Source organism: Pleuronectes platessa, chromosome 8 (genome assembly GCF_947347685.1).
Source record: "Pleuronectes platessa chromosome 8, fPlePla1.1, whole genome shotgun sequence".
In the NCBI taxonomy this organism is placed as follows: domain Eukaryota; kingdom Metazoa; phylum Chordata; class Actinopteri; order Pleuronectiformes; family Pleuronectidae; genus Pleuronectes; species Pleuronectes platessa.
Window position 1 is genome coordinate 15,702,968 of NC_070633.1, and position 288,358 is coordinate 15,991,325.

At 41.7% G+C, this 288,358-nt stretch overlaps 14 protein-coding genes, 2 long non-coding RNA genes, 1 other non-coding gene and 1 pseudogene across 21 annotated transcripts; 4 read left to right on the forward strand and 14 right to left on the reverse strand.

Moving 5' to 3' along the window:
* Positions 1–2,997: 2,997 nt before the first annotated feature.
* On the forward strand, positions 2,998–15,454 carry si:ch211-168f7.5 (mucin-5AC). Its single transcript, XM_053428330.1, has 4 exons — positions 2,998–3,270; positions 10,382–10,601; positions 11,555–11,800; positions 12,280–15,454. Exons 1-4 carry the CDS (start codon positions 2,998–3,000, stop codon positions 14,700–14,702), a joined length of 3,162 nt encoding a protein of 1,053 aa, XP_053284305.1. The 3' UTR covers positions 14,703–15,454.
* Positions 15,455–15,580: 126 nt separating this feature from the next.
* On the reverse strand, positions 15,581–19,092 carry ttc9c (tetratricopeptide repeat domain 9C). The gene is made up of 4 exons (XM_053429003.1): positions 18,982–19,092; positions 17,811–18,177; positions 17,395–17,577; positions 15,581–16,141 (listed from the first exon to the last, which is right to left on the reverse strand). Exons 1-4 carry the CDS (start codon positions 19,015–19,017, stop codon positions 15,984–15,986), a joined length of 744 nt encoding a protein of 247 aa, XP_053284978.1. The 5' UTR covers positions 19,018–19,092; the 3' UTR covers positions 15,581–15,983.
* A 2,935-nt stretch (positions 19,093–22,027) lies between these two features.
* Positions 22,028–30,156, forward strand: LOC128445426 (zinc finger protein ubi-d4). Of its 2 annotated transcripts, none has more exons than XM_053428082.1 (11): positions 22,028–22,086; positions 23,740–23,900; positions 24,248–24,355; positions 24,457–24,653; positions 24,975–25,067; positions 25,585–25,669; positions 26,116–26,250; positions 26,713–26,844; positions 27,507–27,619; positions 27,991–28,072; positions 28,486–30,156. In XM_053428082.1, the coding sequence occupies exons 1-11, from the start codon at positions 22,055–22,057 to the stop codon at positions 28,569–28,571; spliced, it is 1,224 nt and encodes a 407-aa protein (XP_053284057.1). In that variant the 5' UTR covers positions 22,028–22,054; the 3' UTR covers positions 28,572–30,156. The 2 variants fall into 2 exon arrangements, with proteins under 2 accessions (XP_053284057.1, XP_053284058.1); XM_053428083.1 differs by having other exon boundaries at positions 24,460–24,653.
* Positions 30,157–30,510: 354 nt separating this feature from the next.
* LOC128445578 (sodium/potassium/calcium exchanger 3-like) lies at positions 30,511–42,332 on the reverse strand (annotated as a pseudogene).
* Positions 42,333–44,665: 2,333 nt separating this feature from the next.
* Positions 44,666–45,164, reverse strand: LOC128445432 (uncharacterized). Its single transcript, XR_008339460.1, has 3 exons — positions 45,052–45,164; positions 44,873–44,929; positions 44,666–44,726 (listed from the first exon to the last, which is right to left on the reverse strand). It is a non-coding gene; the product is annotated as an uncharacterized LOC128445432 (long non-coding RNA).
* Positions 45,165–48,793: 3,629 nt separating this feature from the next.
* Positions 48,794–52,157, reverse strand: zdhhc24 (zinc finger DHHC-type containing 24). The gene is made up of 3 exons (XM_053428084.1): positions 51,598–52,157; positions 50,890–51,167; positions 48,794–50,534 (listed from the first exon to the last, which is right to left on the reverse strand). Exons 1-3 carry the CDS (start codon positions 51,900–51,902, stop codon positions 50,242–50,244), a joined length of 876 nt encoding a protein of 291 aa, XP_053284059.1. The 5' UTR covers positions 51,903–52,157; the 3' UTR covers positions 48,794–50,241.
* A 1,562-nt stretch (positions 52,158–53,719) lies between these two features.
* LOC128445579 (protein starmaker) lies at positions 53,720–58,024 on the forward strand. Its single transcript, XM_053428332.1, has 11 exons — positions 53,720–53,817; positions 54,182–54,241; positions 54,331–54,484; positions 54,716–54,793; positions 55,275–55,518; positions 55,578–55,742; positions 55,834–55,975; positions 56,402–57,229; positions 57,301–57,450; positions 57,532–57,566; positions 57,646–58,024. Exons 1-11 carry the CDS (start codon positions 53,720–53,722, stop codon positions 57,741–57,743), a joined length of 2,052 nt encoding a protein of 683 aa, XP_053284307.1. The 3' UTR covers positions 57,744–58,024.
* Positions 58,025–58,281: 257 nt separating this feature from the next.
* Positions 58,282–64,605, reverse strand: pola2 (polymerase (DNA directed), alpha 2). Its single transcript, XM_053428079.1, has 18 exons — positions 64,384–64,605; positions 63,665–63,792; positions 63,457–63,542; positions 63,253–63,310; positions 62,980–63,089; positions 62,640–62,839; positions 62,105–62,193; positions 61,621–61,773; positions 61,243–61,305; positions 61,059–61,110; positions 60,765–60,883; positions 60,150–60,188; positions 59,855–59,928; positions 59,624–59,732; positions 59,357–59,463; positions 59,158–59,214; positions 58,950–59,076; positions 58,282–58,696 (listed from the first exon to the last, which is right to left on the reverse strand). Exons 1-18 carry the CDS (start codon positions 64,466–64,468, stop codon positions 58,544–58,546), a joined length of 1,809 nt encoding a protein of 602 aa, XP_053284054.1. The 5' UTR covers positions 64,469–64,605; the 3' UTR covers positions 58,282–58,543.
* Positions 64,606–65,545: 940 nt separating this feature from the next.
* Positions 65,546–70,335, reverse strand: zgc:195212 (DUF4554 domain-containing protein). Its single transcript, XM_053428333.1, has 9 exons — positions 70,237–70,335; positions 69,719–69,774; positions 68,969–69,164; positions 68,309–68,432; positions 66,818–66,967; positions 66,558–66,679; positions 66,133–66,243; positions 65,839–65,937; positions 65,546–65,727 (listed from the first exon to the last, which is right to left on the reverse strand). The coding sequence occupies exons 1-9, from the start codon at positions 70,333–70,335 to the stop codon at positions 65,680–65,682; spliced, it is 1,005 nt and encodes a 334-aa protein (XP_053284308.1). The 3' UTR covers positions 65,546–65,679.
* A 2,235-nt stretch (positions 70,336–72,570) lies between these two features.
* tstd1 (thiosulfate sulfurtransferase like domain containing 1) lies at positions 72,571–75,342 on the reverse strand. Its single transcript, XM_053428086.1, has 4 exons — positions 75,205–75,342; positions 73,382–73,510; positions 72,922–73,084; positions 72,571–72,793 (listed from the first exon to the last, which is right to left on the reverse strand). The coding sequence occupies exons 1-4, from the start codon at positions 75,215–75,217 to the stop codon at positions 72,739–72,741; spliced, it is 360 nt and encodes a 119-aa protein (XP_053284061.1). The 5' UTR covers positions 75,218–75,342; the 3' UTR covers positions 72,571–72,738.
* A 745-nt stretch (positions 75,343–76,087) lies between these two features.
* Positions 76,088–78,298, reverse strand: si:ch1073-303k11.2 (leucine-rich repeat neuronal protein 4). The gene is made up of 2 exons (XM_053428085.1): positions 78,135–78,298; positions 76,088–77,272 (listed from the first exon to the last, which is right to left on the reverse strand). Exon 2 carries the CDS (start codon positions 77,268–77,270, stop codon positions 76,485–76,487), a length of 786 nt encoding a protein of 261 aa, XP_053284060.1. The 5' UTR covers positions 77,271–77,272; positions 78,135–78,298; the 3' UTR covers positions 76,088–76,484.
* A 5,836-nt stretch (positions 78,299–84,134) lies between these two features.
* slc16a2 (solute carrier family 16 member 2) lies at positions 84,135–109,197 on the forward strand. The gene is made up of 7 exons (XM_053428080.1): positions 84,135–85,572; positions 95,803–95,947; positions 96,548–97,046; positions 99,057–99,200; positions 100,330–100,558; positions 103,109–103,381; positions 103,491–109,197. Exons 1-6 carry the CDS (start codon positions 85,149–85,151, stop codon positions 103,363–103,365), a joined length of 1,698 nt encoding a protein of 565 aa, XP_053284055.1. The 5' UTR covers positions 84,135–85,148; the 3' UTR covers positions 103,366–103,381; positions 103,491–109,197.
* Positions 100,117–111,307, reverse strand: LOC128445431 (uncharacterized). The gene is made up of 3 exons (XR_008339459.1): positions 111,211–111,307; positions 100,318–100,579; positions 100,117–100,232 (listed from the first exon to the last, which is right to left on the reverse strand). It is a non-coding gene; the product is annotated as an uncharacterized LOC128445431 (long non-coding RNA).
* A 3,089-nt stretch (positions 111,308–114,396) lies between these two features.
* Positions 114,397–129,623, reverse strand: f8 (coagulation factor VIII, procoagulant component). The gene is made up of 27 exons (XM_053428072.1): positions 129,434–129,623; positions 129,036–129,136; positions 128,479–128,601; positions 126,792–127,004; positions 125,910–126,092; positions 125,636–125,739; positions 124,683–124,803; positions 124,321–124,594; positions 124,058–124,223; positions 123,886–123,973; positions 122,977–123,194; positions 122,734–122,875; positions 122,412–122,626; positions 120,856–121,713; positions 120,629–120,771; positions 120,069–120,234; positions 119,561–119,800; positions 119,219–119,447; positions 118,933–119,115; positions 118,477–118,593; positions 117,942–118,013; positions 117,636–117,721; positions 117,358–117,513; positions 116,729–116,873; positions 116,491–116,639; positions 115,380–115,562; positions 114,397–114,975 (listed from the first exon to the last, which is right to left on the reverse strand). Exons 1-27 carry the CDS (start codon positions 129,619–129,621, stop codon positions 114,820–114,822), a joined length of 5,019 nt encoding a protein of 1,672 aa, XP_053284047.1. The 5' UTR covers positions 129,622–129,623; the 3' UTR covers positions 114,397–114,819.
* A 766-nt stretch (positions 129,624–130,389) lies between these two features.
* On the reverse strand, positions 130,390–143,704 carry zgc:152774 (uncharacterized protein LOC553526 homolog). Of its 2 annotated transcripts, XM_053428073.1 has the most exons (18): positions 143,549–143,704; positions 143,388–143,460; positions 141,018–141,150; positions 139,962–140,183; positions 138,628–138,774; positions 137,256–137,409; positions 136,985–137,113; positions 136,650–136,769; positions 136,443–136,546; positions 136,026–136,157; positions 135,409–135,525; positions 134,589–134,666; positions 134,074–134,125; positions 133,623–133,972; positions 133,223–133,321; positions 132,171–132,561; positions 131,595–131,758; positions 130,390–131,314 (listed from the first exon to the last, which is right to left on the reverse strand). In XM_053428073.1, the coding sequence occupies exons 1-18, from the start codon at positions 143,585–143,587 to the stop codon at positions 131,158–131,160; spliced, it is 2,661 nt and encodes an 886-aa protein (XP_053284048.1). In that variant the 5' UTR covers positions 143,588–143,704; the 3' UTR covers positions 130,390–131,157. The 2 variants fall into 2 exon arrangements, with proteins under 2 accessions (XP_053284048.1, XP_053284049.1); XM_053428074.1 differs by lacking the exon at positions 133,223–133,321.
* On the reverse strand, positions 138,191–138,263 carry trnak-uuu (transfer RNA lysine (anticodon UUU)). Its single transcript has one exon. It is a non-coding gene; the product is annotated as a tRNA-Lys (tRNA).
* Positions 143,705–146,271: 2,567 nt separating the features above from the next.
* pmt (phosphoethanolamine methyltransferase) lies at positions 146,272–155,114 on the reverse strand. The gene is made up of 12 exons (XM_053428081.1): positions 154,929–155,114; positions 150,918–151,089; positions 149,923–150,078; positions 148,912–149,048; positions 148,591–148,742; positions 148,312–148,500; positions 147,824–147,913; positions 147,615–147,704; positions 147,408–147,530; positions 147,130–147,261; positions 146,692–146,808; positions 146,272–146,512 (listed from the first exon to the last, which is right to left on the reverse strand). The coding sequence occupies exons 1-12, from the start codon at positions 154,963–154,965 to the stop codon at positions 146,402–146,404; spliced, it is 1,506 nt and encodes a 501-aa protein (XP_053284056.1). The 5' UTR covers positions 154,966–155,114; the 3' UTR covers positions 146,272–146,401.
* A 20,874-nt stretch (positions 155,115–175,988) lies between these two features.
* Positions 175,989–270,190, reverse strand: mid2 (midline 2). 3 transcript variants are annotated; one of them, XM_053428076.1, is made up of 11 exons: positions 269,869–270,190; positions 246,851–247,740; positions 223,122–223,187; positions 221,119–221,214; positions 209,746–209,853; positions 203,101–203,249; positions 201,550–201,677; positions 201,247–201,390; positions 196,192–196,353; positions 179,927–180,134; positions 175,989–179,548 (listed from the first exon to the last, which is right to left on the reverse strand). In XM_053428076.1, the coding sequence occupies exons 2-11, from the start codon at positions 247,682–247,684 to the stop codon at positions 179,125–179,127; spliced, it is 2,319 nt and encodes a 772-aa protein (XP_053284051.1). In that variant the 5' UTR covers positions 247,685–247,740; positions 269,869–270,190; the 3' UTR covers positions 175,989–179,124. The 3 variants fall into 3 exon arrangements, with proteins under 3 accessions (XP_053284051.1, XP_053284052.1, XP_053284053.1); XM_053428077.1 differs by lacking the exon at positions 269,869–270,190 and adding an exon at positions 269,634–269,785; XM_053428078.1 differs by lacking the exons at positions 223,122–223,187; positions 269,869–270,190 and having other exon boundaries at positions 246,851–247,169; positions 247,344–247,699.
* Positions 270,191–288,358: the final 18,168 nt, after the last annotated feature.

A 288,358-nucleotide genomic window follows, 5' to 3' on the forward strand; every position in this document is an offset into this window, starting at 1 on the left:
TTAAAAACCTACTGACCTGTTAGAGAATAACCCAGTAGTTGCCAACCTTGGCTACTAACGTCTTACAAGATTCACAGTGCTGGACACATTTAATTTTAAATTAGATTTTAACCTTTCAATGCCATTTTTCATTTCAAAATTCGGTTTGATATTCATCACATACTTGTAAGACCAAAGAATGAATTTCATGCAGCTGCCTCAGCCTCTGGGTGATCCTGCTGCTGTTTTTGCTTCTTCGCTTTCACACTGCCATGGCTTCCTGGCACACTAACAACAGAGCCATATCTAATGTTATCAGTAACACATGCCTTTCCTGTCGAAGCTCACACTGTTGTTAAAATGACCAATTGGATGATTAGCAAGTCAAATAATCTTAATATGCGGAAAGAGTTTGCTCAGTAGTTTGTAGTTTAAAGTATGTCATATATAATTTGTAGTTTATAATTTATACTTTATACTTTATACTTTATACTTTATACTTTATACACTATGGTTTACGGTTTACGGTTTATGGTTTACAGTTTGTAATCTATAGTTTATATTTTATAGTTAAAGCTTATAGTCAATAGTTTAGAGTTTAGAGTTTAGAGTTTGTTATTTGTTGTTTATAGTTTATAGTTTATAGTTTATAGTTTGTAATATATAGTTTATAGTTTATAGTTTATAGTTTATAGTTTATAGTATATAGTTTATAGTTTGTAGTTGAAGATCGCCCTCTGCTGGATTAAATGTAGCACCACTTCACCTGTTGTACAGTATTTCAAAGTCCTATTTTACTTTCTTCTGGCTGCCTCTGTGAACTAGTAATGCTGATATTTTCTCCTCAAAAAGAAGGCTGTATACTCCTTTTGTCTTTAAAACTGGACTTTATTCATTCATTAGAGGAAACAGGTGAGTATATAGAGCTATAGTATATAGCGATATAGCTGATGTTTACAAAATTAAAGTAGTGACTGGTTTGAAATACTTAATGTTTAAAGATATGTTAAAATAATTTGAATCTCATGAAAGATAAATGATGGTGTCTGAGCTGTTGGGCTGTAACGAAATAGTTCATATTTACTTAGTTACTGTACTTAAATAAATATTTCATGTATCTCCACTTTACTTGTAGTAGATTTATTTTTTGGGTATTCTTTACTTTTACTCCATGACATATATCAAGAAATATCTTTACGTTCAACTCCTCTAAATCTTTGCTCAGGATTGTGATTTCAGTAGCATCATCTGTAGTATAAATTATTAATATGACAACTGTGTTGTTCTTGTATTAAACAAAATATGCACAGTTATTGATAGAGTAGTTGCATTCAGGAATAGACTCCACTTGGCAAATACTTATGGGGTGGTAATGGGGTAACATTACTTGCTTTTCTTGAGGTGAAAATTGAATGTGATACTTTTACTCTAGGACATTTTTGTGTATTTGTTTGTACTTTGGTAATTTTTTATTACTTCCTCCAACACTGTGTGTTTCCTTTCACCTCAAAGTCTGGTGCACACAAATTAATATAGCGCACACCTACTGTATAAATAATAATACACACTCAATATCTACTGTGTCAGGTATAGTTTTGTGGTGATTTGATCAACCCAATATAAACCAAAGTAACATAGGTTAAAGATGTTTGACATAGATTTCTTGCAGAAGACAGTGTCATCTCAGGTTACTAATGATCAAAATATTTGTGTGACTAATAGGTCTACGTCACAGCAGAGATTGAGTGTTACTAACAACATTAACAATGGCTCCCTGCAGTAAATCATGATAGACTGACAAGAGGTTCCGGCTTGAATTATCTGATTAGAAGTGCAGCCTCCCCATGAAGGAAACTATGGCAGAGCTTGGTGGGATGGGATAACTCCCAGGACACCTCCACCTCCATCTAGTCACATGGGGTCTAACCTGCAGATAAACGCCTGTGTTGGTGGGCCGAGGCACTCTTATTATTACTTTATTGTCATATTATAATACTATACAATATATTTAATTTGTGTAGCACTTCGTAAGCGTATGCATAAAGTCTTTCCAAAAGGAAACTGTGTAAAAATAAGAAGACGAAAAATATGATAATAATAATGATACATTTTATTTCAGTGCTTTTAACAATGATCATAGAGGATGGGATCACCTAAAACAAAAAGCTTAAAAAGTGAACTTAAAACTTAATTAATACTCTATATTAACTGCACATCATAATCAACATTTGAAATATAAGATAGACGTCATAATAGAAAAAAAAATCAAAACACTACACATGGTCCATAGCAATACATGTATGTACACGTGTAATATCTTAATAATTAGAATGAAATAAGAGATAATTATAAGAGATATTCTCAACATTGGATCTCTACAGAATTGTGTGAAAGCTCATATAATGACAGACTGATAGTAGATCAATACACAGTGAGATTAGATATAGAGTGAATAGAGTTTCTCTCTGAACTGATCTTCAAGGATTTTTCTTCCCGAGCCTCCATTCGAAAAACTTCGGCGACCAATCAGCGTGCAGCACCGCAGCAGAGGCTCCTCCCCCCGCCGCCTGCTCCCGCATGTAACGTGATCGCCTCCATCAGTCGCTCCGTGGTATCGTCTCACTCGCACCGGGAGACGCAGCACACTGAGTCCGGCAACGTGGAGCCTCCACCGGAGCTTGGAAGTGACACTAGCGGGACTATGTCATCAGAAGCCCGAGGGACCAGGGTTGATGTGAGCCGCGGTTCGTTCATGGTCCTTCCCGCTGGATTCATCGGTTCCAGGCTTGTTCCAGTCAGCGGGGCTGCGTGAAGCTGTGGCTGCATGGCATGTTACAGACGGTCGTGGCTGTGTTTTCACTAATGTCGTTAATTTGTGTGACCACCATGTTGCTGCTCCGCACCTGTGCTGCTCCACCTGAGGTCGGACCCTAGCCCGTTCACCCCTCTCCTCCATTCCATTCCACGGACGGTGGTCAGCGGTGCGCCCCCGCTCCGCCTGCCGGCACCTCGACGAGGATGGCCGGCCGCCGCAGCTGCGTGAACTCGCTCTGGTCGGGCACCGAGCGCGTCCGCATTGGCGAGCGCCTGAAAGCGACACTTGCCGGGGTGCTGGAGCTGGAGCTGCTCAGGTGCAAACACCTGGAGATGGTGGAAGTCGCTCTGGAGGACCGAGCCCCCGCCGAAGCTGCCGCCAACGTCGAGGAGCGGCGGCCAGAGGTGGAGGATGGAACCCCGGAGTGCGCCGCCTCGGACGCCGAACACGGCTCTGCCACATCCCGCCGGCAACAGGTCAGTCAGTCCGTGCATCTGTCAGCTCGTAGCCCGGTTCTCCAGGCTACATGACGAGATGGTTAAATATTGAAGCCAGGGTGCCGGTGATCTGCCAACAAGCCGGTCCCTCTGCGGCTCGGTAGACAGATTTTATCGCTGCCTGTTGGCGCATGGCTGTGCCCAGAGCTGAATACCCAATGGGTTGAGATGGTGCCAGGGACCATCCGAGCATGCAGCCCGGTCATTACACACAGCGGCAGCGTGTGACCGTCACATGGAGCAAATGTCATTGAGGTCAGGGAACCAGGACCAGCTCCAGGCTGCCTGGCACGGCGCCCTGCCTCAAGGTTACACAGGAGGATGGGATGGGACACAGTCTGCGTTGTAATCAAGTGTCGATACTAATTCAACCACCCAGCAACCAGACACTGCTGCATTGTTTGGCTCTGGCCAGTAAGCTGCTCATCAGCTCGAAAGGTCACTTTGGCACCCGGTTTGAATTCAAAATGTGAAGCCGGGCTCTCGTTGCCCGAGCTAAAAGTGCAGTTTTGATCTCTTTGCTGTAAAAATCCTGGATGCTCGAGTGTGAGAGTGACCTTTAGCTAGCTGTTTGATCCCAGGCTCACCAGTAAAAAGAAACCCATTTCCCAGCCTTGTCCTGAAATGGATATGCAGGTCTCTTTGTGACGAGAATGTGGGGAATGTGAGTGGTAATACAGGACAGGATGTGAGCAGGTCCCATCCCGAGGCCTGGAGACAGAGACTGCAGTCGCTCCTCTCCATTATTACTGAACGTGAACTAAAGATGAACCTGGAAAGTCACCAAGATGCAAACTTAGAAAAGACAGTATAGGACTGAATAGAGAAACTAGAATGGCGCTCAGTAGGGCACATGCCTCTGCCAAGAACCAACAGTCCCCCAATGAAACATTTAAATTCACTAGATCCAGATCGGTCACATTTGGATCTGCAGCAAATTTCAGACACTCATAAATATCAGCCCCCTAAGTAAGATTCTGTCCATCAATTATTCTCTGGGAAATTGGTGAAAATGTCCAAACGTCCTGTCTCCAGAAGATTCTTAAGCCCTGGTCCAGATCCAAAACATGGTGGATTCTTCCCTGACCCCCACCACATCCTTCCATCAAGTTTTGTGGAAGTACGTTCAGTAGTTAAAAGCATAATCCTGTTTACAGACAAACAAATGTCAACTGAAGTAAAAATGGTGAAATCACCGGAAATAGTGTGGCGTCATATCTGTGCAGGACATAACTTGTTTTTTTCCTGTAAAGTTAAAATTCGAGGTGATGCACCAAGACTCTGTCTGTGGGTCGCTCCCAGATGATACACACCATTGGCATGACAGCTTTGGTTTGTTCTGAGTTTCTCACGGCATGGATGAATCATCGAGTTTTTTCCTTTCCAGATTCAACAGCAATGTTTGTTTCTTGTTGTGGGAACTGTCGGGTTCCTCTATAAAATTGAAGGGTTTCGACCTTACCATGAAAAAGTGCCTTGAGATGATGTTTGTTTTGCTTTGAGATGATACAAATAGAATTTAATAGAAACATTGGAGAGACTTCTTGGCACCGCTATAATGTGATGTTTTATTGCTTTTCTTTACAATGAACAGATTTAAGTTTTGGTCTGTTGGACAAGGCAAAGATAAACGATCGAGTGCAGCAGTTTGCAGAGAATGATCCTCTTCCAGTATTAAAGTCTCTCATGAGCAGAAAGTGAAGACGCAGTGATGTGCAGCGGGTTCAGAAACACGTTTTTCCTGTGGACTGAGCAGTTTGTTTCCCTGCACTGCACACAGTGCAGAGCGCTGTAGTGACTTGCGTGTTGTTTCTAATGCATCAGCCTCTCTTGGATTATCTCTGGATCATTTCCAGATTGGCACGTTGTGTTCGTGATCTGCTAGAGCTGGGAGTTTTCTGTGTTTTGCAATAAACGCTTGGCTCCATCAACGGGCATCTAATTGTCATCCACATGAAGCACGGTTACTTTATCATGGTCACTTTGCGCAGAGTGTTATTACACTGTGACTGTGTTTGCTCGATACCAATGAGTGGTATGAGTCAGCAGCCTGCAGCACATTAATGCATGTCCTGTTTTAGCCAATGCTGCAGCTGAGGACGTTCTTGGAGGACAGTATATTTTATCTAGAGAGAACAACTTGACTTAGTCAAATCTGTGTTCACCGGTGCAGGGCCAGAAGTTGCGTTCCCATCAGAGCGGGGGCATCTGCATGGAAGTGTGGCTCATAACGTGCTGCCTTCCTCACCGCCCACCCACTGTAGTTTTCCTCCGTGGTGCTGAGAGATCCTGCTGAGAGGCCGAGCAGCATTGCTCATTCTCACCTCTGAAGGGAGCTGCCGGTGTGGCCGGGTGAGGCTGGCAGTCTGCCCTTTGCCCGCGCCGGCCTCCGCCAACACAAACACACGACACAAATACACACAAATACACAAAAGATAAATAAATACACAAATTGTTGTTGCAAGAGTGACATGTTCGAGAGAGAACATGTGAGTTGAACATTTTATGTTTTTATTTATGACCATAAAGGTGGAAAACTAAAGGTTTCATCCACACACATTCATTTCATTTCTGCTTTCGGAAATATAAAATATTTTGGAAGCTGAGAATTAGGTGACTCACAACATTATGCATTTGACTTTAACACCAGATTGTTTTGGTATTAAACTCTTGAAATGTGATTCAACTTTTAGCAGAGGGAAGGAGGGAGGGAGAGAGAGCAGGAGTCATCACTGTGCTGATCCATATTTGGCAGGTTGGGATTATGGCTGGGTGGCGTCATCTTTGATGGAAAAATCCAATTTATAACGACTCGTTCATGGTTTCAACCCTGTGATGATTTCCAGCGTTTGTGAGGCATGCAGGTTTCAGGTTGTCGGCATTGTTTGTTTGAAGAGAACACATTTCGTTTGCATATAATATATCATGACTACTTCAAGCTGGGGTTGGTAACGAGGGAAAAGCTGGTGAGACTACACTTTGAAATTATGCAAACGAAACATCCTACCCCCATCTGCTCTCTCGTCAAAGCTCCAAAAACACATGGACGTGCCCTGCCTGACAACTGGGAGAAGCCGACTCACTCGCTTACTTCTGGCTATCATCTTTGCTTCAGTGGTGTATGGCTCTACAGCTTTTTTAGACTGATGGGCCGGGGGCGCACAGGTAGGCAGGTTGGCTATTGACAGACGGGTACACCGACCAATCATTCCACTTGTACCGAATGATTGGTTGGTGCTTGTCACGGTCCTGCAAGTCCTATTGCATGGCACGTGAAGAAGATAATGGGTATAACTTGTTCCAGAAACCACCTGCACATCCTATTTTTTAAGTTTTCTCGATGGAGCCCGAGCGATGTCGGATTTACCAAATGATATATTTCGAATATATTGTGTAAAGTCAAATAGGAGTTGAATTCTCGGTGTGCAACATGTTTATCAGCCACTATTCTTGCCTCAGAGTGTGTGTCAAGGCAAAGTCGGTGAATTGCCACTCGGTGTTTAAAAATTCCCTTCACTGAATAAAGCTCACAGAGGACAGGAAGGGCAGAAGTAGAAGAGCTTCTTATCTGTCCATTTTCTATACTGCTTATCCTTTGAGAGAGGGGGGGGGGGCCTGGAGCGAATCCCATTTGACATTGGGTGAAAGGCAGAGTACACTATGGACAGTTCACCAGCCGATCACAAAATGCAGAGAGAGACAAGCATTCACACTCAAATTGACGCAAATGGTCAATTTGGAGTTAGAAGAGCTTCTTATGATTCACGTATAATAGAGCTGCAACATTAGTCAGGTGTTTGATGGATAGAAAATTAATTGGCAAGTATTTTGATAATCTTATTAGTTCCTCAATGTGATGAGAATTCATTGCCTTTGTGTTCTTAAAAGTGTAGTAGTGTGTGTTTGTGCCTACTGAGGCAGCCAGTCTTCGAATTAGGTCTGGTCTTGGAAAGCATCATCTTACACGGGGAGTCATTACCTTGACTTGTGGAGTGACAAAGCTTTTGTCTGTGTTTTTTTTTTTTGTTAGCCTCAGGATCCTTCTGATCTCACCGAAGAAAGAAAGAAAAGAAAAGAAAAAAACAGTCTGCAGCATTGACACTTTGGAAGATCCACCTGAATGTTTGGGCGAAGGTGGAGAGCATCACTCCACTTGGTGACGGAGCTTGAGATGCACCAAAGTGGGCTGATGTCTTCAAATTTCAATGGCACATTAATAATGCATGAAACAATACAAAACCATGCTGTGTAGAACGAGCTTCTCACCAAACACTCGCTCCATCCTACGCTGTCTGACCAAATTATTCTGCGTCAACATGGCAACCGCTGCTACTCGTCTCACTGTAGTGACATAACGCCCTTAATCGGAGGTGCTGTGTTGTAGAGCGGCCATCACTCTTTCATTATTATCCAATCGACCCATACATATTGTTAAGGAGAGGCTGTGCTTCCCCCTCACTCGAAGGGATATCATATTACAGACCCCCACCTTCCGGTCTGTCACCCACCTATGATTTGGTTATGCACGGGTCTGTGTGTGTAACAGTATACCCCCTAATGTGCTGTGTGCATTACTGCTGTTTACAGATAAAATGGAGACGTAGAAAAAGGGATGAAGGGTATTTTAGTTTAGTTAGCGTTTTCTTTTGCTTTATGCTTCTTCTCCACATTACAGATGGACATATTGTGACTTTTTCTCCATGACTTATAGTTCCTAGTTTATTTTCACTGGTCTCTGTGTAACATTATCCCCTCTAATGTGCACTATACTGTTACAGATATCATAGATGAGTAGAGTGTCAGAAAAAAGGGACAGGAGGTATTTCTTCCAGATGTTTGCACGCAAGGGACTTTTGAAATGGTTAGTTCATATCTTTAAATCAACTTAATTGAAGAAATGATGGGGGACACTAAAGGTGAGGCCTACACAAGTGCAGAATGACAAATATGCTGACTTCTGTGGCAGTAGGAAGAGGAAGTTAAAAGTGGGATTCATAGCAAAGCGGAACAGACGACAGAAATAAATGTGAGCGAGAGTCAAAACAAGACTGGATTGGTACGACTTCAGGCTGAGGATGAGTTCAATATTTCTGCCGGGCCTGTTGTGCTGCGGTGGTTGTGTGTGGGAGGAGAAGCGAGCGAGAGTTGGAGAGCGAGCAGCTGTAGCTATGGTGAGCAGGGGGCGGCTGGCTCGAAGGATATTACAGAAGTGGTGGGAGGGGGATTATTTGTCAAGGGGAGTGTGGGGGAGGTGGGGGTCCTTCAAGATGCCCTTCTCTCTCACCCGGCAACCGCTCACCCAAATGTCCCTCCCTCCCTCCCGGCCCTTACCGCCCTCACTCAGTCAGTGACTCACTCTTACTTCTCAGTCTCTGTTTTCGTCCCTCGCGTTTTATTTGTTGGTCACCCACTGAGGCTTCATCACAGAAAAACACAAATTAAAAAGGAAAAGAGGGTACAGGATTGAGGGGAAGGCTTCTAATCTTCCAAAGTTGAGATAAGCCTGAGACAAGCCAAAGTCTACAACTCTTCCTCCCACCTCTCTTCCTCCCACTTCTCTTCCTTCCCCCTTCCCTTCTGCCGCCCCGGCTGCTCTTTGTTACGTCATCTGTCTCTCTCCCATTATCCCCTGAATCCCCCCCTCCTCTCCCCCAGCCCTGACTCACTACCTGTTTTGTTTCCGCAGTAACAAGAGGATTGATCAGTGCCACTCACAGTGTCTCTGTTGTCTGGACCCATCAGTCTAATGCAGGGGCTCTTGCTGTCCTGCCGGGGTGGGTCAGGGGATTTAGAGGATGACTGGAGGAGGAGGTGGGGAGAGGGGTTACTCTAACAAGCCTTTGTTAATCTTGGAAATTTAGGCACAGTGGTAACCTGGGGAAGTGATTGTTGTTATTGTGTGTGGGGCCTCATTCCTGACGGTTCCGGTAAGCGTGGTGGGACGTCACCGGTGTGGGTCTGGTAAATGATGCCATGTGACACACCACGCTCCATGTCCTTTCACCCGGGTCTAATTGTGTCCCTCCAAGAAGCTGTGGTCTTATTGTCTGTGGTTAAAAAGAACTATACGTACATTAAATGTGTGGCATTTTCTCAACATCTTCTATTTAATACCCATTACTTTTAACTTAGAAAATATTATATTGATATTTTGGAAGATTTTCCTCTACTTTCACTTCTGGAGATGGTTTGATTTGTTATCATGTGACTTAAGCTATGGGATTTCAGCAGTTAGATAACATGTGGTTATACAAGCATGGTGGTCTCCCTATTCAACATTTAGATGTTTTTTATGTGATTTTTGCACCAATTTATCACATAATTCTGATTTTAAACATATTGTCAAAATTGAGCTGTTCAAGACATAACCTACAATAATCACTGCCCTGGTGCTGATACCAGTATTGTACAGTAATAAATGACAGATACAGATACATCAGCTGGTAAATAACTAAATTAAAGGAAACAGAAATACAACCAAATATATAGAATTGGAAAGTAGTAAAAAAGGTTAAATAACGTACAAATGTAAAATGCAAACAAATCCACCTATTGTCTGCTTAGTTTTTTCCCCAAATAATTTGTCGTATCAGCGCATATTGTCAAACAAATGCTGTTTAACACTTAAATCAACTGATTTCATCGGCCAACTGATAAATCAGTAGAGTTCTAACATGTGTATATCGACCGGATTTCTATGAGATAAATTAAGAGATGGAAAGTACTGTGCAGCCACTTTCATTATGAGATCATTTATATGCTCGTAAAGGGAAATCTTCCACAGTGATGAAATCTCATTTTTGCCAAGAAGCCCTGTAATGTGTGTCAGAGTGTGTTATACCTGTCGATAAACCTACGGCACTAAATGTGACCAAATGTCAAACTATATTACAGTTGTTACTGTAATATTTTTAATGCCGCTAATATCTTAAATGGTATTGGACCTTATTTGATTGTTTTTCCTCATTTTCAAATAAATGTTGTATTTACATGAAGTCATGTCACACAATTTGAATATTTTGGAAAAGATACTGGAATATAAAAAATCGTCAGTGCTGCCCAGTCATGATGTATCACATTATTTTTCCAGGCTCCTTCTCCTTCTGACATAACGGCATTGCCCGGTCAGAGCAGCGCAGACGACTGTGGCAGTAATTCAGCAGATGGGATAGTCCACTCCTCATCTGCAAGGGGAAGTTATTCACGCTGGTCCACTCTGTCCTGGGACGCTCCCTCTGACCTGCTCTCTCCCCCGACACCAGACCCCAGTGGTGTGGTCCACCTGGACAGTGACTCCAGACCTAGTTCAGGTAAAACATGTTTGTTCAGGGGCCAAAAAAGGTTGGACAGGGTGTGATAACAACCCTGAGCTGTATGATAACCAACAGTTTGAAACCTTCTGTTGAGACACACACGCAGCCTGTGTGAGAGAAGTCCGATTAAACATTAACAACTCTCTTTTTACTTTTGTTTACTTGCACTCTTTGTGACTTCGCACTGACTCATTCAGCTTATTTTTCGCTGTCAACTTTTCAGCCTGTGTTGACAAACTCTTATCCAGTCTCATTGTAACTTGGGTCCATATGTCCCAACACCCAACACAGACATTTCTCTCTCTGCTGTGCACTCCTGCGATCCGTCTTTTTAATTGCATTATCTTGGCTTTCTTTTAGGGTCTACCTAAAATGTTATCAAGAACCTAAAAGCCCGAAATCCAATACTTCTGAATTTTAATTTTTTAATTTGTTTTCATAGGTTAAAATGTGTTATTCTACAAAATTTTTAAGTCAGATATTTTTGCAACAACCAACATGTTATACTTGTTAGTCAAACGGTGGATCCTGCACTTTGGTGTCTTTCTCTTGGAATTGATGTTAGTACAGTTTTAGTGTCTGTGGGTGATGTCATTATTTGGCAAGGTTATACTGGCCTCACTAAGTCCCCCATTTCTTTTTATACACGTCCAAACTAAACACTGTCTGTGCTGACAACATTCCTCCCAGTAAAGAACCACCAGACCGACAGATAGTGTAAAACTAAGTTACCTTGACAACAGAGGCCTATGTGAACAGCCCACATGAAAAAATAGCAATCCGCCAAGGACTGAGTACAATTCCTAATTTAGAGCTTCTTTAATAATACAAGAGAATATAAGAGAATTAACGATAAGGCAAATAAAGAACCAAAGTGGTCAGCGCACCATTAGTCTCTACATGTGAAATTATTGGATGTTCTCAATACATTTTCCTCTCTTTTTGTCAAGGTTTCTATTCAGTGAGCGGGAGCTCTCTGTCAGACTCTTGCTACTCTGTGTCCAGTGATGCAGCCGTGGGAGGACCAGCACCGCCAGTGCCACCGACCAGACCTCTGACACTGTGGGAGCAGGTTCCTCCATCCACAGACAACACTGACATCCTGTGGTCAGAACGTGCCGTTCAGAAGCAGGAGCAGCCTGCACTGCCAAAAAGCCAGGGTGATCGAGAACCCTCAGGGACGACCCCAGTCTCAGGTGAGCTTTGTCTTTTAAATCCTTTTAAATAAATACAATTTTCAGTACACGGCTGAAGCTGCTTCATAAAGAATAAGTGAAGACACTTCAAAGCAGTGGAAGTCTTATGGATGGGAGTAGCTGGATATGTATTTAGGGAATCCCATCCATCCATTATCTGCACCTCTTATTCAGTAACGTTGTGGGGGGTTGAGTCTCCAATCAACCCAATCCCAATCTGCTTTAGACTGTGGGAGAAAACCAGAAACCATGCAGAAAACCCATGCAGATAGAAGGAGAACAACTAGGTTTATTATTTATTAAGGGAGGGATAATCTAAAATAAAAATAATATGTGAAATGTCCTTCTCTTGTCTCTTACAGGACCAAGTGACCTTGAATCAACTGGTCTGAGCTTTCTGTCTGACCTCTGCTCAGGACTCAGCTATTCCTTGATTGTTTCCCTCCTCCCACTTCTTGACCCTGTTTCCTCTTCTTCAGCCTCCTCCCTTCATCTGAAGCCCCAAGTGGACCCTCGTTACTGCATTGACCTGGTGTCCCGTCGGAACAAAGAGGTTTACCCCTACCCCAGCCCCCTGCATGCCGTCGCCCTCCAGAGCCCCCTCTTCACCTCCCAGAGCCAGGAGCAATCCGTCTCTCTGAATCCGGAGATGACCCAACTTGATGAACCACTGGAGTCCAACACTGACCCAGCGCTGCCTCAGCAGACCACCGCCCTGGCCTCCGTCACCCAGCTGGAGCAGTACATCTCTCGCCTGGCTCATCAGTACCACGGTCGGGTCACCTCCTCCACCTCTGACCTCTCCTCAGCTGCCACCGCTGGTCCGGTCATACACAGAGGCCTTTGCACTCCTGGTAAAATCCATGGTTCCACCGTGTCTCTCTCTGCTTTTGAGAGCCGCAGTACAACATCCACAATCCCAGGAGGCAGTATCACTCCGTGTAAGTCACTGTTGGGCAACTCAGCCAGAGTGAGCCTCAGCTCTTCTGGGAAAAAGGCCACCAGGAACTCAATTAATCTGGGTAACCTTCCTTCAGCAACCGGAGAGGACTTGAACATAAATCTGCATCTCAACGTTAACTTGAACCTGGCCACCGGTTTAAATTCTGGTCGGGTACCCGTGGACAAATCCAAAAACGGCAGCTGTGGAGCTTTGAGAGCTGACGTTACTACAGCTCCCACTGCTTCCACTTCATCGCTCTCCTCTGTTACACCCACCCCAGCACTAAGAGCTCGCCCTCGCATTTCAACTTGTCCCAGCAGCCTGAGTCACCGCAGTTCCCTGGAAGTCACTTCAGCGTCTGGACCCAGTCCGGGATATGGATCGTCATCCTTCTGTCGCTCATTAGACTGGAGCAGTGCGGCTCCACCCGAGGCTGGACCATCAATGTTTGGTACAAATGCTGCATCAGCTCCTGGGTCTCAGCGTAGCAGCTTGATCCAAGAGTCCAGCTCCAGTCCCAAGTTAAGCGAAGACTCCGCCATGGTGGAAGAGATCTCTCGCCTCTCTGGCCTTTCCCGGGCTGTGGTGGTTGGACTGATGGAACAAGGTGTGGAGCTTGATATTGAATGCTTCCAAACAGATACTGCAGGAGACGCGAGGGGTCACAGTAAATCTCACCTGACGTCCCAGGCAGATCAGTCGCATGACTATGCTAGACTGAACAACCTGAATCCCCAGAGACCGATACAGCTGTCCCTCAGTGTCACCCATTCACCTCAATCTCAGTCAAGTCTCACCCCTCCTCTCTCACACTCCAGCAGCCCCATACACCCTTACCAGTCCATCCACATTCCCTCTCCCCACTACTCCTCACACTGCCACTATCAGCAGATCCCTTCCCCATCCGACCTTCCCTCTTCCACAGCCTCCTCCCCTGCCTCCCGCTCCACTACCAGGGGTCGCTCCCCTCCCCGGCCTCTCCAGCCCTCCCCCTTGGGTGCCACCCCACTCTCTGTTTTCCGTCGGGACGCACCCTTCCAGTGCTCCCTGCCCCACACCAATACGAGGACTTCTCCTTCAGAGCACAGCAGCAATCAAACACGAAGTGGATCCCTTCGGCATAGTGGTGGAGGAAGTGGAGGCAGTGGTGGGTGGAAGAGAGCAGAGGGAGATGGGCTTTACAGAGGAAAGCATTCCTCTCATAAATTGATCAGGGCAGCCACAGTAAGCAGCTATGCCAAGAGAGAGGAATACAGCTCTGTTTGGGGTGAGGAGGAGGAAAAGGAGCAAACAGCTGCTCAGACACCAAGGAAGACATCCAACAAACTCTGGAGGGGTTTTGAAGGACGCCTCTGGGGCAAGGAGTCAGACAAAGAAAGGGAGGAGATGGACAGAGCTGAGTACGGCTACGGATGGAGGAGGAACAGCATTGGAAGCTGGAGAAGGGAGAATCGAAAGGCAAAGGCCTCATCCAGCAGGAACGACAAGAGGCCCAAAGTAGACAACTCACCCATGTTCTCAAAGAAGAGGGGGAAAGAAGACGGGGAGAGATGCAGCTCAAGCATCAGGCTTTCCAGAAGGGCTTTGTTCAGGAGTGAGTCCCAAGGTTTGCTGGTGCCTCGTCATTATAGTGAGGAGCCTGTGAAGCGTCCACACTGGGTGTCCTCGTTAGACGTGGGACAAGGGGGCATGGGCAACAGAGACGAAGGGATCCGACTGCTGAGAGAAAAGGAGGCCGACAAACGCCTGTCCTCCACTGCAAGCCTCTTTAACCTCTCTCGCTCTCAGAGCCTAGAGGGCAGCTGCCACTCGCTCTCCCCTCTCTCCTCCCCTTCCTTTTCTCCATCCCCTCCTCCAAGCATGCCCCTCCAGCGCTCTCGGTCACTGAGGGACTTGGGGAGGAGAGTGTTTGGCTCCATGAGGTCTCTGAGTCTCAAACGGAAGCCATCCAAAAAATGACATTTGTACGATAAATAATTATGACAGTAGAGGATTCTTCCATGTGTTGTGCTCAAACCACCAGTGATGGCTGCCATTGCATTCCATGTAAAAGGAAGCGCCATCATGTTTAGTCTTCAAACTTCAATGTTTGTAATTAAATATACAGATGAAGTGGTTCTGTTATTCAAATATATGCCAGTCCTTCCATTCACCACCATGATGGAAGTCACTCTCAGGCACATAAGAGTCTGTATTACGTGCTGATATTGTTCTTGGTTCACAGCATTGATTCCAGTGAAGTTTTTGTACATTTTTATTGACAAAGCCATTTTAATAGCCACCAAAACGGCTACTAAATGGATTTGGTCCCATGGCCAACAAAGAAATGTCAGTGATGAAAACTTTCTGTATATGTGAGGATTTGACATTTTCACAGTAACAATATTCTTGGATTTGTTTGTGCTTTAATAGTAGCCTCATGAAAAGAATATTTAATATGAACTCATACTATCAGCTCCAGTACATATGCTTAAATCCCCCTATAACCATGAGTATGAATGTGTATGTGTACACTCCCCCTCTGCATGCTGCTCTGTGACTTGTTCATTGTTCACAGCTATTGTGAGAACGTGATATTCCTCTTTGTCTATGGTTACAATTCCCTCTGAAGTACAATCATATTGGCCAGACAAAGACCAAAACCAAGCAAATACTCTTTAACTTGATATTGTGCTCAGGATTTTCAAATAAATATTGAATGATTCAAACTACTCGAGTTATTTGAGACAAAATGTGCTTCTTAAGGCTTATGATTAATAAAAAGATTCAAAACTGTGCTGTCCCTGAAATCCACCTACATAATATGTTGGGGAAAAGAAGACAACAAAGCTTGGACATAATTTATAAAAAAATATTTTACTTGAAAACTTGGAAAATTAACATTTACACAACTGACCAGACAACTGCGATCATGACTCACTATCAGAACACTGCGTGGGACATGAAGAGTCTCACATTTCTATGAAATAGCCAAACTCTCGCTTGTTTGGGGAAAAAAGGTCTGTTTCCATGTTGCTAGGAAACTAACATTCCTGTCCTTTCTATTTTCAGCAGTGACATCTTTACTTTCACACAGACCAGGATTCTGTAGAACATCGCTGTGTTACTGAGCTCACCTCAAATATCTAGGACATTCAGTAGAACTAGTGTTTTAGGACATGTGATCATTCTCCAGTTGATTTGTGATCAGCCGTCTTTCTATGGTTGAGGAGTTGTTTGTCACGATCACGGTCTGGCAGACTACACTCCGTCCCCAGCTCCGTTGGTTTGGTTAACCCCTTCTTCGGAGCTGCTCTTCAGACCAGAGGGAAACATGCCTCGATACATGGCCTTCTCTTTTTGTAGCTCCCGATTTAGTTTCTCCTCAACCCTGTGCAGCTGCTTCTTCACATTAGCATCTGAGACAGAAAGAATATTTGGGAGAAGGTTTAGAGAGAAGATCAGCAGGATGGTGCGAGAGGTGTTAAATGATCAATTAAATGAATGGATTTGATTTACAAAGCAATGACTTTGTAGAGCAAAATGTCCTTGAATGAAAATCAAGGACATGAAAAACTTAATGAACTGACAGCGATTAATTAGTGCAGTGAATTTATTACAGTTTGCATTGAATTTGTTCATTTTCAGCTCTGACTTTGCAGAGCCTCAAATATTCCATCCACAAGACCGTTAACACAGACAATTCAAGTTTTAACTCAATTGTTTAATGGCTGAAATACTGATAGGCCGACTTTAGCCCCTTTTCCACTGATAGAACCCCCCCCCAACATCTGGCTTTTGTCTGCAATGGTAACGGATTAACTCCTGGGTCAAATGACTGTGCAGTAGACACGTTTTAATCGGCTCTGGCTCCTATCAGCAGTGATGGAAACGTGACATCTGGCAGAATACATTTATTTGGCAAGACAGCAAGGCAAGGGAGCTCCTCAGTTTATGGGGCCTCTATGACATCGAACATTTAATTTGATTTGGTGTAAAAGAGGCATTTGTTACTTTTGACAGGGTCGACCTAGTTGTTTCCCCCATTTCCAGTCTTCATACTGAGCCACACACACTTAAGAGAATGGTATTTATGTTCTCAGCTCACCCTTGGCAAGAAAGAAAAGCATATTCTCCCAACTACTTCTTTAATGCAGGGCTCCAGAGTGCAACTACTTATATCTGTACTCCTCCTCTACAACCTTAAAACATACAGTTAATTAAGAAGATATCTATTTTTTTTCTCTTGTTGAGATAAATGCTTCGGTGCCGATTACAAATGTCCCAGCCCTTAAAGGCCAAGCCCAGACCCAACATCAGTGCGGAAGTTGACTTCTCCACCACCTGTCTCCTCTCTCCGCTCAAATGGTCCCAGGTGCAAGTATCAGATTATTTAATTTGTTTAATTTACAATCTCTGAGTAAAATTTGTAAATTTCTCATCTTAAAAGTAACTGGTTACTAAAGTATTCAACATACAAAAAAAGGCTCAAATACTGTACATCTTTTGTAAAGAATTGCTTGTCCAAAGGCAAAGATATGGCATAACACTTAAATCATATCACTGTGTTGCCAAAAGGCAAAATTGATTAAAAAAATGTATATTTCATAATTTTTCATTTTAAGACACCCGCCTGCTGTGGATGATTCTGATGTGCTGGCTCTTTTCTTACCATTAGGTTGTTCTCTGCCGGCCTGGATGAGATACTGTTTGGCCAGCACTGCATCTCCCATCTCCAGAGTGGCTACTCCTGCCCTGTATAGTGCTTTGACATTGCCTGGTCGCCACTGCAGCACGCGCAGGCTGTACTCCTGCACACGGGCAAAGTCAACACTCTCTCTCTGCAGCAAACAGGCTGAAAGAGATAGATGAGTACATACAATTATATCAAATATAAGACTATATACTACTGTATATAGACATGATACGAAAGACTCCTTACAAAACTAGTAACTACAGGAAACTTCTTCCTGATGAGAAGCTACTACAAACAGAATATGAGATTGATTATGTCAAATAGCAGTATTTCTACTTGAGTTGGATATTCAAGTGCTCTTTCCACTTTGCAAGTTCTGAAGTTTTATCTACCAGCTAAGTTGTTGTAGCAGTCCACTTGTGTGTTTCTCAGTAAGGTATCCTGTTCTGGTGTGAGCGCAGGTGTCTTGGGGCCAAAATCTTTCACTCGTGCCATCACGTCAGAGTCGAGGCCTCGGAGGATCAGGAGTGCGCGGTGATAACGGCCAATGGCCGAACGAATGTTCTTCTCCCTGTAGAAGGCATTTCCTTCTGTTTTCTTTTGGGAAGCTTCCTCTAGCAAAGACCAAGCCGGCTTTGTCGAAGTCTGCTGGTGTCCAGAAACGCCTGGTTCCTCTGCTGCAGCTGCTGCAGCTGCTGCCCCCTGCGTGTCTGAACACTCCTTCTCTGCTGCATTCATTTCCGCAGTGGAGCTCATTGGCTGGTAAAAATGATAAACTTAATGTAAATGCATGCGTTATGATGCCAATGAAGAACTTTATGTACAGATATAATTTTACGCTCCTGTTACATGTTTCTAGCTTAACATCATAGCTGCAATCCCGATACAAAATATTGATAATGAAGTCAAGTGGATTGACACAAAAGATGGTTCCATCTCATGTTTGATTTCCTTCTGGACACATGAATAAATGCAATATTTACATCTCTGCAGCTACCACTGATCACATGCAATGTAATGAGACAGTTAGAGAGAAATGTATGCATTTTACCTGATAATTAAAGAAATATCCATTATGTATTCACCACATAATTCATGATATCTTCTCTCCATCTCATAGTGGTACATAAACTGCTTTTAACAATACAAACTCCACGTGTATGTGTGTGTGATTCCTGTTTAAAAACAGATCTAATTACTAAAGAGACACCACACAATTCACTGACGTCTATAATACTGACTTGTGTGAAATCGCAGTAGCCACTCCACTGTTCTCATTGTGTGTCTGTGACCTGTGTGAATGTGAGACATGTTTAAGACAGCACCCTGTTAGTTTCTATGGTTACGCTGCTAGCTATTGTACCACATGTTGTAATTAGCATTAGCAACATTTTAACGAACTTAGCCGCACGTTGTGTACATGAGACCGTTACTGGTTTGAAGCTAGCCGAGCTAACTGTTACCGAGCCTTACACGAGCGAACCTTCCCCTTTAGTCCGGTCCAGGTCGTGGACACATTCTAACAGTTCAGTACATTCAAATGTTTGTTTTGCATCCACTCACCTTACACGTGGAAGATAATCGACCATCAGGGAACATTTACTTTCCCCAGTTGACAACCATCCTGCTGCTGCTGCCGCTCACTTCCTTGTTTTTCTGACAACGTCATCGACGTGCAGCGTTACTGCCGCCGCAAGGCCGGATATGGAACTACACCTGTGAGGTGAGTAAAAATGCTTCACAATATTGAGGAGATTATGTTTCAATCACTGTCTGATTTGCGATAGTTCTCCTGTTATGTATTTAATGTTCGATGGGAAATTAAATGGTTTTGTTAGTTACAGTTGGTGGACATGTTTGAGGTTCACTTTTACAAATGTTTTTTTAAATATATTTAAGCCCTTAGATTATTAAGGAAAATGGATGAATAAAGACGTTTTGAAGTTAAAAGTTTTGGCAGGTAATGTTTTTAACATGTCTTAAATTAACCAAAATCAATCTGAGGCTTCTTTTAATGTTATGGGTGAATCACTGTAGATTCAGACTAATTCAATATTTGACTACATTATTGAAACTAAATTAAGTGGGTTAGGGTTTGGCTTATGGTAATTCAATAAAAACAAGCCTATTTTTGATTATTATAATCGTTATTACTAATAATTGATGCTGATAGCAGTGCAGCTGTTATAATTATTTGACATTATTATATCTACTAGTATCACTATAATTGTACTGTTACCTGTCAGTGCTTGAATGCATCACTTACATGGCTGTACCAGTTATTCTGCTTTTATTTCTATACTTTCAGCTTACTTGTGTTGAGGTGAATGGCTGCTCAGCCTCTCTGGGCCCTCGCTACAGTTTTCTCTCTGAAACCTGAGGGTTGGTTTTTCTCTCCAATTGGGCTGAATATTAGCTCACCATGTGAACTGCTGAGCTTCTCTGTGATATGGTCCGGTCTGATTCGGTCAGGTCTCATCTTTACTTTGACAAGTTCATAGAGACGAAGTATGTTGTGCTGAGGTGTTTATAGAAATAAAATATAATTAAAGAGTGTAACAAGTGCTTTGAATGTGCTGATAGTGGTGATGGATCATGATGGTGGTGGTAGCTGATCATGGACTATGATTACAACAAGACTCCTGTATGCCTACTTACATATTCTACTATTACTGACAATAACTCCATTTCAATGGCATTACTGCTCCCCTCATCCCTATCAGACAATTTATGTTCAAATATTTTAAACATTGACACATCTTTCCATTATGCTAATGCTGTTTCTTCTAATCAATGTTGTAAATATTGTAAATATGTTGATGTGTTCAGCCACACGCAACATCCATTGCACTTCTGTCCGTCCTGGGCTTTTGATATGTTCCAAATATAACATAACATAATGTCGACTCAACACAACATTAAAAAACATAAAAACATAACACAACATGGCTCCCCTCTCTTCAAAAAGTTAAAGTTAACAAGTTATACATACTTCATGACTTCATTTTGAATAAACTTCGATCCGCGTGCACACAGTTGATTTGTGTCAGTGTGTGTCTGGGTCAGTGTTGTGCAAGTTCACACCTCTCATGAACTAGTTCAAAGTTCAGTTCATACAAGTAAACATGAATATTTCAAGTTCATATTTCAAAATTTTAATTCTGAACTAGTTCATAGTTTAGTTAATTTCATAGTTTTAAGGTGGAAAGTAAGAATGAAAGACTTAACCTTATCCATCACTACAACTTGCCTTTACTGTCGGATTCTTTATCAAACAGCGTGTAAAAATCCCTCTCTGCTTTCTCATGCCATCTGAATATGAGACCGAGAGCTGTTGTGTTGCAGGTTTGGCCTGCCCCTTTAAGGAAAGTTTGTAGTGTGTGACGTAGTGCACCTGGGTATTGTGGGAAAAGACGCTAAAAGTGTGTGTATAACGAGAAGTGACAGACCACCTAGAGGTGACGCGAGTGTTGATTCTGCTGGCCTACAGGCTTGCGTAGGTCAGTCACCTGTGAAGACCAGCATCATTTACCCCTGAACCAGCGCGGAGAAATGATGATGATGATGAAAAAGTTTATAAAAAATTAAATTAAATTAAATTAAATTAAATATATATATTTTTTAATTAAATTAAAAAAATTTTTTTTGCAATTAATAGGAGAAATCCTGCCATTTTAAAGAGTTCAGTAAATTGGCAGCTCGAAGATGGGAAAGAGTGGGATTCAAACCCGGGTCCTTTTGCTGAAGAATGAACTCTCTACCTACTAGGCCACACCGCCTGATGATTGCCAGAAGGAACTAAGCACCACGAGAAGATGGACATATTATCGTGTGTGTGTTTCCGTGTCATTTTATGCTGCTTTTGATACACACTTAAGAGAAAATATTTTTTACTTTACTACATACATTTGACAGCCTTACTTAAAAGTTACTTTTATATTTTTGGCTTTTAGATACCAGATGATTCAACATACTTTAATAACCTATGTGAGAGAATAACCCAGTACTTTCTAACCTTGTCTTCGGACGCCTTACAAGAATCACAGTCTGCTGGGTTCCTCTGCTGCTCTAGCTCGGTTTGTTCAGATTGTGATTAACTAAAGTTGTCCATAAAAGAAAATCTTTGATGTCCTTCAAGGGCAATTTGATGTACAACCAGGAATCAGTGCACGACAAAAATAAACCAATATATACAAGGTAAATAAAACACAATATAAAAACCCTATAGACTAAGTAGAAGGGGGAAATTACTTAATTTCCTGTTGTGTTTCTAATAATTATTAATGTTGGTGACATTTCCTTGATAAATGGGTGGAGGTTTTATTACCTCTATTATTACCTTTCCTGTCGTTTATACGTGAGGACGCTACAATATGAACGTGTTCACCGTTCAAATTCATTATTTGTCATTGGGTTGCGTTAAGGTCATCGCTCTCATAAAAGTGAACATGTTCAATGAACGCGTTCTTTTGCGTTCGTTCATGCACAACACTGGTCTGGGTGCAGTGTGTGATCCTTCAGCAGCAGTAGTATGTTGCAGCAGAAACTGTCCACGTTTTCACCGCAGGGGGCAGTCACGGTCAATAACAACTGTGCGCATGCGCAGTGGGACTTCACACAACCGCAATAAGCAATCATGGCGGCCGCCGTCGACAGTGTTGTGAAAGTGTAAGTTTACCTTCATTTATTGTAAGAGTAGAGCGACCAGCCACGCTGGGGCGAATGTGCTGATCTGTATCGTTGTGTTACTGCGGAATGCTTTAGTCCGCCAACATGGCGTCATCTGTGTTGATTCTAAAAAGTGTCCCAAGAGAATAACGTTGCCCACTGAGCTATGGTTAGCCTGTTAGCTGTGGGACAGTGTGATAGTGGGGCAGTGCTTTAGCCGCTGCTCGGCACTAACTTTAACAGTCGGAGGTGTGTGGAAGGTTACGTTACACACATTCTGACCTAACTGTTGCTGCACACACGGAGCAGAGGGTTCATGTAGCGGGCGACAGGCAGCTTGGCGGGCGCTTTGTTGTGGCGAGAGCTCGCTAACAATCACCCTTTTGTTCTGACGTCCCTGCGTCGAGTGTTGGATGTTCTAACGAAGAGTCCCGATGATGAACCGGGAGAGAGAGCCGTCCGCGAGCGGAACGCAGGGCGTAGCGAGCCTCTCCACTGAGAGCGAGGGTGGAAAGAAGAAGTGTATTTATGAGGAAAGACGCGTAATCGTCACCACTGTCATTCCTTTTATTTAACGTTTCTGAAAATGGCTGCCACATTATGATACTGCTAAGAAATCCCAGAGAACAGGAAGTGAGATTATGATGTACTGTGTATCAGAATTATGCAGTAAATGGCAGTCCAGGGATTACACGGCTCCTTTGTGTGACACTAGTTTGTGATCATAACATCAATGTGTTGTCGAGTGCTGCAGCAAAGTGTAACTTTACCAGCCTCACTGCGACCCAAGAACGTGTTTATCAAGTGTGAATCTTTTATCTCTAAGCACAAAAATGTTGATGCACTACAAATGAATGAATGATCAGCGTGTTATTGATCTGTATGTTGTCAGGTAAGAGGAGATTAGTGCAACAATATTACTCGGGTAAAAACTTTGAAAAATAATAAAGGGAATTATCACCATGATGTACTTTCTTGATCAGGGAGGACGTTTATTTTTTTAAGTGAATGTTTTTAACTTCGAACATACCGTGGTCATAATTATAAAAGGTAATTTAATCCCTTATTAGTTCCAGTATGGGGAAATGTGCCGTGTTTCAGTGGATAGTGGAAAAACTCCCTCAGTAAAAGAAAAGCAAATATACTGGACAAATACATGGAATAAAACAGTTTATACAATCTAAATGGAGCATATATGGGGTTACAGTATTGCACATATAAAGATTGAAATTGCTGAAATTTATACAATTCTTTTAACGAAAAAAATTTCTTAAGGAAAAAATTGCGAGACATATTTTTGTCTATGTAAAATTTCGAGCTGTTATAAATCCACCATTGTCAAACAATTTTACCATTTGGTTTGTTAATTGGACAATATATGACAACATTTTTAGAAGTCGTTACATTAGGATTTGGAACACATTATAATCAATTGAACAAATATAACAACATGTTAAATGTAAAAAGTGCAGAACTAGAGTAGATTTCATTCATATAGAGATATTTGTGCATTGGTAGAATTAAAAACTGTACTGCGTTTGACTCACTGTTTGTAGTTTCTCTTTGATTTGAATATTCCTACATCAGTGATTATTGCTGGTCTTTCCAGATCTGTATTATTTGACCTGTCAGTGTCCCACTACTACATTTCAGGCTGGGAGAGCAGTATTACAGAGATGCCATGGAGCAGTGTCACAGTTACAACGCTCGCCTGTGTGCTGAGCGCAGCATCCTCATGCCTTTCCTGGACTCTCAGACTGGGGTCGCCCAGTCCAACTGTTACATCTGGATGGAGAAGAGACACCGGAGCGCAGGTAAATGATTTGTGCAGAATGATAGTTCATTATTATCGTATTAAATCGAATTTCAGTTCAGTTATAGTATATATGATATTGTTAAATCGTGTTATCATGTTGCAAAACAGGTGATAAAAGTTCTTGTTTTATGTATATTTGTTGATTATTCTTTCCAAGTTGTGACATATATAAAGTACTCTCAATAATAACTATGTCTTTTTAATTTTTGCATGCCACCTCTCCAGTAAGCACACAATAAGGCACATAAAGGTCCATTATTTACAGAGTTATACATGCCGCAGATCATACCACATCTAACTTTATCTCTTTGTTTTATCCATTTGTCCTGTGATATGTCACAACAGGTGTAGCTCCGGGGCAGTTGTACACCTACCCAGCCCGTCGCTGGAGGAAGAAACGGCGTTCTCATCCCCCTGAGGACCCTCGCTTGGCTTTCCCTCCTCTCAAAACGGGTATCACAACTTTTTCCTTCATGCTGGTGGAAGTTTACTGGTGAAATTTCTGTCTTTGTGTTGTGTTATTGCATGAATTACTGATGTTTTGTTGTGTGCAGCAGAATTGGAACTGGGTTTGAAGCGTGACACGTTGGGCGCTGTGGATGGCAGCAGCTTGGAGGCCCTGCTGAAAGGAGAGCCCCTCGACAGGAGGAGTGGAGTGGCAGACGCCCGCGCCCCGGAGGATGACCAAGCCACCGTGGAGCCTCCTGCCACGTCCACGGCCACTCACACGTCCTCCGGGCGCATCCGCAAGGTCAGGCTTAAAGGCTTTATATTGAAGTCAGAGGAGCTGTTTGGCTATTAACCTTTAATCATACTCATTTATTTGCATAGCTCACTAGAGAGAGCAGAGAATAATGTTCTTGAATAAGGATCAACAATCTCCAGTTAGACCCACCACATGTCACGGTACATTGTTTCATAAATACTCAAAGACTTGACTTGAAAACCAGAATTAGAAGTTAAGACATATCTGAACACAGAAAAACATCCGGGATTCAATTTCTTTCCAATCATTCAACAACACACAGTCTATATATTAAAATGAGACCTAATCCACACCCTCTCACTGCAGAGAGTCCTGGATCACGATGACTACCTAGATGACCTGGACGATGATGACTTTGAGGATGAGACTCCCAAGAGAAGAGGGAAGAGCAAGTCCAAGGTGTGTGCCATGTCGTGTTCAGCCGTCGGTCCCTTATGTGATTTCAAAAGATTGGTGTGTGGGGTGAAAACATCACAGTGATCAGTTTAAATGTAGAAGTGAAGAGTCGAATTTCTGATCAGTTTAAACACAGATCAAAGCACAGAGATCTTTTATTTCACCTTAGTTACAATAAAAGACATTTGTAGGTATCAACTTTTTCAAAATTTTCTGACGTTTTATTGACAAGTAATTGAAAGAATTAAATGCCGGCAATGAAAATAATCATTAGTTGTAGCCTTACACTCAGGAAAAAGAAAGTGTTTAATTCTTTCTTCTTGTCTTAATGGATTCATTTATCTTTTTGGTTTTATACTTGGTTGTAAACACTCTTAAGCTGTTAGTCATTGTAGCCTTCCTGTTCTTTTCTAATATGTCATGTTTGCTGTTTTTTAAGTTAAATGGAAACTTAAAAAGTTCAACGAAGTGTTAGTTGCTGTTTCAGTAGTAATGTCAGTGTCTACTGCTGAATGTGTAGAGTCGCAGTGACAAGAATGGTAAGAAGAAAATGGAGGCTGCAGCCGCGGCGCTGGAGGAAAGAGACAAACCTTATGCCTGCGACAGTGAGTACCAGCTTCCTTTTTTAATGTCCGTTGTGTAATGCATGTCAACAAGAATAGCTTTTGCTTTTCCCTCTGAAAGACAAAAGCCTTATGCCATGCATGGTGTGATCCGAAAGACCCCATCTGGCACGAAAATTGAACAACATAAAGATTGGAATAGTCGCCGGACTTGGAAGCGTCTTTTGTTTTTTTAAAGTTTTATTCCTGAGATGCCGCTTTGTGTGTGCTCTGTAATCTTCTGCTGGCTGTAGCTCCCGGTGCAAATGCTCACTTACGCTGTTTGAGTTTGAAATAAGTGTGTAAATATGTTTTGAAAAAAATTATCAAAAAGGCTTTTTTGGGGGAAATGAACAGCAAAATTCTATGGTTCCACCGTGGGCCTGTACATAGAATTAGCCGCCACCACTTTAACACTTTTGTGTGACCCATTTGTGTGTCTGTGTCAGTCTGTGGGAAGCGCTACAAGAACCGTCCTGGCCTGAGCTACCACTATACACACTCTCACCTGGCAGAGGAGGAGGGCGAGGACCGCGAGGAGATCGAGGAACCACCCACTCCTCGCCAGCATGTGGAGCAGAAGAGTGAGTCACTCTCTTGTGCTGAAAGAAAGAGAGAGAGAGAGAGAGAGAGAGGGGAGGGAGGTGTGGTTGCATGCTTAGTAGCATGCGTATGTTTGTTCAAGGGAAGTCTCTCTCATTCTTTTTTTTCTCCCCCCACTCTTTTCATACTGGTTTTGGGGGACTAGACTTCATGGTCCAGACTGAAATATGCCTGCACATTTAGGATTCTTGCCATTTACATTTTTTCCCCAGCATATCATCCATCTTGTATTTAAAACAGAAATATATCCATCGCATTGCAACATGTGCAATCGTCGGTTGTCATTCATCAGTTTGGATCATGATTCAATGCATCATTAGCCAGTTATTGAGACTGTTGTTTACAGACATGGCATAAACAGGGTTATACTTTAAAGTCTAAAATACATTTGATGTTTAGTTCTCGTGTGCACTGAATAATCTCTCTACTCACCCACTGCTCAGCTACCAAGAAGGGTCCCAATGGACTGGCGCTGCCCAACGATTACTGTGATTTCTGTCTGGGCGACTCCACCATGAACCAGAAGACTGGCCAATCAGAAGGGCTGGTATCCTGCTCAGACTGTGGACGCTCAGGTATGAACTTTTCCTGTCTCCACGTTACTAGTTGACTGTTCACTAAGGCCCTAGATTTACCCCTAGGTTCTGGATTTGGGGCAAAAGTAGACAAAAACAGGTGGATGATTTCTAACAGCTGTCTTTAGCAGATATAATCTGCTCTATCTTACTACATTAATCAATATAAGCCTCATGTTGGCTGAGTATTTTCGTTTTTACTGCTCATTTTGAAAAGAGAATCCTGGTAAAGCTATCAATAGTAAACATCGACGGTCACTTGATATTTTGTTACCTGTAAAATGAAGACGATATATTTTGTTCTGACCGTGTTCAGCTGCTTAGCTCAGATACTAAGAGTTTTCTGAATTGCTGGAAGAGAACACTCTCACGATGACCAGTGTGTTTTACAAACATTGACTAACATGGATGTGTGGGTCAATGTTTGCTGGAGTTCTGGACTCCAATCTTCTACTGAAGAGTCAGACAACTTCAGAGTAGCTACACACGTGTTCATCCAGCCCTCACACTTTTTCTGTTGTGATTCCAGCTCTCGAAACTCAAAAACAACTCTAGACTTGAATTCTAAACATCACTGTTATTCCAAATCCAAAGCCTGACAAATTTGCTGTGCCTCGGTCAAGTTGAAACTGATGTTAATCCCCCGTCGTCTCCCCCTGCAGGCCACCCGACATGCCTGCAGTTCACACCCGTGATGATGGCGGCGGTGAAGACGTACCGCTGGCAGTGCATCGAGTGCAAGTGCTGCAATGTTTGCGGCACCTCAGAGAACGACGTGAGTCTTTTGAAACTATTCTCATCAAATGTGTCAAAAAGATCATTGTTGAAACGGTTACAAGCTGCTGTGGTAGAAATTGTTGCATTCAAATAAAAGTTTACCTTAACGCCATTATACAATTCTCCCTTTGGTACAGGATGTTTGCGGTGTACTTTGAAGACAAACCGAAAGACTATTCAAATATTAACGTTCACTGAGAAGCCTGACCTTATAAATTGAGTCAGATTGAAATTATTACATTTATAGATAAAACAAAATGATGCAGAGTTGTGATATTTGTCCCTTGAGACGTTCCGTGTCTAGGTGATAAATGTGTGATCTCCTTATCAGGTCATTAGAGTGAACTTGTTGCTGTTGTGTGTTCACAGGACCAGCTGCTGTTCTGTGATGACTGTGACCGAGGCTACCACATGTACTGTTTAAGTCCCCCCATGAATGAACCTCCTGAGGGTGAGCTGACCAAGTGTTTTTCTTTCAGTTCGGAACCTACAAATATACAAATAATATGTTTTTTTGTTTATTAAAGTCATTTGTTTAAATCAGAATTGTCAAAGATTATTGTTTACAGTTTCACAGTTTCCCTTAGTGTAAATATATTGTTGGAATAACCTACATGTTCAGTCACAGCATTAACAAATGTTTCTTACTTTTAAGGTATAAAAGTGTTTACGAGATGAACAGATGTTCATAATTAAGCAGACGGTTACTTTCCCTAAATCTGACACAGTTGTTTGCTTTGATGTTTACAGACAACTAACTGTACTTAACACATTCTTCTCTAAATGAAATCCAAGTGATGCGTGATGATGTGTTTCTACGCCCACGGTTCTTGACTCCTCTCGCTGTGCTCATGTGTTTTCCAGGGAGCTGGAGCTGCCACCTGTGTCTGGCTCTGCTGAAGGACAAGGCCTCCATATACCAGCAGAACCAGGGCTCCGCCCCCGAGTGACGTCACATCAGTAAGTCGGACCCCCTCAGCAACGGGACCCCACACCCCCCGGTTGAAAAACATCCGACCTCCCAGTCCGGAGCTGCAGGCTCTGTCCAGATGTAGCTGAGTCAGATCGCAGATCAGAAGCCTTCATATCTACAGCATAACGGGGAGAAATGCAAAACCAAAACAGACCTCAGATCAGTTAAGATGGGGATCAAACCGCCACTAACCTGCCTACAAAGTCCCTGCGGCTTGCCGTCAAACACACACACACACAAACAGACACACACAAACGCAGACACACACACACACACACAAGACACAGAGAGCATGAAGTAACCATAGTAACTGCTGTCTCCATGGGAGCTCCCAGGAGCAGCGGATCGGCATCACAATGATCTGCACCCCCCCACTCAGAGACGCAGTGTGGACTGTCAACACAACGGTTTTTTTTCTGCCAAAATTATCTATTTTTATTCCCAGAATGTGGGAAAAAGACCAATTCACCATGTGTATTGTCCAAGAATATTATTATTACTATTGTCATTATTATTATTGTTCTTGTTGTAGTGGACTTTTGTCTGATCCATCACATCGGTTATCTTTTGAAGAGGTTTCCCTGAGGGGATCCGCTCAGTGCCAAGGTCCTTCATCATATGAAAATACACACGTCACACAGAAACTCGTCACTATCACCTAAACCCTTGTGTTTCATTTTAATTCAGCAGGACAAAGACAATGACTTTGACTTGTTAAAGCTCTTAGCACAAAAGCTCGGGCCTCGCTACTTTAGGGTTTGCTGCGAAACCAACTGTTCACTGCTGATTCTGTTACTGGGTCTATGAGTTAGTTTAACCGAACGCTATAGAGCTGAGCATGTAATGTAGGTGAGCCTCATTAGATACAACACATCTTACTATAATGTCATTTCTCAAACTTTTCTCTCCATCAGACAAAAGCTAAACTTCTCTTGTTTGGAATAACCCGAGTCAGATACTGATAGCAGCTCCATGTTTAAAGCCAACACACAAGACTCGTGACCATGAAGGTGCATCCGTTTCTCAAAGATGTTTTTGTGGTAGCCATCTAGAAAAAACGTTCGACAGTGACATCGTCCTTCACCAGTGATTGTAGTGACATCTGCTGTCAGAGCGAGGACACTCAAAACCATTAATCAACTGTAGCTGCTTTTATCATTTGTCACACTGAGGCAGATTTGCATGCAGACTGCACCTGTACGAATGCGCACACACTCACATCACAAGTGGTTTTTTGTCATATTGTTTGTAACTTTTTTTTTAAACATTTTATATTACCTGATAATCCATTGGTATTGGGAGTTTTTCTAGTAGAATTTTGTAAAGTCTATCGTATAGCAAACACTTCAAGTATATAGCTCCTAATGCATTCTATGTACTGTATTGACTTTTTATATTTTTGTTATGACTGTGACATGTTTGAATTTATTTGATTATTCTGAAATGTCAGACCTCCATTATGAGTATTTGTAAAATTATGTACTTTGTTGTACTATTTTTATTTTTACATTTTTTTGGTATGAAAGCCAATTTAGCCTGACTGAAATAAAGATCACTTTGAATTTTGTGTCCCGTGCTGCATTTAATACACAAGACTGGCCCCTTTCGAAGTCCCCATATGACACCACATTAAATTCATTATATGTTAACTTGGATCTGCAACACTCTCCAAACACTAAATATCAGTCCCCTAAACATGTCTGCCTCGGCACCGGCAAGATCCATTGGCTGGTTATTTATAAATTTATTTATTTATTTATACTTAAGACATCGTCCTCGATATGAATGAGCATTCATCTGTTGTTTTTTTAAAAGGAGGAAGCGAAAAGTCACAGAACAAAGTTTTTATTAAGCATTTTTATTGCACTCAACAAACACACACTGAAGGATTTTCTCCTACACAGAACTGTGGCTTAGTGCAATTATCCAGAGCGTGTTCAGCCATGCGATGCCATTTACAGCTACACACACAAGGCATGTTGAAAAACGTGACATTTAACTTAAAGTAACTTCACAGACTGAGTAAACACTATATACATGTACATGTTTAATCATTGAGGTTACTTGTGGCAGTCAATAATGAATCATACTGTAAGTCAACCAACACACTTTGGGTTCCTTATACAATATTCTTGCTTTCAGAATACAAATTCAATACTTTATAAATTTATTGAGAGACTTTCGATTTCATAAAATCTGAGCTGGAGGAGCTTGGTACAAAACTATGTAAAACACTTGATTATCAAAGGTAAACCATGTTATCTGTTGTGTAAATGCTGCTCAAACACGTATGGCCATTACGACATGAAATGAAAATGTATCTGTCCGTACGTATGGTTAATAATGGCTGCAGCGACAGTGCGAAATCAGTTGGACCACAGACCAAGTCTCAGTTTTGGACCATAAAGTGTGTCGAGTGTGTGTGTCCTCTACAGCCTCTCGAAGCTGACGGCGCAGAGGAGGAAGATGGCGTAGAGAAGCAGGAGACTGAATCCCAGCCTGCGGTCCAACCTCCAGTGATTCAGATGAACACACAGGACCTGAGGAGAGATACATCGAAAGAGAGAGGGTCTGTTGTCATTGCAGCCAAAATTTTGTACAAGACTAACTTAATTCCCTTTTAACTGCTTTCTAAGTCTGAAAATACAATCAAAGGCTCTCAAGGGAAAAATATCAGATAAGAAATCCAAGGTGAGGAAGAACAGAAGGTGAATTTGTGTACTGATGCTACAATATGAAGAAAAACTCAGATCAGATTTACTATCAATGGACAGATATGATTGATCACAGAGATCCACTCACGGTCAGTGTGACTGAGGCCAACAGCAGAACCACTGAGTACACCAGACCTTTGCTGTTGATTGTTACCTAAACAGACACGAAACAAAACAAAAACACTGTTTTACAAAGCTTTCATAAACCTGCAAAAAGAAGTTATAACACAACATAAATGTGTCAACATATATTACGTTGATATGGTGAACTCTGCTACCCATTTGGAGTAGCAGTATTTTACCCTACCAGTCCAATAGCCACTCCCTTTTAGCTCCATGTTTGGTCTCTACCACCTTCCAAAGGAAATAGCTTTTCAAAATTGCTCTTCAGCAAATGCTAAACCCTGTTCACCAGATAGCTGCTAACTGTTTGAGTCTCTGGTACTGGGAAGGTGGTATGTTTTTTGTTGAATTCAAAGCCTGTACAAAAATGACTCAACAGAAAGTCAATTTTCTACCATGGAAACAGCAGAATATGTTTTGGGTCTTAACCACTCCCGTTAATTGGTCTCCAAGCGGAAGGCTCCTGACCCTGATCATATGTTGGACCTGGCTAGGTTTTAAGGATCATGAATCAGGTCAGATATATTAGTTAGAGAGTTGGAAAGCTGGTGTTACCACTGATCCATAGCTGACTATGAGAGTCCTCAGTGCCCAAGGGAAGCCCAGGCCAAGCAGCACATCAAAGATGTTACTGCCAATGGAGTTGGACACGGCCATGTCACCCATCCCTGCAACATTTCACATACGCACAAACACAAAGAGGAAAACAAAAGATGGAATCATCACTGGTCATCTGTGATATGTCTGAGGTCATTGTGATTTAGATTAGAAGCAAACCAAAACAGGCTGCAACACAAGTAGTGAGTAAATGGTTTACAAGTAGTAGAAAAGTACTAGTAAGTAGTATAAATAATATTAATAATATTTGTATGTAAATATGACTGGTATAGTGCTTTAAACAATGATCAAAGACAATTTACATAGGATAAGAAGAAGTTATAATCAGCAGTGTCAATGCGTGATGAGAGACGATCACACACACACACACACACACACACACACACACACACACACACACACACACACACCTTGTCGGGCGACGATCAGGCTGGCCATACAGTCAGGGACACTGGTGCCGGCTGCCAGAAAAGTGATGCCCATGATGACTTCAGGGATTCCAAATGTGTGGCTGATTATCGTCACCTAGAGGGACGAAAAGAAAAGGGGTTGTTGACGTGTTGATGTGTGTGTGTGTGTGTGTGTGTGTGTGAGAGAGAGAGAGCATGTGTGTCCTCCTGCATGTGTGCGTTTCCTACCATCCAGACCATGAAGTAGGAGAAGAGGGCTATCCAGAGCGTGGAGGAGAGGAAGGTGAGCAGGTACCAGCGCTCCCACCGTGGCAGGTTACAGTCAGGGATGGTGAAGAAAAGCAGAACGCTCACAGGCCAAGAGAGCAGCCACTTCACACGCATGCACCAGCCGTCTGTGGACGTGATGTTGAAACACACAAATTTCCCACCATGGATCATTACGGATTCATTAAAGATTCAGCTTATAAATAATTCACACAGCTTGGTGTGGATGTGTCTAAGACTCAGTGCCACTCTTCTCTAATGAGCTCCATTAACTATGATCCATCTACTATGCTGAAAAACATTAGGTGAAGCAGGGGGACCGTTCCTTTCCTTTCCTTCTTTCTAATTTCCTGAGTTTGACATGTCGGTTGAAATAATACAAAGAAAGGGGATGTTTTTTGGAGACACACATATTAGTCTGAGTTATAACTGACTGAAAATAACTACTTGACTTCGACCTGTCAAACGATGTGTAGGTGATCAGTGATCTTTGAGTTAGATATTTGACACAAATTAAAAGACCAATAAGAAAACCACTAGCCTGGATGCCAGACGAATTTAGCCCCGCCCACAACATTTTTGGTCGGGCAGTTCTTGGCTGAACATTTTCTCTTAAAAATAAAGATCCTCTTCTTATCTTTGTGTCTTTGCATTGATGTTCCTCATGATAACAATCGGAAAGAACATTGTCCAAGATATCTACCTATTGTGCAACTTGGTCAGATAATTGTTCTTGTCTCATTAATCTTGAAAGCGTATCTCTCAGCTGGAAGTTCTGTGGCTGTTTATGGGAAGTCAGAAAGCAACGTCTGTGGCCTCAGATTTAAATTAAATAGTAAAGCTAATTCTCTCTTAAGGACATTACAATGTGAAATAAATCCAAGATGAGTCTCTGTTTTTATTAAACTTACAAAATGTAATTTCCGGACCCACAATCGAAACAATATCACAAGACGTCTGATGGAGTAGTGAAGCAGCTTGGGATCATATTGTCTTCACCACCATACCTGACACAACTCAGGTGCAAATCATGTTGCGGATGAGGTCATGTGTTAGAATGTGTTTTTCCTTTGGCATATGTGTTTTCCCCCCCGGGGGATAAGACACAAGCAAAGCCACACCAAAAGCGATTATGACGAAATTAAGAGGCGACCTAAATTAAACGTTCAGTTTACCTTGAATAATTGTGGATTTCTCTCAGTTTGAACATTGTTGTTGGACACATTGTTGATAATGTAAGTACACAAGTCAATAAAATATATATATAATTTAGATCTAGTCGATTCTAGACATTTCAATTAAGAGTTGTTGCATATTATATCTTTAACCACTCACATGGCACGATGAAGGGTTTGAATGGAGTGTTCTCCTCCTCTTGTTCCTCCTGCTCGTCCTCCTCTTCCTCTTCCTCTTTAGACGGTGCTCCCCCACTCGTTCCACCCGCCACTTCTTTACCCATCTCCCTCTCTCCCTCCAGCGTCTGCCTGTCTTCCTCAGCCACCGACCCGTTCTCCCTGCCCCTTGGCCCGCTAGCTCCCAAAACCTCCTCCCCTGAAGCGGCCCCCTCCTCTGGGCCAACCCGAGCCCGAATCAGCCTCTGCCTCTGTGGGTGGGGAGCGGAGTCAGAGAAAAGACAGAGGGAATATGAAAGAAAATAAGATTACAAGAAAGAGTGCTGCGAGCTTATGGATATTACTTCATCAGACTGTAGAAAACAAGGTGCGGTGATTATGCAGCCAGGCATGTGCTCATATTCACTGGAGGGGATTTAGGAAGCGTTGATCAGGGTCATGCCTGAGAGCAGGGGCAGCACTGGCAGTCACACATTAATGTGGCAGTGGGAATGAGAAGCACACATGCAATGAGGAAGCAGATTTGGAGAATGACTTGTCTGATTTTGTGTCTGGGAGGTTATTATGCATCAGGCAGCCCTCACACAGTAAGTGTCTGTTTGTTTCTTTGTGGATTTATTACATGGTGTCGATTTAACAGCAAACAGGAAGAGGTTTGATGTTCCAGTTAGAGAGGGACTGAGGTCGCAATATTCTGTATGCACTCGTCCAAGCCAGAGAGAGAACTAACCAAGTCCGACAGGTTTTCTGTTTGTTGTGATTGAATCTGACCCGACATTGATGTTTTCACCAGTTACAGGCTTGTCCAGTGTAAAAAATAAAATACATAGTTTTAGTTTGAACCTGGCCCTGTGTATCCACATTCTAATTGCATTAGATACTGTATCTCTCTGGGTCTGGAAACTGCTGGATTGTACACAACTCAACAATATAATTATATATATATATAACCAGACGTTTTATTAACAGACCGTGTGAGGTGTACCTCACTGATGACCATGTGCCCTGCCATACGCAGGCGGGTGAAGGGGGGGAAATGCAGGGTCATGAGAAGGCGGAGGCTTGCCTCTGAGAAGGAGAGCTGGTGAGGGTGAGGGTTCATCTGCTCGTCCACCATCGCCACCCCTGTGTCCTGACCGGCCACCACGCACGAGTCTGGAGGAGATGAAGGGAAGTGGACAAATATTAGCAGGAGATTAAATCCGAGAGGACACGAGAGGACAGTTCATTAAGTCCAAAGAAGTAAAGACAGATTTTGTGAAGGAGAAAAGACAGAGAGGAAAAGCTCTTTTCCTCAATGTGGTGCAGTTCTATTTCAGCTTGTTATCCACAGAGGAACATAATTGGGTTTGACTGGCAGCATAAACTGTGTCACTGGGTCTGTTGAATGCACGTACAAACACGAGCTCCAGCACCTGGCTTCAGCGGCACCATGTCGTTGTCACAGTCTCCGGCGTTTCCGACAGCAGTTGTTCGTCGCAGGATGCTCAGACACGGCTGACCTTCCCTGATGCAGTGCTTCTCTACCAGGCTGCACAGGGACCTGTTGAACCTGCACAAGAGATATTAGTAAGTGTGGAGTGATGGGTTCATACCAACAGGAAGGTGAAGGAGGAAGAGACTCACTTTATGATGACGATGTAGAGGCCGTACATAGACATCAGGATAATGGTTTCCCACCTGAGACGTGAAGACAAACACCAGCACAGATCCATTAATACCAAATTCAGCTCAATGACAGTTTGTCTGTTTGTCTGTCAAACTGATCTGATGTTCAAACAGCAGGAGAATGAACAGTAATACGTTCATAACATTCTTACCACACAACTTTTTCATCATAGATCACCTGCAAAAAAGAAAGTAAATAAGCCTAATTACACTTAAAACAAACATTACAAGTCTGTGAACCGACAGACCATCCATCAATCCCCCCCTCCCCCCATCCATCCATCTGTCATTTAATCAGAGGGTTTCTCACCAGGATAAGCACCAGTATGGACAGGATGTAGAAAACAGAGTCACGAAACAGAGGCCACCAGCTCAGAGAGATGGGCTGCAGAGAACAGAAACGCATGAGACATCAATAATAGTTTGACCAAAAATGTTTTGCGACAACAAATCTTGTACTGACAAAGTTGGCTGAAAGGATGACTGTTGTTACTTTGCTCAAAATTATGTATCTCTTCTATTGAGGCATTTGGAAATGTGAGGTTATGTCCTTCTTTTAGCTCCTGGTCTGAACACAGTGTGTGTGTGTGTGTGTGTGTGTGTGTGTGTGTGTGTGTGTGTGTGTGTGTGTGTGTGTGTGTGTGTGTGTGTGTGTGTGTGTGTGTGAGAACCACCTGTTTGGAAAAGATGCCACAGAGACCGATGATGACCAGGATGTTAAAGACAGCTGAGCCCACGATAGTTCCCACACCCACATCTCCCTTCGTAATAAACACCCCTAAAAACATAGAACATCAAGAGTCATATCTAGTCATTAAAGAAATGATGGATCGTTTCTCCCTCACACACATATTAAACCAGCAAATCAAATGTAGTACAGAGGTATTAGGTTTTCATAACCACAGGGGCTGGACAGATATTTCTTTGCATACTGATTGGGTAATATTCACTGAATATCGCCTGAAGTCACCCAGAACACTTCTTTCTGTTGAGAGTAAAATTAATTATTGGTGATATTTGAGGAAAATGTCCTTGAGGCACATTTACAGGCAAAAGTTTTGTTCTTATACACAGTCAGACATTTGTCTCCAGCAGCATGTCCGTTTTTAAGAAATTGCACCTTATATTCTCTATAAACATTACATGAGAGATGAGTCTTCTAGGCAGGGTAGAACACCTCGATTGTATCTAGAATAAAGTGCTTATATTATTTTGTTTCTCTCATTTCCATAAATGTATACGACATCTCTGTTTTACAACTGGACCACCCCTGGATAAAGGGGTCAGAATATGGACACCAGACTCTTATAATTAATGGTGGAAGGAGAATATGTGAATTCCAAAAACTGAATAATTCACAAGTTCAGACAAAAATGTCTTTTGACCCCCAGAGACAGTCCGGCCTCTTTAGAATAAAATGAAGGATGTTTGTTTATGTGCACTTCTGCTCTTCACTTTAACGCTTGCTGCCTGTGAGCTTTACACCATTCATCTCATTTACCTTCTTTTTGTTCTTATCATTGCATTCATCCCATGTTAGATAATAGTAAATAAATTGTCTTTAATTTGGACCCAGTTGTTATCTGTGTGTTCTTTTGAATCAGAGAACAGAGATCCATTGAATTGGAGTAACAGCTCCTTATATGAGACTGATCGATTTAATCAGAATGTTAAAATAAAAAAGAGCAAATTAGTTCTGCTATTACACTGCAAGCCTGTGGACACTTGACTGCTCTCCGTCCTGATCCTGTGAAGATGCATATGATTGCTGGTGAGGGCTGATGTAGGAATGATCAGAGCTAACCCATTCGTAATTGATTAGACAAGCGTCGTATTTACCGATCAATGAGGTGAAGAGCTCGGGGGCGGAGCTCCCGGCTGCCATGAAGGTTGCCCCGGCAACATCCTGACTGAGCTGGAGGTTCTGGAGGAGAGACGAGTTTGAACAGATCAAGAATAAAACTGGGGGGGGGGGGGGAACGGACAACTGGAGCAGATTTAATTGAGGGGGCAGATCTAGGAATATTTTCTTACATTCTTCAACACAGCATGGTGTATTTGACATTTTTTGTGAATTTCTTAAGGCATAATTAAAATACAGCCGTGTGTAGGGTTATGAACCGGATGTATCTGCTCTCAATACATGTGGCAATTCAGCCATGGTGGTGTTGTGCACGCCCCAAGTTCCCTTCGTGTTCTATAGGTTAGAGCTGGGGAGAGGGAGGTCTGCTTTTGCTTCACCTGTTGCCACAGCGACCTGACTGTGAATGAGCAGCGAGCGATGGTTGGGTGGCAGGATATATTTTTTTAACATCACAGTAAATAGGACTGTATTTTTCATACCTCTGATATTTTCTCCAGCGATGGTACAAAGTAAACATCACACACGATGGCCAGCGCATAAAACATATAGATGGCCTGTAAAATATAGGAGATATTATATTGGTAAAGCTCTAATGCAACAAATGCAGTTTCTTTCATTTTAAAGTTCTGGATGTAATGCCGGCAGAGCTGATACTCACACAGAGAACATGGAGGACGACTGCTCCTTGTCTCCGCTGCTCCAGAGTGAAGACATCTTCAGGGAATTCACTGATAGCTATAAAGAAATGGAGAGAGGAAAATGGGAAGATGAATGAAATTAAGTAAGTCTAAATAATTTAAATGACAGGAATTGGACCATGAGATAAAACTGAAACTGTTGTTTCAATGATTGATGGATCCCAAATGAGAAAATCTTCTGCAAATCATCCCCTTTTCTGGAAGCTGAGACGCGTTTGCATCAAGCAAGTGACCAATGTTCACCTGCATGAATAGAAAGGAGCTGTACAACTCAGACCAGTCACCGTGACACACGAAGGAAACTTCTCATTCCAATCAGCTAATACGATCACGACGTCCCTGCTCTGGGTCCCTCAAAGGCTGAGTCCCCTCAAACTGTGTCTAAAGATGTAGATGTGCAATTTAAAGAAATGAAGGATGAGGTGGACTGGAGCAGAAGAGGAGATGTGGGATTAAAGAGATTAGGGGAGAGATGGTTCTTCACACTGCTTTGGCACAGTTGAGTGACAGAAAATTAAACAACAAGGTTTTTGATAATGATTGAAGAGTAATATTTAATAAAATATGAATTTGTTACAGGCTCACAAATTGAAATTTAGTTGTTTTCATTAGTCTTTTGTGATCGTGAAGTAAATATTCTTGATTGACGATGGCTGGCCCAAGAAAATAAACTATATGAAAATATTAGCTTCGGATCTGATCAATTACAATTGGCATTTTTCACTATGCGTTGTCAAATTTTGATCAAAAGTTTTTTTAAGCATCTTAAAACTCATTTTTTTACCTTGTGGTCTTCACGTACTTATCCCTCTTCGTTAATCTCACTCTTTGTCTAAACTTCTGTTTTCAGGTTTACTTGCCGACTGTTCTTTAGCTCATGCGACTGGAAACTGAATATTACAACAAACATAACAATTGACGAATGAAAGCAATTTGATGATATTACCTTTGGCAATTGTTATTTATTCTAGATTAATGGAGAATAATAATTAACAGGTCGTCATTTGCAGCTCTGAGCTGAAAAGGAATTCACTTGTGTGTGTGTGTGTGTGTGTGTGTGAGACATGGATGCATGTCAGGTTTTATCCCCTAGCAACACAGGCAGTGACAGTGGATGAGGTTGAAGTGGTACCACAGTCTTGCACCTTGTCGCACTCCTCTTGTGACTTCACACATGACATCTAAACTCAGGTAATTCAATCTTACATACATCACATCATGTAGCTGACGCTTTTATCCAAAGCGACTTACAATAAGTGATTTCCACCATGAGAGTACAAACCCAGAACAGCAGGAAGCTTCTCCTTCCTCTTCTCCATCCCTATCCCCCTTCCCCGGAATCCCTTTGCTTTATCACCCGCAGATCCAGGGCCTCTGTGGCCGCACCATGGATTGCGGTTTGTGAATCGCGCACCGGGGGTCGCGGTGGTGGACCCAGTGTGGCGGATTCTGTGTCGTGTGGGCTGATCGTGGTGGTGGTGGCGGACCCTGTGTCGCGTTGGCATCGGGTGCGGGCATTGGACCAGGACCACGGCGGCTCGTGGTGGGCGGCGGTGGACGGTGACTGAGGACTGGAGTGGCGTTCTGGTCTGGATGGTGGATCGTGGTCCTGCTGGTTGCTGACCATGGACTGTGATTGCAGCTGAACTGCTTGGCATGTCATGTTGGGGTTGTCCTTCGGGATGCTTACCCTCATCAAATGCTGCTAGAGACTTTAATCTTTAATCTTGAAGACTTTAATCTTGATGATCTTTTCCTGCACGTGGCATCTATTGCATTTCTGTCCGTCCTGGGAGAGGGATCCCTCACATGTGGCTCTCTCTGAGGTTTCTACGGATTTTACCCTGTTAAAAGGGTTTTTAGTAGTTTTTCCTTACTCTTGCTGAGGGTTAAGGACAGAGGATGTCACACCCTGTTAAAGCCCTATGAGACGAATTGTAATTTGTGAATATGGGCTATACAAATAAAATTTGATTGATTGATTGATTGATGTTAGTACATTACATTACTTTCCACCTCTTTTCATTAAGCTGCACTGCCTGTAAACCCCACCTTCAAGGCCATCTTGACTCTGAGTGGGACAATGTCAGCCTCTTCTCTTCTCTAAGTAAGCTCAGACAAATTCCGTAACAAGTAAATAAAACCGCTGCCTCCAGAGAAACTTGTGACTTTCCTCACAAGGTTTTCTGATTTAGTTGTTAGGATTATAAAACCTCAAGTGAGGATTAATGTCACAAACAGCAGAGTGAAGCAACTTGTGACAAATGTGGATGGAAGATCCTGCACAGTGGAAACATTGTGCAGTCTGAGGTGTCACATGTAGGGATTGAGACACGGATGTGAAAATAACCTGTCACATGATTGGGTTTGGACACCCAGATCAAACGGAATATTTTAGCGGTGTTTTGGAAAGAAGAAATATGATAATTGGAAGAAAACAGTTTTCAGACCTTACAATTCCCTGTGGCGGTATGCTTTTTTCCCTTTCTCTTTAATTGGCTGTAAAATGTGTTCATCTCAGTATCAGACTATGAGATCATCTTTCTCTCTCGGTCCTTCATCACCTGCTCTGAGTGATGAGCCAGGGCTGCTGATGAGAGGCGACCAATCAGCAGGTCAATGACGACAGGGCAGGCACTTTGAACCGCAGCAGACACACGCAGCATCCAGCCGCGGACCCAGCGTTCAGTTTCCTAGCAACTGGGTCCCTCAAAGGCCTAACTGTGTTTAAACATCTAGATGTGCAGCTCCGAGAAATGAGGGATGATGTGGACTGGAGAGGTGGGTCGATGCCACGGAGGAGATGGACTTGGATAGAACAGATTAATAGAGATGGGACCACACGCTCTCATGCAAAATACACTCACAAAACCCTCCGGTCAGATCACCATAGTGACTGCACATTCATCACTGCATGAATATTCAAACCCAAACTTCAGTCTGGGTGTGTTAGTGGTTAGAGACATCATTATCCCAAGTTGAAATTCTCACGAGGAACTGTTTTTCAAAGGACCAGACAAATAAGAATAAATTAGTACGAGAATAAACTCTCTTCTCCTTCATCTCACCGGATCTAGGGATGCTGTCATTTTGGTTGTCGGCTTCTTTTGGCTGATCGAGCTCTCTCTTGAACAAGATGTCAGGATCCACAGAGGCTCCATGCAAACCTAAAGAGAAAAGTACATTAGGAAAAATGTAATAATAATAATAATAATTTATGTCAGTGTTTGTAAAATCCTGGAACTTTAGCTTAATGTTTACATAATGTCTGTCAAATAAATTGTTTGTTTGAGGTTGCAGTGATTTTGTATTAAGTGTATTATTATTATTAACATCTAACATTTGAATATGTTGTAACTTGCGTGGTTACAAAAAATACAAGTACTGGATGAGTTAAAACCATTGCAGTTAGTGTATATTCGTGTGAAGCAGCACCTGTCACATCATTCAGTTGAAAGATCCAAGCGGCTGTGATCAGACCGACTCCACAGACGCAGAACCGCGGGAGGAGGCGCGTCTGCCTCGGCGTCTTCATACCCGCCAGCCGCCGCCGCTCGTCGGGCTCTCCGCTCAGAACATGTCTCTTCCCCCGCCGCCGCTGATGCTGTCGCTCCTCCTCGGCTCCGGACTGAAACGATCCGGCCTGTTGCTCCCGATCTACCGTCGCTCAGCTGTTCAGGCTCCGCTCTCCATCCGCGACACGGGAGGACGTTAAGAAGCGTCGGCCTCTCATCAGCATCTCAGCGCCCGGGACCGGTGAGTCAGAGTCGGTCAGTCAGCGAGCCCCGACCAGCCTAACGCAGCATCCGCGTCCGCTAGCTCCAGCTCCAGCAGATAGAAACACGAGCTGCAGCATCTGTACAGAAACACCCCTCTAACCCACACCGTCCTCACGTCCCCTTCAGTCTGATCCCCGATTAATGATGTGTTTCTTCCCCTGACTGGGAGGGAGGGAGTCACAGACGAGCCCACCAGGGAGCGCCGTCAGCTGGGTGGGGCGAGTGGACTGAGACTGGCAGCGCATGGAGGAAACTGTTGGATGGACACACTTAACTAATGCACACAGCGAAACACAGTGAGTCCTAACTGTACAGTGAGATGGGGAATGAACCGCCCTATCATAACTATTAAACATGTCATTTTAAGCCTGTCCCAGAATTTGTCATGGTTTCAATGTCAAACTACATCCATTCACTTTCATAATTAGTTTCAACATCAAATTACACAGAGCACCCAGTTTATTTTGAATAATTAGACTTTATATTTTACTTTAAGAATTGAGTAAGTGACTTTGATGTAATTTCAGTCACATTATAATAGGTAGGCCTCTTTGTTTTTGAGAAAATATGTAAAGTAACAGTTTTTAAAGGTTCAGTGTGTAGATTTTAATGACATCTAATGGTGAAGTTGCATGTTGCAGCTGAACACACCTCCCCTCACCATCCCCTTCCAAGCATGAAGGAGAACCTATGGTAGCCTTCAGTTGTCATAGCAACTTTGTTTGTCCAGTTTGGACTCCTGTAAGAAACATGGCAGCCACTGGAAGATTTATGAATTAAAATATTTAATGTCATTTTTGTTGATTATGCAAAAACTGTAGGACATGTTTCCATAAAACCTGATGGAAGGATGCGATACGGATTGAGGAACAACGCATTCGATTTTGGTGCACATCTGGATATGGGGGCAGATCCAAGATCATTATTTTTTCACTTTTTTTAACATAGAGCTTTTTTATATACATTAAAAAAAAAGTTTTTCGAGATAATTACCTGGATCTTAATGAAAACATTAGGCGTATTTACAGGGACTGTTGGCTCTGCTGAGTGCCATTCTAGTTAATGTTGTATTTTTGAAGCAATTAAAATATTAGCTATAAAGCCTTATGATTTGTGTCGAAAACAAAAGTTACAAAAACAACCCACATTGATGCAGATGAGTGGATGTCACTTTATGAGAGGTTACGATTTTTCAATCAAACAGGAGGTGCGCCAGCATAGCGCACACTGCAGTAGGGCGCTAATATCATACGTGCACCAGTCCAGAAAGTGTTGATGGGAAACAAATCACTGTTTCCTGAGATGCTTGCTGACGTCACACAGACCAAAACCAGGAGAAAGAAGATGCACATCAGGAAGAGGCCGGCTCTCTGGACGGCTGTTTGTAAGGATCCTGTCCGTCTTAGATAATGGGGAAGTGCAGAAAGAAAGAAAAGAAAAAAGAGCAGCATCAGCATGGTACAAAACTACAATATATTGTCCAAAAATGTTCCTCAGTTTCCTTTATCATACGATCATTAATATATCAGAGCTACTACCTGAAGTCCTTTTTGGTCTGAAGATCTTCTGTGAGACTCTGATGGTTCATCAAGTCCTCGGTGTCAGTTTCCTTCTGCAGCAACAACACCAGAGATCATCAACAACAGAGCTACTTCAGAGAGTGGACTCTGTAGAGGAACTCTAGTGGTCACTTGTGGAAGTAAATTAAAAAGGTGGGGAATGTCTTAGTTTCACATTTTATAAGAGTCAAGAGTCAACACATAGACGCAAGACCACATACGTGTCTTTGATGTGCAGAGTCTGATGTGCTTGTTTTCACTTCGTCTAAAGAGGACAGCAGCTTAATCTCTTCTAAGAGGGACAGAGGGGGACTGAGCGATCCATCGGTTTCTTCTGTCAGGTCACCCAGAGCAGAGCTGGAAACCAACAGCAGACACATAATCCAGTGTTGAGTGCAAACAGATGTAATTGTGACATTTAGTGAAAGTAGAGAGGATTTTGAGTGTCAGAGTTACAGTAAGGCCTCATCCTGTCGGTCCTCCCACTGCTCTCTCAGTTCCTGATTTGTCTTCCTGAGATCCTGGAGCAAAGAAATCAAAACAATATTGCAGATTTATTCCTGCACTGAACTTTTATTATTCTGTAAACAATACAAGGCTGTTTGTTGTGAAATGTGTCAGAAATAACGCGAGAGGAAATAATTAAAAGCTGCAGCTTCAAGATAGTATATTTAATAAAATAAACAATTCATTTAAAATTCACATAATAAAAGGTTGTTAATTTCTTAATATAAGTTTATTATATATTTTATTATGTGTGTTTTCTTTTTATCTATAGTTATACATAACAATGTTTGTTGTTAAACTATAAACTATTAAGCTCCAATTTCTTTGTCATAAGCGTTTGATAACGAAATCTTACGAATCAAAGCCAATTTTTTTTCAATGTATGTCTGCCGATATATCATTCTAAAATGTTGTACTCCTTAATATTGCCCCCCCCCCCCCCAGAAATCCTTATTGATCGGGCTACGATGATGATAATGAAATTATGGTCTGTGCTCAAATTTACATCTTTACCTTTATAATGATGGAAAACTCTTCTACTGTTTCCTCCAAGTGCTTCAGTTCTAAGTTTTTCTATTACAAAACACACACATTAAGAAAAACGATGATCAAATAATGACAAATACAAAACTGTCAAAATATTCAGATTGAATTTCCAAAGACAAAGATCATAAAAAATAAAAAATGTTGGTCAGTCGCTGCCCAGTACTGATTCATACCTGATGAAGACTTTCATCCCTCTGCTGCAATCTGACATTAGCCTCCTCCATTTCAAACTGAGAAAACACACAACATAACAAATAAAGAGCTGTACATTCACAATGTCAAATGAGCAGTGATGGGATGAATGGAAGGTGAACAATAATTTAACGTCTCTGAGTTGAATCCTCTGTCTTACCTCAATGGTTTTAAGCGCAGCCTTGAACTTGCTCAGGCTGATCATTTCCTGCTCTCTCTCCTGCTGAAGGTTCTTCAGCTTAAATGATTTAAATTTGGAAAATGTTCACATGAATGTATACAAATCCAGTGGTATTACTGCATGATGACAGAATGGAGTTGTTGTGTGAAAAGGAACAGACATTACACCTCTGTGGTTAGTTTCTTATGTTCTTCCTTCATCTTGGTGGATTCCTCCTCCTGCAATAAAAAAAACATGAAGAGTCAGCTGGAGACTTTTAAAATGACGAGCACAAGATTAGACAGGTTGAAGTTTTTTGGGTTTGTCTACCTGATATGTATGATAGCCTGATGGCTGATTTATATCTCTCGCACACTGCCAGTATTCTGGTGTCAGAGATTAATCTAGTTCGATAATATGTGAATACACTACTGTTTGTATAAAACTCAGAATGGAAATTCCATTTCTTACCAACAGGAGCATGTCATCAAGTCTTGAAACTCATCTTAAATTCTATATGAAAATTTTGACTTTGGAAGAAAAAAAACCCCCATACATGTATCACCTAAGCCACACATTCTCTTTACTAGGGATACAATAAATAATTTAACAAAAATCAGAAAAATAAAATGTTTACAGAGAAACTTATAAAATTGCCTAAAATTTGTTATCCTTGACATTAACCATTAAGATGAGATACCAGTGCAGTGAGGGTTTTCTGGATACGTCCTCTCAAAGGATGGGAATATGGTGGGTTCAGAACATTTAGGTTAGTATAAGTGATATAACCAACTGCACTAAACTCCCTGTTGTTGAGTAGAATTACCAACGAAAGCCACATCATATCACTGTGACCGCACTTTCACTAAATCTAAATACTTTCCCGAAACACCACAAATACATATTGCAATACAATAAAAATTATGGTTTCCCACCATTTTCTGAATCTGTTTGTCACTGCATGTTTTAACAACAAGGTCGTCGGTAAGGAAGAACCTGCAAGGTTCTGCTTCAACTTCCTGTGCTTGACTGATGAGCTGCTCCAGGCTACAGACACACAAACAACCTGCTGACAGTTAGTCAGTGTTACAGCACTGCTAGGAAAGCACTAATACAAAAACGGTTAATAATAAAGGCATAACAGTATTTAAATGACACAATCTGATACAAATTTAAATACAATGCTTAAATCTACTGGGCTAAAGATGAGTCTTTCATGGCAGGTACAGATATGTATCAAAATAGTCATAAGAGGTGTCTTCTGAAACAGAGCTCAGAGGAAGAACATATAAATAAAATAGGACAAGAAAGGAGCCTTGAGGTATATATGAGTGCATTGCAGTGGAAACATTTGTTCTAATATATTTTGTTACGGTGGTTGTTGGCTCGAATACCAAAAGGATGCATATTGTAAAAGACAGATATAATTATATTGCAGATGATGAACACGCTAAAGGATAATTGCAGTGACAAGTTGAGGTCAAACGGTCCAGGGACCTTTCTGCTAACGTGTAGATGATGATGTGTGACAAGTTACACTTTCACTTGTTTTCTCAGGGCGACGTTCTCTGAGCGCAGTGTCGCCATATCTTCATCTGCAACATCCAGCCAGAGCCTCATCGTAGTGTTCAGCTCCTTCAGCTGGCTCTGACCATAATCCAGCTCAGCTATTTTCTCAAGCATCTCCATCGGTGTCCTACACACAAACATTCACACACAGACACACACACACACACCAGAAACAAAGGTTCATATATTGCTCTTAGGTGAATAAATCATACAGTTTGTGTGTGAAGGTTCGTTCAGTGAACATCACTCACATATTTTCCTTTGTGGTTTCCATCCTGGTGGTTTACTGCTCTCTCCTGCTTGTGATCAACATATGAACAATTCCCATTATAAGTGACACACAGAGACATATTCTCCATTCTTCTTCTATCCTTCATTTATACTGCATCTAATAATATAACAACATGACATATAAGCTAAAAAAAAACACTACATCTGTGATCCACTGAACAATGTTTATGGAGTAAAGCTCTGTATTGAACTAGACTCACTGATCCAATTAGCGTATCTACTGGTATACCATACATTCATTATTTATACAATTAATAATTGAGATTTAAAAAGACTGCAGGGTTTCTGCAGGGTTTAAGGTATAAAATATACGGATGAAAACTAAAATGGCCCAGAATTGTAACTGATGTTCAAATTATGGAGAGAATGACTTTTTTACGCTGAATCTACGGTTTGATACATTTTTGCAGTATTGGGAAAAATGGATTGTCTTTGTGACCTCACAGGATCATCACTGATCTGTTACTGTGTGAATTGACATTTATTTCCATCATTATACCATCTGTATAAATGTATAGGTGACCAACTTTCTGTTCCTTGTATGTATGTATCTTTCATTGTATCTTTGTTTCTTTAAAAGTAAAGTATAAAAAAAGAAAAATCGCCCTGAATTACTCAAAACGTGCAAGAATTAGTGACAATTATATCACACTTGTCATTTCCTTCGAGCTATTTCTAACAATAATTCATTATCTATACATAGATAACATTACTTCATGAAGCACACCCTTGACCCACATTTGCAGCATAACATGGAAACGGACGGAAAACCACTTTCAAAAATAACATATTTCAAATTCAGTTGCACAAATAAATTGGATATGACCTAAAAAAGCTTTTCAAGATGTTTTTTTTTTGTTAAATCACATGCGGTGACTTTATATGTGACATTACATCACATCACAGTGACAACTTTTAATACTTTTTAAGATCTGCAGATATCCTGGAGTTACATTGTTAGCAACGACATAAGGTTACGTCAAAGTAACTTAAACAGCTGCTCTGTCTAGAAATTAAAAATCTATTAAATACAGGAAATACATCTGATTAGCCTGGTTAGCTTTAAGCTAACACACTGTAATGAGAGCTACATCATCTGAAAATGTTTTAATAACTACAGAATTTCTAATGGAGTTCAGGTTCAATTTCATGCTACTTTCCATTGCTAATGTTAGCTCACGTGTTTTGATTTAGCTAGCTCACAGCCAGATTGTTTTCGAAAGAACCGATTTAATTCACATTTTAGATGATACTTGTAAACATTAACTAGATTTGATAAGAGATGTCAGTGTTTTTCAAGACCTGTTGACAAATAGTCACTCATGTTAGCTAGCTAAATGCTAACCACACAACCACAGCTAACAGCGTTCAGTTAACTAACTGTAGCTTGCTCATCAAATCCTAATACACTCATTCATAAGTTGACCAAAGTAAAAAACTACACTAGTACTTTCTACTTGTTCTCTAGTTCTATACTAGAACAAGAGGACTTACCTGCAGTGAGGTGCAAACTGATGAAGGTATAGAAGCTACATTGTGGGTGTGGCTGCTCCATAAAGCTCAGCTGTGTTGACTGCACCTGATGATCACAGTCATGGTTGAGAAAGGAGCTGTTGGTTGTTTTTATGAAGTCAGACATGGAACAATATAATAGTACAAAACATCTCCTGGCATTCTCGTGTATTAGGATCATGGATGTGGGTCCAAAATGGCTGTGCCTGTATTAGTTATGATTATATATGAGATAAGGCAACAGGCGGTTTGAGAACATCCTCCCTGCAAATGAATTACAAAGGAATGTGAATGAGTAGATTATGTGAATAGCTTTTTTTCAGTCAAGCACTCAATTAATGTTTTAAATGATTTCAACTGAAGAAAAAACTCATTTCAATCCCAAGTTTTATTACCACAACACAACTGACACCAATTTTCAGTGTAAAAAATAATTAAATTATACATTTTTCCATAGTTCCCCTTCATAAACCTTAACTTAATCAACCTTTAATGGCAAAAACAAACATCGAATGGCACGACAGAGTGGAAAAAAGAAATAAAGCACAAATATATTCAGCAAAACAACTACCAATGCTGACAAACAATAGTTTGGATTGTACTGTCAATTTTGTGTTGGACAAGTAAGAGCAGCCGCGAAACAAAGGCATAAGATTTTTCCACAACATTTAAAGGCCGGGACAATTAAAATGACAAAAAGCAAAGATGCAAAAGAGCAGTGGATGGGGATGTTGTAATGAGGCAACAAAAGTGAAGATGGCATCAACGCTGTGTCCCTAACTCATACTAATCACTGAATCAAGGCAGGTTTTGAGCACCGGAAAAGTGATTAAATAAAATAATCTCATAAAAAACCTAGTAAAACATTTCCAGGAAACATATCAGGAGAAAAAAATATAACTATACAACTGTTAGAGTGTAACATTTCTGGAAAAATGTCACCCTGAAGCCTGGCGTCTGACGGTGTGTTGTATCACTGGTTGTAAAAACAAATAAAGAGTAGGAAAATGGAGCACAGCAGTCAGAACGTGTCATGTCATTACACTGTAGGTTTGGTTTAACAGTCGCTTTCTGACTGACACATGCACAGTTTGATATGGAACATGGAGAAGGACCATTCACAAGTGATGTCAATAGGAAGATTTTAAATACTGCATTTACTAAATTACTTCACATGTGTCTGTAAACTGCAACATTAGCTTTCAGAGAAGTTGCCCTTCGGATGGTAAGACATCACTGTCAGTATCCAGTAAAAAGTTCAGTGTATTTGCAATAAACTCAGCTTTATAATCACAGCAGCTAACGCACAACAGCATATAAGAGGCAAATGACGGTGTAGTTAATAATCCGATCGTCTATTCAGGAACAGCGCAAGCCAAATGCGTTCGCCCCTCACATTTAGGCAGCTAAACTGCATCCAGCCGGACTACGACACAGCAGCTGCAGTCTGTGAGAGCCTGGTAGTGAGCATTTAAAACTGTTAAATTTTCATCTTCAATAAAATACATTCACGTTTACATACATTTCAGTGCTCAGTACTCCAAAGAAACTTGAAGCCCGCCTCAATGAGCGTACAAATTACCTTTGGTTCAAATCAAAGTACCTTCTCAAGTAGACCCCTAGATCCTCTGCTAAAGATACAGAGAAGATATTGATGGGCAAAATCCAACAAAACCACATGATATTCTAGCTTCTTCCCATCCCAAAATGTCTCCTCTTGAACTGAGGCGATCTCCCCTGCTGCTGATCCCTACCACCATTAACCATCACCACAAAAGTAAGGACAAACAGCCTGGTAATCTTCGGACCTCCTAGCTGTTACCGGCTGGGTTCCAGTGACCCCGTGACCGGGAAGTTGATCCCATCTCCAGGTAGAGGTGATGGGATGAGAGGGCAGATCCAGCAGAGGTACCAGCGAATGCCCAGGGTGCTGCGCATGTTGCCCAGGACTCCCAGGTTGTAGGGTCGGCGGGATGAGTACCACTCCCTGGTGGTCTGTCCCCGAAACAGCAGGAAGAGGTGGAAGAAGAAGAATGAGGACACCAGCAGGAAGCCCACCACACATGTGTCAGCGATGAAGGCGAAGGCAAAGGCGCGGGCTGAGACCTGGCCTAGGACACGGAGAAGGGACACAGTCGGTCATAAAACACCAGGTAGAGGCATAAAGGCAGCGTTGGTTTGTACTAATATTAGATAATAATATTAATACTACAACTCTGGGAAGGTAACTAAGGGTTAATTTAGTTAAAAACATGAGGCATCCATATGAATATGTAAATTTTACTACTGATCCCTGTGGAACAATGTGGGAGATTAATGCTATTGTGATTGGACCAAATTTAAAAATGGCAAATTAAAATAGAGCAGATGAAACACATATAAAGTGGCAAAAAATGTTAAAATAAATAGTTTCAGAACAATTGAATTAGCAAAAATGGGATCAACATGCGCGACAGCAGATCTTACCTGAAACAAGCATGATCCAGGGTATGAGCAGCAGCAGGATGCTGTGCAGGCTCACTCCCTCCTTCAGTATGACAATGAAGACCTCGGCGTTCATCATTGTGGCGTAGAGGAGCCCAGACCACATGAACAACAGGCAGCTCAGGAAGAAGCGGTAGTTGCGAAAGCCCACACACTGGCCGAAAAAGACACAGTGGTGATCCCGCCGCAGCACACACACTTTGCAGTCATAGCAGTGGGAGCATCGAGGAGGAGTGTGTGTCTCACATGTGTAACAGTACCTGTGGGAAGAAAATAAATACTAGTCTATAATTTCAGAGATGCACCTAAACACCATTTCACAGATGAAACTGGAACAAATGGATAATATTGTTTAATTTATAGGCTCTGGCATAATTATATTGCATATTGATTGTTTTTGTTGTCTAAGCTACACTTCGTATTTTAGTGAGCCCTGTGTTTGGCTAGGATGGAAACTGTAAGTTTGAATGGAAATAGCCTCCATATATTATAGTACTGGTATTATATTCCAAAACTAAGATGGGAAGTCAATAAGAAATCCTTGATCTGAACTGGGAAGTCTTTCCTCAACCATGAGTCCAGACTAAATGAGCACAAAAGTGTGTAGATAAGTGTCCACATACCTTCAGCCATACCACATAATGTGCTGTGTATTCATCAAACAGTAACAACCCCCTGCTCCTTCCTCACCTCCAGCCCTGACCTACGCCTTCTCCTCCCAGGAACACCCCCCTGATGCTGGGACTGGTCCTGAAGAAGAGCAGGGCGTTCCAGCAGATGTTTCCCAGCATGAAGTACTGGGCCAGCAGGTGGACCAGCTTCCACCAGGCGGACCACTCCGTCTTCTTCTGGTCCGGCTCCAGCGGAGCCTCGACCACCACCAGATAGCTCACCTCCGCGGTGATGGAGAAGACCAGGAAGGTGTTGAGGACCACGGGCAGGTGGCGACACACCCGCTCCACCCGGCAGAAAACTTTCGCGGCCACACTCGTCATGTTTCCCTCTCGGTTGTGGCCGCGGTGTGGTCGTGGAGGGACCGGTTTGACAGACACACCCTCGAATAAGCGTCTGTTAGCTTCAGTGGCGTAACAACCGACTCTTTAGCGTCCTGACCGACTTTACTCCAGACTCGTGATATTATTTAAACCTTCAACTTCTTCTGAGACAAACTAAGGTCACAACAAAGTAAATACAAGACGCTGCCACTCTCACCACGGCTCCTGTCAATGGACGGAATCTGCTCGCGAGTGTTACATAAAAATATATCCGTGATGACTCAAGCTACTTTTGGTTCCGCTGGTAGCCAAATAAATCGTGTGCCCTTCTCGAAACGTAAAATGAACAGAGGTAACTTAGCACATAAACTTCAGTTCTGTACTTGTTCATGTTTAGGTTCTTGTACTTGAGTATTCTCATTAGTTACCATATACTTTCAACCCACCGGATTCATTTGAAAGATTAAGATACTTTAGATGCATATAAAATAGATGATAAGTTTATAAAACATGATTTGATATAGATGAAACTTCCTGACAGTATATACAAATAGAGCTGAAATGATTAATGAAATTACATCCACTCTTCTTCTTCTTCTTCTTCTTCTTTCCTTCTTCTTCTTCTTCTTCTTCTTCTTCTTCTTCTTCTTCTTCTTCTTCTTCTTCCGTTGTTTTACCCATAGATGGTTTTACCTGCCAAGATGCAAATTTCTTGCTAGATAATGGCAATGGCTTTCGATTGTACACTGTACCTGTAATTTTTTTTTAATCTGTTACTAATGCTAATATATTAATAAAACATATGTTCAGTCTCTCAAATGTGAGGATTTGCTGCTTAGTAATAATTTCTGATTCTACAAGTTTGTTTGATTGGGGTTATGCTAGATCAGTGTTACTTATCAACGACATCACATCCTCTTCATCCGCTAATTCAGCCAGAGCAAGTAATATATGTATAATGAACTCCTCAGGCCGACTGCACACAAGCTTCTTCTCTCAAGCTGTGAGGATACTCAACAGGAAACAATATCTAATTTACACGTGACAACAATAAAAGCTTGAACCTTGATTGGACCAAACAGACACTAGGAAGGTGTCGCTTTAGGCTCTGGTTATTGTGATGGACATTTCTCACTATTCTGTGTTTGCTGTCGGCAGATGTTCCCACTTCTGGTCCTTGAAAGCTCTTGAATTATCCCTTTTCCTCAACACTGCCCATACACAAGTAGCTCATTATTGTCTGGAAACACTTGATCCAGGTAATGAGGTTTAGGTAAAGAAGGGAAATAGGAAGATTTACAGCAGTGCGACTCTCCAGGACTAGAAGTGGACCCCCCCCCCCCCCCATTGGAAAATGTTGCTGTGCTTCTCCAATATATTTTGCAGTAAAGTAGGCTGATTAAAAAGATAAATGTTATTACAATTTCATTATTAATATAAATTTAATATAAATCAAGGTTTCAGACTCTAACTGGCTTTTATAAGAGGGTCATTTAAATATTCAAGGTCCATACCATGTCCAATTGTGTTTAATGGTATAAAGTGATGATCCTCCGTTATGTTCACTGCACTCGTTCACATTTCAGAAATAAAGTTCCATATTAATGGTTTTCAATCTTTTCAGGTACAGACCTATGGTAAAAGTGAAAGTTTCAAAACTGGATTTTAAATCACATTGACAAAAAGAAAACTCACTCTTGTTTAACTCCTTTACTTTGCCCCATGATGTGCGGATTGGCAGCACGTCCCTGGACCCTCCCCCCAGAGCACAGACCTTAATCCCTGATAATCTCTGCATTCACTGAGAGCTGACAGTCATGGCTGCACCGAAGGAGAATTTAATGTCTCTTGGAAATCTGACCGGCGCTGACAGAAACACTTTCACACAACAAAGACAGCACAGTCTAAAACACAGGTAAGATTCATTGATGCTGCCTTGGAGTCAAAGAGTGGTAATCGGCTTTCTTTCACAAATTCAGCGAACACAGTAAATATCCTCTGACAAATATGAGCATAATACAGTTGGACTGCTGCAGAGATCTGTACAGTGTTGTCTCAGTAAAGATTGTTAAATATTTTTATGGAAAATTTAAAGTTCAGTGTAAAGTGTGTGTGTGTGTGTGTGTACTTGCACATATATCTATGTGCAAATCAGTTGGGGCTAGGAAATGCATTACGCAGATGAGTTTCCTCACTAAACTAGAAGTAGAAGTGTGTGTAGGTGGGGGTGTGTCATGGGTGTGACACTCTAACTCTATGCACTGCCTCTTGTCTTACAGTCTTCACGGGCCAATGCTGGTGCGAGCTGACTTTTCAACTCCTCAGAGTCGCCAGCATCTGTAAGTGCACAGAGAAAACAAGCAAGGTGTTGCAATGTGCATCATTGTGTATACGTTTGTGTCTCTGACTTGTTTTGTGTTTGATGCAGCAGAGAGATGCATCTGAGGAGGCGCTGGCAGGAGCTGACGGAGAGAGAGCGTTCAGCCCAGCAACACAACAGGCAGCTTCTGCAGCAGTTTGACACAGCACAGGACGCACTGAGAGAGTTGATGGCCCGCAACGCTGCCATGAAGACTGTCCGGGTCAGACAGACAGACAGACAGACAGACAGACAGACAGACAGACAGACAGACAGACAGACACACAGACACACAGACACACAGACAGACAGACAGACAGACAGACAGACAGAAACACAGACAGACAGACAGTATAGCTCAGGAAAAGAAGCCTCGTGCTTACTGACTGTAGTTGTACTTTATTGCTGCCTTTATAAATTACTTATGCTTAACACTGACTTTTGACCCTTGTAGATAGAGTATGAGAAGTACCTGGAGGAGAGCGCCCCCCAATGGCAGCAGCACCTCAAGGAGAAAACTGCTCAGAGGAAGGTCTGAACAATTATCCTCATGCAGTTTTTAATTTTCAGTAATGCAGTAATTTGATTCAAAAAGTCCTTTGTGTGTTTATGAAACTGGATCATTGTGAAACCGTTTTTTTGACAGAGGATGGAGGAATATTTTACATCATGTCTGAAGAATTCAAAGGAAGAACAAATGAGAAAATCCTCTGCAGAGCAACTTTTACTTTTACAAGGTTTGTTCTCTTCCTCACTCACTTTAAGTATATTCTCACATGTATTCTTCTTCTTTTAGGGAAATATAGATATTTCCTGATTTACTTGACTCCAATGAATGAATTTCACAGGAAATTTACACAATCTTTTTTCCAAAGCTATGCTGTCCTTAGTGTCCTATTTTGCTGAGCTATTTTACTCATAGCATCACAGCAGCTCCCCTTAATTTCCATGTCACATTTAGCATTTATTTCTGTTTGCAGGATTAAAGCCACAGAACTGTTCTGCACTTCAAGAGAACAACAAACAAAACAGCTGCTCAGACAACAACCAGGAAGTCTCCTCTCAGCTGCCCTGTCATTCTTCCTGGCTCACCCAAACTCAACCCCAGTCAGCAAGGTTTCCCACCAACATTCCCCATCAACCGCAAGGTTCCTATCTTGACCTTTCATCTCATCTCCCGCCTCCTTCCATCCTCCCTCACTCCCACCAATTCCACCACCTCGCCCACTTGCTCGCTCAACATCCCCTCTGGCCCAGGCAGGATCAACCAGGCTGGACTTCCCTTCAGTCCGACAACCCCTTGTCCTGGATGGCAGGTGCTACTGGGATCCCCTCAGCCTTTGAGGATCTGTGGGGTCAGCTGCACATGGATGAACCTCCACACGAGAGGTTGGTGGAGGCTGAGACGAGAAGAGCACCAAGAGAGACGGGTAGTGAGAGCAGGAGCAGTCACTGCTCCCAGGAGCTGGACATTAATCCAGGTGGGAAAAGGAAACAAGCATTGATTGCATAAAATGTAGTGTTGGTGTTCTTCTGAATGTAACTGTAACTTGTGTGCATGTGTGTATCCAGTTCGTCTGTCCAGTGGCCAGGCAGAGAGCAGTGAGAGTGGCAGAGACTCCAGTCAGTCGAGCAAAGAGAAGTGGAAGAAGAGGGAGAAGAGAGGAAAAACAAAGCGTACGTCTTCAGACAGAGAAAGCTGCAGCTCTCAGGAGTAAGTAGATCTACACTGATCAGCCATAACTGTCTTTTACTTTATGTGTATCTTCTTTTTATTCCTCTGTTTTATGATCTTTCTATATTTGGATTGATCTCATTGCTCTCTGAGAATTGAGCACTTTGTAACTTTCGTTCAGTAAGTAATTGTTATTATTTCTGACTTTATATTTTACCAATCATTGCTCTCCTTATTCCTGTTGTTTGTTCTCACCTATGGTGCACGACAAAGTTAACACATTTTTGTCCCTCTAAAATAATATAATAATAATACAGTAATATAACACTGAGACGGGTTATTCTGCAATAAGAGTAGGCTACTTTTACTTATGCTATATGTTCACTATGTTTTTTCTTCCAGTTTCATTAAATGCAGGGATGAAGTCTTTATAACAAAATACTTCTTCTTTATTCCTTTTTCAAGCTCATCTCAGACTTCCAGTGCAATTGTCATTGCTCGAGTCCCAGTGGTCCAAAGCGATGCCTCGTGTGGGAACAGCAGGACAAGCGGGGGTCAGACGACCAAGAGGAGGAGTGGGAGACTCGCTGTGGGATCACCACAGATCGAGAAGGTGGCGAATGACAAGACCAAGAGTGAAGGAGAAGACTCTGAGAGTCAGAAAGAGGACAGTCACTCCACTGGAGAGGAGTCAGGAAGTCAGAGTGAGGACTCCAGGAGCAAAGATGCAGAGAATCAAAGTCCTGTTGACAAATCAGACAGAGAGGAGGAATCGGAGAGTGAGAGTGTGAAGATTGAAAATGGAGATGCAGAAAAAGAAATTCAGGAGAGCAACAGTGGGGCTGAACAAAACAGTGAGGAAGAGATGGATGAGGAAGAAGAGGAGCATAAGGACGATCTTGGAGATGGGGCGGAAAATAAGAAGAGTCAGGGAGATGAAGTGAAAGACGTGAGACATGTGGATGACGATGATGATGATGATGATGATGAGGTTTCTGGCAGGAAGAACACAAAAGAGGAAGAGCAGACAGAAGCAGAGGATGAGTCAGAGGATCAGGGAGATGATGAAGACAGCATTAAGGATGAAGATGGGGAGAAGAGAAAACAGGGTTCTGCCTCCTCTCAGGATGAAGAGGAGAATGAAAGAGTCGAAAACAAGGTATTTGAAGTTGAGGAGGGGTCTGATGAAGAGCAGGATGGAGAGGGAGAGGAGGAAGAGGAGCAGAGAAGTGACGAAGCAGGAGAGAAGGAAAGTGATTCTGATGACAGTATCATCTCACCACAAGAAAACAGGTAAATAACGGAAGTCAATGATTTTCTCTGACAATGACTGAACGTGACTAAATGAAATATTCTATTTTCAGACTGAAGAAGATTAACATAATTCAAGAGGAAGCAGCTGAAGATGAGGATGATGATAAGTCAGGGAGTAAAACAGGATCCTCAGACAGGGAGGAGTTCAGCGAGGACGATATCGAGAATCTCCTCGCACCTCAACAACAAACTAAGAAAACGTGAGTCCACTTTTTAGGTCTGTGATGGTGAAAACACATTGGAAAATGTTTCTCATATCTTTTTTATGATCAAATTTTCAGAGACAAGGACCTGAAAGTTGATGACAAGGCTAAAGGTAAAGTATCAGTTGTAACTAATCATAATGACAGGATGAGATGAAGATTAAATAGGTTTATGTTCACTTTCTTTTCCAGCTACTTGTGACAATGTGGAGATTTTTCAAGTGGAGGACAATTCAAAAAAGACGGACCAACAAAGTGATTCGGATGAGATTGATGACTTTTACGACTAAATGTTTTTTAAATGACTAAAACTGAGAATCCGTCAATCCATTATCTACACTGCCCATCATGGAAGGGTCACAAGGAGGGAGGCTGGAGCCTATCCCAGCTGATACTGGGTGAGAGGCGGGCTTCACCCAGAGCCAACAGATAGCTCCAGGGACATTCATGCCTACTGCACGTCTTGGGACTGTGGGAGGAAGCCAGAATACCTGAAGAAAACCACCTCTGTACCACCGTGCCACCCATAAACCTGAGAATGAAGCACAGAAACCTACAGGGGTCATAAAGACTGCAGGATACTAAGATTATTTATGAGAGATAAGGTTAAAATACTGTATCTAATGTTGCATATAAAAATTGTTTTTCTGACTAAAGTTTATAGCTGTATTTCTCCTTTGTACAGAACCACAGATAAAGGTTTAGTACAGGAAAAGAGCAGACTGTGAAACAAAAAAGTCATTTTCAACTGTTGGTGTGGAGGTAACACAAACCACAGGCGGACAATAACATTCTCAGGTAGAAGAAAAGAACATAATCAAGTACAAATGTTGTCAATAATTTATTGAAGAGATTATTTCTGCTGAGGCAGAGAGACAGAACCCACGTTCCATCTAAAGAACAGTGCACACCCTCAACATGTTGGTCACACCAGACTGACTGAACTGGGTGAGGTGGTTTCAACAGTTCAAGAGTTGAGTTTACATATCTTACATCAGAGAGCCTGCAGAGGGCAGCGTACTGAGCTGCTGACAAACTGGTCCCGCTCAAGTCAGGTCGCTTCTGGTGACGGTGAGAAATACAAGTCTTGCTAGATTTTCACCACCTGAGCCGTCAAACAGGGGCTCGCTCTTTTCCCATCCTCTGACGTGGCGTTACGCTGAATCATCAGCCTGCCGTAGGTCCCGCCCACTTGGCCTTTTGTTAGCCGCCCAGGATTGACACAGACGCAGCCAACCACATCCTGAGGACATGAGAAGACAAGGGTTTACAATGGCTCATTTAAATGATCATTTAGAGCCTGACCTAATGAAATCAGTATTATAATTGTTATATTAATATCACCCAACAAAAAAAACATATCACTCCAGCTCTATACTCAATAAATAGTCTTTTCTTGTTCTTTAGTGTCACCTACAGTCTAACAATGTTTAGTCCTTTATTACGCTTCCTGTAAATGTGGACAACATATCAATGTCATGCAGGGAGGTTTGCACCTTAACAAAGTAGCGCAGCTCAGAGGGAATGATGAGAAGGTCGGGGGTGAGCGGCATCTGACCGAAGCTCTGGAACTTCTCATAGTCCATGTTGACCTCCTCCACAGGCGGATACAGCGGGTAGTAACTTCACAGACACACAGAGCGGAGGCGTTAATGTTCAGAGTCCTCAGAAACAGATAAGAACAAGTACCCTCAGGATTCCTACCTCCTCTGCGTCAGAATGTGTTTCAGTATGCGGGAAAATCTGTCCGATCCGGTGCCACTGCAACACAAACCAAAGTATCTTTTAACATAAAAATATAGAGTGATGACAATGCTTAACATATTTATCTTCATTTGAATTATGTGACACTTTCTTAAGCTGTAAAATGTAAAATTTCGTTTCAGCATGAAGTGTCCCTCACCAGCTGATCTCCTCTGCGCCCATGTGGAACAGTATGTCAGTGGATGTCACGCCAAAGGTCACCCCATCGATCAGGAGGGTGCAGGGGTCAGGGACCAGGGTGACTCGCTGCAGAGAATAGAAAAGAAAACATACTGATCAAGATGTGTGACTTCGCACTTACACATGACTAAGCTCAAAAGCCTGTTGCATGAGCTCATCAAGTCATAAAGACAAGCAGTTTGTTTAGATTTCACGTAGAACACCACGTTTTGTGTGTGTGAGAGACCTGGGCCTGGTCCTTGCTGAGGTTTGGTAGAGTGAAGGGAGGCTGTGGGTAGATGAAATGATGGTGGATGTCTCTCTGTGAGGGCACGAACACCAGATGACAGCCAACACTGGATAAAAGAATCGTACAAAAACCAAGGTTTCTGATTTAGGGCACCATACAAAACACCATGAGGAAAAATGTGGCTTCTCGGAAGGTTCAGAAGTTGAATCAGTCCGATATGAGATTTACCTTTTGGTCCCATCCACAATGCTTTCAATGCATCTTGAGAAAATGGCCTCAAACGTCTCAGTCACCTGAGCTTTCTGTTGGAGAAACAGAAAGATGCTCACATCATGACATGACAAATGAATCCTTGAGCCAGAAGCTCAAAATAGTAATGAGATTGATTTAATATGCTGGATTTATATTACTATTATAATGTTTCGTTTATAAAATTATTTTCAAATCACAAAATAAAATTAAAAAAACAAAAAAAGTGCAGATCTTCTGGAAAAAAAACGGATTGTATTCAATGTTAACTTACCTCGATTTGTTCATGTTTGGAATCCACAAATGGGCCCAGCTGGAGAAACAAAGGGACAATTAGGAAACACACAGGTAACAGAGACATTGGAGGTTTGTACGACCGTGACAGGGTCATCAAGACCCCAGAGAATTTGTAGCAAGGAAAATAAATAAATTCTTGATAATCTGCTGCAAACAGGCGCACACACACAATTTACTTCCAGGTTTTATAAATCTTGTCCCTGATGATCTGCGTTAAACACTAAACATCTCCATACACCAGTCTCTGTGTGTTTCCCCCAACGAGACAGTGTCGACATGTTGGCGCAGATACATTTGCAGCCGCCATTCCAACTGTTGACTTATAATTTACGACGCCTGTCCTGCTCTTCAAGTTTGATGTCAGACGAGAATGCTTAATGTGTTATTAACAGGTTATTAACCATGAAGAGCCACATTGCTATCTACAAACATCATCTAGGGTACATTCAATACTGTAAAAAAGAAAGTATGCGTTCTCATAACAGCCAGTAAACTGAGGTTGTTCTATGAGCAATTGTACACAACTAGCTACACAAGGAGACTTTTGTCGAAGCAATAAAGATTATTCTCCATTAAAAAAAGGTTTTGATACCAGTAGGCAGACATCAGGACGATCTCTGACGATGATACTGATCAGATCCAGCAGAGGGTCAAAGGTCAGAGTGTCCGACGTTGTGAACGGTCCACAAGCCACAAGGACATTCATCGGTTCTGCAAATGCACGGAAACACACGTGACTTGGTTGATGTGATAAGAGACAAAACTATGGCCCATGTCGTGCTGTCAGATCTGCTCTGCGTGAACATGTTTGTTTGATCTCTAGAGGACATAGAGTTCTCCAAACAAATCAGTAACAGTAAAGTGTGAGGAAAGCATTGTTCCTCACCTTCATCCATCTCCATTTTCATCTCAGGAGTGTAGAAAGGAAGAGGGACGCTCTAAAAGAAGAAAATACAATAAACGGATTTAGAGAACTACGTCATTTTAGATTTTTAAGTAAATGTGGATTTAGAAATTGTCATCTTTGTCGCTGTTAACGTGTCTGCACTTGTTGTTGACTTGGAGCTGACCTGATACAGTTTGGAAGCCACCAGTTTTCTTCCTGTTGTGTTCATCCCCTCCATCACCACCACCTGCGGAACGAGGGCAGACACGGATGAATCTGTTGAATTCCTCCACAGTAGTTTCAGTTTTACTAGAAGGCGACAGTTGCTGATTCTGAAATATGTCGTTAATGTCAGAGTTCTCGGTCAGACGTTGGGCGAGACTCCCCCCCAGGTCTTTGGCATCCTCTGTTTCTCTTGGTGGTCCCATAACCTGCTGCACAAACTGCAGTGCACAGGCAAAGCAGAGCCCACCGTGGACATTCGATTCATTCATGTCTAAACAAAACAAAATCTATACAGCAAACAAGATTTTCACAGGAGACCCAGTGTCCTTCTGCGCACCTGACCAGGAAACAGGGAGTACTCTTTGAGCTCCGATAGGTCGACGGGTACTTGCTGACCACCTTGCTCTGGTCCCGCCTCCAACAGGACCGACTGTGCGTTCAGTTTGCCGTTACTGTCACAGCACACCTGTCCCAGCACTGTCATACTGTCCTACAGGTGGAGAGAGAAACACGCCACACTGAGCAGGCAGGTCATGATGATACAAAGACTTGACTGCTATTTACTATTCTAGTAATCTAATATAACTAATGTGGATTACACAATGAAACCATGGTCACAGCTTTTCCCCCCTTACAAAACGTTTCTTTAAGAGTTTTTGGAAACACCTGGAAAATGTAACCTTCATAACTAAAGTAGTATAAATGAATAAAAAGCTCATTTAAAAAAAGGTTGGACATTAACTTAATCACATTTGTAAAGCTGTAGGTTAATTTGAAGTCAAAACATTATTGAATGTTTTTCACGACGTTGACATCTTTACCTGCGCTGGCAAAGAGACGGGAGAGAACTCTTCGATGTTGAAGTGAGATTTGAGGCTTTCTCCCAGCTCCTCGATCTTGTCCGTCAACACTGAGGAAGAGAGATGCAAAACTCTCTAGTGCAAACTGTGACAGTTGGAGTCGGTTTATCTTTATCATCCCAGGGGGTCAATTAGGCTCTCAGCAGTTTTCAACACCAGTGCACAACTTAAGGACATTAAATAAGAAAAAAGATGAGAATACATAAACATCCAATTCACAGTTCTGTGAAATTGCAATGAAATATTAAATATCTTTGCAAAAGTCAGTTGGTCTACAGTTGATTTGACATCCCAACAGCTGACGGAAAAAAGGATCTTAAGCACGGTGTCAGGTGTTCCTCCAGCCTGATGGCAGGAGTCAAACTCTGCTCACTCCTACCATCTTCACTCCACATCAAATTTTATGTAAATGTATAAAATCAAGGGACTGTTATGTTTTGACAGAAACCAGGGTCTAGAATTGATATGACCATGAATAAGGATGTACGGTTTATACCATTTCGAACATCTCGCAGCCTTTGGAACATGAACTTGTAGCTGCAGCGGAGGGAGTCTTCAGAACTTTCCAACAGCTGCAGCTGGACGCCTGCACCTGGATCCTTCCTGCCGACCCAGCGGGTGCCCTGCACAGCCCCGAACGTGACCACCACCTCCCCTTTCCCCCCCCGCTGGCTGTACTTCTGTGAGGGAGTTGCACTGCAAAGAGAGAGAGTGAGAGTGATGAGCAGAGTCAACAGAAATCCACTTGATCCAGGGAATCACTCGGGTGATTCTTTTAGTATCACGGCTCCAAAGTCAAATTGTGTATCGAACTGTTGATGTGCTCGGCTGGGTACCTGGGAGAGAAGCTGGCGGGAGACAGCAGCAGCCCTGGGCTGGTCAGCAGAGCTGCAGTCCTCTTTGAATGAGGATGTTCAGGAGTGGTCAGCGCTCGTTTCTGAGAGCCCTGCACAGACAAACGCGGTGCAAACATGGTCAGAGCAGATCACAGGGAGTGAGACCCTTTCTCTCAGACTCACTCTCTGGACAGCTAGTGAGTCTTAAATGTGCAGAAACAGAAAACTGTCAAATTTTTGGATGAGAATAAATCTTTTGTTGTCAAAATTTACCTTTGCAGGAGTAGAGTAGGCATCTAGAAGATTGTCTTCCTCTTCCTCAGCTTTGATTCTGAACAAATGGTTGTTAAAGACTAATACAATGACATGATAGAGACACTCGTCAGAGACAACAGGTGGATTCAGAGGGAGAATCGGTTGTAAAGTTAAGTCAGAGTCCAGCTTCTATTGTCCTAGGAGTTTAATTTTAAAAGATACAGCTCTTGCAGTGAGTTAATGTCTCTGGTTCTGTTATGACTTTCTTCTTTCCTGGAGCTTGGTTTGACTTTCCTCTTGTTCAACACCTGCAAAAAAGACGGACAAACACAGAAGATATAAATAGTTTTCCTAACTTGTAGCTAGAGAATCTACCTTTTTGTGACCTTACGAAAAGTAGATTATTTTAGAGCCACTATGAACTTGTCACCTCATGCTTGAATTGCTCCAGAGTGTCCATGGCGAGTTTTACTCCATTTTTCGTGCTGCTGCTGTAGGCTACCCACTCCAGCACCATCTCATCTGCCTGGATCCTGCTGCAAATACACAGCTCCACCACTGATGGAGCGAAGAGATGGATGTGAGGAATACGCTTCATGGTTGAATTGAACATAATAAGAAGGTTATAAGCACTTTCATTTCTTCTACATTGTACATCTGATCAGTCTCAAGTTATGTCTGCAGCATGACAATGAGCCCACACACAGAGCCAACTACACAACAGCGGTATTCAGAGTCAAGAACGAGAAGTCCTGACACATTTGATCTGATCTCAACTAAATGGATTCAGTCTGTAATTACACAAAAATAAACTAAGACCAAGCACAAACAAATCAAAATCAATGTGCTGTGAAGCGATCAAGATTTGGCACAAAGGCAAATCTAAGTGTTGGTTTGCAGGACTGGGAGGAGTTGAAACACAACAACAACAACATAAACAAAGTAATCACTGCATTTAAAGGTTGAATAGCATGTGAGACTAGTCCCATCACATTGCACCCAGGGCTGGACGATATGAGAGTATATCGCATTAATGTCGGTTTGATGCTCAGCCCTATGAGCAGTAGTCCATAGGTGTTTACATGCTAGCAGCCTCTTTTCAGTCACTTTGCAACGGACGTACAGAAATCAGCCTCGTTAGCCACTTACTCTTGTCGAGGGTCGACTCATCACTACAGGGGATATCGAACATGTCCAGCTCGGACTTTAAGCTCTCTGCGCTCACTGGTGCCATTGTTTCAATGTGTCAGAGCTCCGGAGAAATCCGATCAACACAAGAAGCTCATTTCATTTTACCGCGAAAAAACCGATGTCGCTGTTGGCGGCGACCGGAAGATACGTCACATCCATAAGCAATGAAAAGTGGAAGTTGTTCTTCTTCTTGGTTTAATGTCGGTAGACTGCATTGCCGCCACCTATTGGGCTGGAGCGTAGATGAGAGGATTGAAAGGTGAACCAAAGAAAAGAAAGTAAAGAAACAATAAATAATTTATTTTCCTGGTCTCCTTTAAAATGCAGATAGCTGCCACGTGTTCTTCCCAGTGTTTCTCCTAGGAGATTCTTTACTTTTTTTTAAATTCAGAAGCATACTACAATCATGATGTTCTTTTTATATTTCTTTATTATCTTGTCTAATTCATTCTGACCTGCCTGCTGCTGTAACAAGAGAATTTCCCCGATGTGTGGCAAAATAAAAAGCTAATATTTAATATATAATATAAAATCTATCTATCTATCTATGACAAATACCAAAATATCAAAAAGACTGAGCGATGGCAACAACAACAATATACAAACACAAAACCACACATATACAAAAAAGAGAAATAGGTAATGGTCAATCTGGAATTAAGGTACATCGATTTCGTAGAGACACTGTAAAAAGATGGATTGGAAGATTCTGTAGTGTGAAGGCAAGCCACAACTTTAGATCAGAAGTATATTTCAAACTGGATAAGAAGCTGCAGCAGTTAAGTCAGCTGATATAGTAGTTAATCAGAAAAAGATAAAAAATTGGAGTTTCATCTTCTCATACGAAAAATAATTTCCTGTTTTTTAAAAACATATAAATTTGATTATTTTTTTCAAAATATGAATTGATGCCGTTTGGTGCTGCAGGATATTGTTACGGGCATTTTCTATTGTTTTCTTGACGTTTAACTAACCAAATAATTAATAATAATGCAATAATTAGTTGCAGCCTTAATATAGATCTCCTTTAAAACATTTCTATCTTTTGAACTAAAGTAAATTTTGGGTGTGTGCAACACATAAAGTAGAATAACAAAATCCAAGTATTTTTCTTGTAATCAAAGGTTAAATAATTTTTCTTTATTGTATCACCAGCACATTTGCAACGTCATGAATATTCACTCCAGTGTTAACTGCTTTCAGAGGTTTCAAACTCAACACATCTCTTTTTTATAATGACAAACTCAGACAGTCTCAGATTTCTGTCCTGGTGAGTCCATCACTCTCTTCCTCTTCCTCCATCTGTGGGAGCAATGATGTGTTGTTAGATAAAGATAACAAACCAGTCATCTGACATTAATGAAGTGCTGCTATAGGAACTGGTTGCTGTATGTGAACAAACATCCCACTCACCTGAGCAGAGTAGCACCGGCCTCTGGGTGTGAATTTCCATGATGTCACCTTCCACAGAGATTCACAGAGGGAGGCCGACAATTCATGGGTGTCACGCACCTGACAAACATGCGTACACATTTGTGACTTCTCTCAGATCATCAACATGAATATGAACATGTGTTTGTATGTAACATGATTATTTACAGTCTAGCTGTTAGCATCTTTGTGTCGTGTCTTTTCAAATGATTTTCTATTTAATATTTGAGTATAAGTATCTGCATGATCATTTCAATAATAATTTCTTTCTCACACCTTCATGCTGTTCAGACAGGCGTTTCTGAAGTCCATGTTACTGCTACTGCTCACGATACTGATGGACGAAGAGAGAATCACCTTGACAGCTGAACGCAGCTTCTCTTGGTGCTGTCATGTTGAACACATCAGATACATTATTTCATTATTTACTTGATCTATAAGGTATAAGGTCAAGTTGTAGAGAAAAAATGACCCCCACAATCTCCCAAGCTGAAACTTTCTTATTGCTTGTTTTGCCCGACCATTAGTCCACACACAAAGATTTTTAATTCATAAGGAATAAAAACAAAGAAAAGCATATAATTCTGAGATTTGAGAAGGTGGCACAAGCCAATGGTTGGAAGTGTTTCTTAATGAATTGATGAAAGGATTATTCAAATATTCATTCCAAATCCCACTTGTATGAGGTGTGTCATGCTTGCCCTTTTCCTGCGCTGTTGGGCTTTCAGTGTTTTCTTTAGCTCAGTCTGCAGGGCTGCTGTGACTGCCTGCCTGTTGCTGCTGAGAATATCCTCCAGGTGGTGCTCTATCAGGGCCTCTGTGGCTGTAAGAGCATTATAGATACACCAGTTATCACTGTGGCTGGAATAATACATAACTCTTGTATCGTAGCTGTTTAAGAATAAATGAGGGAAGGCTGTCTGTAGTGTTTTGTGAGTCTGCATGACTCAGTTTCTCTCACCCATAACATCAGAGAGCTGCGAGGTGAAGGGGTCGCTGTGCTGCAGGAAGAGGAAGAGCAGGAGACCCTGCTGCATTGTGGGAACAATTGATTCCTCCCCCTGGTTTTCTTGCTCTACTTCATACACAATGCCACCACTGAGCACAAGATCTGCAGAGGATGATAAACATTTATTTTCTCTTAAAAAAGACAACAAGGAGTAAATAAAGGGGAAAGTCTCTCTAAATTGTAAAAACATTTCAAGTCCAAACTGGTTGAAGACACTGTTGCATCAAACAAATGGGAGACACACCCCTGGGTAGGGCAGATAATCGTTTCTACCATTTGGTTTTATAGATCTAGTTTGAATAGCTTAATGCCGAAGTAAACCTACCTCCATTAATGTAAGTGTTTGCTCTCTGACTACGATCGGGGCTGAGTGCATTATGAGACATTTCATTGTGAATGTATGAGCCACGTACATCTCATGTCGACCTGTGGTTTCTGATTCACTGTGTCAACTACGGAGGAGTCAAATACATAATGCAACAGCAGGTTCTGAGATGTCGGTCAGTTTTTAGTTTTATCACGATTTTACTTTGTTACAAACATTAATGCTCCCCTGAGCAGATGTAAGCATCTTAATAGGATGATGAAGTGATAAACATTATAACTGCTGAAACACAAGCATCGAAGCAATGTCACTTTAACAATGTGTTCGTGCGGATGTTCACATTAAGCAGAATTCATGCAGCTCTTTAGCCAGCAAATTAGGCAAAATCCTCATTTTGATTGCTGTGTAATCATTGCTATTCTAACCAGTGCATAATTATGATATAGTTTTAGTTTTTAGTTGCAAATCCACTGAATGATCCTGATCAAAGGTAAAAATGTCAAACTCTGATACGGATTTCTGGTATAAAGCAGGATGAGAACCAGGGTCTCCAGAGTCTCCACTGTCTTCATCACCGTCCAAATCATGGTTAACACTTTCTTCACCCCAGATTCCACACGACACTTCTCTTATGTGCAATATGATAGTGTGCAACAAGACACAACACTCTGTTTGCAACCAACTTAAACCACTGGTGCAGATTATATTTTGACCGGAACATTACTCATAGGAGACGGTCATTTCAGTGATGAGCCCCAGATTTACACTGTTGACAGGAAATGGAAAAAGTCTGTTGTCGTTGAGCGCTGTCTCTTTAAAGTACTTTGTTATTTTGTTCTGTGTGTGTTCTTTGTTTTTTGTTCTGAAATAGGATCTTCTTTTATTTCTCTGACTCAAATTATGGGCTCTTTGGTATTCATTAACATTTATACAAGCAGCTACGGGCCAGGGCTGAACGCACACTCTCTAAACAGTCACAGGTGGCTGAGCTTACTCTTCCACTCAGACTGAGAGAGGTATGTCACTTGCTTACTCTGTGAAGAAACAATCCTTCTTATAAGATAAACTAAAATGTTTCCTGTTCTGGTGTGTTGTTCCCATCAGTGGTTGTTATCTACCTTTGTAAGAGGAGCAGTGGAGGCCGTGCACTCTCAGTTCTTCACAGCCCAGATGAGCAGGGAGGTTCTGGAAGAAACCCGAGGGGCCTGTAACAGGAACATTACTGGGGCTGTAAACCAAAACGTACACACATGTGAAGTCAAGGAAGACTAATTATAACCATATGCCCATACAACCTCCACAGAGTCACCATGGAGGATCAGTGATTTTACTCTGAGCCCCTCTCCCTCCTCAATGACTGGTGAGAGCAGAAACCCTGAAAAGGAAACTAGTTATCGGTATTGTGATTTCAGTCTTTTGGTTAATTCCCAAATCATATATTACCCTGTGCGAGGGTTGAGGGTTCTCCCTGGTGAAAAAGATCAACTATTTAAAGAACTAGGCCTGGGACTTGGAAGTGCTGGCCATTATCCCTGCAGCTGGTTCCAGTGCACCCTGGAGGTCACAGTGTTATGAAGCTAGTTGAATCCCACCATCTGCAAAAACAACAGACATAATCCAGAGACCACAATGACACTTAACGCCCCCCAATGATTGTTTCTGGCCGAGGAGGTAAAGAGGGTTTTCCACTAAGGCGGGTTGGTGGTTCAATCCCTGGCTCCTCTAGTCGGCTTACCAGGGTGTCCTTTAGCAAGAAACTGAAAATCAGCAAAGGATATTTGTATGTGTGTGAGCTGGGTTGCCAGATTGGGGTACTGCAGCACACAGGGGCTAAGGAGTGTGACAGGCTGGACGCTGAGCTCCCCATACAGGCCTTGATCCATGGCTCGAGCTGGGACACTGAGCAGCAACCTGTCTCCGAGGTCAGGGTGTCCTCCCAGACACCAGCATCCTTTCTTAACACACTCTGGAGGCCTTTGAACCCAGGAAGAGATAAAGTGCTTCATGCAGACTAAAGTAAATAATTTGTCTATATTGAGATAAATATGATATAAAATGATAAAACAAGTTTTCACGACACATTTCTTCCTGAAAGTAGGATAGCATAAATAAATAATTTAAAAAACAACATTACTCTGTGTTACAGCTGACATCCAAACTCAATGAGGTCTCTCCTGCCTGTGCAACTCTACTTTTCATTTTCACTCTGGAGGAAAATGAACACAGGGTCAGTGTTTCATAAAACAGAGGCTGATATTGCCATCCACCATTTAAAATAATGAGCTGCTGCATTACACCCATGAGAGATTAACTGGAGTAGTGAGACTTTATCTTTGTGATTATAATGATGACTCTTTGTCAATATTATTTGTGTGTGAGGCTTTTTTAATTTAAATTTCTTGAAATTAATTTATACAATAACTAAGCACAAGGTTGTTAATTAACATGTAATGCAGACTTTCAAATAAATGCAATAAGTGATTTTGTTTACAAGCGTATTTGTGGCTTAGTATTATATCAGAGTGTACCTGAATTCTGGTTGGAGGGTCTGCTGGTTGAGTTTGAATTTGAGGTGGATTTTAATCTGTAAAATTATAAAGAGTCAAGTTTTTGCTAACTAGATTTGCTTATAACTATGAATAGGGAAACAGATGATCTCATACCCCTGCATTAGCCAAGCTGAATATGCGTAGGAATGTCTCTATGTGGGTTTTCCACTCTGGACTTAAAAGTCTTGCATCTTTCATCTGTAAAGTGAAGAGGGGGAAACAGAGAGAGACTAGTTACTGTCACTACTGAGATTTGAAAGGAAATACACAAGAATTTCCAAGTTAAAAATGTTTGCCTCCGTTTGAGTCTTGGGGCTCCACCTATTGACATATGTGCAATTCTGGTCCAATTATAAAGACCAGTAATTTGTCCCTGCACAGAGGCTGCATCACAGGACAATCCAATACAAATAAGCTGCTCTGGTGCTTAAATGTTCAACGATCAGTAATTATCATTCAGGACAGCAGGATGCTAGGAGGATGATTGTTGTTTGTACCTGAAAGGAGAGGAGTAATCTGAGGGAACCATAGAGATCAGTGAAGGCAGTCAGCTCCTCAGGGTCAGGCTCAGGACACGGCCACGAGCAGGGAAACATGCTCGCCTTCAAATCTGTGAGATCTCATGAAGAAAACAGAGGTTCGATAGAACACAGATGCATTCACACTATGTGTTAGGTTTGTGTACATACCAGGTTGGAGTGCTTTCATTTTAATCCCAGTGCACCAGGGACCAGTAGCTGCAACTGTACAAAAAAAGGGAAAACGGTTACAACACCTGGCCGTTTGTTATTGTGATCATTGTTTTAGACTATTTATTTTACCTGGTTTTAACAGAGGTTTGGAGCAGTCACTGCCCTTTAAATTCTCTATACAATGTGGGGGTGGAGTTAATCCCGGGTGTTATATCATCTGATCTAAAAAAAATTCTACAGTGCAGGCTTCACTCAGTGAATCCTCAAAGATTGTGGATTATTAGAACTGAACCTAATATCTAACTTGTGTTCACCATTATTAGACAATTATACTGTAGAACCAGTTTGTAATTGTAAATGGTTTGTTCAAATGTCTGCTGTGATCCACTGCCAACTCTGGATTAGCATGATGAAGGCTAACAACATGCTAACAACACATTTTATTCCTTTAAACTTCAATCCTCTCGTCAGTAAGTGATTTTTACAGATTGGTAATAATGTAAATGTGTTTGCTTGAGGTAACACACTGAAACAAAACTTTTTTCTACTATTTAAACCAGTGATCAGTAATGCGCGGCTTGTTTCCTGTCAGATGAACTGCAGGACGACCAGTGTTAGCCCCTGTTTGTTTACACCGATGAGACGGCTCATGTTGTGGGTTGAAGAGTTCCCGCTCACCTGTGCAGTTTAAACTATGAGCAGAAGTTTCAGTGTCAGTCCACAGAAGAACAACTAGTCCCCCGGTCGTCTTTACATCACGCTGTCGTCTCTGCTTCCCCAGGAGCTTCACCAGCCTCAACACCTGCAGCCATCACAACACCTAGCTCAGCAGGCTAACGCTACACATGCTAGTTAGCTTAAAGTGAACGGTCTCTAATTTATAAACTACAAACTGTCAATTCATTATAAAGTACAGACAACAACTATACCAACTAAAAAGTAAAAACATTGAAAGATAAACTGAAAGCATTACCTGCTGGATTTCTCTCAACATTTTAGTAAACTACTGACCTGACATCACTGAGAAAGTGCTACTGACGGTTAATCAGGAAAATGTACTTTTTTTTATCATCCGAGGTACATGTACTGTAACCTATTCTGTAGGAAATTAATAATGTGATTTATATCCTTATATGACTCAATGGGGCCTTCACATAAAAATAGTATTTTATTGTTGAAGTTAGGTTGTAGCATTATTGTTATACGATAAATATTATAAGCATAAATACATTAATTTTACTTTAAAAAAATGTTAATTTATGCTAAAGATAATTGCAGTTTTCTGTTTGATGTGTTGATTATTTTCTTGATTAATGGAGTGATGACTTTATCATTACTCATAATAAATAAACGCCTGGAAATGAAAGGTCACACATTTAATAATCTTGGTCAATACCGTGAAATGTGTGAGTGAGGGCTTTTACATGAAAAATGACCTAAGCAATTATCTAAATAGTTTTTCTGTTGGTAAACTATTCTCAAACTGAAGTACAAGTTATTCAAAATTGCACTTATGTTCAATATGTGAGTAAAATTACTTTGTAACATACCAGCACTGAAGTGTGAGAACTTTAAATAGCTGCTATAAATCAAGAGGTAGAGACCTCAACTTGATTTTTGTAATTAAAAAGGATTTTGTTATGCTGGTGTCATTAATCCACAATAAAACTCTGGAAATGTTTATTACCAGTAAAATATATAAAGAATTCATTAACTTATTCAATGGTTTAGTGATATTTTCTGTAACTTGGTGGATAATACTTATGTATATATATAGTAACACTATTAGGCATATATAAACAGCACATAAACATTAGCAGGTATACAGATTTTTTTAATGTTTTCATTAATATGCAGTATTTGTTAACATCAGTCACTTCCATTAAGATACACACCAGTGTCCAATAGATTTTAGTTGTTATTGTTCATCAACAAACTTAAATATGATAACAATTACATTATACTTTGTAATAACTATTTAGGTAACCTAACTGAAACTCACAAACTTTTTTCTGAAGCCTTCATGTTTGTTTTCAATTTGATGCGACCACTGTGTACCTCTTTATACTGTGCAGGAAGCGTTTTTCAAGTTTAGCAGAGCTCTCAATAGTGAGCCACACAAATAAATGCAATCCTGACCAAATAGCATAATCATTTTATTTGAATTCATTCATACATTTCCAAATGAAAACAAAACGGTATCAAAAGGTAGCAAATAAACTGCCAAAATATTTCTCAATTTTTTCTGTCAAGCTTTCACAATTAATATTTCTTATAAATATATATGAAGCATTCCTTCGACATGAGTCACTTCCCCTCTCTCTCAGACCACTCCTTGTATCCTCCAGCATAATTACGAGCACTGAAACAGAGGGCAAGCACAGAATAGAACAGTAGTCATCATTACATAACAACTTCAAATACTCATGGATATCAAAAGCATGACGTATGTATGTGTGTATTATTTAAAGGTAACAGTTATTTATTTACTTCACATATCCTAGCTCTTGGGCCTTGCTCGTGGCCATTCCACCTCGCTTGCCCATTTGGCAGTGAAACACCAGCTCGGGGGCATCCATCGGTGGCTTGGTCACCCCGTACTTGGCCTTGAATTCTTCTGGCTGCATTGCAAACGCAGCTTCAACTGTATCCACTGAATGAATGAACAAGCATAACTTTAAGATAACATAAAACATTTAAATGAATTGGAAAATATTTGTAACCTGACGAACCAGACTCAAGTGCAAAGATGCCTATCCAACACGACACACTGGTATTTCAGGTATACACAACACCAGCAACACACCCAGAAGCTAAAGTCTAGTTGTGGATGATTAGTGGGAACCGTGGGGACCGTGGGGGGAAACAAATGAAATTCAGCAATCAGGATGAGTTATATGGTTGATATCAACGATTTCTCTTCCTGTAAATGAAAATAAAAGAAGTTCACCTGGGATGTGAACAGATCCTGGAATTTGCCCTTTGTCCACTTCTCCTTGGGAGCGGACATCAACCAGGAAGAGATTCTGTCTCTTTTCTAGAAGAGCTTTCAGATCCTCATAGGACACTTCCTTGTTGACTGGAAATAACAGAGAGAACACATTAAAGACATGTAAAGTGTGAACAGCCATTGTTGAAAACTTCCATAAAATTGCATCATTCACTCTTTAGACACAGATTAGGCATAAAGTGATAAAACAGCCTGACATAACATTTTATTACTGACCATCATTTTCCTGCGATAGGTCATAATATGTAGCTGTAACATGATACCTGCTATGTGGCTTCCTTACACAGTAACAAGCCAGAAGCCTGATAATTACAGATTTGTCAAATGGTAGGGGCAACAGGTGTCAGCCAAGATGTGACTGATACATGTTAAATACTCTTTATTTGCTGATATATATTTATATATATTTAGTGTTTCCATGATTAGTTATTCAGTCACAGAAGGCTACCCATATCATTTTAATAAACATAAAAATGACCATAATGTCTTTATAAACAGTGAAGATTTGTATGCACAGTTGTGTGGATCCGTTAGGCAACTCTGGGGAGCCAGATAATTACATATTTTGTTGTTTAGTAATAAATACAATCTTTGCAGAACACATACATTACATTTTTTTTCAAATGCCAAATGGTAATGCACTGTTACTTAACATTTCATGAAAGAAATGAAACAGTAATGTGCAAATATTTTGTAATTCGTCTATGACCACATACTAACTTCCTTTGGAATGTATCAACAGCCTGTAAACTTTTTACAGCCAGTTGAGAGTCTTTCTATTATTCATGTATTCTTGGATTTTCACCTTCTCATCCTGTTGATCAGTTCAAAGTTCTGAGGTATTTTTTACACTATTCTTACACTAAGCATTTTAGGATTCACTCAGAGATTTCATTTTCGCAAATATGCCTATCAGGGGACTATAGTTCATGTTGGATTTTGACCTGTGCTTTTGCTCATCGGCTGAGTCCCGTTGTAGAAACCACCTATGTTTCTGTCTCTGTTTTCATCCCGGATTTGCTGATAATTAGTGGAATCCATTCTTCCCTGAATTTGAGCTCAGATAGTTGCCACACAACCCAGAGGAGTTATACTTCCTCCCACACGCTTAGCGGTTGGAAAAGAGGAGGGTGGAGGTTCCTAAGCGCTGATGAGTGATGTGACCAAAAATGCCACCATTTTTTATTTCATATTAAAGTTCAAAGCTGACATTGACCTTTTTGCTGGTCCTCACAAATCCAACGAGCTGTTTGAGGGTTAAGACTTGGCGTTAGGGTTGTAGCGTCCTCCCAACTATAGAGAGACGTGCATTTGTGTGTGTGAATTGGTAGTACAGGTAGTTCTCTCATCATGTGGTTTGTGGTATGTTGCTTTGGTGACGGTGAACTAGACAAGGGTTCCCTGAGGATACACCCAACATCCGGTCTGCTGAGTCATCCTGAATCTGACATCTGTACAATTAACACAGAAAACCTCAATATCATCATAAACAGAGACGATATCCTCATTTGTTATTTATCTCATCAGCTGATGAGATACCTGCAAAGATACCCACACAGTTTAAACGACCTGACAACATAAATATACGGTTAATGCAACTTTCGGTGTGATTGTTTTCTAAATAGACGTTAGAGAAACAGGCTGTTTAACGTAAACTCGATTTAAGTTTTAAAAAGCTCATGTTTTGAACATTTAAGCTCATTCATTAAGTTAAAAGAGTGAGTTAAATTATGTCTGTCTCAGAGAGAGAAGTGGAAACTCACCTGCGCCGGCCATCCTGCTGCAGGACAAATGTGAGTGCACCTACTTCCTCACATTGTTCTGTGGCCCATCATTGGTTGAGACACCGGAAAAGGCGGGACTTACGTTGCATGACTCCAGCTCTTGACCAATTATCCAAACTTCCTGCGGTTTATAGCTTTAAGACTTTCAAAACAAGAGTGGGACAGATACCGGGCTACAAGTCGTTGAGGAGGAAGAGGCTTCACCGAAGTAGAGGCAGCAAAGCACTGCATTCAATACCGTACAAAAGTATCAGAAGTAAAAGTACTCAGGGTAGTGAATTGAAGATTTCAATGTGATATTGTTATGTATGCAGTACTGTACTGTACACAAGTTTCCGAATCCATTCAAAGTTATGGTATGAATACTGTTTATCAATCAGTTCATGACACACAAAGTGAAATCTGAAATAATGATAATAATAAATATCTGATCTGAGATCAGGGCTCTGTGGAGGTCAATCACTCCTCACAGACATTATTTCATGTACACAATATATTATTGCTTCATTTTTGTTATTTATTTATTCTTATTTGTGACAAAATTATGTTTATGTTGCATGCTGATTATATAAAAAATAAATATATTAAAGGCATAATTAGAATTGAGTTCCATCTTAGGCATCAAAACACAAATGTTGTCACTTATTTTTGTAAAAATCATTTTCCATCTCTCTGTTTGAAGACCTATTCAATCTTCAGTTTGTAGTCGACCATCTGATGCCAAAGCACATTGAAGTTACCCTTGTTTTTTTTCTCTGTCCTAAAAACTAAATATATGCTATCAATATCATTACTATTACCAATCTGTAAGTCATGAACTGTAGGCCAGTGCAAAACCTTTTGAAGCAAAAATTCAATCAAAACATTTCAAACAGTTTTTTATTAAAATAAGATTTAGTTCATTACAAACGTTTTAATCAATAGCTATTGCCTAAAAATATATTTACAATTCAATTTAAATCTAAAGTACATCTACAGAGGTTAATTTGCCAGCAAACGACCCTGCAGTTATAATCCCCAAATAGCTTGATAAACTGTTATTATTTATTATTGTGCGTGTTATCCCAAAAATGCCACTGCTCTTTCTCCCAGTGTGTTCAGATATCCACCCCTGAAACAGGAGCGAGAAAAACTATTTTGTGACTCTATGATGAATCATGATACTATCCCGAGGTGATTGGCTTTTGCACATAATCACACCAGCGTTTCAACTATATCTCTTGTAACTGGGATGGTTGTCCCTGCTGCACTTTTCCGGATTACAGAGTTCCCTCTTTACTGTAAGAAGGGTTTCCCAGTCCATCAGCAGAGTCTCTCTTCCCCTTTTGACATATTTTCTGTTTCCATAGGATCACAGCAGTTATGATGATAAGTAGAAGCAGGGCGATTCCTCCACCTAGGATCCAGACCAGCAGGTTATGACCAGAGTTTTTAGGAGGGTTATACCGTGTACAGGAGAATTCTGAGGGGCTGCTGTGTCCTGCACTGTTCATCGCCTCCACACACACCTTGGTACCAACTTCCAAGGATCCCACCAACCCTCGTCGTAGAGCCTCTCCAAACTCCAAAGCATCGCCTTCACCTCCCTCAACCAGCACTCTATACCCAGTCACCACAGAAGATGGAGCGCACCACTGCACCTCTACCTTCCCGCTGTTATCTCCATTACTGACTGGCAGCACTGTCTGGATGACTGGTGGGTGAGGAGGCTCATCTGCCCCACTGATCCCAGGACAGAGGCACCCGGTCTTCTCCGAAAGTTGGTCACAGGGTTCCTGATCCTCCAGGCAGGAATTGATCTTGCAGAACTGGGGTTTCGTATTGAGAACGGAAATCTTCACGGTGGACGGCACTTCAGAAAGAGAGCTGTTGTCATCGTCATTGTAATCATCTTCATAGTCATCATCTGAGCCCAGGCTATTAATGAATCTGATGCGAGGACGAGTACTGGGAGAGGAAGTGGTGGCAGAATGAGTGAAGAGGTGGGAGTGAAGGAGTGGTGAGGCAAACAGAAAAAAAAGAAGGTTCCTGCACAGTGACGTCATCTCTATGGACAGAAATGACAAATGATGATGAGAATAACTTCAACAAAAAACAATCATTTCAAAAATATTACAACCATAAATAGATCCCAGTTACTGTAATGGCATGTTTACCCATTCGGTGTATAGAAGTAATGAATCCATATTGATTTCATTGATTTCTCCTTTGACCTTGTGGCCTATATACAAATCAAGGCTGGTTATGGAATTCAAATGAAGTGGAATAAAGAAACTGAAATCGAGATGAAGAAGTAATTGTGGTCATGGTAACTGCGTAAAATCACAGAAACAAAAATACAGATCTTAGTTACAAAACAAGACACAAATGATTCAAGGATCTGCAGTGGTAATACAAAAGGTTTTTCCCTTTTTTTCCTTTTAGGATATGTCAAAGAAAAGAAAAACAATATAGTTTGTTGAGAACAAAGGTATTTGGCCACATTTGGGATCGATTTCACTTTAGTTTACAGCCAGGAAACACACTTGAGAATAATCAAACTTTCACAATGTTCTGATTCCATCCTGTAAACAGCCTTAAATAAATAAATACTGAAGGCTGGAAGAACTAAAATACATCTATTGGGGTGAACCCTTCAGCACTTCCATTTTCTCCGTGCAGGCAGAAAGCCAGAGGAGTTGTGTGGGAACCCAGAACTAAACCATAACAAAAAATAGGAATGGATTTAAATAACACTCACATTGAAAACATCTCCAAAGATGATATGCTCTCATGCCTTTAAATGCTGACACTGATGACTACATCTCTAACAATGACCATGTGATCATGGGGTTTGCATCAGTACACAGAAAGTGATGAAATAAATGGAAAATAAAGTAGAAGATAAGAGGAAAAGTGGTTTTCTGTACCTGTTTGATGCTGATGGATTGTTTGAGTGTTCTCCTCGTTCCCAGTCTGTGTGCTTACACCGTGTGCTCACTCACTCTTCAGTTCTCACCGTCTTAAGTTGTTTCCCTTAGTCTCTCCTCCTCCTCCTCCTCCTCAACACCCCCCAATTTTCTTCGCTCAGTGCCTCTCCCTCCCCTCTTTTACTCTTTCATGCGATGTCTTTTTTCACTCCTCGCCTCCTACTCTGTTTCCACAGGGCCCCTGAAGCAGCCATTGCTGAGATTTTTAATTTCTTTCTGTTGGAGATGTTTGCGACAATGTGTGTCTGGGATTGGCGATGTAGGGGTATATGATTGTGTGTGTGTGTGTGGGGGGGGGATTATTGTGTGCCTGTTCAGCATGTCAATATGGTGAGCAACAGCAGCAGGAGGCAGGCTCGTGCTTGTTGCAGTATGTGTTTGTGTAATCTGTAGGTGCAGTTGTGTGTTTTTCATAACTTTGAGGGGCTAAAACTTCTCTCTGCAGGTGTCCCCCCCTGGAATGAGCGGGACATGAGGACACTTTATTGTGTGTTTATGTGTTCCCCTTTGAGGGTGGGGGGTGAAGAATGCACAAAAGTGTATTTATTATAGACCCCCCCCAGCCCCTGCAGCCACCATAGTGACAAGCTGGGGGGAACGATAAAAGGCTTTCTTTTTTCCCCGTCCTTTTATGGGGTAAGGCTGGCAGAGTAGGCAAGTTTTTTCTTATTCTAAGCGCCTGCATTGAACACAGATGAGAGGAAAAGTACCAGCGCAGGAGCCTCTTTGATTACACAAACAAAGAAATCCTGGAGACTTTCCTTCTCAGAATGAATGCATTCATCGGTCCTTACAACCTTCGAGTTAAGCATCTGTTTATTGTCGAGTGCATACAGTGTATGAGGAATTTTGAGGGTTTGTTGGTTTTTGAGTTTGTTTGAGTAAAACCAGCAACAAAAAGCAGAGAGGGGGTTGTGAGAGGTTTCACTTCCATCTATAAATCAACTTATAATGTTCATGTGAAAATAAACTGATTTAATAAAATGATCACAAAAGTTCTGAGAGCACAGAAACTATAACTTATTGAGAGAAAAACTAAGAAAAACTAAAAAAAAATCCACTTAAACTTCACATCCGGAAACAAGAGCACAGATTTATGTAGCTGTTTTTAACACAAAGGTTAAAGTTGCCACAAACAATGTAGAAAACATGTTGTTCAGCTTTTTGTAAATTGTGTGATGTACTTGTGATTGTGAAAGAATCCAAAATGAGAAAAAATGTCACACATATAAAATCAGTCACAGAACTATATAGTTTAAATTCCACAATATGTTTCCAGACATGAAAAACACATTGTTTCAACTGAAAATGCTGAAATAAAATCACCCACAATTTCGAGTGGTTCTCGAGCTACATATTGACTCTTGTAAACAAATTTCACAATTTGGATTCCTTCCCAAGTATAAAACTGTGACATATGTGCCTCTTCTTGTGAAGACTGTCTAACGAGTTCTCTGTTAAACAAATTGTCATTGGCTCTGAGGAAGATCTTGAACGTCAGTCAGAACATGGCATTATTCGGTTCCGGTTGTCGTACACACATGTCGGGCAAATGGCATCAAAACGCTTTTCTCTGGACTACGTGACAAACAGAGCCTTGATGTCCTGTCTCCTGTGATGAGTGTCTGTGTTGAGCCGGACACAACGAAGACACTCTTAACGGAAAAGTACGATTTCTCTTCCTGAGGCAGATCAAACATTTTAACTGACCTACTTTCACATGAAGCCCAGTTTCAGATGTTAGGGGAACATAACAGATGGGAGTGTTTCAATATTGTTCTTCGTTGGAAAATGTGTCACTGTTGGTTGTTTGGTCCATTCAACACTTGGGGTCTGTTTCCAATTGTCGCAGACATTCATGGTCCTCAGAGGAGGAAGCCCCTGACACATGAGTATCAAAACCATGTATTTGTGACACATTTTAATCACACACAATCCAGCAGATAATTCACATATATATATATGTATATATATAACATAAAGTATATATTCTATAGTGTAAAATGGGTGGCAGAGGTGAGTCTTCTCAAATCTAATCTCTCAAATCTAATCTCTTCTCTACATCTTTTTCAGCTTCAAGCTTCCAGTTGTTTTGGCTGCATGAGACAAGCATCTCTTCCAGCCTGTCGGTCCCCCAGTCCACATCCAGGAGCTGATAAGTCTCTGACGTTAACCCGCCTGAAACTGGGTGGTACAGGTTGCTGTGACTTATCACACATTTCATGATTCATTTCAACATTCATTCCTGAACGAGACAATGCGTCTCCAGGAACTCTGTGTCACACAATTCCAGCAGAACAACAGTTTGTTGTTTGGTATTTCAACTTCTAACTGTAGTTGGCGTACAATATTGTTGTACTCTTGGGTTTATGACACTAAATCTCACTCTTGTTGAATTTAAGGAAGAGGACAGTGCAGAGACTAGAGTGTGAAATGTTCAAACTGCAGTATCTCAGAAATACAACCGCCTGGATTTCCATAACGTTTGTTGGAAGGATGGGACACGGGCCAAGAAAAAACCTCTTAAATTCAGGAATCATTTTCGTTAACCTTGTTGGATATGGACTTTTTTAGCAATTTCCCAAGGAATGATTAACGGACCTAGATGAAAAAAAGCACATATATTTAGATGGCGGATATCCATCAGTGTTTGCAAATTGTCTGGGCTTGATTTAATTTAAAAGGGACTATTAGGCCTTTAGGGCGTTGTGGGCTCGAGTGAGTGCCATTCTAATTTCAGTTTTGGTCCGTTTGTTTCTTTGTCGGTAGGATTACGTAAGAGCTACAGAACAGATTTTCACAAAACTTGGTGGAATGATGGGACATGGGCCAAGAAAGAACTTCCAGATATCGTTTTATCCACACAGAGATCTAGCAATTTATTTATCACATTCTTTAACTGTGCTAGATAAGGTGTTTTTGTGCTAATCTGTGCTAAATTCCCAGGAAATAATGATTGGTGTGGATCCAAAGAAAAATCCAGACAAAGTATTCAAGGAGGTTAGGGTAGATTTTTTAGCTGTTGCATGGTAAAAGTTTGGTAAAAGGAGACACCTCGATGGAGGTGTCTCCTGAGTTCTATTTTTTGTATGTTACACTTTGGCTTTGAGGATCATGACCTCATCACCTCACACATAGACAGGACCACTTTACCTCTTTCAAACAACTTATGCTACCATTCTGTGATGTCATAAACAGTATAGTGTGTTGGACTTATTAGCTGTGTGTTCACTATAACTCATGATCATGGCTTGTTGAGTCATTCCAGGATGAATGTGTGAACACACCTCTCACATGAAACCAAGCACAGCGCAGGAGGCAGACACAGAACCATGAACAGATTGTTCCACTGATATGGTTCACAGTTTTGTCTTTAACTCCCAACATACCCTCATGCACCGATGAGTAAAGAGGTCAAGCTGGTCACCCTTGAACGGTGGGTTACTTGTCAGTGGGCGACTTCACTGAGGAGACAGTGCTCATTATTGTATAAGTAGGATGTTATGGGTTTGTCAGTGAGAGGCCAGAGTGCTGGAGTTTTGCACAGACTGTGGATCTTAGGCCCCAGAGGAATAAAAGAGGCCTTAGAGTGTGAGTCATAGCACCAGAGATAATGTCTCCCTCTCCCACCACCACAGCAAGTTAGAGCACGCTGCTGGAGAATGAATGAGACAACCTGCACGTATCATAACCATCTACTTTGGATTGTCACCACCAGAACAATTTCCCCTAGAGTGTTGTAAACTCTTATAAAACCTAAATACTTTAACACTAAGTAAACACGAAATCCCTCCACTTTAACATCCACTCAGAAAGTTGGCCCTCATTTCTCTTTCGGACTCAGACATTTCGGGGCCTCTCTTGCTCCCCTTGCTACCCACACCTCTCTGAGGATTTAAAGTATTCCTGTTTAAACAGGACGCACTACCATTGGCTGGATCCCTGACACTTTTGACCCTTCGTTTCATTCAAAAGGAATCCCGGGGTAGAGTTATAACCAGACTCTGTGAAGTTGTGCGACGCTATTTTTAGTCGTGGAGCCAGAACGGGTCATCCAATCTTACTGTTCCTCATGTAGCTAATTGGAAACAGCCGTTGGGTGATGAAGCGGCTCCGTCTGATGACGAGGTCTCACATTCCTCCATCACAAAGCATGTTTGTACAATTAAGAACAATGTAATGCAGCGTGCGGCGGTCAGAAAATATTCCACAACAGGTGGAATTTAGTTTAAATCCACCCTGCTGACGTGAATATCCATAGATGGTAATGTTAACCTTAGGGAAGGGAAAAGGCAAAAGACAAATTCATGTGTCCTTTTATTGTTACAAAAAGAAAATATGTGTTCTATTGTGTATTTGCGATACTATAAGACATCACATTTTGAGATGTAGCAACTGAATGTGTCACATTTAAAATAGATTACCCAATTCTGGATCCGGTAAGGTGTGAGTGGGAAGTCAGAATGCATGACTAAGGTTTGAATTGTTCTTTTACCGACACTTTGTACAAAATAAAAGCTCTTATTGTGGAATGTATGTGTGTTATTATAAAGTAAAGTATATTTATTCATTACAATTGTTTGTACTTTAAGCACTGGTTGATTATGATGGCAATGCTGACAGTTTCACAATTTTAAGAATTAATAAACTGAACCATTAATATAATAATAATTTTGTATTACATTATAAATAATAATATGGTATATGTATTCTCAGTTTTAGAATGTGAATGTAACTATTGAGTAATCTCCAAACTTGCTCTTGTGCAGTCGATGCTGAACAACCCCTTACACAGTGTTGTAGCGCCTCTTAGTGGCAAATGCTTATTACTGACGCCTGGTCATGGTCAAACGAATAAAGATAAAAACAAAGAAACAAATAAAAAACTGAAAATGGTTGGAGAATCTCTGAATGGGAACATTGGTCCTTGTCTACTTGATGATATCCTTTTATGTATCATTTGGTATTGAGAACTTTAATAATTAATATTCTATACACTGATTTTTTATTTTGTGTTTACAATCTTAATCTGCAGTTTAAGTCACAAATGCAGATCACATATGGGAAGTACATAAAATACTGTAAAAAATGCAATATTGAGACACTTGTTGTTTAGTAGGTAATTATTATGCTATTATTATACATTTCAGAGTAAATGGCTACATTTATCTGACAACTGTGGTAACTGTATACTTTACAGATAAGGACTTTACGTACGGATATTATCCTTCCCTTATTAAACATGCACTGATGATGTAGATTTTATCAAATAGCAACAGCTACAACGGTTAAATGCTGATGACACTTTGATCAATAAGTGGTAACAATCCAGTTATTTACTGTAAACTAACATACAGCTCATACAGGCCTTTTCTGCATGAACAGACGTATTGATATCATATACTTATATTTCATTTAGATTTAAATGCAGAATCTTTATTAGTAATAACAGCATTTACACTCATATCTTGTACAGATGTGATACAACACCAGTGGAGAGAGTAAAGAAAATACCACCTTCTTTGAAATGTGCTGAAGTAGAATTGTAAAGTAGCACAAAATGAAATTCTCAAATGAAGTACGGTTTGTGTATTTGTGCTCTAACTCGTGCAGCTTAGTGAGCTACTTTAGCATATGTGGTTTTATGGACACGTGTGGAGCCCTTCGATTCTAGCAGCATATACAGTCTGTGCGGAGAACAAGGAACCCGGAAACACGCTGAGCATGTACAGCTCACGTGGTAAGAATGTAGTTCGTTCATTGGTGGACTGTTTGAACTAGACTTTTCCTCTTTTTCTTCATATATGTTTTTAAATCATTATTATTAATGATATTATTACTATTACATTTTCGGCTTTCATCTCCTTGTGCTTGGGACATTGTTGGTCTCCATCTTGACGAAGCAGCCCCAGTGTTTAGGTTGAACATAAATAAATAAATAAAGGAATATAGGGTTGAATGGGTTCAACACCAGGGTCTTCAGCCGGAGGGTCAATCGTTAATTTCCCTTTTCACAGGAAACGGATCAAGTGTAACCCACAGCGGCCATTCGTTTAAACTGCAGCGGCTGAACCAACGTGTTTGTCGAGCCTGTGAATAAATAATAACCACAGTAACATTATAACCCACAGTCTTCGACACGATGGAGGACAAAGATTTCCAGCGGTAAGTGTCGAGCGAACCCTCCACGACCTTCCTTTCCTAGCCGAAGACACGTCACTAACCGACGGATAACCACAGCAGAGCAGTCCGAGGAACACTCGGCTCTCTGCGTGAAACCCGATAAGACACGAAGTGAAAACTCGTCCAGCTCCACCACCTCTGGGTCCAACCCTCCATCCGCCGTGGAGAAGGAGGCGGTGGCGAGACGGTTGACTGACGGGCCGTGGCTGTGTTGACACTCCAGAGCCGAGCCAGCCCCCGGGACCCGCACCGGCCGACATATTCCAGCTCGTTTGACAGCACATGAGAGAGGACCAGAGCCGGTTCGTGTCTAAAGCCACCGCGGGATGCTGCGGACCCTGCGACGGGTCACGGGACGGTGCGGTGCCGAGGCGGTTGAGCGGACGTGTTCACAGGTTGGTGATTTGTCAGCGAGCAGGGGGAGCCAGAGGAGAAGTACATGTATAGCGTGAGTCTCGAGGATTCACAGAGCCACAGGCTCACGTTAAAGGGAAGAATAGGCGGCGCCTGCTAATTCCTGGTCCAAGACAAACATCCGACGACAATGACACTTCCACCGTTCGCAGGTCGGAGTTTATTCACTGAAGTTGCCGCTCGGACCGGGGCCACGAGCAGCGTGTGAGCGGCTCTTCCTGCCAGCAGAGGATCGTCTGCCGTCTGACAGATAGCCAATCAAAGCGGGTGTTCCCGTCGGCGCTCTTATGTCAGTGACCTATATCTCATGCATGTGCGCCAAGAGCCCACAGTAACCTCAGCACCACAGCAGACAGCATGGGGATCAACGGGTTAGACAATCAGGCGCAGCCGTCCAGCGGCGAGTGCCGCACGGAGCAGCCGACGGCAGATCCCCAGATGGAGCAGGGGGATGCTCCCCGAGAAGCAGGCGGCGGCAAGAGCGACCAGGCGCCGGGCAGCGAGTGCAAAATCGTGCAGGAGGACAGCACCGTGCAGCTGATCGAGGCCGGGTGCAAGCCGCCCGTCTCCCCGGCTTCGGACTCGGAGGCGGGGATCCAGTCGGAGAGAACCGGGCACGAATTTGTCCCACCCGAGGGGGGTTTCGGCTGGCTGGTGGTGCTCGCAGCCACCTGGTGCAACGGGTCCATCTTCGGGATCCAAAACTCTTTCGGCATCCTGCACATGATGCTGGTGAAGGAGCACGCAGACCCAGACGACAAGACGTCTCAGTTCAAAGTGGGTGAGTAACAGTGGCATGTGTGCGGGAGGTGAAGCAGCGCATCGCGGGGACACACACAGGTACACTCTGTCCTGGATACACACGCTTGCTTGCGATCTCTGACATGACAAGTTAGGTGTGGAACTTGTGTGTTCACTGGGGGGGATCATTGTCGGAAAGTACATCTTCATGACACAAACACACTTATGTAAGTACCACCAACGGCACAGACTGGTATATTGTGTCACACACGAAAATCTGTCTGACAAAGATGTGGGGCAACACAAAAGTTAAAAAAGTGAGTTTACCCTCCACAGTGTTATATAACACATGTGCATCTCAGGTCTTGTTTAGTGTTCATTTATTCTTGCTGTTTTGGGGAGGACAGTCACCAATGTTACTTATTAACACACATTTAACTGACCATCCGTCTACCTATTTATTCATCAACACCACTATTTTTCGAATTATCTTACCCAGCTTCTGCAAATTGATTTCACTGACATACACATAATGGCTCTCCCCAAAAGGCTGAAATCTATAGATCCATACCACAGACGTTTAAACACCAAACCAGTGAGCATGCTTTTCTTGTGACCATAAGTGTGACTCAAGTCGCTGGAAATAGAAATTCCTTCTTTGCCCCAGAAGTTTTTTCCCCCGAATATTTCGATAGAATGTGATATATTTAACATTGCATCTTTTGTTTCCCTGCCTTTTTTTTCTTTCTCTTTCACTGTATTCATAGGACAATTAGAGCGAGGGACATGTGTAAAATGTCCCGATGCTATAGATTAAACCCTGTGAATTTCTTGCCACATGGAATATAATACAAGTTAAGGGACATTGCTTTAACTTCATTCCATCAACTGTCATCACTTTTGAAACAATAAAGATGCTTGTGAAGACTGTCTCTGAAATACAACAGCATAGGAAGCCCAGTGTTCAGCCGGCTTTGTCCCTGCATGCTGCACTTAAAATGATATTTTTGGGGATTTAAAAAATCACAAGCTTTCAGATGTGTATGTTGGAAGAGTCATGGCAGATGCAAGATGGAAAGAGGACAATGACATCTGTCTTTATATAGAAATCCCTGATGTAATTTCTAAGGAATGAGGCGGTTCTTTGTGGCCAAATAAGTCTCTTGATAAAGATTGAAAACTGTGGAGCAAAGATTGAATACACTGACCCATCAGCGGTTGAATAGGGAACACTTAAGATCTCTAGAGGTTTGTTCCCTTTATTCTATTACATATTAGAGCACTGGCCTCTCGTCTCGGGTCCCTAACTAAGTGAATTGTTATGGGAAAATGGGGCGAACCCTCACTTTGAGCCAACTGCTACTCCTGATCGAGTGAGAGCTGGTGTAAAGCAGTGTACCCATCAGTTCTGCTCTTACAGGAAAGAAATGTTTTTCTTTTAGGAGGGGAGTAGCAGAGGTGCGTATTTTTCTGCCCTTCCTGTCAAGTTCCACATTCACCAGCAAAGGTTAAGGTCAGGGTGTGGGAAGGGATTATGGTTCTTAAACAGTTCCCTGGAACAAATTCTACCCTTTGTTATTATCAGTATAAAGAGAGTTACAGGAGGAGAGGAAATAAGCCTCGGATACGCTCACTCTTATTTCAGTTGTTTTTGTAGGCCCACTTTAGCATCTTTAATGCCACCGTGCGCATTGTCATCTCTGATCTATGTCGAGGAAATTGTTGCATCTGTGGTCAGCTTAAGTCTGAGAGCGACAGACACGTCAGGCCTGAATTCAAATGGCAGGTGGTTGTCATGTGAAACCACAAACAACCCGTATATTTTCAAGCAACAGAGGGCAGTTGCTATGAAGGAATTTATATTGCTTTTCAACTCTGTTTTTGCTTTGTTTTGGATTTCATCTCCAGCCGTTCCTTGGTTTTAAATCTTGGTCGCTCCTATATGTGAAAGGATTAATCATGTAGGCTGAGTGCTGACCTCTTCCCTTCAGTAACAGAAGAAAACTGAGAAGAGCTGCTTATCTGCAAGGCACTTTTACAATTGAGATCCTTTCAGGTTATCCTGTCCAAAAGGGTGTAGTTGGTAAAAGTCCAATCCACATGTGCGGAACGTCTTTAAACAACATGTCCAAGCACTTCACAAGCAGAAAATCCAAAAGGCCATAAAGTGAGGATGTGACAAGGAAAGGCAGGGATGTGATTACCTCTTGATGACAGATTACCATCAGGTCTTTATGCTGAGCTCAATTATACAAGGTATTTATCAAACCTTGAGGGGTAAACAGGGGATTTTCAAAATATCCTTTAGGAGTAACAAGGTGGGGAGAGGGTTAATAACATTGTCTCTTGAAATAAAAACTTAAGGAAAGGGGGTAAGATTATGAGTTGTAGATGGTTTAACCTTTCCTGATCACACGTTTCATCCCTGTTGTGCTCACATAGACTTCTGGTATGTTATGTTATGTACAGAGTGAAGTAAAAAAAAAACTAATTGTAAGCAAGGAATGAGCCCCTTGTGCGATTCAGCGGGGTGCGGTGATGTTTCTGCCACAGCCGAGTTTGCAACTCGGGGAATGCGTGTGAAGGGCAGAAGAAAGGGACTGAGTGAGCAAGTGATACATTTTTCATTGATCCCTGAAAAGATTTCCATCTGCATGCCACTTGTGTGAGACAGTTTAGTAGGAAGATTCTTCTGAAACAAAGAAATTAAGGTTCATCCGAACGCATTGTGTCCAAAAAAATTTGCGCTGAAGAAGTCACTAAGCAATATCAACTTCATTCTCACTTTTTTAGTGAATTTTAGTGCCTTGTTCAAAAGCCTTAAGACGAGAGTGACGTAGCTTAGGCTCCATTAGTAACACTAATCCATCAGCTAAGGAGTGTTTTCCACTCAAGTTCAGTCTGAAGTGGACAGATAATAAAACTGACTGACAGCAGCATATTGGGCTCGAAGGATTACTCTTCTCGTCCATATTGAGCAGGAGAATTTCCCCTTTAATGTTGATAATGTATAAATGACACAATAAACTATACAGGCTCATGAGCAGATGTTTGCATCTAGGAAACCTGCAGGCTACACACACACTTACATATCGACACACAAACTACTTCAGAATAGCTCAAAGTGACTGAACAAATAAAACCAAGTAGATGTTGGCGTTTGTTCATATAAAGTTTCCAAAATTGCTCAAGTGTGTGTTTAAATGTTAAGTTGCGTGTTTGGCTAGCCAAAGAGGACGTGCCCCCCAGTGGTGTGCACTGTCCTTTTTGTGGGACCTTTTCACTGTGTCATTTGTCTTGGCAATCATTCATATCAGGCAAGACAATTTTATTTATAAAGCCTCTTTTGGTTTGAGTCCTCTTTACTTTGGGCACTTTAACTTTGTAGACCTTCACATATTCACTAAAAACCTATAACCCTAGATAGAAGGGAAAAATGCTTTAATGCATCAAGGGGATTAGTGGAGTGCCTGGAATTTGAAACAGCATTTTGAACATTATGGGAACCTACAACTTAACTGAAGCACAAGCTCATAAAATGTTTGCAACATTAGTAGTTCTTTAAAAGTGCCATTCTTTTCATTTAGTGGTCGGGGAAACACAGGCTTGATATAATCACAGCACTGTCTTTATCTCTACAATGAGATCTTTCATCATATCAGATGTGGTCAACATTCAGGGGCTGACTTTTCTTTAAAGACACATATCAACTCAGTAAAAATAACTTTCTAGCCGAGAAGCAAGTGTCTGTCAAAGTGAACTTCAGTAGTCATTAACATAATGCTGTGCTCTGCCGCTCTGAGGCTCCGCTGCCCCAGATTGCTTCAGCAACTTCAGGGGTTGGTGGAAATCCCAGGTTGGCAGATCAGGGAGTACTGTGGCATTTTTGGCATTCCAGTGGGCCGGGCAATGGGTTCAGGTCAGATCACAGTATCTGCAAGCTCCCCACACAAGCAGGTGCGCACAGAAAATCAAACACAGGGATTTTTGTTAAATGTGGGTTCATAAGTTCACACGTTTATCGATAGGCAGTATTCCAGCAGGTGTAAAAGGAATTAGTGAAGGGGGAAGAAAGTAAATGCTTCCTTTCTGACCCAAAGGACTGATGAGAGCTTCTCAGGAGTGAACCTAAAGAGCTGGTTGAGGCAGGAAAATCCAGTTGTTGTTACACACAGCGTTAACATCTTTGGATTGAATAGTAATACTTTCATCTTGATGATGTGACCAGTAAACATTAGCATCGATTTCTAATTGATAGTGATTGGTACCAAATTAACAACTCATACAGCACCTAGAGATTTCTGCCATCATTCATTTTTTTCCATGCACTCAGCCTTGCCATTGTTAAAGTCTTCAACTATTTTACATAGTTAAAGCATCACTGGGCAACTTTTTAAACCTTGAAACAGGAACTTGAAGAATTGTTCCACTTTCATTCCTATTCCTAACCCCAAACAGTTTGTTTTAATCATTGTTATTTTGGTAGTCGCAGCTTTAACTGCTAGAATCAGGCCCAGCAAGTTCAAGAGTAATGGCAAACTTTAAATAATAAGACAATACAGCAGCACATTGCCCACCCCTAGCATCTGCTAAGAGCATTTCATGTGGCCATGAGGGAATGGGCTTCCTTACCAACAAGTCCATGGTCTATGTTCGTGTCACTATTAATGTTGCAAACATTAACAGCTATTGTTACTTTAAATGTTGGTACCCAAGACAGTTTCGAAGAAAATGTGTTGCATTGTTTTGCAGATCGGATATTTCCTCCCTGTCTCTATGGGAAATCGTTTGAGGCACAAACACTGCGCTAGGAAATCATTTTAACAGTTTTTTTGTTTCTGACTGTTTGGGCACATTTGATTTTCCTTCAATTGAAAGGTTTGGGTTCATATGAAGGTCTGAAACTGCCAAAATTAATGTTAAATAAAGAAATAGATTAATTAATATACAATTAAATGCACGTTTACATTTTTGCAGTTTCTCTCCAAAGATTCACTTTGATTGTAAAACTAATAATTTTTTGCTACTAAATGCAGGGACTTCTTTCTATTCAATAGTTTGTGTTTTAGTTGCCAGAGGTTGGAGATGTGTGTCTCTCCTGATGGTCGATACTTTGGAGGTGAATTTGTTTGTACTGCTCAAAGAATTGAAAATGTTAGAATAAATCGGCATCAACCCGACTTTCCAGGAACAATGTCCTTGTTACTCAGGATAATCCGCAGAACAGACTGTGGACGTTTTTCTTTGAAAGCACTTTCATTCTGTCTGAGGGGCTGCAGTAAATCCCTTAGTGGTCAGCTGATGTGAACGTTAACAACCTCCAATTATAGACGAACGTTGCCACTCTGACCTCATAGTTTATTTTCAGAGCCAACGTCTTGGAGCACACGGCCAACACAACAGTCACTATTAGAGCTGATCAATTATGGAAAAAAATCATAATCACGATTATTTTGGACAATATCAAAATCACGATTATTCAAACGATTATGTGCCCTTATTCTGAAGTCTATGCTTTATTCTTTAAATGACTGGAGCGTGCGCAACAAAGTGAATCACTTCCGGTTCAGGTAAACACCAATGACGGCTGCGTGTCTTATTCCTCTGTGAAACCAGGATATCGGTGTCCGGTTATTCAAACCCTTAATGATGGCAACTCTAATACTCTCTGACCGACTGACCGGCGCGGATAAATGAGGGTCCGGTCTGAATAGCCAGGCGGGGGCGCACTTGAGAATAGCGGTGCACGGCGCGGCCACTACATGGTGTGCTGCTGCTCTTTTTCAACCTCCCAATCAAACGGGGCTGCCCTCCCTGCTTTTCCACTCGCACACAACTCGCTTCCTTCACTTTACGGCTGCTTGAGAGTGAGAGCCAGTCAGCGGGGCCACTGAATGCTTTGGGGGAAGGACTGAATTGCGCATCCGCGTCTCTTTCGAAAAAAATGCCAAATAATCGTTTCAACTCGATTATTAAGTAGTTTGGAGATCATTTGACCCAATAATCGATTAAATTTCAATTAATCGAGCAGCCCTAGTCACTATCCAAATTATATACTGTGCTGTAGCTTCTACTTAACAACTGTGACATCAGCATATTGTAAGAGGAGTGTTGAGGTAATTGCTCCGTCACAATCCTGTCAATGTCAGTCCGGAAGTGACTCACTGTCGGTGCTCTCACAGCAGCAGAAAAGCTGGTTCGTATGGCATGCAAAACATTTATTAAGATATTTAAGTTGACTGGGGCCAGTTAAAGCTATATGTACCCATGACCCAGACCAGCCAAAAAAGCCACATGTTCCAGCATGCATGTGTAGAAATACAGAATGCTAGGAATATTACTCCAACCCGGTGGATTTAGTTGGGTTTGCACATAAAAAACAGCATGCATGTACACTATACAGCTTGCACTGCCTAATACAAGCTAAACCTAGTGACCCCGGGTTAAGCTCATCATGCATTAAATGACGCTGCCCCTTTAAAAACCCACAGCGTCTCTCTGCTGCAAGAGGCTTGTCCCGCTAATGTAAAGATGGGTCCTATTGAATCTCTCTGTCTCTTCACTGCTGTCAGACTGGACACACCCACACACACACACACACACACACACACACATTACGTTACATGACACAATTAGTCTTTAAATAAGCCAAACTACAGTTGCTAAATGTAAGTGCAACTAAACTCACACACTCGTTCTTCTGTCTTAGTGAGGACATTCACTGGCAAAATGCATTTCCTAGTCCCTAACTTTAACATTAACCATCACAACTAAATCCCCGGCAAGGTCTATGCTCAACATGGTCCTCACAAAGATATAAATACAAGTACACACACATAAACAGTTTCTTTTCATTTTGCGTCAACCCTCCGCGCTGAGTTCATTTCCTTTTGTTCGAAACTGTCCTGAACTAATCTTCTCTAATGAATACACTGTCCTCCTCTGTCTATTCACAGACCTCGTTCTGTGCCAGCGCAGAGAAGAATGGGGCATTGCTGGGTGGGTTGAAAGAAAAGAGAAAGAGAAGGTGGAGGAAAACAGGATTGGGTCTGCGGTTTTGTTCGCCTCTGAGTGCACATCAGACCTTGTTATTTTGTAGACAACGTGCTTGTTTTTTTCCCCGCACAGTAGCATTGAACCCAGATGCTGTCATGGTCTTCTCCACATTGGTCCAGTCAAGAACCTGTGCATGCAGGCTTGAGGAAAAGTAGGACAAAGGAACAGATCAACCACATCTGTTTGTTTCCATTCACTACGTTGTTCTACATTACTCATACTGTATTTCTCTGGTCCCATCTTCCTGAAAACATTTATTCAGCTAGGGAAGGAAAAATAGACTGACATACATATATAAGATCCATCCATGCTAACCAACTGGCCATATGGTTGTGGACGAGGAGCGGTGAGTTTTGCTAGAGATAGAGGCGAAGAGTCTGAAGTGACAGCGCCATCAATAAGACGGAATATGAGAAGCTAGAGAAATTAGAAATACCAGTGAAGGCAAAAGTGATCCCAGTTGTAGAAGCGTGCAGGACTGTGGCCATTATTTCTTAGATTCCAGAGGCCTCTAACCCAAACTGAAATCGACCTGATTATGTCAGGAGGTCTGAGTGCAGCGCTTTTAGTTTTTTTAGAGATATATACATATGTCATTAAATTTGAATGTCTGCAGGCTTTTCTCTTGGCTCATGTAGAACCACCCCTTCACTGAATTGGGATGACTATAATCAAGATATATACAACATATGTTTTGCCACCTAGACATTTCCGTAACTACTATAACTGAAACGATTATTGGGCAGAGTTGGGACTCTTTTTAGTGTTTTGCATTGTGTTTTTTTTTTTTATAAGAAGAAATTGTTCTGTCTTGATTCTTGTTGGTCTTGGTTTGTACCCTCATGGTTGAATGCACTTATTGTAAGTCTCTTTGGATAAAAGCGTCAGCTATATGAAAATTCAATGTAATGTAATGGTGCTGTTCGTATTGGAACACAGAGTATGTTCTGCCTTCAGGGCAAATATAAGGAGTAAGAAGTCAACATGAATCATGTGAAGTGAAGCATAACATGATATGTTGAAGATCAGTTATGGAAGGGTTTTGGTTCAGAGTATTAAAGGTGCTATAATCCATGTTTTTATATGGATTAAAGGATTATATGTAATGTGAAAAGGATTGATTGAAGTGAAAAACAAACAGATTTTAACCCCACTCTGCAGTTACTCTACAGCACCATTGTTTCAGTTTATATCAATTAACCTATTTGGATTCACCGTTTCGTTTTCAGTCACAGGAAACAACAGTTTTAAGTTGAAACGGTCTAAAAGTGAATGTACTCTAACCACCCAGCACCAAATAAGAGATAATAAATGAGAAGCTACTGAACAAACAGGCTTTTACCAGATATTTCCCTGAGGATTTGGTGGGTACAGAATGTATCCTCAGAAAAGCATGGGCTAGACGGTTACAGACCATGTTAGACGATCCAATGTACACCAATTTTAAAGCAGCAGTCCCTGAAGAGAGTGCTATCGTGCCATGGGAGATTAAATCTACAGCCATACCAGGTTCAACAGAAGCCTCTGCCTCCTATTCCCAGGCTCATTTTGAAGGTTGATGTCAGACAGGACCTGTATTTGATCTAACAGGATTTGGTTGGCTAGTGCCTGTGCTTTTGTTGGTTTAAACACAATTTGATTGGCTGGTGCCTCCACTGTCGCATGAAAACTTTTACCATACGCAGCACGGCCAACAGAACCACAATGTAGTTGGGCAGCGTATGACGTCGGCCCACTCAAAGTGAATGAGCACTGTTCTCATTAAAGCCTCCAAAGAATGCGTGTGAGTCCTGCGTTAACGCTCTAGATCAGTGGTGCAAAATGGGGCAATTGTAATGCTAAGGTGCTTATAGGAAGCCAAACCCCAACTCTTTGGCTCATTAAGTAAAGTGGGTTAATCTGATCTCATGCAACGTTGCTACTGATTTCTCCCTCAGTGCTATATGTTTTCATGGCAAGGGTTAAGTATGAGACGCGTTGGGAGGCCAATGTAAAGAAGATTTTCAAGCATTTATCTATTTTACTGTACATTTTGGTGTCAACATGAATCTGAGTTCATAAAGTACATGAAAAACCATCCTCTCTTGTTTAATTTGATTAAATAAACCATAGGAGGGCTGAGGTGCAGTTCCACCCTTAAATTATACACAATCAGATGTACACAATAATGGTAGTAAAGAAAACCTCCACAACAATGGCTGTTTGTGTAACGATGCTGATCTCATGTTTCATTGTGTGGGTGTACGCACGTGTGTGTGTTTTAGTGGGTGTATCAGGGCATCCACCTGTTTGTCAGTCTGTCTGGTCTCATTCCCGTCTAGCTTTTAGATCAGTGTGACCCACAGCCCAGACATCATGGTAGACATTAAAGCTACCTTTGCCCCCGGGGGCCAGGACGCAGGCGCTTGTTTGTTTGCACTCCAGGGTACACAGTGTCTCTGTTGGATCACTGTGGCTCGTGATGTTTTAACTCTGGTTGGATATTACACCACCAGCCTGAACTGCCAACATTGTTCCACTTTATAATCTGCTTAACCACCATTAAAAAATATTATAGAGTGTGTCCGATGAACAGTACATGATGCATAGTTAGATGAATTTATATTAATAGCATACTAATCACATGGTGGCGTGTCATTCAGAGAGGTATTATTATTACTATTTATATTTATATTATCACGATAAATGTCACATTATTATTTCTCTCAAGTTTAACGCCAGATTTTTGGTACTGAGTGAAGGTACTGGTTTTAAACTCTTCTTTATAGGCAAACACGTAAAAATCTGAGGACATTTAAACCTATTTTATAATACACCTCCTCAATGTGCTTGCACAATGCATAAGCTATATATCTATATACAGTATATATATAACTTTCAAATCAAATCACAATTCAGTCATTATTGTTATTGTTGTGTCCTAATGTATATAATTCAAATCCTTGGAACCCCCTCTCTTCATCATGTAATAAGGGGGTTTTAGGAATTTGCCTTTCCTGTAGAAATTGTTGAACAATTACACACAACAAGGTTTTTCAGTGTATTGCCTCCATACAGGAAAGAGATTCAATTTTTCCTCATTGTCCTCCTGTCAGTTGTATTGAATAGAACTGCATCCTGTATTTCCTCCATTTGTTGATTTACAGCCACAACCTTCAGCGTTTCCACGTTACTCTATCAATCTCTTTATCTCCCTTCTCCTCTTCCTCTACAGCCTGGGTCGGGGCCCTGGCCATGGGCATGATCTTCTTCTGTTCCCCTGTGGTCAGCATGTTCACCGACCGCTTTGGCTGCAGGAAGACGGCTGTCTGCGGTGCACTGCTGGCTTTCATAGGCTTGATCAGTACATCCTTTGCAAAGTAAGCTAGTGAACATTTATAGTAGACATCACTTGTTCTAGCCCCAGTTTGTGCTTCTGGTATATTATCATTGCATTTTAGTTACAGAGCTACTGTTAGCATTCATTATTCAAAAATAAACAATATTCATTAGTTTCCCAGTTAAGATTTTAACCTGTTGCTCTAGCTTCAAGTGTATTTTCTAACCTAGTAGCTAGAAAAAACATGTCTCTGCTATTGTGGAAATACATGAATTCATTATTTTGTGCGTATATCTTTTTATTATGTATATATGTTTTAAAAATAGAAAGTGACATCAATACAGACAAAATGAATGTACATAAATGATCAGGAAACGGTGTAATGTAACTTCTGGGTTATTTTGGCTGTGATATGGGCAGCCTGACTTATGCTATTTTATATTTTTTTTACAGTGGCATGCATCGTGTCTAATCATCTTATTTATACCTCGTTTGCAAGATAATTAAATAATTTAAAGCAGAGGAACTAGAGTTAGTGTAATTGAAACATTATCTGCTCCTTGTCAACATCTTATCATCACTTTCGTCTTATCTTATCTTCCTTTATCTCTCTTTTTTATTGCTTTACTCTTTATTGCAGCTCCCTCGGCCTTCGTTATTTTACTTACGGAATACTGTTCGGCTGTGGCTCGTCCTTCGCGTTCCAGCCCTCGTTGGTCATCCTCGGCCACTACTTTCGTCGACGCCTGGGACTGGCCAATGGCATAGTGACAGCCGGTGCCAGCCTCTTCTCCATGGGCCTCCCAGTTTTCCTCAACAAGGTGGTGGAACCTCTGGGCCTAAGCAGGACCTTCCAGATCCTCAGCCTCTTCATGCTGGTCCAGGCGCTGCTGGCGCTGGCGTTCAGACCTTTAATGCCTGCTGGAGGATGCATGGGACCCCCGGGCATGGGACCTGGCTTGGCTGAGCCCCAAACCCAGTCGGGGGCTACTGCTCAGGGCGCGAGTTGTTGGAGCAGGGCTCTATCTGGGTTCAGGAAATACTTCAACCTGCGTGTGTTTCACATCGTGACATATCGGCTGTGGGCGTTTGGAGTGGCTACAGCTGTGCTTGGCTACTTTGTACCGTATATACATCTGGTAAGAACATCTCATTGGCATGTTTGTAGTCGAATTACATGTTGTGTGTTCCTGATTTAAATAACGGTAACTAAACTCAGGTGGTACAAACTATATCTTCTATCTATCGCAAGTACAAGATAAGTCATACAGCTGTGTTATATATACTTACAGTTGATGTTAAAGGAAGATTCAATGTCGAAACTAAGCTTTGTGCACTTAATCGCCCTCCACCTCAGACGTTCTAGAACATCATCTAATATAGAATACATTCCATAACGTGACTGTGAAGCATAGTTTTATAATCATGTATCTGATATAAAAGGATGTTCCTCAGCTGACTTCAGCTGGTGGGAGAGAGTCGTACATTTGTACCATTGGTGGTCTGATGCCATTCATTTTCTGTGACCTCAGGTCTAGGGCCGTGGAATGCATGTTTAATGAGCGATGAAACGGAAGATGTGACAGCTTTCTATCAGTGTGTTGTGATGAACACACATCTTTTCCGTTAACTGTATATAAAGATGGACGACACAATAGCCCCCCGCAAGTGAAGCCAAAGGCTCTCGATTATTACCATTAGTGGCTGGAGGCAGTATAGCTCATGTCTTCCTCTATTTTATTGGATGTGACATGGGCCATAATTAAACTGCTAAAGCAAAGTTTTCCCAATATGGCTTCTGTCAATTTAGGTAGTTCTTATCCCCCCAAAATGTTTTACAAAGTTTGGTTGTTACTTATTAATTGATGCTGTAAAAAGACACCTGAGACAACAATGACAAGCAGGTTCTCACTATTGTGGCGCCATCCACCATATGCTATTGCAGACTCTGGCTCCAAATGTGCAAAATGGCAGCGTTCGTACCCAGGATATTTTGGCTTCACTTCTGGATAGTGAGAGGAAGACGAGATGCTTTTGCCATCTTTATTTTCAGTCTATGGTCTTACTTAGCTTGTTAACTAACATCTGCTCACAGGCTAGATATCTACTTAGCTGCTCAGATTACAAACAGATCTTCATTACCACTCCTGACAATGCACATTCCATGACTTGTACACTACAGCGCAAGTTTGTTTGCTTTGTCTCTTATTCCCACTGCTGGGACTCAGCTGCTGTGATGGAAAGTGATATGTGTGATATTCTCCTTAAAGTTCTTGTTTTTATTTCACGTAATTATAAAAATAATTGACGATAACATTTAAATAACACTGATGTTGTTTTCGTCAGCAAACATTTATGACTAGATGATAATGGTATAGTAATTTTTTCGTACAAGAACAAAAGTCAGCTGCAATACTTTTGGAAATTCTCCACACGAACTATGACTTACTTCGGTGTGAGATAGTGCGATAGTGATGGATGAGGATGGAAGTGTAAAGCTGTAGCGTGGAGCTGTGAAGTTGATCTCCCTCCATCCAGATGTCGGACGTTCCAGCTCCGGCCTCCCTCTGTCAGGTCTGTTGTTTCAGGCCCGGGCCCAGATGTAAACACAGCCCCGGCCTTTGTATCGGCTCACCCACCTCAGGAAACCTCTCCTGTATGGCCTCTCTGTATCCCTAAACATGCCTATCCTATGGCCATTGATGAATGTAGAGCCCTTCAAAGGAGAACAAATATTTCACAGGGACCAGCTTGTTCAGGAAAGACTTCAGAGGGCGGTTTCATGTTTTGGATCTGAATTGGGGGTCAGGGCTGAGGGGAGCAGATATATGCGTCGGGTCTCGCTCTCCTGCTGTTCCAAAGGTCGGCGGATGAAGACCTTTTGTTATTGTTAGACTGTAGCTTTGGGGTTATGGATGGACAACTCCGCCGTTCCACAGAACACAAACCCATTTACCGACTTCACTGATTTCTTAGCAGCACAGAACAAAAACATGTGAAAAAAGCTCACCAGCAGGTTTTGTGGTGTCTTTGTTTGCTCATACATTATTGGCAGCTTGGGAGTGTTTTCTCCTGCAGCGCATTATCCACTGTTGCAAGCATCCAAATCTCACACAGCACTGTGTCTGTTTTTCTCTTTCATGTCTCAGATGAACTTTGTGAAGGAGCGCTTCGAGGGGACCGAGAAGGATTGGGTTCTCCTGGTGTGCATAGGAGCTTCGTCTGGGGTGGGACGACTTGCTTTCGGAAAGATCGGAGACCTCATTCCAGGCCTTCAAAAGATCTACATGCAGGTGCGGAAATTAAACATCTGCACATTAACTTTAACCTGAAACAGGAGACGTCTTTGAGCTAACTACTAACACGTGTGCTTTGTTTGTTATTCAGACCCTGTGTTCCCTGGCACCCACATTAAGTCAATAGTCTTTTTATAAAATACAATAAAAGGGTGATTGGGATTTACTGATTGAAACTTGTTTATATGTGCAGTTAGAGTGATTCAGTGGATGGTAATGGCTTATTAGGCAGAAGATAAACTGGACTCAGACACTTTTTGCACTTATAGAGTCTTTCTTAGAGGCTTTCTGAAAAGCAGTTCAGAGCAGTTTTAGAGGAGAAATCAACAATTGTGTAATACCTACTTCCTGTTAACATCCAGATAATCCTTCATTGTATGGTTCAGCAAAGGGATATTAAGTCTTAGGCTGATTAAAACCTAAATACCTCCGTATTGCCTGACGTTTATGGACTAAATGCAGATGTCTGTAAACATATTGATACACCAAAACAATATGTTTAGACTTCCCTTTGGCACTTTGGTCCATATAGATTGTGCAGAGATGATATTTTATGATTAAAATACATTAAAATTAGAATATGTTTGCAGTGTTCAGCTCAGTAGTTTCTCTCCTGCTGGCTATAGAATCAGAAAGTTTAAAGCACGCTCATTCAATTTTAATAAACAGTAGGTGCTGGACAGATGTGATGTAAACCAGAAGTCGAGAACTGTCCGCACACCAGTTCATGCTCCCACAAACCTTTTATATTTTACCAGGTAGGTAAAGTTGTGGGCAGACCAGGCCTTTGCAAAAAACGTTACCTACCACGTTGGTGGAATACAAAAGTTTGTGGGAGCATCAACTGACAAATAAAGAAACACACTGAGTTTTATGGTTAATTGGGGGAAGTTTTAATCACGAATTCTGAGCTCAGGATTTCATAAATGTGCCCGACTTTTTACCAGTTACTCCAACTTTAATATGTCGGTCTTCTTAAAGCTGGAGGTGGTTGTCTCTGTATTCTGCTCTCATTGACTTGCATCAGCACTGCGGAAATGAAAGAGTGGGCAAAAATGAATTAAATACCAGTGCAGCGTGATACTATAAATGCATAAATAGCATATCCTCTCACTGTATTTTTCAGGTGGTGTCCTTCATCGCTCTTGGCCTGATGTCCATTTTGATTCCTCAATGCCATGCGTTTGAGGCGCTGGCGGTAGTGTGCGTGTTCCTGGGCTTGTGTGACGGCTGCTTCCTCACAATGATGGCGCCCATAGCGTTCGAGTTGGTTGGGCCCATGAAGGCCTCACAGGCCATAGGATACCTGCTGGGCCTCATGGCTCTTCCCATGACGGCGGGTCCACCCATCGCTGGTGAGTAGCTGGCTCTTTTTCCTGTTTTGGGAAATTTAACACAGATTTATACAGAACATCCCATAAGGAACTCATATCCTGTGGTCCGACTTTGGCAGGAACAAGGCACAGTATGTTGAAATATATAACAGAGAAAAAAAGGAGAACAAAGATTGAAAAAATGTGTGTGAGCAAAATGTATGGCAGGATTATTTGTGCTGCACATTGTGTCTAGAGAGGTTTTGGCTTGTAGCCAACTCCAGGTAGTCTCCAGGGATTTGTCCTGAGAGAGAAAACCTTGGATGTCAGTGAACAACCTGTCCAATCTTGGAGCAGATCTGGATCCGAGGGCAGATACTTTGGTTACTTTTTCTAACATTGCAAGATAGAGCGTTGCTCAACAATCTCTTTGATGTCTAAGAGAATATTTCCCGGATCTTAATGAAAAAAAAAACAATGAACACCCCAGATCTGGATCCCTGCCCGAATGGACTGGGTTCTTCCCTGATCCATACTGCATCCTTTACACCAATGTTAATGATAATCCATCTAGTTGTTTCTGTTTAATCTTGCTTAAAAACTCATAAACTAACCAACCAACAAAGGGATAAGGGTAACCATAATATGATTTTTTCATTTAGCATAAGCTTTTTGTAGTTCTCTTCATCTTTTGCTGTAATTTGTAAAAAAAAACATGTAAAAAAAAAATATATATATTATTCACAATTTTGGAAACATGGAAAATATTTTGTTTTCACATGACTAATATTTAGTTTAGCAGAAAAACTGCATGTTCGGCTGTTGGCAGCAGAAACCTTTACGCTGTAAAAATGGTAGATTAGAGATAAATCTGCAATTACCTTGTACCTTTGCTTGCTGCTCCCTGTTCCTGCACATATGTCTGAAATGTGTCATTAACTGCAGTCAGATAATAGGCTTTACAGCATCCAGTGCATGTCGGATGCCACTGTAAGAGGCTAACCAGCAAATGATTGCACTATTTGTGTGCCCAGACAAAGCCCTGCAGGGGTAAAGCACAGTTTCGTGTTTACATTTGGTGTATGATTACAGCCTCTTTCTGACTGGCTTTACCTCCTGCAGTTAAACCAAACATGAAGCTGGCAGGATGCAGACTTTTATAATGTACAGTAAACATACTGGATAATGTGCTGCATCATATCATACTTAACTTTGACTAAATATTAAAATGCATACATTACCTCTACATTCGATAGAAAGGGCTGAATGATATTATCCCTGTATAAACATATGTGCTTCTGTACAGTACGTCCTATTCACCAGCAAGAATGTGTACACAACAAGCAACAATGTATGCACTCACCCCTCCCAGTGGTCTCATGTCACAAGCTCAGTGCGGTAAACTTGTTGACCTTGTTCTGTCAGTGCACTGTTGGAATAGTTTGTTTGTTTTTACCCACATGTGGATAAATACACATGTTCGTCAGCAGTAGAATCAGAACCAGGAGCAACACGTGTTTCACAGATGGTTTCTATTTTGCGGCTCATCAGTTTACTAGGTATAATACAGACAGAGTGAGGTTGAGTGCTGTATTGTGATAATTGTAACAATAGTACAATGTCCTTGTTGACTGCCAATGATGAGGGCAGGTGCCAAGTGCTGGTGGGAATGAGGTTGGAATTCCAGGATTTCAGATACTTAAAAAATTGAAATTCTGAAAGTCAATTAATATTTGGTATTTATATATTTGAGTAATGCAAGTGAGAATAATATTAAATAATGTATTGTTTTATACCAGTTTTGCTGAGGAGACGTTTTTGTACTTGAAATGTGACACACAAAAAAACATGAATGCAAAAATGTCAGTGTTGTTTCTTATCAGTGACATGCCAGGCTGTGTTAACCCGCCATATGAAATCTCCCAGAAAGAAGAAAACTGGCATTTAAAGGCTGACGAGGCTGATAATTAATGAATATTTCAGGACTGATATTGGTTATTAGAAGTGAAACATAACATGAATCTGTGTAGTGTTATAAAGAGTAGTTAGGGATGGCATTTTTATGCTTAAGGTTTATATGTTTAAATGTGAAACGACACAAAATAAGAACAAGATACATTTAAAATATTTAAATAATAATAATAGCAATTAAAACAATGCAAATGTTGTTAATTATCAGTGACATAACCAGGTTATGTTAACTCTCCAAAAGAGCTTCTTGCCGAATTTCTATGGAAATAGACATATATAGTGTTTTTATGGCAATTTTAGGGAGCAGACATTTTTGTCCCAAAGTTGCTGAGAGGGAGTATTTTAAAGGAGTCCTAAAGGTTAAAGATAAGTTGATAAATTTATTTATTTATAATTCAAATGTTTGACAGAATTATTGTGGCCAAATATTGTGTGGTACATAATGTTATAATGAAATGTAGCTTACTTTCTTGAATTGGACAGTGAACTTTCTGAATATAGCAAAAATGATTAGCCAAAACAAATAAATAAATGTGCCAGGGTGTGAATTCAATAGCAGGATGTGACTCACTTTTTCTACATCCATAACATTTATTGTCTCCTCCTGCCACCACTGCACAGGTCTCCTACATGATTACTTTGGGAACTACACAGTAGCATTCTCTCTGGCCGGGGTGCCTCCTATGGTGGGGGCCGTGGTGCTGTTCTTTGTGCCCCTGATGCACTCCAGGCTCCAGCGAGGCCAGGCCGGGGCGTCACCAGAGGAGACGTCCACGACCGCCCACATGTTGCCCACCACGCCGCTAGCAGAGGAGCCAAAGAGCTGCACCAATGGAGACATCCTCCCCGGCTACACTGATGTAGAGACCCACATCTGAGTCACACTGTACAAAGGTTACAAACATTTACATTTGATAACTGTCGTGCACATGCCTAGAATCTGCACCTGGAAATATGTAAATACGTTTCCCTTCACGTTTCCTTTCCTTTTGTTTTTTATCAGGGATTCAGCCCACCAGCACCTTTTCTCATCCTTCGATTGTGCTCCTCCCAACCAGAGCACTCAACCATGGACTTCTGTTTGCTGACCTTTGACCCCACTGAGCCCTCATTGGCTGTTTTGTTATTTTTACATGGAGAGAAGTGGGAAAAGGGCACTCTGTCTACAAACTGCAGAAAGGACAAAAAACAGGTGCATCAGGGTAGTATGATGGACACATTTAGGGAGGATAAGCACAACAAAGTCTCTACTCCGATTTTTTCATCATCGGGGACTCTGTAGTAATATAAACTTTACCTCCAAGAGGAAAGAAAGGAATAGATTTTACCTGACAGCGGTAGTTTCTGATTTCACAGCAAGTTTGACTAGAATTATATTATATTACATATATTTTCTTGTCATAAAAATGAAGAATAGTCATATTAACGACTAAAAATGACTATTCTTTGTTTTAGATTCCTTGTAAACCCATTGTGAGGCATATAAAAAATGAACTAGTGAAGGGATAAATTCTCAATTTCTTTACGTAGTACCTCATGCATCAAAGTTTTCTCAACACACTGCAGGTTTTACTTTGTTCTACTGTTTTCTGCTGAGCCAGCGACAAGAGAATCATATGTACAGTACATGTTGTAAATGTCAGTTGCAAGTTCCTCTGAGAGATCAACAACAAGACACAATCACCTCAATTCAACCGCACACTGTTCCAAACCGTGCTCAAAGTCTGGGTCTCAAACTCTACTACTCAACCATCCTGCCTGCACGGGAGACACATAAGTGACTTTGGTAGCTGCTGATTCCACTGATTTATTTGCCACGGACTTGTGTGTTAGATTCTTCTAGTGTTATATTATAGGTCAGTTCACTCAGAGGTGAGCAGTGAGATCAGTGCATCTCCTACACTGATCACTGAGAGGAAAAACCACAGTCGATACAAGGTCTTCTCGTGAGTCAGCCTTAACTTTCAGCTTTCGATTACGTTTGTTTGTCCAATAATTCAACACTTCATTTGTCTTATTGGCCTTTACAATTTTTAGTAGGGTGCTAGATAAATCTACATGAACTGTTTGCTATGAATAGTTTTTTAGTGTGCACACTGTCTACTCATATAAGTAGTTAAAGCTGGAATCACGCAGGCCTCATGGCAAATTGACGACTGTCCTTAACTTTAGATTTTCATCATAATAACAAAAGGCATTTTTTGACTTTTTATATCTTGAGTTTTCCTGTGTATGAATGAGTGTCTGTGTGAGTACTTGTTTTTGTTGCCACTTTAGGACCTTTTCCTGCTTAAAGACTGACCTCGTCAGGACAAGTAGACCTCATGGGGACCACAGCTTGGTCCTGATGGGGCAAAACTGAATTTCTGAGCCTCTGGTTAAGGTTAGAGTTAATATATGAATGGTGGTTAGATTAAGGTTAGGGTTGATTATGAATTGCTCAAGGTAAAGGTTAGGAATAAAGTCCACCACGATTTAAAGTCGTTGCAGAGTCCTAGTCAGGATAGCTGCACAAGAAAAACCTGTGTGCGTTTGTGTGTGTGCGTGTACATTGGCACGTGTGTGTCTGTGTGTGGCACCTGTCCATCTGAAATAGTAGTAGAGACAGTTCTGTAATATGAAACTACGATGTTACAGTCTGTTGATAAGAAGGGGACTTCTGAGATTAAAACTGCCAAACGGCCACTTCACAGAAACAATGAATTTGCTGCTGTAGTTTAGTCTAATCATGAGCACCTCCATCACTGTGTCAGCAGCTGTGAAACAGAACGTTACAGCCTGCTCTCTTAGATTACAATGGACTGTAATGAACAGATGTGAAGTAAAGCTGCAATAATGGACAGTTTTTAGTGTTTTGAGTTTGGGTTACACTCTTTATTATCTGCGTAGCTGAATACCAGTGGAGGAAGGGAAAAGGAAACGCCCTGGTGTTGAGGTGGTATTCCTTTCGTTCAACGCCCCTTGTTGCTTTCATTGCCATTATTCAGTCTGTGTTACAACACTTTAGGACCGTACAGCTACACAAACCTTACTGCTGAGTGTAGCTTTTTTTGGTGTGTGTTTGTATATTGGGGCGATGACGCCAGATTACAAACTGTTCTGAATAGGAAACACTTATACCTCAGTGATCAATCAATCAATCAATCCTCAGCTGTTTAGGTGTGAACGCGTGGACATTCTTCATTATCTTCGTGGTTTGTTGATGCAGTCTGAGTCTACAAAACCAGTAAGTTGCCAAATGCTAGTTTTTTTTTCACATCCTCTGAACAAAGCTCATAAGTGTCCGTTTAAGTTTTATGAAAATCGTACTTCCCTTCCTCATGATCAGTTGGTGCAAGATTCATCCTTCCCGTTGTGTTTCTGCCTTCCCATCCATTTGCCCTGATGTTTTTCATCATCTACTACGGAATTTCTAGTTGTCAGTTGCTGTAGCTTGTCTTAATCACGGCCTGATTTCCTTGTCTGTGATTAAAAAATGTAGTTAATTTAAAATGTCTAAAATTCTTAACTTAAGTGCGGTGCTGTTTAACCATGAGCAGTGGCGACTTTTAATTGTTAACTGGTTGTTTAAAAGTAAAATCACAGACCTCTAATTTGACTGAGGCAGTGTTAAAATGTCTTTGCAGCACAGATGTTAATTTGCAGCTGCACAGAAAAAGGTAGGGAGTCATTAAAACTACGGGCTGCGTGAGTGGTTCAACTACCAGCTATATAAGCTAACCAATATCATACATTGTGATCACAAGCTGGCTTTATTTCAATTTAGCCAATTTTGAGATTCTTCATCTTTCAGCTCCCATTAACCTGAACGCTCCTGCACATCAATATCATACAAACCAATTAAATCTTCAAAAATCACTTACAATTATGTATTGTTAACTTCCTGCCTATTAAACAATATGCAGAGGTAAACATGATAGTTTTATTTTTGTGATAAGAAGGTTGCAGGAGATGCTTTTTAAACTACACAACTGTTTGGAAAATCAGTAACCCATTAACCTAATAGCAGATTTTTTTGTCATTTCAACCCACAATTTAAAGATGATGATATTTTGTTTCATCAGAGGATAAATAGGTTACATTTTTTGCTATATCCTCACATTCTGCTGGTTTGCACAGCACTACCCCAGTGAACGCATAGCGTTGTATGTTACTGACATGTTGCACTAGTTTACTAGTTTGCTGAACTAGACGCACGTGTGACAGAATCTAGCAAATGAACTAGTGAATGAAAAGTCCGCAGGGGACTTTAAACCTCTGGCAGCCATATTGGACGACCTCAGCTGCTATAGGCTGAATGTGTTTCTATTCATGAAACAAATCCGTCTAAAACGAAAATTGAGTCATTTGATTTAAATGTGCTGTGAACTAATAATTTCTTTTTGTGTTGAATATGTCGCCTCGTTATCATCCGCTGTTGTTTTGTAAAACACATTTTGGAAGAGACAAGGAATAAAAACAAGACATTTGAGTTACTATTTTGCCTTATAGATAAACCAGAGCGTGTAGCTACAGATTGGAGTCAAAACAGCAAAGCCTATAAAACGTTTTTCAGATCTCAATGTGACTTTTTACTTATTTTTCTGTTTAGTTTATGGTTATTTTCTGTTCTGAATCTATCTGAAAAAGCTTAGCTACTTAGTTTCAGTAGAGTCGGCCCTGGATTCTGGTTCAGAACCAGCTGAGGCTCCCTTTTAACTCTACTGTAGATTCAAATAGAGTAAACTGATATATGTATACCCACATTTGTACTTTACACCTTTTTTTTTAATTAACCATAAACAGTTTTAATATGTTCGATGATTTTTTGGGGGTTGTGTTTTAATGATATAATTCAATGACTACTGGAAAAAAAGATGAACTGTTAGTGAGTTTAGCTTTAAACTTGTATCTAAAAGTGAAGGAGCTGGTTGCATGAAGAATGATTCAATACATGTGATTGGTGTATGCCAGAGTTTTTTCCTTGTGGTCCTGCAACTACTTCTCTTCCTGAAGTCTGAACACAAAACCATGGATGTTTTACTTTGAGTTTTTGTTTTTGAGTTTTTGTTTTCAGGAAACGCTAAATCTGTCGTAGAGCGCCTTCTATGTTAACCAACATGTATCATATTAACACTAATTTAGTACTTAGTTACTTAACACTTTTTTATCACAAGGAAGTTTTAGGGCTCTTCATTGTTTTGCCTGACAATCAAAGCTTCTCATTTCTCCTCTGGTGCCTGCTTATGACACACATTACACAGATCAGAGATAAACAGTGGCACATTAAACACAACAGGCTGCACATGAATAAAAACAGGCTTCTATTAAAGGTTCAGTGTGAAGGATTTAGTGACATCTACTGGTCAGGTTGCATGTTACAGCTGAATACCCCTCACTTTTACTCTCCCCTTGAAAGAGAACCTGTGGTAGCCTTCAGTTGTCATAAAAACTCAAAAGGTGTCTAGTTTGTCCAGTCTGGGCTACTGTAAAAAATATGGCGGCCTCCGTAGAGAGGACCCACTCCCGATTTAAATATAAAGTATTTAAATACAAAGGGCTCATTCGAGGGTAAAGAAAACCACAATTTGTACAGTTTGGATGAATCACACAGGTGAAATCATCACTAGGATTACTTTATATAACATTTCTGCTCTATTCACCTAAATCTTACACAATGGACCTTTAAGCCCTGTCTCTAAGCGTGATTTAGTTTCTCATTTGTTTCAAGCATTGACTTTAAAGTTTGTAATATCTTATTCCACTGCAGCGTCATTTCATTCAGCATTAACTTCAATTTATTGCTGATAATCTGTCTTTCAAAACCTGACTTCTCCGTTGTTATGCCATTAGGCTTTTCCACTGGCAGGAGAGGAAAAAAAGAAAAACACCATGATTATTCTGCTCTGCGATGTTCCATTTTAACCGCTCCTCTGACCTCAGTCTCCGCTCACACTCTAACTGCTTTGCTTTTCCTCCAAACCACACATGCAGCATGTGACTGCGGAGGGTCTGTACATTATGAGGCTGAGAAGTGATTTGCAAAAGAACAAGTCAACACCTCAGATTCGGCCATGGACCACTTCAGCCCTTGATATGTTTCTGGCTCTGCTCCCAGCACCATTCATCTCTGTTCATTTCACTTAAGTCACATTTTTATCGCTCCTGGTCGCACATAAATAATGTATAGACCTTTTAATATGCTGTTCTAGAAATCCTGTATTTTTCATGCATATCTGTCATCATCTAGACTGTATAGGCGTTGTGTTTTCTCAGCCGTAAATCCCCTGACTTTTGCAGGTGATGTATTCTCATTTACATTTGTGCTCGGTCTCGGTGCAAAGCTCGGCCCAGGCCTTCCTACAGCCTTATATGTTTAAGTCATATTTCAATGCAGGGCTCTGCTAAACTTTCCTCCTCTAACCTCCAGTAAGGCTACTCCAGTTAAACCTCTATTGCCTCCCCTTCCTTTCTTAAGCTACAAGCTTCTGTCCTCGCACCACAACTACTATACCTTTTTTGTAAGAATATATATTCCTGTTTCACGTCATTTTACAAAAATTGAAAAAACTTCTAACAAGGCCAGTGGCGTCACACCATCTGAAATCAAGTCATGCTGCTAGGAAATAATTTATGTAATCTGTGTTTTTGTCAAAGTAAATTTGGATCTGTATCATAAAATGGCACATTTTTTCTATTAAACCAACAATAAAGATGTAACATGAAAACAATCCATGTGGTCTTTTGTTGGTCATGTGTTTTCAGTCCTCGACTGCTCCACTTCCACATGCGCTGCTGCAGGCGCTCAGGTGTTTTTAGACATGCAGGCACTTTGAGATTAAATCCAGGCTGTACTTTAAATGCATGAAAGACTCGGCTCATTCAGAACAGAAATGTAATACTCCGCTGCAGCTGTGCTGGGACACACTGAATGTGTCCTTGAATGTGCGATCTCCTCATTATCACCACAGCAACATGGCTGAGTGTATTCAGGCATCAAGTCCTCGCTTGACTCCCTCTCGCCCTGTTTACCATCAGTAAATCACAGCCACTGACGCTCAGTCTTATATCACACCAGTCCCTGAATCTCTCCCAGGCAGCGGAGCTCTTTATGTACACACAGGGAACTATCGCATGTGACAAGGCAAAGAACAAAATCACTGGCGATAAATAAGCAGTAAAACAATGAGGAACGATCTTAACTGGAGATAATACATTAAAGACATAATGTCAAGCCTGAACTCCTTCATTCAACCATTAGACCTCTACTGACTCCTTCTTTTTTCATCAAATGCTCAGGATTCAGAAACTCTCAGGAAACAAATACCTGTGTATTAGATTAAGAGTATTTTTACTCCAACATAATTCAGTTCCATATCAGAAAGCAAAAAGCAGTGAAATTATTTCTACAGCACAGGAAGCATCACACAGCTTGCTGTATTTTAATAGTTAAAGAATGAATGCTCTCAGTTGTTTGGGTACAGATTGTACAAATACAGGCTTCAGTCATTTCACTGTATGTTTGTGAGTGTACATGACAGCCAATAGGTGTCACCATACCACTGTTCTGCGATAAGTAATGTAACACTGTGGGTTGACCAGTAGGGGTCCTCCCCTCCCATCTTCGAGTGAACCATTTTGACTGAACTCATCATAAAGAATCTGGACTTCACAGGATGCTGTTCTAGACCGTAAACATCTCATGGAGAGACGTTATCTTTTAGTTTATATTTAGTTGAGTGACTTTACTGTATGTCCTGTTTTATAGAACATCTTTATAGGAACCTTTCAGCAATGAAATAAAATATCATAAAAAATTCACTAGTTATTTTCAAAAGCATATTATTTATCAATAACTTCCCATAAAAAGCATTTATATGAATGAAAAATAAGGAATTAGGGTAGTGTTTTGCTATATGAGCCAATCAAAAGACAATAAAAAATATTATAAACATGAACTGCATATTCTCCCCAACTTGGTTCATATTTTGACAAGAAATACAGTTTTTAATTCATATTAAGTCTTTGATGTGGCTAGCGTTATTTTTTTCTGTGGTTGTGAAACTTGCTTTCAGTGTAACTTGTATCGTCACAATAGAAACTAAAATTAGGAATTAACCACAGACGTGTAAAACGCATTGTCCAAAAATAATTCTACAAGGTTTAAGTTTGAGAAAATGAAATGCATCTTCCGGGTTGGTCACAGAAAATATTACTGTGTTCATCTGTGACTCAGGATGGAGGTTAAACTAACCATGAATAATTCTTAATAAACAATAAAGAGTACATTGTATCGCAATACAGGAATCTTATTATGAATAAGTACCTGGCTTTTTTTCTTAATATCACAGTGAAAATGATTTTCCTGTGTACATACTGTAGTTCCATTGTGTAATATAAGTGATGAATGAGGAACAAAGCATGTGTAAGCACTGATGTTGTCACTTGAAATGATGTTGTCAATGGCACCGTGAAGAGAAAACAAGAAGAACAAAAGAGTAGATAAGGTCTTCATCGGTTTGTTCGGTTTATCTCACATCCAGGGGCCTGTGGGTCTTCAGGGGCCTACAGACCACAGCAGGAAGTGACGTGAAGACGGTGCTAAAACTGTGGTCATTTTATTTCTCTTGCATCACAAGCTTTCCTGTCTTCTCCTGCCTCCTCATGAGAACCGTCCCCAGAATAAAGTTCTGTACACTGTTATTGCATATCAGCAGGTTTTGACAAAGGAGGGAATTACTCACCATGTTCCACATTCACTGAAGAGTATGACAGGGTGGATTATAAATAAAAACAAATCAGTATATCGCAATAAACAAAAGGGATGTTTCTTTGAAAACTGATTCCAGAATAACATTTTTTTTAAGTGTGTACACTTTGAAGAAATTTGCACGGAAATGTTGTAATACTGTAACTTCAGCTTCACTCGCAACAACAAGCCTGCATTTCTGAACTGTTGCAAACTGAAAGAAGAAGAAGAAAATGGGGAAGAAGGAGAACCTGTTTCCCATCAAAGGCTGTTTCTATTCTCATAAACCATTCTTGGGCCATACCAAATGACTTTCAAAAGTATTTTTGATATAAATGATTTTTCATCTGTGAAAGGGGCTTTACAAATAAACTTGACTCATTGTGTCATATATGACGGCTAGAGCTGCCTCTCTCGAGCGTCTGATGTCAGATGATGATGATGACGATGATGATGCTACCCACACATGGTTTCACTTGAAATAACTTGATCAAGCAAACTGTCACCATGTAGTAAAGTGTTGCATTAGAGAATAGGTTACACTCAGAAAGTTCATTCTCTCCCAACATAATATAAGATATATGTAAAAGCAAGTACTTATATACCTTCAATTAAGCAGAAAGGTTAATGGTATGCTTTTACTTTTACTTGATTACTTTTTTTTATATTTATTAGTTGTTTTACTTATTTTTGCCACTTCAGGAATTGCATCCAAGGAAAAGTGCCCTAATGTGGGTAAATAATTGGTAAACAAATAAGACAAAAGACCAATTAAAACAGCCGGTCCTGAATAAGAGTTCTCATGAGGACAGGCCTATAAATAGAGGTCACATTATTGCATATCAACGTGTCTTTAAGTTCATCACATGCCAGAGTAAGGAGAGTGTGGATCTAAAGATTAAGTTGGGTTGTGTTTAACATTCAAAAAATCCTCAACATGAATATAAGTTAAACCAATAACAGAACGCTACATCACCTCAAAACCTGCAGTCCACTCAAGTGATCACAGTCGGTTCAAGTAGTGGGTCACAGTCATACAACAGCCAAACAGACTGTGTCAGGGCAGAAGCTCAACACAACTGTATGTTCAATTCTGCCACAATCTCTTTCAGCCAATCATGCGGTTGCTGTCAAACTTTAAATCCTTTCTCCTCTCTCCTCCTTCATCCGCTTCCTCCCACAGTCTTCATCCAAAGCCCTGGTCGACTCCAGCAGATCATTCATCATCATATCAGGATCCCGAACCACCACCAGCGTCTAGACCCTGGGGGGATTTCTGACGTAAGGGTCTTAATGCCAAAAGGCTTTCAATATATTGCATCGCTTTCTTTTTGTGCATGGCAATAACAAGGTTAAAATGTCTATCCTGATTCAAAAACATACATGTACATTTAACTAGGAACAAGTAGGTCTCAGCCGCCTAACCGCTATTTGCTCGCAGGGAGGAGTTACATGCCACACACAGTTAAGACAACAGAAATAGGAAGTACATCAACAATTCTGAATTGATGAGTAAATCCTGTGAAGCCTCAGTGTGACCCGCAGGGTTCAGTGTTCGCAGTCGATGCTCGGCCTGTAATTGTTCTCGTCGTCTCTTTCACACACTGCAAAGCCTCAATTCTTCAGTTGGAGCTGAACACAGGTGCTGTGTCATGTTGCTGAGATAACGGACCGTGTGTTATTGTTTTCAGAGAGATAAAGTGTGACAGCCAGGCATAACGTGCCACTGCTGTGACAATGTGCCAACACATGTCCTGTCCAGGATGACTGTGTCCTCCAAACGAAACACACCCCCAGCACCGGAAACTTCTCCAGCTGATAGTGAGGTGATAAAGGTCGGGCGGGCGGGCCTACAAAAACGCAGCTCGTGTTTTCAAGCCTCGCACAGCCGGGGCCCAAAATACACAGCTTAGACACACACGCCCGCCGGCGCCTTTAGATCTCAATGTTTCCCTTGCAGTCACCTCACAATTTCATCTTCTTCTCGGTTTTCCTCAGCAAATATTTGAACTTGTAGCAGAACAATGTTGGAGGCAAGCTGGTCATTGTTTCTAGCGGGAGAACCTGGTGGAGGAGGATAAGCCGAGATAACAGTTAAGGAAAAATTCAGACTAAAGACAGATGGAGCGAAGAAAGAACAGAGATAAAGTGGAAAGAAGGAAGAAAACAGAACACCCTTGATTTATCTGTGGACTATTGTTTGAAGCTGTGCATGTTCAAATACCTGTGGTTTTGAAAGCACATATAATAGTTATGGTTTTTGAATCTATATTGTTAGTTCAGTGCTCATTGTAAACCTGCCTGTTTGGAACAGGCTGTTTGCTCAGCCTGTGTTAAGGCTCCGGAGTTACTTTATAATTCCTTGTCATTTGTGAATCCTCCTCAAACAGTTCTACAATATACTTTATACTTTATAAACAGTCTATGGTGCAAAGTTAAGTTTGTGTTCATCCGAACTGGTTTATCTACAATGAAGATTTTAAAACCAAAGCTTTTCATATAATTAAACAGATTTTGGATAACTGTTCACGTGTGTCGCCTATATATAAGTTTGATAAGATTGACTAAACTGCTGTTATATTTTCATGTTCATATTTTCAGAGGTCTGTTAAGCAATTGACACAATCTACAGACCCAAGTCCACCACTTTACTAAATGAAAGCTCTGTAAATCAGTTCACTATAAACCATTGCTGCAACAAAATTCTATGAATGTCGTTGCCATGACGGAGTCTAGCATCAGTGGGAATGGTTGTGTCAGTCTGATATTGTGAAATGAAAATGATCAGATCATCTAAAATTTAGATGATGACCGGATCATTTAGATTCTAAGACCCCTGTGATTCTAAATGATCCGGCTAAGACAGATATTATTTGCCGTAGGCTGCAAGTTGCAGACCGCTGCTGTAGTTTATCCAGGGAACCAAGAGGAAGACAAGTTCCACTTGGTCCAGAGACTGAGACACAAAGGCCCGTCCCCGCTGAATGCTTCAGAGCACTGGTCACTTGAAATTCCTTTTTTATAGTATTGAACGTATCAAGTGTCCAAATCGCACCAATTTCCACACTATACTTCCCTGGACCACTAAAAGTACACATACCAAGTGTGAAGCTGATAAGATGAACAGTTCACCAGATATGAGTCCCACAGACAGACAGAGAGACAGAGAGACAGACAGTCGTTTGTGGAACTAGAAGTTAGATTCATTGTTTATACAAACTCTTATAAAGCATAAAAAATAAATGATATACAACCAGTCAAACTGTTTACATCCTTCTCTAATATTTACACAAGCTTACATTCAAAATGTTTGATCTGGACTTCGCACAGCCTAAAAGTGTTTATCTTAAAACAAATATCTAAACTATCAACATATACATTTAATCTCACCTACAATGAATGCCACACCGGCAATAAGGACAAAATGTAAACAGAGTTGTGGCTACGGGAGAAATAGCTTTTCCAATACAATATTTTATATATAATTTAAGAACTGCTCATAACAATAAAATGATCATTTGGCAAACACTGAAAAAACACAAAAATACAAAAAACACACTGCTGCTAAAATGCCGCTGCAAGCTGGTTGGTGAGATCCGTGGCTTCACAGCACCTTCTGCGCGTCACAGCCCATGACCTCCAGACGCAGGGCGATGGAGTTGATCCAGCCGCGCGGGTGGACACGGAGGAAGCGGCCGAACAAGGGGGCATCGAACACTGTGACAGCCTCCTCGTCCGGATCATTGTTTCCTGTGAAGATCTGAGGGGGGACAGAGGAGGAGAGAGAAACAAAACAACTAACACTGAAGTCCACGAGTTTCAGATAAGCCTCAAAAATATTATCTGTAGACCAGTGTATTCAACTTTGAGTTCAACAGAGGTGGATTTGCAAGGCGTGATACTAATAAGCAAATATTTGTTCTAAAGTTTTATTCGTTACATGTTTTTTCTGTCACCACAACATAAAACGTGGTTTTATAGTATCACGGACTCCCCGCTCCTGAATAGAGTGACTCATCCAGAGTAATGGAAACTGGGAGTCAGGCCTGTGTTAATGATACATTGAAGGAATAAGTGAAATGAGTAGAGAGAATGTTAGTCATTGCACTTTTATGGACTGTTTCTATGGCCGGCAGGAACCAGGATCATATCAGCTGGGTCTACCTGTTCTTGTTGGGAGCTGCCCTCTAACACGCTGCTCCAGGATTGCCCGTCCTGGCTGACGGTGACCGAGAACTCCGTCACCATCATTTGGGTCAACAGTGACCGTGCTCCTTGGGTTATGACCCCTGTGATGCGTCTGACTTTCCCCAAGTCGACCTGCAGCCACTCATGGGGGTTGTCGTGCTGAGATGAAGTGAGCAGAGGAAGCATCGTTAGATCTCAGTAGAGAAAATATTCATATAACAGAAGACAGATGAACCAGAGTCCAAGAAACCAAAACAGCTCAGGGGAAAACAGACTGTATTAAAGACATTGAGAACAATTCCATAATTGAATCCTGACTGTGGCTGCTGTAAAAGGATAATAAATGCTCCAAACCCTTTAGGACAAGTAACTAATAAAAACTCTGTGTTAGGGACACTATTCAGATAATAGCTGACCCACAGTGTTTGACGCCTGTCCAATAATCATAAGTGCTCCGTACTGTCTGACGTGTGACTTTTAATAACAGCTCAACAGTTTGACAGAGGGACAAATCACACCTCTAACGCTCAGTGCTGCAAAGTGTGAAATCGATAAGCTCCAGACGGGAGCGGAGGAGGGACTGCAACTCAAAATAACATGAGGGTAAAGACACGGAGAACGAAGGGAGCAGAAAAGGTCTCATGACGCACAATACCATTTTTTAACAAAGAGTGAAGACTAACAGAAACAGTTTGTCTTTTGATACTGAGGCAAAAAAAAGAAAAGAAGACAGAAAGCTATTTATTTATGAATTCATTGACTTTGATTTTGAAGTGCACACCTCCGACTGTGAGAGCTACACTTTTCAATGGCTTGTGGCTCAGGTTTAATGGCCAGATTACAAGTTCAGTTTTTTATCAAGCAGCCACTATCTGGAAAAATGATCAACCTGACAATGGCGACATCATGATCCTTGATTGATAGAATAACTTCTCTCACTGCTTTAACTGCAGGACAAGTCACGTTACGCTCATTCAGTCTGTTCAGAGCCAGTGTGAGATGAGTTGAAGTCATGGCACTTTGGGAATAATACACTACATGCATGTACAGTAGACATGTATTTGTGAATGTATGTGCGTCTGCTCACCATTGGCCTCCAGGCGTTGGCTCCTCCCTCCAGATGGAGCCGGGCAAGACTGGGGCTCCAGATACGCAGCAGATACTTGTGAAATGAGGAGGCAGTGAGGCTTCTGTCGGGAATCAGTTTCCTCTCGAGCCCGAGAGGCAGCGAGCAGCCTGAAGACAAAACACAGATTCACACTGATTGTTTTTCACTGTAAAATGATCACTTCTAAAAAGGTATGTTACTGTTTGGTGAAACTCACTGTTGAGATCGCAGCCCAGCAGCTCCAGGCGGAGAGCAGGCCTTTGCACAAAATTTAACGGCAGAATCCGGACGTAGCGAGCCACAAACGGTGGAGAGAAGGGATTGCTTTTCACCCTGTAGCTGTCCAGGTTGCCGAAAAACCTCTAAAACACAGCCACACAAACACTTTAACATTTAATACTGCTCAAGAAACCATAGTCAGTCATATATGTGACCAGCAACATCTTTCTAAACCAACTCATAACTGCTTAACCAGACCTCTGTCTTTGGTTTAAGTACAAAGGAGCTTAAATGTTAAATTTACCAGTTACCAGTAAGTTGCTAACTAGTGCTGATTTATACACAAACAAAGAAACAAACAGATGAAATCTACAGACTGGGGGGGTTATCTTCATGAAAATGGAAATAGATAATTAGAGTTGCTTCAAAAAACTGCATCATTGTATACAAAGTGAAATCACGTCAGAAGTCACATGGTCTGTTTGTCTGATGTTCTGGGAACTCCATGTTCTCTGACTGTTGTCTTCTAGACTCTGCAGTGCTGAGAAAATTTCCTGAAGCATCAACATTTTATTAGTGATAGAGATGAAGACTAATACTGCTGTGATACCACAGCAGAGGACATACGTTCTTCTGCATGGTGCTGTTTCCTTTGTAAGTGGTCCAAGTTTCCAGGTCCAGACTGTAGGAGACGGAAAAGATTGTGATGTAGTGGTCCCTCAGCCTTGACCTGACGCCCTGTGTCTGCACACCATGCAGCAGCATGGGCCTCTGGAGGTCCACCTGGCAGCACACACATCACATTACACATCACATTATTGAATTCAAGGCTAGCATTGGTCATGAAGGCACCAGAGACTGTGGCAGATAAACAAGGTTACACTGAGACAGACTGTGTGTCTAACCTGTATCCATGACATCTTGTTTCTGCCCATCCAGGCATTGATGTAACCTGACTGATCCAGCCTGGCCAGCCTGGGCTCCCAGTCATCTGGACAAATTTATGTAAACATGTTTATAATCACATTTAATGGGACCAATATCCAGGGTTTATTATTTCATAAAGCTGCTAGGGGTGTTTTCATTTTCAGTGCACTGGTAAGCATGACCTCACTCTGTAAGTATCTACAAGAATTGAAGGACTTCTTGATTTGTTTGTCTTTGTTAAATGAAAATTAGAAAGAAATTTATCTGAATATTAACAGACTTACCTATGTGATCTGATGCTGTAATCTGGGAATCTTCGATTCTTCCTGATTTCATACCCAGAGGTATAACACAGCCTGCAATCAGTAAAAGAAAACTCCAGTTGTCAAGTTTCCAAGTTTTCATCATTATTACTTACCCAAATTTCTCAGTTTCAGTGGACTTGCTAAATCTATACAGTGCAGAAAAACACATTGTCTGTTCTGGGGCTTTTCTGGAAATTATGAAACGAGCTTCAATGTTAGTTTACCCAAGATATTTTGCCTGAAATTGTGGAAAATCGTCATTAAAGAGCCCTCTACATTCAGTAGTAGTCTAGTTTGTATTGTAATTAGTTCCAAACATCTATAGCTCTGTCAGAAGATACATGAAGCTGTTGGACTAATACAATAGTAACAAGCATAACATTCATTTCTGGATCCACTAACACAGCTAGAAACAGTTCCAATCACACTAAATCCATCATAATAGACTAATCTAATACATTATAACTCCAATTACCTTATGAACAATATAAACATAAGTCACACGTGCACCTACGTGGATTATACACCAGTAGTTTTGCCCTCATGCCAGCCAGCTGATAGTCTCCTATGGTGCACTCCACCAGCCACGTGCCGACTGTAGGAGGCGTCATCTCCACTGTGCCAAACACTCCTGGACGGTGAGGAAGAAATGAATAAAATACATGAGACAGTGTATAATGAATTGATTATTTTTGTAAAACATACGAATAATATGTAACATTTTCAAACATACAATAGATTCTGTGCAATGAAACTACTTTATAATAACGACAATATAGATTGTAGTGGTCTTGATAATCTGATATGAAAAGAGATATTCTGCTGGGGTTGATACTGACAATGAAACTCAAAATGCAGACAGAGACAACACATTATATGACAGAGACATACAAAGTCTGACAGAATGTAGGATGGAGGGTTCACGTATAAATTGTATAACCTATACATATCAAAGTGTAAGTGCATTTACCAGGGAAGAGGTTGTAGACACCCATGCGATGTTCCTGTTCAGTGTGAAGGGTGAAAGGTAAACCATGGAAGTGCACGGCGTGGTACTCCCCGTCACTTCCCACATTCAGCAGGTGCCACCTCGCTCTCTGGTGCTGGGCGACCAAAAGACCAGGAAGTGTCTCAGCCACGTAACCATTTATAGCTACAGTGAAAAGAAATCATTGGCATTATGGCAAAACAAGCGGAAACAAGTTGGTGGGCCAGTTAAGACACGACACCAACAATCAACCTTACTGTCTCATTACCTGCAAACTTGTTGCTGATGTGGTACCAGGGGTCATCTGTGTTGACCCGACAGGGGGGGGCACAGTGCTGCTGCAGATTCTCCTCCAGGTACCAGCTTTTAGTTTCGTCAAAGGTGTGGAAGAGCAGGGAGAACTCTTGGATGTCTGGCTGTGTTTGCTGACCGTTGAGGAGGGTGCCAGGCTTACAGATCACCAGCGGACCGATCAGACCTGAGTGAAGGTCCTTCTCCTGGACATGGAAGGAAATATGTTCAATAAAACCATTTGAATACAGCAGGTACAAGTTTCCGTGCTGCATGGCCATGACAGATTTGAAGGCTGCGGGTGTAGACTCATGCAGACCTTGTCCACGGTGGAGTAGTAAGCTCCTGTCTTGCAGTCAAACTCAGTGTCGGTGGGTCCTTGTTTCTTGGTTACTCTCCAGTTGTAGGCCCGCATCTCATCAGGGGCCACAGGCTCTCCTGGGACCCCAGGTGGAGCAGAGGAGGCATGGGATTGTGCTATGCTGGCCCCCTGGCTAAGGTCATACACTCCCTGGAGGTGAAAGGAGTAAGGCCTGGATGCCTTGTTTTTAAAGATCACCTTGAATAAGATAAAGAGGGAAATTATTTCAAACACTCATCTAAAGAGAGGTTTTGTTTTCCAAAATGCAGAGGCACAAACTTTAACTTTAGCCCTAGCTAAATCATCAACACTAGCTTTGTTTCATAATTCAATTGTTTCATGAAACGTCAACATTGTTTAAGTATTTCTCACGTTTGATGACCGATTGTAAAAGTGGACGTAGCGACAGAAAACCTTTATCTATTTGTTGATCATTTCATTTTACTTGGGCTACAGCAACACTCACAGTGACAAGATCATTGATCTCAGCTCTGATGAAAGGTCCCATGATTCCCAGGTGTCGTTGAAGCTCTCCTCTGTTAATGGGACGGAGGAAGTCTTCATCCTTGTAGGCCCGAAACACCACCTTCTTATACTCGGGCAGGAACTTCCTCATCCCTCGACGCATCTCTCTGAAGGGAGAGTCAATACTGATGCTTTAACATTGATACATCACCTCTGAATCAATTCATGCTCTTTGATGGATTTTAGCTCAATATGCAGTTAATTAAAAAATTATTTAGTTGAAAATATTTCCACTTTTATACATCTACGCTACACTGCTTATGTGTACTATCATTTTAGCTAAAACAAAAGCTTTTTCCATGTGCTTCCAGTTAAGATAAGCTGATGTTATATTTAGCAGAACCATCATCACCTTATCTAGATCCTCAACCATCACCAGTGTCTAGAATTCCTGTACTACGTTCTACTTCACCCCCTCCTAATCCTGATGACATCACACAGGGGTCTAAAAAGACCTTAAAATGTTGAATCAAAGTCTCTCCTGCTTGACTTGATATTTACCTGTGTTTGATGAGCTGATGTGGTTTTCTGATGCCGTAGTCCCAACTGATCTCCTCTGCAGCGATGTAGTAAGTACGATATCTGGTCCCTCCAGAGCGCGGGTCCACATAATCTGAGGCAAAGACATCGGATGTGCTGTTCGCCTACAAAAAATATTGACATTGTTATGGGTGAGGTGGGAGACTTTGGACTTAATAAATGTACAAGAAACATGTAGAAAATAGTACCTGAAGGTCGTAGTCATCATATTCTAGAGACAGATCTATCTGTGTTTCGTTGTTGTCAGCAGTGTAGTTGTATACCTGGAGTGGCAGATCCACTCTTAATCGCTCAGGCTCAGACTGGATGTAGTTTTTCCAAACAAAGTTTTTATCCATTTCCTCTGAAGTGCTTGGCTCCAGAGCTACGACCTTCTTTGTGAGCAGTGTGGTGCTTTTCAGTGAGATCTCGTTACTCTCTTCAAGCTCCTCCTTTGGCCCAATCTCTTCACTTGGCATGTCACTCCTTCCCTGAGACGTTACCTCTGCAACAGTGTCTGTGATGTTTCCCACAATCCCTCCACCGATCTCCAGCTCAGCTCCTCCATCCTCTGAGGCTCCAGAGCTGATGTCTCCATCTGTCCAGTTTCCTTCGGCCTGTCTTCTCTGTCGGCCACCTCCTGTTTTTCCAGGTCCAGTCTGATTAGTAACGCTCCAATCCTCATCTCTTTCTAGTTCCTCCAAGATGTCCAGTGGGATTCCTCCCTCTGACACCTTGTCTGTTTTTTGTCCTTGTGCTGATGTTACTGTGACTCTCTTCAGCTGACATATCGCCTGTTCCTCAGTGTGGGTTACATTTTGTCCTGTAGAATTTCCTGACTGAGTGCTGTTATCATCGAGGGGTTTCTTGCACACCTTCACCAAAACGGTGTGATTTTCAGGTCTACTGCCTCTTGGCTGCAGACTGAACTGATCGATATACTCAGAGATATCTTCTGCATCTTCATCTCGGTCAACGTGGAGGCCTCCACTGTTGCAAGGGAGAACGCTGTAACTGATGCTCATCCCCCGGCTCTTCAGGCTGCCATCAAAAGCGCTGATCTCCCACTCACCTGAGAGAAGAGACAGGAAAAGGTTGATATGACTTGAGTACAGACCCACAGAGGTTAGGAAACCTCCCACTAGCCAGTAGTTTCTGAAGAAGGCTGTTCGATGATCGGTTAAACATCTTCAAGAAACACAAGCAAGTCTAGTTGCCTACGTAGTCCTGTACAACTCCTGAAGATCAAAACCTGTAGTTTTCATGTTTGCCAATCATGGCCATTTCTTAGTAGAAAGAACAGTAGCATATACACCTTGATATTTGTCAACCAATACAGTATATGTTGTCAAAGCTGGGAAGAGGCTTTCATTCTCAATGCTCGAAAAATATGAAGAAGCAAAGATGATTCACCACATTTGTCTTTGGCTCACAGAAGAGGAACTTTCTTGCAACTGTACCATATTTGTGGGTTGCTGAGGAATAGGATTCTTTCATCATACTACCACCGGGGAATTCAAAGAATGCAATATGTTATGTCATTTTGTGCATTACCACCAATCGTACAGATCAGCTGAATAGTGTCTATTTGCACGAATGTCTATAATCAGTTTGCACATGGACATCTACAAAATGCTGATCCACTCCAAAAAACATTGCTCAGTGTCATTACTAATTGGCAAAAATGGTAACTGTAATTTCTCAACAGCTGTTATTAGCTCAGATTTGGTCACTCAGACTGGTTGGATGTCTACATGTGCCAAACCTCACCTATTAGCTCAGTCTCCATGGGAACGGTCATGCCAGTCATGGGGAACAGGGTGAGGACAGACTGGTAGAGGCCTTGGTACTGAAACAGGTTTCCCGTGAAGTAAACGGACAGGAAGTCGCTCTGGGTGCCCACACTGACCACGTGCCAGAAGGTGACATCAGTCTGACACATCACAAACTGACGCCCACTGAACATGATGCCATTCACACCTGGAAGAGGAGGGACAACACAAGTAGTTCTGACTCTGTGAGCTGAAAACAGATATTTATTCCACTGACACTTCTTAAGAAGAAACAAACATACGACGTGAACTCACTGTAAATGACGTTGGAGTCGTAGACTTGAGGGTCGGTGATGTTCGAGTTCTGTTTGGACTTCTCCATGTTTTCATTAAAGTACCAACTTCTGTTCTCATCAAACACAGCAAATATCAAGCTCCACTCTTTATCTGGGCCCAACTGTGTGTAGCAACAGATCCAGTAAAGGAGACACAAGATATTAAGTCACATTGACAGGATGTTTTTCAAATAATTTTACATTATTTGCAGATTCTTCTCACCAGGCGTCCTCTGGCGTCGATAGCGTCATACTTGCAGATGAGCAGGGTGCCCACCAGCCCCGATACCAAGTCCCTCTCCGGTGAGACGGTGCTCTGATACAGTTGGGTCAGACACTGGGGGTCCCCCCCCAAAGGCCCGTCATCTGTTGTTAGCCTCCAAATGTAGCCAAACGTTCCGTTGGGGGGGACACCCATAGAGCGCAGGTCCTTTTCTGCATCTGTTCGATAGGATAATGAGTCCAACAGAGAACACTAAAGACAATGCCATAAACTTAATGTGATGATAAGATTATACAGGGCAAAAGTTTTAGTAGCAGGATTACAAGCTTTAATATCACTATCATCAGAGATCATATCATAATAGTAACGCAATATTTCTAAAGTTGTAACTTTTAAACATACGGTTAGGGGTTAGGGTTAGGTTATATCTAATCATTATAGATATTATATTAGCTTTTCTTTCATTGGATACTTAAATTCAGAAGTATTTGAAGGATATCATATGATTCTAAAGCCATGATGTGCACAGTTTTAATGTGATTATAGCTTTATAAAACTAACATTCAAATCATTCATAATATTTGGATGTTTTAAGTTTCTGCCATAAAAAATTAGATAATTCCAGAGGAAATGAATGATTTTGTGATGGCGACGTGTGGGGTCAGTAATCCCTACAGCTCAATATGGCTGTGGTTCTCCAGATAAGCCACACCCACTCCTTAAGCGGTCCAATCAAACCCTTGAACCATTTGAAAATCCCTCTTGAAATGATATCTCTCCATATATTCATTTTTAATTATGAAATACACAGAATTAACTGAGTTCGGGATGTGCAAGATATCTTTTAAACCAGTCAAATTAGAGATAGGTTAGGATTGCCTGTTGCTTTATGTCTGAGTTTAATCTCACCATTGGTGGTTCTCTGCAGTGGAAAGATCTCGGTGAGGCCATTGGGGTAGATGTTGTAGGAGCGACTGGCCAGGTTTCTGAAGATGATCTGGAGACACAATTGAAACCAAATATCAGATCAATCCAAAGTCATACAAAGAACTTCCATGTTTTCCTGAAAGGACTCACTCACATGGAACTGGTCGTTGACTTTTCCCTTCAGAAGTGGACCTAGTAGATTCTTGTCAGGGTTTTTCCTCTCAGTGAAAGATGAGTCTGTGTATTCGACATACACCACCTTCTTATACTTGTAACCCAGGTGATGAGGAGATGCAGGCAAATACCCAGACTGCAACTCACTGACGAGACCAAGAAAGGAGACAACAACTTCCCTCACAAACAATTCAGATCAGCTCAGCGACTCCCTCCCCGATCTTGCTCCTCCATTGTTCTGACCTGTCTGTGGGTTTGAGGTGAGGAGCGTAGTCCCAGGTGACCTCCTCAGCGGCGATGTAATGCCTCCAGGTAACAGGCACCTGTCCTGCGCTGGATCTCCCCACCGCTTGTGGCCTCCTGGGCTGAACGCTGATGGTGTTGAACATATTTCGGTAATCAAAGTCGTCTTCGCCGCTGTCCCCGTAATCCTTGTGGTTGACGTTACGCCGGTCGGGCCCCGGCAGAGTGGCGGGTTCGGGGCATTTCTCCACCGTGAACAAGGCGTTCATACCATCTGGGGGGGGGTCATGACAACTGCAGTTATGACTCAGATCGAGGAGATAAAACACATTTTTGTCAGAGTAACAGATGCTTGTTGTTACCGTGGCGATGAGCATGTATCTGGCAGCTGATAAGGAAGCTGCCTAATGTGGCGGGTTTCATTTGGGCGGTGATGAAGGTCATGGGAGTCACCTCCATCATCACCTTACGATGAGTCAGCACCTGGAGAACCGAAGCAGACGCTCTTAAATCAGAGGCACTGGTCAACACAATTAAAAAAAAAACTGAAAAACTGAAATTATGAATTGGTTTCTGAAAATAAAAATACATAAATGTCTATTTTTTTTTCAAACAAGAATTAAAGTGAGCATAGAGAAAAATTAACGTTTACACTGTCTGTTATACTGCTTACTTAAGACTATATTATATGAGAGACGCCTACTATTCCACTGCAACAACATTTCTGAAGTCAAGGTCACGTTCAACACAGTGCTTGATACTTTTGGTAAGTCTGTTTTTTAGCTATTTGAGCATCGCTTGCTTTACTCACTGCTTAGTTTTCTATTTGTACTTTAAAATAAACATAAAAGAATTAAAATTTAAAAGAGGGATAGAAGTTATTTATGCAGTGTTGCTTCTCACCTTGAAAAGTGAACATTAATTCGTCCACATTTGTTTTTCTGTTTGTTTATCTGTGGATTACATTTGAGTGCCGATCCAAATCAAGGGAAGTATCCAGGATTGTTTTTTCACTTTCTTTAACATTGTGAGGGGGTTTTACATCAGTTTCACAGATTTACGAGGAGAAAGATTATAGATCTTGATAGAATAAATCTGGCTCATTTAGGGAACTGATATGTATGAGTGTGTGAAATTTGATGAAGCTTGACAGAATTTAAGCAGACTGTTGGGCCTTGGCAGTGCTGTGTGCTCTACTAAGTGCAATTCTAGTTAAAACAATTTTTTTTAAAGACAGGATATTTTTTAAATCTGCTCCAATGACGTCTGAGCAGCTGTTATCTGTGACTGACTTTTATGTGACAACTTGAATTACCTGCAGCGAGTGATGCTGAAACTGAATGGAGTGGATTTCTGGTGCTGTGCCCACTCCAATCAAATGCCAAAACACATGACTACGGCCCTGACACATTGTCAGACCTACACGGACACACACACACACACACACACACACACAGAGGGAGAGAAAATGAGGCCAAGTTCCAGTGCAGACCACATTCAACACAGCCACTGATACAACCACCACGGTCCTAGCAACACTTAACATTACAACACGACTTCATGGAACAATCTCCAGTGTGGCGCATTACCAGGTAACGTGGAGTTGACATATCCATTGATGGTGTGGTATTCCTTCCTGCCATAGCTCCTCTTGAATTTCTCTCTGCTGATCCTCTCTCCAACCTGTCCGTACCAGCTCTTTGTCTCATCGAACACAGCAAACAGCAGGACGAACGCTGGATTTCTCCTCAGGCCTTTGTCTGTGAAGGCACCTGAGGAAAGATACACACACAATACAAGCATATAACATAATGGTGACTGTGTTTGCATATATTGTCCAATCATATCAACATCTTAAAACGCTTCACGATCCAAGTTGCATTCACCAATTCATGCACAACATTCAAACATGGTTCGGCTGTCAGAGGCAGTTTTAAGTTCTGGACAAAGGACTCTTCTGAATGCACACTGGAGGTGCTGGGGATCAGACCATCAACCCTTTTGTTAGTGGACAACCCTCTTTACCCCCTGAGCCATACATAATGGCAAAAGATCAAGATGCCAGAGACTCAGAATGAAAAAGAACACAAAGGTAAATTTAGCCAAATGGCACTTCAGTGGGAAATTGTGTCTGTAATGGTGTGAAGCTTCAACAGGTGAATTTCCCCGATATGTGGATAAATAAAGTTCTATCTAATCTATCTAATCTAATAAAGCTGAAGGTGATAGACAGGTTTAGAAAAGAAGACGAGGAGCAGAGGCCAGGATGAGGCCTGTAGTTCAACCTCCTAAAAAAACACTGGATCCTGCATTTCATCAACTCAATGACATCTGATGACAGACTAGTAAATATATGTGTTCTTCAAATTCCGCCACCTCCCCCAGTAATGCCGGCTTTAAAATGTGAAGTTATCAATCTGAAATCTTTATTTTCATCACAAGTTGTTGGAAAGCGCAACAAAAATACTGACTTGGTCTGCAGATGAGCAGGGCACCGATGAGTCCCGAGTTGACGTCTCGCATTGCGTCCACCTGGGATGAGTAGGAGTAAGTGAGGCATTCAGGGTCGCTGCCAGTGGGTCCGTCTTTGGGGCTGATGTCCCACACGTACTCATAGTATCCTCCTGGAGAGATGGCGTCATCCTCCTTCTCCTGACCCGCTGTGGAGTCATCATACCCGGCTCCTGGAGAGAGGAGACACAATGTGACTCATCTGTATTCATTCAGAGGTAGAAGAGAAAAATATTGTCCCTGTAGGATGACATTTTAGTGTAATCCTCTTTGAGGTAATGGAGCATGATCATATAATTCTAAAAAGACACTACAACAAAGGACATAAAGTATGCAATCTAGTAGAGCTATAAGTCCCAATTGTCTCCTTTAAAGCAATCAAGCTGCACCAAATTTCCCACATTCATTAGATACAGGTTTTTTTTCATTAAAGTCTATGAATCATTCTCTGAGAGACGTTAAATATTCCCCCTGATCCAGATCGGCAAAGAAATTGAATGAGTGGTCCCCTGACCCATATCACATCCTCACATTCATCAAGTTCGGTGATCCGAGGTGATCCATCAGGTTGTTTGGGTGTTATCATGCCCAGCAAACGCACAGGTGAAAACATAAAGTAAAAAGTATATAATAAATTCAATCAATCACTAAATCACGATCGTCTTCTCAAGCGTGTTAATTTAATTTGTTTAAAATTGCAATTCAAGGTAAGTTATTGTTTCAGGAATAAAGTGTATGCTGCTGTGGGAACAGATCCAGGGGAAATCTCCGACATAACGTGCAACAATGACTTAAATCAGACACCTGCACCTGCACACGCAAACACACACACACATACACACACAGACACACACACACACACACACACAACTAACTATCCTCTCTTCCCCTGTGATCCGATTGAGATTAGATTCATGAAGCTTTATTCCTGGATGTGATGAGAGAAGCTTTAAAGATTATGATAAACTCTGTTATAAGAATCTAACCGGTGACAGGAAGACATGAGCTGTTTTACAGGAACTGACTGACTCTTCATCTACAGCAGCATTAGGACAAACGCCAGCGCCTGCTGTGAGGGGGATTAACCATTAAAAGCTTCTCCCATCAGGGATATTCAATCATTACCTAGTTGGTGGTCAGGAAGCATGTAATGGAAGCGTGTCAAATTATGAATGATAACCTCATTGGATTACTGTGAGTGTGGGTTTTGTGCCGATTTTTTTTTCTGCTGTGAAAACAGTTTGGCTCTAACTTGCTGCACACACGAGATAATGATAACCGTTGACCGCTGCAGCTTCTCAAGAAATCAAAAGAAAAGAAACCATTTGACTTTCACCATAATGTTAGTTTCTTGCAGGAATTAGATTGAAGGTACATAAACAACCTTGACTTTTTCAATAAACGGATTCTTCATTCACTTTTCTCAATAAACAGATTCTTCATTCACTTTTGGTCTTTCTTTGGTTTTTCCATTGTCCAGTTGTAGGGAGTTGATATAAGAAAAAAACTAATACGAGTCAAAAGGTTGAGTCAGATTGTTGCTCACTATTTGACCAAGAAGAGCAGAATGCTTCTGACTAATGTACAGTGTGTGATCTCACACAGTTTAAATGATCATGACATGAGAGTGACCAGTTGCCCAAGTACCTTCACCCTGTTTCCAGTAGGTGATCCCCAGAGGGCTGACACTGTACGGCTGAGAGGCCAGGTTTTTGAAGTGAACCACCACCCTGTCTCCGGCCTGGGCCACGATCACAGGGCCTTGAATACCTGCAACCAACAGACACAACTTACTTTAAGAATTCACAATAAGAAGAACGAGGAGAATAAGAGCAAGAAGAAGAGGAAACATAATCTGAATCAGAATACAAACTATCAACGTTTGTTTATCTTGATATGGAAACTTATATCAAGATAAACATGTTTCTTATCAGTTGATAGCGATAATTATCACAATAAATGTCACCCTATTATTTATTTCAAGTTACAAGACTGATTTCAATCCAAGGTGGAGGTTGTGATAAATAACAGCAAAACAAATCTGAGGGATACAGTATATGTTGTAACTCCTCAGGCTGGGTGTGTTCAGAAATACTGGGTTAACTGTTTACTGGCCATTGACAGATAGATCTATATCATCTACATGTGATAATGACACAGAGCGAGGGCAGAAGTGGTGTGGCCCATGTGTGGAGGAGACCTACCTGTCCACGCTGCTCTGGGTTTGGGGACAGTGTATTTGCCGTTTGTGTACTCCCTGTAAACTGCCTTGATGTATTTCTGAGGAATGTCTCCAGATCTGCCTCTGAAAAATAAAAAACACATTGAAAACAACCTCAAAGTAATAACGATAATAATAACAAAGTCATTTTTATAATAAAAATATTGTTATTATTGTTTCTATTATTCTAAATAATTGTCATTAAGTTCAGATGATATCATTTAAATCGTTTTCCCCAAAAATGTTTGTATTTGAACTAAAGTACTGGATTTACTATATTTAGACTTAATTTAACTGTTTAGTCAACTTTTAACACTTAAGTTGTAGAATGACGCCATCAACGCAGACAGGACGGGTTAAGTTCAAGTCAGAAGTGCTCACCTCTGGTCGGAGTCTCCATCTTCCAGGTAGATATAATCCCATCCGATCTCCACAGCAGCGATGAAATACTCCCTCACTGCGGAGGGGCCCTGCGTCGGAGGCGGCGGCGGCGGCGGTGTAGGCTGCGGAGCTTGTCCGGCGGAGGCGCAGATGAGCGGCAGCAGCAGCAGCAGAAGAGTCGCAGTCATCGCGGGGTGATCGGCGGTCAGCTACACGAGCAGGAGCCCGGGTCTGGAGGTCCTGCTGCGGCGCGGCAGTCTTTAAAGGGCCGGTGGAGAGGGAGGGGAGCAGGGAAACTGGAGGCGTGTGTTTAGATTAGATGACCCGGGAGAGACAGGACATCTCCCCAGAGCTCCAGAATCATGAGCTAATAAAACACATCATCACATGAAGGATGATTTCATATGTAACTATTGGCTCCATAAATGTGACTTAATCCTGTTTGGGTAGTTGGAAGCCATTCATGACAATAACACGCGGGGCTGCTGGTTGTGAAAATAAACTCTGGTGTGATCCTGTTCCCATGAGTCACCGGGCATCTGAACAAAAATCTGTTATACAACGACTTGAGAAAAAATAAAACTGCGTACTTGATAGAATAAGTGGGACCGTTTCTTATCAGTTGATAGCGATAAATAATACCTGAATTTTCATCTTTGGGTGAACTATCCCTTTAATGGGTTGTAACAGATCTATAATTAATAAGTGGTCAACCCGATGGTTTATACTGAAAGGTTGCAGTGTGAATACATATTTGTTATTGATAATAACGATTCACGCATCTAAAGAACAGATAAAAGCTCCAATCCACTGTCCTTTACTGACTAAAGACTCAAATGTCTGATGTGAGGCCAGTTGCCGGAGAAATGGTGGTTCAAAACAAAAGCAACAAACAATAGATAAATAAATTGTAAGGATTTCAGAGGTCGACAAAATCACAACACAATTTCACTGTAGACGTGTGAGAGAACCATGTTTTATTACTCGCCTTGACTGCCACCCTATGGCAAATAATAGGTACTGCAAACCACGTTTGTTTACTGCAGTGACGGTTTGAAATAAACATCACACGGTTTTAGTACAAGAAGCATAACTCTGACTCTGACAGAATAATTTGACCACGTGTATAAAACGAATTACAATATAAAAGTTAAATAGTTAAAAAAGCAGAGAGAACACACAGCAGCAGAATATCACACTTTTTTAAAGAAAACAAATTAAAACAGAAGTTTAGATCAAAAAGTAGATGATAAAGTAGATAGGCAGCAGATATATTATGGGAAAAAGGTTGAATATAAGCATAACTCAGATTATGTTTCACAACTTTGACCATTAAAGTTTTATAGTAATTATGGATAATATCATATTTTTGAGTTGGGATATCCATTTTTTTGCAACAAGTTAAATTACAACTGCTCTTCTCTTTACCTTCATGTTTACCACAGATGTTTGTATTAGAAGAATTGTATACTTATATTTAATTGATGCGGTGCCCTTTCTCAGCTTAATGTAATTTGAGGCACAGTGAGTAAACATAATAAAATAACCTTCAAAAATTATATTGCAAAGTTCGTCCACAAGCACCAGTAATGGACATATTTATGTTAGAATGATGCAACTCTCCAAGTGAGACACTTAACTGTTATTAATTAGCAGATTGGACTTAATTTTATTTACCAGACTTTCATAGTTTCAGTGAGTTGATCATAGTTTCAGCGAGTTGATCATAGTTTCAGCGAGTTGACCTCAATGATCTGCTGCAGGATGTCGTCCACGTCTGTCGACTCCAGGCTGATGCCAGCGAGGTCCAGCTGAGGCAGCAGAGCGGTGAGGAGCACCACCATGTTGTGACGGATCCCACGCAGATTCTCCTGAGCCGATCTGTTGGAGATCAGCTTCGTTATTATAGCTGGAAAACCTAACAGGTTATCTCACTCAGATGTAACTCTGGTGGGAGGAGCTTTACTTTTTACTCAACAAAAACGAACAAGAACGCAAATAAACCTAAAGCATGGGGCCTCAGTGTTTTTGGAGAAGTGAGAGGTCAAAAACAGAGGAAGGCGTTAAAGGGAGAAGCTGGCATTCACACTATTTCTTAAAATAAAGCTAGTGGGGCGTGTGTAGTTAACTGTATGTGTTTGTTTGTGCAGAACATCCACACCTGCTCTCTTCACAGGGCTCGCAGTCACCGTCCCTCGTCCTGCTCTGAGCTTCAGTTTTCTCCTTCCTGAGTTTGCTCTGCTCGTGCTGCTCCTTCAGTCCAGAAACCGCTCCCTGACCCTGGACCTGCAGCGTGAGGCCCGGGCGGCTGGATGAGGCAGAGCTCTGGTGCAGAGGACGGAGAGAAGAGAGAAGTTTTCTGTTAGATGCTCCTGCAGGGTTTCTGAGTCTAAGCCTATTTAGACAAATAATTCTAATAAATTAAGAATAAAGCATTTTCTATCCTCGCATATGTGAATGTTTTGGTCGACGCTCAGTTCAGTTTGATATTCTTAAGGGTAAAATAAAATGAGCATGTCACCTGATCTGTTTATGGGGGGTAACCTGAGCAGTGTGAGTGAGGCTGCTTCAAGGATCAATTAAACTAAATCATGTTGTTGGGTATTTTACCATGAGCGAACCACAAACTACTCCAGACACAGTAAAAACACTTCAATATAACTTTCGATTCCTATTGAGTTTTGTAACTGATCATCATAATAATGAACCTAAGATGCTTGATATAAACTCTGCTGACCTCAGCCGTGTCCATCTGGCAGCCGACCTCTCTGCTCGCCGGGGCTGCCATTGTGCCTCGAGACTTTTTTGTGTCTCGACCGAGAAGCTTCCGCAGCTCCTCAACCTCTCTCTCTAAAGCAGACAGCTTTTGTTCTGTAGCCTCCTGCTCACTCGCTCCGAGATTCAGCGGGCCGGTCTGCGTGGAGGGAAGTGGGCGGGTCCAGGTGAGGTTAAGAGGGGTTTCCTGCCCTGTGTCACCTGGTTTCTCCACCCGGCAGCGACTGTCCTGATTGGTTTTCTCTGAGGAAAGTGTCTCGGACACACAAGCTGGCTTTTCAGGGTTCATCTCCTCCACCATGTTCTCTGAGTCCGGGGGTTGCTCCTCCCTAAGACCCGACTTCCTTTTAGGGCTACAAAGAACAAATACTCGTGAGTTTGTTGAATACCAGAGCTGTGTGAAAATCATCTTAAATATATGCATATATATTTTTTGTTTATACATTCTTGGGAATAGTTATCAATAACACTACACAGTTCCTGGGTTCTTTTTCATTTTCAAATATATGCTATTGCTGTGTGATAATGCAGCTGAAAAAGGACCATATATTTTTTACTGACCCAACATTTATTCATAATAGAAAAATCTGTTACTTATTTTGTTTCTAGGCAGTGGTAACGTATTTCTAAAATAAATCGGTCAAATATTTAAGGGTCTAATTGACTTAATAACATAAAAAACATTCTCATTACTTTTAAACAAGTAATTAACAGTATTTTCTGATCTAACATCTACATAAAGGTAAAAAGAAACGTCTAAAATCATAGTTAACTGCATTATCTTGACTGACAACACAACTATGTTATGAAGTATCTCAGTTTTTATTTGAAACTTAAATATATACTTACAATGGCTAAAAGTTTGGAAATCAAACTTAAAGGGTCCTTTTGAGAATCTTTCTCAAGAACATACCAGTAGATTATTCTATAGTCTGAATTATAGACAGTATATAAAGATGGATGACACTTCCTCCCACTATCAAGAAATGAAGCCAAAATATCCCAAATACATACTCTGCCATCTTGTGCATTTGAAGCCAGAGTCTACGTATGGTGTCAGTTCCCACTGATACACGCACCCGATCACTCGGGACACAGCTGTCAGTCACATCCCTTTTTAAAGCGACAAACAAAATTAACAAATTAAAACTTACTGGAAACATGAAAACTTGAACAAACATCACTGTGATTAGACAAATAATGACAGAAAAAGTCTTTGATCAAATTTGAGTTATGGTGCACTTTAACTTTTTCGTTCGGACATCCGCCAACACAGAGGAGACATTATTTACAGCCTGCACTGATGACAACCACCAGGTGGCGATCAAGACGCTTTGGCTTCACTTAAGGGAAAGCTGTCATGTGGTTCATCTTTATATAAGGTCTATGGTTCTGAAGATGCAACATATCTCACCTTAACGTGTCTGTGTTCTCGTCTTCTCTCTCCACATCTGCATCTTTCTTTCTGTCCGTCTCTTCAGGTCCTTGTGAGGTTTTCCCCTTGTCTTTCTTTCCCCTGACTCTGACAACAGACTTCTGTTTTGCGTGCGGGTGTTCGGCCGTCACCCTGTTTTGTGTCTCTGCCTCATCACTCGTGTGTGTGTCTGCGTGATGATCTGTGTTTGTCTGATCGTCCTCATGTGTGTTTTCCTCTTTTTGGTATCGATCATGTGTCTGTGTAGACTGGTACGTGAGCTGAATTGGTTCTGATGAACAACGTGAGAGGATCTGATGTTTAGCCACTTGGTCCCGGAAGTCACCCACCTGCAACACACACATGACAAAACACATTTCAAACACAAGTTCAGAAGTGGTAGACAAAACAGAGGACATGAGTTTCAGTATAAGAAAAACGTTTCACATACCTCCTCTGATCTTTCTCTTTTTCTGCTTTTGGGATGGTCTCTGTAGGAAAATCTGAACAAAATATAATCTAATAATCAGTAGACATTTTGAAATGCTGCTGACATGATATCTGCAGTTCGTTGTATGGTGCTACATACAGCACTGCATGTGCCTCAGTTATTATAAGGTAATGGTCAATTTTTTGTAACCATAAAAATCATATTTCTTTATATCTGAACAAACATGCTATACTATGAGAAAAACCCCCCGATTCTGTGCTCAGTAAATGTGTTAATAACTTCGCTATTATCAACATAAATGGACAATAATAACCTCTCTCTTTCTCTGTTTAACTTGTCTGCTCTTTCTGTGATTACTCTTTGTGCTCTTGAATCCATTGACTCTCATTTTGCTACAATCAGCAGCAGACCCCCCCCCCCCCCCCCACACACATACACACAAACCCACATCCCACCCACACACAGATACACACACACGAACGTCTGTATGTTTGAGAAGAGAAATAGAAATGTACTGTTTCTTGTGGTTTTTCTGGTAGCTGGGTGAGAGCATCTTCTCGCTCTCCTCTGCTTCCTCCGGTGATGAGCAGCTTCTGAAAGGCAACAACACCTGATTTAGTCACTACAGAATTTTAACACAAGCCCTCACCACAGCCAAACACACTCACACACACCAGATGTCTGTTAAAGCACATGAAGATGCCTCGAGTCTTCTGGTCATTTATTTTTGGTTGGAACTGCGTTGTGAGGTAGTGGCTCATGTTTGGCTTAAAATGTAGCGTCTAATTCTAAAGGGTCACTCGTGAATACAACTGACTGGTTCCTTCCGTTTGACACTGACCTGGTAAATGTCGCTGAATCGACTCCATGCACTCATAATGTAATATAAGCACAATGTAAGCTCTTCAACATAACACAAATGACATAAATTAGTGGCATGGCCCTTTAACTAGCCACTTTATATCAGTCAAATGTGAAATGACTTTTTCCAAACATTACTGCATCAAACAGTGTGGATGGTTTCCAGCTAGGAAGCAGCATATTAATGATCTTTACAGGATTTGTGTGTTGAGAAGAAAACACCCATGGATCCCGCAAAGCACGTGAAAATAAAAAAACTGTTTTCCACCAGTCCAACTGGAGCATCGAACAGGAAGGTGTTTCTAAATCAAACCAGCTTGACAACGATCTGATATGTGGGCGGAGGGTTGCATCGGAGGGTGTTTAGTGTGTGTTTGTGTGGTTTCATCTGAACACGACCAGTGTCCAACATGAACAGTTTGAAAATAATTTAGCTGTGGCCCAGTAAAATAATGCAGGAGATCAATTACGCACCTGTAACGTGGGTTTGGGTTCTGGCTGCAGTCCCACCTCTCAGGCGCGTCACTGTAGTAGCTCACAGGGACGCTGCGCCACTTCAGACACTCTTCACACTGCAGCAACTTGGGACCCCTGCCAACACAGACGTACACACAGAGGGGGCCTTTATTTGGGTGGTCCACTTTCAGAGAGTTTGACAGACTTTCAGATCCTGCTTTCGGAGAGCTGTCTGTTGAAGCAGTCAGCAGGTTGGATTAAAGGGAAAGTCCCCTCATGAGGAATAAATAGTATATTACTTAATCTCTGGCATTATTTCCTCAAAAGTCCCTTAGCCCCTATGTTACAGTATTACTACTTTAAGGGTTTATATACCATTAAGTGGTTTCATCTGTAATGTTTACAGATTAAAAAGCACATGAGGGACCAGATGATCCACATTCCAATACATGAACATACTTGAATTACAATAATTAGATCGACGCACCCTTCATGACACCCTACAACTTTGCACACATGGTAAACAAGGATAGATAAATGATAACTGTCAATCTAAAAACAAAATTGATAGGGAGAGAGTGCTCAGGTTATGAAGATAATTCTTTGACAACAATTAAAAAACAGTCAACACTGACTCATCCGCGTCTTGCTCATCGTCGTTCTCTTCTCTGGAGTCGACAGCGTGAAAGTCTTCCTCTCTCGACATCTTCTCTGTCACCTCCTTCCAGTAGTCGTTGAGTTTCAGGCCCAAAGCACCGAGTGTGAGTCTTGAGAGGAGACAAAAGGAAAAGACATTTCGTGACAAGGCTGTTTCACTGAACAAAAACAACATCGTGTGGCCAAGATACCTTGAAAAATACGCTGATAATATCAAGATTTCCGCTTCTCTACGGCAGAACACTAATATTTGATGTGGAAGCTAATCTAGTAAAACCACACAAACGAGTCATAACCCTGTAAGTACAGTTTGTGCCATCATTTTCTGCTTTTGTCTGCTTTTGCATCAACTTAAGCATCGAGCTCTTGCAGACGCCTGACAGTGTGTGTTGTACCTGTATTCTTTGGTGTATTCAAAGTCTTGCTTGTTGTGAGCAGGTTTGAGAAAGTTACACTCGATGATGCCGATGACGCCGACTCCTGCTCTTTGACCTGAACCCTGCAGAACATTGGGCAGTGAGATGTAAGACGTGGAAAATATCTGTTAATACTCGATATGGAGGGAAGCAGTTTCACGCGTGCATTGAGATAAACAGCCCTACCTTCAGCTGGCAGCCCACTTTCTCATAGGCTTTAATGAGTCGGTTCTTGTGATACATCAGGATTCCATAGTGGTCTTTGCTTTTGAGATTCATCCCAAACGTCACTTTCACCTTCTCTTTCTGACACACATCAGTAAAGGTTAACAGGGCTGTGGTATTGCTCTTTGATTCTTCTTGAGAAGAGATGAGAGCATGTGGATCGGATGACAAATATGAAAGTGATGTGACTAAATAGGATTTCTAAGACAAAAAACCCTTGGAGTTTGCATTTTCCCTTCTCTGACTCTCAAACACACACACACGCACACACACACACTCAGTAAGCAAAGGGATACACTGAAGTGGGGTTTGTACACGTCGTGCTCAGTGTGTATCAGCCTCTGCGACACCACCTTGGAAATAATCTTCGTCCCCCTCAGTATGATCTGTATCCTTGGCCTCAGATACAAAATACTGAGATAGGCCTGAGGTAAACACAAACACACAAGATGTAAAATAGATATATTTTACATTTAAAAAACAAATCGGTCACTAATGAGTTTGATTAGATATATTAACCAAACTTATACCAAAACCACACAGGGGATATGTTTACCCTCGACTCACCTGGAGACTGAAGTGCATGTCGGGGATGTTCTGTGTGGTTCTCATGGATCCACTGTTCCTCAGTCCCTTCCTCATCTCCTCGATCTGAATCTCAGGTAAACGGAAGTCACTCACATCCGTCTCAAAGTCGATCTCCGGCTTACCATCTTTGGTCCTTCAACATAATATCAAAGGAGGCAGGTAAACAATGAAAGGGTTTTGCCCAGTGACAGAATATAAAGATGGGTGACGTGACATTGAAGCTAAATCATCTTGATCACCCCCTGGTGGCCGGCTGGAGTACATGTTGTAAACCCCGCCCCCTCAGTGTTAACACTGAGGGGGCGGGGTAAAGGTACATTCTATCCATAGATTGTTTCGGTCACATTAAGAAGTTCTTATTACACAGTAATTCAAGTGTAATAAGCACAGGATGGCAGCCTCCACCTTGTGCTGATTAACCAATATATTTTGGCTTCACTTTTGTACAGTGGTAGGAAGAATAGACTTGGATCCATGATATAATTTTGCTTTTAAATATTTGTGGCTGGCTAATCTTGATAAATGCCGCACAAAGTATTTGGTGATTCTGATCATTATACAACAGAAAGAATGAAGCAGTAAAATAGAGTTTGACGAGATAATACCACGTCTTTAAAGGTTAAGTGTGTAGAATTTAGTGACATCTAGTGGTGAAGTTGTAATTTGTACAATTTAGTACCCACTAGCGAAAAATACTTCTAGGATTATTTTATATTCATCTTCTGCCAACAGATCCCTTTCACCTAATTCTTACACAATGAGCCTTTACATTGTCTCTGATCTTCATACGAGGCTATGTATTTAAATGTATGCTTCCTGGCATTCATTTGTCTAAAGGCAGGATAGAATAAAAATCAGCTGCACGTTGACAAGATAAGCAAACACTATATCTGGAAATCCGCCAAAGAAAATAGCGCCCGAACAGGGACTTGAACCCTGGACCCTCAGATTAAAAGTCTGATGCTCTACCGACTGAGCTATCCGGGCTCCGCATACACACACAAGGAAGTCTTTTATGAATCTGCTACTGTACAAAGGCAACACTACCTATTCATAATGTTTTCTAAACATCACATGTTTCATCTCAGTTGTTTAATCTGGAAGAAAACCAAAGTGTAAAGTGACAATTTGTGATATACAGCATGTTCATTTAAAAGCCTTTAAGGTGCGACTTGTGTTTGCTTTCTAGCTTTGGACAGAGCTGTTTCCTTCTGTTGTCAGAGGGGATTAAGAGACTAGATCAGATAAATGAAGCTAAGCTAACTCCCGTCTTTGCACAAACTGTTTAACACATTTTGAATAAAAGATTAAACTACTAACATGCATGATAAAAAAACGGTGTGACTCCTACCTGCGGATGTTCCAGATTAATATCTTGGTGCCTTTTTTGGAGAGAATGGAGGCAAAGTGTTCATGGATCTGCTCCTGGGAGCTGACGATGGAGTGCTGCAGAATGGCTGCCAGACTTGCCTCCGAGTCCTCCGTCAGCACCAACGACTGTGACTTCGGGTTTAAGGACCAATGTGTAAGATTTAGCGACATCCAGAGGTGAGGTTACACATTACATCCAACTGAGTCCCCCCTCGCCTCACTACTTCCTTTACATTACATTACATAACATGTCATTTGGCAGACACTTTTATCCAAAGCGACTTATAATTAGTGCATTCAACATCTATGAGGGGCCATATAGGGGTTCAGTATCATGCCCAAGGACACTTCGGCATGCAGATGGGGAATAGAGAGGATTGAACCGCCAAACTTATTGTTGGAGGACGACCACTCTACCCCCTAGGCCACACCGCCCCTTTACAGGAGTGTACGAGATTCTGGAGATTCAGGAGCAGTAGGCTACGGAGCCTTTTTTGTTTTGTTTTTTTACATTAAAAGAATCGGTCACCATTTACTATGATTGTATGGGATTTGTCTGCAACGCTTTTTACCCCTGAAACTCCAAAAGTGTTTTGTGGACCTAACCCCTTCACCCACCACCTCCATTAGCATAGAGGTGAGTAGATAATGAGTGAATTCATTTTTTTTATGAACTATCCCTCTAATGTTTTGTAACGGATCTATAATGAATAAGTGGTCAATTATTGACTATCACTTTAATTCAAATTGAATGGAGAAAATAAATGAACCAGTTCACTTTGTTAATTTTGTCACCACTGTAACGGTTTGTTATTACTACCAGCATAATGAAGGTCCTCGCCATTCAAACATGATCATCGAAGGGAAATATCACAGATCATCCTGCAATCCACCGCTTCTTTTTCTATTGTTTAATGTGGTCTCAACTTCCTGCAAAGGGTCTGCAAGTCCTTTCTATTAGTAATAAAAAAAAAAATCACACTAAGAAGGATCTGAAAAATGATTTAGTCTGATCCAGACTGAAAAACACCTTCGTCGGTCAGATTCATTTTGATCCCCGGTCTGAGGCACTTTACACATCTGATATATTGGTTCACACTAAACTGAAATGTCTGAAGGGCAAAAACAAAAAGAGGCAGATGAGAAAGTGGCAGGATTTCATTTGTTCAGCTCATTCCAGTCAATGAAATGCAGATTTCACACAAGTCACCAACTATTGATGGTTTACAGTAATGACCCCGGGGGGATATGCTGAGGAAACAAACACACACAGACTCACACTCTATCTAATGATTCCCTAGTTCTTAAAGGATATTGGTTTGTTGGTTGAAGGGGACGATGGGCACGATAATGGCCTGGGCCTTGACATTTTCCAGGTAGGTCTGAGACAGCATTCCAACCGACTGGCAGCCACCGTTCTTGGTGAAGATGAGTGCGTCGCGGCCCAGGCGCATGGAGCCAGACTTGAAGCCGTTTCCGTACAATCCGATGGCCTGCTGACTGGCTTTGCCTGATCCCTTCTCTGTGAAACCAAAACTGAACACAAAGGAGAAGGGGAAAGTGAGGAAAGTGTGTACTGGTCTGTAGTTGATTCTTTTTCATGGTAGAACATGTAAACCTTTTTCCTTTTTAATTATATATATATATGAAGGATTAATGCTATAATAATACAAATTCATGAGCCAGTAGTGATTTATTCATCAACCTAACCTGTCTGTGATAGTGTAGTGACCTGTTTATGTGTGTGGATTGTGGGGCCGTGGGAGAACGTGGATGTGTGGTGTCTTTATGAGTGTAGTGGGAAATACCTGACACGCTTTGTGGTTTATATGACGCTCCATTCAATTCAAGCTCAATTCTTGCTACGCTTGTTGATCAGCTGATTGTCGGCGTCTTAAATGAGCAATCAGATGCTGCCACAGTCTCCTCCAGTCAATCATGCGGCTAATGTCAAACTTGAAATCCCTTCTTCTCTCTTCCTTAGTCAGCCGTCATTCAGTGATGCCCATAACCCCCCCTACACCCCAATCTCCAGTCTTCAGCAGAATCATCTTCACCTTATCTAGACCCTACACCACCACCAGGGTTTAGACCCCGGGGCGGGGGATACCTGTCCAATGCTCTTCTCCACCCCCATCTAATCCTGATGACATCACATAGGGGTCTAAAACGCCAAAAGAGTTATAAAATCCACATCCCTTTCTCTGTGTACATGTCAACAAATGTTTGTTAAACCGTTTAATTGAAGTCTGTCCTGATTGAAATATAGAAAAATAAACAATATGACTGTGTGTGACAATGTACAAGAAAACATTTCTGATGCAGCATACTTGCCATTTGCATGTTAACGTGATGGGAGTGTGCATGTACCTGAGCATCTTGTGCAGTCTGTTGGGGGTCATCCCGCTGCCATTATCAGTGAACGTCAGACAGAGGTGACCGGCACTTTCAACTACATCTATCCAGATCTGCTTAGCAGTTACACCAGGATCTGATGCATTATCTGTAACATGTGAGAAACAAACATCAACAGTGGATGTTTGCGTTTCCATTCCCAGTATGCAGGGACCTATCTGCTAAATTTAGAAGTTGTTCAGGGTGGCGACACATTATAATGTCTCCACCTTCTGTCACTATGAAGGTCAAATAGTAAGAGGTGGTAAGACTGGCTTTCATTTTATAGTGCACAGGGTGTGAGAACTATGAGATAATTTATACTTTGATTATGGTTATTTTTATATTTTTATGAGAATTAAACAAAAAAAACACTGAGCTTACATTCACAAAACTGGGTGGAAAGACATAAATCATTTTTTTACATTTTCATTTATTTCCCAGAGATTTACTCATGGATTTTAATAAAAACATAAATCATGCAAACTTAGGGAATTATTAAATATGATATTGAGGGTAATGTTGGGTCTCGTAGGAGGTTTGAGATCTACTGAGTGCGAATTTGGTTCAAATTGCTTTGACTTCACACAGAATTGTTTAGAGTCCCTTGTCACATTAGGGCCTGTTGATGTAAAACTGATGTTAGTAGCCATCCGAGGTCCAATGTTTAGTAAACGTCAATCGTATATTGTGTTTTGCTTTGATTGAGAAAAGAAAGAGCCGTTATCGATTTCTTTTCAGGACAAATGAAAAGCATTTGATTTTCATCGTCTTAAACAAAACAAAACTAAACCAAAGCAGTGTTGAAATACGAGTCAGTGTCCAGTGAGTAGGCAACAAGGTGGCCTGCTCTCCATGCCATACATACACCAATGGCTCCATAGCGCTTTTCTTAAGATCACTAAAGATACTTTCCACAAGACAGCTTGGCTCTAAAATGAATAGTCCACCGATAGAATCCTGCCTCTAGATTGGCATTATTCCTTGACAACCATCTTGAATTTGGAAGACGAAGACCATGACCACTGCCAACCACCAGCTGGTCTTTGTGCAGATCCAGTTCAGTCAGAATATTTGATCTGTGCTCTTCTGGAATGGATCGCAACACCCAGCAGTGGTCGCTCATACATTTTATTAGGTGGAAGCTTTCCTTATTGCAAAGAGCTGTCGGACCCGAGTGTGAGGACTCTAAACACAGAACTGGTGAGGTGAGCTCCATGATCCAATAAAATGTGAAGAGTTGTTTTTTGGGAAGGTACAGTCCATGATGTTAAACGGATCATACGCTTCCATCAGAGCGTTCCATGTGATGTTCAGACGTGTGCTCAGCATTCCCCTGACTGCTGACGTCCTTGAGAAAGTGGATGTTTTCTCAGTGGAACTTCTCACTTCTCTCAAACTGCTCTTGGATCTCAATCTTAACATTTTAAGAATGCTCCACTGCTTAGCAACACATCAACTGTCACACGTGTAAGACATGCATGACAGTGAACTCACATGTACAACAGACAAACAGGAGCCGGAAACTGGAGCAGCTACATTCCATTTATTACTTATTGTGCTTTTATGAGTGAAACATGTCAAAACTGACCTCTGTGAAAAATACAGGAGGCCTGTTCCTGCAGGAATAGTACAAAAAATGAAGACAAATGTATATTAAAGTATGATAAAGATTCAGCTCTGAATCCTATACCATGTACACATGGGTACCTTGTGCACGTAAACCTGCTACAAAAGGTGATTGACTTCTTTCCTATTTCCAGTAGAGTTTGCCTTTCCCTTTCTTTTGCCTTGCAGCGTCATAACTCTGCACTCTGTGTTGTTCAACGGTGCATCTGCATATATGCACTCTTCTAGTCCTTCCTGTTAAAAGGCAGCAGCCAACAGGAGGTCAGCACGTCTGAACTAACGCGAGGGGGGGGGGGCAATCGAGACGAGGAATGACAACGCTGACAAATCAACCAGTGAATCTTATGCACTACTGAAACCAAAACTCCTCTCGTTGAAATACAGACATCTGAGAAAAGGAAAGGGTGAAGATAGAGTAAAACCTGACCACTCTTTTTGGAGTTAGTATGCTATTGTCGGCGCGTAAAAGCATACACACAATGCAGCTGACTTCTCTGAAACAAGCCTGTGAAGTGTTGGAGTCAGTTGTTGACAGACTGTGACCGTGATCAAATTACTGAGGGTGTGACAGAGGAAGTGCACACGTTTCACACGCGCGTCAACACAAAGACAATTTAACAGTGTGCGTCATAGCAGAAGAGGTCAGGAAATGAAACGATGAAAAGGTGAAAAGCTGCAGGTGCACAGGAAAAAACGCGCGCTGCGTCTCGTATTTACCGATTAACTCTGCCACCGCGCTGAAGGGCCATGTGTGACTGGTGGAGTTGCTGTTCAGGAAGGAAGGACTCATCTGAAAAACAAATGGAAACAAGTCGCTCAGTTTGCATCATCCGTCAACAGGCATCGAGTTATTTCATCCGAACTCCTGAAATACGCACAGAACTCAGACGAATCCCATGTTCGCTCAGCCTCGACATGATTGAGCTGCGCCCGGGCGCGGAGCTGGTGCGGAGAGTGTTAGTGGTTAGTGTGCAAAGGGAAACACGACTGTGGGCGTGACACAGACACAAACACACACACACACACACACACGCGCGCACACACACGCGCACACACACGCGCACACAGACAGACAGACAGACAAGTAATCCAAAAACATGTTCAACAAATACACCATGGCTTTGATCTTCGGGGCGTGTTATTCATACATTGGCTATTACTTACTCTTACTTACTTACTTTTACCAATCACATTGGAAAATATTGTATCGTAAATCATACAATCCATTACAAGCCACAGTTTATCCATGATACATGCACATGATACTGAAATGAACCATTCTGCATAATCAGTCTTTTTTTAGTTGGTCAGGACATCTTGAGGTTCCTACTTCTTCTTTATTGTAATCAGGCGGCATGTTCGAGTGCTTCAGTGTTGCTGATCTCACCTCTTCCACCACAAAACCCCTCCTTAGGCTTTTTGCTGAGAAAAAGAGCTGAGCTGTGAACTGCAAACCTGACCAGCTTCGTGAATAGAAGTGTAATAAAACAAGCTATTTCCCTTCTTGACTCAGGATTTGTCGGAGACATGATTACAAAGCTGAACAGTGACACGTGCTTCGAGTAGGTTCGTTACAAGGTCAATTGAATGACGTTTTCAATAATTGAGAGTGTTCCAAGGCAGTCTTTTGTCTTCACCTAGTGCCTCAGAGAAAACTGTGAATTCAGACGATACATGTCAGCAAGCAAGAGCTTGTCACAAGTACAAGTCTGACAAGTTTGGAAACTTTGGACTGTTTTTGCTAAATCTGTTTGAATAACTTACTGCTGAAATAAAAAGTATGTTAGCCCTGTAGGAATTTCTGCATTCAATTAAAAGTGAAAATAAACAACTGCAATCGAACAAGTCACACACAATTTTTAAGTGTCTAAATTGACAGTCAAGTGCTGGTTATAAAAGTAAGTGAAGCCTTGAATGAACTGGTTGAACCTCTTTTGCAAGCAAAACCTCAAACCAGCTCTTCCAGTAGCTCAGAACTGCACGATGTTCAGGAAGGACTTCAGACCAATTGCTCTTTACAGAACTGCTTCATCGGTTCGGTGTGAACAACTCTCTTGAGGTTATTAAAAAAAGAATGCATATTTAGGGAACATATGTTTGTGAAATTGGTGCAGAGGTTTATGATGTACTGAGGGCCATTCTAGATTCAAATCATTGCGTAGTAGATCTACTGTGATGCTTCCTGCCTCCTAAGACACCTCAATAAACTTCAACTTGTAATTTAAGAGGGACATTTTTAGTTTTAAACACTGGTTTACATGCACCAATCTCAAAGGTAGGTAAATATCAATCTTTGGGGTGATTTTATGTAATGGACTGAATGAAGAAATCAAACAAAGCACAAATCTCAGAGTTAAAAAGATTTAAAAGTATATTTTACGAGAGGTACAGAAAACAAAGAGGAATGGAAAGTACGGTGACTAGAGTAGAGTAAAGTTGTATTTTAAATTTGTTGATGATTTAGTATTAAATAAGGGTCAGACAAGAAAAGTGTGTTGCTTCTTTCTACTTTTTGGATGGAAAATTTAAATGTTGATCTACCTTTACTTATGTTACTGAATACTATTTTTAAGTTTTGAGGTTTTTTTGCCATTCATATTGATGATCTATCTATTCAGTGATTCTTTTTTTATTTTATCTTTAGGAAATGTTTGAAATGAACTAATCTAAACCTTAACTTATAGCAGCAAAACCAGAAACAAATCTTGATGCCCCCCTTTTCACATTGGTTTGCCGAGACCTTTTTACGTTATCTGTAGTTGTAGCTGTTCATCCCAACAATGCCACCTTGTCTTCATCATCAAAACCTTTTCTCATCATGTGGTGGAGTGTCAAGATGGTCTTTGTCAAACATCAGGTGCACAGGGATGCTTTTTGGGAGAACAGTGGTTTCCTCTGTGGCGTCCTGTCATTGCCACTGAACCCTTTTGACCTCGTGATTAAAGATGTTAATAAGCTCAAATGATTCCTTCAAGCCTTCAGCTTTATCACTGGGATGTAGGGAGGTAAGCCACTGAACTGAACTGTCTCCATTTATAGACACCTTATCTTTGGACTGATCGGTATCTAAACTAAATACTGTCCCCATTTCCATTTCTAAACGAGAAAAACTAAAGCAATACATTTCATCAAACTAAAACACAATTGAATAAATACTGCAGCACAGATACTATTAGATAAATGAAAATGGAAGGACCTGTTCCATTTTCTCAGTAACATGATTATATTAACAATCTCTATTAACAGATCCTGGGGGTAGGAAGCCCTCTGGTGCGCAGGTTTTGGTTGCCCACTGGTAAACAGTCCTTCAATAGAAGTGGAATAATGAAATGCATTGGCTATCAGCTTGTTAATAAATCTGCGTTTATATGCAGATACTATGCAGATAGAGAGAGAGGCTAAAGTGTACTCTGGACCTAAAATACACAAAACTATTCACCGTTTTGGGTTTTATATGGAGAAATGTTGGACTTGTGTGGACTCAATGGACTATAAACAATCCACGGTTAATGGATAACAAAGTCTTAGCCGTATAATGGCGATTGGCAAGATTCAAAATCGATCATTCAGCAAATTAACTGTTTACACAATAAGTAACAAGTGTTGTTTCATTCATTTTATTCCTCCATCTTTTTTAAGAAAACAAGGAGCTTCCCACAGAAAAGATTAATAGACAATAAGATTAGAAATGTTCATTTTAGTTTGTTTTATTATCTACTCCAGGTCATCACTCAATCTTTTTTTGCATAAAACAGTCCCCATCGTTGATCTCCAGTGTTGGAACGTTCCAGTTTTTCCCTCCACCCGTTCACTATTGCAATATAGTCCTCTTCAGAGAATTCCTGCAGGCAACACAGGCAGGTGTGATAAGCAGCCAGCCAAAGAATTCAGGAAGGAATTTAGGGTTTTCATTGAGATGATGAATAAACAAAAGTTACATAGTACAAGATACAAGTATAACTGTGTGACGTTGACAATATTTCTGTGTGTATGTGTGTGTAAGTGTGCAGTGCACATTTACCTCAATGAATTCATCCTTGATTGCCTCTGCTCTCTGCAGCTCGGTCTTGATCACACGGACGAACTGGTCTGTTCGGTCTTCTGCCCGAACGCTGCAGAAACCAGCTTCTTCAATGATCTACAGGAAGAGACAGTATAAGGTTGGCGGTGAGGAGGGAGAATCACCACCAGCTGATGGATGCAGTTACATAATAGCGAGTTCACATTCACAGTAGGAGCCTTCTGCACAGGAGAAGACATTTTATTGGATTACACAGCATATATGATGAAGAGCAAAACAAACACCCTTCAAAACCCAAAATGACATGGGAAGATTTACTCTTTTTACTTCCGATATATATTGACCAACTGTCAAGAGAAAAAGTCATCTCATTACATTTCGGCAAAGAGAAGTACTTTTCATCCTTCCACTATGTATAAGTATGCACTGTGTTTCTACCTTGCCATACTGTGAGGGTGTATGAAGGACGTAGCCTCTCTGTTGGACGTAGGCCTCGAACACTGGTGTCCAGGGCTTCTCCCCACAGCAGTAGTCACTAATGAGCAACTTACCCCCAGGTTTTAACCATGACTGGAAATAGAATAAAGTTAATTAAATAATGGATAATGTGACAAAAAGGGCTAAAAAATATTATTACAGGAAAACAAAATGTTGCTATACTTTAATTACAAATTAGCACCAATCAAACCGTATTGCTTTTTTATTCAATTGCTCACGTGAAAGCGTTTGAAAAGGGCCAGTTTGTCGTCTATGTGCAGGATTGTGTCTCTGCTGTAGATCACGTCGAAAGAACCTTCTGAGAACATCCTCTTCGTGGCATCGGCCACTTCAAACTGGACCTGATGTAGAGCACATGCCATTACTGATTTTTCAATCTTTAAAATGTGTGACGATTAAACCAATAAGGGAATATTTAGACGTACTGATGGCAGCTTCTCATTGGTCGCCCTCTCCATGGCAATTTCCACCATGTTGTCTGACAGGTCCAGTCCAAGCACTTCAACACCAAATGTCTAGAAAGTGCCATCATGATCGCCATCATTAAAGTGCTTACAGTTAATCTAAACATGACAGCATTCCTCTGTCATCATCACTAGTCTCGCCCCAACTATCCCTGAATAATTGGTTCTACCTTTGCCATGTAGAAGTCTCCTCCTCCGATGCCACAGCCAATATCCAGAACCTTCTGTCCAGGCTTTAGGGTCAGCAGGTCCACAAACTCCTGTCAGCACGAGTTGTACACACATTTACATTTAAACAAACCACACTGTGCATCTGTATAAGCCTCAGGTATCTCTATTTTGTTAACAATGTAATAACAAGAAATGTCAGAACTAAATAATGTACAGTAAAATGCAATAGTATTATCTGATATGCAGGAATTCTAAAAGAGTATTAATTTGTTATGTCATTAGTCATGAAAAAGTACCAGTAATAACGCTAAATGTAACATTTTAGCACAAAAATGTGGAGCTTCTCCAACACAAAAATAATCAACGACCCTGATGAAGCTGCTCTGACTTGGACCAATTCCCCTTCTTTGGATTACGTTTGACAAAAAGAATGCGATTGATTACTTCCAGACGGTTTCTATTGGTTTTGTCCAGACTTGTTTCCTACCTTGGTTGTGCCGTGGCCCCCTGTGCTCACGTAACCAGCTCCAAACATCTTCTCGTAGCGCAGGATACCGCGGCTGGTGTACTGCTGGTTGTCCAGGAACTGCTGGAAGGTGCAGAATCCGTCCTGGGTGATTGAGGAGCGAGAAACCCTCTCCAGAAGCCAGCAGATTTGATTGGGATTGTTCTTCATCTGGAATAGGAGGACATCAAACCTCAGCCACTGCTATGTCCTTCTATTTCATAGTTTCAAACTTATTAGACATTCAGTTAATTACTCTACCTCAACATAGGCTTCGACTTTCTTTTTCATAACAACGTCAAAACCAATCGTTTTGCCGCCCTCAGCCTCCTCTACTTGTACCGATGATACCAGGTGGCTGTACTGTGCCTCAGTGCGGTAGCAGGTGGGGTTGAAGTCCCTCTTGCTGTCACCTTGGTAGAAATGTATTGTTTAAAGCAAATCATTCCCATTATTGCATTTATTGAGAAAGGAGATAAATGGTTTGATTGATTATGTCGTGAAAAAATCTGAATCTGGACTGCTACACTAAATATACTATGAATGTTTGAATACTTATTATGATTAATATTAGTTTGGTACCTGATCGGTAGTTGCAGGACTCTCTGAAGAAAAGAAAGCCACCGGGCCGCAGCCAGCCCAGCATCTTCTTTACTAAGCACTTCAGCTCCTCGTCACTCAGGTACATCAGCAGCCAGTTGGAGAAGATGAAATCAATGCTGAAGAGGACATTGAACACATCAGGAATATTTAATTCTTATGGTTTGTTTTTATTTCGATACATGTATATGTACATTAACTGTTATTTTTGGTGTTTTATTGCATGTAGTGCATCAACAGTTGTGACAATGTTTTTCAAGACTGATCAATGGCCCTTGAACAACCTGGTCTGGTCAGTTCTGCCTAATAAACACAGAGGGAAACCTTTTTTTTTTCGTCAAGTGGAGCTACGCACCTCTCCCAATGATCATCAAGTGGTTTTTGACAATTATCATGAATAGTGAAAAGGTCCAACAGGAGAGAATGTCAAGTATTCAGGTGATTGAGAGCAGCAAATACCCAAATAATGATACTTGATTGGAAAGGATGGGAAAAACCGTTAAGTAGTCATTAAAATCACAAGTATGGACACAAGTAAACTAAAGTTCTTATAAATTTGTATTTTACCTGATTAGAGCAAATTAAGTGATTTCAATACTGAGTTTAGAAAAATCTTGCCATGTCCATTGTCAAATGACCAAACTGGGCTGCTAGTCAACTTATGTCCATTATTAACCCTCCACTTGCATCATAGGACTCTGGTCTCAGTTCATATAGTAAATTTGGCATGAACCAATCAAATATCCACAAGGGTCAGCCTCATGGTGGCGCTACAGGACAACTCAGGGACTCATCTAACCCACCTTTGTCCTCTGGGGGCCATGAATGTCTGCATGAAAAATGTCAATCCCTTAAATAGTAAGTATTTCAGGCAGAACCTAAGTGGTGGACTGATCCTGCAGCCAACAACATCACCATTCATACAGCCACAGTGCTATCATGGCTAAAATATGACATACAATATCAGGTATTCACACATATCTTAACACGCACCTGTTTTGGGGGATATCCAGCTTTGTGACGTCAGCTTGGATGAAGGTGCCGTTTTTATGGTGACCATTGTCCTGTCTGTTCCTCTCCACAAAGCTTTCCATGAAGTCCACAGCCGTCACATGGGCAGCCTTACTCAGCAGGTGGGTGGTGTAGCGGCTGGAAAGGCACTTCAGGATTAAATCTATGCAGCTACATTCATAAAGTACTCTTCAGAAATTAAGCTAATTTTCCCAAAGTCCCAAACCTTCTTACACTTTACACACTTTAATGTTATAGTAGAGCAGTGGTTCCCAAACTTTTTACAGTCTCGTACCCCTTCAGACATTCAATCTCCAGCTACGTACCCCCCCCCCCCCCCCCGACGCACGTATACAGCCTATAACACTTGAAACTTTGAAATTGTCAGGGATTTCAGGACTTATAATAATCGTAGATGACAAAATAATGTCATCTACAAAATTCTTAAGGATCAATTAATCGATTGTCGATTAATTATGCCCATCCCCAGTTTTGACTAACGGTCACTAACCTACCTGTAACTTTTTTTGGCAGTGTAATTATTTTGCTGAATATGGGTATTTTTGGCAATGCGAGTTGGCTATTCAGACTATTTAATATTGCACGATTATTTATAGCTCAGTTTGAAAATGTAATGGGCTTTTTCACTTTGAAAACGCAGATAAAATGTTCTCCCCACGTACCCCCTGAACCACTTCGCGTACCCCTTGGGGTACATGTACCCCAGTTTGGGAACCGAGGTAGTAGAGTGAGAGACATTTAGGCATTACAGATTGAGAAAGTGGCTTCATCTCTTTTTAAGAGGACAGCATCACTGGCTCTTGTTTAACAAGTTTTTTCAAAGAACATTGTCATGTCTTCTGTTGAAATCTAGAGACTCATTCTCTTTTCTTTTGCCAGAGGTGCCTACATTAAACAGATACCTGCTCACACACATCCACTGCACTACGAACGGCTGAATGCTCCCCTATGCTCACCCGATGCCAGCTCCCAGCTCCAGCACCCTGCGTCCGCTCAGGCAGGGCAGCATTGAGAGGATCTCAGGCAGCTCTTGCTCAGTCAGCTCCCGGGCACGAGAGTCTAGCATCATCTCCTCCATTGTGGCATCCTTGGAGTGTTCCTTCCAAAACTCTGTCATGTGGCCACGAACTGTGAAGCACAAAAGGGGTCGGTTCAGTGGTGGTTGACAAAACGTTATCTCATCAATTTGAATATATTTACAAGAACAAAAAGGTGACGACCAGGGGGAGGAAGTTTCTTACTGCCTGTCTGGTCAAACAGAAAATAAACAAGACTATGCTTCCAGACCAGGACGGTATTGAGATGGTAATGACATACAAATACATTTAGGAAAGACACCAGTAAGAGTGCTGTGACTGTGAGCTTCTAATTGTTTAGTAAAGAGCAGATAACCAACACTTCTGAAGTACAAATGTATGTGATACTAAAGTGTAAAATTGGACTATAACTAATCAAAGCTCCCTGTGCATTAAACCAGTTTTAATTCATTTCAGATAACAATGTTGTAAATGCAAACACATAAAGGGGAATAAAAGCAGTATATTCACAAAAGATAACTAGGCAGGCTGGTCTCATCACAATTTCGTAAGAAAAATTACTAAAAGTAATGCACTAGAATTCGTATGAATTCCACTAAATTGTGAGTCAGGAGGCTGGGGACACGTGACCTATGCGCTTCTCTCTCTTCGTGAAAACAAAAAACATGGCGGACATTCGTCTAGCCCTAATATGAAAAATAAATATGAAGTCTGCACCACGGTGATTCAGCAGAGTGACAGCCACAGGAATAAGCTGTTCCTGAACCTGCTGGTCCGGGACCGGAGGACCCTGTAGCGCCTCCCAGCGGGGAGGAGGGCAAACAGTCTGACACTGGGTTGTGAGAAATTGGGTTGTTAATGAACAAAGGTGTCTCTAACTTGGTCTAAAGTAAAACATATGATTGTGTATAAATCAAAAATACATATCTGGCCATTAAATACCAATTAAAACAGATTTGACAGATTTGATCCAGCTTGGACCTCAATGGGGTCTGAGAAAGAAATCCCCAGAGGGCCTTTGTTTGGAGCAAGATGAAATGTAAACTTTGTCTTACAACAAAAGCAAAGACAGCATCGAAAGGTCTCAACCTCGGGAGTAACATTATGTCAGTGGGAAAATTGTGGATGGCTCCTGCTCCTCAGGGATGACCTTTGAACCTTGCACCTGAGTCAGTTTTGATGGCTTACAGGATGTAAACTAAATATGCAACAGATAGAACTTATGTATGAATTGTTTTGGAAATATCTTGAACTCCACTACCATAGCCCAATGCAAAACTATGGGGGGCGCCACTGAGTAGGGCCAAAACCTTGAAAAAATTAGATTTGACCGGTATATTAGTAAGAAAAACTAAATCTGACTAAACAGGTGTTTTCTCACACCAAAAAACCATAAAGAAGCATGCAAGGTTCCCAGTCCCAATCTCACATAATAGTGAAAACATATTAGAACTACAAAAGATGGGAACAACACACGAACAATTACAGGAACGCCATTCAATTTGTAGTTCTTCCTGGTTGAGATTAGGGTTGTGACAATAGGGTTTAGAAAATATATTAGCGGTTTGTTTTTTTAACCATGAATGAAAATATTGAAACTGAAACACACATATAGATATCATCAAAACACATTTTTGTTAAAAAAACATTGGAAAAATATAACGTTTTCCACTAGGAATACAGCAATCTCCGCCATCTTGCCTTATCAGAGCGCTGCAGACTTCTGCACAGGCGCATTCCTTAGGATTCTGTACGAAAAATGTTCGCTAAAATTTCGTATGATTCTTTACGAAAATTTGGACATAACTTTTAATACGTTTCATGAGACCACGTAGGGCTGCTAGATTATGGAAAAAATCCTAAATCACGAATATTTTGGACAATATCGAAATCACGATTATTTAAACGATTATTAATATGTGCCCTTATTCTGAAGCCTATGCTTTATTTTTTTGATCACTTCCGGTTCCGGTAAACACCGATGATGGCTGCGTGTCTTTTTCCTCCGTGAAACCAGGATATCGGTGCCCGGTTATTCAAACCCTGCTTGAGAGTGAGAGGCGAGCCAGTCAGCTGGGCCGCTGAATGCTTTGGGGGAAGGACTGAATTGCGCATTCGCGTCTCTTTAAAAAAAAAAAGCCAAATAATCGTTTCAACTCGATTATAGTAGTTTGGAGATCGTTTGACCCCATAATCGTAATCACGATTAAATTTCGATTAATCGAGCAGCCCTAAGACCACGTTGAACTAGGGCTCAAGGTAACATTAACGGGCCGGAGCACAAACAACTCAGGACCTGTTGCGGTTGGTGGAGAGAGCGATCGGCGACTGGGCACACGGCAGAGAAGTCGATTCTTGTCTGCTAATTGCGCATAACGGTCCACGCTATCTATTGCAGATCACACGGTGAACGTTTTATGTAAAATAAATGATAATTGTAGAACAAAGCTTACTTCCTGTTGCCAGCAGGTGGCGCCATCACTATTATTACATACAGACTAATGGATCTGTTCAAGTAGTGGCTCTGATATGTTTGAATTGGACAATATTACAACAATAAAATGTTCACACTGATCAGTAGGTGGCGCTATGACCCTGAATTAATATTAATTTGACTTGACTGAGCTCTTTTGAGCTGTATATTGTAAAACAGCCAAGAGCAGTTCATCAAAGTATAAAACATATCACTTCCTGTAGCCAGCAGGTGGCGCTGTAATGATGAGTCAATATTGACATATGTATCTGATCAGGGCGGGACTGTGAATGTGTGAATGAGGTTTGAAGCTGATGGAACAATGCACAGAGGAGTTATAATAAATCCCTCTTGTTTGGCGTATCATCTAAATTCTACACCAAGCCACAGTCAAACCGTTTGATGAAATTGTGTATACCGAGGTACTTTCTATCTCCATCTTGTTTAGATGACACTCACCTCAATAGTGTGGACCGTAATGAGCAATGAGCAATGAGCAGGCAAGGATCGACATTGCGTGACGGATGCAGGAAGTGAAGCCTTGCCACAGTACACAAAACGCATGCAACGTGGAGATGTGCGCTTGCTCATTGATCGCTCTCTCCACCGACCGCAACAGGCTTCAAAATGCCTGTGCTCGGGACGGTAGTGCTACAACGTAGCTCTAGTTATGTTCATCTTCAATTCAATATATCCGACATAAAATGTGCATCCAAATAAGAAGCAACAGGTCATGTCATTTGACTTCAATTAAAAAGTGACATTTTACAGAGATACGTGTTAATTCATAACTTTTGAAAAAATTGTTTTTGAGATCATGTCTGGCTCGCAGGTTAACCATTAGTCAAACCCAGTGAAGCAATCTTAAACCAATACTCTGATGTGGCACATCTAAAGCTCCTATCCCAGAAATAATCTGTCGCACTTGCTGTCTATGACAGTGTGGGATGTTTAACATACTTTTGTAAATAGAGCATGTAAAATGAAACTATACTTGGATTGTCAAAAAGAAGATTAATGCATTAAATATGGAGTTAAATCCCTATAACTCTTAATGAAAATAACGTGTGCAGCAGCAGATCAAACATTCAGCTTCAGGAAATGATGCAACCCTGATTAACATAAGTGTGACTTAAACTTCCCTGATGTTTCACCAACAGATAAACACGCCACACTGGGTTGACAGCAGCACAACAAACCTAAAACCCTCCAGTCAACAGATAACTGAAATGTTTTATGAGACCTGGATACACACCAGGCTTTTTTAAACAAGTGCAGGTCAACCAGCTGACACATTCCAGCTCGGACTGCACAGCAGGATTAACAACAGAACTGCACAAAACAACGTGGCAGCTCCAACTGAGTCACCCACACTTTGGCGTCATCAGTTGCATCAGCTGCTGTAAACTCACGTTTCAAGGAAATCAATCACAACCATGTTATTACCCTGATCATACCTTTCTCCACGGAGACCTCTGGTTGATCTGAACTCATGTTCGTTCAGTGAGTGTGGAGATGAAGTAGACTTGATGCCAGGCGGGTGACAGTGGGTGACCTGTGCGTGGCCGAGTGCGGGCTTCACGTGGTGCGGGAGCTCTTTAAATATGAGGACGGTGGCGCGTGAGGAGGTGGTCGCCAGGTATGAAACTGTCCACTGGGGAGCGTGCAGAGTGGGAGGGGAGGGGAGGGGGAGCACATGAATAATCATGCCGGGACAAAGGTCTGAACACTGTCGGGGGGACGTCTATGGATGGGTGGCATCCCCAGACAACGTGCGCGCACACACACACACGCGCGCAGGGGCTCAGAGGCGTGCCTAGAAAGCGTGTTAGAGTAAAGTGCTCTCAATTTGAAGGCTGGTGTTTATGCAGTAATGAGAAGTGATGCGTTTCCCATGCAGACAGCCTCTCCCTCCCCGGCTCCCTGTTGATCCCTCTCCCCCCCCCCCCCCCCCCCCCTCCCTCCCTCTCTCTCTCTCTCTCTCTGTCTCGCCTCGGTTGTGCTGACACGTTGGAAAACGCTGGTGCCATTCGCAGATTGCATCATTGCCTCGTAGTGCTGCTGCACATCCCATCTGTTAAGCTGGACCGCGGTGGCTGCTGTGGCCTGCGCGTGTTTTGACTGTTTTTAAATGTTTTAAACAAGACCACACGCACGCGGTGCACTTTTAAGGCACATGGACGCAAAGGACATATGACAGGGATGTTTTCATCAGACCTACAGTTAGACAGGCTAGTTGATACATGCACACGAGGCCACAGATGCAATTAGATCCTGGAATCGAACTGTCTTCCTGAGACAGGTTTTTCAGGGAGGTGCAGCAGTGTTCCATGAGCTCTTATATGATCTGGATGCAAGCGTAAGATGCCTGAGGGGGTTCTGACGCTTTCCGTTGCAGATAATGGTCCAGAAAGTCACTAAATATGGTCATGTAATATCAACATCAGTTCAAAGTACTCTTATAAGGTCCGTTAATGTGAACACAAATTAAACGGGAACATATTCAGGAGAGTGTCGCCAAGTTACTGATGTTAAACCAAAACCGCATCACTTAATGGTAACTCAATTGGTCACTGATTTGTTTACATATTGCAATGATTGAAATCTAGATCATGTTGATGTGAGTTAGTCTCTGAGGTGGTGACGTGTGTTTATACTCAGTCTATTTGACTCAGCTTCCGACAAGTCCGTACAGCAGGGAATCAGAGCCCCATGTCGAGGCGTGTGCTTCGAGCAAGCAAACATGAAGAATTAGGATCAAGTATTATATTATAAATGCGAAATAAATCCTGGAAACACCAGAACAATCTCACCACAAACTTAAAAAAACAACAACACACAAATGGAAACATAACCTCTCTGGCCAAGCTAATAAATACAAGATGTGGTGTTATCATTTTTAAAGTAAATTATATATTTAAAATCACAACCACAACACTTTCACAGAACCAAATCTGCAAACTGCAATAGCATTTAAATATCTGCAAATGAAGTATTTATTTTCAGCAACAACCACAGCAAAGGGACTGGAAACCATTAGATAGATGATACTGACCTGAGTGTTGTCAAATATTCATTTCCTTGCATGTTTATGGAGGAAAGCCACATGTTCTGAAAGTGAGGACAGCATTCGGGGGGAACGTTTGTGTGGGTGTGGATCTTCAGGCACGTCCTGGAACCAGTCATACCAACATTGTACCACACCCACCTTCAAACTCTGACTTCCCTTTCATCTCAGCTACTTACCTGTAAAGTCAAGTCAAGAACACTTCCACTCTTGTCCATGAGATGTCAGTAAAGACCCACAAACCTTCTGATTGAGTCGCAGCAGCTGCACACAGGCTGCGGTTGAGGGTTTCCAGGGTGTTTTGGAAGTTCTTGTACAAAGGAAAATTTGCTTTAAAGTGAATGGTTTAATTAACACACAGCTATTCATTTATTGTGCCATTTTTCTTTTGAGAAAACATATCAACTCTCATTAGAAACCAGGGCAGAACTGACAGCCAAGACAGTGTTTGTACATCTTTGCTAGCAACTCATTAAATCATAATGTTCAGCTTTGCTGGAAAAAATAAATAGATACAAGAATCAGGGCTTACATAATGGTCACAGGCAGCAGTCTCAGTGTCCTCCACCTGGTGATCACGTTGGGCCTGTATACTGGAAAACTGGGGTAAGGTTCACTGGTGACTGAATTTAAATGATTTAAACGGTATTCAAAATTTCATTTCACCATTAAACAGCGTCAGCATCCTGAACTGTGGATAAAAAGCAGGTTACGTGCATGAACTCATGTTGTTGATGCGATAATCTGAAACTAAAACCTGCAGACTCAGCAGAAATTATGATTCATCAGACAAGGCTGCGCTTTCTCAGTCTCCAGTCGTCCAATGTTGTTGAGTCTCCGCATGTGACCCAAACACCGGGAGGGGGACTCCACCGGATTCCAGGTTCATGTCCAGAACAGTAAAGGCCTATAGGACCAGCTGATAAACCGTGTTTAACCCTCAAACTCCCAGGCCTCTGGTTGAGGACCAGACCTTGTGGACGTCTTGCTCGCCCACATAGGGGTGGGAGAGTGACTCTGCAAACACATTTCTATCTATATGTGATACTCTTTGTTGCTATAGGCTTGGATTTCATAAAGATTAGAAATCAAGAGTTTAAATTGCACTCATCGGAATCGTGCAAGCAGGTGACAACAGGTTGTACCACACACACACACACACACACACACACACACACACACACACACACACACACACACACACACACACACACACACACACACACAACCTACCTAAACCGCTTCTGGGGTGTTATTAACCACTCATTGAACCGGAATACATCCTCTACAACTGCAACTACCACAAACACTATGCAAAGTAAACTGTAGAGAATATACCTTTGCCAAGTCAGACACAAAAACCTTGCCATGTTTAAGAAAGTAAAAATGTTCTGGACATTTATGCAGATCCTTTTATAATGGAATGGGTCATTCTTCCTTTGGTCATGTCACACAACTCCACAAAATGTAATAGAAATCAGTTGAACATGTCAAACGTACCAATGGAACCACAAGGTTGCTAGATTGATTCCTGTCTCCTCCAGTCTGCATTTTGAAGTGCCCTTGGGCAAGGTACTGAACAACCTATTGCCCTTGATGTCCTGGTCGATGGTGTGTGTGAATGTGTGCATGAACGCAGCTGTAAAGAGTGGTTGATAAGACAAGAAAAACACAACATATACACAGTTTTATTTTTTGAGTTATCCTGCAGACAGACAGATAAACAAATAGTAATGAAAAGAAACTCCTTGGCAATGATGTTACATGTCCAATATCCTCAAGCCAAAATACCCTTCATCTTAAGTTTGATGTTTTCTATCAAACATCACACTGCAGCTCTCTGCATTCACATCATATTTGAAACATCTTCTTCAGACTTGGCAAAAGCTCTGATGAAATATGCTGCAAAACGGCCGACAAATTAACATCTTATTACACATCCCGAAAGAAAAGAATGAATTTCACGCTTGTTTAAAGGATGAGGTTTAAGACATCTTTCCGTCGGAGCGCCACATGTGCGCTGGCTTTACGTTTCCTGCATGAAGAGAGGTGTAATGATAATAATAGTCCACTGTGATCAACACTTATGAATATTCATGAGGCCTTTCATGTGGAGACGGTCTGTTTTGTTTTTGTGCGCCCTGCTCCAAAATTAGCTACTTCCCCTGGGACAGAAGTGTATCTCTGTGCATTTTACAAACAGCTTTTCCCAACTGAAGGAGACAGGGAGAATCTTTCACTGCTTAAGTGCAGCTATAAGCTTATACACTTGCTGGAGAAAAAAAAATATGTTTGTGTAAATACGATATATGGGATATCTGAAAAAGTACTATTAGATGTGCCTGGTCCCAGAGAGAAAATAAAGTAATTGCACTTCACTTGAACTTAAGTGCAGATGAGTTGCCACTGGAGGGGAAAGAAATATCTCTGCACATGAAAGATTCATCAGAACCTTCTCAAACCACATCACGGTTCTTCCAGGTTTCCCCACGAGAGGAGGTGGAGTGAGACATCCGCACAGAGAGTGATCGTGTGGTATGTAAAATGTATTTACTTATTGATTTTACTGCCAGGGCTGCTTTTTCTGAATTATAGAATACCAGACACAGGAACGCTCCTACAGTAACATTTGGGATCATGTGTGCTGTTCTTTGTTCCTGTGTGCTGTACGTGCATGTGCATGCTGATCTGTCTTCATCCATCATCCCATCCACCTGTCTGTTCTCTCCACGGCTGTTTATATAAATCCCACTCAGGACTATAGGTTACCTGTGATATTGACTGATCTCAGTGTGACTGTTCGTGCCGTCATTCCGTCCTTACACCTGCTGGTCCTCTCACCTGTCAGACAGAGATCAGGACACAAAGAGGTTGTCAGTTTCGGGTTGTGCTTCCAGGAGAAGGCCCTCTCAGTAAAAATCAACAGCTCATGACAGCTCATACAGTTCACTTCAAAATGCTGTCCACGTTTTTCAAAGTAAAAGTGAAGGAATAGTTTTAGGTTCATTTTACTTTCGTCTTACTTTGGACCCATTCTTTATGAAGACTATTTACTTTATTCTGAGCATAGACAGGTGGTCCGGGGACAAGCACTGACAATGCCAAGCATCCATATGTGCCAGCACTAAATTTGCATGGATCTGATATCAAACTTTACCATTGGTGTCAATGCAAGTAATCCAATTTGAGAGAGAAAACAGCAGTCAGCAGTATTTCACACAGGAAAGTCTCACAAGTAAAACAGCGACAGTTTGCTAGACTTTAGTTTCAATGAGAGCAATCATCCTGTCCGTACAGGGTCATTAGGAGCTGTTAAAAATACAACATAATATACAATATAAACATATAACAATTACTTTTTTTTTTATAAATACACTGGTATCAAATCGATACTCTGTATCGGCAAATACCCAAAGTCAAGGTATTGGAATCGGGGTAAATGATATGGAAAGATCTCTTCCTCTGAGTATTTTAGAAAGATATATATGCTACTAATTAAAAAGGTTTTTTATCTTTCTGCACTGTTTGTCTGTGTATTTGTTTATATCTGGTGATGACTTTCTGGCGAGTGCACCTAAAAGGTAGATCTCGTCAGAGCATGATGTCCCGAAGGAGTAACAGTGTGAGTGTGTGTGTGTGTATGTGTGTGTGTGTGTGTGTGTGTGTGCGCGCCCCTGAAATCTCAGCTGAATAGTCTGGCAGGACTTTGTAACATCCCTTGGGAGGCTGCCATGTTTTGTGAGCCTGATTTGATGCACGTGTTGTGGCAAATCCTCACCTGACTAATCCCTCGCTGAGGGACAGTGTGGCACTGGAGCATTGTTGGGGGGAAATGAGCGAGAGTGGAGAGGAACAGTGCAGTCTGGGTATTCATCCTTCAATATCACTGCCAAGGACGCCTTGAAAAAGTAACCATAGAAAAGTCTTGTTAAGTTTGATGGTGAGTATCAGAATATTAAAATGCTATCTCGTAACTTTTAGCATTAATATGATGGAGTGAAAATAAATTATGTTCTGTAACTGAGCATAAAGCACCTGCTTCCTCCTGATGATTAAAGAGGTTGTTCATTATTAATGAAAACATAAAACTGATACTTCCTTCAAATACAAAGTTTCTTAAATTTAAGATTTTCACACACTGGTGAATGGAAACACTAATCTGTTGATATTTCTCTACAAGGCCCATAATGTATAAATCTTACTCCAGCAGGAAACTGCAGGCACGTCAACAATATATATTAAACTATCCATGTATGTAAAAGACTTACGACCGAACAGACCCAAGTCAACTATTCTAGTTTTCGCTTTCAGATGAATAGTATCATTCATTGTTCTGTTTGCAGACCTCACCACCGTCAACCAGATTAAAAAATCTACATAAATGTGCATAAGGCACAATTTTAATGAACGTTGATTGAACTTGAGTATTTCAAATTTATACTAAATGTTATTTATACATAAATTACTTGGATATTATTCTGTCGAATATGAACAATACAAGTTTTAGTCCATAATTTGTAATATATTGATGGTTTAACTTTTAAATGCTTCATTTTAAATACTTTTCATCCATATAATTTAACACCATCTTTACATATTATACACATTTCGGTACAGTGGGTGGCAGTGTGCTCCTTGGTGTTGCATGCAAACTGTCTAGAGAGCAGGGTAACTGCTGCTCCATTACATCTGTCGACTAATTTCAGAGGTAATTTACTGCTCCTGATAAATCAGTTCCCAGCCGTGTGTCCTATGTGACAGAAACCAGTTCCTCACTTCCCCTCCTCGAGTGCCATCGTGCTGCCAACACCACCTGCTCGGTGTCCTCAGAGACCACAAGACCTTCTTTTTTTTTTGTATTTACTCATCTGAGTCGGGGTTCATCTTTGTTCAGACAGGATTTTCACATTTAAATCAAATTCCTGTTATTGAAAACGTTCTTCAGATTATTGACTAGGAGCCAAATTCATTTTGTGCCAGCCAGTTATAATTATCACTGTTAGGGGCGGCGTGAGGTCTGTCACTGATCCCGTAACCCATCAGTGTCTGGGGGGGCTGTATTGACAAGCTGTGTGCCATTCAAATCCATCCCTTTCCATCTCGAGTATCGTTGACAATCTTTTGCCCAGTTGCGTCATGTCTACACCACCCCACTCACATCCATTAAGCCGCCAGCTGAGGAGCAGAACGAGGCTGTGACGGAGCCAGACATGAGGAGAACTATGGGAGAGCACAGCTGTCAGAGACCGAAGGTGCTACCTCAACCCACAGAACCCTACGCCCAATGTAGTCTAGATAGATAAAAGGTTTGAAATATGACACACAATACATATATAGTGAGATTAGTTTGTTGTTCAGCTCTTGTAGTCTTGTCAATGATGGAGAAAAGATTATATGTCATAGGAGTGACTGTTGATCTGTTCTGCAGTCATCCATCTTTACAATCTTTGATTTCTCATAACACACAATACAAGTTCTTATTATTTTCCACAGCTCTCAACCTTGTCCGTCCTTGAGTTCTTTCCTTTCTCTGTTTTTCTCTTTAACAGACGTGAACAAAATATGACATTTTTGTCCTGATGTGCCCAGAGGCAGCAAATGCCAGAAGGAACTATATTTAAGCAAATCTGAAATTTTGAAAAGAATGTGTTATTTAAAAATGTCAGGATGAATTTAGACCACCAGCCACCATACTGTCCAACACCTTCCCGATGGTCCATTTATAGGCTGAACTTACCACCTTTTCAGGGCTCTTCAGTTTATATTGGTAAACAAGGCAGGATGCTTAGCATGAACTCAAAGGTTTAGGGATCAAAAGTTCCCGGAGAAAATATAGGACAACCTTTACTGCCTGCTTTCAGTAAAACATATGAGATTGAGCCCGGAAGGGTTCACAGTGAACACACAGGCCCCACTCCGACAAACCAGAATCGTTCTTCACAGACCTTCATCACCCACCTCTCCAGCACCTCACCCCCCTCAGGCCCCCCCCTTTCTCCTGGACATGCTGTTTTTGTTGTCTGGGATGATGAATGAGAAATTGAAAAAAAAAAAGAAAAAAGAATTGCACCATGCACTTCATAAATGCCAGCTGCAGCCAAACGCTCCCGAACACTAAAATTCTGGATTGGTGTTACAGGCCAGTGCCACCAGGGCAAAAGTAATTACACAATCTGTTTAGGTGTCATCAGCACATCATTTCTGAGGTCGCTCAAACATGAAGGAGACCTTGAGGTGCTTATTTGTGCGTGTGTGTGTGTGTGTCGTGTGTGTGTGTGTGTGTGCGCTCCTCATCAGGAATGGTGAGCTGCTGTCAAGGTGTGGAAATGAAATAAGTAATAAGAGACACTGTCCGACCTGTTATGGATTTCAGATGATTGCAAACAATCAGAGTCAACGCGATCTTTATGAGAGAAAATGAGGGCGGAGAGGATGAGAGTTAACTAACGCTTTAAATGGATATAAAGGAAAATGTCAATCAGAAAACAACTCAGATCTATGAACTTAACTGAATTATGTATTTCGCTACCACTACTACAGTATTTCTGCTTTTTCACTTTGGCCCATCCGCAAAATACTATTTAGGAGTATTCTGTCTGTGTCTGAGTGAGTTTTCTCCAGGTACTGTGACGCTGGATTCAAATGTACGCAACGCTTGGCGCCAGCAGGATCATCAAAACGATAACAATCACAGTTTCACACTCGGGTCAGACAACCAAGCAAGCTAATGTACCATGCTAGCAATCGGCACACTGCTAAAGTTCACTGGACAGAAAATTCCCAACAAGATGAACACACACCAGCTGTTAGCCAGCTGCCTCCGCTTTCACCTCAAGCTTATTTGATGGTCTTGTGCTTCCGGTGCGGCATGAAATGTTGTTCTCTGTTTAACTTCTGTCAAACGGAGCATAACACAACAGAAGCAAAATGTAGTATGGCAGCCCGTGATGTCCCCCCCCCCGTTCAAACTGAGTAAGTGTTTCAGTTGACGTCTTTAACGCATACGCGAGTCCAGCGTCGATGGTTTGTCTCTATATGTTGTCACAGTGATTTGCTGGCGACCTGTCCGGGTGCACCCCCCCTCTTACCCAATGTCAGCAGGAAATGGCTCCAGCTCTCCTGTGACCCTCAAAGGATAAGAGATAAGATGTAGATAATGGATGGATGGATTGTATTTGCCTGACAAATCAAGGTGAATCTGTCTGCATGAGGATGATCAAACTAATCAAACTATTCATAATATGGCTGGTAGCTACCATTTTAGGACCCCTGAGGGTTGAACCTGCAGCACTATGACGTATCTGACATCATTCATGTTGGCAATGATGAATTTCACTCATGTCTGGAAATTGACCTGACCAATGTAGAATGTACAACATAAATTTGACCAAGCACAAGTGCAACTCAAAAAGTCGTCGCACTCGTAAAAAATGTGAAGGACATGATTGATTTCCCTCCTCTGGAGCAGCGGGGAACCACAGGCAATCTCTTATTTTATGTGAAAATCTATTTTTTCGAGTGAGTGCATGAAATCTTTGGTGATTTATTAGAATGCAATTTTTAATCACATTTTCTCCCATCAGGCTTAAGAAGTGCTGGAATTTATGACAATATATAACTGCCATAAAAATCTAAGCAACAAACTGCAGCAGCCGCGTATTCAAGAATAGAAAAGAAAAGAAAACATAAGAAGAAAGGAGAATTAAATAGTCGCCTCCTCACACACACACACAATTTTAATAGCTACGGTAATACTTCTAATAGATATGCAGCAGCAGTGTGGTAGGTATTTGTATTGTTACAGTGCATAAAGGATCATTGGACCAAAGTTTAACTTGGGACTGAGATCTCCCTTATTCTCAGCACAGTAAGCAAAGATAACACAGACCACAAACATCTTGATATCACCAACCACAGACTTCTCAGGGCCGAGCCACTGCTCTACAACGCCTGATTTAACTCGGTTTTGGGTCAACCTGAATATCCATGTAATTTACTATGGCAACAAAAAGAGGGATGCCAGTTATTAGTGCAATAGGAACAGAGATGTGGATAGCCAAAAAAATAATCTATGAGCTCCACTGCTCACTGCCAACCCAAAGTAATCTTGTAACGGCAAACACACTGGTTCAGCAGTTCTGTACTCAGTGATATTTCTTCTTAACCTTTTTATGATTCATTTTGGATTAAAAGGCAAACCCGGGGCATGGAGGTCTGACATTTAAAAGCTGTTGCTGATTTCCAACTGCCTCTCCCGTGCCTCTCCTCCCTAACAGGACAAGGCAGAGCTTTTCGTCATGTTTAAACTGACACCTGCAGACTCAGGCCGGGGATAACGGCTCCGTGAATCAGACAGCCGAGCAGAGTAAAGGCATGGCTCCGAGCATGCATTTCGGCATAAATCAGAAAACCCAGGTAATTATTTTTATTTCTCCATCAGCCCAGGGATCAGCACCCTTGAGGTGTTATTTCTGGCCACCACCCCTCCACCTTGAACATCGCCAACATCCAGCATCTCTCTATCGCTGACAGTTCAAGCATCTAATTCCAACGAAGGGCCCCCAAGGTTGGAGATGACCGTTAACTGTAAATCAGACAAAGGTTGTATGAAAGCAGAGAAAAAATAAGTCGAGAGACAGACAGACAGACATCAAAGATGTTTAATAGGGAAGAGAAAAAATGAGGAAAACAATATCATGTCAAATCAAATCAGAGTAAAAAACCTTCCACTAGGATCAAACTCCTGTTGGCACAGTAAGTCGGCTTAAGCAGGATTTGAGTTGAGTGCTGGGTGATCTGAGCACATCTTAGGAAGTTAGGAGAAGTTGCACAGAGCTCTTTATGTGCATGTGGCTGCTCCTCTAAGTGTCACTGTTTATCTTTGTGTTTGTGTACCTGAAGCATGCACCACAGTGTATGTTTGAGAATGCACAACCTAAATATTGCATTTACTCAAACAAATGTGACAATCTAGCCTAATCAATGCAAAAATAATAAAATTACTATACAAACTAGATTAACAAAAAAAAAATCTATCATAATTCTGGGGACTAAATTTAGACCACGTTCTTCTTCTTCTTCTTCTTCTTCTTCAAAAAAAAAATTATTAAATGTAGATTAAGTTTATTCAAATAAGTATGTTCAAAATGAGTCAACATGATTAAATTGAGTTTTTAAAAAGTACATAAACAACATTAACTGAATATAATAATAGTGTGTAGAGGTTGTTTCACAAGTCTTCATGGCTGCTGCCCAGGTGATGAATTCCCTCTCTGGCTCTAAAAATGTCCTTTTCTATCTAAAGCCCAGCTTGAGGCATATAAAAGCTCTGCGCACGGGGCAACATCGCTACAAGGTTTATCTGAATCAGTTTGGCCTCAGCTAAAATAAACCTTAATTGGACAGCGTCATAAAAAGCACTTATCTTTGCTTTTCCACAAATATCATGCAACATTGCTCTTCTAAGGTCTTTAATGGCAAAGCCATTTCCTCTCTAGTACAAATACATTAAATAAACCTCAATCTGTACCTCAGCAACAATGTATATGTGCACGAAAAAGTAAAACAGACAACCGTTTCTTGTAATTATAGTAACAGCTATGTGTGTTAACCCTAAAGTGAAAAGAGGCATATTTAACATGTACTTTATAAACTGGGTTTAAGGTAAAAAAGTTGTCTGGGCCTGACCTGCTGCTAGACATTGAAATAATGAAGGAAAAATGTAAGTGCTAAATCGGATTTCATGTTGGGAGGACTTCCACCAGTTAGGAGCAACTTAACAGCCTCTAAAAATCGTTACAACTTTTTGCAGACCTCCAGTGATTATACATTTTATCTCAGTGCAGTTATGTAGACTCCCAGCTGTGGGGGTGTGGTGGTGCATTAATCAGCTTCCCTGAAGAGATAAAACAGACTCAAAAGCCAGAGAGGGCAGCAGAACACTTCCACCTGGTGTGACTGTACTTTTCAGGGGGATTTAGTGTCTTTTATTCACCTGCAGAACAAAAATGAGCATGGGGGGTTAAATTTTGTGCACTTAACACTTGATAAACAGGAAGTTTTCACCCCTAAAATAATGTCAGGTGTTTTCTCCAGTGCATCATAGCCATAACATTGTCTGCTCAATTGAAATGAATGGTACAAATTTTGGAGCAACATTGTTCAAACATAATGTAAAAATGTAATTAAATTAAATTAAACCTAAACTAAATAACATTAAATTAAATACATCCTGCGCGGTCCGCTTCTGCGCAGGAATTAAAAACAAAACAAAACAAAATGTATAATAACAAAAAGCTAATTCATTTGCCTGAAAAAGTAAACAATAATAATAATCAGGAATGCTCAACCCTTGAAAGTACCAACTTTAAAATACAGTCTGTCAATGTATGTCAGTGCTCGGGCCCTAAATAGGAGGATGAATACAGAGAATACAAATGTATAAAGAGAAAAAATAGAACAAATTGCTAATTCAGTATGAGAACATGACCTGGGACCTTTTAAATCTCCTGTAAGGGCTGAAAGTGTGCTCTCTTTTCTCCGTAACAGTCGGTCTTCAGCTTGAGAATGACAGCAGTGAGAGGTGGACACAGAAAGAGGTCAGGCATGGGTCAATAGAGAAAAATGTGTTGTTGACTGTGAAATGGAAATTCGGGCTTCCACACAACTCCTTTGGAAACAATCAAATTGATTGTCTGAGCATTTGGTCACAAACACACATTCAGAGCAGGAATAATGGAACTGGACTAATTTAACGGGGGAGCTCGTGAGTCCTCACTGTCAAAACGTACTTTTACTGAATCCTTTTCTTTTGCTATTACTTTTAAATAATATGTTATAGTTGATTTTGTATTTTATAATTTGCTGTTTTTGATTAGTTGATGTTTTGTTGTTTATATGTTTCCTCTTTGTGAAGCACTTTATAATGGTTATTTTGAAAGCTGTGTTTTGTAGTTTGCATGGCTATGACCAGGATACAATCTATAAGATTCCTGTTTTACTGAAACCACATATTGCTATTTACCTCCTTCCCCAACCTTGTTTGTCAAACAGCACATGTATGCACTGCTGAATATTTTAGCCTTTTTTTATGTTTCAAGAACAACATAAGAAACATGTTTAATTTAAATGTTGAAATATGGAGCCAGATCTAAAATGTACATGATACAAGGAAAGGGATTCTTTTTTATTGATGTCTCTGACTCAGTTTTTCCTTGATCTTTGCTTATTCCAGACAGCCACTGACATTTCTAAGCATCGTCTTCTATGTAACCTCATTTTGTGACACACTTTTCTATACAACACTATAATATGTCCTGAGCTGCATTAATCATCAGCGTTGGCTCATCAGCGATGCTGCCTGCATCCCTCTGGCCTGTGGCAGATTCTACGGTCCAGCAGCTGTAGTTGAAAACAGGCTCTTTCCATCTGACTCGTGCTGGTCAGGAGGAAGAGCGAGTAAAGGCCTCAGGCATGGACGCACAACATATTACGTACACACATAAACACAAACTATTACTGGGTTTGTGGAGGGAATAATCTTAATATAACAACAATAATTATAACAAATGACATCAGTTCATACCCAATGTAAATACTAACGTAGCTTTTAATGAGACATGATATTTGCTTGACTGCACGACAAAGTCTAAAATTAAAGAAAATGATCTCTTCGGAATCAGATAAAAGAGACAACGTTTCTTCCACCATTCTTGCACATCCCCACAGATAATTTCAATAAATTATTATTTGAAGCTTTTGGAGCAAAGTGAACAGTAAAGCTCTGGGCTAATGTTGCATGGTGTCTGTTGGCCAGACTCATTTATCACACATATCATTCTTTATTTTGCCTCCAGATGGGTCAAAGCCAGAGTTGGGGGACAAAGTTTGTCCCATATTGGGGAAGTTGGTCACCATCTCTAACATGTGAATATTTTGTGACACACACTTGGAGCAGTGTGGCTTTTTCATTTCACTTCGTGACCAGCAGCCCATTATATGAAATCTACCTTTTCTTGAGGATGTTGCTCATCTTGAACTGCACAACATGTTTTGTGCAGATTGTGTTTGTGTGAGCAACTCACCAGATGAAAGTTATTACATAGTAGAGTTTCATTACAGATGGTGGCATTGTCAAGATATGGTGGTTTGATTTAATGTCATGGGAAGTCTGAAAGCAAAATTAATTTGAACTAAACTTAAAATCCTTTCTCTTAAAATCGAACAAGATGGTATTTATATTAGGTTAATGCCATCACTCACACATACAGTAAATGGCTGTGATCATTTTTCACACTTTTCCTGCAAAGCTGGTTTACTGTTCTCAACATTTTCCTCTGGCAGCAGAAAACAAACTATAGATTCACCAAGTGTGGGTAGTGTGGGGATATCTAGAACACCATTGACCTGAATGATCTGAAGATTTATTTTTACTTTTCATGAAAAGCATGGGGTTTCATATATATTACAAACAATGTAGCAGTCAGCTGAAGTTCTCGGCCGATATTGGCTAATCAGAGACAGTTCAGTATTGCCTGAGGCTATATACTTTGTGATATTATAATAATCTAAACCCTGTGTGCAGCATATATAGTATATACATCACAAATGGTGCTGAAGTCACATGTTTATATATGCCTTGAAAGATAATATACAAGGCGCCATTATTTTCAATGTAGCCTTACGCTGTGTATAAATATACAGTATGAAATATTATTTTGGATTTGTGGAGCCGACACAGCAAATCTCTGGTATTGAGCATCTCTAACACAGACACAGGGTTCAAGGAGACTTATTTATATTGTGAGCACATCCAATCAAGTCATCATGTCAACCTGAAACAGTCTGCAGCTAATCGGCTTCAATCAGCATGAAAGATGGCTTAAAAAAATGTCAAGGGTGCTGACAGAGAAGAGAACAGACATGTTGATATTAATGATGACACAGAAGATCATTTAGATGTTTGGGTGCGTGGATCAGAAATGCGTAGATCAAAGTGTCAACATGACACAAACATGATCAAGCTACGTTTAATTATGACCTCTCCCCGGAAAGTGTTACGTTCAGAGTCAATTACACTCACTATAGTCGTCACAGGTTAAAAAAAAGGAGGCCTTGTTTTTGTCATTCTTGATTACACTGCTTCAACAAACTTCACTTCTTGTCAACAACTTCGAATATTTTCATTTTAAGCTTTTGAACATGGGTTCTGTCACTGTCCATGTGGTAGCGATGCATGGGAAACTTTGTGTATTCACAAATAATGACTGCGCCAATGTTTATATCTCTAACCATCCAGTTTAAAACGCTGTAAATTGCAGTCTCCAACTCCTCAGTGAGAAAGTCCTGAGTGTATTTTTTAACCCATTAACCTGTGAAATTGGCTGTAGGGGATGATGAAGAGCTCCTCTGAGACACACTCCCCGATGGCTTAACCAAAACCTCTTCTCAATGGTCTCATCCAAATAGAAGCACTCAATCTTGAGGACAGCTTGGTTAAAAGTGATGCACTCTCACCGCAAGTGTGGGTCACTCATAAGTGTTATAAATACACTTTTATGGAAGAGAGCTGTCAAAATGACATGGAACTGATACCTGAAGCATTTTATTCTATCAATGCTTCTCATATAAACCAACATGACACACGAATACCAGTGAGCTGTGCAACTTCTCTAGATGAAGAGTAGTCTTTACATCTAGCCAGAGACCATTTGCGGAACTTTCACATCTTACTTGGTTTGGACCTTCTGACTTTAGTCCAAACAACAAGAACAGGTGTGAAAGGTGCCTTGGACCACAATCTGGAACAAGAGAAGAAGAGATGAAGTCAGAGCCTAAATGCCAAAAACTAACATGTGCTGCTGTTGCAATAAGTATGACTTGTCTGACATTGTCTGGTAATAAATTTAACTAAACTCTCTCAGACAGAGAAAAAACCTGTCTATGTATCATTCGATTTCTTGTTAAGGATAACTTGACACATCCCAAGTAAGTGATGACGACAGGATTCTCATACGTCGAACTAAAGTGTTAAGTTTGCTCCCTAAGTTTTGATCTGACACCGAAACATATGGGAATAAATGTGAACAATGTTAGAAAGACATGAACCTTGGTTTGGACCTTGCTGGACTTTCAGGTGTGAAATCGCCCTTCGTCCCTGATTGCTCATCAACTTGTCAGTGACTTTAACAGTATCTCCATGAAACTAACACACCGTCATCTCCATCTGGATGAGATCTCTCTAAAGCACCTGGACGTATCACTCTCTCTCAGCAGGACCATCAAGCCTCCAGGGCCGCTTGATGGATTCCTACCCCACAGATTAATCTAGATATCGACTGTGTGGTGTGAGTATTAGTGCGTGTCTGCAGGAGTGAGACGTTGTCTGATAGAGACAGAGCCAGTGGGCTTGGTGATCTACTGCCTGTTTAGATCCTCATTTCCCAGGGTTCATAGCTCTCTTCCATCAACCTGTAGGCAGGCAGCTAAGCCTTTGCTCTGTGTCTCTCTCTCTCTCCTCTGCCGTGGTCTAATTCATCCTCACTTAGGAAAGGTAAAGGCTGCCTGTCTGCCTCAACAGGTCCAAAGGCAAGTCATTTTTTATCACTTCACTTTGATCTGCGCTCTCTGTTTTTCATAACTTTGATTTACTGAGTGGATTATGTGATGCTGCATTTTTATCCATCACCAACTCTGCAGAAAGGATAAAGGGAGCCTTACTTTCCTCAAGCAAAGGTTAAATAGGCAAAAATGACTTTATGCCTAAGGCATAAATCACGTGCAACCACACACACACACACACACACACACACACACACACACACACACACACACACACACACACACACACACACACACACACACACACACACACACACACACACACACACACAGTCAGTTTGAAAGCAGATCAGCCTCCTATTCAGCCAGATTTAAAGTGTCTCTCCCGAAGCAGATGGCAATAAATGCAGCTTTTGTGGAAATCTCTGCACTCTGCTCAGGTGGGTGCAGCTGGAGCAGGTGTGTGAATGTGAAACGGGTCAGGGCCCTCATGCAAATTTGCAGTTCATTACATCCAGCTGTGCATTTTATAGCTCCGACAGACGTGAACTGCAATGACAACGCGCCGACAGGCCGCTGACAGCTGATGACAAATTTGGATGTAATAAGTGGAGGGGGTAGTATTTCTGTGAAGTGAATAGTAATGGTTCACTTAAATGTTGGTAAGAAAACCAGGACATACTACAATGACTTTCTTTCCACCATGAGGACTTTTGTGTTGAAAAAGCTGGGAGAGTAATAACATATGTGCCGTCGACAGTAGTTGTGTATTGCCGGGCCAATAATTGTTTGCACAATTTATTAGGTTACTGAGGAGTTCAGAGAAAATACTGTTAAGTTTAATGCCCTGGAAATGGGAAACTGGCTCCGTTGGGAGAGGGCAGCAATCTGCATGTGTTTACTGATTCAAGTATTTATAGAGCCATCAAATTCACTGCTTTGAACGAACCCTCGGAAAGTACTTCATTTTGTGCCACCTCTGCCCGACAACCTGCAGCAGCAGCGACAATTTGTTTGGCCCGACAGCCAGATTTTGAACAGTAATCATTAGGGAGTCGGATTGTGGTATTTCCACTGATACAACCGCACGAACAATAACAAGTCAATCTCCGCCTCTTTTCATCGCATCAAACAACTAATTAAAACTATACATCTGAAAAACTAACCCATGAATGAACATCAGCACATGAATAAGCTAAAATGAAAGGACATATTATTTGATGTGTTTATAATGCAGACAGTCACAGAGGGGGCAATTGAGACATTTTTTTTTTTTTAGATTCATGCGTTTCATCTTTATATAGAGTCATTGCTCCCATTCTCACAACTCAGACTCTGAGCCTTCTCTGAAAGAGGCTGGGCTACATGCTGGGCTGCTTGTAGAACAGTGTTTTGCATCAAACGTACTCAAATTTATTGCAAATCCTGCACAGACATGATCTATCAAAGTATAATTTGCTTGTTTCCATACCGCTGCGTCTTAATGCTTGGAAAGCAAAGAATATAGAAGTAAGTATCATTTTTTAAGGAAGGACAATTGTAAGCGCTGACAGATGCAAAATATAAAAAAAAAAATTGATCTGTTGTTTAAGGCTGCATTTTGGGGCTTTAGGGTTTTAGCCTGTTTGCCTACGAATTAACACAATCAATTCCAGGTATGCATCTGGATGGACTGTTCTTTTACTTGAGTCTGCATCTCTTGTCGGTCACTGAGGAGACACTTGTACTCAGACAGGACACCAGGTCTTAAAAAAGTGGATGGTGGGAGACAACTAATAACTTCCTGCCTTTTAGATTCTTGTCTGCATTGGCTCATTAATCATCACTGCTGAGACAGTTGGTGATTGGTCAGGACCCATCGTGTGGAGTCAAAGACCCCAGTGCTCTGTCTGGGATGTGCCAATGCACAATATTCTGAACATAGGACAATGAGGACGTTTCCCTTTTTAGTGTTCTGTAAAAAACTCACAACAGCATTTGTAGCTGAGTCTTTTTTTGAGAGACCAGAGGGGGGAACATTACAATAATCTATTGCCTGCTGGTGATAACAACGTGCATTAGTCTTTTACTGCTCTCTGGAGAGTGAAATTATGTGACCTTGCTGTATTTCAAAGGTGGAACGAGGCCGTTTTTGAGCTGAGATCACACCACGTTTACAAGGCTTATTATTCAAGTACGCTTCTGGCGTCCCGGGTGGACAATGTCATGACCCGTTCAGTTAGTAGCTAATAATAATAAAAACTTGAGTTGATGGAATAGGGTGCGTCAGGAAAGACTCAGTTGCGAAAGGCTCCCCACCATGTAGACTCTTCATTTGGTATAATTAGAAAGTTGTTGAATGCTACATTAGAGACTTTAGTGACAAATGACTTAACGTGCTATGCAGGGAGTCCTAATTATTCTGCAATTAGAAATGTAATTATAGGTTACGTCAATGGCTTTCTTGCTTTAGCTGGCTAACGGTGCGAAGGAGCAGAGCCGGAGAGAGAATCATATTTAAACACCAGCTTATCTGTCACACATGGAAAGGAGCCGACAAGCACAGACACCCAATTTTAAGTTGTGAACAGCGATAAGGCACTGAGGCCTCTACTCCATCGATACAACCCCCCAAAAAAGAATAGATACAAAATAACTTTGATAAAACAAGACCGGTCTACTCAGTAATCAAAGTACTGCAGCCCTAACCTGTCGAGCTGGAGTTAGAGAGGGATGATCTAGAGACCAGAGGCAGTGGTAATGGATGGTAATTGGATTCCCCTCAGCCTTTACAAATTTACAGTGGGCACTACGTGATCAGCATCAGTCTGTTAATCTTGTGTAGTTAAACTGTGTTAGTTGTGTAGTCGAAAGTCGAGACAACAGGTTTGGTGGGATGATGCAGATACTGATGGCTGTTATCAAAAGACTGAAAGGAATGCTCACCTTCATTTATTGGAATTAATGAACCAAAAGTAGATGAACTTTAACAAATATAACGGGTATTTATGGAGACTATTCTGAAATTATTGACTTAAAATAAAGTTTTCGTAACATCGATTTAGACTTTCGTGTACATGAAGTTTACACCTATAAGCGGAATCATCTCGCACCACGTTTACATTTAACTTCCGCAAAAATGACAAACCAGAGAGAATTTGCTTGTCACAGCAAAACTCACCTGTTCAAGGGAGAAGTCACTGCTGCAGGCGACACGTTTAAATTCTCTGTGGGGAGACAATGTGCATGTGATTATTAAGGCTACAATACTGTGAATATCCCAATTAGCAGACCAGGTCAAATCCCTTAAACAAGATGGCAACCTGGGATATTCAGACTTCTTTTCAGGATATTAGAAGAAAATAGAGGTGTTGTCCAAGTCTCTGGGCCAAATAATATGGATTATACATAATGCTTCATATTTTGGTATTTCTGGTCAAAATCATATTTTTTTATATATTGTATCTTGGTCAATAGGAACGTTTAAAGGTTTTAGATTGAGATTGCTCCAATGACATTGAGAGACTCACCACTGCCTCACAGGAAAATGTGTTACAAAACAAGTCAGCACTTTGCTCATCATTTTGGGGTCACTCTGAGTGTGTGAGCCAAGCTCACAGGCACTGTTGGGACCCCTGCACTCGAGGACTCTGTTGTTGTAACGAGGCACTCATGCCAGTGATGACAGATGAGGGAGAAGAGGGTATAGTCCTACTTACCCCTTGAGCTTTGGACGACCTGCCAGCTTCATTCTGCCTTTAACCAATCCAAGGCTCCGCTCCCAGTGGAAGCTTTGAGATGAATTTTAAATTGGGGCCTGAACTACACAGCAGATCGAGTTCAGGCAGGTTGTGAGCGGTCCAAGGCCATATTTGTGTGTGATGCCTCCCAAAATAACATTTGTCTTTGGTCTTTATGCATTCATCAGGTTACGCGTTTAGAGGCTTTAAACATCTAGATTGATCTGAAAGAAACTTATTTGGTTGGTTGCTGTTAAGTTTGATATGAGGACAGATACCACTCACATGTCTGTACACTAACTGTAAAGAAACACATTGAACAAAGCAGTAAATATGCTCCATAAGTTTAGCTAGAATAGCTACATCCTGTTTCACATGTGTTGCCATGCTCATCTCAATCTAGGTGTGATGGCAACAGCCACATTCGGGAAAACAGCCATGCTTAATTAGGCTAACTGGCCTAATTTAGCAAGGCTGTTTTCCATGCTATGCTAAGCTGCCCTTAGAGTCGCTACATGCTATTTCACTTGAGTGTTGCTCCTCACATCTCCGAGTGTGATGGCCTCAAACCACACTCACTCACCTCATTAGCTGTGCGTTAGCCTTAATTCATTTTCTCATCTACTTTACGTCATGGGCTCATTTCATTTGCAGTCAACCACAGTCAAATATTTAACATCAACATTTACATCTGTTTACATCACACAAACCTTTTGTTTCTTTGTTACCTGTGATTTCTTCCTGGTTTCATAGTTTCTCTCTTTCTTCTTCATCTAGTTTCCATACAGTCCTGACTGAGGGCTTAGGAATGAGCTGATTGGACTAAACCATGTGCTGCCATGTTATGGTGGATTTAAGTCCCCCCTTTGTGTTATTTGGAAATTTGGTTTGGCCAAATTAGTTTGTTATTGTGTGAGGTCTATTTGTTCAATAACCACCTTATTTGCGGTTTATCAACAAGCAAAAATATTTAAAAAAAAAAAGAAATACAGGAAATGTGTGTATTTCCAAAAATATTGAACATAGAAATGGATCCCTCCGTCTTCAATCATTTTCAATTAAAAGCTCATTTGCATTTTAAGGAATCTTCTCCATCTTGTTCTATGTTCTAAAATGATGGCGTCTTCTTTAATCACAACTGTAAAAAAAAGAAGAATCTCCACTCAAACACATCTGGGAGCAGACTTTTAATTGGACTTAAATTCACATAAATAACATTGGTTCATATATATTTTGTATATTATACAACTTTATATAATATATATTTCCCCCTATGATTTACATTCCTCTCTGGCTGAAATTATATCTATGGAAACAGGAAGCCTTGCATGAAAGCAAAGCCAGCTCTTCTTGTGCTGTTTATCAAGGTCCAAATGCCAAAAGGAGAGGACTTCTTTTGAGTTGTAAAAATAATTTCCCAAGTTACACAAACAGAAAAGCAAACAGAAGAATCTATTGCATTGTTTCTAGAGTATTACACTTCACTACAAGGAGTGGGTAGCTATTGAAAATCATTCACTGTATATATTTTACTGTATTGAACTGTGACACAAAGAAAGAAAGAGCACTGCAAATGGTCTGATATGCATGGCAATCGACGCTTCATGTAATTTTTTTTCTTTTTGAGGGGTAAAAAGAGAGAACATGTTTGACTCGAGATAAGAAACCTCATCATGAAGGTAGAAGAGTTATGAACCTGCAGCAAGGTCACGTAATCATGCAGTGACCCAGCCAAGCACACTTGCACAGATGACTTGAGCTTGTCAGTCCGGATCACAAATCAACACTTTTTTCCCCACGATTTTTCATTTTTGAAGCTTGTGTCCGACATTATTCCGTTAGATGGGCGGATGTCTGGAAGTCAGGAAACATCCACAGATCTGCCTGAAGGAAAAATAGCCCTTCTGTGATACTGGAGCTGCCACCGCGTTACCTTCAACCAGTGGATTATCTCTGTGGCCAGAAGCACTGAGGCGATCAGAACCTAAACCGATCCCTCATGATGGATGCGTCACGCCGTGGCCCCAAACGAACGCTGGAGGTCGAAAGGTAAACTTGGAGGCCATGACGTATCCGATTTTCACTAGCTCTCCATTGCTCGTCAATAAGTCACCGCAGTCCGGAGCAAATGATCGTGAGTGTGTGTTTGCAGGGTGTGCCTGTTTTTTCCCAAGTCAAACTAACCGTAGCGCGTCTATAAACGTGACAGTCGACATCAAGGACAAACCTGGTGATGTGTACAAATGAGTAAGAATGGCCATGAAGTGTCAAACGAGACGGTGTGTAAATCTTCTTCCTTTTTTTAACCTCCACTGTCACTTTATCACAACGCCTCCCTACACAACTTCCTACATCTGCATCAACTGTGCCACTATGGAGTGTGGATGCGTGAGTTAAAGCTCAGATGGAGTGAATGACCTGTTGTGTTGTTGTATCAGATGAAGACAAGTTTTTTTGCTGAAATTGAAAAGAGCTTCTTGAATCACCTCGTCAAACAGTGCGGGATCCTAAAATGTATCATGCATTTATCACGACAAGGCCAACGTAAACAAAAACATGACGTGTGTTGGTGTTTGTGTGTGTGTGTGCATGTGTGTGTGTTAACAAATCACACAAAACACAATCATGCCATGACATAGTGACAGACAGCAAGTTAAAGTGTTAACCCCCTCCTTCCCTGAAAGAGTCGAAATCAGAGTGAACTTTTTTTTAAATAGAAAAAACAGCTATTATTTGATCTTCTTTTCGTCGTGATAAAAATGGCATGAGCAACATCATAATCATATCCCTGTTCTAAAGAAGATCAGTTTACTATTCGCTATTGAAGAGACGCATGGGGAGGGAAAGTCACTGCTTGTGTTCAAAGCACAGAAAGAACCTTTTCAACTTTACAGCAAAGTGCTGTGAGTGACCAGATTAGGTGTTTCCAGCAAACACAAAAAGTAGTTTAAGCATAGTTTTATTGCAATAACATTTGTATGGTTAATGTCTGGTAACCATCTTTAATTATAATCATAAATTATTTTGTAAATATGACTGAACACAATCAGCAGTAGTGCCTGTCGTCACTTTCTCCCCCCCATCACACCTCCGCTCCACCTATTCAAATACTCACAGAGGGGAGGTAGTGTTAATCAAAAAGTGCATGAATAAGTCGAGATTAATAATAAAAGTAAACCATCTTCATCTTTTTTTTCTCATAAATAACACTTTTTTTTTTACTCTAGTGTTCAATAAACCTCTTATTATACAAGTGGAGTAGTCACATGATGCAAATCTGAATCCCCAATGACCATGTTATTTAATATCTGGGAGCAACATGAACACTTCCTGAAACCTGGAAGCTGCTGGGGTTAAAAACCAGGAGGAAGACCAAGGAACAGAGTTGAGCAACGACCACGTTCAGGGACAGAGGGTGCAACACGTGAACAGTGACTGAGATATGTATTGAGTCCTGTTGACAGGGTGGTTGTGTTTGCGTTGGCCAGATGGAAGCATCTTGCACATTTAGCAGAAGAAATGTTTTGGGACATTTTTCTAACTGTTGCCAGGAAAACAAATAGGCGGCTGCTGCTGAGACATTCTGTGTTGCAGCGTCACGAGAGGAGTAAGGTCATCAGACTGCTGTTAGTTGAGTGAGCTCCTTCACGTTTGCATCTCAACTCAGGAGAAACATTTTGGCTGTAAGTAGTTTGTTCTTTGCATGTTAATGCATGATAAGACAGGGACGTTCAACTAGGGCATGGTAGGGTTAATGAGTGTTCAGGTTAAATAAACATCAAGTGTTGTGGAGGTCCCAGCAGCAGGGTGGACATTAGTTTTTTAACTTTTTTGAGATAACCTTGATATGACAGATATATGGACATTTAAAAAGTTTTTATTCAGGTTATGTTCTGGCTGCCTCCTCCTTCTTTTCAGTTTTAATGATGTATTAAGGTCACTGTTCACATGTTGCACTTCAAACATTCCCTCCTTGGTCTTCTGCCTCGGGTCAAATCAAGAAGACAATAAATCAAAAAGGAAGACCTTCAATGGTCAAGAAAACCAGGAGTCCTGCTCTGTCCACTCAGACCAAAGCTCACATCCTCAGCGACTCCAGCACTTTAGATGAGTTTCACGGCCCCTGACGTCTTCAGTCAAGAGACCTTGTTCCCATTCACTTATGGATTTGCGAAGCATTGGATGGCTACAAACTGACATTTCTCTGCGCATATTTCCATCTCTCTCTGAGTCCATAAAAACTGACCAGTCCACTCGTTATGAAGATCAGAGCAGAACGTAAGTCACCAGGCCCGAGTGGACTCCTTCTCAGTGGCAGGTCTTCATCCCGGTCAAGTACGGCGACTCTTGTCGGCACAGGCCCATCTGCTGCTGCTGCTGTTCTTGTAGATCTGAGGCCAAACCATCAACAAAGTCGGGGACGGGCAGCCCTGAGAGGATCATGACCGACTTGTTCCAGATCATGAAGGTGGGTACGACGGGCAGGAGGAAGGAGATTTCAAAGGTGTGAATGTGCTGGGAGTTCATCGCGTCGTGGAAGGACAGCGAGTTGTTGTCATAGTCTAGCAGGACGCCCAGCCGCCTCAGCTGCAGGCTCGCCTCCACCAGCATCTCCTTGCCATCGTGGCGCACCATAAAGTTGTTATTGCAGCGAGAGAACACCCACGTGGACGAGTTCTTGCCGCTCCACTCGTTCTTTGGGGCTGATTTGTAGGCCACGCCGATGGCATACCTGCGGGGAGGGAATAATTTGGAATGCATTAGTGATCTGAGACTGGTGTCCTCCTTAATAACTTCACTTGCACAGTCAAGCTACCTCATGCTGAGGACACAGGATAGACACGGGCCCTTTGGGTGTTTCCTGCATGAATGAGGTCTACTTCACAGCCAATTAGTGAAATTAATATAACGAGGATAAGAGTATACACTTCATGTGGGGAGTGTGTGTGTGTCTGCTGTGTGTGTCGGGGGGTTTACACAGCAGCCTAGATTTTTACCTCCTTGAAGAAGAAGAATTCAGTTTACAAAACCTCCTTGCAGGCTTATATAATGCAATAGAGTGTGTCTGTTTGTGTGTGTGTGTGTTTGTGTGTGTGTGTGTGTTTCATACCATGTGGAGGCTCCCAGCAGCACCTCCCAGTAGTGGCACCCACTGTCAATGAAGACATTACCCGCTGCTCCATATGAGCCTGTGCCACTGAAGCGCTCGGGGGTGTGACTCTTCTTTAGCGAGCTCTCGTCCTTCTCCATGGTCAGACAGTCGTTGGACAGGCGGAGCTTCTTGTGGGCCGTCTTTGGGTCCAGCTTGAAGGGTTGACCTGCAAAGAGGCAGAATTTTGTGTTTAGAGGAGCTGCTGCTGTGTTCTGGCATCGACTGCTGCAAATGATAATCACCTAATCATCATTATCCCTTACAGCAGTATCACCATCACGGTTTCTCAATATAATAGTTCCTCTTTATCTAAAATCACAGTTTACGAAGAGTGTCTGAAAACGATAAAGACAGTACGTTGAAAGAATATATCGATAATAGCTGTACTATAAATAAAATATCAAATTGAAGCCATTAAATAAAAGCAAAGATAATTTTTTCCCCACAAGAAACTCCTCACTGAACAACAAAAACAGTCCACAAAAAACTAACTTTAATTTTGTGCATTCTTTTGGCCATGGGACACAAAGGGGGGTTATGGGTAATGTAGTCTCAGTAATAACATTGTTTGCATTTGCCATTTGCCATTTGTGGATTACAGCTGGTTATTAATACTTCCAGGGACGTTTCTGGATGATATTGGTCTTTAATGCAGAGTTGTGTGAATATTCTCCTTTGGAAGCCACCCTATTAACAACAGTTTTCACATTACACACAGTCAATATGAATATACTGAGAGCATCTTTAAGAATTCTCCCGTCTGAGATCGTAATTACAAATGATCTCAACCACAGCCTCATTTTTTTAAATTTCGTTTTTTTTCCTTCCAATGAGAAGAAAATTCTTTCTATTTTGGATTCATGAACTCCTAATGCTGTCAGATCAGAGGGTGAACGAGCTGAGAGTGAGAATAAAAATTAGAGCATAATTTGAACTGGGAACAGCAGCAAAGTGTGAGTGGGATGAGGAGTGTGAGCAGAGAACACATACACAAGAGGAGAATGTTTTAAATACAAGGACGAGGGTGTAAACTTCAAAGCCGCTCACAGCCTTTGGTTAAAAAAACATTTCAGAACAGTGGAGGAAGCCACCCGGCATTCTCCTCCGCGCCTCCCATCACACAGAATCGCAAATTAGCTGAAGGAAATGGCCTTCGCCTCATCCCACTGAGTCGGTCTGTTCAGAGGAAATGCTGCTATCGAGTCGCAACAACTCAATTTGCAATGACACCAGTAATTTGGGTGTAATGGGTGGAAAATGGAGAGGGCAAAACTAGGTGAGTGGCAGAGAGAGAGGAGTTAAAAAGTGAGGAGGAGAGGAGAAGTTGAGGGGGATAATTCGAGGCTGAAGATTTGGCAGAAGATCCACCCTCTCTCTCTCTCTCTCTCTCTGTCTCTCTCTCTGTGAATGTGGGTGAATGTGTGTGTGTCCACGTCCCTTCCAGACCTGACATTTAACTCTGACACCTCTCATCTCATCTCTCAGCCTCCATGAGCCTCCCACGGCTTAATGAGCGACACAATGAGGACCGCGACTCCTCCTCCTCCCCTCTCTCTCTCTCTCTCTCTCTCTCCCTCCCTGTCCTTCACTTCATCTCTCTGCCTCTATTCTCTCATCCTCTCTCGCACACTCTCCTCCAGTAATCCGTGTGGTGAGTGTGTGTTACCGCATGTGGATATGAGACGACGAGGCCAATGTGCTGCTGGCAGCCAATTACATTAATGCGCTCTCTTCTTTGAACTGCTTATCGCTGCCAGCACAGCCATTTCCAAACACTGGGGCTCTGTCATGCCTTTCCAGGGGATGACTCCTTAGAGACCGGGGCTGGGCCCGAGGTTGGGGAAAGGGAGACACACGTGACAGTAGAGGACAAGCAGACACACACACACACGCACACACAACATCGACTCTGGCCTACACACCAGCTGACATACAGTAAGTGGCCAAGAGGAAATGTTTCGAATCATCATGAGCAGGATTCCTCTAAATGGAAAGTGTCATGCATAACAAGCTTGGGTTTAAATCATGAATTCTCGGTATGTGAGAATAAAAATGCGTCTACATAAGCGGTAGGATACTGAGATTATACCCAGGCGCTGAACGAGCTGTTGCGTCTGGCTCGGCCCTGTCTAGTTGGCGAACCACGTGTCACCATGCTCCAGATGACACAACCTCTGCCACCAGTCAACAGCTGGACTCCATTGGACAGTTCATATCCCAACTCACAACACATCTGTTTAAATAAGTCCACTAACATCACATCTTATCTAATATGCAATATCTTACACATACACATACAGTTACAGTTGTCACTACATTTGCATCATCGAATGTCAAACAGCACAGCTTGTTTTAGTATTGTGATGTATTTCACTTATTCTAGTAAGGGCTTACTACCTTGCTTTTATTTTAATTGAATTATTGCACTGCTGAGCTGACCTGTCTCTCATCGTCCAACACATTTCATTGCACTGTTGATCCCGTGTTAACGTGCACATGACAAATAAAACTTGAAGCTGATCTGAAACTGAAACATTTGATAAATAACATGGATATGGCAAACTCTTCTGAGCTTTGTATGTTCAAGTGCTTCACTTCAGTAACAGAAATCTAATATTCCGAGTACTTAAATACGTTCAACCTACTCACTAGTAATAAAGCAGCTTCTGCATTATAGAAATTCCATTTTTATTTAAGTAAAGCATCTGAGTGCCTGATCCACCACTGAGGCTCCTTCATGTTGCAGAATTGCCATGAAATGAACAGACCCAGAGTCACAGTGAGCACACTGGTATTTGTGAGCAGCGCTTGGAGAATGTGCCAAATTGGATTTCTTCTGCAGTGCTATGCTGCTGGCCTTAAGGTGTAGGGAACCAGTGTGGAGTAACAGATTAGGAGAACAGACCAGTTCAAAAATAAAAAGTGGATGTTTACAGCACAGAAAGTTCAGATCCTATTTTTTTTACATGCCTGTAGAACACAAGCGCGCACACACACACACACACACACACACACACACACACAGAGAGACACACACACACACACACACACACACACACACACACACACACACACACACACACACACACACACACACACACACACACACACACACACACACACACACACACACACACACACACACACACACACACACTGCTGACAGGTTCTTTATCATATATAATAGACACATCCCACAGACTGGATTCATTAGCAGTGTCTGTGATAAAGTCTGCCTCCACTCTACAGTAACAGAGTAGTAATTAAATATGTGTCCAACTGCTCTGACTGGGTTGAAGCTGCACATTGTTTTGTACTCAAGTGTTTAATGGAAAAGAATCAAACATCAAGGAAACTAGAATTACTGCTCTGAGTTAGTTTGCCTTCACCAACCACTGCACTTTCAGTCCACATACCTTGTTTTCCAGATTCATGTGAGTTCACTATGATCTTTGACGTCTAAAATCCTGTTCATGATGCCAAACACATATTTTCTTAGGCCACCATGCTTTTGACCTATAACCACTCGAATTCACTCCACATTACCTTCAGTGAATTTTAAAGAATTCCCTGTATCAAAAGAAGTGCTTCAAGAGGTCACCGTGACCTTGACCTTTGGCCAATAAATCGAATAAATAAATAAACTGGACGTTTTTAATGAATTTGAAGAAATTCACTCATGGCGTTCTAAAAATATTGTTTTTGCAATGGATGGACAGACAGAAGTCCAAAATACATAATGCCTTAGGCCACTGGTGGTCAGAGGAGAGAAATAAAAGGAGCAACTATTGATGGAACATTTATTAAAAGCTTTTTCATCGCACATCATTCCGTCAGATCCTTATTGAGACACCTGCAGTGGGACAGCAGCTTGGTAATAAACTTTATTTCCATTCAGTCAATTTGACTGGTGCTCCTCCTTTTCCCTGGCTCATGTTTTTGCTGAGAGATGGATGGAGGTGCCGCTGTGAGATTCATTACATAGTGTTCTCAGGGCACAACAGCACATTTCTACAGGCTCCCACATCTCATGTCGAAATTACAAATCATTCAGTGTCATTAACATGCATAGTTGCACTTGGCTTCTAATTGACTGATCCGTATGTAATGTGGTATGTAATCTGACGGGGCTGACTACTTTCATGTGCAGCTAAAACACAGATTTACAGTGTTGAGATTAAAAATGCATCCATCATGAAACCCAGATGGGGATAGCGTATATCACTGGGGAAGTAAGATGTGCAGAGCATGAACTTCTGGTACACAAGTTCACATTTATTGCCTCTTGACTTATTGTTGCCCAATGTTTTTGTCTCTCTTTCTACGAAACTTTTCCAAAAGCTGAAAATGTATTTTGTGTTACAGAAGAGCAAAGACTGCATTCCTGACCAGCGGTAATTGTAAGTTTTTATGGGTTAGCGTTGGAGCTTAGAATCTGTATTTTTCCTACCGTCATATCTGGACCACTGTAAATAGTTTCACATTCACACAGGCTAATTCTCTCTGACATATTCAGCATGAAGCTGCACAGCAGGTGTCCTGCAGAAGAGGAGCTGCAACCCTCGCTGGCTGAGGTGGTCAAAACACACAGCAGAGCACAGTGGGGGCGGGCTGTGGCTCAGGAGGACGAGGCTAAGTGAAAGGTCGGTGGTTTGATCCCTGGCTCGTGTCTTTGTGTAATACACTGATAACTCTATGAATAGTCTTTCGTAGAGGAAATGCTGTTTATAAACACTGTAAGTGTGTGATTGGGTGGATGTAACCTATGTGTAAACTGCTTTGAGTGGCCAATAAAACTGGAAATAATAAATACAGTCCATTAACAGTCCACTCAAGTAATGAAAGGATCCGATGCTGATCAGTTTTTTTAGTCGATACTGAGCCATTAAAATATTCCTGGATCAGGCCTCTCAAGCTTTACTGTTAAATTCCACATAAAATGTTGTGTGTTAATGTTGTGAAACTTTCTTTCTTATATCCCTGTAACACAGTAAGGCAAAACAATACAACTAATATAAAGCTGTCTGGGGTCTTAGATTGCTCATGTCTATGTTGACAGTCAGAATAAAGAAAATATATTTTTAGCCCACTCAGGTCACCTTGAAGATCAATGCCATTATCTGTATGACTGAGGTCACTGATATAGACGTCATCCTCTTCTACCAGGACTGACAACCAGTGAATCCCTGAGAAATATGAAATGTTGATTGGTCGTTTCTATTTTTAACCAGCACAGCTTTACTAGCCTGTATGTCACTGGTTTAACAGACCAGAAAACTCAGAGCGCGATCGCATGCATTGTAAATGGTCTAACTTAATTGGACTCGGGCCCCCTCCTGCGTTCCAAATCTCCACTAACTGGAGCTCTTTGAATTTTAATAGAGTACCCCTCCTCTATGAGATAGCAAGATATTCTGAAACAAAGCGCTTAGACCATGTCAGGAATGCAATACTGGATATGCAGTAAATCCTTTCTGCTTTAAAACTGCTGGTATACTATACTTTTCTTATTGCCATCGAATCCTGTGAAAAGGCCGAGACCAAAAATGGTCTCTAATCCGTCTCACAATACTTTCTTCCTTAAGTGTGTAGAAACAAAAAAGTTTGTTCCAAAAGAAAATACAAAGCTTTAAAAACTGTTGACACGTTGTTTAAAATAGAAAAAGAAGGGTTCTGTTGTTTTCACAGCACGGCACTGTGTCTGTCAGAAAACGAGCAATAAGCCAATGCATTTGTCGCGAACTACTTTCAGCTGCATATTAATACACATCTAGTGATTACTTACAGCACCAGGCCGGTGTAGTTGGTACCCTCTAAATAAAGTAATGGTCATTATAATGAAAGAATGTGTCATCTAATTCAACAGTTTAGCTCGTTTCGGTTTTGATTTGTAGATAATAAAATTAATCTAAATATCTTTCACCCGTCTAATCCTTTAAGCTGAGCTATGAAGATGTTGATATCCATTCACTGTTATTGCTACTGGTTGCTTGATATAGTTGGATAACGATTCCTAACTGATTAAGATTATATAATGTGCTTTTAGTCTACATATCAGATCCAGTTTCTCTTTGCTTTTTCTCTGTTTTGATTTATAACATTATTATCGTTATTACTGTATTATTATGATTATTATTTCATTTGAGAATCACACACTAGAGGAATGGAAGGGGAAATGTCAGAAAAGAGCAAGGGTGCAGACTTGGTAAAGATCCTCCACCAGAATGGAGTGGTTCAACCGCCACTCAATGCCTCCTCGTCTCTGCTTTTCTATCCTCCTTATCACCTCTCTCTTTCTCTACTCCCAGTACTCCTTTTCCTCTCTCATCTCCTCCTCCCTCGTGTCCTCCCCACCTCCCGCTGTTCACTTTAGGGGCTGCACGGTAGCTTGAGGCCTGTCATCAGAGATGTATGCTGAGCAAATATTGTTGCAGGTCCTTCAGCAGGAAGTAAAGAGGTGTGCATATCCCTGGGGCACCTTGACATGTGTTATTTTCACCCTGGATTTTAACTGCTTACTCGATGTAAGGACTGGGATCGGAGAAACACACACACACACACACACACACACACACACACACACACACTACACACAGACTACACACACTCTCTGGGGGCAGCTGCCGCCTCCCTGCTTTGTACAAGCAATATGGACACCCAGAGTAGTTTACCAACAGAATGACGAACATCACAAAGTCCACAGTCCAGTGTTTGACTGTCAGCTCGATAGCGGCTGAGAGGAAGGCCAGTGTGCATTCAGATTAGCTTTTGTTTTGACACAAACAATTTGCTCACTCAAAATAGAGTCTGTATTCACACTCACAAAATAGAGCCGCTGTGTGAGGACGTATCTGAGACTGGAGCTTTGTACTACAAGAACCACAAAAGTGGAGGTTGATGTTTGGAGGCTTTACAGTGTGGAAGAGGTGAAAATGTTAAAATAGGAGGCTTGAATCTGGAGCTTTTGGAAGTAAACTATCAATCCACAAAAGCTACATTTCACTTTTTCAGGGTGTGAGGAGAATGTGGGGAACTTTAAGGATTTAACCAGAGATGGATATTTTTGCAAATGTAAGGTTACATTTTTTGAAAATCATCACACTTCCACCCCATTTAAAATCTGGATCTCCATCAAGATTCATGATTTATTCTCTGATAAATCAAGAAAATGTTAAAAACCACAATGTTAAGGGATTTTTTTGTTTGTGGGAATCAGTTTTTTTCTGCACCTCAATCCAATCAGGAACTCTGAGCGGTCTGACCCGGCAGAATAACACTGTTAAACTTCTGCACTGATCTGTGAACATCAAGCTGCCGATACTTTTTCTAATTTGAGCCTTTTACTTTGTCCTGAATTCAGGAACTGCTTTCCTCTTCCACTGCTACTTGGTTTCTTGTTGGTATGAATTCACTACTGAGACAGCCAGCCAATTAAAATGCATAAACAGGCCACAGTCTAATAAAAGCTGTCGAGATTCATGTGCTTTCTTGTTCTGTCGGCCGCCACTCTTATAAGTTGTGACCAAACTCATGCAACCTTAATTCAATTTCACGCTTGTGAATGCATAAAAACATGGTAAAATATAATGATTACTATGTTGTCAGCCCGAAGAGGCGGCTCTATCTTTTAAATGTTCAAATGACTAGAGCCACGCTCAGGCTTTGAATAAATTAGATAAGCTTCATTATTTTTGTTTTCCCTTTAAATTTGCTTATAGGAATTTATCTATGATCATTTAAAAATAATAAAAAAGGGCTGGAAATGTGAGACAAATGTGTAAATCCTGCAAACTGTGGCCCTGAAGAATCTTACATTGAACAAATTAGAATTACTCCCCTGAGGTTGTCTGCTTCCATCAACCAGTGCAGTCTAAGCCCTACCAGGTATTCCTCACATGTTGCATTCACAGTAATATGAGGTCGACGTAACCTGTGACCTTTGGCCACTGATATCTTATCAGTTGATCTTTGAGTCCACACGACTAGATATCATGTTCAAAATGCCAAAATATGTTTTCTGAGGCCACAGTGAACTTTACATTTGACCCCCTTCCCATCTAATCAGTTCACCCGTTAGTCCAAATAGAAATGTGTGCCATATTAGGAAGGATCCTTTTGAGGCGTTCTTAAAGGGACAGTTTACAGAAACATTTTCTATCCACTCAACAAAGTTGCAGCCAAATCCAATACAATTGAAGTAACTGGTGACAGCTTCTTTGAACTAAAAAAACAACAGCCATGCTGCTCCTGTTGAGTCATCCAAGTGTCCGTAAGCCGCAACATTCAAATTTGTCTTCTGATATCTGATATCCTCCTCTGAAGCCACGTTCATTTTTGCAGTGCGTGGTAGCATAGCCAGTTCCGGCAGTTACTTCAATTGTATTGAATTTGTCTGCAACACTGTTTACCCCTGAAACTCGAGAAGAGTTTGCTGGACTCAAAGACTTCATCCACCCCTCCATCGGCATAGTGCTGAGTAGATGTTGAGTGCATTTTCATTTTTCGTTGAACCACCCCTTTACCAAAACACTTTCACAAGGCAACGAGGGTTTTGTGAGGCCACAGTGACAGTGACCTTTAACCTTTAACCACCAAATTCTAGTCAGTTCATCTCTGAGTCCAACTGAAAGTTGTTACAAAATTCAAAAAGCAATTCCCTGAAGGAGTTCTTAAGATATCGTGACAGATGGACGGACGTACTTGAACTTCATCGACTTTTTACTGTACTGACCTGAATGTTATTTGGGCCATCTGTGTACATCGCTAAGGCCTGGACCGGATTAATGTGTAAAATGCAATGGATTGAGGGCACTCGTGTCTGCAGACACTCCTACCTGCAAAGAGCTATTTGGTGTCTTTCATTCGCTCAACACTTTCCCCTCTCTCACGTTCAATCTGTCACTTTCCATCCACTTTCATTCCCTTGCTCTCCCCGTCTCCTTGTAGGTTTCCTCTTTCACTTTAGACCAAAGTCGTGTAGGAACCCGGCCACAGTTCATTCTAACGTAAATGCACAAGTGTGGTCATAGCAACAAAAGGTCAGAAAAACATACGCATGCACGCACACACACCCATCATCATACTTAATTCATACGCGTTTCAGGAAGCTGTGAGTTACTTTACATGTTAGCTGTGAGCATCTACCAGCACGGTGATACCTCCATATACTACAGCATTAACACCACTGTTCACTCTGAGCCACTCTGGGTTCAGTGAGTGACCTAAAAAGCCTGTGAAAGGTGGAAGACTTCACAACATGTTTTTAAATATTGGCTCAATCAAGCCAACGGAAAATGCACAAGATGGTGCTGTGGTGGATGTGTGAAGTGCTCCAGCAATTAAACATTACAGTCCTACGACCCTGTCAGGCCCAGGGTGCACTTTCTATACAGATATAAATACAGATGAAAAATACAATTAATACTGCAGAACCAAGAATATTGTCCTTTTTCTTCTTTATTGTCCAACTCTACGCTACCACTTGCATTACCTTCAATGCAACTCAACATCCGAGAGTGGAGTTGTTGATTCACGCGTGTTATGCTGAAAGTGGTGAATGTAACCTCGAGCTGTGATGAGGCGCAGGCTGCAGAGGTCTTGTAAGCCCACTTCTCTCTAACTCTGTATTTCATACTCAGCCCCAGCCAATGCTGACTCAAGTGGCACAGCCTTAGGCAATTGATCATATTTTGTGCATCCGCCCACTGAAGCCACAAAAGGCTTTTTAGTTGACCTGTAAAGAGGCTTCTATGTGGAAATTAGGGGAGGTCATGATAAAGCTTATTGTACAGTCATTACAAATCTTCATTTGTCATGATGACTGAAATAGACTGTATTTTGCTTGGATAGAGTTTCATACCAATGTTTTAGGTCTTTGGGGTGATTCACTTGGTTACTACCTTTAGGTCATGTTCATACCCAATAAAATAAGTCTTAACCCCTAACCCTAACCCTGCTATTAGAAAACATGTTAAAAGAGAAATATTATGCTCATATTCTGGTTCATAATGTTAATTTGGGTTACTTCCTGTAAATATGGACATTCTCGTATGTTCAGAAAACAGATCACTTTCCTAAAGATGTCCATTGCTGCAGCTCCTCTTTCAGCCTGTGTCTGAAACACATGGATTTAGCTCCTGTCTCTTTAAGGTGCGTGCAAGACTAGCCACAAAGCGAGTATTATGCAAATACGGGGCATCGTGATGTCAGATGACAGGAAGTAGTATTGGTCGGACTACTGACGTTTGAGTATCCCTAAGTGTTTTCTGAGGGGGACTTTGGGAACACATTAGAGAAATACATCTCCTTTAACGTATGAAGAATACAAATAGCTTCAGACACAAGCTATTTATAATGTCGTCATCACAAAGCCTTGTTCCTGCTTCCCCAAGCTCTTGCTCTCTGTAAGACAAGCACAAACGTGTACACAAAGTGTCATCTTGGGTAGATCTGTCTGGGATTACAATGAGCATGACCAGCCTGTCCCCACCATGAGGCCCAATGTTTGTGACATCTTGAGATGAAAAGCTTTACCTCCAGGATGAACTGACAGATGGCAGAAAAGAGTGAAGGGAGGGCATATGCCATAGCTGGGGGTAACAGAGGACAACGTGCCAAGAGAAGGGTTAAAGAGGGACAGAGAGGAGGAGTGTGGAGACTTTGAGGTCACAACATGATTCTGTGCAAGAGAACAGACTTTAACGATGCCTTCAGAAGTACAGGAGCAATTTACAGCAATTTACTAACCTGAGTTTGCTTCAGCGGAACCACACTTTCACGGTTTACCCCTGTCAAATGTGTTTTATATATACAGGGCTTTATTTTGGGAGTTTCTCTTTTGAACAGACACAGTTGTGATGTCTTGACTCTGTAGTATTTGTGTAAGTTGCCACTGTGTTCTTTGCTTTGCGAGCCTCTGCATGAAATATGATGAGCTTAGGCTAAAAGCCCCCAGAGCCTCTCATCTTAAAAGATGCGACAGCTAAACCCTCCAATCAAGCCACAGACAAAAAAAGAGAGACTTCAAGTGACTTCAAGAACTCGGGGTTCTCAGCTTGATGCTCGAGCTCGCCCGGCAGCAGCAGAATCTACGGAGAACCACAATAAGCCTGTCAAAGAGTGGTGTTTGTGATCATTTTTTGTTGTGACCCATTTTAATCCAAAAGAGTGGAGGAACTTGAATCTGAATACTAATTCCTCAGCGAGAAAGAGGGAGGAGAGAGTGGGAGAGTAGAGATGGGAAGAGGGACAAAGACGTGTGACAGAGTCGTGCATGAACTCACATGGTGCAGGTGCCATAATGAAAGCTAAAAAAACCTCAATCATGGGAGTGTTTTTGTTTTGTTGACGGCTTGTCTCAATCACCGCAGCAGCAGGGAAATGTTAGTTGCCAATCAGAGGCTGAAAATCTCAACCAAACTTGGCTGTGGGTGGACAAGCTTCTCCCCCTGACAACAGGGAGAAGAGTAGGAGGACTGACAGCGGGTCGGAGTGGGACGGTCCAAAGTAAACAACATTATACATCTTTATACAAGACTAAAATTCACTTCCAATCAGTAAAGAATTTATCTTTGTTAGTAAGTGCTGGCCATGCAACTTCAAAGTATGGATGGTAACAAATGAGGGACAGATATGTATTGATACTAAAGAGAGAACATTCATTCTAAGTTTTTAAAGGATTGGACCAAGTTTTCTTGTCTGGTATTTGTTGATGTAGACTTTATCGACCCCTACTGGCTCAGCACGCTGGTTTGAGCACTTGCAGTTGTTTGTGTGTTTTCGTCTGGAGTGAGATTATTTGTAAAACAAAGGTCATGTGGAAGGAGACTTTTGGAAAACTGAGTGGAAAATTTCATTAGCTTCATCTTTCAACTACATCTCACACTGTAAAACCTGGTAAAATTTAAGTTTTGGTCTGATTTGGTGAATTTTTTAATGTAAATTATAAATTTTAGATGCCTGGAGTTCCGTAGAGTTGACAATTGGGAAGACAACCTATTAAAATTTCCCCTAATTTTCTTGAATACATTTTCATCCTTTATCCACTCTTTTCTTTCTCTATTTGCTTTTGCACATAAATGTATTTATTTTATGTAAGTCTGATAAAGAAAACATGCTTTCCCTTCCAAGAAAATGCTTTATTTGAACTCCTTTTTAGGAAATGTGGCAAAACTGGCTGAATAATAATGTTTAACTGCTTTATATCAACACATGCCCCTACTACTTACTACTTGTAATGCCAAATTGTGAAAGAGTCAGAAAAAGCGAGAGCAACCTGACAGAAGTGAGACTGATGATGAAAACACCTACAATAACTCATCATTTGTCCGTATCAAGGGAGGATATAATAAATGGAACTGCTTCTGGCTGCCATTAAATTGAACCCAGTGGGACAGCAGAGAGTCCTGTGTGTCTGTGAACTGTTGGCTGCAGATGCCCTGCACTTCACCTCTAAATGCTCCTCGGCTACATGTCGTGCCCACATCACACTGAGCCACTAATCCACTCTGATGCCATAGAAAAGGAGTTAAAGAACTGACATGCTCCATGTCCCACAGGCTGTGTGTGTGTCAAAGATTTTGATTGTGGATGTGTGTGTGTGTGTGTGTTTGAAGCACCAGATGGCAGCTCCACATGCAGGACAGGTATACAGGTGAAGAAAGGGCAGAGCACTCATTACAGCCCCCCCCCCCATTCACTAACTAAATCTATCTTCTATATATGTATTTCTATGTAATAATTCCTGAAATCTCTGTGTGTCTCTTTGTTTGTGGCTCGCATAGCTCAAGAACCATTCATCTCATTAACAATTGGCATTTATTGTGCCCATGAAAGTGCATTGTCAAATTCAGGGTGATTTGTACATGCAGGCTTCTCTTTCACAGTATTAGAAAGAAAACCGCAACCAGCATCACCGCAGGCCAAACAAACAGCCTCTTCCAAACAGGCAGGTTTAGAACAGACACTGGACGAGTTCAGATAAATAGAAACATGATAATATGAGCAAAATGGGGACAAAATGCAAAGTACGCCTTTGTGTCGTCTCAGCGGGGAGACCAACTTTCTGCTTTTGAATGAGCTGAGAAGAGATCATTCTCACCACATCAACTCCCTTTCACCAGAAAGTTCCCAGACTCTAATCAAATGACTTCCCATAAAGTCTTGAGCACATCAGCAGCTATAACTATTGAATATAGCCGCTTTAAGCGACACAGATTAAAGATAATATAGTTTATAGGCAGCTGAGAAGTGGCAAAAGTTTCTCTCATACTTAAAAAGCCACAAAAACCCCAACTTAAATAGACTTATTTTCATTTTCATTTCTAATGAGTCCAGATTGTATTGTTAGATTAGTTGTATAGTACCGTCTCACTTTTTGTAAGCTTACAGTTGTGCTTCTTTTTTTCTATGCTTGGATTTTTAAGTCTTGAAGCTGCTGATTATTTTAGTTTGGATGAGGACACGTGTAATTCCACAGAGATACATTTAAGTATGTGATAAAGTGGCCTCATACTGGGACCCCCTGGTGTGTGTGGGCCTCAGTTCCCTTGTCTCACATCTGCTTAGAAGTGTATTTCTTTTCATTCAGTTCAGATTCACTGGAGCTCTCCCCCTCTCACAGTCCGTTTAGTATTTGTGCGCAGTGACTGAGAGGGAGAGCGATCATCCTTTTTACTTGTGCAGTTTTCCACAAACCTATTCGAGCCAGCAGAGTGTATCCAGATTACTGTTAATCCTAACTGCCACAGCCAGGCTCCTGACAGCCGCTACGAGGTGCTGACATATCAACTCCGCTTTAGCCTCGCTGCAGCAATTTAAGGCTGATTTAAAATTCTATTGAGCTTCCTTCAGGCACATCCTAAATTAGGCAGAGGAGGGTGATCCGACTTTATATATGTGACTTTCAACTCTTCTAAAAGGCACATTCAAAATCATTACTTGAACTAGGATCTCTTTGTAATGTTACACAACTGTTCCTTGGTGCAGTTCTTTTTTTTAACCAGTGCTGAGGAGGCTATGTTCTCAGGCCTGTCTGTTGCTGTATTCTGCTTTTGGTGTTGATCCACATTTGTTACCCCAAGATTTTACTTGAATTCTTCGAGAACATTCAATGGATCTTTGTGAAAAAAACTAAATCGGGGCGCATTTTGAGAAATTTTATCAATAAGTAGAATTTGGTGCAGCTTGATTGAATTCAATGTGCCTGTTGGGCCTTGGTGGTGTGTTTTCTTTGTTTGCATGTGTATTGGGTTTACTGTAACCCATAAATCCCGACCTGCATAAAGGCATTTACACAGTTTCTCAGTTTATCTGCTGACATTTTGCTCCCTGTCACTTTGTCGTGTGTCTTCGTTGAGACAGGGAGGCACAAAAAATATAAATAGAGTTCAAAGCCATGAGGAAAAGATTCTGCAGCAAAAAAAACAACTTTAGGGGGAAAAAAGGGAAGGAGAGAAGCAGAGACTGAGAAGGTAGCGGATGTGTCAATTAAACATAATCTCCTCCGAGTGCAGGAAAAAAACTGCGTTCACCTAGTTAGAGAGAAAAACTACAGCGTGTGCCATGAACGAGGAAAGTCAGAGTACTGAAGATGTCAAAGACACAGTTTCCTCTGTGTTTAGAAACTCACTGCCGAACAAGGAACACTGTAAGTGAGCTGAGTAACAGTCGAGGTGCACAGTCAAGCAAAACACATGCAGAGGAGAAGCAAAGGAGATGTCATGCAGCCTATTAACATTCTCCCCTTGCTGTTCTTGTGCTACATGGTGCTTTATGTGGTACCATTAAGTCTGAAAGGGAAGCTTTAGCCGAACTCAACACAAGCCGAAATGTGGAGAGGAAAATAAAGAAAAGAATAAGCTCTCTACTGTTTACTGAATACCTAACTTCACCCTCTGGGGTCCAAGGGCATTTTACCAGTTAAAACATTAGCATTAAAATGCATTTCACTGACAGGACAATCTAAGCCTTGTCAATGCAGAGGCTCAAATTTGATCCGGAGCATTTTATAAAGAGTAAATCTGGTGCTATAGCTGAAAGTCTTCAGGCCTCTTATGAAAATATAAATGTAGTCATGTCGATGAATTTTTATGAGTTTACCAAAGTCCTAGATTCACAACAGTATTCATATATGTATATATGTATATGAAGAATAGCAGAAAAATGTATACACTATATTTACAATTAAAATAGATGTTTCTACGTAGCATGAGCTGAACTAATCCCACGAAACGACATGCCTAGTTTGAAATTGAGAACTACTCTGACAAGCCTACAGGGTAAAACTGAATTATTGATAGGTGATATTTTTTAATACGCGTGCAGCATGATACCTTAAACAAACTGAGCTGAACAATATGCTTCCAGCAGTTGGGACCAGATTCAGCCTCAGTCCAAATTTAAATAAGGCAGAGGTGACACTCCCAGTTTTGTCTCCTGAGCTGTAGAAGAGCAAACTTTGAGCAATACAACTTTCCTCTGGGAGTAAATTAAACTATAGATGTAGCTCAACTGAAATCAGTCATTACAGTGTCTCATGCTGTGACCACAGTCGTGCACAACAATTGCCTGTGAACTCTGTCTTTGACAAGAAAGTTGATCCACATTCTTTATTCTAGATGATGCAATTGATTCAATGCATCAGTCACACGATGATGACATCCCTCCTTTAGGGAACATGATGAAATAAAAATGGGTCAGAGAGAGTTGCTCTTAAAGAAAAACATGGCCATAGATACATTTAGACTAAAATCATTCAGCGAAACTCTAATAGAAAATGTAATTCAATGTGTTCTTAAGGAGGTTATGGTATTTCACTGTTATTGACAGTACAGTTCAAGTGTGGAATGGGGAGGGAGAATTGGGAAGACACGCAGCAACCGGGTCGGAACAGAACTGCACCCGCTGCAGGAGAAACAGAGTTGAAAACAATCCCATTTAAGAAACTACATTAAATGTAATTGCACTACAGGTATAACTTAAGGTTCTTGCTTTCATATATTCTTGGCTGCAGTCCGTAGAGAAGACGTAACAATCTGACTCGGAACCAGTAGAAATGCATTTATGTTATTTTACTAATCAAAATGTAATTTAATCCCCCATAGAAAAGCACTGAACAGAGAAAGCCATCATGTTCACAGATTGTGACAGATTTTGAAATGTAGGAAATAAGAAAAAGACTTGTTATTAAGCAGAGAAGAGCAGGGAGAGGTGTCTTCACTTACTGTTGGTTTTGAGGCGTGCCGGCTCACTGTTGCGACTTCCTGCCTGGTTGATGGCCTTCACAAAGAAGATATACCGGGTGCCGCTCTGCAGGCCGTGCACCGTGTAGTGGTTCTGCTTGATGTTCGGTACAATCATCCAGCTGTCGGCCGAGTTGTACAAACCTGGCAGACACACACAAACACACACACACATGAATAACCACGTTCCGTTGATCCTCTCGAGATAAGCAGAGCTCCAGTGTTTCCTGAGGAGATTTCTTTCAGCTTTGTTTAACACAGTGAAAACAATTCTCACAAGCCCGAGCAGTGTCTTATTTCTATGTGTTCCTACCCACACGTCCCATTACCTCTTCATCAGGTTTATCATGGCATGCTCTCCCTATTGTGTGTTAACTAAGCTGAGCCCATTAACCATTAAGAACGAGGCACTTTTACTAAGTGCTTTTCTTTCTTGAGTGCCTGAGGGTGAAGAGTATGATAGCATTTAACATTCATGTGTATGGAAACTTGGGCAATACCTGACGTCCCCCAGCTAGTGAGCGCTTTGATTCAAAGCCCCTTGCGGTGGAGGGTTAGTGAGGGTTGGGTTGGCTCTGCAGTCACCTGCCTCTAAACACTGTCTTTTCAGTCTCTCAGCTGCAGCAGGTTGTGAAGGATGAGAAGGAAATCTCAGCTCAGGGCTGAAGAGAGGATTGTCAACAGTGAGGTGCTCCTTTAGCCTCAAGTCTTTATTGTTATTGTGAAATAACATGGAAACATTTATACGGTTTCACCTTAACTGACCCAAAACTACTATTCGATTTTCTTCTTTTTGTAATATGAAATGTAGTTCCCCTGATTTTAAAGCTGAAATAAACAACTTAAATAAAAGATGAGAAGTTTGTGTTAAGGTTGAGTTGTTTTGTGAAGAACTTATTTTAGATATAGCAATTGAAAATCAGTAAGCTATTCGGTTTGGTATCCTTTTGCTTGTTTTGGGATGGCTTTTATATTAATATGGCCAAACAGAAATGGATATTTAACCATCTAACAGTTGAAAATATACTTAACTTAAATATAGAAATATAAATAAGTGCGACAGTGTTCACAAATTTGCATATAAAAAAAAACGATATAAACCCTAATGACAGTTTCAGTGCTTAATACAAAATGCTTGAGTGTCAGGGCCATGGACACCCACATCCTTCTGCTTTCAAATATATCCATGTGTTGCCGGCTGCCTCATTTTTTTCAAGTTTGTTGTCTTCTTCACTTTATACTGAATCGTTTTCCCACATTATCTGTGCATCACAATGTCAGAATCCTTTCCTGTGAAGTACAGCCACACTAAATGACCATGTAGCTTCAGGTCGACTTGAGTTGGTGTTTTGCAGAGATCTATACAGGAGACTTGAACTGGTAAATATTTCTTAGCTTGTTATATCGTGACCTTTGGCAACAACAGGATGTGCCAGCAGGAAAAAATGTTTTATGTACAAACATTTGCGAGGCGGTGCTAAAAGGAGCCACTGTCCACCAGGCTTAAATACATTTTCTTTCACCCACCTGAACAAGTTCCCAGTGCAATCCAGTGAACCCTTGCCAAGGCATCTTGTTAAGCAGCGCTACAGCCGAGGATAATGTTCGTAGAGTTTAGAACAGAATAACAATTCCTTCTTATAGTCTCATCTCGCCCTCCCCAGTGCAGAACTGCAGGGAAATACAAATCTTGAAAGAGACAGAGCTCTCAGGGCCATGCCTGATGTCATGTCCCTTCTGGTGAGGATGCGCCGTGAATTATTGAGCAAGATGGTAACAGCATGCATAAGTAAAAGCCGAGAGTCTGCTTGTAAATATAAATACTTCACGGGACGCAAATAAGGCCTTTAAAAGTGAGGCGGCTTTAAGAATGAATGAGGGGAAGGGACTCTTATAGTGAGAGTGAAGGCTGCGTCTTCACATATCTGTCGAGCTTTCCACGAGCTCCACGCAGACAAAGAAAAGTGAGGAAGACTTATTTATTCCTTTAAGATGACAGAGAAAGAAAAAGGGAGGGAGTTTAAAAGGACTTTCTTTAAAACACATTTAAAAACGATGGCCAGCAGATTTACCTGAATGTTCAAGCTGTTATATGTGATAAAGTGATATGGTTGCTCTACTGGAACGGCTGTCCCACGTTGTTAAGGAATTTATGCCTCCCACCTGTCGTTTTAGGCGTATCCAGTTAAAATCAGGGAGGTTACGATGTTCTGTGGGCTTTAAAAAAAGACGATACAACAAAAGACGAGGCAGGAGGACTTTGCGCTGTTCCACTTTAAAGCCTTTTGATCTCCATAGCACCTCTGCGTTTCTGCTGAACTGAATTAGGTCAGCACACAGCAGCGCTCCATCACTACTTCTGCAACTGAGAAGGGGATTTCTGACGCCAGCAGTGCTGCTTTACAGACCGCTGTGACTTCAAAGTGTGCTGGAGGAGCGCCACTGGAAAAAATGTGCGAAACAAGAGGACATACGTCAGCTGATGTCTTGTATCCAGACATCAAGTGCGTGTTTGTGCGTTTACAGTGTGTGTGTGTGTGTTTGTGCATCAAATAAGAAGGGAGTAGAAAAAACACAATGTATCTTGTGATTGGATGAGGGTTTCTCTTTGATGATGCAATATGGAGTTAATGATGACAGTGTGCGTTTGTGTGCATGCGGGTCTAAATGAGTATGTTTTGCACGTGTGTGCATGTACTCCTCTTTTCATTTCTTAAGGAGGAACATTATGTTTCTGCAACGAGTTCAAACTTTCAGTACTCAGTACTCGATCAAACATCGCTTCAAAGTTTGATCCTGCTGATAATGTGACAGACGCCCTGTTGAGATACAGAGTGAATGAGGTTTAACCGAACACTGGGCCTTCCTCTTACCCACTGTGATACCTGTGATAATCATGTTATTACTACGCCAAATGCTACTTCTTATGAATACACATAACAGAGGGATAAGAGCTGCAGTCAGTAGGCACGTATTTCTAGTTACCTCCAAGAAAAAAGGACAAAAAGATTGATTTCATCCGTGATTCAGCCATTAGGTGTTGGACGAGATCAGAGCAGGTGCATGGAGTTCTTCATAGATACAATACAACTGGTTCAGCTGAGCAATGCAGACATATAGTATGATGGGAAGTGGTTTTCAACGACAAAGTGTCGAATCTGCTCTCAAACATGGAAGGACCTGCGGTGATCTAATGAAGATGTTTGGCTTCTCATCCTCACAGTTGGCTCTCTGTGGTTGGAGTTATCCATGTACAGGCTAAAGGCCACCAGGAGAGCCATGAAGGAACATGGCCTTAGAAGCATCACAAGTGCTCTCTAGTCCCTTTAGTCAGGTGGACCTGACAATTTTAAGCATTAATAATCATAATGGAGTTCAGCATTTTGGATAGAAGTTATTTTCATTTCTTACCATGGTTCAGATGAGAGGATGATACTATTCTCATGTATGTGTGCTGAATATAAAGCTATGTTGCCAAAGGACGGTTAGCTTAGCTTAGCTTAATGTCCGGAAACAGAGGCTGTCGTACATAAGAACAGAATACACACCTATCCGCCCTGGTAAAAAACTCCATATATAAAACATATATTATATCTTGTTTGGGCAAATAAGTGCATTTAAAAAATATCTAATTACTGATGCAATCATATGATGAACATCAAGTGGACAAGCATTGCTAAAAAGTCAAACTTGCTCTTGGTCAAATCTGAGTCAGCAAAAAGGTGGCACGTCATTTACGACCATCATTACCGCTTAGCTTTGCGTTATTGATGAACACATTAGGATGTAGCATTTAATTATCAGGTCTATTAACAAAGAGTGACTACATCAGCATTACCGCTGACATAAAGGCACAATTTTAAGAGCGTGTAAATCAAAACTGAAGGCCGAAGTATAAAACACCTACTGGTTCCTCTCTAAATGAATTAATCAACAATTACACTCAGGTACTCTGTTTTAATTTCCCTCTTGTTCTCTCTGTGGAGGGATCGAGATCTTCCAATACAAGACAACACTCTACAATGTGTGTGTGATGCAGAGGATAGAAGGTTGACGAGAAATAACATGTGACTACAAATTGTAAAATAAGTGGCAGACGGGTCACAACCAAAGACCCCTGCAGCTTGCAGAGGGCCACAGGTAACAGCTTCACAATAACAGTGCAGACATCTTTACTTTATGTTGTATTTGGCTTTTCTGACACTGCTCACATTTCTCTGTGGTAATCGGTTTACTTGCTGGCTCTATTTTCTGCCGCTGTGCTTGGATGCTCCTGCAGGGGTAGGGTTCACCAGACCCCGCAACCCCCCATTCCCCTCCTCATGGGAGGGCCGAGGCCGAGGACGAGAGAGGCAGACGGAGCCCGGGATTGCGCTCAAGTGGGAGCGTTTAGCCACTTGGAAAGTTTTTCGAGAAATGCAATGGTAAAAACTCAAGTGGTGCTGCATGCTAAATGGGTTCTCTCTTTGTCAGTTTCCCCTGTGAGTCTCCGAGGACTCTGTGGCAGCACGCGGCTGAATATCTGAGTCGCTCGGTCTCACAGCTGAAATGTATCCTGATGTTTCAAATGGCTGGGGCACTTGAGTTGCATGGTAAGATGGGGAAATGTCAGGCTATGCAGAGAGGAAGAGTGGAGATGAGGAAAAGGATCAAAGGGGGGGAGCGGAGGTGTGTGTGTGTGTGTGTGTGTGTGTGTGTGTCCGATTCTGTACATTAATCCTGTCCTCCTTTTGTCAGTTAGTGGTAATTTTCCCCTTCCCTGTGTAACTATTATCCACTCAGATTTTCACCTACCCTCCTCCAATGTGCATCCATTGACATCCAGCTCTAATCGGTAAATGTTAATGTGTAAATCCTGTTCAGGAATACTGCAACATTGAATAAGGATAAAATTAACAAGGTTTAAAGTGAGAAAGTCCATCGACCTGTTCTGATAAATGTTATCTGATCATTTATCAACCACAGTACAGATCTCCTTTTCTGTATTATCATATCTGTGTGTGTGTGTGTGTGTGTGTGTGTGTGTGTGTGACTCACTGATGAAATTAGTCTGTCCGGTGTAGATGGTGTACTGCAGCTCGTAGGAGGTGACACTGAACTCGTCCTCTGACGTCCAGTGAACAGTGATGGTGTCATGGGAGGCGGTGCACAGCTCGTCTCTTATGGACGGCGGGGTTGGAGCTGAACATGGAGGAAACAACACGGGTCATAGTGAGAACATAGGCTGTATATTGTCATAGTTAAAACGTTTGATTGAATATAGAAGCAATAAAAGTTATGTTCCAACTTTTCAAAGTTTTCTCAATGTTGCCAGCAGCGTCTTACAGACTGAACTCGTACCTGTCAGATAATCCAGTCCTTCTAAAATCTTCTTCTCTCTGGAAAAATCCAGGGCAAAGTTGTCAAAGGCCTCGTTCAGGTTGACGTCAGGGATGAGCACCTGGGAGGAAGCCGTCGCCATGGCAACCCTTTGGCAGCAGTGGGAAGGATAAGGGAGAAAAGAGTCACAAGAAGAGGTGAGGGAGAAAAGGAGAGGCAGGAGGTGGCATGAGGAGAGAAGGGGGAAATGGGGAGGAAAGAGGGGACAAGAGAGGAGAGAGAATTAAATCAGAATTAGTGACACTCAGAAAGACAACTGTAAAGATTATAAAGTAGTGTCACAGTATCAAACAGAAGTGTCTGCATCCTGTCCCATTTTCCCACCTGGTTGTGTGTCTGTACACACATTGACACACTGACACAGTCTTTTACAGCTTTGTGGAAACTTGTGCCGACTAGTGCTTTGAGCATCAGTGTGTGTGTGTGAAGCACAGTGGCTGCAGGGTTACTGAGCAGTGCCCATACACAGAGCGATGCTGGTCCTCAAGACTTTCAATCCTCATTAAGGAGAAACCTGCGAGGGAATGAACACGCCCAGGAAGGTGCTAGGCAAAAACAAAAGCTAACTCCTGGCCAAAGTGAAGCTGGTACACCAGATACGTATTCTGCAGACAGAAGTTGAAACCTGCAGGAGCTGAGGAAGGGATGAGGGAAACTGCAGTGCTGCAGAGCTGGCCTCTTAAATGATGGATGATTTTCAACAGAGGCCTGACACTGAGGATTAATACAATGTTGATTTCACTAGTCACCCTATTCTAAGATTGAATTTCCTAGAAAAAAAAAGGTTATTACAATAACCTCATTGTTGGCATTTGATTAAAAAAGCAACAACAAATCAGTGTAGTCAAATATATGAAAGAAAAGCTTTATTTTGTGTCAGGAAACGAGATTACACGACTGATTACAGAGGAGGAAAAGAGTGAAAAACTAGCTCTCCTTCTAACTGCACTTGAAATAAATGAAATCAGATTCATTCAATGGAATCAGGAGGTAGGCAGGCAGGTTCACAGTGCATAGCAGACTTTTAATAAAAAGACGGAGGAATGCAATAATGAAGAAAGCCCCAGAGCACAGGAAAGAGGAAGGAGCTCTTGTCTGTGAGAGCATTTGTTTATGTTTTGGTTCTTCTTTTGTGGGCAAAGATTTCATCTTATTTTTGTGAACAGATCAACAATCTGTGCAAATATGTAATTTATAAATATTAAAAAAGGCCTTCCTGAAAAACGACAAAATAGACTGAAACGACGTGTAAATATAAAAGGGCTCTGCAAATAAACATGCTACAAAAATATATCTGTGATTAAGTTGGCTGTTGGTGTTGATAGATTGTAATACAATATAATAAAAGATTGAAATTTTATTGTTAATAAGCTAAAACCAAACATTTGTTGCTGTAGTGACAATAAACACTCATGTTAATGCTGGGGTATCAGACGCAGTTCATTTCATAACCTCATTACTTATTCTATCTCAACTGTGTGTGTGTGTGTGTGTGTGCACAACATCACTCACCTTTCGGCTACATTTCTGGCGGTCTGGAGGAAGCGGGCGTGGTCGTTCTCCTTCAGGCTCTGCTCGGCTTGTGTGATGAGGGCACTGGAACGCTCCAGACACTGGCGACAGTTCGCGATCTGTTGGGCCAACTTACGCAGTTTCATCACCTGAGAGACAGACAAGTACAGTGCATGTTGAGACAATACTGATTTACGTCCAATCGCTCAATCTGAGGCCTTAGAAGGGAATGCGTTCACACGCCACCATGAATGAGAACTCAGACAAAAAGCAGCTCTTTGGTGCTATTGATCTTTTATGTTCATCTCCTGTGGCTGAAAATAACTTTCTATTGGCTCAGGGCGACTCCCATTCATTGCACTTCCCACAATGCAAGGGTGTGCCTCAGAGATTCTTAACCCCCAAACAGAAAATAGACTGCTTTCAGTTATTCATCATTTTGACAGTTTCTAATGCACAAATATGTGCAACACGTCCAGGAAATAAAGAGTTGCTGCCAAATCACTACGCAGAGTCAGCAACTTTCCCGCCCTTACACCAAGATGATTCCAAGGTGAAACCAACAAGTTGTGATGTTGCAAACTATCAATAGCTGCAGTTTAATCAGTGTCAGCGAACGACAGCATTAAAGCACCCTGTAGCACAACAGTAAGCAGATAACAATATTACCACCGATGGAGGGAAAATAGAATAATATGTTCTTTTATATTCCACTGAGCTAAAAATGTAACACGTCACGCCATGAAGGCTCATTCCTGCTCAACTTTAGGGAGATCCACGGAAATGGACGGGGCCTTTGGTTAGTATTTGTGCACGTCTTTAAACAAAACTAAAGAAATGGAGCCGTCTCACAGTCGCCATGTTTGCTGTCAGAAGCTCCCTCCTCTGCACCGCCCTCTAGTGGATGCATTGCATAACCGTTATGCTAACGTAATGGACGCATGGAAGTATGTGACGGTTAAATCGTCTGATTGTTTTCATACAAGCAGCATAAATTGGCCTTAATGTGTTTTCTCACAAATGCAAAAGCTATTTGTGTCTGATGGCTGTGAGACACTCATTAATAACCCTCTAGATTTCCTGTAGCAGCACACATACACCCCCCCAACACACACACAAAACACTGTGACATGCAGACACAGACAGGAAGAGACGTAGACAGGAAGAAACAAAGAATTCAGCAGAGAGGACAGAGTGCTGGTTATGGGGTCAGAGTTGAAGCAGCCACATTTGTTCACTGACCTCATGACCGTGTTGCACAATAGAGGAGAAGAGGTGAATTACATAATTGTTATCTGATACAACAGCAGCAGGAACGAGCTGTACGGAGAGTTATTCATGTTCTAAACTCGTATGCTTCTGTGACTCTCTACGTGGGTTAAAAATGCTGATATAAGGTTTGCATATAAACACTTGAACTCCATGAACCTGGTGTGCAGAGTTTCAAATGTATCAGCACAGATAACTGCAGGAATAAAATACCCTGAAGTCAAAGCAAGGAGAAGAGGATGTCCTTATTAACCTGATTCATCTTCATTGCAAACAAGCATGCTGTGCACATCAAGAGGCAGGTCAGTCAGCCAGGTCAGCGATCCGACTCTTTACACACAAACACACACAGGGTTTTGTAATTCACTCTATTTTGTCAACTGTAATATCATTTCCAACAGAGCAGAAGGAAGCCACGCTAGGCCAATTTGACATTGAAGTAATCCATTTATCTTCATTACCGCTCATATCCTGATCCCCAGATGAACTTTTGTGAAATGAAACTCTCCACAGGAAGTAAAGCAGGCTGTCTACGAGCCCCGACTCGCAACAAAAGGCATAATATCATAAATACCAGCTTGTTTTATTGAGTGCATCGCTTCAATGGTGATAAAATTAAACCTTATTGAACTTTTCAAACAGTAAAGTTGGTTCATCGTCTGAGAACAGCAAACTTCCCGAGCGCTCAGATCTCTAACCCCCAAATAAAACTTAAAAAGACCCAGAATGATGCCGACAATTACCAGTGCCCTTAAAGGATGAGTCATTTATGTTTTCAGCGATTGTACTTTTGCTTGCGGCGCTTGAATTATGCACAAAAAGAAGAAAAAAAATCCATCGCAAGAGGCTTGACATCAAAAAGCTCTAAAAGAATCATAACAGCATCTAATGTGCACTCTCTGCTGCTCCTGCTCAGAAGCCTCCAGTAGACACTGGCGACTTAATGGTGTTTTCAACTGATGTCTTAGCTGCTCTTAATCTGAGTCTTTTGTTGTCCCTTTGAATGATGAGCACCTTGCTGACCGCACAGAGGAGAAGCCAGACAGGTTTAATGGATGGGTCATTATTTGGCAACGTATCCAGCAAACAACAATTTGATAGATTATTACACCCCCCCCCCCTCTCAGAATAATGAACAAGGTCTGTGTGTGTCTCGGGTTGTTGTCTCTGCATCTTTTAAAGCTTAAAGATTTAATCCAACTTTAATATCGAAGTGCCGGACCATCAGTATTACGGTCTGTTTTTCTGTTTTCTATCAGGTAATGAAATTTGGCTGAAGCCTGTTTTCTTATACGCTGCATTACTTTTAACTTTGTCAAGTAAAACTGCAAACTTAACCCCAAGAGTTACTAAATGATAACATAAAGGAATTATAATATATTACTTGTAGGCTTGCAGTACACTTTGAGAACAAAGAGTTTCTGCAAGCATGTCAGTTTTTTGCAAATTACAGATGGAAACCTGAAAATAAATGATAGTTCACAGAGTCCCTCGATGTCTTTAGTGCAGAAATGAACCCTGGGAGAGAATCTATCAGCGATGCAAAAGTTACAGCCGTCACAGATGAGAGCGAGCGAGGAATCAACTTGATACATCAGTCTGCTGCTAATGGCTACGCTCAGTGAGAAAGTGACCTGCCTGCAGACATCTGGCTGGAGAGGAAGTCGCCAAGTTAAGTTGCTTCGTCAAATGGCTCACGGAGGATGAGAAGATTGCAGTTCAATTCCATCCACTGTTATAGAAATGATAGTTCCTATGGCACAAAGTGCAACCATTCACAAAAATGTGAAGGATTACTTTAAGATGTAGCTCATAGCCTACTTAATCCTGGGGCACATTTGTTTCTATTTTACACTTCTGTGTCACTGCATAAAATGTGAAGAAAGAAAATGACAGTTGGTGAAATTATATTCAAATACAAGGATTTGGCTGCTACCAGTCCCACTAGAAAGAAAGTGAAACAGGCCAATTTTTCTAAATTATTTTTCCTGATCTTAAATAACTCATCATTGTCATAGTTAGCTAAATGTACAATAGAAATCACCCGCTCATTCACTCCTCCCTACTCACTAGACAGGGACCTCTATATAGAGGACTATATAGTGAGCGCATCAGCAAAAAGAAAAAAACTGCTTTAAAAAACGAATAGACATTTTCTCTGTGCCGGTAATTACGTCATTGTTGCAGGATTATCAAATACAACAGAAATGTCCGCTAGTGGAAAAATGTCATAATTGCAGTTTGCTGCCGTTTGTGCTGTGATGTGTTGCTACGCCATCGTCGTACAGTAAAACAGACTATTTTGAAATCAGTCTGTGAAATAGTCGACAAATTTTAAACCTGCCGTGCGTCTTTATCCTCAACACAATTTAGACATTTTTGATAAGAATAAGGAGGAGTAGGGTCACCAGACAGAGAAGGCTGAGGTGCTCTGTCTCCTCTCGTCTCCCAACCATTTTTCTTACTGTCAACACCCGGGTGCACGCAATGCATGATGGTACATATTGCCTGGTTAGTGACAATCGGTTGTGCACTTCCTTTCACGATGCACTGTGAGATGTAATGAATCCACTGTATAGTGTATACAAAATGTCACTTAACATTCGGGCAGCCCTACAAATTAGCTTATTCCCTAAATTGTGGACTATATAGTGATAAGTGGGTGATTTCGGACACAGTTTAAGTCTGATTTATTTGCTTACACACAGTCTAATGATTTGTATCTCCAGCCGTTTGCCCTGGCCTCCACCTCTAAACGATTTTCCTACGTAGTTTCAAACTAATTTTGGCTACAGGATTTGGAAACAGCTGTCATTAAGCACACAGCCACAAGGGGTCCTTCCTCATCAGGTAAATGTAATTAAAGGTTGTTTGCCAAATGCCTAATTTGCATTTTTCACCTCTACCAGCAAAATGAAAGTAAGAAAAAAAAAAAAGATTGTCAGAGACAGCTCGGTTTGAAAACATCTTAAAACCTGAAAAGGGGGATTTTAGTTGTTAATCCTCAAGGTTCTGAAGGAGCAGTTGAAATAATTTTGAAGATGAGAATGAGAGAACAGAGAGAGGGAAAGAGGACAAGCAGTCAGATGATTTAAAAAAAATACAAAAATGAACACCTGCACACAGCAGGCCTTGGGAATACTGTGTGTTTTGTTTGGGCAGGGAGAGATTAGGCATGACTGCTGGGTCTCCTTAGGGAGAGACTAAGCTTGTTAAGAGGAGGTGAGACAGAGAACAGGAGCCACTTGCACTGGTCTGCTCTCCATGATCACGTCGGCATAATCCTGTTTTTCTGTTGCAGAGTCACTTCTGAATGCTCTCCATGCCGACACTGTCCCCGGCAGCAAAAACAACATCATTAGTAGTTTGCTTAAATAATCAAAATGACCTGTCCTGTCCTCTTGTCTCCTCTCTCCTCTCCTCTCATTTAATCTCCTTCTCCTCTACCTCTCCTCTCCCGTCCTCTCCTCGCCTTCACATTCAGCAGGGAGATTACTTGAATAACTCAAAGTGCATTTGATTCATCTTCCTTGACCCTTAAACAGCCTTCATCCTGCTCTTAAATATGAACACATCATCTGCACACTGACATCAATCAAACCCTCCTCTGGTGTTTTATGTGTTTTTGCAAACTCTCACCTCTATCTCCTGCATTCTCACTCTCCTCGACAGCCTTTTACAACCCCAGACTCTCAGGAGAACAAGCCTTGCTCTTTTTCTGCAGTCACAGCGGACACACAGTGACACACTTCCTCCCTCCGTCTCTCACACTCACACACACATCAACACACACATACTCAAGCCCTTGCGCTCCGTGTTTTGAAATGTTTCATCTCTCCACAAAGCTCTTCTGCTGCCTCAGAGCATCTTCCACAATTGCTTAAAACCTCACCTCTGGGACGGTGAGATTCGGAGTTTGCCAGTCCTGAAACCACGGGCACTCAAGGGGGAATAAACCAGCCATTTTCGCATCGGAGGAAACGTGCACATGCACACACACACACACACACACACACACACACACACACACACACACACACACACACACACACACACACACACACACACACACACACACACACACACACACACACACACACACACACACACAAAGACACACATATAACAGTGAGTAGTTGAAACTCTTTGAAACAGCAGCACAATGTTCAGAGCAGTTGCTGCTGCTGCCTCACATTCTTTCCCCACACTTTTAGGTTGGTTGGCTGCATGTGGCAGACGCTGCTCTCTCTCTCTCTCTCTCTCACTTGTCCCAGGGCGTCCATGTTGGGTGCGTCTGGGTAAACAACCCAAAAAACACTGAGTCGCCTGAACAAATATGTTCTTTCCACAGCTATGAAAACCCTCTGCCTCTGTAGCAGTGGACAGCGACCCAAAGCTTCCTGAAGATGTATTTGGCAGTTTTGGCTGCTTTAAATGGCAGCAAGACATAACTGCTCGATCTCATGAATTATTAATGAACCACTGGGGTGTGAATGCAATAAAGTCCACATCTCTGTTATAAACCTAAAACTGCATTAATCAGTGCGGTTTATAGGGACAATAAATCAAATGGTTATGTGTGCTGTCAAATTGGCCTGTAAAACCACCAGACAGTTATCCTTCAACTCTGTGTCTTTATGGAGCCATTTAGCCACTCAGCTCATTGTTTTGGGAACACAAGGAAACCGTGATTCTCTCTGAACGCTCCCGTCAACACCGTTTCCTGCAACAGGCCGGATTGTTTCCTGCAAACTAACTGTACTGGTGGGTGGTTGTTTGCCTCCACCAACCAGTCAAGTTGCAGTTTACTTCCATGTCTCTCCAGACTCATATAAAATAATGCATGTAGTCAACACTTTGAAGGAATTTTTAAAATTGTATTAAGTGTATGTTGTAAAAATTTGACTAGGATTCTTGAGTAAATAGGTTTTGTGACATCACAGAGACCTACGACCACCAGATTCTAATCAGGTCATCCATGAGTCAAAGTTGATTTTGGTGCCACATGTATTGAAGTTCCCTCCAGGCATTGGTGTTCCTAATATATTGTGTTCACAAGAATTGGACAGACATGAGGTGTCCAAATGTTTGTTCCAAATCGGAAGAAATTCCCTCGAGGAATTTCTGAGATACAGGGACGGAGGGACGGGCAACCCGAGAACACCGAGCCTCTGGCCACAGCGGTGCTGAGGCATAAAATCTCTGAAGAACAAACTGTGTGATAATTGCTCAGCACCAAACAGCCGACATGGAAAGCTAACTATAGATGTTTTTCCCCATTTCAAACCAATTTAAATATTGTTGTAGTCAACTCTCTCTCTCTCTTGCTGGACCTGAGACTGATGGAGCAGAAAGGCGACAGGGGGAAACCTTTACCTTTGACTCTTTGATCTTCACAGCGATGACCTGTTTTCTCTGGCGAATGATCTCCACCAGCTCGTCACACTCCTCCACCAGTTTAGATTCATGCATGGCTGTGTTCACCTGAAGAGAGAAGCAGACACACAAGGGTGAATTCAAAAACCCTCAGAGACTCACTTGCCAAAAACAGGCTGCTGCGCATCGGAGGAAAAGTGTCTCACAGCTCATAAAAAATGGGTTCATTGCTGCAGGATTTAAAACCCCTGCCTGTGCTTATACAGGAGAGACCATAATACACTGAGATCATGCTGACATTATGAAATCACAAACACAAATATTTCACTCAAATAGAGGGAGGATTGCTGGAGTGTCCACTATGTAAAAACTTGCGTGCGTCGAGATTCAATAATTCACAGGATTTGCTTCCAATTGAAAGATTCTGTGGTTATTTCTGAGGCCAACACTAAATGAACAGCCAACTCCAAAGTTGTGTGGGTGGCTGGATGTTACTGAAATATTAACCCTGTTTGTTAATCTGCGCTGCTGAACGGTTAGTAACCGGTCTGCCAACTGGAACATATCAGAACAATTACCCCAGAGGCCACCACAGCACCTCGGGCAGTGCTTCAACATTAAGAAGATCACAAGCACTGCTGCCAAATCTCTGCTGAGTTTATGAAGAGAACAGAAAAATAGCTTTTTTTTTAATGAAGAGACATTTGAAATATCAGACTGGTGGTTTAAAGCTGAGTGAGCTGTGTGAACTGATTCACTATCTCATTCAATGTAAAGGTGTTAACATGCAAACCTGGATTAAAAACTGCATCATGCTCTGTGTGAAGCAAAAACGTTACTAGTATGTTAAACAGAAAGAAACTGAATCAAAACTTCTGTCTGTGGTTTTATTTCAATATTTACAGTACTGCAGATATTTTTACTAAAAAAAGACTGCGCTCAAACAAGCATGCTGGGCCAGTAGGTGGCGATAAAGACATAAATGATCTGTCAACCCAAAGTGCTGAAGCATGAAAGTTAACTGTGGTGTCAATGTTTCAAAAATTCCCTTTACACACGTATACCCATTTGTAAAACTTTGGATGTAACATTTTGTTTGTGTGTGGTTGAGACCAAACTCAGAGGACAAAGTTCACTTAGCAAAATATCAGCATGAATGTTAGAATTTAAGCGACTGTGGTGATTTTAATGTTTTACCAGCTATTGATTTTCTCTCCTTTAATAGATACTAAAATTAGGTCATCTAATATCTTTCAAATATTCCAGTATAATTATGTCAATGTCTCCATATGTATTCTAATAAAAGAAAAAGATTGAGAATATACATCTACAGGGTGACTCATCTCATTTGAATTAGTTCCTCACACATACATTTTACAGAGTTGTGCTGCAGTCTATTCAAGCACTCACCCCAAGTTCCACTCATCACTCTACAAAGCTCATTACAACACGGCCATCCACTTAAGACTCATTATTCACACACACGCGCACGCACGCACACACACACACACACACACACACACACACACACACACACACACACACACACACACACACACACACACACACACACACACACACACACACACACACACACACACACACACACACACACACACACAATGAATTCTGCAAAGAGCCATCTTATGACTGCAAGTTAGTAATTAAGCAGGATAAATGCAGACGTCCAGGATCACTGTGACTTACAGCTGAGCTCTCCTCCTCTCTCACCTCACACTAAACATCATCCACCTCCTTATCTGCCAGCTCCTGATGGTATCATCTCCTCCCTGCCACACAACAACCGTCACCTACTGCGCTGCGCGTCCCTCTGTTCATCAGACACCTCTGCGGGCGCACTGGAATCACAGTGCAGACCCCACGTTAAAATGTTGGTCTATTACTGGTAAAGAACAACTGCAGCAAGATTGAAAACGTTCAATGTTCAGGACTGTGCAGTGGTCATGTGCATGGGTGTGAAATCAGTGCAAGCCCAATCTGAGTAGGAATGGAGGATAACATTTTTGAATTTAAGATGACAAATAGTCAAAGAACAAAGGTATCTTATTTTTCTGAATGTCAAAATAAATACTAATCGGGTTATTTAAAAACCATGGATTAGGGTTATATATACATTTTGGGATTACTGCAAACAAATATGCATTAAGATCCATCACATCTCATTCATTTCTCTTGATCAATATCTAGTCTAACTGCAAAATACTCATTTTAACTTGGCAAAACAAACAGAAAATAAACAATGCCTCCACATGTTATGATTATGCTCGATTGATCAAGACCATTATGATCAAAACGCTGAGGACTGAGCAGAACTGGACAGCAGCATCATTAGTAGGAGATATCTTCATTTCAGAAGGACTTTCACCATAACTTGGTTCTAATGCTGCTTTGGGAACATGCCTCCAGATAATTCACATTTGGAGCTGATTGGTCAGGGTGGGGGTGTGTAGGATGACACCCCTGCAGCAGGGAACTGTGTGCTTATGGGTAAGTCTCTCTATCGCTTTAACGGCCAGTGACGCAGGTGAGATTTCTACCGGTGCTGTTGATGGTCAATGTGACTGTGACTGATGGTCCGTGTGTTTGTGTGAGAGAGAGAGAGAGAGGGCGAGGCAAAAAGTGGTCCTACCACCTTGTTCCTCTTTATAAATCGCCTACTGGGCACCAGTATATCCAAAGAAATGTGCATTTCTGTATATTCTGTACTGAGCATGTGCAGCATTTTCCCAGCAAAGGATGAGTTCAGAGTTGGTGTTATCTTGGTGATGGTGTCACAATTAAATTTGTTCACCCATGTATATATACAATGGAAATGAGTTAAAATGAAATATATTGTTGTATTTTCTTTTGGCTTCAGGTGTCACCACACACTCTGTGCTGCATCCAGAGATACTGTGTGAAATCCCTCTCTACTTTGGGAACGTTAACGATCTCTGTTGATGAACTGAAAGCTGAGTTTGAGTTTTAATGAAGCTACAAAACTCATTCAGTCTGGATTCTGCCATGTGCATTTGTCATAGAAACACTCTCACAGCTGAAACTTCATAATAACAAATGGATGCTGACAAATTGCTGCTACATTACCGGGTCTCACCGTCAGAGAAAATCTTAAATTATTTCTCTGACTTATTTTAAACTCGAGTACTGCTCAAAATAGTTTTACTACAAACCCATACAGTTGTTTCTCCTATTACTACTGCACATGTTTAAAATGATTTACACGCTGTCCACAAGTCATCCTATAGAGTTACATTTGATGTAATGCTGAGAGCACTCAGGGGGGTGAAGTTCTTCAATATTTCATTCATAGTGTGCAATACATCAAGACACTGCTAGAATGAGTAGATGAAGAGTGTATACATGAACACTATGTAATGATTTCTTAAGGTTTGTAAATTACAAAATGTAAGAATTGAGTGGAAAAGAACGAGTTTCAGAGATTATTAATAGTTTGTAGTAGTTTATATGATCTATAGTCACACCAGGGCCGGGAGATGATTCATAGTTAGCGTCTCGTGACTTTTCAACCGTGTCATGATGATTTGATCATACAGTTCACACCCCGAGGCGAGCTGCCGGGCAAACAAGTCACGCAGTGCTTGACCTTTGAAGCTAAAAATATCAATTAGAGGATATGAAGTCGAGGCGATACATCTCCTCACATCTGATCTATTTTCAGCCTTATGCTCTATAAAGGATCTGATGTCAGCTGTTAAAACTTCATTTTGTAATTTAGCGCCCACTTGTGGCAGCTAACTAGACTATCAGCAGGTGCGACTCATCATTACTGTCAGTTTGCTGTGTGGGACCTTGTCCTATTGTCACTGCTGTCAGATGGTGTCTCTCTCACATATCCAAGTTGATAAGTTACAGTGTAAATCCTTCATTTACGCACTTTCAACACATTGGATAATGGGAATATTTTTATAATAGGAGTAAAAACAGAATCGTAGCTGCACTGAAGTTCAACTGGAAGATTTTATGAATCATCATGCAGCCATTTTGCAGTACACACTCATATTAGAGATATCCTGACTGTGATATGGAGCTCAGCCATATTGCCTCGGCCTCAGTCCCCCCCCCCCCGATTTTAAATTGGGGACATCTGGAGTAACAACTGCAGACAACAAGAACAGACAATTGGACGATTTAAAACTGAACAATGTGGCTCTCAAATCGAAGAACTCTCTGCAATGTGGCTCCCATTCCAAACTTTGCGAGGAACGGTCCAGGTTCAGAATGGCTGTTAACCTCTCGATCACATCTAAATTTCAATTCGGTGTTCATTCTGCTCCCGTCAGCCTTGCATGCCTCCTTCTACTCTTTATTTTACCCCTATTCTTTCCATTCTGTCTGGCTGACCACTTACATATCCCCCCACACCCCACACTGGTGTCTCAGACATGATGTCCTAAAAAAGACGCGAGGACCCAGTGTGACAGCTTTATCTGTGATGTTGTCCACGGATCCGGGGACATGTCCTGAAGATTTATGGCATCCGAGCGGCACCTAGCTCTAAAACAGGGGCCGAAGGCTTTATGGATTCAGCCGAGAACAGGGAAGATGCAAATGCGAGACATATATCATGGTTGTTATGTGAAAAAGAGGTGATAATTGGAAACGCTTCAATGGTCATAAAATCCAAGACTGGCCTTAAAAACTGAAATTGTGTCCGTTGAGCTTTTATATGCACATAAGCACATTTACTGCTTTATTTCTTTGTTCACTTAACTTTCAACCTTGTGTCATCTTTTTCTTTTCGACGGAGCAACTTGACATGCGAAACTGATTCATCATCCTAAATATTATTATAGATGATAAAATGATTCAACCAGGGGAATGAGAGTGAGTCTTAAGAAGATATTTAAAAGAAGGTACTGATGTTGCCCACCCGAGATCTCCAGGCAGGGAGTTCCAGAGTGACCAGTCCAGATTTATGAAATGTTAATAGGGCCCTGTTGGAGGATCCCAGGCAGCGTTCAGATAGGTGGTATGCAAAGGTCATGTAACATGATAAATGTGGGTGTGTAAATGAATCTTACTCACAAAACCTTTGGAGTCGGACAAGCAGATTGCCTACGCCATCAGCCATGACCATGCAGTGGCTACAATGTAATCTTATGGGGCAACTGTGACGGTATACAAAATGTCAGGCAGCCAGCGGAGATGATATATTTGGCTGATTGCAAATGTATTATTCGTTTACACACCCACATTTAAATAAATAGGGCCCAGGTTAAAAAACACTGGAATTCCCCTTTAAGTGTGCACATGATGTGTTTGTAGATAAACTAGGATATCCCTTAAAGACCGGTTGAGTCCACTTTCATGTCATTTTAGTTGCAGCCTCGCCGAACCGCAGCTTGAATGCAGTCTCCTAGTCTGGTCAATGATGTTATTTCCTCATTAAGTTGTCCTCATCAAGGGATAAGAGATTCCTGGATAAACCCCCAATCTGCAATAAAATGTAATGGTTTATGTCCTGACCCATCCTTCCAACAAGTTTTGGGAAAATACTTTTAGAGCCGACAGCGTGACTGCAAATGGCTGCAGAAATAGAGCAAAGACAAACACTATGATGAGACTCTTCACTCTCACTGATGCTCTGGCAGAAAGGTAAAGACAGGAGAGATGAGAGCTGATAGGATAAGGCGACATTAAGCCATCTTCACACAGCTGATTTCTATTCTGCACACAGCAGCAGTGTACATAAACCCAGACAGGCACTGGCTTAATGACTCACAGTTCATTATTTAATTAGTATACATACATGTCTGAGCATTCAAACCCACTGTGGCCTCTGTCCGGTGTGATTGATTTTTTTAAATCGGTCTTCACTCACACACATGGGTTTGGAAAAATGGCTGCTGTGTCTGGAGGATGTGTTCTCTTGTGTTCCCCTCACCATGAGATACAGTAGCTACGCCTGATTAGAGGACGCCCTCAGTAAGATGCCCCGAGCAAACAGCTTCATCAGAAAACACGTTCTCTGTTTTTAAGACGGTTACCTGAACTACCTACAGAAACAGGGAGCAGGAAGGAGATATACTGAGATCAAAAGATGTGATCGTCTGTCAAGATTCAGGATAAATTCGGAGGAGAAAGATGGTAAACACAAAATCGAGAGCTTCAGTTCACTCACAATGCTTTGAATCTCAAATGTGCATGTCTTCAAGGAGGTATTATGTAAGAAAGACAGAAAGAAGAGGCTCCATAGGGATAAAATGGAAATTTGCTCAAAAACTTTTACAATGGTGTGTGTGCTTCCTTCGAGATGTTCATGTGAAGAAGAGGGAAAAACTTCCACTGCTACTATCTGGTGGCTGAAATGAAAATGAGGTTTCAAACTACTTGGCTGTTATAAACCTGCCAGTTTGGAATGGGCTGTTTACTTTTGTTTCTGAAACTGTTAAAGTGACCTGCAGTATCTGAGCCACAGCAAGTAAAGCACTCAGTCTGCAGAGGCATGAAGCCGCACCACCGCTGCTTCACAAAGAGCTGTTCACCTGTTTATTCAGCGGTCAGTGAAGCTCAACTGGCAGAACAACGAATGGGACACAGTGGTTTGCACTGTTGTCTGGATCAGAGCCTCAGTTGTCCTTACTTGAATATATACGTTTCTTACATCATTGATCTGTTAACAGAGAAGACTCTTGGTCTAACGTAGTCAAACCAAAAAGCTTGAAGTTCAAAGAAGCACATTAGTACCCAAATGGATGAGGATAGACGTCTGTCTGCGTCATGACACAGACTCTAAGGGTCCACCTTATCCACACCAGACAAGATGGCCACCAGCTGAAGGACATAATTCAATTCTGGCATAGTATAGGTCACAAACAACTTTAGAGGCATGTGAATGTCCAGAAGCAACAAAATTCCCTAACAATGTCTCTTCTGTTGATGAGTCCCAGCCACTGCTACTGGTGGACTGTTTATTCAAACTTTATTAATACTGTTCGTATCACGCGTCCAAATCGCAAACAATTCGGCATGTAGACAGACTGGAATTTCTGGAATTATTAGATAGAATAAATAATAAAACTTTACATTAACAATGAATCATCTGGCACAACTGAGGGACACTAAAGCTTCAACACAGTGGGACGGCTTCAAGCAAGTGCTGAATCCATCCAATAAGACCAAAAGATTGCGGTAGGAGAAAGCGGTGCACTCAAAGTCCACAGTAAGTGCCAGTTAGTCATGTCAGGGTGTCGGAGTGTTAGGAGGGGAGCTGCTCATGGAGGAGATGGGTTTTCAAGAGGCACCTGAGGACAGAGAGGGATGCCCCTGCTCTGATGGCATCGAGTGGCGCGTTCCACCATCGAGGGAATGTGATTGCCATGTGTGCAGGGATGACAAGGCCAGATGATGTTCCTTTGGGGAAACGCAGTGGCTGAGAAAGAGCATAAGCACGTGTCATCAAGTTCAAGTTAAAGGGCGCAGACCCAGAAGTCGCCCTGTGGGCAAGCGTTAGTCAGCTGAATCTGATTCGGGTCGCCGGGAGTAGCCAGTGGAGGTCGATTGGGCAGCAAATGACATGTGCCCTTTTAGGCTGATTGAAGACCCGAGCCCACAGCCACGTTATGTTCCATCTGTGAAGGTTTCACTATAAGCTCAAAGGGAGGCCCGCTAGAAGAAACAGCAAATTCAGCACGAATGATTTTGAAATAGACACAAATCATGTGAAAGTTAACAGCAAATGTATCTAAATAAATAAATGGCTCTGATAGTAGTTTCAGTTTCTTCTGTATCATTATCCTTTTTTTGGGTGAAAAGGTCTTTACAGAACAGCGTCTATGGACCCGTTCAGACCTGCTTTTACCATCTGTCCTGATCCCTTCACAAGTCGACAGCTCGAACCTCATCTGTTCACTCCTGGTATTAAAATGGGTCCTGAATGTTTCTCTTGTGTCCAGTTGTGCTTGAATTTCACTTCCCTACTAACATCATATACAAATTAACACGTACTTCACTTGTATTCACAGAGATCAAATGATGCTTCTTTAGCAAAACAGAGTTTTCCACAGAGAAGTGTTAAAATTTGTTGTTAGATGACTGTAGCTGGTCAATGATGTCAGCTGAGTACGCAGTCCTTCATATGTGGTCTAGGATGCGGGACGTGGTTTAAGTGATTTGATCTATAGACGCACTGAGGATGCATTTGACCTCGATACTTAACGCTGACTGCTTGTGAACAGACCACTCAAGATGGATATTAATATCTGGTCTGAACGGCGACTATGAGTTTCTTTTTTCTTCTTCCTCTTAACATACATCCATCTGTGTGGCTTTCAATGGAAGCATTAACATTTGAGCTCAACAACAATCACTGTCATCGCTCAAGAAAGCTGCCCCTTTCCTCAACGCTTTCAAGAGCGATGACTATTATTCTGAACGTTATTAAGCATAGCAACAGATTTATCAGCCCTACATCAAATATTGCGATAAAAAGAGAGAGAGAGACCTCACAAGAAAGACACATCCTACACACATCAAGTCAATACATCTTTTCTAAAACTGAAGAAAAGATAACCCGTGGAACAGAACCCCAGGAGAGCAGGGCTCCATCGCTGTGTGTGCTGACACACTGGAAGCTGATTCACACAGTGTTTGATCACATCTCTGGCGCCGATACAGTTTGATGCAAACAAGACGGATAGGAATCCAGGTCACGTTCAAAGCTCTTCAGAGATTTCCTACTTTGCACACACACTGCCTGCTTCTTTTCGAAAAAAAAAAAATCCCTTTCTGTGTTGTAGTGCATTATTGCTGAGCGTTTTCTTCCGCACCGTGCCTTCATCTGTTCGGGTCAAAAAGATTGTCGGTAGTGACGCTAACAATCACGTCCTCCTTTTTCACTTCCTCGGCTTGCCCTCTCAACCCTGCTCTTTCCCTCTCCTTCATCTTGCCTTTTTCCTCTCTCCTTTGAGAGCTCGCCCACTCCTCTACGTTCCTCACATTTCCATCACTCTCCATCCTCCCTCTCCTCGTTTGTCCTTCTCTCTCGTCCGCTTTCCTGCGGCCATCCATAAAGAGCCACGGCACATTAATGTGAACCCACCTTAAATCAGTGCACTCCTGTCAATAATTAAAGTGGACTTTTGACATTTACAACACACTGGAGAACAGTTATGAATGGGTAAAAACAGAGTGATAAAACATATAGTTTCTTTTAATAGTTAGCTTAAGAGTCGGTGGAGCATGTCGCCCCATGCTATCGCTCCTTTTGATGAATAAGTGATGAGATCTGCTGTTGTTGTTGATGGTGGTGCAGCGTTGATATGCAGATGGAGACAAAAATATCAGATATTTTTATCTTCTTTCTTTTTAGCACTGTTTGTCTGTACTTAATGAATCACACTGCGATCATTTGATTTCGATTGGCGTGCCCAGCTGCATGAGTTGTGTCTGGCCGACCTCAGAGTGGAGTCAGCTCCGGCTAATAAGAAAGGACCTGCACACAGAATGATGGCAGCACCACGGTGCATTTGTCCTCAGCAGCCATTAATGTCAAATCTCGCAGAGAAATTATGGCGTTTATTAAGAGCAGGCGCGCTAAAACAGAAAGTGTGTGCTTGTGTGCGTATGTGTGTTTGGGTTTGAGGGATACTGCGCAGACAGCACTCTGTGGCTAAGTATTAGAACTCTCAGGCTGGCTCCATGCAGCACCTCCATTAAATCACAGCAGGAGCCCAAGAGGTCGACGGTGACAAGACTGGCTGGGTTGTAATTTTCGTCCGACAGGTAGGGGTTCACGCTGGGAAACCGGAGAGCAAACATTTCTCCAAGGTTGTCACCAAATTGAAGCTGTGAAAAATTATGAGCTTGTGACGAGTCAAATAAAGATCCACTTGGAAGATATACGTCGTTTGACAGATAATCTTATCGGTTCGGACTAGGGTGCATAAATTTCCTGTATGGGTGACGCCAGCGAGAATTAAACTGATGAGTGTTGTAACAGCAATTCACGCTATAATACTATTCAACACAGTGAGATGCATGAAGACCAAACCACAGTGTATTAAAACAGGCACAGTTTGGTCGATGACCTTGAAGAGGCACACAATCTGAATTTATGACACAGTAAAAGAACTGCATTAAGCTTAGCAGCTTGAAAATAGGAAATACTGTACCAGAGCGTTTGGTTGAAGCTGTGCCCACAGTAGAGTGGTTTCCATTGTCTGAAGTTGTCTGAATTACATAACCACCCTTTTAAACAGATTGAGAGTGGATGGTAACTGAGAGCGACTGTGTAATGGTTTGAGACAGATTATCTGGAGAGCTGCAGTCTGTAAAGTACAGGAGGTCACAGACACCTTGTGTTTCGATTTTAATGAATAAATCTGCAAGTGAAGATGACATGATGTGAACAATTTTATATTATGATAATTGTGTCCTCAGCATTATCCTTCCAGTAAAAGTTAAAAAAATAGTGATGAACAATGTGAAGTACTCTCAAGTTTTATTTTTGTATATTACTATTATTATTATTATTAAAAACAATATTATAGCCAACACCATCAACATTAGAGGAAGAAGGCAGCTTTAGTCTGTTCTAAAGCTTTTTTTTCTCCAATAAAATCTCTTACCATTTCCCTTCCTTTGGCTTCTATGTGGCGTTTGTTCAAAATAAATTGGGGCGAACATTGCGACGCTCACCCTCCGTTAACCCGGGAAGGAACTGAAAATGAACTTTGAATGTTGAGACGACTCAATTTTTGATCAGTAGCTGGTGAAGAAACAATGGTGCATTGATGATATTGTGAGCACAAACATGATCCAAGAAGAGAGACAGAGAGAGAGAGAGAGAGAGAGGGGAACGGAAAAGCTTTTCCCTCGTTCAGATGAAGTGGAAAGAGCAGGGAGTCGGAGCGGTGACCCCGATTTTAAAAAGCAGTGGAATGACTTGGGTGTTAATGGTTAATCTGCAAGAGTTTTGAATATATATGTATATTCTTTTATTATCATTAATGCATTGGCAATATTGTTCACCTGACATTCATCGGAATAAATCAGAGAAAGAGAGAATCCATCCAGGCTAAGGCCTTAAACCTCGTGTCCTGGTGAGTTATTCATGAGCCAAAAAGCAAGAAGCTTTGTGTTTGAAGCCTGATGCATCAATAGTGAGGGATGGGGGACTGCAGCAGCTTTCACTCAAATCCAGGGGGGCTTTAGTGGCGTGACAGCAGAGCTAAGTTATGGCCACTGACCATCTTTCAACCAACCAACTGGGGAACTAGTCACACGCAGCTGATTTCCCTTATCATCAAACAAGATGGCTCCAACATCTCCAACTTGAAGCGTGAATCCATTAAACAGCTAAAGATACAAATACAAAGTCGTGTTGCATACCTCAACCTGCTGGCAGATCTGGATGAGCTTTGCCATTTGGTTTTCCAGTTCACTGTTCCTCTTCACCAGGTTGGTCAGGTTGTTCTCCAGGGTTTGCTGTGTGGGGGGAATGGAGGGAGGAGCAGTGAGGAGGAAGAGGAGGAGGAGGTAGAAAGGACAGAGAAGGAAAACGAGGAGACAAGACATAACATTAACAACATTAGCATTCGTTATGAGTTATAGTTAAATTGTGGCTGATTCAGCACCAAACCTGTCATGTATGTTTAGGGGACTGATATTTATGAGTGAAATTTGGAGTGACTTGTTTGAACTTAAAGGGACTGTTGTGGTATGCACACTACTGAGAGCCATTCCAGTATCATTATGGGAACCTGAGTCTGCTAACCTTGTCACGGGAAGACAAAAGAATGTCTACTTTCATTTCCGACGAACATCATGCTACATGATGTCGTCAGTGTGGTATTAAGTAAATCCCACTGACAGGCATATCCCTCTCTAAGTATTTAAAATGTTTCCGTTAAAACTGCAATAGAGTAACGTACTGAAAATAGCATGACAGTATAAATCATGAATATCCCTCCTGATATTTGACCTCAAGCAAAATGATGTTGATTTTACTAATGAAGGCACTTTCATCACACTGCATACATATTTTTTTTAAAGTTGGTCAAAAAAAGAAATGATGAGCTGTTTGTGTGATAATAGGAAAATGGTATTGACGCTTTATGGGACAGCAAAAGGAAATGTTGCTGCACTTATCTCTGCTTTACCCTCTGTTTTTCCAATTTTACGCTCTACTCTTTTCATTCTTCTTGTTATAATTGCTCCACTGTCTCTTTGCCAGAAATGAAATCCATGAAAAGTTTCTGTTTACAAATGTAAACACAAAATAACAGTAATAGTAAATGGATCCAAATGCTAATAAGGTCTGTAAACCTGCATGTTGCAATATTCCTTATAATAACAATGCAGGGTGGGTGGAGGAAGGAGAGTTTTTATCAAAGTGGTGATAAATCAGTGAAATAAAAACTGGCCCATACTATTGTGCTGGCATGATAAATGTGAGAATACAAAAAGGACTTTTATCTGTGAGTTTTCTATATGAAAAAACAAGATATTGATTTTGCAATAACGTCTGGTTGTATTAAAGCGAATTAGTTTTGCAGTTATTCGTCAATACCTGGAAATGAGCTTTTGAAACATTTGTAGAAAGAAAAGTTATTGAGGAGAAACTCCCATAATGCAACTGGTTGCTTTTCAATGGCTTCAAATGCTTGTATAGCACATTTATTTAACATATTGTCTGTGATATAATAATTTACTGTCTACCTGACCTCTACATGCTTTATAAAATCCCTGCAACTGTAAAGATCAACTCAATTACTGCTCCTCGGTTGTGACTGGTTGTCAAATGCAAAACAAAAGACGCACACACGCAGGTAAATAAACTCACTCAAGCATATACACACACTACAGGAGATGAGAATGGAAACAAGCAAAGAGAGAGACAGAAATAGAACTGCCGTTCAAAGGAAGCAAATCAACAATGGCGGTGACGATGATGGGCATCAAAACAACAACAACAATAACCACAGCTGCAAAGAGAACGTCAGAACAAAGCAGCAGACGGGCGGTGGGTGTTTGAAGTGGCTCTATTCATGCAGGTGAAAGGGAGGTGGGCTGGTCGAGCACCTGGCCGCGACCCTGACTCTCTGACTGCGTGTCTGTGTGTGTGTCTGTCCTGCGGCTGCAGCTCCTCCTCTGCCTGTCCCTCAATCTGATTTACTCTGTCTGTTGTCTGTTTGTCTTTGCCTCCGCTTAATTATTTATCTCGCCGCTGACGTCCCTCCCTGCATCACTTCCTTATCCTTCCAGGTGTCTACCTGCGTGTGTGTCTGTGTGCGACCCATGAGCAAGAATATGGGTGGAGGGCGGGGAGGTGTCGGGTGGGTTGGTGGTGGTGAGAGGGGGGGGCGTTGGTAAAAGGCAGCCAGGGAACTCACCGCAGCGCTTGTCTTTGAAGCCTCCATTACCGCATCTGACACTCTGCCCGGGCTCACCTGATAAGCCTACGAACACACACATACACCCAGATTTAGGTTGCACACACAATCCTGATCGCACAACGTCTGCCTCCTGAACTCACAGCAGCTGAGGAGGAGAAGTCCTCCCTGATAAAGTTGACACAAACTCTCCTCTCATGGTCTCATGCACATGGTCTTGAATGCAGATGAGACAGTGTGGCTCCCCCTGCCTGTTAATATTTGTTTCCCTGCGAACTGGCGTTTGACTGAAGTTACAGTTTTGAAACGAGCACCGTGTTTGTTGCTGTTGTGTTGCAGCGATTTGTGTTTTTTGTGTGGCAGAGTTTGAAGCGGAGTATCAGTGAGCGGGGACAGATGGGTCATTAATTAGCAATCTGGAGACGAAGAGGATGAATACATCAGACCACAGCTGTCTCCCATGAGACGGCGGAGAAACAAACTCCTCTGTCCTCTTACATACATGCATGTGTGTGTGCACACACAGTCTGCTGCATGTAGACTGGGTGGACAAGGACAAGCGGCAGAGAAAGGGGAGGGGGCCCATCAAAAGTCAACAACAAACTCATTGCAACACACAACGGACATCGAGAATGGTTGGAACCACTGATAGATAGAGAGGGGGGAGGCAGAGGAGGGAGGGAAGAGTGCGAGAGGGAGCAAGTGTCGGCTGGATGGTGACACGAATGAAGTGGTAAAAAGACAGAAATACTGGGCTGATGCAGCTATTTGTAAAACATCCCTACATTTTGAATGGAACCAAGCAATGCATTACATTTTATTCCAGTACCTGGAATGCATCATGACTTTGTTTTATGTTTATTATGAAACTATATGAAATTATATATAAATAGTTGTTTTCTAATGTTTCAGGCCCTTTCAGATAGAAAACGATGTGTGAGATATATGTAGGGTTATTTTCATGTCAGGTCACATATGTCAATAATATTGAATTAAAACCCAAATACACATTATTTGGATTAATATCATTTTTTTGTCTAAGTCAGATGTAATCAAGCTAATGTTACCCTTGTCACAGCTTAGCCAGCTACACAGTTACACCTGACAGCTCTGTGTGTAAATATGTAGTAAAAACTAAACTCTAGGTAGGAAATAGCTTGTGTGTGCAGCTTGTTTTATCAAGTCATATCTGAATGTCCATTTATAAAACTTTCTCTAAACCTAAGCTAAGTTAAAAAAAAAAAAAACTACCCCCAACCGGGGTCATTTTAACATATTCATTTATTTTGGGAATTTATCGACACGTGCACCTATGTGTTTACTGGCGTGGAAATGTAGAATTTCCAAGAAGTGAATCCGAAAAGCACAACCACAGAGACAGACAACATATGCAGGGAGATGGAGCTAAATGAAGGTAGAAAATGGGAAAGCCAAAGAAGACATGTCACAATGTAGGGAGGAGGAAATAAAAGCCGAGGAGGAAATGATTGACAAATTACATTTCAGTTGCTTTAGGCCCGTGATAGGACTCTCTCGGGCAGCCTGCAGATTATTAGCATAAGGTAATATCACTCATTCACAGATTCAGCTGTGGATGTGGCATGAGAGAGTGGGGCAGAGATGGAGGGGGTTGATGGGATGGAAATAGGCACCAGTCCCATGCTGAGAGGGGCAGTTTGGCCGAGTAAGTCCAATCTGGCCAGGCCTCCGATTCAGTCCTCTGTCTCTGCTGTGGCTTCGTTTCTCCTTATTATCCGTCTTTCTGTCATGCTCTACCTTTTTCCCATTTCCACAATATGTCTCCTCTCCCCATAACCTGACTCTCTGCCTCCTTACTCGCTCTGTCTCGCTTCTTGAGTCCTTATTCTGTCCATCTTGGCACAGTTACCACTGCAGTTGCTGACAGCCCATCATCTTGGGTTAGATCACCACCCCCTCATATGACTTCATCGTGTTGAGGGGGTCCTGGTCTCATTTCTTTACAGATGATCCATATTCCTCTTTCATATTTCAGATCTGTCGGGACTGGAGAGAGGGGTAAAAAGATCCGTCTTTCATGGCAGGAGACTTGGGTGTGATGTAAGGTTTATCAGCCGCACATCCATCTCTGGTTTGAGACTGCTGTCACAGTTTCATCTCTCGTCATCACTGTTCACAGACTGCAGACAGATGTCTCCACTTCCTCCATCCAGAAATAAAGCCAGTTACGAATGCCGGCATCTTGCTAACAGGGGATGGCGCCATGGAATCGAGTTCCGGCTGATACATGTGAGCTACTAAACCGTGAGTCAGTCTCAGCTGTCAATCATGAGGTTTCACCCATGGGGTGCACTTTGTTATCAGTGTAATAACAAGTAGTTAAATGAAAGAAACCAAGCCCAAAAAATTATTTGACCTATATTTGAGCCCATGTTACATCCACTACCATGGACCCATGGGAATTATGACCTGCATTGTAACAATCAAGATGCTTTGTCTCCGTTTTTGAGGAGCTGTATATAATACACTTAAATTGTGCCGTTTCACTGATAGATCTGAGGAATGGTCTTGATCTTGATCTCTACTTTGTTAAAGGATCATTAAAGGACTTTTTGCTTGAGGTCAAATATCAGGAGGGAGCTAAATCATAAATACATCAAAGTGATTTGATTCGGGATGAAAAACTAACAAAGGTTTCGTGCTGCACTGCATCACTTGTCTAATAAAATGAGTGTCCAGCACCTGAATGTCTGGGATGTTACAACAACACAACAACAATAAATGCAACAGCTGCCTCAACTAAACATGAAGCAAAACCTCCCGAGGCCGAGCATCCGACTTCAAAAGTATTTTTCTTTTAATTAATGCAGGATCCTCCCCCATGCACAAGAGAAACAATGAGGCAGAAATGAGAGCGAGAAAAAGAGGGAGAGATTAAACTGGAGAGAAGAGCAATAGAATAGAACACGCTCACTTTACAGCTGTTGTGAATACAGGGCTTTTCAGAGTGCGGACGTGTCTGTAACACAAGCCTGCTGGGAAACTGGGGTTTTGTCTGAGGATAATAGTCCATAGGGCAGAACTCCTGAGACCAACAAACTGCCACGGAGTGTAACAAACGGTCACGCTTGTCTCATAATCCTCGGGCTGGTGCCCAATTAAGGGATGCTAAGAAATTAAAAGGTTGGCACTTTTGGTTTCTATCTGACTATTAAGTAAGGTTTCATTTACACCTTTTGTCTTTGCTCGTCCTTTAGGGAAAGTATCGAGTCAATATAAAGCAACAAATGTACAACAAACAAAATGTAATCTAATTTAACAGTGAATTTTGAGCTTTGATTACTGGTGTTTGCTCTTAATGCGATGCTACAGATGAGTTACCTCCTGTGACCTTCAAGCTACGAGCGACTGCGTGAACACTCAGGGGATCCCTGAACAGCGGGAGCGCAGCAATAAATGGGAGCAGCCGGTAAGAAGATCCTTACTTTAGTTTCATTTGAAGTTTTCTGGGAAAATTTTAATAAAGTTTCTCAAAAGAAAAAGAAAGAAAAAGGAAGCAGGAAACCAGGGGAAGAGGCACAGAGGGGCAAATGGTACATGCTGTCCCAGTCAACCGCTCTTTGGAGTCTGCTTCACAAATCCCTATTGCTTTTTCCTCTCAAGACTAATTATAAGAGAGAAAAAAGCCATCCCAAATGGACACAAATCCAATAGTAATTCAAGTTTTTAGCCACATGAGGGGATCAGGATCAATACGTTTCTCTGTAGGTTAGAAGGGGGATAAAAGATCGTCAGTGCTACTGAGCAGCAGCCGAGAGTAGACACAAGCTGGCATTGTATTTGACTCAGACATATCCCATGTGTCTGTGTTGAATTTCATCTTCCCAATTACATTTCGGGGTTTGGGACAGAATGACTCAGAACTATTAGAAATAAGTAAAAAAGGACAAAGAATAAGAAAATAAAGAAATAAATGCATGAACCAAAGTCATATCCCAGACTGTCTCGAAAAACTTCTGTGGTTCTTCAGTAGATAATTTAATATCAGATCAGAGGCAGAGAATGGTGTGATATCTAAATGTAAAGATACAGTGGATTTACAGGGTGCCAGAGAGAGATGAAGTGGGGTTAGTAGAAAACAGTGAATATGGCTGAATGGATTTAAAGGATCTTTCTGTTTCATTTCACTCGGCTTACGCTGGGTTTTTGTTGGAGCAGTGCAAATCCAGTTTGGTGAGGAAGGAAAATAACACATATACTAGTTGCTTGGCAGTGCGATCGATATCTCTGCTTAAAAGAGGACAATGGAGAAGAATTGACCAGATCCTTCAGACAGTCTTTGGACTGGGTACCTGGAGAAAGTTTCTGTAGACAAGGGAAGACATTCAAACTCCATTCAGAAAGGCCCTGGCCATGTCGGGAATCGAACCTTCTTGCAGAGAGGCGCTGTGGGACGGTGTGAGGTAATTACTGAATCTATATCTAATGCCTTTGATAGAAAACTGAATTGACAACATATATTACTGGTCAAAGTCTGGAGTAGAAGTTGAACTCGGACTGATGCAACAGATGCAGAATCTTTCTTATCTGTCTGACACTGTTCCAACTCTTCTTTCAGCTCAGTGTGTGCATGTGAAGCCCTCGTCTCCTCATTGATTTATGGACTACTTTCCCCCCTGCACACACCAGAACCTACAGTATATTATAGATCAGCAGGTACGACTGGATCAAAATAGTTTCATCATCTCAGGATTGTGCTTTGCTCAGCTCATAACAGATCCTTGTTATCCACGTCCAGCCGTATCCACAGTAGATGATATCATTAGGCTGATGCCGCTGGCTGTGGGCTAGATAAGGATTATTCCTGTCCTCAAGACTCAAGCTGCAGCCGACCACTGTGACTCCTGACTGAAGACATTATCATCAGTTCGGCTCAGCCTGGGTGCTTTGTGCAGATGGAGGCTGTAGCACAGCTCTCATTGGTCGGCACTAGAAGCCAGAATAAAACATCAATACTCAGGTAGAAGTCTTATGTGCAATATTGACAGTAACAAAGCACCGAGGTCTGTAGTGATTACGATAGGTATAACTGAATCCGCTATTGTCTAATAAGTGGGAATAATGTGATGGACTCAGCAGCACTGAAAGAGGCAAAGATTGTAAGATAGAAGAAAAATGAATATGATCACAAACAGCAGCTCAGGATGCACACTGCATGTCCGCGATGGTGTCTTGCTTGATACGTTTCACCCACAGTTCAAACAATGCTGATTTGAAATCAAGATGCTTCCAGGAGATATACTAACTGCTGGAAACTGTAGCAGTACGATGGGACAGATGGAAACAAAGCACTTTTAAAAGAAGGGAAATTTGTATAGGCAGTAGATGTCTCCAGCCATACATGGATATAAAAGAAGTAAAGGGTTACTCTGTTAAATGTATAATAATAAACTTCAGCCGGCGTCTCTCAATCAAAAACAATAACAAAAGACCTGGTTTAATGATGTTGTGAAGCAGCTTGACAATCTAACTAAGGCAAAAATCATGTTCACAGATGAGGTAATGTATTCAAGTTTCATTCAAGAGTGTGGTCTTTCAGTTTGAGAGCAGGAATTGATTTAAGGTTTAGATATTGTAATACCTTCACAGCCCCTGCGTGTGTCTGATAATTCCTCCGCTTTCCGGCTCTTAACTTTTTTAGGGGGCCTACTATATCTTCCAGAATCTATGAAAAATGACCTGCCTTTTCTCAAACTTTGGTACATTAATACACCAATAAAGCAAAAATAAATAAAGAGATGCACTGTAAATATGACAGACAGTGTTTGGGAAATACGCCATGTGTGACAGCGAGGGCACAGCCCGGCTCATTAGGTAGTGTTTCTGTGGCTTATAACTAATCACCTGTCCTTGGTATTAACCTCCAACTACACCAGCTCCAAGCAGCAGCTCGCAGCACGATGAGCTCACCTGTCCCTCTGTCCTCCTCCTGATTGGTTTCCATAGCTAATGGATCTTACTCAGAAATTAATTTAGCCAAAATTCCTGCTTAGCTGCTGCATGGAAAACCAGGCAGGAGGCACACACAGCGACAGAGAATGAAAAAGAGCTCCTAACAGCAAGAGACACAGACAGACGGGGACCGAGCCGCCACGTATCATTGGCTGTAATACAATTTTCTAGCTGCCGGCTCAATGGTACATTCATATGACACGGTTATTCATGTCGTTGTATTTTCTAAAATGCAATAACAGAGAGAGCAGTGTGTTGGGTCTGAGTCAATCTGACTGATGGGAACGCGGAGTCCTCTGCTTGGCTCCATATTTCTAAAACCATTATGACACAGAAACAAGTGGCTGCCCCAGAAGATGTCTGTCAGGAGGAAAAACAAGCGACCTGATTGGTTATTTGGGTGCTGGAATAATATCCCACTATGAGGAATAAAACTTTAACTTTTTTATCTAAATAATGCGGATGTGTTCACAAGCATAGGGCGACCTCGTGTTTCTTCTTTCACTGCAGAAAATTCCACATCAGTTTCCAATTTCATATTTTGCAGCATGAATCTCATCACACCAACATCTTTAACTTCAATAACTACAATCAGGATTTGTTTTCTAATTAGGTGCCAAAATCCTGCTTGAATTTAGCTGCACCAAGTGCTGTGCAAAAAAACCAACAGCCGTGAGATAAGCTCGGCCGTCAATGGAGCCTTGTTAGCTAATCTGAACAGAACGCTGTTGTTCTCACTAACACTACTTTAAGCCTGTGAGCAGAAAGTGTCAACCTGAGGTGAGAAAGTGATCAAGTCAAAGAAGTCACATTTCTTTGAAGGTTACAAATGTGGGTTGGGGACTTACCATGATTTTCCTTTTGAGTGACTTCAAGCCTCGCCGAATCATTTCTCATTGGACAGATGTTGACATGTTGCAACGATCAATTGTTTAAAACTGTAAATATACGAAGCCGCCACACAACACATCCACACACTGGGAATACTTCATGTCATAGGATCCAGCCCCAGCCCTCATTGGTTGGTCAAGTCATGCCAAGTGTCTCCTATTAGATCTTATCAAAGGGAAACATGAAGTTGCTGAAAGTCATTGAGAGAGACTGATATATTTAGTGCCGGCAGTTGGTGTTTTTGTTCCCTGAAGACACAGGGATTCAATGCCTGTGAGAACGCATTGAATAACTGATTTGACAGTTGTAAAGTTTTCATTGTGGCCCCACAGCTTTCAGAGTCCTTGACGGTGTTTTACCATATCACTCGTGGCAAAGTGACAGACCAGATAATCTGACTTCCGACACATGGAGCGCGGCACATTTGTGCTTGTGGAAAATTCATGTGCACTTCACAAACCCTGGATATGTGAGGATTTCTGGTTGAGCTGGTACATTCACCTCAAAGCCATTTTTCTCCTCTGAGACACGGCTGCCGGGAAGGAGCAACTGAATCAGGCTGGACACAGACAATATTTGTGAGGGATCTGAGCACTCATCATCATGATTGTGTTGTTCATCATCATAATAATCTCTTTCTATGCATCAAAATAAATACGTATTTATATATATATATATATTTTCCTTTATTTAAATAAGTACGGTGAGATGGTAAGGGATAGACAATCAGTATGGTCTAGCCTAAATCAAGTATCTGGCCCAAGGACACTTTGGACTGGGTGAGCCGGGATCAAACCACCAACCTCCTGGTTAAATACCACAATGGCCTGAAGCAGCAGCTTCGCCTCTACTCCCTGACCTCATTTCCTATCTCCTCCACTGTATTTATCTAAATAAAGACAAAAATGCCATAAAGAATACAAAAAAACATAAAAATTAACTAATTCAATACTCTACAGACCTACTTTTTTAATTATTGAGCAATAGTTTGACATTCAAAATATAGATTCAGGTGGATTTTATTGTACAGATACAAATAGCTGTAAGCAGTTAGCTTAGCTTAGCATATGGCCTGGAAAGAAGGGGGAATAGCTCACCTTGTTCCGTCCTAATGAAACATAATTTGCCAAACAGCATCTCTTCAGCTCAGTAATTAACACATTACATTTAATTAATTTCATTTGTACAAAAAGTGTAAAAGCAACATTTCCCTGAATCATACAGGGGTTATGTGCCAAACTGTTGCTTGGCCAGGACTAATTTGCCAGATAACTGGAGGAGGTTATACTGGTTTTGTCCAAGAAACTGTTTGGCACATAACCTGCTGTAAATAGGCAGCATGTTTTTGTTGTCAGACTTTGTTGTTTGTAGAGTAAAAAAAACAAAACACAACATATTAATTAAGAAGGTTGGAGACGCTGCATGGGCGAAGGATTGTTGTTACTTTGAGACAGAGCCAGGTGAGCCGTTTTCCCTGTTTCCAGGCAATATGCTAAGCCACGCTAACTGGCTCCAGATACAAAAGAGTCTTCCTGTGGAACCCTCGCTGGAGAAAGTAAATAATGTATTTCACTAAATGTTGAAAATCTTCGCTTCAGAAGAAGGACGGCTCGGTGAAATGGTGTTGAAGCTTTAAACTCCAGTCAGACCTTTTTCTATCTAAAGCAGATATTTAGTCTTCAAGATTTACCTTGCATCACCTTCCTCTTAGTGAATCATGCAGAACCAAGTGACTGCTGAAATGTTTTTCCTTAAAATGCAAATGGAGGAAACATAAACTAAATGAACTTCATCTTTTCACTATTTCATATTCAATTGACTGTGTTGAGAAACCTCACCTGTGGCGGTGCTGGAGGCAGGCTAGGTAGGAGCAAGGGTTTGTCTCAATCTTGAGCGATGATGACGAATGAATCACCCTGAAGGCCGACATCATGGAATCTGTGAAGCTTCTCTCCACCCCCACTATTTGCTTTTTTTCTTCCCTGCCACATCTGATCGCTCATCCTCGCTCTTCTTCGATGTCGGCCGTGCCCCCTCCTCATGTATTCCTCAACCCTGACCTTCATCTTCTCTTCCTCTATTTTTTCATTCTGCCTTTATCCTCGATTAATTAAATAACTGTGACAAACAGAATCCTGTCTCTGAGAATTTCTACTATCTCTGCGTGTCACTTTAAGATTCATGCTATAGGACCAGTTGCCCTTAAAGCAGAGCAGAAGAGCTTCACTGCAAACAGCCATCCGACTGGAAATGACATGTTTTATCTTGAATAATTGAGCTCCTACAAATTAATCTACTCTCTGGTTGGAGTCTGTTTGTCATCTGAGCGTTAGACGGTGCTGTGGGAGTCATCTCTTTAAACCTTCAGCTGCATAACAGGAACAATAATCTGGTGTGACTGACACTTTCCCGAGCTAAAAGCTTTACACTTGTCAGGTTCCTGCAAAATCTCCAGAGAAGTTCATCTGAGCTCATGGACTTGCAAACGAGGTATTGGGTTCTGTGCGAGTGTGATAAGGTTTTCTTGGGTGAGAGGGTTGAGAGGCGGCAAACGCCTCGTTTCTGAAAGCACACGACGACTGGCGTTTCCAGCAGGGGGGCGAATGCTCTCATATATGCAACATTTATATAAAAGCACATGCCATGGTGTGTGGGTTAAAATCTAGGTTGAGAATATGCTGCCTGCTGAAGGGGTTCATATTGCAAAATAAAGCATTATTATAGACAGTAGGAAGGAGGAGGCACGGACGGCTCTGACGTAAAGCATCTGATTCCAAGGCAACTTTTACTGCAGCCTCAACTTTAGCCTCCACAAAACCTTTCTTCTTTAAGACTTTTGCTTATCTTGACAGATCACAGCGTGGTTTTAACTCAGTTGGCCAGCAAATATATACTCCCCCCATTTCCCTGCCTTTCCGATTAAAACTCTTGCTTTTGCACAAATCCAGTTTATTGTGTGATTTGATTGCCTCGTAACCCGCTGAAAAGTTCCCTGAGCTATATGCACTTTGCAGAGAAACAGTGAGATTTCCACTCTGAGGCATTTTATCTCACCCACCACAGTGTAACCCCCTGTCGGGCCCGGCGGGCGTTCAATTGTAGAACAAAACAAAACCTGGCTCTCATCTGCCCGGGCGTCAGTCAGCAAATAACACGTATATACATACACACACACACACACACACACACAGACACACACAGATGGAGGCAGTGGTCAGTGACAAGACAAAGTGTCTCCATTAGTATCAAAGCAGCTCTGTCCACCTTAACAGATGGGTTCGCTTCCTTCAAGGTGGGCGGAGTGATTTATTCTGTCTCTACTGTACTTTGCCTTATCTAATTGGACCGACTGTGCCCAGGAAGCAGCACAGTAAATCATGTCACTATTATTTATTTATAACTGAGGTCATGTAACAGTAGCACTGATGGCAGCTACATAACGTCTATATAAATGACACCTGTTACCATACCAGCTGCTGGTAGGGGACCTGAAACCTGAGATGGACACTTCAGCAAGACGAGGAGGAAGTGAAAAAAAAAGAGAGAGAGAGGCGATGTGAGAAAAACGAGATTGATTGAACGCGTAAATGTTCATGGCGTCCCGCAGATGTTCTGGTGTTAGTCGGCCTGTCACATGTTACACTACAGGTTCATGTGGTGGGAATCCCATCGCCAGCAGACTTAAGGAAATGAAAAATTCCTAAGGCATGACAGCCAGAGAGCAACATGCCATAGCTGAGGCTCAACTCCACTGCCCCTGCATTCCTGATTTGTCCAGGCACCAGAGTCACAGAACGAGAAGACCCTTTTGTACAGTTTCTGAACACAGGGGAGACGCATTCCCTGCGTTCCTGCAATCCTGCACGCTTGTTTTTTCTGGCGTCAATATCTGGACCAAACATTCCTGTCTCTACGACTCCCCGGGGAGCTGAACTTCCTCTGCATGACCCCAGCACACAAGAAACTGCCAGGGACGTGTTCGCAGATGAGTGACGTCAGGATCGGGAGGATGGAATTAGCTTCTGCATTTTAGTGAACACAATCTTTGTTGCACTGTTAGTTCAGCAGGTTTTACACAACAAATCTGGTCTGAAGAAGTTTTGGCTCAATAAATACTGAACAAATCAATGCAATAAAACATTTAAAAGAAATAATGATTTTTGTCGGAATAGTAAAATCTAATTAAAATGAAACAACCACATGCAGAATGGAAGAAATAAAACGGCACAACAGATATAGTCTCTATAATAACTTCTCTCGGAGGTGGTTGAGGTTTTAGGACAATTAAGGTCTCAGTAATAAAGAGAAGTAATGGTATTGGCTGGGTGGCTTTTACGAGTACAGGCAGCTGCAGCACATTCCAAAGGGAAATCTCGAAAGAAGTTATACAGAGCTAAAACAGCCAGTGCTATCAAATGCAGAGACGACCGGTGTCTTTGTTTTTATACTGCATGTGGATCGACTTTTAAAACTTTGGCCATCTTCTTAAATCTCATTTACGCAGACAGATCAATTAAGAAAATAGACGTAATTGAAACTAAAAGGAAAAGTCTACATTGCTGGTGCGTGTTTGTCAAATCAGAATCGTGACCCACATGGTGACTCCCATAGGACGACAGGATTTCCCCCTGGTGGCTGGCTGCGGTAGAGATCATAAACCCTGCCTCCTCCATGTTAGCACAAGAGACATCGACCAAACTAAAGAGTCAAAATACATGTCAAAAGGTTTGATGCTGTATAAGTGAGGCTCACTCATGATTCGTCGAGCTTGTGTATTGACAGGACTTTGACACGGCAGCTCAATCCATCCTACCGTGATTAACCCCCGAATCCCTCTGCATATTAAAGCTCCATCTATATACAGTCAGTGATAACTACATGTTAGTGCTGCATGCACGACCTTAGATGCACACGTTGTTCTGACGCGTCTTCTCTGTGGAGCTGTAGTGGAGCGGATGGCGGCTGCAGCTGTCACCACTACACTGTCCAGAGAGGATAGGTGATGTGTCCCTTTTTAGAAGCCATAAAAGGGGCCCTGCGTGCTATTAAGCATGCATCAGCACCCCACATCGGCTTTAAGAGCGGGACACTGGAGCACAGCGCTGTTAACCTGTGTTCTCAGTCTCCCTTCCACATGAAATGTACAAGCTCCCAGATAACGACACATCACAAAGTCAGTTCACAGACTTATTGTCCTGCTGCCCGCTTCTCCCAGCTCCCGCGGCAGAACTCTGTCCAAAATCCTGTAAATCTATAAATCTTGTACATCATGAACTGAAGTTATAATCTCTGGTGCCCCTCACACAACACAGGTTCATTTGAGGTGTACAAGTCCCAAAGCAGTTTAGAACCCAAGCCCCAAACTGCTAAATACAGGAAACACAACTTTTTAAATGTACAATCTAAACACATGCAGACATTTTCTATTTTCTACCAGAAACAATGGTTGTATTTTCTACATTGATTGACTTTTGCCTGCATGTTCAGATCCAGATTATAGTAAATGTGTGTTTGGAATTGGTAAAACTCTTCCCAACTTGTTCTGTTGTTTCCTAAATGAAAAAACTTAATGACAATCAATGCAAACGTAACTGCAAAAAACACACAATCTTCTTTCCTACTCAAACCTGTATATTTGTCAGCGTGACTGTGTTAGATAATGATGCTAATTATTATATTGTGTGCAAGTATTCCGAGTGCGCGTGTTTCAGGAAGCGGTGGATTCATGAGATTGGAACGCGGTGGAGAACATTTCTGTCTAAGGCAGCTGTGTCAGAGACTGAGCCTCAAGATGGAGAAAAGTGTGGGAGATTAAAATTCTGCTCAGCTTTGCCAAAGCAACCAACACATTCTTAGAAATCCCTGACTAGGCCTTTTCTTTCTCCTCAAGATAATGTCAAAATAAAACATTATAAACGCAATCAGTCGTGGGTCACTTTGGATAAATTAGTAAATCTAAATATAATCCCTGTCCATAATCCAGAGATGTGTTATAGTTAATTACTTTCTCAGATGGGACAAGGTGCAAGGTCTTTAAAAAAAACAAAAACATTACAGGATGATACTTAACCTCAATAATGAATTTGAGTGTTGTATCTTCCATTCTGCAACTAAACAGCCTCTGCTATAAAACAATAATGATTCAGATATCAAATATCTTAGGCTGAATATTTTTAACTATCGGAAAAACTCTATCTCATGTCTCTCTTGCAGTTTCTTACCGAGCTGTCTGCTGCTGACGTATGGAGGAAAATCACATTCCTAAGTAATGACAGAGATCAGACAGAAAATCTGGAAAGAAATTCATCAACTGCAAATATCCTTCTGGATTAAATCTTCTCCTTTATTTCACAGTTTTTTTTTCTCTCTCATCCAACCGATTCCTGACTGACCTTCAGACCAAAGTCATTCTGCTCTGACACTTTAATGGTCTTGCTTAAGGTGAAAAATGGTGGCCTTGTGAGAGGATAAGAAATGCTGCCTGAGTGACATCAGAGCAAGAACTGAACACAGCTCAGATTTCAGATGATGGTAAAGAGGCAGGAGTGGTGTCGCACTAACTTAAGGCGTCATGGCCCACATCCACTTCTGGTCTTTTGCTGCCTTAAACGGCCTGTGTCACTGAGCTCTTCTCCTCTCTGCTCTGAAAGGGAAATGATGCGTTTTACATTTCAAGCAGCTGCAATACTGAAGCTGCGAGAAAAAGAGAGCAGCTGTCTTCGAGCCAAAGCTGAAGTGGACAGAGCCTCTGCTTCCAAAAATGACGAGCACTAAACAGGGATAATGTACGATGAGAACTATCGCCAAGTCAAACAATGGATTGGGAAATGAGAACCAGTTCCAAAAAACAAGAGACACTTCTAGTTGCAATCTCTGTTAAAAGCTGATGTTTCAACTTAAAGAGCAAAGTTGCCATTTTACGTAACCAACAGACATGGAGAAACATTAGCATTCATTTGAATCATATATTTGTCAACCTGATGTAACTTGGTTGTTATTTTGGTTACCCTGAAAACAGCGGCTGCAATCGTCACTGATCAGAGAAGCGACAGTGAAGTGAATCGTGAAGTTGTGTCGGCCACAAAACTGAAACAATGACCTGAAAAATGCAGCAAAGTTCCACAGAGCGAAGGAGAACTCGAAGGGTCGGGGGATAATTAAATCTGTTTTTCATAATTTGAACACCCCTCACATTATACTGGTTTCATCCATTATTAATACACAAATATCGACTAAAGTAGCAATAGACATACATTTTAAAGTAAAGGAGTTTCAAGTTAATTGTAGAACTTTGGCAAACAAGCAAACCAAAAAGTTACTTAAAAGAATAATAGAAATAGTTAAATGGGTGACTATTCAATGAGCCTTTTTAAAATTCCCTTTTCAGCCTTCTGATACTTCAAATGATTTATGGCTGTTATAAACCATGATTACTGCTCTGCTGGTGAAGCTCAGAGAACAGTGACCACAGAGCTATTTTAAGTTTTGGGGATGAATCAGAGGTCCCTGTCGTTCCTCAGGCCAGTGACAACGTGCTATTCGTCTCACACTGGTGTCAATAGTCCAAACTGAACAATCTTTCCACTGGTGACACACTATTCCTGCCTGGCAGCCTCACAACAGGATGTGGAGTTGATCACGCTCGCAGCCCAGGCAGAAAGGAAGCACATGCACAGACACCAAAACATACGCTGGAGGAGAGAATAGAGAGTTTCATGCTGACATTCCACTCTCAGTGTAAATACTCCTTTAATTCTTTGCTGCCTTTGTCCCAAAGGCACAAGACATAATTAGACAACTGTTATATACCCGTCGACTTTATCAAACTTTCACGATCTGACAAATTCCCCAGAAACACGGAAATGTAATTTCTAAATCAGGCCTGGTGGTGATGTTGTTAGACTGCATGTGTCATCAGTTTCCTCATAGCCCCTCCCTTCTCCTCGTATAAATGTGATCTGTGCCACAGATTGCTGCAGATTAATACCAGGAAGTGCTTACTCAGATATCGCAGTGAAAATAACGTGGCACTGTCTGAAAGAGACGGAGTCAAAATGCTCAGAAGTCAAAACGAAAAATTACATCAGCAAGAGGCAAGAAGAGTTTTCCACTGTTGATTAATGTGTAAATCCTCTTATGTTGTGCTGAGCTGCTGCCAGCCATTTGACTCAAATACATAAATAGTAATGAGTTTATGATCAGCCATGCATTATGATGCACCGTGTTGTACACAAACATTCAGCTTCTGCAACAAAATAAGACACAACATATACAAATCTCAATCTGGCATGCATGGATGCATATGTTTCCGTGGTAGAAGGGACAGGGGCGCACATCTTGCATTTATCAGCTCCTTAGTTAAACAGATTTTCTTTGAGTGCCAAAAGTGTCAGAGGCTCAGCTGAGCTTTGCTAAGTTGTCAGCTTCTTACAGCTTCACACTAAAATACACACAAGGCTGAAAGTTTAGGTTTTAAGCTGAAAAAGGCAAGAGAGGTGGCAAAAGGAAGAAAATTGTGCAGGGGTCAACCTGCATGGATTTAAAAAACAGATATTGGGACCCAGGCTGAGGTTGATCCTCCTTAATATTTGTGCTGATATACAGTGTTTTTTAAGTGTTCTATTTGCATTCTAACAAAAAAATCCGAGCAGAGTGTACCAAGGAATTATATCCCTGGGAGCGTGATAAATCCTCTAAAACAGTGTTTACACCACGTGACAATAAAACTCTATAAAGATTTAATAAATATTTGAGGCTCCTCCAGACGAGGAACACACATTTGATATTATAAGATTTACTTGAAAAATCATTTATATTCAGAATAAGTGAATCATATATATAATCACACCAAATTATAATACACCTAAATGATACCCATAATTGCAGTGGCTATATGCAGTTTTTTTGACGCGGGTACACCTCCTCCTCTCCCAGTGCCAGCAGAAGAGTTGTCTTTGTATTAGTGAGTCATGCTCGGGGTCATGAATGTGTCTGTAATCAATGCTTTGGAAGCAGGAAACACAGCAGGAGGAAGCACAGTGGAGACCAGTGACAACGTTAAGATGGTTGGAATTTTTATATTATTTACTTCCGTCCCCCTTTCAAATTCAGCTGCCAATCGCCAGAGGATGCTGAGCCAGCGTCCACGCTACCAAATAACGAAAAATAATACGAAATTGGCACGTTCACCCGTGTGTCATACTTTAATTAATGCCAATCGGAGCTAGAGCCCAGAAGACACGTCTCCTGCAGAGTCATTTGACCGGGGAGTGAATGATGACTCTATCCATTCCTGTTGCAGACAAAAGCCAAATGTTAGTGGGTGTTTTTGAAGAAAGTTAAAACAAGTAGAAATTACTGTAAACTTATTGCAGACTTTACTGGCACCTAGGTAGGTGTCAGTTCACTGAACTGACAACACTGACAGCACTGCTGATAAGCACCTTAGGAGAAGCTGCATTATCTACTCCAGATGACTCGTTTCAGGGGAGCCTCCGACAGCAGTGATTATCAGCATCATGATGCCTGAAGTGAGAAAACCAGGTGAACCCTGCTCTGGTTTTATGGAGGTGAGCAGAGGCATCAGATAATGGATTAATGGATACATTTATACATCGTTCTCAAACGTACACACAGCCGTCAGAGAGGAGCAATGTGAGTTATTTCCCTCCTCCCGTGATGCGTTGTATCACTGCTGACACCAAAGCCCTTAAAAGCTTTCCACTTGCATTCTGCATAAATTGTGCATATGCATGATGCAATGGCCGGGAGTGACTTGATAAGCTTTCTTTTATCATGACCCACTAAATTTGATGATATGCTGGTTTGATTAAAGCAGCTTTTCACAGCACATGCATGATGCATCGACAGGACGCCAGTGAAGTGAAGTATAGGCTCTGGCACATCCACAAACACGTGCACACGTCCTGATGCCCATTAACGCATGCAGGCAGAGAAGCAGCATGCACACACACTAAAAGCTTTCAACTGGAGTCTTGGCGGCTGCGTTAGCATGACTCATTATGCACCATCTTCCACTGTTCTCCAGATAGAGCCATGATTTCCCTTGGCATCACACACTCAGCTCCCAATCACTCCACACATGTCAGACCTGCTTCGAGACACACACACACACACACACACACACACACAATTGTATACCCTCCTACACACGAAACACACTGGAGGGCTGTGAGTCTCCCTCTCACCAGCAACATAAGCGGCTGCAGTGGGTGTGTGGGCGCCTGAGGGCGGAGAGGAGTGGGGGTCACCTAAAACAAGACGGACCGACTAGAGGCCAGATGAGGGAGGGGGAGAAAAGGAGTGAGAGAGAGCAGGTGGAAAGGATGTTATTTGTGTACCTGCATTCGCAAAACTAGCGCATAACAAGGCTGCCTTGTATTGCTGTGCAGCGCTGTTTGCAGTGTGCTACCAATATCATCCATAAAGTTGTTAGTGTCCATGCAGAGAGTCAGATTCCATAGTTTGAGAACTAGTCTTTCATTTTTCAATCTATGTACCAGTCACTTGCAATCTATTGCATCTGAGAGCGAAGTTGGTGCATGTGCAGCCCTGCTGCTGCCAGGGTTTAAGAAATGCTGCAGAGAAAGAGTAACAAACTTCATGGATCTCGCCATTTATTTGGATCTGCGTCAAAATGTATTATTCTTACTTGGTGACAGTGTTAGAGGTCGAGGACAAAGAGGGGGGGGGTCAAAATAATTTGAAGGTTGTCCGTGTTTGCAAAAAGAAACAGATAGGGGGAGAAGAAAAATCCAGTTTGGCTGAGCACTTCACATGGCAGCCTTTGTAATTTCCTCGTAGAGACATTACTGCCAGTGGCATATAATCAGGTTAGGTGAGCCGAACCCGTATTTTGTGTTTTGGCCTGTATCTGTGGAAATAGAGGTGGGACACGAGGGTGGGTGTGATTAAATGCTTGTGATCATGCACACGTGTGATAACTCCCTGCTGGAATTAGCAAAGTAAAAACTGTATATATGGTGGCGCAGTCAGCAGCAGGAGCAGACGGGCTGCACAGTAAAAGTTTGCAGACAGTGGCTTAAAGAGCTTAGACGGAAAGGAAGTAGAAGATGGGGAGGGGGGGGGGGGGAGCGTTAAGCAAGCAAAGAAAGCAAAAGGGTAGAGAGGGGGGGGGGGCTTCAGTGTGCTATGACTCGCTTCTTCCAAATTGGGAATTAATCCAATAATCGCCTGGAAATATGTAACATAGCTCATCATCCTTCTCATGTGCAAAGCAGAATATCATCTAGTGCAAGTAAGTGGGAGACCTGTCAAGACACTGGAGACACACACAGACACACACACTCACACACAGACAAACACGTACACACACAATGACAAGTGACAAATCCCACTGCTGTAGCGTTAGCATACATGTGATGCCGCAGGAAAGTCAAACATCACAAGTCTTTAAGTTTATCTGCCGCTTATGTCGACTGTCGGTCTGAGTGTCACGACTGTCAGCGGTAAGCTTTGCCGACATGTCAGCTCATTAGCACTTGCTGCTGTAGCACACACACACACACACACACACTTCAAGGAGCCAGAGAGTCAGTAAATGAACTGCTAGTAATACCGAGAAGAAGAGAAGGACGATTTCTTATTCATATGATGTGTTGAAACTATATCTGCCTTAGTCTTGTGTCTTTATCAGCTGATCTTTTCTGTGTCTTTATTCTCCGTTCAGCTTCCTCTGCACCTCTAGCTGTAATTTGTGTACCTGTATATCATCAAACAAGGACTTGGGCTCTTCAGATACTGTTGAGTCCCATCACTGTCACAATGATGTGGGCGACTGAGGTGCAGGTCACTACGTTGAAAATTTCTCTGATGGAGCAGAGTAAAAAAGAAAACACTGACAAACAAACAAAACAATTTTGTAAGATTGTAAAGGTGACATGTAAATGATCTGGACGTACAAAATAATGCATTTTTGAACAAGTCGCCTGGGACTGTACTGTGTCTATGAAGCCAGAGCCAGCGGACTGTTAGCTTGGCATATCATGATGACTGGAGACAGCGAGTGTGCTGTGGTCCAAACCCCCAAAACTCCACTTAACAGCGATCCTGACATTCACTGTTAACACTTATCTGCTTCATCACTGGCTTTGCAAATATGCTAAGCTAACCAGCTGCTGGCTCCAGCTACGTAGTTTACTGTACACATTTGAACACTATTCACACCGAACCCTATTCTCATGAACACAGCAGCTACTTATTTCTTGTAGATTTCGCAGATCAGTGTGCTGCATCAAAGCCACTCAAGTATGTCACCTCTTATACTGCATGTTTAGTGGTTGCAACATCAACTTCATGAATGCAGATTAAAGTGAAGTAAATTTTGACCAATCATTAATCCAGAGTGATGCAATCTCACATTTCGAGTTAGATTTTCTTTTCACCTTGCAGTGCTCCTTCAGATGTATGACTTAAGTCCTGTGCAGCACACACTTTTTTAATTTGCTCTACCCAGCCTCTGGAACGCGATGATGCACTGCCACAGCATTTGCCTAATTTAAATCCTAATGAGGCTGCAGTACAGACACTTCCAGAGCAGCAGGTGATGAGCTATTCTCTGCTACGACTGGATGTATCTTAGCTGGAAGTGGTTTCTTTGAATCTGATTGTGTGAAAACAAATTAAAATCTAAAGTGCAGTACCTTTATGCCGCGGGTCTTTTAAGCGAATCAAAGTAAAACACTATTAACAAAGTCTGCCAGATATAAGACACAAAATGTCTTTGCTTCAAAGAGCTCTGCTTAACGGCTGCTGAGGGAATTAAGTCACTTCCCTGCAGTTTCATCTGTGCCACATTCTGTCTCTTACAGCGCCGGCACTTGTCGGCATTTTCTCTCCTGAAATATCCACCCGCCGCCTTGCCCGGGGGAAGCTTACCTTTCCCATTATGTGTGAGAAATCATTTTGTGACAGTGCAGCACCCGGCGTACACAGCACACAGAGGAAGTGGAGGCAAGCGAAGGGTAATCCAGAGGTCAGAGATCAAACCGAGGGAGGAGGAGGTCAAACGGAGGCTACAGAGTGACATTTTCTGTTAGTGTTATTGACGAATGGGCCATTAGAGAGGCTGATTAGGGAACTACAGAGGTCCAGTATACAGCAATATTAGTTACATATGACTTGAAGCTCAATCAAGAGTGTTTTAATGGATAAAGGACAAAAAAGAAAAAGAGGATGCAGCGCAAGACATATATTACTCACATCTTCCATGATTAGCTTTGCACAAACCGGACTCCCTCTCCTCCGCTCTGCCACGAGCGAGAAGAGGATTAGAAGTGAGCTGCCACTGGTGAGCTGAGCCTCAGCTCGGACTGGGCCCCGTCTCCTCCCAGATTTTGGGCCGACTGGGGATTTCAAAGTCCAGAATGTTCAAAGCCTTGGACGGGGAACGTTCAAAAGAACCACAGTCGGGCACGACGTGGAGAGGAGGAGTAGAGGGGGGGGGAAGAGCTAGCTACTTACAGCAGCGCTCTCCCACAGTATGTAGAGGATGAGGAGACCGAAGGTGGAGCGAGGAGGGTACACCCAAGGGCAAATGCTCGTGAAAATAAACTGCGAGGCAGGTCGACGAGAGGTGTTGAGCAGGTGGAATTCTGCTGACATGTTGAAGTAAAACTGAAAGTGAGAGGCAAAGTTTTGGGTGGAGCAAATCATCAATAATACAGGACCAGGAATAGCATTGGGACTAAAATAAAACTGATGTTTTATGCCGCGGAGCACATCGCCGCTGTTGTTGTGTTCACCTCAGGGACCCAATGAGATGGGTTTTTGTCGCATGTGGAATGTTAACAGTGCCACTGGAAACGGTGCTCACATATTCTTACACCCACACTTTTGTACTGTAGAGCGACAAAAAAGCCCAAATGCTCCGTGCCAAATGGAGCATTTCAACAAAACCACACACACTGTAGAGAACACGCCTCTCTACACAGATACGGCCCCCCCCCCAAAACTGCCAGTGAAGCACTTTCTCAGGTGTCCACTTCTACACAATGACATTCATTTCACACAATGAAACAGTGGAAACGCCCTCACTCCCTCGGCACTGAAAACATCACAGGAATTTCTATAATCTACAATGATCTACAGTAGGTAAGTAAAGCAGCACGTCAACACATAGGAGATTAACGTTCTGACGACTGAGATAATCTGCACAACATTCAGTATAAACTATTTGTTACACTTTGCTTTGCATCTGCTACTTCCACCCTTTACCCTTTCAGAGCACCATTAATCATGTCAATGTTTATTTTAAAAGCACTTTAAAAACAACCACAGCCGACCTTAATGTTGGACAGGCTTTAAATAACAAACCTAAAATAATTAAAAAGAAATATATAAACAGAGCCTACATAGAGAATACAAAAGCAATAAAACATTTAAGATCATTTATTTGAGAATGAAATCGAGGTCTCAAACTCAACACAGATTGAAAGCAACTGAGAAGTAATGGGCCTTAACCAGTGATGTGAACTGGTTCCGATGTGGACTGGCAAACTGTTCCAGAGATGAGGGGCAGCCACTGCAAAAGCCTCCATCTCAGCATCAGGTTGGTCGACCTCAGTGATCGTGATGGAGTGTGAAGGTGCATCAGGTCAAAATCTTAGAATCAATCTTGAATTTGACAGCAAGCCAGTGTAATGTGATCACGCTCCCCTTTTCCAATTAGAAGGCAAGCAGCTGCGTTTTTTTAATTTATTACCGGAGACGACAAGGAGGCGACTGTTCTACGTGAGCAAACAGGGAATTACACCAATCAAACTGAGGGGTGATAAAAGCAAGACTAACTCTCTTCCATCCATCCATAATGCAGTTCCTTTAAGGGTCATTGGGGAAGCTGGAGCCATTCCCAGACCAGAGGTGGGTAACAAGCTGGGTGGGACGCCATCGAAAACAAACAAAAACATTCACACTTATGGTCAATTTAAAGTCTCCAATTAACCTAATCCCAATCTGCATTTGGTTGGACTGTGGGAGTAACCAGAGAAAATCCAATCTTGAAAGACCCTGGCCCAACCAGGATTGAAACTGGGAACCCTCTTGTGAGGCGACAAAGCTAATCACTGCACCAATGTCCATTCATTATCTATATCCAAAAATGATGAAAAGCTATTTTGCCAATCTAATTTAAAATCAGCTGCAGGCCGCCAACGGGTTCAAAGTGATGTCATACTCCTCCAGCAGGTCGGATCGTATAAAAACATATGACCTCAGTCGTCCTTTCATAACTGGAATTAGAGTTATCTCTATTAGACAACGGGGCATATACTTACACCTGGATCTCTACATTAAATTTCATGTCTGGTGAGTATGTAAATTTCTGTTCCTAAATTAATATGGACACAGAGTGAGGTTTTACCGCTGTAATTTTTGGTTTGGTGATCTGTGCAGATGCATTATAGAAAAATAAAAAACACCACGGAGCCTGTTATATTATTCCCCCGTATGCTAATTTAGCTCAAGTGTTGTGTTGGAGGAAGGAACTCCTCAGAATGATTCTGTCAGTTGGTTTATTATACCAATAACGATGCTTATTAGCAGAGTATCAGGGGTGCATGAAAACAGTTTAACTGTCATAAAGCCTTAACCAGAGTGTTAACTAGTAATGAGGGGCTTCCTTTATGCCAGTAAACAATAAAAAGCCCTTCCTGATGGCTATTAGAGTTTGAGAGAAGCTATCCAAAAATAACCATCCACTTTAAATATCTAATAGTTTATCGTCCAGTTTGTTAGACTGCAAACTTCTGACTTTTTCGCCCATTTTGGAAAGACTGAAGCATGTTGTGTATAACAACATTGTGTATACTGACTGATTAGTCCAAAAATTATATTAAGATAAAAAATGTTCATATCACTTGATACCAATAATTATGATTAATAGTCATTGTTGTTCCTTTGAGACAGATTTTGTGTCTCTGTGAAAGAGTGAAAGTTGTGGGTTTAAAAATTCCTAATTAGCAGAAAATGTAGAATAATTCATAGGTTCTACCTCCTCACTGTGCACAACATTATATGAATATGAATATGTATTCAACCTTTGTTATTTGATAAAATTATAATGATGATGACATCTATATGTGAATCAAAGTTGATATGTTGTTTTCTTACCCAGCCCTAATGTATATGCACTTTCACTTGACCAGTAAAAGTTTGAGAGCAGCTGCTGTGTCTGGCCGCTTTAGGTCTTTAGTGATGGAATTAGCAGCAGCTAGTGCCTCTCTCTGTTCAGTTCCACCCTGATTCAGCAGTCCTGCTCTTTTCGCAGAGCCTCTGAAAGCGAGGCAGCCACAGGGAATGCCAGCTCATCGACTATTGTCGCACGGCCTCCCTACTGCTCTCCCTCTCTCTCTGCCCTTCTAGTCAGTACATCCTCCCAATTGTCCCTTTCTCTCTCTCTCTGTTTGGGATCTGTCTTTCTGTTCTACTTGCTGAACAAAAGCCGCTGCGAGTGTGTATGATGCAATTGTAGCTGTACCAAAAGTTCACAGTCAACAGAAATGCACAGAGTGAACATCCCCAAGGTAGGGATGGATGGATTAAAGATTTTTTGCTGTTTGGCAAACTGCAAACAAAGATATCACAGCTGAAAGTTGCAGGCTGTGTATGAGACCCTCAGTGTCCGGGTGGGAATGGGCTCAATGCTCAGGAGTAAATCATAATTTCTCTTTCAATCAAATCGTTTTACCAGTTGTGACTTACCTTCACTATCACACAAGTCAAACATGAAAAAAATGAGGCCAGGACATAGAAATTGTTGCTGATCTGACTTCATGCTTTGTAAAGTGGAAAGGACACGAGGAACTAACCTTGAGCTTGTCAAAGCGCTCGGTGAGCGAGGACACCTGGTGCTCTCGGTGGCGCCCCACCAGCTTGCAGAGTGCACAGATGAGCTGGTCGTCCACCAGGCAGTACATGTTGACCTTCTCATTCTCATGCTCCAGACAAGTCAGGCCACGGATGTGCGTGTCTGGCACCGGCTCCACCAGGCGGTGGCTGGTGAACGGCTTCTTGTTGGGGTGTGTCGCACGCAGGCAGCGGTCACAGTACGACACCTCGCACGTGACACACGTCTTGACGGCTTCCCGCGGCGGATCCTGCTCGCAGAACTGGCAGCTGATGCGTGGATCCATTTTGGCAACGACAACCGGGCTGTGGTTGGCGTTGGTGTGGTTCACGTGATTGGTGTGGTTGGTGTGGTTGGCGTGCGGGTGGGAGTGGCTGGAAGTGGCCGGGCTGCCGCGGGCGCTGCTTCCACTCGTGCCACCACCACCGCCGCCAACCGTCCCAGCTACTGTACCGCTAATGGTGGCGGTGTAGGGCCGCTGCGGCTGCAGGCGCCGGCTCTCAGTAGGGGAGTTGGGGCCACTAAGGGAGGCCTTTTGAAAGCGGTCAATGATGTTCTGCAGCGTCACATTGCGCTTAAGGCCCTCCAGCCCGCGGTGATTCAGCGTGATGACGTAACGGCACGTTGGGCACTGAAAGGCCGAGATCGACTCGAGGGGCTTGCTGGTGGAGCAGTGGGACACCAGGATGCGGTGGGCACAGTTGAAGCAAAGACTGTGAGCACAGGGCAAGAGCAGGGGATCTTCAAATAACTCCAGGCAGATCGGGCAGGTCAGCTCAGACTCCAGTGTTTCCATCTTCAGTTAAACCAATCTGAAGGTGACATCAATTCCCACAGAAGCTGGCCAGTTACCTGCATGAAGAGAAAAGATATGCATCAATATTTCGGTCGCTATTTACATATAACTACCAGTATCTAGTATCCACACTGAGCTGTGCAGGTTCAGCAGAAATCATTCCGAACAAACGTATTTGAACTACTTCTCAGCTGCTCGGCTTACAACTGGAGACTCGCAGCAGCCTTCAGCACATGACTCTTCCTGCGGAGGCATGTGGGAAGAGGAATGACTGAACGTACAAGGAGGAAATAGAAGTTGGCTGAATGGTCGGGAGGAAGCAAAAATCAATGGAGTGAATAGAAAAGCAGAGAAGAGGAGAGGAGAGACTGATGCACAGCAGCACAAGAAGAAAGAGGAAGTTGTAGAGAACAGAGAGCCTCTGCATTCCTCAACACCCTGACAAACTCTTTACCTTCATTTGTTTTCACTTCCATCTTTCTCCACTCTCCACTGACATTTTGTCTACCTTCTATGGTATATCGAGCAATAAAACCTTAACCCTAAAAACATTTTTACCTTTCAAAGCATATTCCAGACAACACTTCCGAGCCGGACAGTGTAAACATGGCCTGAGTAAAACAGGAGAATTGATTTTCAGATCCTCCCCCTCCTTCTCCAAGACCTCCAAATCTCCGCGCCTTACAGGCTGCATATCAAACTGTCTCCTCTGGGTGGCCTTAAAACCACTGACATGAGAAATCACCAATAACTCCACCACCACACCCCATTCACCCCCTGGTCGCTGATTCACGGGCACAGGAGCGCAGGTTGCCATCTTTTAAAAGAAACAAAGCAGGGGCCGTGAAAATACAGCATTAAACCAGACAACCTCAGATAGCTGATGGTGACAATTTCATTAGGCCAGGTCGAGTTTGAAAGACGGCGCCCGTCATGCAGGGTTAACTGGTGGCGGGCTGGATTCTACTTTTTATAACTCATCAGTAAAAAAACGACCTTTCACTTTTGGTACTCCGGTGAATGACCTCTTTGAAGATAAGGTCATAACACACATAAAAATGACTTAGTTTAGAGATTACAATAAAATACAGGTGAAATAAAGAGGCAGGGACCACAGGACATCGGCAGGTTATTCCTCCAAGTCATATTTCAAAGTGAGGAGATGCTGAGCATGAAATGATTGAGCACAATGGGTGCTTGTCTATAACATTATCCAGTAGCTGATCAAAGGTTTTTTTATTTTGTTTATTTTCCCACTAAGGTTGATTTTTCCATGGTTTCACTTCCGACAGGTAACTGACACAGTACATTTTTTATGAATTTGTTGACAATGTCACATTTTTAAGGGGTAGTAGAAGAAGAGGAACCATTAATTCCTCTGTCCAGTCTGATATAACGTTTATTTGTCAATTTATTTAAAATATTTGTCAGTGGCCATTGCTCAGTTATTCTTATATTAAGAAGCTAACTTGAAATTCAGATTAAACAATGGGTGACCCATTGTTTAAGTCGAAGAAAATGAAGGAACGAAATGCTAGAACTGTTTACTTGTACACCACAGGATGTGGATTCCATCTTTCTTTCCCCCAGGTGCTAAATCTGTCCAAACCTCCATCTCATTTCCTAGTGAACTTTGTCAGTGCAGGCATTGCCATGTTTAAAGCTAGGCACTGTGTTAAGTGTATCATCACCAAAATAAAAATGCAACTACATGAAACTTAAAACATATTGTGTTGTGTTGTGGCCTTAATCAGATAAACCTGAATCCAGATGGTAAACAGTATTCACAAGAATTCTGCTGTGACAAGACGTCGTCCTCATCTGTTACATCATCATGTGAAGGAATATTTAATAAACTGTGTCATCCACAACCTATTTGTATTTAACTCTGTCAAGCTGTGTTTCCATCCTAACATGGTCGTTCAGCAGCATTCACAGGCACCAAGATCTCAGGAACCAGCACAGAGCATCTGAACACAGGCCTGTGTAAAGTCAGAAACGAAGCTGGAAGCCTCAGACTCATTCCCAGCGTCTCCTCTCCTCTGCTGCTCCAGAAACTGTGGCTCGACTCTGAGCAGTGTTCAAAGCAAACATGATTTGAGCAGCGACTAAGTGCTTGAGAAAGGCACTCAACTGAAGAAACTAGTTATGTGCATACAGAGGCTTTGTTACAAAATGCATTATCCATAAATGAAGTGAGTAACTCCTTGCGGGCAATCATGCAGATGTTACACTGATAGAAGCAAATGGGCATTGTGCTTGTCTGCAAATAAGTGTGGGGTGTGTAGGAGTGTGTGTGGGTGGCTGTATACCAGTGTGCGTTTTAGTTACGAGAGAGTCACGCAGATGTGTGCACAAGCACATTATGCCCTCCTCCAATATTCACCTAGGCTGCTTTTTATCAGATGCTTTATGTGGTTGTTATCACACAGTCTGGCCGTGTTAGAGAAACAGAGAGTTCAGTGGTGAGCTAACACACATGAACTTCTACTTCATCTCACCAGCGATAGGTTGGATTTATATCCACTGCAGAGGACAAGATAATCAGAAAAACAGGATGAGGGAGGAGGAGAGGTGACGGCAACTTTCAAGAACTGTTGATGACAAGTAAGGCCGCTGGCCCCTCGGTCTGAGTGCTCAAGGTACAAATATGATATAATGATATGACAATAACCTTTAGCCTTTACACTGCACACAATCAATAGACTGTCCTTTTCATTCGATCCAATGTGAGAAAAATACATAATTTCATTCAGAGCGATAAAAACTCGAAACGTCTTTAGTATAGAATAATTGAAACTACAGCTACGACTTGATAAGATATTACAAATGACAAATTTACACACAAAAAAAATGACGTTAAAATATTCAGTGAGAAGGCTTGGAATGATTGATAGCAGCTTGAGGCTGAACAACAATTTCATTCTACTGCTATCGGGCATAAAATATGTCAACAACAGGAAACACGGCTCATATCTATGAGGCTGAGTCACTCACTACACACAGTCAAGGACATCAGGTCATTACAGGAACAGCTGATCTTTAATCTGGGAGCAGCTAAAGCTAATGCAACAAAGATCAACAGTGTATATTGTCAAACCATTCATGATCACCAGTGAGGCTTGGGCTGCATTTTTCTATCTGAACCCGTCTGCGCCTAAGAGAAAACTAACCGAGCCCTTTTTTGGTGTTTGAACAGAACCCGATTCTGATATAGTTCATGTAAGCTGGCGTGACACTGTCCCTGACACACATGGGTATTGCCTGTGTCCCTGACTACAGACATGTGCAGTGTAAAAAATCATCCAACCCAGCGTGACTGACCTGAAACTGAATATTATTTAGAATTTTTTTGTCCGAGCCCGACACGGCCCATCTGGTCTCAGTGGGTCCCGACCATAGAGTGTAAGGACAAATGGTTTCCATTTCCTCCCACAACCCAAAAATGAAACTAAATTATCTCTGATGAGAACAGCGCAATCTTGCTGAGTAGCAATCAGGTGTTGGAGCTGCAGGAGCGAGATTCCATCGATACACGTACTCGGTCAATCAGGACTGAGTGTCAGCTTTCAATACAGTATTTCAACTCATATTCAAAAAAAGTAATAAAACCAATTTCATCAGAAGAATGAACCTTGAACAAACATCATTGTGATAATAACTAACACAAATTACAGAAACCATCTTTGAGCAAAATGCATTTGAGATGTACTTTGACTTTTCAGTTTGGTCCAGCTCCCTTTTACTAACACGGAGGAGGTAGAATTTACAACCTATACTGCAGCCAGCCACCAGAGGGCGATCCAGATGCTTTGGCTTCACTTTATGAGGAGCTGTCATGTCGTCCATCTTTACTTACAGTCTATTATCCCAACAGGCTCTGGTCAAGTATCTACTCTACTATTTCATTTGAGAAAATGATTTTCTACAAATCCTGTCTCTCTCTATAATCTGTATCTGACATATAAAACTGAGGGTAAAAAAGAAATCACACAACTCCCACAGCTCCGTTTTTTCCCTCATAGAAACAAACCATATGTTACCAGAACAAGTATGCTGATGAATCGTATCTGTCAAGAAAGCTATATCACAACAAGGAAGCAGAATCTGAACCTTCAATTACTGAGCCGATCAAGCTGGTAGAGTGCAGGGCTATTATATGCTGGATCTTTTTCTTTTTTACAATTCTATTATCATATTCAAACACTGAGTGAATCAGCGGCCTCGGTTTATTCCCCAGGCCAGAGCTGCCTCTGCTGATGTTAATGTGACTGTATTTAACGGAGCATGGTGTTATAATTAACACCGAGCTTTAACTCACCATCAACAGGCCCATTAAGCTTTAGCTATGTCACTCAGGGGAAACAGTGTCGGCTGTGAGGGGAGACACTAATCACCAGCTTTGTGTTAAGATGTCTGGGTGACACTCTCCTGGACACTCGTGTTTATAACCACATTGATAAGACATTCTAATACATTTATAAAGCTTTATAAAAATACTTTTGATTGTTTATATTCATGCAAGACATATTATCTGTCTTGAACCATTGGTCACTGTGTTTTGTGTTACTGTCAGTTTGACATTATCATTAATGGTCTTTTTATATATTTTTTGTCTTGCTCTTTAAGCTACTTATACTAATAAGTCCTCTTGACTGTGTTATCATAGAACTGCTAATAACTGATACTGATATGATTCCTAAGATGTTGTTCTCAAACCCTTATGACCGACAAATGTAATTGAGGCTTAATTATTTGACAGTTTTACCATATACGTAGATGCTGATACAGATATGTCTGCCTGTGTCAGCCTATTTGAGTGTTCTACCAAAACATCGGTAAGGCTTATTGACGTTCATTAGATATTCCATTTAAAAAACTTAAAACAATTTCTAATCTTTTTTTTTTTGTCATCTGTTTTAAATGTTAGAGCAGCCCTGGACATATACAGCATTATGAATGCTAAACTTAAGTAACATCCATCACCACACTTTACAACCCCCTTGGTATAAGGTGCCAAGCTTGACTACAAACATTTGTAGAGTTTTATAAAGCCGATGTAAGACTTTATGATTGTGTTTAAAATGCATTATAGAAATCACGCACACACACACAGCCAAAGCTGCACATTTACAAGCCACACACTCTGTCTCTCTCGCCATTCTTGTTTAGGTGAAGTGTCCCATCTGGAAGGAGAACAGCTTGAGCTGGTGCTTGAGGGCAGAGACACACACAAACACACTGGTTTTTCTGTGTCACTCAGAGCTTTAATGAAACATAGGTAAAAACAAGACAGTTGACATGGCTGATGTCTCAGGAGTCTGTCTGAGAAGGAGGGTTACATAAAAAATCTTCATCAGAGCGCACACACACACACACACACACACACACACACACACACACACACACACACACACACACACACACACACACACACACACACACACACACACACACACACACACACACACACACACACACACACACACACACACACACACACACACACACACACACAGTCAATTCTCATTAACTACTGCTTTGTCTGTTTGCCTCCGACGTTTATAGGCACCTTCAAAATGTGAAACTTCACCTTGATAAAGAGAAAGCATGTTTCACTGTGGGGATGTGGAAGCTGATCTGCTGTCAGATACAGGACATGGAGTGATACTAATACATCCGACTCTGAGAATGAGCTGCACCTGTATGAGCTTTATAGTAGCACAGCAGTCAATCATACGTGCGCTGCCTGCTCAGGTTTGATAAGAGACTGTTTAATAGCATTCAAGCTGTTCCTTTGCTACTGAAGGTTTGTCCAAAAACCTTTTATAATCCTTAAAAATATGTATAGCTAAAGCTGCCTGTAAATAAAAAAAAAAATGCTATTTATAATCTCTATTTATATAATTTCCATTTTGTCAAATTTTATGAGCCCAATTCAATTCCACTTGAAGCACTTACAGAGCAGATCTGTGTAGAGAGGTTCCGTTAGAGCAGATAAATATGGCAGCAGTAATAAATTCCCGACAGTTTAAGAGACTCCTGTCATTTCATAATCTTGCAAAATGTTGAAACAATAAAAGCAGCAGTTTGCTTTTAAAAGCGCAGTCCCCTGGGTACATGGTTACATGTGTGTGAATTCACTTTGTTGACGCATGCACTAGAAGACATTTGTGGAACAGAGATGATTATCCCTGTGCAAACAATCCTCTTGTAAAAACCAGATTGCTCCCTGCTGAATTTGCACTCTAAAAATTGCCGAGCCAGAGAATAGGATCACTGTTCTAATGGGACACTTGATGATGCTTTTGTCTGTGTTGCGAAGGGGCAACACAGACAAAACAAATCGCCACACCCCGACCCCCGGACCACAGTGTATTGTTCAGCAGTTATATTTACATTTAATGGGACCATTGTCGAGAGCGCCCAGGCTCTAATCCAGGCTGTCTGGTTCGTGATAGAAATCCTTATGTTTATTTACAATTTCATATCTACAAGTGTTTAAAATACTGGATAACATTTTTTTTTTTTTTCTACATCTATAGAGAAAGTTATGTTTGTATTAATTCATTTATATTAATGCTCACTGCATCAGGGTAGTTACAGACAAGTTCAACCCTCGAACATAATCTTATCTAATTATTCTAATCTAACAATCCCCAGACAAAACAAATACACAAAAACATATTCTCATTTTTAAATCAGGATACAAAAATACTGGACTTATAATATAATTTGCTGAAACTGACTGGACATAAGAAATAAATTCCTCTCAAAAGTGTTCCCACTTCAAACATAAGAAGGACGAGCTGAGGTGCGTCCAGAGCCACATGCTTAACATCTATCAGCGAGATTGGTTCCCTGTAATGCAGCATAAGTGATAACTTCCAGGAAATGCTATAGACCTGCTTCCGTGCAAGGTTTATACCGAGCATCCATTCATCCAATTACAAATGTGTATCTTTAACTCTTACACACATATCAGGTTACCCCCACGCTTCTCTGCTTTAGTTTTAAAACACTACTGCAGAGATTCTGAGCGTCTCATTCTGATAAGTTTAGAAAGACTGCTTGCTCCATTGTATTTTGTCTGCCTTTTAGTTTGGACAGACTTTTGAAAACAACAATGCAGTCCCCCGCATTCACATCCTGCTTGTTTTTAAATCCTGTTCCTAGCTAAACTTCTTGGTGTCTCCACTTATATGAGGCGGACAACACAAAATGTTTTGGTTAAACCATGTTGGTTTGAAACCCAGTGTGCTCTGGTACAGCAGTTGTTTGCTAGAGGTGTGTGAGAGGCCAGCTGCATTCATGGTATCCATCAGGTTGATTCTCTACAGTTGTATGGGACTAAACAAAGACAGATGCTATTCACCGGACCAGCCCAGCCGCCAGTCTGTGACCTCCATCTGTTGTTATGCAGCGAGCATTCCTCGCATGACTCCGAGCGGGGCAAAAGGTTAAAGATGGAAGTAACAAATGAACGGATTTGTGAAACGGTAAAACATTACTGATTGAAATTTGCTGGCCTGGAAGAAATCTCAAAAATGAAGCTTGACATTTTTATGGAGCAGTGAGGATGTAGACACATGGCTCCACAAGACAGTAGGGATTGATTTCTCTCTCTCCGACTTGCACTCGAACAAAAGAGAGAGCTTTCATTCATGACTTTATGGGGAAACTAAATACCACGTCTGCAGCCGACGCGTGTCCCTCCACAGAGAGAGGCTGTCCTGTTTGAGCAATGATGGTAAAGCTGACACAGTTTGCCGTGAGCCACATACTAATCACGGGTGCACACATTAAAAGACCTAATGAAAACAGCCTCGTGTAGCACGGCTCTATGGACACTTTCATTAGTGACCCGCATACAAACATGGCCATTCACCCTAATCACCTTAGCAGAGCCTTTCAACCTAAATGAACTGGGACATTGTTCGAGTGGATTCAGTGGAACTCAGCTGCTAAGTGGATTGGAAAATGGACATTTTTGGAGCTCAATTCATTTTAGCAGTTGGGGGTTAAAAATACTCACAAGCATAGAAGACGCATGTCAAGACCAGGGACCACTGAGTTTGTCCAGACCAAACTATACTGGTATTCACATGTATGGTTTTGGAAAAAAAAGAAATTGGGCTGATCCAACGTTCCAGTTGACCAGAACACACACACACATAGACACAGACACCCACATACACACACACACAGATACACTTACAGTGTGTGATTATATAAGTGGGATCTAGCAACGCTTTACACTTGTTGTGTTATATTTCCATGCAGATGTCGACAGGAGCAGTGTGTCTCGCTGCAGCTACTTCACAGGATAAAAAGGAATATGTTATCACACAGGAAGCTGGTTTCATTCGGTCCACCCTCATCATTCTTCCTGTCCTTCACCTTTTTCCTATCTCCTTCCCCTTGTCTCTTCTCTTCCTGCCTCCCTCTTCCCCAGTCTTCCCTCTCTCTTTCCTGTTTCCCCCCCCCCCCCTTTCTCTCTCTCTTTCCCTGCAGAGAGACCTCAGGGCGGGCTGGTTTCATCAAACATGTGAATCCTATTCATAGAATGTAAACAGTAATGCAGCCAAGCTGGTGTTTCCATTTCACATTCAGTGCAGTCGGAGCAGGCTGGCTTAAGTTTAACCCCCCCACCGCCACACTGAGGACGAGTCCTATTACTAACCCAATTTCAAAATAAATCTAGAGTGCGTTAGTTGCACTCGGACACATCTGAAGGTATTATGTGGCTTCCATCTTATATCATGTTTGTCTCATCCATTTAGACTAACCCTAACCCTGTTTTCAGAGGAACATTTTTTCATTAAAGTGGGTACGTCTGCTAACACTGCCCTCCATTGATTTACAATTTATACATATCACTCAACTCTGAAACACAGGGGAGCACCGGGGGTGTTCATCCCATCTGTATGTTGACCAGCATGTTTCTCTTCTTACAGATATTTAAATGTGACTGAGTGCTGCTACTATGCCCCACTTCTATATTAAATTAGCTTTACTGGTGAATTTGTGTTTGCTTGGGTTGTTTCTCTGTGTCACTTAAATATATAGTGCATTTCTTATGGCGATAGGCAATAGTTTGTGCAGTGCTGTACTCCTTCACATGACCACTGTTTGCTTTTTATCTATCCTTTATTATCTAATAATTCAAAAAATCTGTCTGGCTCAGCTACTGCAGGTCACTTCCAAAGTTGCAGAAAGATAGCTGCATCCTGCATTACCACAGTCGAAGCTAACAGCCCACACCAAACAGACATGTTTACAACAGGCCCTGCACTACTATGTTTAAATGCTGAATTGTCAGCGCTACACGTCTGCCCCTGTCTTGTTCCTGTGGCTGCAGCTGTGTGCATGATTACAAACACCCACACTCGTTTTCAAAGGCTGTGTTTGTCTCGTGTGGGTTTATTTTACCGTCTGTCAACTGTGCTGATGAGGGCTCTGATGCAAGAAACGGAAAATAAAATAAACAGTCAATTCATGTCAAGCGCGAGGCCAGAGCCAGATTTGCTAATTGGTTTAATGCATTTATACATGAAAGCAAAATGAAATGAGATTTTTCACAGGGTTGTGACAGGGAGCAGAGCTCACTTCCCCTCCTCTGCCCTCCACCTAATACTCGCTCCTGTGACGGCTTGGCAGCCAGTGGGTAATAATGTTAATAACGTCAGACGTCGTCTCATCAGCTCTGCGAGGCTCTTCGGCTGCGGTGCAGAGCCTTATCAGGCCTCAACACAATGCTGTGTGGTGATGATGCCCCTGCCTCACTTCACGCCGCCTCCATTATTCATGTGCATTTGCCCAGGTGAGAGCAAATCCAGGATCAGAAGTTGGCAGAACAGCTTATTAGATATTTAGTCGTGGCTGAGCGTGCTGGAGCAACAAAAGTATAAAAAGACAAGGAGAACAGAGGCACCAGCTTGAAGCACAGTGGCTCGAGTTTAGGTTGTTAACTGCTGCTCTCTCAGGCTGGTCACAGACGCTGGGCAAAGTACAGTGTATTTCATCTATTCAGATTCAGGTGATTTTCTGAGACAAGCTAATCTGACTTGGATAAAATGCTAGTTCAAAACAGAAAGGAACAAGTGGAGATGGATCCACAATCAGCCAAAAACATGTCCCAGGAAATTGAGATATATACCCCCCCCCCCCCCCTCGACTTGGCTACTGAATTGTATGACTAAGTTTACTGTCATAGACATTGACATTTTCAAAGCCAGCTCATTTTGTCCAAGAGCTACAGCACGGACTGTGACAAATCTGCACTGACTATTAGTTTTTGGAGGAAAACGTTTCCCCAACAAGACTGGGATGAAACTAAAACAATGAAAAATAAGATGCACGCGCTGCTGAATGACATAGTCTCGCCTGGCAGGAAAACGAGCTCGGTTTGGTTGACAGTTGACTCCAATTCAGCCGCAATTTTTCTACATTTTCATCTGAATGTTTGTGTGTATATGCGCACAGGAAGACAGTGCCAAGTTAATGGCTTACTTTATATTGACATTTTCTATAAATATGCTAATTTACTCTACATCCACGTGAAAAAGCAATCCATGCACCATATAAGCAGCACTTTCAGCTCCCGAAAAGAGGATCTTTTCAGCAGGAAATTGCCTTCCCGGCCCCCAACAACCCTACACCTATATCTCACTGGACTGTCAAGAAAACAATAGATTGACAATATTTTCCTGAAAAGTTTTCCAATTGCAAAATAAAAGCTGTTGAAGCCTTTAAAGACAAAGAGTCAACGAGAGAACGCCTTGGTGGCGAATGTGTGTGGGTCCTTGGGTATTAGTGTGCGTGCTACACCCTGTACGAATGCCGTTTCCTAAATCCACCTTCGCTGGCAGCTGGGGTTCAATCTTCCAAAGTGTCAGCGCAGAGTGCCAGCCGAGGGAAATACCTTTATACAGCTGATGAAAAAGATATTACAGATGAAAGGCTTGTTGGAATTGTCCCGTCTGAATCGTCGGCAAAACCCCGTCACACAGTCAGAGCAGCTAACTTTGTTTTGGGGATTACTCCTTCTTCCCAAATGAACTGTGTGAACTTAAAAAAATGAAATCAATTATTTAATATTTCAGACCCTAGATGGACTTTCTGCCCCGGCGCTGTGCAACCTCCCTGCTACACCTCCAGCTGCTTGTTGTGCTGCCATGTGAATCCAGACGAACCCAGGCTGCATTTATCCGGAAGCAAAGGGAAAGTTCTCATTACCGTTAAATTACACTGAACTGCTCGGAGCCGTCAGCAGCGAGAGGAGGTTACTTGACCAAAAGCTATTAAATACCAGCTTTCTTGCTCTTTAAGAAAAGCATTCACCTTGGGTCAGAGTCTGCAATACAGTACGTCCAGGAGGGCCATTCGCTACTTCAACTGTAGTAGATGGTGGCATTAATAAAGCAGGAGGTGTTACTAGGCTGTTCAGTTATTCATGGTGACCCTCCATCGAGAAGACAGAAGAGAGAGGAAGAGAGGGGCATATAAAAAATACAAAGGTAAACTAAAGGAGATGGAGAAACACGGTGAGGTCAAGAGAGATCGGCTCAAAAATAGCTCACACCCCCCGAGAATAACAAAAAAAGGCATTAAAGACGGGGGGGAGAGAGTGAGGAGGAGAGGGGAGGTGGCAGAGGGGGTTCCTGTCCTCTATCTCGCTCTCTTGCTCTACAAAGTCAGAGGCTTCTATTTATACAGCAATGTAATGTTTGGCATTTCCTTTGAGGGGGGACGTGTATGAGCCATTGTTTTTCTTGGCTGCCGTTCGATTGGCTCAGCAGGCTCCGCGTGCTGAAAGGTCGGCGGCTTTACAGATCTATCTGTTTCGATCAGCTTCATGCGACCGCTGATGAACAAATCATTAGTGCCTCCATCGAAATGGGAAATCTTATTATAGTACAACAGCTATTTCCTCCCTTGTGAGATGTTGGAAGCTGCTGTTGTGTACTTTCTGGGGGGAAAGGCGACCGCAGCGCAACACAGAGGCAGACATGAGGTGGCTCATTACAGCCGCGGTAACAATGACGTCGCTATGACACGCAGCACAAAGAAAAACCATCATTTGTGGTGAAGAGCTGTCACAGCTAAAACTTCACTGACAAAGAGGGAAACACAGGGGATTTTTTCCAAAGTCACAGAAAAGGAAAAGCACTTTATGAATTATGTGAAGTTAGAGAAGGTTAAGAAATGTGTCTTTCTGCTTTTATAGACCATAATGAATTCAACCTCAGACCTTTGTCAAGTACCACACACATGTGAAGCCCCACAACTGAAGATGAGGTTCCAGTAGAGAACTCGGGAACGGCCACAATTTCTCTCGAACTACAGGCAGATTTATTTTGTCATTACAAATGACAAAAAAATTAAAATTCCATCAAAACAAATAATAATTTTAAGACGTGACAGAAGTACCATAAAATCAATGTCAAATAATTAAAACCAACCTAATATTGGTTAATGTAGAAGAAAAGTACTCAGACATTTTGAGAATAATGTTGTACTATCAGAACAATAAAGTCATAATTTAATGAGATAAGTGATAACATTACAAAAAAAGATCATTAATAAAAGAGATATGTTCCTCCAGTCTATGTGGCTCTTTCTTAACAGAAGTAAAAATGCACTTTAATAATTATATTGTCCTTTTACAGGCAAATTAATGCTGGAAATACAATTGTGACTCTGGATCTTTTCTACCCTCAGCCACACATCGGTTACATTTCTTCAGAACGAAGTTTCTTATCATCAAACTTAGGATGAAGTTTTGCTGATGAGCCTAAAGAGTAAGTACTTTGTTAGTTGTGAAACTCAAATATAACTTTAATTCCTCATTTTAACACTCTTTTCATATTCCCCCTATGACGTGTACGTATAAAATTATGACTTTATTCTCTTCACAGTTTGATATTATTGACATAAACTTGAAATTATTTTGTCATAACATTATAACTTTAAAGACTAATACGCTTATAATAGTAAGCTACTAGATGTTATTTAAGGCCTTAAAAATTCAGATTGGTTAAATTTTCGATTTTTTAAAGACCTTGCATCAACACACAAAATACCACATTATATAACAGAATATGAGAGATAAGGAAACCTGCAAAAATGTGAAAGAATGAAAGCATGCATTTGACGGCAGGGTCCAAATGGCGTTAGCTCTCACACACTCTCCAAATCACCCCTCGCCCCTCCCCTCCCCCTCGCTGCAGCTCAACTGAAACCGACACAAATCAATAGCTTGTTTGTTAAACAATAGCTGCCCAACATTGCCGGCCTTTTAAAAATAGCCGGTCTCTGGGGGAGGTGCAAAACCAGAGAGAATAATTGTGAAGGTTAACAATGCCTGCTGTTATATCAATATTGGACTGAACCAATGGCCTGGAGACAGAAAAAAAAGAAGCTCAGGTCAAGAGCTTTTCACCCGAGAACTCCCACTCCTATTAATGACTGGACTGAAAAAAATAGTCAACTTCAGAAGAACAATTTAACATTTTAAGGAATTGATACTCTTACAATATGAAGGTACTGACACATGATCCATGTTTAGCAGAGGGGAAGAAATCTGATATTACTGTACATTTAACTCACCATCCACTAACAAGCGAAGAAAAGAGCAGCTTTCAGAGACGTGCGCCTTAAAATACCTGCTGAGCGAATGAGTGTGTTTGTGATAAAGTGTGCATGTGAGCGCATGAGTCAGTCGAGGAACGAGCTTCTTTTTGCCTCCTCTCTCCTCATGACTTTGTCTTTGCTCTCTGCTCCGTTCATCTTTTTCTTCATACACCTCCTGCTGCCGACTCCTACCTGCTCGATCCATCTCTTTAAACTTATTCCTCCACTTTCCAATGACCCATCCCTCTATTTTTATCCCCACTGCCTCCTGGCCTGTGCTGGCAACAGAAATATATTAAATGGACCAGAAATAAAGAGAGTGATAGTTAATAACGGGTTTATATGTTTGTTGGTTGGTTGGTTGGTTTGACTTTAAGCAAGATTACGCGGATGCTAGTGCAATACTACAGATGACCACAAAACTTGGTGGAAGGATGCGATATGGGTCAAGAAAGATCCCATTAAATGTTTGGCAGATCTGAATGCGAGTTTTTCATCATTCCCCTTGACACTTCAGTATAATAATGGATCTTGATACAACAAATCTAGAGGACTGATAAATCCAAATAAAAGTCAGGATCTAGTTATCGCTGGCTGTTGTCAGAGGCAAGTCCTCATATGTCACGTCCTCAGACAATCCATGATATGTGAAAAATCCATAAACCTGAAAACACAGCTACACAACCCTCCGCTCACACGCCCTGCTGTTTGACTCCACATGTGCAGTGTTTGCCCGTGGGTCACACTCCCTGGCAGAGCTCCACACCTTCACAACCTCTAAGGCTCCTGCATCCCCCCCGAGAGAGGAGGTGTGGTGCGCTCTATCCAATAGAGAGCTTTCTGGCCCGGGCGGCGTGACTCCAGACCTGGGCTCTGATCCCAGGCTCCTGGTGCCATCAGCTGAGATCATGGGAAACACGTGTGTTGCTGCAGGAGCAGGAGCAGACACAGGCAGCTGGCTGTTAACTAGCATGGTGGGAGGTTGGCTGCCTCCTCGGCTCAGCTGCTGCCGTTGGGCTGGAGTGGAAAAAAAGCGGCTCTCGCTTCCTGGATTCTCAGGATTAAGACCCAAGTGGTCGGAGTTTTTGGAGATTTGCACGCTTCAGATGTCGAGGTCAAGCTAAGGTCACAATCACTCCTACAGCTGACAGTCTACTGTTCAGTCCAAACTATAATATGCATGTTTTCTGAGAAAGTAAGCACTGTTTTCAAAATAAGAGGACCCAAAGATGCCTGATCATAGCTTTACAATCCTTACATGCAGATGAAGCTTTTTCAAAGTTTGTACGGCAGGATTTTTCCCCACAAGTATTTATTTTTTATATTTTTGTGACACATTTCATTGAGAGTGCGTCTGGGCCTCTGTCCAAACCCTACCTGAACCCAAGAGAGGATAAGCCAAGACAGACCCAAACCCAATGGTCGTTCCTTTTTTGGGGTGCGAACATGAATAAACTTTTAAGGTTAAGTTTTTTTTTTTTAACGTTTGAAAACGTGGTGAGCCAGTTACTTCAATTCTATTGGATTTGGCTGCAACGCTGCTTACCCCTGAAACTCCAAAAGTGTTTTGTGGACTCAGACACTTCATCCACCCCTCCATAGGCATAGTGGTGAGTAGAAAACGAGAATTATAATTTTTGGGTGAACTATCCTTTTAACGCCTCAGAATATGAATCAAGTTCTTCAAAATCTCCTTGTGAAAACGGTTTTAAAAAACGACAATATTCTTGTGGCCAATGAGACAGTCAAATGGGGTTCAAGGTGGAGAGCTCTGTGGCTAATTTAGTTTTAAATGGCACCACTCTCAGGGCAATAGACTCCAGCTACAGCAGGGGCAGTGGCCGACTATTGGATTTGAACCTCATGAGGCTTCCAGTGCAAACTGATGCTGTGTAAGGTTATTGAAACTCTCCGGACATTCACCCTCTGGCCCTCTGGAGTTCAGCTAGCGAACCTTTAATGTAGTAAAGAGGTGTAAACAAGTACCTGTAGCTTGTGACAGATCTTTCTCTGTTTGTAATCTGCAGCGCACATGTTGCACCAGATCATTTATTTGCTGAACTGGAACAGAGTGTGTAATTTGTCATCCACGTAGACAACACTTGTCTACATCACACCGTCGTTAATGTCAGCGGAAAAGGTTGTCACATCTGTTCGATGACGCTGGAGATGAGACGGTGAAATAAAGACAGGGACTGGCAGCAGATGGAGGGATGCACAGGCAGGAGTGCGATAGCCATACTTGTCCTCATTTCTTTTCTTTTTTTTTTTCTAGTCATCTTGTGTTTCCTAATTCCATTTCTCTTCGTTATGGTCAGTGAGTCGATGAATCTAGAATATGTGGGATATGGAGCCTTAAGCTCCAGCTCCTGAGATCTGCTTGCAGTTCACTTGTTTTCCCTGGTTTACTTTTGAGGACTGGTCCAAAACATGTTCTCTGCCTCTTTGTCGTGTGATCCGCCCACACATGTAAACATATAACCTAATAAGCAGCGGCTTAAATCACACGACCCAACCCTGGCACTCCACATTACAGTAGACAGCACAAAGAATCTGGCCTGGAATATGTTTTGGATTAGTAAGCAACCTGAGGTCCTCATCCTCTTAGTGGTCCAACGTGGTACCGTGCTGGGGAGAGTGTGTTCATTTCTTTCCTTTGCAAAATGGGAATTTTCTTTGCCAGTATACGTGAGGCTTAGTTTCCTTCCAGGAGACGGCCACCGTCGTGCCAGCTCAGTCTTTGCTCGAAGATTTCAGACTAGAAAACATCCACAGAGGATCAATTGAGAGAAGCAGCTGGAAGCTGGACCAATCAGCAAACTATGGGAAGTGGATTAGATGATGATGGGAATGAGCACAGTGCTTGGTTTGCAGCTCTGACTGGTTTTACACTGATCAACTCAAATGCATAGTAATGGAGGAGTCTGATGCATTTAGCTAAACCAAATGATAACTGCTCTGTGCCAGGCCACGTTAAGGAATGTGAATCTCAGGCATCTTAGGTTTATGAGAGTTTCTTCAGCAGCCTCCTGAATGGACTTACCCCTCATCCCAGTGATTTCTATTCTGCTGTGTTAGCGCTGCGTGTCTGTTGACCAGCAGTGTACAACTGCTCAGTCTGGTTCTAAAACCAAGTTCTAACAGCAGTAACCTCGTCTCTATATCTAACCCATTTACTGAGACTTTATAAAAAAGGTGGTCGACCGGACAGCTCCCTAAAAGAGTCTGGAACCATGTTAGTGGAGGGGACAGTGATTTAGCTTGTTCTTATCACACTGATGTATGTCCAATATGGCTGTCACTTTCTTTCAAAATTAAAACCTTAAATCGAACTTGACCGATCAGTACAGTTAAGGCAGTAATGTTACGTTGTTTTGATAAAAACACTTAATTTCAATATTTGAATGAATTGCATGCCATGTCAAATTTGATGGAACTTGTATTTAATACTTAAGTTTTATTTACTTATTTGACGATATACAACTACAACATCCCCCGACCGCTACTAAAAAGATGGCAGTGTCCGTATCCAGTGTTCTGGATAATGGGAGGGAGTGGAGACGCATCATCTATCTTCAAATAAAGTTTCACCACGGCACAGATTGATGTTTTACACCAAATGAGCACAGGCAAAGTAATTATAACAATAATACTAATAATAATATTATAGTTTTTGGCCAGAGGGAGACGTCCACATGGGTAATTTTGACTGATCTACATGCAGTGTGAATCTGGGAGAGGGGCGAGTGTCTCTTGGCAGGGACCTTCCCTGAACCCAGTGCAGCGAGGAGATCAAAGACGTGTGGAGACAATAACAGGAGGCAGTCTGTCACACCATACATTCGTCCATGCTATGTCTGCCTCCGCTCCCACACTCCAACCCTTGATCAAGTCCATATCACACAGGAAACCACTTCCTAATGACTTCACCCCAGCACGACTCTGCAGTCTGCTGCTCTCATTCAATTTCTGTAAACTGCACAACTAATGATTACTGCTTTCATTTATGCATAATTTCACACATATTATAGCCATAACTGCAGCTACTAAAGCGTGCAGATAAATTGCATCTCATCTTTGTATGACCAATATAAATAGTTGGTCATACAAAGATGCGATGCAATTTATCAGTTCTTGCAAATTGCTTGTGATGCCCGTCAATCTGTTGCAGGAGGTTTAATCTAAGGGAATCAAAAGATGGTGGGAATATTTCATTCTTTATAAATGACTCTAAACAGGATTTGTCTGGATTTCAAACTGTGCCTGTGGCTTGTGGCTGAGGAATGTAACCACTGTTCCACCTGTTTCTACACCTCCCGTTTAACATAGCTACGCGCCATATTGTCTTTACACTTGTCATTAATAAGGTCAACAGATTCCAGTGGTTTCGCTGCACTTTCAATACTTTGATATGTAGATATATTTAGTCAGTGTCAGTGCCTGTGTCTTGGCAGCTGCTCTTCACAACTCACGAGACCCTGAAGAGCATTTGAAATCCATACCTTGATTATGCGTTAACACGTCAGTTATGTGCCCCCCATAAAAGCCTGTCCTCTTGGATATCATTGCTACTATAAAAAAATCAAACTAAAAGTAAATGCCTTTCGTTCTACCACCATAACACAAACACTAAAACCTAACAGCGTATTCAAATTGTCTCCTTCTTCCGCTGATTTAGGCTCAACATTCCACCGATACAGATTTTTTTTTTCGCAGCTCATTTACGAACCATATGTGCACAAACACTACGGCAGAGGGGAAATAACTCAGGAGAGCATGTGGTTTTAAACGGACAGTTTCTGTTGCTGTTGAACTGTCGAGTAGAATTAGTGGAATTGCTGCGGTGTGGATTTGTTGCAGAAAGCTGAAACACTGTGACGAATGGTGAGGCTTGAAGCAGAGTGCAGGGGATTTTAAAACATCGGGGGTGCAGCCTCATGGCTTCTCTTGGTATGTGCCGCGGCTGCATTAAACTGACCACCTCAGCGCACACACACACATTATGGTCTTTAGCTGTTTCCGCCTTTCATCAGGTTCAGATGCTGTTCTGGGATAAAAAGGTATATCACTGGCAGCAGCATCAACTTCACATGTTCCGTTTTTCTGTTTCAAAGCTTCACCTCAGTCAATGGAAGAGTTTCAAAGAAATTTCATTATCACTATTGGACTTACACATATATGACTTATTTCACCTCTCGAAAGAAAATGAAAGAAATTCCACTAAGATTACAGGTCTGACTTGGCTTATGTCTAAGCTGTTGAACTTTCTACTTTATTTCTTAAGTCTTCAAGGACTCTTAAGGACTTGAATATAGGTGTGAAAAACAATATATTTTATGATCTCCTAAGTACTTCCAGACACCTTTATAAATCAGGTTAATGTTACATCTCCCTTCATGAAAAAATGTGCAGAGGGCAATCTGAGATATGGTTTTGGACCCAAGGTTACTAATGGATGGTCTGCGGTCCAAATCAGGACACTGTCCTTTCGGGATCAAGACCGACAAATACTCCGGCTTTATTGAAATCAGACAAAGCGTTTCTATTTAACCAGGCTAAGCTTTTCTAGCCTCTACAACACAGGTTTATAACCTGGGAAACTCATAGACCAATTGTATGCATTGTAAATCATCTCACATGATGCTACTCAGACAATCGTTGTGGCGTGAGTCAGGAGCAACAAGCCAAAGGACAATTCAGAGAAACTCGTGGTGGATAGGAAAGACAAATGGAGGACTTAAAGCTGGTCAGTTGTTTAAATGTGTTGAGATTGTTCATTAAGTAATTAAAGTATTACATGCACCATGTTTCGAAACAATGTCCCAGACATCTGAGGACATTTTCTGTTGCTTGATCTCTTTGAAATCGAAATCTAATCCCCTGGTTTTAAACTATCAGCACTGTGGGAATGAAAAGGACACAATGACACCAGTGACCTTCTGTGCTGTGTTCCTCTAATGGTCAGATTAATGCACAAACTGCACAAAAAGTCAAAAGACTCAATTAACAAGATAATTATTTTCTATTTGCAAATAAAAATGTTGCATTAAGGGGAATGATTTGGGCCCGTGCATTCAAAACCTTATTTAGCTGAACATGATAATTGATCTCCCTTAATCCATCGACCAATAAACCAGTGTTATACTTTTCACATCAAGTATGTGAGTGTCCTCTAAGGTCAGCGTGACGTGTATTTCCTGTAAAGGGGGGTGTACGCAGGGCATCCACCAAATGTGCATGAGCTAAAAAACAAAAGGATTCTGAACCCACCACTAACCTCTCCTGTAACATTCATTATAAAAATACAAAGACAACACCAAACAAAGCAGCTTCTCCTTCTTGCATGGATGTCACCAATTAATTTGTATTGCTCATGCTTGGAATATATAGTAGCAGAACTACTGTGCATGTACAGAATGCATCCTTCAACCGGAGCATAATTAAATCCACTATGCATACATGGTGTCTGCAGCTGTCTACGTCAACAATGGAATTGAACCGAGGTCGTAGAACCTTAATCATTAGACTACTAATGTTTCTTTAAATCCAGCCCTTCTCTTTATCCCTTGTCCTCGGTGAATAGAATAACTTTAAGAAACAAGAGGTCAAACTAAATCGGTTTACAGCAGGTGAAGCAGACACAGAGGAGGGAGCTTTGTAATGCACAGGGCTCTGCACCCATTCTTCAGTAGGTAACAGGGGAGAGAGAGAGAGACTGAGAGTCGGATGGAGGAGGAGAGAGGGGGAAATGGGCCACTAGGAATAAGTGGGAAAGAACGAGGATGAGCAAGAGAAATCGAGGGAGATAAAGAGAGGGAAGCCACATGATAACAACCCTACAGATAGACGGAGACAGTCAGGGGAGAGAACATATGGCCTTTGAAGGTATAAGTGGCAGCCTGGAGCGCCGACGCTGCTCTTGCCTCCAGCATACATGAGAGTGCTGATGTGTAACTAGTCTGATGGGCCATGATGTGTAATGGTATGGGACGGGGCAGCTCTGGGTAAACTGCTGCTACAGTGCACTCATAGGACGTGCACACAGGAGCTGAACTGGTTTGTGCTCTTAGTCCATCTTGTCATGGCTTTGATTCGCTCAAGCAGCTGGATCCGGGAAGAGACAGACACGGAGGGAAAGGGGATTCAGCACAGAACAAGCGATTTAAGTAAAAGATTAGAGCCGGATAAACACGCAGCGAGCTTCTCCACCTGTTAAACCTGACACATTGATCTCTCACACAAGTGTTGATCTCCTAAAGCGACCTGGCCCTGCAGCGTACGCAGCTCTTCATCCAACACGCTCCCTCACACCGGCAGCTGAGCTCAGCAACATCATCAGAACTCAATTGAGTTCCCTGTCTGGTAACTCAGCGCCACAAGAGATGAATTATGTGTGGAGACACGTCAACACTCCCCTGACAACTCTGTGCATTTCATCACAATGTGACAAGTTATTAATTCTGGGGCACTGGAGCTTTTACTTCAACGCGACTCGCTGGCCGTTGTTTTGGATTTTAAAGTTGCAGACGTTGCTTCGGGCGACCCGGAATCAGAGAGCACAGGGTTCGGATTCATCCATATGAAAAATGAAATATGGCCTTATGCTGGTGTAGTTGTTTAAAGATGGTGTTGACGATTGTTAAATCCTAAAATGTTAATATCAAAAAGAAATTAACATGGGGATGTTGAAATGAGGCTTTAGAAGGAAATAAAGATCCAGACACCAGATCCCTACGAAGACAAACCTGCTATGTTCTGCTGTTTTTTGGAAATATCGCAAACCAAGCAGGACAGAGTGAAAATACCACATCAGTACTCATGAATATATTGGACGATTCCTGACAAGATCAAATACAATGTTTCATAAATATGTAAAATGTGTTCCATGCCACATAAAGCCAGCATCTCCACATCCAAGCCTGTAAAGACTCTGGAATAAGCAGAGGGATGCACGTGCATGTTCAAACTGTTCCACATGCTTTGTGTGGCAGCAACACATGCTTCTCTCTGCCGAATCCTTCTAATAACAATAATGTGCGTCCTCTGCGCAGCACGGAAACACAAACTGTAGAGTTTGTCACCATCCCAGGACGCAAAGGACACTTCAGGGGCAAAATATAGAATCATCACAGGAAGAAAAACACGCAGTTCGGGCGGAATCTGTCACACCGAGACGGCGGCTATCACAACAACACACATCTGCCAATATGTGGCCCGACATCAGCTGGAGAGCGCGCGTGTCCACACAGAAACACACGAGGAAGCCTGTCCTGTCCGCGAGGCGCAAAGTGTGTAAGTTTGAGCAGCAGCCTACCTCACACATGTTCACGCGCGTCTGACTCTCATCCATTCAAGCAAAAGCTAAAGCGCGTCAAGGAAATCCCCAAATGGTTAATGGAAGAAAAACAAAAAAACATGTAATCAGCGGCTCCCTCTTCTATTCGCGGGTGCTCCTCTGTCCCAGCCCCGGCGTGTCTGCTGTGAGCCCCGCGCAGCCGGAGCGAGCCAGACACCTCGGTGCGCACAGGGGAGGGGTTTCAGACACCTACCAGCTTTACGCGCCGAGCGCCCTTTGCTTCTGTCATCTTGGAAGTGGCCCGGAATGAAAGTTGGAAGAAACAAAAAGAGGTGTGGACAGAAGAGGAGGGATACTGTGACTTCTTCTTCTGCTTCTCCTCCTCCTCCTTCTTCTTCTGCTTCTTCCCCAAAGTGTTGTTCCAAACGGCGCAGCGCAGGAAAAAAGAACCAGACACCAACCCGGTGCGTTCAGGCAGTGGGGCTGCGCTCCGCTGGCAGACTGCTCCCAGGCAGGCGGAATATTCAACTTTGGAAAATGAGAGAGGGAAGAGAGGGAGGAGAGGAACCGAGAGCAAGAGAGGGAGGGAGGGGGGAGGGAGGGAGAGAGAGAGAGAGAGAGCGCGCAGCCAGACAATCACAGGAAAGCGGCTCCTCCTCCCATACAATAGAAAAAGCAAAAAGCAGCAGATAGAGGCTTCAGTGCGTTCAGCGGAGCAGAGCTGGACACGCCGCTCCAAAGCATTACGCATGTCACAATATCCAAATAACTGTTATTGTGGAGCCTATTGGATAATCCAGTTTGAATCTGAGGGCAAACTGTTGAAATAAACTCATAGTCAAAATCTGTTTAATCCTTGTGGCAGGTGACAGCAGGTTTCAGTCTGTCTGAATTTAAAGACCAGACTAGCTTTTCATTTCATTATTCTGAAAAGTGATGCAACCCTGGGTAATAAAACAGGCTGTAGTTATTAAAAGTTCGTTTGTATCAATAAGTAAAATAGGAGCTCGCGCGCGCGCGTGTGTGTGTGTGTGTGTGTGTGTGTGTGTGTGTGTGTGTGTTTGTGTGTGTGAGAGATACCGTGTTCATCTGCGAAAAAAGGCCCAGAGGCAGCAATTAGAATATTCATAGATTTAAACTTGTGCAGGTGGTTTATAATAATGGTGATATCACATTTTATTGTCATGGATTAATTAAAGTAGTGTGTGTGTGTGTGTGTGTGTGTGTGTGTGTGTGTGTGTGTGTGTGTGTGTGTGTGTGTGTGTGTGTGTGTGTGTGTGCATTTATATAGGTTATGGGGACAACAATTAAGACCGTATAATAAAAGTCATTAAGGCGAAGACTTGTTTTAAGGGTTAGGTAAGTTAAGGTAAGGTTAAGCTTAAGGTTAAGGTTACACTTAATGTTAAAGTTAAGTTAAAGTTAAAGTTAAAGTTAAGTTAGGTTAGGTTAGGGTTAAGCAAGTTGTAACTTCGGTGAAGGTTAGAGTAAGCCTCAAGAGTAAGTCTCTGCTTTATGAGCAATGATATTCTCCATCTGTCCCTTAGTTATACTTCATATGTCCTGTATTTGTATCATCATATTCTTTCATATAGCTACAGGAAATCACACATGCTGGACACATAAGGTGGAAAATAAAGCAGAGATCACCTCTACGTGTATGTGTCTGGGCGTGTGTGTGTATGTGTGTGTAAAATTGTGTGGAGATTTGTAGCAGAGATCTTTCCAGTACACTGCTGCAGTGTGTTGTTGCTGCTCTGTTCCAGCCTGTCCTTCACTAATCTGATCTAACACCGTTTGTAATACAATTCTTTCCCACTGGTTCGTTATCTGTGTGCTGTGTGTGCGTCACATAGACTTAACATAAAGATGAACAACGTGTTCTCTGGTTTCTCCCAACTATCCAGAGAGTTGAAGTCAAAATATTACTGCTATCTTGAGCTGATGATGTCATTTGGAGACAGAGTCTGCACAGTAGGCTTCACAGGATATATTCGCATCACCCGTCGCTGTCAATCATGCAGTTTCACCATTTATTTAGCATCAAATACCCTCACACATTCAAATTAAAGATGGTCACTCTAACAAACCCCTGTGTGATATGCACTACTTTATATTAAAGAAACTATCATTGAGAATTATTTAACGTTTGTTTGGTCCATTTCCCATTAACTAACAAGGAAGAAGTGAGATTTATGACCTATACCACAGCCAGCCACTAGGGGGTGATAATGATGGTTTGGCTTTACTTTAAGTGAGCAGTCTTGTCATCCATTTTTGTACATATGGTATAAACAATTAGTGGCATAAAGGTACGACACAGTAGGAGGTGGCTGGTCCCTACGGGGTGTGGCCTGACAAGCAGGTGTTCTGTACGACTGACACCAAGATCCACCACAAATCCGCTGAGAGCTATTGATTCAAACTCATACTGTTTACTGTTGTGTGTTTGTATTGAATATATCTACTGACAAACGCGTCATGCCCCATCTTGTCTTAATAACTGTTTGTGGACCTAATCTTTGCCAAACCCTGTCTTCCTGTCTGCAGCAGAGTTGGCGTCCAAGTGGGTTAATTGCCTCCCTGATCTGTAAGATGCTGTTTGTCATCTCTCTGTTTGCTATAATACCTTTTTATGTTTTGTTAATTTGTTACTGGTTTACTAGCAATTACTCTTGTAAACATTTGCCTCAATGGTTTAGATTTTTTTTTTTACACTTTATGTCATGATGACATAGATGACAGTATAAGCATTCTATAACTTACATATTAGACTCCCACAGGTAAAGTCAACTCATCTCAATCTCTCCCTGGTGGTTGGCTGCAATAGCTATTATAAAGAAAACTGCCTCTTCCATGTAAGTGGATGTCCCATCCACTTACATGGAACTAAAAAGTCCAAGGGCAGGTCAAATTAATATTTCTCAATGATGATTTCTGTCATTATAGGAATGCAATGTGAGGTTCCTGGTATGATCACTGCATTTCCTTGAATAAAAGTACAGCTATATACAGATTGACACACCATGAATCCTCATATATATTCTAAAAGTGATGACAGTTGATTAGAAATCGTTTGGCTAGCTGATTGACTGAGCATACCTAAACCACATGGACCTCTGCACTTTGCGTCTTTCGTTCCTCTCCTCTAAAGTCAGCTCCAGCGTCCAGCACTCCGAATGAACTCAGCAATTTGTGGGCAGGATGGGACTAATGCCTGTTTGCTCAGAGTGTGTGCAAAGCAGCTCCTTGCTGCTGTGCTCGGATTGGTCTGAGGATTGCTATTTCCAAACATATTGCACTTGCTGTTGCAGCACTAGCTGGCTATCAGACTGCCATGTGATTACAGCAACTACAAGAGCAAACTGCAGGCTGATAAAAAACGTAATAAAGTCTTTGAATTTCACTGATAAAGCAAAGTCTGTGAGCTACTTCAGTCGTTCAACTTGAGTCTGCTGTTGGTTATGTATGGGTACTAAAGCCACCACAGCTTTCCAGACTCTTTTGCGGCCAGGCCTTCTGCCACAATACTCACCTGAGAGCTTCACTGCTCGGGCTGCCTCTCCTTGTTCATGTTGCATTTTAAACAGGCCCAGTAGGTTTTAAAGCCATGTTCCACTTGAAAGGAAGATGTAATCGTTACTCCTCACTCCCCTTGCTGAGGTTGTCATTTCTTTGTTCGGAGTTATGAGGTCAGGGCCTGGATACCAAATATCCATCCTCTATGTAGTCTACTTTTACATAACTGTCCATTAGAATAAAACAGACATTTTCTGACTTATATATTATGTCACTGTTCAGTGCTCCGAGTTGGACCGAAGATGAGAATATGAATTTTGTATGAAGAAGCTTCAACTGAAACGATTCTTAAATCAAAACCTTATTGGAAAAAAAAAATTTAATCATGGGTCACACAGTGTCACTTTAACCTTATATAATAACCTCACATCTGTGATGTAACTGTATCTGTACCGCAAGCAACATTGTACTGAACCAGGGGCAAATTGTGACACAAACAATAATGAGAACAAAAAAGTTGACATCTGTTGGGTGCATAAGTATTCACCCCCCTGTGTCAATACTTGGTAGAACCCCCTTTTGCTGCAATTACAGCTGCAAGTCTTTTGGGGTATGTCTCTACCAGCTTTGCACATCTAGAGATGGAAAGGTTTGTCCATTCTTCTTGGCAAAAAAGATGAAGCTCAGTCAGATTGGATGGAGACCGTCTGTGAACCGCAATCTTCAAGTCTTGCCATAGATTTTCTATTGGATTGAGGTCTGGGCTTTGACTGGGCCATTTTAAGACATTAACATTCTTTAATCCAAACCATTCCTTTGTAGCTCTGGCTGTATGTTTAGGGTCATTGTCCTGCTGGAAGATGAACCTCCGCCCCAGTCTCAAGTCTTTTGCAGACTGCATCAGATTTTCTTCAAGGATTTCCCTGTATTTGGCTCCATCCATCTTTCCCTCTATTCTGACCAGTTTCCCTGTACCTGCTGAAGAGAAGCATCCCCACAGCATGATGCTACCGCCACCATGTTTCACTGTTGGGATGGTGTGCTCAGGGTGATGGGCAGTGTTGGGTTTTCGCCACACATAGCGTTTTGCATTGAGGCCAAAACGTTCAATTTTGGTCTCATCTGACCAGAGCACCTTCTTCCACATGTTTGCTGTGTCTCCCACATGGCTTCTGGCAAACTCCAAACGGGATTTGTTATGGATCCCTTTCAACAATGGCTTTCTTCTTGCCACTCTTCCATAAAGGCCAGATTTGTGGAGTAGACGACTAATAGTTGTCCTGTGGACAGATTCTCCCACCTCAGCTGTGGATCTCTGCAACTCCTCCAGAGTAACCATGGGCCTCCTGGTGGCTTCTCTGATTAATTTTCTCCTTGTCCGACTCTTCAGTTTGGGTGGACGGCCTCCTCTTGGTAGGTTTGCGGTTGTGCCATATTCTTTCCATTTTCTTATGATGGATTTTATGGTGCTCAGAGAGATGTTCAAAGCTCTGGATATTTTTTTATAACCTAACCCTGCTTCATATTTCTCCACAACTTTATCCCTGACCTGTTTGGTGAGCTCCTTGGTCTTCATGATGCTGTTTGTTCAGTAATGATCTCCAACAAACTCTGAGTCCGTCACAGAACAGGTGTATTTATACTGAGATTAAATTGCAGACAGGTGGACCCTATTTACTAATTATGTGACTTGCAAATGTGACTTGTGAATGCAATTGGTCGCACCAGATCTTTGTTAGGGGTTTCACAGTAAAGGGGGTGAATACATATGCACTCAACACTTTTCAGATTTTTATTTGTAAATAATTGTGAAATCCATGTAATATTTCCCCCCACTTCCAAATGATGCACTATTTTGTGTTGGTCCATTACATAAACTCACGATGAAATACATTTTAATCTGTGGTTATACCATGACAAAATGTAGAAAAGTCCAAAGGGGGTGAATACTTATGCAAGGCACTGTATGTAGGAAATATCGGCTTAATTTTTGTGTTTTGTAAGGGGAGTGTCCCAGACTACCTTTCAGGCGTACATCATGCAAATACCTATTTTAAAAACATTTGCATAATGTGACATCACAAAGCTCCCCGATGATGCACAAGTATTGATCGAACGACTTTTGCCATTAACTAACTTTGCAGACCTTTTACGCACACAACAAAAAACTTTATAGAGGAAAGAGAACAAACTGAAAAAGCTTATGTCTCTTTTCAAATGGTTTGGAAAGTGTGATGAATACTTATGAAAGACAAAGGGCCAGTGACAGAATGAGGGCAGGCTGCAGGACTGAGGCTGCTGTGGACAGTAAACACACTGTCCCCTGGAGACTTGGCCTTTCAGTTGTTCTACTATGGTCCAGGCACAGAACATATTACATATCAAATTACAATGAGCAGCCATATTTACCAATGATTGTGTGTGTCTGTATGTGTCTCTCTAACACACAAGCACATGTAAAAGTGCACACTTGCTTGACACTTAATATTCTTCTTAATATTAATATTTAATATACTGAAGATACCAGAACAATGTAAAAGTGTACTGTGAACATTTGAACAATCCTCTGACTGTCGCTTGGCATAATATCTTCTGGAGCAGTAATCTAACTGTGCTCCACAGAGCAAACCAATGGTAGCTGTGTAACTGAAGCAACTTACTAAATCTCGTTATTATTTCAGTGTGATAAAATGCCACAGGTCTGTAGAAATATAGATATTTAAAGTAGTTAAAGGTATTTTCTGGCTATCCCTTTTTCCTTATTTAAGAATGATCATCATGAACAAATCAATATTACACTCAGAGGGCATGACCAAACAAGTTGGCGGGTGTGGCAACAGTACACTCCATAATTTTTCCATTAGTCTCGCCACCTCACATCTGATCATTTTTTCCAATGAAGTCTGGCTGCATGTGTTCTTTCATCATGAGCAACAGTAAATCTGTCTATGCTGCAAATGGGTTTAGATACTCAACAGTTATTTGAGTGGAGAGTTGTGGCCACTGTGCATTTTAATGAGAGGGTGTGATTAATCCTATGAAGGCCATAAACACCACGCAATTATAACTGCTCACTTATCTAGATGGTAGTGTGTAACACTATCTACTGTAAACGTACATAAACAGACGCAAGCCTAAAAGGGCTGAATTCATATATTTTAGCTTAGCCCTTAGTTTGACGTAGACATATGGAGGACGCTGAACTGTGCCGTGGTGAATATATTTACACAGAGAACAGGTCACACGGTGGCAGGTTCAGGTCTATAACTGGACTGGAGCTGATAGCATAAACCAAACAGAAGACATGGTGACCCCTGCCTGATTAAAGACGTACCTTTAAGTGTGTGTGTGCGTGTGTGTGTGTGTGTGTGTGTGTGTTCAGCAGAGGGAATGCCCAGGGTTTCTTATCTTAGCCACATTTGCCTTCTTCACCCTCTGGCTCGGCACCAAGACAGGATGGAGCCGAGGACAGGCTGTCCCTGGACACGGAGCCAAGGCCGAGTGGTGAATACTACTGTGCTTTTTCATACATGAGAGAGAAAAACAAATCATAAAGAAGATGAACAGAATTTCCAGTTTGCTCAAACTATATTTGACCTTTGCAGCATCACAGCGAGCCTGGACTTTATCGGACACTTTGACAGGTGTAAACAGAGATTTTAATGTCTCTGTATGAGTTAAGAACCAGAGTAGCTCTTCATTTCATTATTCTACACAATTACACACCAAATTGTGTAGTGTGAACTAGGCACTGTTTGTGATAGTTCCAGTGCTCATCAAGGCAGAAATGTGTAACTTATACCACATATAGAATTCAGATAAATTTAGAGGCTCAGGTTTAGCAGACAGGCCAACTATCTGGCAAAGCGAGTTACCGTCTGGTCTGAGACTAGACCTTCAAATATTTTCAATTGTGGGACGATGTCACTTACAGTACATGCATCTCAAGTTAAATACTTGAAATGTGCTGTAATGTGTCACTGACAAGACCTACAATTTGTTCTAGAATCCAGCACAGAGACATAAAAAAAGAAGTAAAGAAAATCTATATGGACAAAAGCCAATGAGCGATGAGTCATGCCAGGACACGACAGCAACACCTCCCAACAACAAGCGCTCTGTTTGTCAGCCAAATTAATGTTTCATGACAACACTTTAACACTTATCTGACTCCGTCTGACAAGCATTCCCATCAGCAGGGCCATCTGAAAACTTTAAAAATAATCTGGAGTCAATTTAGATTTAAAATAATGTGACGTTCATGTTTTCCGCTCGATTGGTAGCCTGGCATGGGAACACTCGGTTGACATTGTTTGTAAGATCATGAGACACCTTTTTCTTCCAATGTTGTCGAGTGTTGGTGTCCCATAATCCTGTTGGCCTGGTAGCAGCAGACTGTAGTAGCCTTGTTCGTCTCCACAGGAGTTAGGGTGACTTGTGTGTTTTTGAGTGTAGAGTTTTTAATAATTAGTCGGTCCCTTACTGCTCGCAAATAACGTGGGTCCTGACGTCTATCACAAAGTCACTCGTTTGTGTATTAGAGTGAGAGTTAGAAAGAAATACAGAGAAAACAAGTTGTATGTTTGTCCAGACTAGTTTCCACAGACGAGGGAGAGGTCGAGATGTGGGAGTCAATTAGTACAGAGCTACGTTACCTGATGGCAGCACACAAATAACTGACATCTATTCTTACCAAGATCAAAACAGATCTGAGAAAGACAACATTCGGTTGGAACACACTGACAGTGAGGATGGCACAATGTCACCTAACCTATGAAATCTTATTATAGGACTTTTCAATATGAGAGTGATATCAGGTTTCAGTGTTTTTGTAGCTTTTTCACTTTGCTTGTGATTACATTTGGATCACGGATGAGACATTACGAATTACAAAGGTGATTAGTATTGGTTAATTACACAGATACGGACAATTATGTAAAATGAGCATCTCTCATCCTCTGGGTACCACGGGTGTCGTTTAGGATTACAGAGAGTTAGAAATGCCTCACTCACCTTATCTCTGTCAGAGTGGATCAATAGGCCCTTCCTGCTCAGTGCAGAGACTTTTAATTCACCCTATGGCAAATACTTTATGTTTCCTCTCTAAAGCCTGGCATCCTTCACACCTTGTAGTAGCCGTAGCCTCAGTAACACATTGTTCTGCTGTGGTAAAGCTGAGTGGTTCTCTGGTTCTCAGAGTGTCAGGTGACATGAAGGGGACGCCGCGCTCTGGCCAGTTTCGACGACAGATGACTAAAGGAGAACTGGTCTGTAGAATGATCAGTCAGTGTACATAGTGCACATGCATCACACACAGAGTCACACATGCACTAAAAGGGCTCTGGTTTCATCATGAAGTCCCGAGGTGAGTGTTCGTTACATAACCCTCAACACAACTGCAGCCCCATGCTAAACAATGCAAATTTACGAGTTTGATCAGACATTGGTTGAAGTGAAATAATCAGATTGGACACAGCAGTGTTGAAATTAAAGCTTCATATGTACGGTGCATAACATGACTGATTAGTGGTTGACAATGCGTGTGTACTGGCACCATAACTGCAGCAAGTGGAAGCCAAAAGAAGCGGGAGCAGAAGAGCCCCTGAGAGGCAGACTGGAGACATAAAAAGCACAAACATGGAGGAGGGATACAGAGAAATATGGGTCAGACAGAGAAAGACAGGGAAAGCTCAGTGTGAATCAGAATGTGTAAACATGTACAGGCTTAATCTCATTATCCCTCGTCCTCCCGGGCCTGTGATCACATGCTTGATTAAAGCAGGAGATGAAAGAAGTGAGGTAGAGGACAGAGATGGAGCAGGAGAGGAAGATGGGAGATACAGGATGTGCCAGAGAATGGAGTGAGAATCCTATAGAGGAGAAATAAATAGAGATTGAGAGATAGTTGCAGGCGATAGTTGCATATGTAAAGACCTTACGATGTATTGTATACTGGGTGAACAGAAATACATTACATATACAGGGAGGTGGCAAAACTTGCAAGTACCAGCATAATAGAGCAAATAGTGCCTGTTCAAATGTGATATCATAGATTGTATATAAAAGATGGATGATATGACAGCTCCTCAAAAGTGGAGCCAAATTATCTTGATCGCCCCCCGGTGGCTAACTGCAGTATAGGCCATAAACCCCACCTCCTCCATGTTAGCAGATGCAACATGGACTAAACCGAAAAAAGTCAAAGTAAACTGCAAATGATTTTCGAGTACTCCTGTATTGGTTGTGGGTTTGGTTGTGGGTTTGGTTCCGACCCGGCCCTTTGCTTTGTGTCTTTCTTTATTCCCTCTTCCCATTTCTCCTATCGATAAAGGAAAATGCCCCAAAGTATCTTAAAACAAATTGACAATGTTGACGTTGTACCTGTGTGTAAAAGTGATGTTTATGTGACCCTATGATAGCTTGTGGGTATTGTGAGCATAATATATTTTTCCACAAATGGACAATAAACATCAAAACTGCTTTCTGTGAAACAGCAACTTTTCTTTTTCAATATAATGATCAGCAGTTGTGTTCAGATCAGAGATGGAATCTATATTTCATCAATCCTCTCTCACTTCCACTGTTACTGTCCATCCAAGGAACCTCCAGTAAATCTGATCCAGTGATGCTCATCATCACATATCAAGGGAATTCTTACATGCAATTTTTTATGTAAGAACATAAGAGTAAAGATGCATCTACAGTAATATATAGTAGTAGTACAAGTGTGATTTATGCATACTTGAGACCAGAGGGATGAGCAACTGAAAACCACCACAATCTTTCCCTCAATTTATAATTCATACTCAGCACTGATTTCATGTCCTACTCGCTTTTTTTAAATTGCATAATTCTTGATTCGGCAGCAAATGTCCCCATGACTATTTAAAGAGATTTCAGGCTACACTGGGTTTGATATATTTTTTCTGTATGTGTGAAGCCAAAAATAATTTAGCTTTACCTGAATGCAGCTACCAGGACGGGGTCTGGACCTACATAGTCGTCACTTGAGTATAAGGGGGTCTGATAAGTGGGTGTGCTGGAGGGACAGGAAGCTCCTTGGAAGATGCAGTATGTGAGTGGACATGTCATTTAGGAAGCTGCCAGAATCAATAATTCTGCAAATTCACTACTAATCAGAGCTGCCTGACCTCAGAGGAAGAAGCTGTTTGGTACGATGTCGGGACACAGGCACTGTGACTTTGCTTGCTATCATTCCTCTCAATTCCAGTCTTTGAGTGCAATCTAATTCCACGAGGCAAGGGAAGAAAGAGGCTATAAGCTATAAACAATGCAATATTACAAGTAGCAACCGAGGAGTAACTAGAATGGCACACAGTAGAGTGTATACCTCCGACTAGGGCCCAACAGTCCCTTATATTCAATGAAGCTGCAGCAAACTGGATCCGACCCCTAATCTGGATCTGCAGTGAAACAAAGGATATTAGCGTCATAAGTAAACATGTTTGATATTGTGCTACAGAGACTCCAGGTATAGTTAAAATGACAAAGGGACTACAAACACAGGTGCATGTTACCAAGTGCCGACACTTCATTTCACACATACACCGAGGCAGACAAAGCTGTGATAAAATAAATAAGATCACTCTATATTTCTCAATAAATTCAATTGAAACTGTTAGAGAAGCACAGCCGGGTGGAAATGAATCTCGTTGGACTTTGGTCGACCTTTAAGACTGAATTTACAACGCAGATGTTGAGAGTAAAAACTCTCCCCTGATATATACTTTTTTCTTTTAAATGAGTCCAGAAAAAAAAACTGAAAAAGTGCCTCCAGTCACTGAGTGTGGGCCAATAATGCAGTGGCATTTCACCCTTCAAATACCTTCTCATACCGTCAGAGCAGGCAGCATGAAATAGCCTATTAGGTAAAAGTGTTGTCAAAACACAGACTCTGGCCTGCTCTACAACCGGCGCACAGTGCTGTTCAGTGCTTTTACTGTAACTGTAGCCACATGAAATGACTTTAGGTGTTTGAAATGTCTGGGGCCTGTTCCCCTGCGCTGAGCTCCCTTATCTTTCCTTCAACTATTTTGGGGATCTCTTTTCATCCTTTATTTTCCACGATGCTGATCTCCTCTGACGTTTCTCCAATATATATTCACCAGCAATTTCCCCTTTCTTCTTTCCTGCTGATTCTTTAATTCTGTTCATTATAACCTTCCTACCTCTTCAGGTCTTCCTCAATGCCTTAATCTCCCATCACTCCTTTTTTATCCTGTCACACACCTCTACTTCTTATCTTCCTCCTCCTCCTCCTCCTCACTCAGAAGAACAGCAGAGCACTTCATCAAGCAGACGTCAGGCATCTGTCAGAGTGCAGACTGGTCTCGGCCTGATTGATTTTCGGCCCACCTGCGTCTTTTGTAATGACCAACTGTCAGTTGTTTTACTGCCCGCGCTGCCTCCCTCTCTGTCACCTGAGCATCCAGAGGCTAAATCTCTGAGCTTGGACCGACAGTGTATTATCTTGCTTGTCTTCAGATGCGATTTATGTGGGTAAACCATACAGCCATGTCTGTCTCGCCTGCAATCACACAGGAGAACGTTTTCAAGGATTGTTATTTTAAAGAAACAAACTCTTAGCATTCTGCTGACAAACGCCATTTCTCTTTTACGCTTAAAGGTTTTAATTACTCCGAGGCAATGAGTTTCCCGACAAAAGCTAATAAAAGTCGGTTTGGAATTTGCAAGCACGGTGCCACGTTTTGATTTAGTCTGGTAATGGCTTGTAAAACTGTTCGGAAGCTGAGGCCATGCGACTAGTGGAATAACACGCTAACTCATTCTGCATGTCAAACTGGAGACTCAGCAGATCTGAGTGATTATTTAAGAAGAGATTTAGGATTCATGCAGATCAAGGAATTCTCTACATCAGGGGCCACAATTTAAGCCGAGGGGCCAATAATATGTCCAACATGCATGCACAACTCCTTATTCAGTAAGGTGCACATGAGTCATTTCTTGTTTACTGTTAGCTTTTCTTGAGCAAATACACACATCATTGAATATGATTGGAAGATTCTTCAATGTTCAAACACCTGAACAAAGCTTAGAAGATCAGGGGGGCCAATGAGATTTCAGCTAGTGCCTGGACCCGCCCCTCGATTGTCCCCTGGATTCATGCGAAAGTGCAAGTCATCTCCAGGTAGTATTCTGTTGAAATAACATGTTTCCTCCAGATCGGACATGTTACTGTTATTTTGCTCTTTGGTCCACATGTTTCAGTTTGGGAGAGAGAGAAAATATATTCAATCTTGACCTAATTGGCTGAAGCTGAACAAAATATTTAAATTTCACCATTTCAAATGAGGTTCTGACGATTTGGTTGAGGGTTGAAGATGGTTTCTCTTCATCTGAACTCAGACCTGAGGGTGATGATGAAAACACATCTAGCCTTCCAAAAAAACGTCATATCCCACGGCCTCCAGACGGAGTGAGGTTGTACAAGAGTGAAAGAAGCAGCCCCCCCCCCCCCCCCGCTCTCACATGGATGCCAGGCTTCTTTGATCAGCTACAGAGGCCAGGTGCAACTTCCACATCTGGGGTAGGAGCAAGCCCGAAGATCTCACTCTGCCTCTACTTTCTGTTGCTGTTTGTCTCTGGTCATCTCTCCTTAACTCTCCCCCAATTTTCCAACATTCCTCTCCTTCCCTCTTTCTCTCCATCTGCCAGGCAGGGACGGCTGGGTTCCCATGGAGAGCAGAGATGCAGCAGAAGGCATCTTTGAAAGAGAGCTCTGGCTGCAAACCTTTCATCTAGTGCTGTACCTGGCCAAGGCGGGCTGCAGGGTACCGCTGTCAGAAGCCATAAAACACGTGTGGGAAAGACAAAAGGCCAGGAAAAAAATGCCCATTGTGTTTAACTCATCTATTTATCCTTTTGCCAGTCCCCCCCCCCCGAAAAAGAGGGAGGAAATGTGGTTGACTGCGAAACAGACATCAGAGAGAAAAGAGTGAGAGCATGGAAGGGGGAAGCAAAAATTAGAGCAGAATGATGAGAGACAGAGAGAGACCCTTGTGGCTCATAGAGGACCGCCAATTTATACAGCTCCAGTTGATGCAGCTACTTGGGTCTCTGGCTTTCGCCTAAAATATCACTGTCCAAGACAATTCCAGCCAAACCATTGAAAATACCTAAGCATAGCCTTTCTGCTCAAGTGAGAAACAACTTAGGAAAAAGGAGAGAGGGGAGGATGACATGCCTCGAACATCCTGTTCTGGATTATCAAGTAAGGATGTGGTGATGCTCCTTACAACCGAGCATTTCCTCTTTTCCTTGAAAGGACTGCAGACAATGAGCCAAAGAACATGGCAGTGCACCTAAATAAAGTCTGTTCGACTCAGTGCTGCATGGAACATCAGGACTTTGGAGTTGTGTGTGTGTGTGTGTGTGTGTGCGTGCGTGCGTGCGTGCGTGCGTGCGTGCGTGCGTGCGTGCGTGCGTGCGTGCGTGCGTGCGTGCGTGTGTGCATGTGTTTTGCAATGCCTATGTGTGCCAAATCCTTGTGAAAACCTACCGCTAAAAACAGGCTGCACGCTTCTTTCGGTACATGCCGATAATAACTCAAAAGACCCCCATTGACAGCGGCTGTCCATGGCCATGAAGGACTGTGAGTTTGATAAATGGATTCTCTCGCAGCTGTCTACCTGTGTAAGTTCTGCATGGGAGAACTCACGCAGGAGTGCCGCGAGGCAGGTCTGTCCTTAGCCCTAAATACCACGTCTGGGAACACAAGGATCATTATCGCGTCACACGGTGTGGTTAAGGCTGACAAACGGTTGTTTACCTCAGACACCGCCAGCCCTCTCAGTTGTCTGCTGGGAATTTGTCTTTAAAGTGGGCAGGTATTTAAAATGTAATCTGTGCTTGAGAGGATATCATTAAAAGCAAACAGTGCTTGTCAACATGCAACTATTTATTAAATTATCTTCATCTTTGTTCGGTTCAATGGCGGCTGGCAACTAACAGCAAGGTGCATTACCGCCATCTACTGTGTCTTCTTCTTCTCCTCTGCTCGGGCCAACAGCAGGTGCCTCCTTCCATTAACGTCAAGGTGCATTATCGCTTTATTAAATGAGATTCTTCTTCTTCTTCTTTGTTTGGTTTATTGGCGGCTGGCAACCAACATCAAGGTGCATTACTGTCATCTACATTGTGGAAGTATACTCACTCCTCCCCTCTGCATCAAAGAGAACTTTGATCAAGTACACACTGAACGCAAAAGCTTCAACAAGGACAAACAATGCAACCATGGGGACTATCCACTCGTTCATGAACACAATGTATTGTCTGTAGTTCTCTTCATGTATATCATAGGATCCTCGCAGATAACAGATCACAGATAACCTCTTATTACAGAGAAGCAGCGACTGTGAGCTGCATCATTCACATAAGATATTTTGTTAGCAGTGAGAATAAAGAGATCCTCTCGTAAAGATATTCTGATATGTGTACAGTATATGTAACTCGGGGTCTGTCAATCAAAAAGGCAAAAGAAGACCTAGATTGATGCCGGTGTGAAGCAGCGTGGAATAACTACAGTTGATGTTTACCTCAAGCGACTCAGGTTCAAATCGTGTTCATGGATGAGGTAAGTTTAATCACATTACGCATTAAGCAGCAAAGAACAATCATGATCCATTATAACTGGGTAGCAGTGAGTTTTTCCTCCGTCGTATATGTCATTGGCGACGGGTAAAGCGGATATGAAACAATTAAAGGGCGACAGAAGTGAAACATCCCGTTATCTGAATAAAATGGGGCAAATCCCTCAGGGTGTTGGAAAGATTTGGATCACGTCAGTTCACAGTCAACACAACATATAACATAGGTCTAGTTGGTTTTAGACATATTAAAGAATTGTTTCGATTAGATCTTTAGATGAATTACGTAAAATGGTCAAGACACTACGCATAAGCCTACATATCAGGGCTATACTTACAGTTCAAATCATTTAAAGCTGTTCTTTACAACTACAGGAGCGAAAAGGCCTCAAGCAACAGTTTACATGAGAGAAATGCACGCCCCCTCAACCTGTTAGTAAACACGCTTCTTCCAGCCGCATGCAGAGAGCTTCTAGTGCGTGGTCCTCATCTGCTGAGGGAGGTTATGTGCTTTAAGCTCTTGTCAGGAGGATGTGCCACAGGAAAGGACAGTAGAGCAGTCTCATGAGGACCTGGACTTTATCTTTACAGGCCAACAAGTGGTTTGTGTTTTCAAAGTAGCAGCTTAAAGAAGCAATTCATTTTGGGCATAAAAGAACGTGTCACTTGTAACACGAATCTGTGTCAACCAGTAATTTAAATAAATGGTAAATGGGCTGCATTTATATAATGCTTCTTTATAGCCACAGTGCTTTTGTATCACATATCACACTCTGCCAGAACGGCTGTCCCAGGCAAGTGTTTAGTGTCTTGCCTAATGACACCATGAACAACCAACCCTCTTGTCAGTGGGCAAGCCACTCTTGCTCCTGAACCACAGCCATGCCACCAGTACAAGCCAACGTGGCTCTATGCAGGTTTTATATTTATTGTGCTTGCAACATTCTGGGATTGAGTCCCGGTTAGGACTTGAGCCTCTGTCCTGTTTTATCCCTTTTCTTCTGCACCACCTCTCACCACACTAATTCCTCCTATCATTTTACACATGCTTCCTATCCATCACACTTATTAGCTCTGCCAAGGGGGTTATGTTTCACCCCAGTCCATTTTTGTTTTAGCAAGATTACACAAAAACTACTCAAAGGATGAATGAAACTTGGTGGAAGGAAGCCCGTAAGAAATAGAACAAATTTAAGGACTGCTTCTATGAATCCTGTCTGTCCCAGCCAGGCTCTATACCTTCATATATTCAGTATGTTTTGGTAAAAGGAAATTTTATATGCAGACACTTGACCAACTTGGGGACCAACCTATAGGCTAGACTCTCAGCACCACTCACTTCTCATAGATGTTCAAAATGAAGTTGAGGCAGCGTTTCTCCAATAAAAAAGTAGAGGACAGAGCATTGCCATACATTAATAAACGTGTATTGGTCCAAAGTCTCTTTCCACTTGGCTGGAATGGCAGAGAGGTGCTGACAGAGATGTGAGTCGGGGCTGGAGAGGGAGAATCATGGGGAAGAATCCTGCAGAGTCGAGTTAAAAATAGAGCACCAAGAAGAGGAGGGGGAGGGGACGTACCTGTGTGCTCGGAGAGGCAGCCTAGTTAGCAATGAACAGCACCACGGTGGAAGTTGATGGGCTGGAGAGAGAGAGAGAGAGAGAGAGAGAGAGAGAGAGAGAGAGAGAGAGAGAGAGAGAGAGAGAGAGAGAGAGAGATATGTAAAAGCAAATTAGAGGGAAGATATGTGGATGAAGTAAGGCGAAAAAGCAGAGGACAGATAATGAGGAGAAAAGAGGAGAGAAGGGGATGGGTTGGAGAAGAGGTAATGAGAGAAAACAAGTCAGATTAGCATGATATTTTGAGGTTAAATCAAAAAAAGATCATAATTTCACAGTAGGCTGCGGATGGCTGCAGTGATTAACAACTGTCTGCGCGGATGCACACGCTGAACATACAAATGATGACACAGGCAGCACATGTACACACAACATTCACACACAGTTATACTTTAGTAATAATCCCTCTAACTGTTTAACAGATACAGAGACAATACAGCCATATGAAGTAATGTAGGATGTCATGTTATGTTACACACGACCACAGCAACTAATAATTCACGAATAAAAAAGTAGCTTGTTCACTTTATATTGTTTCGCAAAGTCAGTTTGGAACTAGAATAGTAGAAAGTAAATATTTTAATTTGCCTGAACTTTTGAAAATGAAGTGAGTTGTTTCTTGGGTCTTGCTCCACCCCCCCAAAACGTTTCATGGATATCAGTTTTTGTGCCAATAAAAACATGACCTCCTTTTCTCCAGAGGTAAATATGGGAATGATCTTTAAAAATGCAACGTCCCAGCCAGTCACTTCTCCGACTCCATCAGTATATGTACACAGTCTACTCTAACTGTTGACTCAGTGGTTAACCTTGCTTACAGCCTCTTCTTCAAACATGGTAATCTTAGTTTTTATCTCTGGATCCAGTGACACTGACCCGTTAAAAAGAAACAGAGATAGAGAACTTGTCGTCAGTTGATTCATAAATAAAACACATGTTGAGCTAAGTGACAAGAGGCTCATCCATCTATCCATTGTTTGACCTTCACAAGGAGGCTGGAACTATCCCATGCCGACATTAGATGAGAACACTTACGAATGCATTCCAAACCTCAATAAACTGAGCGATATGAAAAATGTATTAATATCCATGAACTTATTTGAACACCCCTCCTGAGACTCCACACATAGAACATCTCCGTTTTAATATGAAGGAATTACCCAAACAGAACAGATTAGACTTTCAATACCTGCCCGCTAAAAAAGACGATTTCCCACCCGACGACTGAGAGAGCTGTCCGTGTCGGAGGTAAACAACCTTTTGTCAGCCATAACCACACGGTCAGACACGATCGACAGCCCCAGCTAGACCTTTCCCCAGAGAGGTTACACTTTAATAGTGACAGCAGAAGGTGGCCAAACAGAGGTATAAGGAGGCCGTCAATAGGAGAAGCGCCACTTTGGACAATCACAGTGTTTACTAAAGAGCCAGCAGGCAGCTCCAGTGTTTTAAAAAAACTAACATTTTACCATCATTAAGCTCCTAATGAGATATCGTCCCCAGTCGGTTCCATAGGGATTCCAGTGAGTCATCGTCGTCCGAAGGTAAAGAAAAGTTTGCAGTTAAGGAGGTTGAAAATACTTGCAGACTTCAAAGCTTAATATCTGGATGTTTGGTAATTCTATGAGATTCTATGAAAACCCTGAATGGACTGCATGCAGTGAAAACATGAAGGAAACATCATTAATTGTTGGGTTTATTAAAATAAGCCTGATTGGGTAAATTAAATGATTGACTGTTATGTATGACTCATTATGATTTTGATGTAATGCAGTATTTTGAATCTGTTTCATCGTCATTGTGTCTCCAACACAAAGGCGATTAATAGTTGCAGGTTTTTCTGACAATAAACAGGGCACATTTGCGTGCTCACTTAATTCATGTTTTTCAATGAGGTTTATTTGCTGCGCACTGAATAATGAACTACGGTTACAAATCAATGACTCTGAACACATTCATTTATTTTCAATACAGCTCA

Coding starts and splice junctions, on each gene's coding strand:
- si:ch211-168f7.5 (XM_053428330.1), top strand. CDS start 2,998: ATGGCCGGCCGCCGCAGCTGCGTGAACTCGCTCTGGTCGGGCACCGAG. Junction 3,271..10,381: donor CCACATCCCGCCGGCAACAG/GTCAGTCAGTCC, acceptor TTATTTTTCCAG/GCTCCTTCTCCTTCTGACAT. Junction 11,801..12,279: donor AGGGACGACCCCAGTCTCAG/GTGAGCTTTGTC, acceptor CCTCTTCTTCAG/CCTCCTCCCTTCATCTGAAG.
- ttc9c (XM_053429003.1), bottom strand. CDS start 19,017: ATGTTCCCTGATGGTCGATTATCTTCCACGTGTAAG. Junction 18,178..18,981: donor GATTATCTTCCACGTGTAAG/GTGAGTGGATGC, acceptor CATTTTTACCAG/CCAATGAGCTCCACTGCGGA. Junction 17,578..17,810: donor CTGCTACAACAACTTAGCTG/GTAGATAAAACT, acceptor TATCTCTTTCAG/CCTGTTTGCTGCAGAGAGAG.
- LOC128445426 (XM_053428082.1), top strand. CDS start 22,055: ATGGCGGCCGCCGTCGACAGTGTTGTGAAAGT. Junction 22,087..23,739: donor GTCGACAGTGTTGTGAAAGT/GTAAGTTTACCT, acceptor ACTACATTTCAG/GCTGGGAGAGCAGTATTACA. Junction 23,901..24,247: donor GAAGAGACACCGGAGCGCAG/GTAAATGATTTG, acceptor ATGTCACAACAG/GTGTAGCTCCGGGGCAGTTG.
- zdhhc24 (XM_053428084.1), bottom strand. CDS start 51,902: ATGACGAGTGTGGCCGCGAAAGTTTTCTGCCGGGTGGAGCGGGTGTGT. Junction 51,168..51,597: donor GGCGTAGGTCAGGGCTGGAG/GTGAGGAAGGAG, acceptor TTCTTCCCACAG/GTACTGTTACACATGTGAGA. Junction 50,535..50,889: donor CTGGATCATGCTTGTTTCAG/GTAAGATCTGCT, acceptor TCCGTGTCCTAG/GCCAGGTCTCAGCCCGCGCC.
- LOC128445579 (XM_053428332.1), top strand. CDS start 53,720: ATGGCTGCACCGAAGGAGAATTTAATGTCTCTTGGAAATCTGACCGGC. Junction 53,818..54,181: donor CAGCACAGTCTAAAACACAG/GTAAGATTCATT, acceptor CTTGTCTTACAG/TCTTCACGGGCCAATGCTGG. Junction 54,794..55,274: donor AGAAAACTGCTCAGAGGAAG/GTCTGAACAATT, acceptor CTGCACTTCAAG/AGAACAACAAACAAAACAGC.
- pola2 (XM_053428079.1), bottom strand. CDS start 64,468: ATGGCACCAGTGAGCGCAGAGAGCTTAAAGTCCGAGCTGGACATGTTC. Junction 62,840..62,979: donor CCCGCCAGCTTCTCTCCCAG/GTACCCAGCCGA, acceptor CTCTCTTTGCAG/TGCAACTCCCTCACAGAAGT. Junction 59,077..59,157: donor CACATTCTGACGCAGAGGAG/GTAGGAATCCTG, acceptor GTGTCTGTGAAG/TTACTACCCGCTGTATCCGC.
- zgc:195212 (XM_053428333.1), bottom strand. CDS start 70,335: ATGTTTCCCTGCTCGTGGCCGTGTCCTGAGCCTGACCCTGAGGAGCTG. Junction 68,433..68,968: donor CCCAGCTCACACACATACAA/ATATCCTTTGCT, acceptor ACATGTGTGTAC/GTTTTGGTTTACAGCCCCAG. Junction 65,938..66,132: donor CCTGTCTGAACAGCATGAAG/GTGTGAGAAAGA, acceptor CATGTTTGTCAG/GTGCGTGACACCCATGAATT.
- tstd1 (XM_053428086.1), bottom strand. Junction 73,085..73,381: donor AGGATCTGTTCACATCCCAG/GTGAACTTCTTT, acceptor TCATTCATTCAG/TGGATACAGTTGAAGCTGCG. Junction 72,794..72,921: donor CAAGAGCTAGGATATGTGAA/GTAAATAAATAA, acceptor CCTCTGTTTCAG/TGCTCGTAATTATGCTGGAG.
- si:ch1073-303k11.2 (XM_053428085.1), bottom strand. CDS start 77,270: ATGACGTCACTGTGCAGGAACCTTCTTTTTTTTCTGTTTGCCTCACCA.
- slc16a2 (XM_053428080.1), top strand. CDS start 85,149: ATGGGGATCAACGGGTTAGACAATCAGGCGCAGCCGTCCAGCGGCGAG. Junction 85,573..95,802: donor GACGTCTCAGTTCAAAGTGG/GTGAGTAACAGT, acceptor CTTCCTCTACAG/CCTGGGTCGGGGCCCTGGCC. Junction 100,559..103,108: donor GGCGGGTCCACCCATCGCTG/GTGAGTAGCTGG, acceptor ACCACTGCACAG/GTCTCCTACATGATTACTTT.
- f8 (XM_053428072.1), bottom strand. CDS start 129,621: ATGACTGCGACTCTTCTGCTGCTGCTGCTGCCGCTCATCTGCGCCTCC. Junction 123,974..124,057: donor AAGTCAACGACCAGTTCCAT/GTGAGTGAGTCC, acceptor TTGTGTCTCCAG/ATCATCTTCAGAAACCTGGC. Junction 122,876..122,976: donor TCGACGCCAGAGGACGCCTG/GTGAGAAGAATC, acceptor TGCTACACACAG/TTGGGCCCAGATAAAGAGTG.
- zgc:152774 (XM_053428073.1), bottom strand. CDS start 143,587: ATGTCGAGGCTGAGCGAACATGGGATTCGTCTGAGTTCT. Junction 141,151..143,387: donor CGCGGTGGCAGAGTTAATCG/GTAAATACGAGA, acceptor CACATGTTACAG/ATAATGCATCAGATCCTGGT. Junction 136,547..136,649: donor AAGTGGGCTGCCAGCTGAAG/GTAGGGCTGTTT, acceptor AATGTTCTGCAG/GGTTCAGGTCAAAGAGCAGG.
- pmt (XM_053428081.1), bottom strand. CDS start 154,965: ATGAGTTCAGATCAACCAGAGGTCTCCGTGGAGAAAG. Junction 151,090..154,928: donor AGAGGTCTCCGTGGAGAAAG/GTATGATCAGGG, acceptor TGTGCTTCACAG/TTCGTGGCCACATGACAGAG. Junction 147,914..148,311: donor GGGGCCACGGCACAACCAAG/GTAGGAAACAAG, acceptor TCGTGCTGACAG/GAGTTTGTGGACCTGCTGAC.
- mid2 (XM_053428076.1), bottom strand. CDS start 247,684: ATGGAAACACTGGAGTCTGAGCTGACCTGCCCGATCTGCCTGGAGTTA. Junction 203,250..209,745: donor TGAAGATCAAAGAGTCAAAG/GTAAAGGTTTCC, acceptor TCTGTCTCTCAG/GTGATGAAACTGCGTAAGTT. Junction 201,678..203,100: donor GCCAGAAATGTAGCCGAAAG/GTGAGTGATGTT, acceptor CTGCTGCCAAAG/GGTTGCCATGGCGACGGCTT.